This window comes from Lagenorhynchus albirostris, chromosome 19 (assembly GCF_949774975.1).
Source record: "Lagenorhynchus albirostris chromosome 19, mLagAlb1.1, whole genome shotgun sequence".
In the NCBI taxonomy this organism is placed as follows: Eukaryota; Metazoa; Chordata; class Mammalia; order Artiodactyla; family Delphinidae; genus Lagenorhynchus; species Lagenorhynchus albirostris.
The window spans coordinates 3,015,432-3,229,950 of NC_083113.1; the positions used below are offsets into that span (position 1 = coordinate 3,015,432).

The 214,519-nt window shown below is 44.5% G+C and overlaps 10 protein-coding genes, 3 long non-coding RNA genes and 4 pseudogenes across 18 annotated transcripts in view; 7 read left to right on the forward strand and 10 right to left on the reverse strand.

The window, feature by feature from the left end:
* LOC132509366 (zinc finger protein 772-like) overlaps nt 1–6,573 on the forward strand; it is a 7,944-nt gene extending 1,371 nt beyond the window's left edge. The window contains exons 2-3 of the mRNA XM_060130336.1: nt 1,262–1,388; nt 2,642–6,573. Of these exons, the coding sequence (XP_059986319.1) occupies nt 1,262–1,388; nt 2,642–3,789 (1,275 nt within the window). The 3' untranslated portion in view covers nt 3,790–6,573. The remainder of the gene's footprint in view (nt 1–1,261; nt 1,389–2,641) is intronic.
* A 9,311-nt stretch (nt 6,574–15,884) lies between these two features.
* Nucleotides 15,885–17,755, reverse strand: LOC132510183 (zinc finger protein 239-like; annotated as a pseudogene).
* Nucleotides 17,756–19,007: 1,252 nt separating this feature from the next.
* Nucleotides 19,008–23,128, reverse strand: LOC132509380 (uncharacterized). The gene is made up of 3 exons (XR_009536961.1): nt 22,899–23,128; nt 20,603–20,679; nt 19,008–19,133 (listed from the first exon to the last, which is right to left on the reverse strand). It is a non-coding gene; the product is annotated as an uncharacterized LOC132509380 (long non-coding RNA).
* A 4,602-nt stretch (nt 23,129–27,730) lies between these two features.
* On the reverse strand, nt 27,731–28,722 carry LOC132509370 (zinc finger protein 17-like; annotated as a pseudogene).
* A 92-nt stretch (nt 28,723–28,814) lies between these two features.
* On the reverse strand, nt 28,815–60,634 carry LOC132509373 (zinc finger protein 547-like). 2 transcript variants are annotated; one of them, XM_060130340.1, is made up of 3 exons: nt 60,376–60,634; nt 31,049–31,133; nt 28,815–29,222 (listed from the first exon to the last, which is right to left on the reverse strand). In XM_060130340.1, exons 1-3 carry the CDS (start codon nt 60,388–60,390, stop codon nt 28,909–28,911), a joined length of 414 nt encoding a protein of 137 aa, XP_059986323.1. In that variant the 5' UTR covers nt 60,391–60,634; the 3' UTR covers nt 28,815–28,908. The 2 variants fall into 2 exon arrangements, with proteins under 2 accessions (XP_059986323.1, XP_059986322.1); XM_060130339.1 differs by having other exon boundaries at nt 31,049–31,175.
* On the forward strand, nt 34,675–42,629 carry LOC132509355 (zinc finger protein 304-like). The gene is given in 4 exon segments (XM_060130316.1): nt 34,675–35,090; nt 36,425–36,551; nt 38,621–40,440; nt 40,442–42,629. Coding segments are annotated over 4 exon segments (2,166 nt in total). The 5' UTR covers nt 34,675–35,057; the 3' UTR covers nt 40,628–42,629.
* On the reverse strand, nt 51,704–58,334 carry LOC132509360 (zinc finger protein 501-like). The gene is made up of 3 exons (XM_060130329.1): nt 58,292–58,334; nt 56,347–56,473; nt 51,704–55,009 (listed from the first exon to the last, which is right to left on the reverse strand). The coding sequence occupies exons 1-3, from the start codon at nt 58,304–58,306 to the stop codon at nt 53,628–53,630; spliced, it is 1,524 nt and encodes a 507-aa protein (XP_059986312.1). The 5' UTR covers nt 58,307–58,334; the 3' UTR covers nt 51,704–53,627.
* Nucleotides 60,635–71,874: 11,240 nt separating the features above from the next.
* On the forward strand, nt 71,875–80,600 carry LOC132509356 (zinc finger protein 548-like). The gene is given in 5 exon segments (XM_060130317.1): nt 71,875–72,092; nt 75,356–75,580; nt 77,156–77,282; nt 78,804–80,327; nt 80,330–80,600. Coding segments are annotated over 5 exon segments (2,001 nt in total). The 5' UTR covers nt 71,875–72,077; the 3' UTR covers nt 80,440–80,600.
* A 9,239-nt stretch (nt 80,601–89,839) lies between these two features.
* LOC132510184 (zinc finger and SCAN domain-containing protein 5B-like) lies at nt 89,840–93,176 on the reverse strand (annotated as a pseudogene).
* A 3,896-nt stretch (nt 93,177–97,072) lies between these two features.
* On the forward strand, nt 97,073–107,783 carry LOC132509359 (zinc finger protein 304-like). The gene is given in 3 exon segments (XM_060130327.1): nt 97,073–97,324; nt 102,324–102,450; nt 103,773–107,783. Coding segments are annotated over 3 exon segments (1,782 nt in total). The 5' UTR covers nt 97,073–97,309; the 3' UTR covers nt 105,413–107,783.
* Nucleotides 107,784–109,316: 1,533 nt separating this feature from the next.
* On the forward strand, nt 109,317–116,881 carry LOC132509363 (zinc finger protein 501-like). The gene is given in 3 exon segments (XM_060130335.1): nt 109,317–109,419; nt 111,578–111,704; nt 113,041–116,881. Coding segments are annotated over 3 exon segments (1,410 nt in total). The 5' UTR covers nt 109,317–109,410; the 3' UTR covers nt 114,315–116,881.
* Nucleotides 111,664–158,413, forward strand: LOC132509362 (zinc finger protein 501-like). Of its 5 annotated transcripts, XM_060130332.1 has the most exons (8): nt 111,664–111,704; nt 126,334–126,481; nt 128,051–128,117; nt 130,850–131,023; nt 137,850–137,888; nt 139,668–139,794; nt 140,333–140,452; nt 141,123–144,774. In XM_060130332.1, the coding sequence occupies exons 5-8, from the start codon at nt 137,874–137,876 to the stop codon at nt 142,295–142,297; spliced, it is 1,437 nt and encodes a 478-aa protein (XP_059986315.1). In that variant the 5' UTR covers nt 111,664–111,704; nt 126,334–126,481; nt 128,051–128,117; nt 130,850–131,023; nt 137,850–137,873; the 3' UTR covers nt 142,298–144,774. The 5 variants fall into 5 exon arrangements, 4 of the variants coding, with proteins under 4 accessions (XP_059986315.1, XP_059986316.1, XP_059986314.1 ...); XM_060130333.1 differs by lacking the exon at nt 111,664–111,704 and having other exon boundaries at nt 125,301–126,481; XM_060130331.1 differs by lacking the exons at nt 111,664–111,704; nt 126,334–126,481; nt 128,051–128,117 and adding an exon at nt 128,171–128,612.
* On the reverse strand, nt 156,517–163,997 carry LOC132509378 (uncharacterized). Its single transcript, XR_009536959.1, has 5 exons — nt 163,183–163,997; nt 162,670–162,805; nt 158,275–158,381; nt 157,145–157,447; nt 156,517–156,750 (listed from the first exon to the last, which is right to left on the reverse strand). It is a non-coding gene; the product is annotated as an uncharacterized LOC132509378 (long non-coding RNA).
* A 2,110-nt stretch (nt 163,998–166,107) lies between these two features.
* Nucleotides 166,108–175,874, reverse strand: LOC132509367 (zinc finger protein 547-like; annotated as a pseudogene).
* A 2,108-nt stretch (nt 175,875–177,982) lies between these two features.
* Nucleotides 177,983–184,725, forward strand: LOC132509357 (zinc finger protein 548-like). Its single transcript, XM_060130318.1, is given in 5 exon segments — nt 177,983–178,928; nt 180,504–180,630; nt 182,154–182,361; nt 182,363–183,014; nt 183,016–184,725. Coding segments are annotated over 5 exon segments (1,815 nt in total). The 5' UTR covers nt 177,983–178,709; the 3' UTR covers nt 183,625–184,725.
* Nucleotides 184,726–193,454: 8,729 nt separating this feature from the next.
* On the reverse strand, nt 193,455–202,993 carry LOC132509921 (zinc finger protein 304-like). The gene is made up of 3 exons (XM_060131520.1): nt 202,575–202,993; nt 200,852–200,978; nt 193,455–198,982 (listed from the first exon to the last, which is right to left on the reverse strand). The coding sequence occupies exons 1-3, from the start codon at nt 202,605–202,607 to the stop codon at nt 197,157–197,159; spliced, it is 1,986 nt and encodes a 661-aa protein (XP_059987503.1). The 5' UTR covers nt 202,608–202,993; the 3' UTR covers nt 193,455–197,156.
* Nucleotides 202,994–207,668: 4,675 nt separating this feature from the next.
* On the reverse strand, nt 207,669–214,119 carry LOC132509304 (uncharacterized). Its single transcript, XR_009536951.1, has 4 exons — nt 213,717–214,119; nt 212,780–212,906; nt 211,720–211,852; nt 207,669–210,485 (listed from the first exon to the last, which is right to left on the reverse strand). It is a non-coding gene; the product is annotated as an uncharacterized LOC132509304 (long non-coding RNA).
* Nucleotides 214,120–214,519: the final 400 nt, after the last annotated feature.

Consider the following 214,519-nt stretch of genomic DNA (forward strand, 5'->3'; position numbering starts at 1 on the left):
TTCTGGGTCTAGACCAGGGGCTACATGCAAGGGTTCCCGTTTTCTGGTGACCACTGGAATAAGGTGTGGAAGTTTGTTCCAGGAACAGGAACCAGCGTGTGCAAATACTTGAAGGAGAGATTGAGATGGGAGTTTTCAAGAAACTACAGGTCTCCACCATATCTGGTAGCAATCAAGAGCAGGTGGGCAGGAGGCAGGCCTGAAATGGCCAGCTGACAAGCGAGAACTCTGTTCTGAGGGTGGTGTAGCCATGGCGGGTGTGGAGCAGAGGAGGGAGGTAATCTGATCCAGGTTTTAACAGCCTCTTTCTGGATGCCAAGTGGAGAACAGACTGTGTGTGGTGACGGAAGAGGGAATTAGGATAGAGACAAGGAGACCAGGGAGGAGACTGCTTCAGTATTCCAGGTGAGTGGTAATGGATGGCCCAGAGGGCTGGCTCTGTAGATGGGAAAAGTGACTGGGTCATATTTTCTGATGTGTGAAAGAGACAGCCCCAAGATGTTAGGCCTTATCAGTCAGAAGGGTAGAAGCTCCATCAGCTGAGATGGGCAAATTAGCGGTAGAAGTAACTGCATGGGTATCAGGAGTTTATTTGTGGCCATGTGAAGAGTCTGAGATGTTCCAGAAAACACTGAGTGGAGGTGTCAAGTGAGCTGCTGGACACAGGGCTGAAGTCCTGTGGAGGGGCTCAGGATGGAGAACATCCAAAAAGCAGAAGATGGTGTGTACCTAGGTCTACAAGGGAGAATCTACACATCACAATGGCATTGCAGTTAATGAGCCAGGAAGGTGATGGTGGAGGCCAACAACTGGGTGGGGAGCCAAGAGTTGTGAGATTGAGAGTGATCCAAAAGACTGGTGTGCATGTGGCAAAGGAGTATGAACTGATGGCCCTTGGTCCCTGGTGTTGGGGACTTATGGGAGAAAGATGAGCCCAACTTTGGTTGTCTGGTAAGCATGGTCTTAGCAACTCCAGGAGAACTGGCTGGAAGGACGTGGGTGGGGATGTGGTGCGGCCCCACATGCCAGCCCCAGAGCTTAGATGGTGCCTTTCTGCCCACCTGCCTGTTGTTGGTGTGGGTGGACACCGTGATCAAAGGGACCTTAAGGAGAGAGCAGACATATGTGGCACCTGGCCCTGGTATTTCCAATGAGTTGATGACCTAGGTCAGAAGGAATGCTGAAGGGAGCTCTGTGGGGGCAAGATGGGGGTCCTTAGGAGAGAGACTACTCACAGACTCGGCTCTCCCCATTGTGGCAGGGGAAAGTGAACTTTGAGGACGTGTTCGTGTACTTCTCCCAGGAGGAGTGGGGGCTCCTTGATGAGGCTCAGAGGCTCCTGTACCGCGAAGTGATGCTGGAGAACTTTGCCCTTATGGCCTCACTGGGTAAGGCCCTCACATCCCCTGCAGTGTCCTGGACTGGGCTCTCCCCCTTCCCTGTTTCTTCTATCAGAGCCGTAGGCATTACCTCCCTCCCCCGTTCCCTAGGGTAGGTGCTGTGGATGCCAGGTGTGAGCTTTGTGCACTAGCACCTCTGACTTCTGAGCAGTCCCAGTACCTGCTGCCTTGAAGGCTTACATGGATGGATGCAGGCATGAAGCGTCCTGCTGTCACCCAGTGGATCATCTCCAGTTTGTTCTCTCCCTTACTGGGTGCGTCTGTCCAGATCCATGCCATCCCTGTGCCCCAGGTTCTACCCTCTTCCTCTTGCTGACATTTCTAGTAGCCTGCCTGTGTCAAGAATTGCAAAGACCAGTATGGTCACTACTTGTTGGGACCGCTAGGCTATTCCTGCAAGACACTTCTTCAGAGTTATTTTTATAGTATTTAGTTGTCTTCTCTGAGGGGTGGGTCACCCAGACCAGTGCTGGCCATTTACCTGTCTTTTCCTTAGGATATGCATCTTCCATGTTCCATGGGATTGCCCCACTGGAGCTGGACAGTGAGCCCTGGCTATCTGAGTGGGCCAACATGACTCCAGCCGTGACCAGAGAGGCTCAGGGTGGGGGTGGCCCTGGTGGGTCGGAGCTGGGGAAAGGTGTGATGTCGGGCTGGGTTCTAATCATTCCCCAACCTCTCTGCGCCCACAGTTGTTTGAGTGCCAAGGCCAATGGCCACACTTCATTCTTATCTTTACTTTCCCATTTACATACTTATCTTTTATGTTCTGACTTTTAGCCTTTGACTGTTCCCCACCTCTGCCCACATCTCAGCTGTTCCTCTCCACTGCTTTCCAAAACTGGCTTATATGCTTAATGTGTCATGAAATGTGCACATACCTCAAATAATTCTTAAATACCACCTAGTCTATTTGATTGTACCTATTCAGGGAACACACCCTTCTGTACATCTCCCTAGCAGCCAAGGCCTTGCTAAAATCCATTTGTGGATGACTTCATTAGACACCCTGTTCTTCCTAGGCTGTTCCCCACATTTGTGTCCTTTTCCCATCAAGGCCACTTCCATCCTGTGACCTTTAGATGCCAACTACTGCATAGCAGCCCTTTACTCAACTTGAGCTCTGGCCTCTTGTCTGATAGCAGACCTTCATGTTAGTTCTGATAGATACACATTTGTAATGAGACTGCCCCTTCCCACCAGTGTCAATGTGTCCTTCACCAGCATTTGTCTGCTTTCAGGTTGTTCGCATGGAATGGAGGAGGAGGAGATACATTTTGAGCAGAGCGTTTCTGTAAAAGGAGTGTCACAGGTCACGATTCCTAAGACGATTCCGTCTTCCCAGAAGGCCCACCCCTGTGAGACATGTGGCCCGATCTTGAAAGATGTTTTGTACTTGGCTGAGCACCAGGAAACACACCCTGGGCAAAAACCATACATGTGTGTGGCATGTGGGAAACAACTCTGTTTCAGTGCAAACCTTCACCACCAGAAGCAGCACAGTGGAGAGAAACACTGCAGAAGGGATGAGGGTAGGGCCTTTCTTGTGAACAGCTGCTCTGTCCAATCATTGGACATGCCCTTTACCACAGGGGAGGGTTGTAAGGACTTCCCAACTAGCTCAAGCATATTCCAGCACCATGCTCCTCTTAGTAAGTGGAAGCCACAAAGTAACACCAAGTGTGCAGAGGCCTTTCACAGTGGACAAAGGCATTACAAGTGCAATGAATGTGGGAAAGCCTTCAGCCGCAAAGACTCACTTGTTCAGCACCAGAGAGTCCACACTGGAGAAAGGCCTTATGAGTGCAGTGAGTGTGGGAAAACCTTCAGCCGCAAACCCATACTTGCGCAGCACCAGAGGATCCACACTGGAGAAATGCCTTACGAGTGTGGCATATGTGGGAAAGTTTTTAACCATAGCTCTAACCTTATTGTACACCAGAGAGTCCATACTGGAGCAAGGCCTTACAAATGCAGTGAATGTGGGAAAGCCTACAGTCACAAATCCACACTTGTTCAGCATGAGAGTATCCATACTGGAGAAAGGCCTTATGAGTGCAGCGAATGTGGGAAATACTTTGGTCACAAATACAGACTCATTAAGCACTGGAGTGTTCATACTGGGACAAGGCCTTATGAGTGCATTGCATGTGGGAAGTTCTTCAGCCAAAGTTCCGACCTTATTGCACACCAGAGAGTTCACAATGGCGAAAAGCCATATGTGTGCAGTGAGTGTGGAAAAGCCTTTAGCCACAAACATGTGCTTGTTCAGCACCATAGAATCCACACTGGAGAAAGACCGTATAAGTGCAGTGAGTGTGGAAAGGTCTTCAGGCAAAGAGCTTCCCTCATCAGACATTGGAAAGTTCATGCTGGAGAAAGGCCTTAGGATAGCAAGGAATATGCCATAGTGGGTGACACCAGAGAGAATCTCAGAGTAGCCTATGTGAGTAGCCATCAGCTGGAAGATGAGTCTCATACATTTGAACTCCCACCCTGAGGAGATGCTTCTGTGTGCCAGCTATATGGGAAGGTTTCTGGAGAAATATTGCACTTCGTAACATGCCTTTGTTCACTGTGAGAGGCCTCTGCACACTTGCCAGAAGCATATCACTGCCAGTGTCTCTGAAAGAATCCATATGTCTGTGCAACAGCAGGGTGCCACATTGTGTGTAAGTCACCCCAGAGTGCTTTGATGGGCAAGATCTCTGCTCTTCCTCCCTTCCTTGGAGGGAATCATCGGTAGCCTGAGCCCATTGAAGATCCTCACTCCTTCCTGCCCCCCTACTGGTTAAGCGTGGATGTGACCCAATTTTGGCCAGAAGACCGTAAGCTTTGTTCTGCTGGCTGCTTGCAGAGATTTCCATTTTTCAGACTTTATTGGTCTCATGTGGCACTCGTGATGGATTTGTCCAGCCCCCAAGTCACCTAACTTGGGAATTGTCTGACTCATATTCTTCTGGGTTTGCAACAAATACCTTAGTTTTTAACTACGTTGAATCCTGGGGATTCTGTTCACTTTGTGGGTTGAGTTGAGAACAGAATTGGGCTCTGCCAGCCTGAAAGAATGAACAGCTTGTGTGAGAGGTCCAACTGTTGTGTCTCAGTGGTATTTGCAGAATGGTGAAGAAAGAACAGCTCTTATTCTAGTTTCAGCCTAATTTGCATTGTTACTCAAGGCCTCCTAGGAAAGAATACCAATCTTTGCAGGCCTAATCGTGTGTCCTGTATGCCAAGATGATTTGTGTGACCAAGGTCTTCTTGAGCAATGGGCATTTGTCATGACAACTTCTGATGTGCCTGGGAGCAGCATGAATTGGGTCCCTTGTTCCCAGGGAATGCTTCATATTCCCCAGCCCTCTTTAAGAGAGTTTGATTCCCTGGGACCTACCAGCATCCCTGAAATCTATTATTTGGTAGGCAGATGTCACTGTCCCCTAAAAGGACATCTGATAAATAGGAAGTTGGGAGACTATAGCCAACTATAGGGAATATAACTCTTCTAAAGGCGTACCCACAAATGTTTCTATCACTGTGATTTTGGTATGAGCGTTTATGGAACTTCTCAGGACTCATATTTGTGTCTCATAATCTTACGGCTACAGTTACAGTCTGAGCAATTTAAACATTTTCTGCAATTAATTGCACATATTTATAGTGTATAATTTGATACGTTTCGATACATGTTTTCACCTTTGAAACAGTTTCCTGATTCCTTTTATAATATCTCTCACCCTCACCCATTCCCAGGCAACCACTCATCTTGCTTTCTGTCATTATAGATCTGTTTGGATTTCCTAGAATTTTAAATGTGTGTGTGTATAGAATAATTTAAAAGGTACTAGTATGTATATGGCTTTTCAAACTATGCATAATTATGTTGTGATTTATCAGTGTTCTGTGTATCAGTAATTCATTCTTTTTCATCCATACTTTTGCTTAAAGTATTCCACTTTAGAGAAACAGTTCCAAAGCAAGTGACCCAGGAGAGAACTCACAGGAATGAAGCCACAGTATCTGTGGCTCATAACCTTCACCTGGAAGTGATGTGCCATCGTTTTTGACTTACTATGTGGGTAACACAGACTAATCCTGGTTCAGGGTGGAAGGGGACTCACTTCACAACGGTGAAAATACAAAGAGGTAGGGATTTGTGGGAGCATTTCTTGAATACTGGTGACCACAATCATAGTTGTTTTTCTTTCTTTTACCTTTTTAGTCTTTTAATGAGGAATCATATTGACTGATTTTAAAAGTTAAACCAACCTTGCATTTCTGAGGTAAACCCTATTTGGTCATAATGTACTACTCTTTTATGCATTGTTGAATTTTATATGCTGGTTTTCTTTTTTTTTTTTTAAGATTTTTGCATCTATGCTCACGAGGGATGTTAGTCTCTAATCTTTTTAATGCATGAGTTTGGTTGCTGTCAGTGTAATGCTGGCTTTACATAATAAGTTGGTTAAGTGTCCCCTGCTCTTCAATTTTCTGGAAGAGTTTGTGAAGAATTGACATTATTTCTTTCTTAATTGTTTGGTGGAATTCACTGGTGAAGTATTTGGGCCTGGAGTCTATTTTGTGGGAAGGTTTCTAACTATAAATTTAATTTCCATAGTGAACATAGGTTTATAGAATTTATCTTTTTTTTCCCCCTACAGTGAGCTTTGGTGATTTGTATCTTTATCAAAGAGTTTGTTTATTTAAGTAGTCAAATTTTTCAAGCTATCCTTTCATTATTTTAGTACCTGTAGAATCTGTAGTGATGCCACCTCTCTTATTCCCGACACTGGTAATGTCTATATTTCTCTTTTTTTCTTCATCAGTAGTTTATCAGATTTATTGATCTTCTGAATGCACTTGATTTCACTGATTTTTCTGTTTTTTCCTTTTCCTTTTTTTCCCCCCCATTTTGACTTTTACCATTGCCTTTTGCTTTTATTGTATTTCATTTCTGTTCTTCTACTACTTTTTAACATAGATCCTGAGATCCTTCATTTGAAACTTTTGGATTTTTTTCCTAACATAGGTGCTAAATTCTAAAAGTCACTGTGTAACAACTGCTTTAGTTGCGTCCCACAAAACTTTATATGTTGTATTTTCATTTTAATTACATTTAAAATCTTTTCTGGTTTCCTTTTAAATTTCTTCTTTGACACATGGTTCTTTTTAGAAGTGTGTTATTTGGGATTTTCCTTATCTTTTTGGTAATTGATTTCTAATTCATTGCAGTCAGAGTATATACTTTATGACTTGAATTATTTACATTTATTGATATTTTCTTTATGGCCCAGAATATGGGTTATCTTGTATTTCATGTTAGCTTAAAATAAATGTATATTGTGTTCTTGTTTGATGGAGAGTTCTACAAATGTCAACTCGGTTAATACAGTTGACAATGTCTAAGTTTTCTATATCCTTACTGGTGGTGGGTGGGGGGTGGTATTCTGTCAATTATTTGAATAAGGTTGTTGACATCTCTGAATATAAAAATGGATTTGCCTATTTCTCTATCAGGTTTAGTTCTATCAGGTTTTGCTTTGTATATTTTGAAGTCTTTTTATTAGGTGAATAAACATTTCCTACTGTTATGTCCACTTAATGAGTAGACCTCTTTTATCATTAAGAAAGGGTGCTCTTTATCTATAGGAATATTCTTTGCTGTAAAATCTATCTTGTCAGATACTGTTAACGTTGTGTAGTTTTGATTGAACACTCAATTTTGCCTTTTTGGGTACTGAAAATACTTGCATTTCAGTAGATATTCTTGGTATTGTTTAAGTTCCTTGGAAGCAATATGATCTTTTGGGATCTTGATTCCAAATATTTTTAGGTTGAATTACTGCAGCATTCATTTTAAGGCTAATTTCTCTCCCCCTACTGAGACACAATCATTCTGTATTCTCTACCTCATGCTTCATAAGGATTCCCATTTAAACTGGTTAGAACAGGTGCTATTCCATTCTCTGCATTAGCCTTGGAAATTGTTTCATTGAATCCTTTTGGGTGTTTCTTTACCCAGCTCTGGTTATTTCCTGCCTGCATGTACAGATTAGTATATGAGGATGTACTAATGTACATGAGGTCATACTTGAGGATGACCCTCTGTATGTTTCTGAAGTTTTCTCTCTCCTGTACTGTGCTCTATTGGACTCCAGACACCTTCGCAGGCCCAGATTCTAAATTTTGTCTCAACTCAGGGTGACTTTTGGGGTCTGACTGGACTCAGCATTTTTGTATTAGGGCCTGGGAATTTCTTTTCATAGTAAGCTGGGACGGCCACGTGTCTCACATCATTTGTCCTCTTTCATAGGTCACTGTTATTTGCTTGATGTCCAGTGTATTAAGAATCAGTTTCATATATGTTATAAATTTTTTTCAAGAAAATCTATGAATTCCCCCTAAAGCAGACAGTTTGAATAAATTAGTAGAATTGATAACGCCTCCAAACCACATCAGAAAAAAAAAGAGAAATCACACATTTACAAATATGAGCAAGGAAGAAGGAATAGCACTAGATGTCTTTGAAACATAATGGGTAATATGTGATTATTTTATTTCATTTTATTTTTTGGCTGCACCATGCAGCATACAGAATCTCAGTTCCCTGACCGGGAATCGAACCCGTGCCCCCTGCATTGGAAGTGTGGAGTCTTAACCCTTGGACCACCAGGAAAGTCCCTGTGTGATTATTTTATTTTATATTATTTTATTTTATTATTATTATTATTATTGTGGCACGTGGGTCCTTTACTGTTGTGGCCTCTCCCACCGTGGAGCACAGGCCCTGGACGCACAGGCCCAGTGGCCACGGCCCACAGACCCAGCCGCTCTGTGGCATGTGGGATCCTCCTGGACTGGGGCACGAACCCATGTCCCCTGCATTGGTAGGCGGACTCCCACCCATTGCGCCACCAGGGAAGCCCTCTGTGTAACTATTTTAAATGACTCTTTCCCAATAAATGGAAATGTGGGGGACAAAAATTCATTGAAAGATACCAACTGACCACGTTCCCTCAAGAAGAAATAGATAATCTTAAAAATCCTTTGTTCATTAAAGACATTTAATTAGTATTTCCAAATTACTAGTAATGGTAATCTACGTTTAAATGTAAGAAGCCCTCTCACTTAAAATTTAAAGCCAAGGTGGTTTCACTAACAAATCCTACCAAATATTTAATGAATAATTAAGATTCCATCAGACTCTTCCAAAAAATAAGTAATAACATATGGGGCACTTCCCAACTAATTTTTAGAAGCCAATATTAACCCTAAGAGCAAAACTAGGTAATGAAATTAAAATTATAGACCAATGTGTGAGCATAGATGCAAAAAATCTTTCACAAAATTTTAGAGAATTAAGTGTGTGTGTGTGTGTGTGTGTGTGTGTGTCTGTGTGTAGTATATTTTCAATTGTTAAAGCCAACTTTACATTCCTGATAATAATTATAATCTAGTGAGACATCATGTATATAAGGTTGGTTTAACAATTGAAAATATATTAATTTAATCTATATTAACTAGAAGGTGTCCCAGGTTCCTGGCACAGAGCTTGAAATATCTTGAAATTCCTGGAGTAATAGGAGTCTTGTTCTAATGAAGTGATTCTTGGTAAGCCCCTCGAACGTTTCCGGATGGGGACTGGTTACCAGAAAAACCAATCATATGATTAGACGTTTGAAACTGAGCCAGAAAGACCTGTGGGGAGAGAAGAGGGGCTAGATGCTCAGGCATGTGGCCATGATCTAACCAGTTGTGTCTATGTAATGAGATTCCAATCGAAACACTGGACACCAAGGCTTGGTGGGGTTTCCTGGTTGGTGAACACATTGATGTGCAGGAGAGTGATATGCCTTGACTCCCCAGAGAGAGAGGTTATGGAAGCTTCACACCTGGGACCCTCCCATACCTTGCTCTCTGCATTCTTTCCATGGGCTATTCCTGAACTGTATTCTTTATAACAAAACTGGAATCGTAGGTATAGCACTTTTAGTGAGTTCTGTGAGTCATTCTAGCAAATTACCGAACTTGAGGGGATCATGGGAACCCCTGAAATTATAGCCAGCTGTTCAGAAGTGCAGTTGGACCCAACGACTTGAAGCGCATGTCTGAAGTGAGGGCTTTCTGGTGGAGGACTGAACCCTTACAGATGTCTAGAATGACACAAACTCTGGGTAGTTGGTGTCAGAGAACTGGCGTCAGAATCAATTTCTTTAAACTGATATACGGCAGCATTAGAAACCTAAAGCTAACATTACGCTTAATGGGGAAAGACTGAATGCTTTCCCCCTAATATTAGGAATAAGCAGGAATGTCCACTCTCACAACTTCTATGTAATGTTGCACTGAAATCTGTGCCAGTGACATAAGAAAATTAAAGGAAATAAGCAATGTACAAATTGTAAAGGAAGAACCAAAATGGTCATTATTCACAGAGGACATGCTTATCTATTTAGAACATCCTTAATTATATATTTAAAAAGTTAAGAGATCTAATAGATCAGTCAAGGTGCCAGCATACAAGGTCAGTATACAATAAATGTTTGGAAATTGGAAAACTATACTCCTTACTCTAGCATCAAAATATGAAATATTTAGGAATATATTTAACAAAATATATTCAAAAACTATTAAGCAAATTTACAAAACACTACTGAGACACACCACATTTCTGGATCTAAGGACTTAATATTTTAATTTATTCTCCCATAATTGTTCTGTAGGTTCACACAATTATCAAATTCCCAGTGGTTTCGGTAGAAATTGACAAAATGATTCTAAAATTCATATGGAAATTCAAAAGACCTAAAATACCCAAAACAAATTTTGGAAAGGACAACACATTTGAAAGGTTTTAATGTAATTTTAAGAATTACTATAGGGGACTTCCCTGGTGATGCAGTGGTTAAGAATCTGTCTGCCAATGCAGGGGACACAGGTTCGAACCCTGGTCCGGGAAGATCCCACATGCCGCGGAACAACTAAGCCCATGCACCAAAACTACTGAGCCTGCGCTCTAGAGCCCGTGAGCCACAACTACTGAACCCCGTGTGCCGGGAGCCCATGCTCTGCAACAAGAGAAGCAGCCGCAATGCGGAGCCCACACACCTCAACGAAGAGTAGCCCCCGCTTGCCGCAACAAAGACCCAACGCAGCCAAAAATAGATAAATTAATTTTAAAAAAAAGGACAAGCCAAAGTACATCTGATTAATAACTGGTGTCCAGAATTTTTAAATAACATTTACAACAATAAGAAAACATTTTTTAAAAAGTAAAAGTTTTGAATACCTATTTCACCAGAGAAGACACTTGAATAATAAGCATGTGAAAATATGGTCAACATAATTAATCACTAGGGAAGTACAAATCAAGACCACAATGAGACACAAGTACATACTCACTTGAATGGTCAAACCAACAATGCCAAGTCAGTGAAGTTGTGAAACAGAACTCCTATACATTACTGTTGGAATGCAAAATGTTAAAACCCACTTTAGAAAACTGTTGACATCTGTAAAACTACAGATGAACTTATCATGTGACACAGCCATCTAACTTGTAGGTTTATCTCCAAGAGGAATAAAATTGTGTCCACAGAAATGCTTGTACTCTAATGTTCACAGCAACACCAGCTTTACTGATAAAAGCCAATAGCTAGGGAAAAAAATAATTCTGCAAATGTTCATGCATAAGTGAATTGGTAATTGTATTAGTTTGCTAGGATTGTCATCATAAAATGCCACAGACTTGGTGGCCTGAACAGCAGATAACATATCCTCTCACAGTTCTGGAGACCAGAAGCCCAAGATCAAGATGCTGTCAGGTCTGGTTCCTCGGAGGCCTTGGTTTGCAGATGGCCGCCCTCTTGTATGGTTCCTTCCTTGCCGAGCTCGGGAGACCTCTGCGGGGGAAGGGATTCGGCCGCGGTGCCCAAGGCAGAGGTCCGCGGGGCCCGCGGGACTGGCGGGATCGTCCCTGTCGTGCCGGGCGGGCGCGCCTCGTGCTTTCTCTGGATGTTGTAGCTGCAGATCCATGGGGAAGAGGCTGGAGCCGCGCTCATGGCCCAGGTGTGGGGCCGCTCGGTTAGTTGGATCAGCCTCCGCCGGGGCCCCTCCGGCCGCCGAGGGCAGCTGGAGGGGGTCTTCGCGTCCGGAGGTGGGAACCGGGTTGGGTGGGGAGGCCCGAGGAGGGCGCGAGAGGTTCAGCCGCGGGCTCCCCCGGGGCCGGGTCTGCGGAGGCGTCTCCGTGGGATATTGCGGGGTTCCGATTCGGAGGCCAGACGGACCGGATTTGCCCGCGAGCGAACCAGGAGGGAGAGTCCGGCCGCCTCTTCCCCCACGACCCCGGGGTCGGGGAGAAGGACGGCTGGGGAGGTCGGGGCTGCGGGGGCAGGAGGACCCCGTCAGCCACGGGTCGGCCCCAAAGCAGGCGCCGTCGTTTTATTGGTTCAGCCCCCGCCTCCAGCCCTTTAGGGCTTCCCACTTCTCAATAGGTGGACATTTTTTCCACCACAACCAAGGAGTGTTTCTTTTAATGTCTGGCGCCACCTCTTTGGAAAGAAAACATCATGGAATATGGTGCCTCCGTCTCTCGGTCTCCGCGCGTGCAACAGAGGCGTCGGGCTTCCCACCTTTCCAGTCATACAGACATAGATGAGAAGCTCTAGGCTTTCTTTGGATAAAGACGAATAGCTCCTGCAGAGCATCACCCGAATTCCCAGGCACATTGAGATAAACAGTAACAAATGGGGCTGTCAAGTCCTCTTACTTGAAGGCAAGTGAGCATTCATCTTGAGCGCTTTCATGGAATGAGCTCTGTCTGCTTGGTGTATCAAAAAGGGGTGTGGTTTCTGTCTTTACAATCTCTTTAGTGGGTTGTGTGTGACATGCACCACAGTTTAGTTTCGTGCTCGTGGAACAGTAAAAGTATGTTCTTTCTCTACTTTATGGAGATTTTCTGGCTGGGCAGATTTTGTTTTATTATCTCTCCAACATTGGTCACCATGTCAAATAGTATGAGATCCAGTATAGGTGAAATTGAGAAACAGGGTAAATCCTAAAACACCTATTGCAAGAAGGAAGAGTGTTTTCTAGTATCAGTTCTATAGGTTAAATGGGGGATGAGTTATAAATGGCAGGAGAAAACTTTTGGCTTCAGAAGTGTAAGTATGTGCAAAAACTTTATCAAACCATGTGCTTTTAAAATGCTTTAAGCCAATTATACTTTTTTTAAAAAATAAATTTATTTTGGCTGTGCTGGGTTTTCGTTGCTGTGTGTGGACGTTCTCTAGTTGCGGCAAGCGGGGGCTACTCTTCATTGCTATGCATGGTCTACTTATTGTCGTGGCTTGTTGCAGAGCACAGGCTCTAGGCGCACGTGATTCAGTAGTTGTGGCACACAGGCTCAGTAGTTGTGACACATGGGCTTAGTTGCTCTGCAGCATGTAGGATCTTCCCAGGCCAGGGGTCGAACCCGTGTCCCCTGCATTGGCAGGCAGATTCTTAACCACTGTGCCACCAGGGAAGCCCAAGCCAATTTTACTTAACAAAGCCTTTTAAGAACACAATTCCGTTCTGGCATGCCCAAGACCACCCTCAGATTCTATAGAAGAACTCACAGAAGCTGTTAAATTAAAGGACTACGGATGATTACAGTGAAAGGATACAGGTGAAAATCAGCAAAGGAAGATGGTGCAATAGGACTGTCCAGGAGAGACCACATTGCCATTTCCAGTTAGTTGCCCCCTCGCTTAAAAGTCTCACAGCATCCATATGTGACAACACGCTAAACAGGAAACCCATATAAGCCTTGATATTGTCCAGTTTTTTGAGTATATATAATAGACCAAGGGGCACCTGTTTGGCTGACCTTAGTTACTGTCTAGCTTCTCCATATGTCAAACTGATACAGAGAGACCTAAGTACCCCCTGCCCCCCCAGCCATAAATTACAGTATTAGCATAAACTGCCTGACATGGCCGAAAACCCCAAGTAAATAGACACTCCTATTAGGCCAAATGTTTCAAGGGTTTAGAGGTTATCACCGAGGAGTTAGGCGAGTAAGTGCCAAACATTTCTTCGGATTGAGTAGAGATTGGACAACTCAGGCCTGTGATGTAGTTGTTTATACTGGTCAAGTGAGAATAGTCAAAACTTACATTCTTCCTGTTTTATTGCATTTTACTCTTTTCTGTGTTCTTAAGGTTATTTATGGGCATCTGTATAATGGAAATAGAGTAGAAAGGTGTGCTTACTGCACGTCTTCCCAGGTCCACGTTGGATGACCTTGAAATGTGCCCCACAGGGTTAACAGAAGCCAATAACTAAAATTCTTGAGCTCGGCATACAGAACCATATATAAGGGAACAGAATTATTAAAACTCCTCTGCTTGTAAACTACATTCAGTGATTAAGCTCTTTGGTGGTTCCCCCCACACCCTTTAGCTGCATACGCTCCAAGCTTCACATGGCCCAGGTAATAATCACAAGACTCCTTAATCACCCGTGTAGGTAACACCTCTGACCTAGTGGTCACTGTAGTAAAGGGGGCACAAGTTGTTTCTTAGGAAACTTGGAGTCAGCTCTTGTCCAGTTTGAGCTGGTTGAGACTGATTGGAACCACCAACACCTAATATTTGGCCTGCACAGGTGTCCAGTGAATGACCTTTTGACATCAGATGGCCAAAAACTCCACCCCCAGATCATGCAAAGTGCCTCCATTTCTGAAAATGCATCCCATGATGAAGGCTATGATGCAGATACACCTGCACACATTGACTACCTCACCATTTCTCTTCCTCTGATTGCCTGTCCCCACGCCTAAGACCACCATGCCTTTTTATTCCCTAAATATCTGAAGCACATTGCCTCTGCTCAAAATTGGAGTATTTATACCATGAAATTGGCAAACATAATAAGGCTCAATTTGTTGTTTTATTAACTGTCTAAAACTTAAAAGTAATTGAGAAAGTTAATAATGAGGACTAAATGTTGTGAATAGCAGAAACACTTATTCCACCCAGCAAAGTCACTGAAGAAAAGTGAAGTTACAACACATTTGTCTTCTCAGTTAATAAATAAAAGAACAGGCAGGCATTTATCAAAGAAGACATACACCTGGCAAATAAACACAATAAAATTGTTCAACATTATGAATTAGGGAAATGCAATCAGACTATACTACACACTTTAAAACAGGCAATATTTTAGCTACTGACCATAACAATCAAGTACTGGTGAGGACTATAGGGGAACTGGAATGGTTCCATACTGTTGATGGGAATGCATTAAGGGTACAGTCATTCATTTTAGAATATGAAACCATACATTCATATGAAGAATTTTATGCACATGTTGATAGTAAGCTTATTTGTGGTGGCCAAAACTGGAAACAAACCACAAGACCCCTTTTGAAGAAAATGAACGATTCACACCTGCAACTTAGATGATTCTCAAAATAATTATGCATCATGAAAGAAAAAAACAAATACTAAAGTGAACATTAAGATGGCAATGATATTAACAGTCTAGAAAACGCTAATTGAGTGGGGGGAAAAGTAAATCAATTGTAGTTGCCAGGGAGTCCTGGGAGACATGTCAGAAGGTAGATATTGGTGTTGGATGTTTGTTATTATGATGATGGATCCATGGCTTTACAAGTATGAAAACTTACCAAACTGTACATTTTAGGTATGTTCATTTTAATGCATACCAACTATATAACTCAATTAAGTTTTGTTTTTGTTTTTGTTTTTTTGCGGTACGCGGGTCTCTCACTGCCGTGGCCTCTCCCGTTGCGGAGCAACAGGCTCCGGATGCGCAGGCTCAGCGGCCATGGCTCATGGGCCCAGCCGCTCCGCAGCATGTGGGATCTTCCCGGACCAGGGCACAAACCTGTATCCCCCGCATCAGCAGGCGGACTCTCAACCACCGCATCACCAGGGAAGCCCAATTAAGTTTTAATAGAAATTGGCTTCACATAAAAATCTGAATCTTTTCTGTGGAACTCTGCCAACCACACGTTAACCCCACCCCCTCTCCTTGTCCTTGGGAGGGATTCTATTGCAGTAGCAATGAAGACTGGTGAGCAATGAAAGGTGTTTCCACTTGAGTTAACCAGGGCCTCTGCCTGGGTCCTAAAAATCACATGCCTGGACTACACGACTTCCACTCTCATGTAGCTCCCTAATCACTGGTTGTTCTCGTGACTATCCTCATCTCAGCATGACCTCTGAACCCACCAAAAATTATGACATCCAGGACTCAACATTAGTCCCACAGAGCCCTGCAGTCTACCCTAGGAGGCCTTGGAAAACAATGCAAATTAGACCACAACTGGAGTGAACACTATTCTCTGCCATGATTCTATCCCCACTGAGGTATACAAAGTTTGCAACACTCACAAAACCTGTTCCTTTTCATCCTGACAGTCCAATATGGTTCTCAACATCAGTCTAACAGTGAACAAACCCCAAGATGAAAGGGGGCTTAAATAATAGTCTTTATTATGGCACAGAGCAGAGCAAACATTTTCCAAAAAGGGTGACCTGGAGCTAGAAAAATCCATTGTGAGCATGACATGAGACAATGCCGCCAAAGAAGGTAAACCTCTGTGAGCCACCAGCAGAATCCAACCTGGATCCCCATGGTCAAAGCTGGTTAGGTCCTGTCTTAGCCAGTTGATGGAAGAGAATAACAAAACCCAAGTGCTCAGGCTATTCATGCTTTGCTCCAGGGTACAGGACAGCACAAAAGTCTACCTACCCTGACCACAGTAAGGTGACTGATGCCCAGGATGGGGATCTGCCACTTGGAAGAGGTAAGAAACTCACAGTGACATTAAGGGCTGTGGGCAGGTTAGGAAGTACAGCATGGTTACTGAAAAGCTTCCTATGAACCTGGTATTCATAGGCAATCTGCACACAAGGGCTGTTCAGATGTATGGCATTCAACTTCCAGTTGATGACTCCCTCACAGAGCCTATTCAGTATGATGTATAACTAAGGAGACAGCTCATTTGCTGCTCTCCTCATTTGAAGGTCTTTTCTCCAGCATGAACTTTCTGGTGACAGATGAGGTTAGACTGTTGACTGAAAATTTTCCTACATTTGCTGTACTCATAGGGCCTATCTTGACTATGAAGTTTCTCGTTCTCAGAACAGACCTTTGACAGAAAACTTTTCCACATTTGCTGCACTTGTGAGGCCTTTCTGTGGTGTGAACATTTTGGTGTTGAGTAAGCTGGGTGCTTTGGCTAAAGAATTCTCCACATTTAGTGCACTCATGTGGTTTTTCTCTAGTGTGAACTCTGGTGCTTAATGAGAGTAGAGCTTTGGCTAAAACGTTTCCCACATTCACTGCACTCAAAAGGCTTCACTACAGTATGAATTCGCTGGTGCACAATAAGGTTGGAGCTCTGGCTAAACAACTTGCCACATTCACTGCACTTATAAGGCCTTTCTCCAGTGTGAATTCGCTGGTGCAGAACAAGTGTCAATTGGTTGCTAAAAGCTTTCCCACATTCATTGCATTCGTAAGTCCTCTCTCCAGTGCAGACTCTCTGGTGCTGAGCAAGTTTGTAGCTGTGGCAGAAGAATTTCCCACATTCACTGCACTCATAAGGCCTTTCTCCACTGTGAATTCGCTGATGCTGAACAAGTGTGGGCTTGTTGCTGAAAGGTTTCCCACATTCACTGAACTCATAAGGCCTTGTGCCCCTGTGAACTCGCCGGTGTGCAATAAGGTTGTAGTTGGAGGTAAAGAATTTTCCACATATACTGCATTTATAAGGCTGTGAGGCAGTGTGAATTCTTTGGTGCACAATAAGGCTGGAGTTTTGAGTAAAGAATTTCCCACATACACTGCACTCATAAGGCCTTTCTCCAGTGTGAATTCGCTGGTGCTGAACAGCTGTGAGTTTGTAGCTAAAAGCTTTCCCACATTCATTGCACTCATGGCCTTTCTCCAGTGTGGAGTCTCAGGTGCTGAACAAGTTTGTGTTTATAACTGAAGATTTTCCCACATTCACTGCATTCATAAGGCCATCCTCCAGTGTGGACTCGCTGGTGCTGAACAAGTGAGTTTTTGAGGCTGAAGGTTTTCTCACATTCCCTGCACTCATAAGGCCTCTTTCCAGTGTGGAAACTCTAATGCTGAGCAATTGAGTGTTTGTGGCTGAAGGTTTTCCCACATTCACTGAACTTATAGTGCCTTTGTCCATTGTTAAAGGCCTCCACACACTTGGTGTCCTTTTGTGCAGTGACCTGGTGCTGGAGAAGGCCCGAGCTACCAGGGAAATCTTTCCCAGGCTCCTGGAATGAGAAAGGCTTCTTGGTTGCATGGACTGTGCAGCTCTTCATAAACTCCTTATCCGTGTCTCTTCTAAAGAGTTTCTCTCTACTGTGTTGGTGAAATTTTACACTTGCCCCACAAAAGTTCTGGCTAGGGTTTGTTCCCAGCTCTTCAGCTAAATGCACACCACCTTCTAATTCCAGACTACCTATCTCCCAGGGACAGCCCTTCTGGGTGGACAGGTTTGTCTTTGAAGTATTTATTTGTGGCACTTCTATGAATCATTTTGCTCAGAACATGTCTCCTTGACCTTTACTCCATATCAACCTGAAAGCAGAGAAATACGGATGAACTTCATACAGATTTTGGTAGAAGAGGGCAGCCCCATCACAAATATGTGTCTGACATGCCAAGGAAAAAATCCTTGAGACAGTTTTCAGGACAAGGGAGCTGGGGTCTGATTAGGAAAGGGCCTCTGTGCAGGACTGGGCCTCTCCATATCACAGAACAGGGAAGACTCACCAAGCAAAAGATCCAATGATGGTGGAAGTGCACACAGAAATGAGGTACACAGTCAATGGCTTTGGCTCCAAAACATTGTGGGGCACCAGACATGTTCCTGATGTAATTTGAACACAGCCATATCATCACTTCCTCTCCCTGATGCCAATCACTGAAGCCAAGCCCACTTTGAGCCCTTCATGCTGTGGCTGGAGTCATGTCCACTCTGTCATGTACCCAGGGTTCACCTCCCAGCTCCAGCTGGACATAACATGGGACCTAGAAAATGCAAGTCCTAAGGGAAAGACACGACAGGTGAGTGGTCAGTACTGGCCCAGGGGTACAACCAATCCCAAAACAACCTCAGGAAAGAAAAATAATATCACAAAAAGAATCTTTGAGGAGGGTCTCACAGCAACTGCCAAGTGGATCCCACAAATAGTGACCACGTTGAGTCCCAACAATTCCTGGTACAGTCAGGGCCCAGAAAATGTCAGCTGGAAGGGGGCAGAACCTGGAGCACAGAGGTGCATGCGTCTACAGAGTCAACTTAGCAGGGAGTGGCTGAGGCTAATGGAACCCACCGAACTATTTCCAAGTCTTATGACCCAGAAAACTTCAGAGCCTCTGGTACTGGGGATACTTCTGAAAGGAGGTAGTATACACTCACCCAGCCTTGGCACCTACAGAATGTATGACAGGGAAGCAGTAATAGAGATGTGCTCACTACCTAGCTGTGAAAAAACAGACTTGCCTTTGGGGAAAATGGGAAAGGCAGAGACCTGCCCAGGATGCTGGGATAGGTGGGAGGGCCTTACTCAATGATGCAACAAGTGCAAAAGTCTCCAGCGTCACGCCATGGTACAGGAGTCTCTGGGCCTCACCAAGAAGCCTCCATTCCTCCTGGGAAAAGTACACAGCCATGTCCTCAAAGGTCACAGGGCCCTGTGATGATGGGGACAGATGTGTCCATAAGCAGCCTCTTTCCCCAGGACCCCATAAGGACACCTAATCCCAGCTCATATTCACTCTAGGCTCATCTTCCTCCCCAGTTCCCTGACTTAGAGGGCAGTGGTACCTAATAATTCTTCATGCTTCCTTGATCACTAGATCCAGCCTCAGCAACAAGAGGCAGGTGGACAGATAGATGCCATCTAAGTCTGTGCTCCTGGTATGTAGGGCCCCCTCCCTCTCCTGCAAGATAACAGCCTGAGAGTCCCCAGGATAATGCCTCCCAGACACAAACACACTTAGGCCTATCCTTCTCTCTTAAGCTCCTAGTACCTCGGGCAATTACTTCACACACCTTCCCCACATGCATATAACTCACTGGATAACTCCTCATACATCAGATCCCCATCACCACAATCTGGTCCATAAAATTGGTATGTCTCCTGTCTCCTCATATACCCTTCTTCACATGGCACTCAGAAAGTGCTTGCCAATGCAACAGGATCCCAGCATACCCCAACTCTCCACTGGCAGCTCCCCAGCCGTTGAAAGAAAAACCCTAAGTTCCACCAAAAAGCCTGGTGAGTGCGTAGGAAGAGAAATAAGCACCAGCCTGACTTTGGTATCACTTTACCTCCATTTCTGCTTTCCCTCTGCATCAATTTCACGGCCACTCTCCCATGAAAACCTTGGCCACCTGCTGGACTTTCCCTTCCCCCTACCTTCCTGCTGATGACCACTACTTTTTCTTGTCTTTGTGAGAGCCCCCCTCTCCTCCCTTGTCACCTAATGCATTCTGAAGCCTCCCCCAGCACTCTAGATCTGCATGTTCAGCTGTCCACTTGTCTCCTATACTTGGGAGCCTCTGGAACATCTGGAACTCAACTTGGCTGCAATCCAATTCCTAACAGTCTCACTGAAACGGACTCCTACCACTGACTTCCCCATCTCAGTTGATGGCACTTCCACACTTCCAGATGCACAGGGAAAAATCTTTGGAGGCATCTGTGACTGCTCCACATTAGAAAATCTGGTCAGACCCTACTTTAGAAACTTCTGCACACTGCAGCCCAGGATAGCCTCTTAAGACCTAAGATCACTTCCCCTCTTGTTCCAAAAATTCCATGTCTGCCATCACTCTCAGAACAGAAACCTACCTTCTCAGAGTACCATTCTAGGCCTGACTCTTGCCCCCTTGCTCTCTGTTCCCGCCAGACATTAACTAACACATACAAGTCATAGAGCATTCCCAACTCAATCTCATCTCCAAGCTTTTGTACATACTAATCCCTGTACCTAAGACAACCTTTCACATCTCAGTCTACTGGCTGCCAAAAATGGAAATCTCTCCATATAAGCTCTGGCCTGGACTTAGAAACCTGAGCATAGGGCTCTCGAGGGTCTTGAGACACCAAGGCCAGGAAGAATGGCAGCAAAAGAGTTGCAGGACACGTGACACTCACCAGTGCAGGGTCCATAAGTGGTTCTGCTGAATGTGGAGTCTGTGGGATGAGCAGGGCCATGTAACGTTAATTCCCATCTGTGATACAGATAAAAAAGAATATTAATGAGTGAACCATTTACTATTTCAGGCAAGACAAATGCTCAAGAAAAAGTAAAGCATGTAAAACAGGGCAGAAAGTGTTATAGAGTTGTGCCATAAAATCATGTGGACATCTTAAGCTTTCCTGAAATGGGAAAAATGAGTACAAAGACTCTCTATGAGAGTCATGTCTGGTGTGTTTGAGCAGCATCCACAAGGTTAGTGTGACTGGAGCCTAGTGAGCCAGAAGAATAAGGGATTGTGTTGGCGAGGAAATGGTTGTGGCAGGTCATAATGCACTATTATAGTCCTAAGTCACAAATATCAAAAATTAAGTCTTATTTTATGTACAGGTCTGTTTCTGACACTTCCATTTGATTCCCTTCCTCTGTTTCTCCCCTGGCAATAATAGATTCTTCTCTTCCCATAGCTTGTAGGTGGCCCTAACAAGTGGCCAACAGGAGTTCTTATACTTCCTTTACAAATTTTAATTTGGTTATATTAAAGATTATTGTTTTATACAAAATTCCAGCTTACATAATCCATAGATTAAATTCTGATTTGAAATTATCATAACATTATACAATAGAATTCCAGGATATGTACTTTTTATATTTATCCATATTCTTTGATATATCCATGCTTTATTCCATAAACGGTCAGAGAGATTTCTGTAATTTCTTACTAGTTTTTTTTCATCCTGTGATAGAGGACAGAACTACCATTTACTTGCTTCACACTGAAAATGAATCTGTGATAAAGCGGGTGTTGGAGTAATAGTGCTTGGCCTCCAGCAGTTCAGGATAACTGGACCTCACTTCCGACTCTTCAAACTTAGGAAAAGGAGATAAACTAAGACCTGACCTCTGTTCCATCCTCATTATAGAAAGATGGAAATATCTTCTTGAGTTCTTAACATCTTGCTAGGGATTCGAAGCATTGTAACTTTTTATCCTTACAATGATTTTCATTTCGTCCCCCTTAAAACAAAAATTTTAACAAGCTATCTTAATCATTTTCTCTTGCAACACCACCAGAGAAAGATGATTTTCCGGTAAAATAAATATTACTCGAAGAGTAAAATCACTTAGAAAAACCATCTAAGTGTGTGAATACTGTAAAACTGTACATTTATGTAACGCATAAGTGTGTATCAAAATATAAAGATGGTATAGATGAAGAATAAGTATAACAATTTCACTCAAAGAACTACGTTAAAATTAGTAAGATGGCGTAAAACAAGACCAAAAAGTGGAAATGTTCGGGACTTCCCTGGCAACGCAGTGGTTAAGAATCTGCCTGCCAATGCAAAGGACACAGGTTCGAACCCTGGTCCAGGATGATCCCATATGCCGCAGAGCAACTAAGCCCGTGCGCCACAACTACTGAGCCTGCGCCTAGAGCCCATGCTCCGCAACAAGAGAAGCCACCGCAATGAGAAGCCCGCACGCCACAACTAAGAGTAGCCCCTGCACGCCGCAAATAGAGAAAGGCCACGTGCATCAATGAAGACCCAATGCAGCCAAAAATAAATAATAAAAGCAATCATTAAGAAAAAAAAGTGGAAATGTTCAATTAAATACAATAATTTTAACATACACGCTAGACAAATACATGTTTTATATACCCCAGAACGCATAGAGAATTTGTAAATACACCACTTTACTCATACTCATATCTTGAGTACTATATACTCAATACTGCACAAAAAGGAAAATGAATGGTCATTAAAAACATGGGTAAAGTCACACCATACTGTGCACATGAAGGAAAACACATAATATTTATATGATTCCATTCATAAAAAGTCTTACAACAAGCGAGAGAAATTAAACTACAGTCGTCGAATATTTTCCACATAGTTGGCAAAACTATCAAGAAAGATGCTTACTTGAAACATCAGATAACACCTTAACCTTGGAGAAATGGAGATAATTGTTTTGGAAGGACCGCACAGGAGCCTTATGGGGTCCTATTGATATCGCATTTTTTGACCTGAGCGGAGAACACATATTAATTTTAAAGCGGCTTATTCATCTGCACGTGTAAGTTCTCTGCAATTTTTTTTCCCCACGCAGTTCATATTTCAAAATTGGGAAAACCAAGGTTTGGGGGGACAAATAAGTATAGGACACTCGTTAGAGAACCTCGATTTAGAACCAAAATACTGCAGAATAAGAAGAGTTGGGCGAGGGCTCGGAGGGCGCAGGATTTACCTGGATTGGACCCATCAGCTCCGCCGCCAACAGCGGAGTGTATGGGTGAATGAGGGTCCCGAGCACGGTGGCCCCTGTCCCGGCCCCGAGACGGAGTCAGGCTAGATGACGCCCACGCCGAGCCTTAGACCCTCCTCAGATCAGCGGACACAGCAGCTTCCCGGATCCCTAACCTCAGGCCGGCCCACGGTTCCGAAGCTCCCCACAAGTTAACAAGTTAGCTCCCCGAGTTAACAAAACGTCGCCCGCGGTCCACGCCGGAAGGCCCGCCCAGACGCCGTCTTCTAGAACGGAAGTGCTTCTCTCCTGCGGCTCAGTGCCTTCCGGGTAACGTAGTTCATAGCACCCCAGGCCCAGGCAAGGGGCGGTGCTCCCCACTTCCTGGAAAGGTCCCGCCCCAACGCGAGAGTTGCGGAGTACCCTGAGGCTCTGAGGCGGGGCAGGTTTTCAGGTTCTTAAAGGGGATATACCCAGATTTCGGTGGACTGTACTGTAGGTCCCAAGTTATGTACACTTTCTTACCACTTAGCCAGTTTCTGGAACATTTACAGATACCCCTTTGAAAGGGGCTTATCCACTCTACTTTGCTGAAGTCTCCCCCCGGTTCCAGTTAATCCAATCACTGTTTTTGTACAGAATATGTTACCCACCCTGGGCCTTGTTAAGTCTTACATGCATATACCTGCATGATTTTTCTCCTCAGGACACACAGCTCCTAGGTGGGTCTCAGGAGACAAATATCTGTCAATAATGCCATGGGACATCCACTAAATTCAAGGGCCTCATTTCATGGTACTGCCAAATACTGTTGTTGTAAGGAACGGCACCAAAAACGGAGGAGAGCTTAAACAAGCTTTACTTGGGTACGCTCTCGGGCGAGGTTCACTGGTCGGAGAGAAAGGGGCCAGAGAAGTGGCGCCTGGGCGCGGGTTTGGGCAGAATTTATAGGGGAAGAAGGGAAAGGGATGTGGTGAATCCGGGAGGGCGCAGGGTATTCCTTATTTGGTGGTCTTTTCGGGTATCGTGGGGGACCGTTAGTCCCGCCCCTCGAAAGGCGGGAATGCTGGGCAGGGTAGAAAGTCCCCAGGTCAGTTCCTGGAACTGGGTGGTCCGGAAAGTCTCCAGGTCAGTTTCAACCTGTGAGTCTGATTGTGTTCCCCTGCCTCGGGCCAGTTGGCCTTACAGTTGTTTCCAAACCACCTGCCCCAAGTGACTGTGGAACTACAAATAATCCTCACATCCTGGGCATGAGATCGTGGTGCAGGGGTCCTTCAGACTTTCCTAGGAGGCCTCAGGCAACAATGCAATTAGGCAAAATCTACTCTGAGAGCTGTTGTTTGTCCTCCTTCTATTTCCTTTGGAGCACACAAAGTTGAGAGCCCCAGAACTCTGTACTTATTATTCTGGTAGAACCCAATTCTATTCTCCCTCACAACATACAGTAAATAGAATCCCAAGAATAAAAGGCTTAAACAATAAGCCTTAGGGGAGGGATGGGGTAGGAGGTTGGGATTAGCAGATGTAAAAGCTTTTATATACAGAATGGATAAACAACAAGACCCTCTGTATAGCACAGAGAACTATATTCAATATCCTATGATAGAGCTTCCCTGGTGGCGCAGTGGTTGAGAGTCCGCCTGTCGATGCAGGGGACACAAGTTCGTGCCCTGGTGCGGGGAAATCCCACATGCTGCGGAGCAGCCAGGCCTGTGATCCATGGCCGCTGAGCCTGCGCGTCTGGGGTCTGTGCTCCGCAACCGGAGAGGCCACAACAGTGAGAGGCCTGCATACCGCAAAAAAAAAAAAAAAAAAAAAAATATATATATATATATATATATATATATATATATCCTATGATAAACCATAATGGAAAAGAATATTTTAAAAAAATGTATATATACGTATAACTGAATCACTTTGCTGTACAGCAGTAATTAACGCAACATTGTAAATCAACTATACTTCAATTTAAAAAAAAACTCAATAAGACCTTTGCTGCAAAAACCAGCAAGGTATAAAATGGATAACTAATAAGAACCTGCTGTATAAAAAAATAAAATAAAATTCAAACAAAACAAAAACCCAGCAAGGTGAGCCCTGAGTTCCTAGGGTAAGTAAAATGGAGGCTGGAAAAAATCTGTCAAGAATATCAGGAGACAATCAATAACGACCCTGAACATGGGAAACCTCTGAAAACTGCCAACCGAAGCCAGATCCAGTCCTCTGTCCAAGCTGGGTGATGTCCACACCCAAACAAATCAAGTGGGGTATGAGTTCTCACCAAAGTTCTCAAATGGCTGGCAAATACTCTAGATAAAGCAAGAGAGCACAGCAATCTGTTCTCCGTGCTTTTTAACAAAATTGAGATTTTTTTTGACCACCTCGAACCCACGGCCCCTACAGTGGAAGTGGGGAGCCCTAACCATTGGACAGCCAGGGAATTCCCAAAATTGATATAATTAACATACAATATTTATTAGTTTCAGCTGTACAACATAATGATTCGGTATTTGTTTATATTGCAAAATGATCACCACAATGTCTACTTCATATTGTCCTCATAGTTACAAAAGTTTTTTATGTTGAGAACTTTTATGATTTACTCTCTTAGCAAGTTTCAAACTGGCAATAGAGTATTATTAACTATAGTGACCATACTCCCTTCCAGCTAATAGCGGGAGGGTAGCTTCTGTAATACACATGGGCAGTGACAGAACTCCATTGACGGCCCCAGGCAGGTCTGAAAGTGCAACAGAGTTCACCAAAGTTTCCCGCAAACTTGGCCCTTACCGTGAATCTCCCTAGTGAGGACGTCTGGATGTACGAGATACAGTTTCTGGGGGATATCTCCCTCACAGGGGCTAATCTCCAGAGCTTACATCTGTTATTATGTTAAAAAGCCAAGAGCACAGTGGCTGCACGTGTAACGTCTTTCTCCAGTGTGAGCTTCCTGGTGCTGAATGGAGACGGACTAGTGGCTGAAGACTGTCCAACATCTGCTGTACTCCTAATACCCTGCTGGGTGTGGAGTTGTTCTGTAAGATCAAAAGGTTCTTGATGGTGGAACACACAGAACAATGACACTGGGATACATGAAAGACAGAACTGTTTGTTACTTACAGCTCAGAATGAGAGAAAGACGTTAGGGCAACACAGAGGGCTGTGTCCAGGGACAGGATGACAGCAAGCTGGAGCTGTGGTGGGCAGTTTATGTGTGACAAGAGTGATGGGATTAGCTAGGTTTCATGAGCTGTCTGCGGACTGGCTATTTTGAATAATTGTAAGGGTTCCAGAACATAGGGGCTATCACTGTCTGACACCTTGGTGTCTGGTAGTCCAGAATATGAGAGCCTGATAAGAAAAGTGGTTGGGGGTGTGGGCTTCATCAGCTGTTCTAGAAGGGGAACAGACAGTCCACTTGATAGGGCTTCAAAACTGAGTCAAACCACTGTTTAAAAACTTTAAACATATATATCAAAATGCTGTGGTATTGACATAGACACACATAGAGGAGAAAGGAATAAAATAAAGAGCACAGAAACAAACCTTCACACACATGCTCAGATGTTTTAAAAGGGTGCAGAGACCATTCAAAGGGAAATGAGTTTTTTCAGCAGATGGTGTTGAAAAAACTAGATATCCACACGCAAAAGAATTAAGTTGCACCTTTACCTAACATGATATATAAAAATGAACTCAAAATGAATGAAAGACCCAAATATTAGGACTTAAAAGTGTAATATTCTTAGAAGAAACAGGAAAAAACTTCACGACACTGACAATAATTTCTTGGACGTGATACCAAAGACACAGGCCACAATAACAGAAATAAATTGGACTACACTGAAATTTAAAATTTCTGTGCAATAAAGGACTAAATGGAGAGAGTGAAAAGACAACCTCAGAGTGGAAGAAAATATTTGCAAACTATTTATCTGTTAAGGAGTTACTACACAGAATATATAAAGAATGCCAACATCTAAATAACAATAACAATAAATAATAACCCCATTAAAAAATGGGGAAAGGATTGGAAGAGACATTTTCCCAAAGACCAAATACAAACAGCCAACCAGCAGATGAAAAAAATGTTCAAAATCATTAAATGTAAATCAAAACCACAGTGAAATAATCACCTTGTGTCCCTTAGGATAGTGTTACAAAAAATAAAACAACGAGAAGAAAATAAAGAGTGTTGCTGAGGGCGCAGAGAAATTGGAACCTTCAAGCTGCACTGGTGTAAAATGGTACAGCTATTATGGAAAACAGCCCCTCAGTTCCTCAAAAAATTTAAATATTGAATTACCACATGATGCAACAATTCTCATCTGGGAATATACCTAAAAAGGACTGAAAACAAGGCCTCAGAAATACTTGTGCAATCATGCTTATAACAGCATTAGTGCAATAGGCAAATAGGGAAAGCAATCCAAGAGCCAACTGATGATGGGATACAGAAAAAGTAACATATACATAAAATGGAGTATTATTCACTCAAAAAGGAAGGAAATTCTGACACATGTTAGGAAGTGGTTGAACCTTGAGGACATTGTCTTCAGTGAAGTAGGCCAGCCATAAAAGGAGAAAAACTTTATGACTCTTATATAAGCTCCCCTGAGTGGACAAATTTATAGACTTAAATTAGAATAATTGTTGTCAGGGGATAAGAAAGGGAGGATGAGGAGTTGCTCTCTAATGTGTTTAGTTCCAGTTTTACAAGATGAAAAGACTTCTGAATATTTGCTTGCACAAAAGGTGAATGTATTATTACTGACGAACTTACTCTTAAATATGGTTAAGATTGTAAATTCTATGTTACATGTATTTTACCACACTATAAAAAATTTTTAAACACCTGCATAGCAGTACTTCCCAGTGCTAAATCAGATCAGACTTTTCTTTGAAGTCTTTCCCTGTTTGCAATACTTTTTAGCGTGAACTTCTTGGTGCTGAATGAGGTGGGAGTTTTGGCTGAAGAGTCTACCACATACACTGCACTCATAAGACCTTTCTCCTGTGTGACTTCTCTAATGCCTAATGTGATTTGAGTTGTGCCTAAAGAGTTTCCCACATACACTACACTCATAAGGCCTTTCTCCAGTGTGAGCTTTCTGATGCTTCTCAAGCATGAAGTGGTACCTAAAGAATTTTCTACATTTGGTGTATTCAAAACGCCTTCTCCTAGTGTGAACTCTCTGATGAATAATGAGCATGGAGCTGTCTACAAAAAATTTCCCACACACACTGCACTCATATGGCCTTTCTCCAATGTGAACTCTCTGATGTCTTTTGAGTGTGAGGCTGTACCTAAAGACTTTCCTGCATTCACTGCATTTATATGGCTTTTCTCCCGTGTGAACTCTCTGATGAACAATGAGTGTGAAGTTGTCTTTGATGCACTTCCCACACTGGCTGCACTCATAAGGTGTTGGTCTAGTGTGAACTGTCTGCTGTTCAATGAGGCCAGAGCTTTGTGTAAAGAATCTTCCGCATCCAAGGTGCTCATATAGCTTCATTTCAGTATGTATTGTCTGGTGCTGAACCAGCTGGAACCTTGTGATGAAGGTCTTTCCACTTTCACTGCAATGGTTTTTCTGGTGCTTAACAAGTATGTGTTTGTGGCTAAAGGTTTTCCCACATTCACTGCACTTGTAATCATTCTGTCCACTGTCAAATGTCGCCCTGCCTTCCATGTCGCTGTGTGGCTTCCCTCCTGTGTGAAGGGCTTGGTGCTGGAGAAGGCCTGAACTGGCTGGAAAGTCTTTCACTCCCACCCTGCACGTCAAGGTCCTCTCTGCCACGTGAATGCTGCAGTTCTTCACAAATGAATTCCTCCCCTCATCCCATCGGGGGAGTTTCTTTCGACTCAGCTCCTTTTTTTTTTTTTTTTTTTTTGTGGTACTTGGGCCTCTCACCGTTGTGGCCTCTCCCGTTGCGGAGCATAGGCTCCGGATGCGCAGGCTAAGCGGCCATGGCTCACGGGCCCAGCCGCTCCGCGGCATGTGGGATCTTACCGGACCAGGGCACGAACCCGTGTCCCCTGCATCGGCAGGCGGACTCTCAACCACTGCGCCACCAGGGAAGCCCTCGACTCAGCTCCTTTTGGTGCTGGGAAAGACTTGACACACACGTGTACACCTCTTGCTCGGGGTGTCCCATCGTGCTCAGCCAGGTGCAAAATGTGTTTCAAGAGTGGGCCACATATCTCACAAGAATGAGACTTCTGGATGGATGGATCTAGCTTTGGAGTCTTGACCTGTGACTCTCTAACAACATCACCTTGCTCTGAAAGGGCCTCCTCATCCTGGGCACTGTGCCGACAACCTGGAATAAGAGAGATGCTGATAAACGCATAAAAAATTTAGAACACATCCTCTCACCATACACAAAAATAAACTCAATTGGCTTAAAGACTTAAACATAAGACATGACTCTATAAAACTCCTAGAAGAGAACATAGGCAAAACATTCTCTGAGATAAATAATATCAATGTTTTCTTAGGTCAGTCTCCCAAGGCATAGAAATAAAAACAAAAATAAACAAATGGGACCTAATCAAACTTACAAGCTTTTGTACAGCAAAGAAAGCCATAAAGAAAACGAAAAGACAACTTACAGAATGGGAGTAAATATTTCCCAACTATGTGACCGACAAGGGCTTAATATCCAAAATACACAAACAGCCATACAACTCAACAATAAAAAAAACCAACAACCCAATCCAAAAATGGGCAGAAGACCTAAATAGGCATTTCTCCAAAGAAGAAATACAGATGGCAAATAGGCACATTAAAAGATGCTCAACATCGTTAATTAGTAGAGAAATGCAAATCAAAACTCAATGAGGTACCACCTCACACCAGTCAGAAAGGCCATCATTAAAAATCTACAAATAACAAATGCGGAGAGGGTATGGAGAAAAGGGAACCCTTTTACACTGTTGGTGAGAATGTGAGTTGGTGCAGCCACTGTGGAAAACAGTATAGAGGCTCCTCAGAAAACTAAAAATAGAATTACCATAGGATCCAGCAATCCCACTCCTGGGCATATATCCCAGCAAAACTATAATTTAAAAAGATGCATGCACCCCTATGTTCACAGCAGCACTATTTACAATAGCCAAGACATGGAAACAACCTAAATGTCCATCAACAGAGGAATGCATAAAGAAGAAGTGGTATATTTATACAATGGAATACTACTCAGCCATAAAAAAAAACAAAATAATGCCATTTCCAGCAACATGGATGGAACCAGTGATGATTATACTAAGTGAAGTAAGTCAGAAAGAGGAATACAAATACCATATTATGTCACTTATATGTGGAATCTAAAATATGACACAAATGAACATATCTATAAGACAGTAACAGACTCATTCATAGACAACAGACTGGTGGTTGCCAATGGGAAGGGGGATGAGGAAGGGTTAGATTGGGAGGTTGGGGTTAGCAGACATAAGCTTTTATATATAAAATGTATAAACAACAAGGTCCTACTACATAGCACAGAGAAATATATTCAATATCCTATGATAAACTATAATGGAAAATAATGTAAAGAAAAAATGTACATATATGTATAGCTGAACCACTTTGCTGTACAGCAGTAATTAACACAACATTGTAAATCAACTGTACTTCAACAATAACAGCGAAACTTTGTAGATAAATAAGACAAAATAAAATAAAACAAAATTACAAGGATATCAAAGGAGGTTCTTTAAAGAAACAGCCCTGTGGTCCCCACAAGTAGTGACCAGGTCAATGCCTGAACTTCCTGGCATAGGCAGGCTCCAAAGACTGTCAGCAAAAGGCAGGGGAAGGCCTGGGACACCGAGGTTCCATGCCTCTAGACAGAGTCACCCAACCAGGGACATGCAAGGCTGGTGGGATCTTTCAGACAAACTTCAAGAGTTCTGACTCCTGAGCCCTGTCTTACAAGACCCGAGAGCAGCAGGGATGGGACTTCTGGGAGAGAAGGACTACATTGCACAGAGCCCATCCCTGGCACCAACAACACACATGCCAGGAAACCACGAAAGAAAGCAGTACCCATGCTCTCACTGTGGGAAGGTCAGAGGTGCCCCTGGGAAAATGGGGAAGAACAGAGCCCAGCCCAGGATGCTGGGGTGAGTGAGAGGGCCTTACCTATGGAAGACGAAGGTGCAATGTTCTGTAGCATCACATGACGGTACAGGAGCCTCTGAGCCTCATCAAGGAGTCCCCACTCCTCCTGGGAGAAATATATGACCACGTCCTCAAAGACCACAAGGCCCTGTAAAAAATGGGTTAGTTCACACCATGAGCAGCTTTGTGTGCTGTATTTCCTTCTATTCTGTATTTGTCTAGTCTCCACCCATCAATCCTAGGGCCAAACTAAAAGCCAAATGTGTTTATGTCTCTCCCTATCATTCAGAGCCATGGTCTGAACCACCTCCTTATCTAACTCTCATACACCAAGTCAATATATCCCCTGCCCTAACTCAACCCAGGGCCAGATACCAGACAGCTAGGGACAGCTCTGAAGCTGTAAAATCCACCTGAATTATTCAGACTGGTCGATCATAAGCTATTCCCCTTATTCTCTACATCCTAACATGGATGAACTGAAGATCCTGAAGAGGTAAGTGTATGAACCATTGTACCCACCAGATTTGAATTTATGGACGTAAATGAGTAAATGAGCACACGGAGAGGTCAGTATTGTTGAAAAAGATTTCTATGATTTCTATTTCTCAAGTGTACAGTGAACACTATGCCAAACAGGGCCATGTGAGGAAGCACCAGATTTGAGCAGGAGGCAGAAGCAGGCGCAAGGGGAGACCTAGACCAGAGCCTTTATTGGGTTTTTCCCAGTAAAAATGTGGAGAATAAGGGGAATAGCTTAGGACTGACTAGTCTGAATGTGATACATAAAATTTTTCATCATAAGGAAATACTTAAATGTATATTAACATGCAGACCAATTATTAAGTGTTTGGATAAATTTAACTAATTCAACATGTTCATTAACTGCCTACCTACACACATATTTTGAGGGATGTCGGTTCATTTAGTGTTTAGATCAGAAACTGTTTCATGTATTCTTTTTTTTTTTCTTTTTGTGGTACGCGGGCCTCTCACTGTTGTGGCCTCTACAGCTGCGGAGCACAGGCTCCGGACGCGCAGGCACAGCGGCCATGGCCTACGGGCCCAGCCGCTCCGCGGCATGTGGGATCCTCCTGGACCGGGGCACGAACCTGCATCCGCCACATCGGCAGGAGGACTCTCAACCACTGCACCACCAGGGAAGCCCTGTTGGATATTTTTAATATCAAAAAGTATTGACTGCTAATGTAAGCATTTACTTCATACTCGTTTCATGTGATAGCTGATATAGTTGTGTTTAAATACATCTTCTGTGGGTGTGCTTTTCTTTGCCTCCGTTGATCTATACACTTCTTTTTTTAAAGTTTCTATTGAATATTTCTTTACATTTCAATTTTTCCTTCTTCAGATTTGCAGTGTATATATTCTGATTCTGTTTATTAGTGTTTAAGCTGAAAAGTGACAATGTATTTAACACGTAGTGTAGCATTATTAACATCTTTGATCTTTTTCTGGAAAATATAAGAGATTTAAACATTAATTTGCTCATCTCAGCTTATGTGCTATTGAGGATATGCAAGGTAATTCCATCATTCTGTCTCCAAAAATGAAATATTAATGTTTTATACAGAAAATGAGTGGTTGTATTCATACACAAATGCACCCCCTCCCAGATTCTGATTCCTTTTATCATCGCAGACCACTCACCTGGGATCACTTTCTTCCAACCTTAAACATAGTTTTTAAAGTATTCGTGTTGGTTATTTTTTTTCATTAAATTTCTCAACTTTGATCTCAAATAGTCATATTTTACTTACTTTCTTCAAAGATACATTTGTTGCATACAGAAACCTGATGGCGGTTATTTCTTCCAACGGTTTCATTATGTCCTTCCACTGTGTCCCTGACACATAACTTTATATTGAGTGTGAGTGGAGGTACATGTATGTTGCAGAAGACATCACGTAGAGATACTAACTTTGCAATGCAGTCAGTGAATGCATAGAGTTTTGGATATCACTTCAGTGAGGATATAAAAGTGTAGAATGTAAAAACAACAAACACACACCAAAAAAATAAAAATAAATAAATAAAAAGAGTGTAGAATGTAGAGAATGAATAATAAAGTGGGCATCTGGTGATCAAATCAATGGATTGTGCTAGAAAGTCACTAGGTGTTCACCAATACTGTTTTCTCCTTCTGGACACCGAAGAGGACAGGCATGTCCCAGCTTCCCTTACTTAATTTGGGACCATGCAAGTGAATTTTGGCCAATTGAAATGGGCAGGAGTGATCGTGTAAAATATTTCTTTGATTTATCTTCTCATTTATGCTCCTTCTTGGGGTTGCCTCTTTGGGTCTCACTGGTTCCAGTTTTCACACCTCCCCAGGAGTTACTGATTGCTCCTTTGGGAGCTGCAGGTCCAGGTGATGGGAAGATAATATCTTCATGAGAAGGAGGACCATACCTGGTGACCCTGAGGCACTAGATATCAGGTTGGGCCATCTCATGATCATGCATTTATGCCTGGATTTCCCTGCTCTCAGAGTTCAATGGGAAGGCAGGAGGAGTTTGAGCCTTTGTTCTTGTGAATTAGACATGAAATATGATGTCATCTTATGAAATAAACCATAATATGAAACTATACTAATTCCACTGTCCACTTAAGCCTAAGGACAATTAGTCTTGATAGTTCTAAGTTTTGAATAATATGTCCTGTAAAAATTTATCACTTTGACAATAGAGTTACCTGTAGTTTATGAAAATTTCCTGCAGCTGAAGTTAAAAAAAAAAGTTAAACTAAAGGTATACAGGTGTGCTTTATGCAAAAATTTTAACCATTGCCTATAATGCTACTTGCTGACTCAGGGAATGATTGTATTTTATATTTTAAAAAACATAATTAGTGATTCTGCGAAGAGGAGCCTCTGATATCCTCCTATAGCTGTATGTGTGAGAATCTTGTGGAGATGATGAATAACAATAATAGCTTGTGTGTATTTAGCACCAGGCCTTGTGGTAAGCACTTTTCATTTCACTTCCCATGAGGTAGGCTGTAGTATATTCCCATTTTAGTTGAACTTTGGGGGAAGGAGGTGCTCATGACTTTTAATGAGAGCTCCCACCCGCGGGGGTTTCTGTGTCAGAAGGTGTAGGTTGGATCCGAGAACTTGCATTATTAGTAAGTTCACAGTGATGCTGACCCAATTTGGGTATGAACGAATTAGAGGAACATTTCATGTTTTTAAACGAAGACTGCACGAGAGAGGGATATTCATTGTTCAATTTAAATCTCAGTCCCCAAAACTCAAGAGAGGTGAAGCAGTTCTCCCAGGATGAAAGAATGCTCCACCTGCTGGAGACGGCGGAGGACGCGGCGTTGTCACAGGTGACCACGGAAATCTGGACGCGTCGCCTTTAAGAGGGGTTCTGGCCCTCCGCGACCAAATTCCTCCCCGATCTTTCTCCCTCCACCAGACTCCGCACCGCTGTCGTGGAGAGCCGGAAAGTTGGTATGAGGACACAAACTCCTTTACCCAGAAGTCTGTGCCCGGCGCATCCGTGCTGCGCCAATGACAGTCCGGAAGATGGGCGTTTCCTGCCGCCCTTGCCGGCAGAGGCGGGACTTCCGGCGTCGCGGCCGTGACGTTTTCTGCTTGAGCCAAGGCTGTCGGGAGTGGCTGAGGAGGTTGGCTGGGAGGCCTTGCTAGGGTCCGCCTTCCATGCGGCTCTTCGGAAGCGAACAGGGAAGGACAGTAGAAAGGATAGGATCTACCTCCGCGTCGTTGTTAGGATCCATGGTCCCCGTCGTGTTACGGGCCGCCTTGCGCGGAGGTGCTGGCCGGGGCTGTGCTCTTTCCGAGGCCTTCGCACCCGCCCTCCGTCCTCGTCCGCTTCCGGAGGCGGCACCCTGAGCCTGAGCGCCTTTTTACAAGGGGGAGCCTGAGGCTCTGAGTGCGACAGTCGTCCCGAGGCCACTCCGCCCAGTGTGGGGTGGGGGTTCGGCTGCTTCTGCAGAGCCCGCTCCAGTCGCCAGTTTCTCGACCCGGTTCTGCTCAGAGGATCCCATGGCGGCCGCGGCGCTTATGGACCGAGCTCAGGTGAGTGTAGGGTCCCTCAAGCCCTCACCGCTTCAGGTGTAGGGGATGGTGTGTTCTAGAGCTTTCAGCACTTCACCTTCATCGCTCCTTTCTCTTGAGTATAAAGGCGGTGAAGGGCGGTCCTTGACGGTGGATATGTGGCGAGGTTCCCTTTCCCAGTGTTGATGGGGTGAGGCGTGAAATGGCTTCCAAGGCCCAGGAGCCAACTGGTACGAACACTTGGAGGTGAGAATGAATTAGGAGTGTTCAGGAAACCGCAGGTTTATGTTATGTTTGGTGAGAATAGAGAGCAGGCAGTCAGGGATCAGGCCTAGAATGGCAGCCTGAGGAGCTGGGCCTCTTTTCTGGTGGTGGCGGGAGCCATGGAAGGTGTGTAACAGAGAAGGGAAGTGATCTGACATAGGTGTTAACAGGCTTCCTCTTGTAGCAGAGTGGAAAGATTGGGGAAGCCTGAGGGTGGGCAGGGAGACCAGGATGGAGTCTACTGCAACAGTCCAGGTGAGTGTTGATGGTGGGTGGACCAGAGTGGTGGCAGTGGAGGTTAGAGAGGTGTATGGATTTTGTATATGTTTTTAAACTAGGGTCGTTGGAGATTTTCTGATGAGACACAGTGAGATTCTGGGACTCTTCACCTGCCCTGTCCCCTGCACTTGAGTCAGGGAGCTTTAACGGAGGGGTCCTTTCTAGGTCAGCATCCTAAATTTAGATCGAGAGTTATATGAAGAGGTTCCTGCTTCTTGCAGCCAATAGGATGAGGACTGGAAGAGTGTATTAGACCCAGGAACAGCATGTGTAAATGCTTGGAGGTAAGGTTGAGTTGGGAGTCCTTAGGCACCTGGGTGGCAGTGGTGCCTGTCATAAAGACATATGAGTACTTCCTGGATACTGTATGCAGAGTGACTTCAGGAGTGGAGGTTGCCTTGGAGGTGCATATGGTGTGGATCAGAAGGTTGTCAGTGTTAATGGGTTGTGGTCCCGATATGATGAAGGTGGTTCAGAGTGATGTACATGTTGGGAGCAGTGTGGACTGATGGCCTCAAAGTTGTGTCTGGGAGGCATGTTCTGGAGGATGCCAGCCGGAGAGTGTTTGGTGCCCCTCATGCAAGGCCCATAGCTTCCATAATATATTAATATATCTGCTCAGATGCCTGGTTCTGTTCTGGGCTGCACACAGCGATCAGAGAGACAGGAGAGAGCAGGCAATAGTGGTGTTAAGGTCTAGTATCGCCTCTGAATTGGGCAGCTGGGGAGGATAGGGACAAGGGGATGGGTAGGTTAATGGGTAGACTGGGGACTCCTGTTGTCTGTGAGCTTAACTGTCCCCTTCGTGGCAGGGCTGTGTGACCTTTGAGGATGTACTTGTGTACTTCTCCCGGGAGGAGTGGGAGCTCCTTGAGGAAGTTCAGAGACTCCTGTACCGTGATGTGATGCTGGAGAACTTTGCACTAGTGGCCTCGCTGGGTAAGTCCCTGTTTCAGTTATCTATTGGTACATGGCAAATTACTCCAAAAGTTAGTGACTTAAAACAATTGAAATGCGTTATGTAACTTTCAGTGTACCAGGAACCTCGCTTGTCACAGCTTACCTGGGTGCTTTTGGCTCAGGGTCTCTCATGAGGTTTCAGTCAAGCTGTCAGCCAAACCTGTGTTCTCATCTGAAGGCCATTCTCGGGAAGAATCCACTTACAAACTCACTCATGTTTTGTGTTTCCAAGATGTAATTTCTTGTGGCTTGTTGAACTGTGAGCGTTAGTTCCTCACTGGCTGTTGGTCAGAGGCCTCCCTCGGTTCCTTGTCATGGTGGCCTTTCTGTAGTTCATCTCATAACATGGAAAGTGCCTTCTCTGAGCAAGTGTGCAAGAGAGAACGTCCAGGATGATGGCTGGTCTTTTTCTAACCTGACCTGTAGAAAATGATCCCATCATTTTTGCCCTGTTCTGTTCCTTAGAAATGGGTCAATCAGTCCAGCCTATGGTCAAGGGAAGCGGCCTACAAAGGGGCAGGAATACTGGGAGGTAGGCATTCTTGGGGCCATCGGAGAGGCTGCCTTCCACAGGCCCTCATGCCCACTCCAGTGTCCTTGGGGTTTGCTTTCTCCCCACTTCCCTTGGGGCAACTCTTTCAGTCCAGCCAGATCAGTGACTCTTCTCCTTCCCTTCTTTGTTTCCCAGAGTAGGTGCTGTGGGTGCCAAGGCTGGGCCGTGTGTGGTGTCCCCTCCCTTGCTGAGCAGTCCCGACACCTATGCCCAAAGCCTTTCAGGATCGGGTTAGGAGTTCAGGGCTCTTTCACTCTGCTTCACAGATTCTGTCTGGCTTGGGCACTTCCATGTCCATAATGCCTCTGTTTCCATGTTCTGCCCCCATCTTCTGGCTGAGATTTCCTGGTGCATGACTATGCCAGGAATTGTAGGTACTGACATGGTCACTGCTTGTGGAAGACACAGGGATGTTCCGCCGAATCCTCCTTTGGGTTTTTCTGTCTTTTTTTTTTTTAACATTTTCTATTTTTTGTGGGATGGGTCTGTCTAGGTCACTCATCTGCTCTATGTTTTGTTTTGTTTTTTATTGCAGTATAGTTGATTCATAATGTTGTGTTAGTTTCCCCTATGTTTTGTTTTGTTTTTTTACAACCTCCATCTTCCGGATCCCATGTAGTTGCCCAGGTGGAGAGGGGCAGGAAGCCCTGGGTGCCTGACAGGGAGCCCTGACTCCTGCCACAGTGCCCTATGTTTTGTTTTGTTTTTTTACAACCTCCATCTTCCGGATCCCATGTAGTTGCCCAGGTGGAGAGGGGCAGGAAGCCCTGGGTGCCTGACAGGGAGCCCTGACTCCTGCCACAGTGAGAGAGGCCATAGAGGGCCTCGCCCTGCTGCATGGGAGCTGAAAGAGAGCCATCTTAGGGCTGAGTTCACATCATACTGAACCTGCTTTGTGTTCACCAGTGTTTTCTTGCCAAGGCACATAGCAGTACCTCACTTCTCCCTTTCCTTCCCCATTCTTGGCACTTGACGTTTCTCTTCTGTCTTCCATCCCTTTGTTGTTTCCCCACCTCTCTGGCCTCTGTGTCTCTCACTCATTCTCCTCTTCTCCGTCCACATTGCTCTGCAACATTGGCTACTATAATGTGTCATGAGTTGTGCACATATCCGTATGTAGTCCTTAAGAACCAGCTACTTACTTGCAATCAGATTTTCCTGGGCTTGGACGCAGCCTTCTGCACAGAGCTCACCTGACACCAGCAGCTGAGGCCCTGCTGAAACCCTTTTGTAGAGGAGTGAGTTGGAGACCTTGCCTCTACTTCTGGTACTGTCCACCATCACTGTGTCTTAACCCAGCGTTAGAGTTCCTCCATACTGTGACGTTTAGAGGCCCAGGACTGACAATGGATGCTTCCTCACCCTGATCCTGGCTCCCTCATCTTGCCAAAAGCCAGTGGACTCATTCATTGGTGTGTCACACATACATATGTGATGGAGTTGCTGCTTCCCACCAAAATCAACATGTCCTTCACTAGCATTTCTTTGCTTTCAGGTTGTTGGTGTGAATCAGACAATGAGGAGGCCCCTTCTGAGCAGTGCATTCTTGTAGGAGTATCAGAGGTCAGGACTCCTGAGTCATGTCCATTTATCCAGAAAGCCCACCCATGTGAGATATGTGACCCACTCTTGAAAGACATTTTGCACCTGGCTGAACACCAGAGATCATGCCCTGCACAGAAACAGTACACATGTGACCCCTCTGGGCGAGGATTCCTGTTCAGTGAGAACTATTATCAGCCTCAGAAGCAATATAGTGGGAAGAATCCCATCAGAAGGGATGATGATGGGGCCTTACTTGTGAAGAGCTGTGCTGTCCACATGTTAGGGAGACCTTTTACTTGCAGGGAGGAAGGGATGGACTTGCCAGATAGCTCTGGCCTCTTCCAGCACCAAAGTACTCACAATGGAATGAGTCCATGCAGAAGGGCTGAGTTCATGGAGCCCTTTCCACAAAGCTCCAGACTCGGGCGACACCAGGGAGACCGTGATGAACTGATGCTTCTTAATTGCAGTGACAATGGGAAAGCCTTCCTGAACACCTTCACTCTCCATGACAACCAGATAACTCAGGCTGAAGTGCGAGCTTTTAGGTGCCTACCATGTGGAGATCTGTCCAAGGAGAAATCGGCTCTTACTCATCACAATAAAATTCATAGTGGAGAAATTTCACATGTGTTTAAGGAGTGTAGAAAGGCCTTCATTCACCTGTCTCACCTAAAAACCCACCAGAAATTTCACACTGGAAAACGACAGTATACATGCAGTGAATGTGGAAACGCTTACAGCAGAAGCTCCCACCTTGTTCAGCACCAAAGAATTCACACTGGAGAAAGGCCTTATGAGTGTGGCGAATGTGGAAAAGCTTTTAGCCGCAAAAACACGCTTGTTCAGCACCAGAGAGTTCACACTGGAGAAAGGTCTTATGACTGCAGTGAATGTGGAAAAGCCTACAGCAGAAGCTCCCACCTTGTGCAGCACCAGAGAGTTCACACTGGAGAAAGGCCTTATGAGTGCAGTGAATGTGGGAAATTCTTTAGCCAAAGCTCTCACCTTATTGAGCACTGGAGAATTCACACTGGGGCAAGGCCTTACGAGTGCATAGAGTGTGGAAAATTCTTTAGCCATAACTCCAGCCTCATTAAACATAAGAGAGTCCACACAGGAGCAAGGTCTTATGTGTGTGGCAAATGTGGGAAGGCTTTTGGCTGCAAAGACACACTTGTTCAGCACCAGATAATTCACACTGGAGCAAGGCCTTATGAGTGCAGCGAGTGTGGAAAGGCCTTCAGCCGTAAAGACACGCTAGTACAGCACCAGAAAATCCACACCGGAGAAAGGCCTTATGAGTGTAGCGAATGTGGAAAATTCTTTAGCCATAGCTACAACCTCATTGTGCATCAGAGAATTCACACTGGAGCAAAGCCTTTTGAGTGCAGTGAATGTGGGAAATGCTTTAGCCACAACTCCAGCCTCATTCTACACCAGAGGGTTCACAGTGGAGCAAGGCCTTATGTGTGTAGTGAATGTGGGAAAGCCTACATTAGTAGCTCCCATCTTGTTCAGCACAAGAAAGTCCACACTGGAGCAAGGCCTTATGAGTGCAGTGAATGTGGGAAATTCTTTAGCCGCAACTCTAGCCTCATCCTTCACCAGAGGGTTCACACTGGAGAGAAGCCTTACATGTGCAGTGAATGTGGGAAAGCCTATAGCAGAAACTCCCATCTTGTTCGGCACCAGAAAGTTCACACTGGTGAAGGGCCTCATGAATGCAACATCTTTGGTGGCCCTTTAGCTGCATCTGTTACACTTGTTTAGCAGCCAGAAAGTTCACACTAGAGAAAGGCCTTATGAATGCAGAAAATGTGTTGTATTCTTGTTCAAGGTATTAGGACTCACACCAGAGAAGAGCTCTGTGAGTGCCCTTTGTGAGGGAGCCAGCAGGCCAACCTTGTACAATCGTACATCCACCCTGGGGAGATTTCCAACAAGTACCACATAGGTGAGAAGCTCTCATGAGGTGCATTGCACTTCCTCAACTGTCCAGGGCTCTTGACAGTTATATCACTGCCAGTGCCTGTGGTGGAAGCCATCTCATTGGTGTTAAGTTTCCACAGTGTCTGTCAGTTACTCCAATATGCTCAGGAAAGGTGGAGCCCTGTGCTGTCTCTCCTGATCCCTCTAGGGGATCGTGAATGTTCTGAGTGTATTGAAGATCCTCATTTCCTTCCCCATGATGGGGTTCTGAGTGACCATGATCTATCTCTGGCCGAAAGGATCTGAACTGGAATCTGCTGGTGATTACCAGACAAGATTTCCTTGACAATGTTGACTGTAACATGATAGCTGTGACTTATTTATCCTGCTTTCAAGTCACCCAACTTCGGAACTCCCTGCCCCATGCTACTCTGGTTTGTGCAGTGATAAAGGCCTGCTGTGGCAGCTTTTACTCTTGGGAGGTCAGTTCATTGTGTCTAATGGATTGAAAAAAAATTGGGTTTCGCCAGCCTGAAGGGAGGAACACCTATTGTTGGCACCAACTTTATGTGCCTCAGAAGGAACAGTAGGATGGCAGAGAATACCTCTCAGTCTAGTTTGGCCTAGTTTGCATTGTTGCCCAAGGCTTGCTAGAAAAGACTGAAGAGCTTTGTGCACCTAATCCTGTGGCTTAGAAGTCAGGATTTACTGTGAGCCCAGAGTTCATTCTGAGGAGGGCACAGTTGGTGTGGAAATCTCCAGTGCTTGTGGAAGCAACATGAATTGGGTCCTTTTTTCCTAGGGAATGTCCCATATTCCCCATCACTTTTGAGGGATTTCTGTCTCCTGGACGTGTACAGGAGCCAGTCCTTGATGTCCAGAATCCCATAGGCAAGTATCATTGACTGGAAGTCTTTAGCCTTTTAGGGCAATATGGGAATCATAGTTGGTATAGAAACGCTGAGATACTGGAGTGAGGATGACTGTGGCTAGTGAGAGGATGTGTGCCTATTCTAACGGAGGCATCTGTAAATGTCCATGTGATTTTGGCGGTATGGCATGAATGGTACAGAAATTCTAAGGACCTTCAGATATCTGAGTCTCCTGTGGCCAACGGACTGTCACAGTAGATAATCTAAAGGTTTGCAGATTTCTGTACCTCCCTCGGCTGTTGATGTTATGGCCATCACAGGCACAGGTAGGAACCCCAGCACTGACAAAAGGGAGATCCAGGGATCGGGCTTGTCTGACCCAGCCAACATTCCTAGTGACAGTAGTGGATGTGGACTTCATTGCTCTCCAGTTTTTGCTGATATTGAGGAAGGGCTTATCCCCCTAAATTGTGGGGAGAGGGATATGGTTGAACCAGAACAGTTGCCAGATGTGACTTTCCAAGAGGAATGGTAAATACGGATTTTTATGGGGAACATTTAGTTCTTAACATCTTTATTGAGGTATTGTGACATGAAATAAAATGAATATATGTAAAGTGTAAAACGTGTTATGTTTCACCATGTGTGTATATACTGATGAGACCATACAACCAAGATAATGGAGATATCCCACACAACCTAAATATTCCTTGTGTCCCTTTATAATCCTTTCCTTCCAGCCCTTTCTAACCCCCTTTCTCACAATTCACAAGTAATAGCAAGCACTTTCTAGTATTTCATATAAACAGAATCCTATGATATATACTTTCTGGGAAGTGGGACTCTGGCATTTTTCACTAACTATAACTATTTTGAGATTAATCCATCTTGTTGCATGTATCAGTTGTTCGTTTGTATTGTTGAGAATTATTCCATTGTATAGATATACCACATTTGTTTTTTATCTATTCACCTATTAGTGGATGTTTGGGTTGTTTCCAATTTTTGGCTGTTACAAATAAAGCTCCAATGAAGATTTGTGTATAAGGTATTACTGAATAACATTCCATTGTATGGCTATACCACAGTTTGTTTATCCATTCACTGACTGAGGGACATCTTGATTGCTTCCAAGTTTTGGCACTTATCAATAAACCTGCATTATGCATTGTGTGTAGGTTTTGTGTGGGTATAAGTTTTCAATTTGTTTGGGTTCAAGCCAAGGAGCATGATTTACTGGGTCATATAGTAAGAGTATGTTTAGTTTTGTAAGAAACTCTCTTCCAAAGTGGCTGTCATTCTGCACTCCCACCAGCAGTGGGTGAGTGTTCCTGTTGCTCCATATCCTCATCAGCATTTGATGTCAGTGTTTTGGACTTTTGCCATTCACATAGGTGTGTAGTAATAGTATATTGTTGTTGCTTTCACTTGCAGTTCCCTAATAATATATGATGAAAATCTTCATATTCTCCTTTTTTTAATAAGCTTTTGATGGCTAGCTTTTTTTGGCTGCATCAGGTCTTAGTTGCAGCACGTGGGATCCTTTGTGATGGCATGCACGTTCTTCATTGTGGTGCATAGGCTTCTCTCTAGTTGTGGCGTGTGGGTTTTCTCTGTCTAGTTGTGGCATGCGGGCTCCAGGGTGCATGGGCTCTGTAGTTTGCAGCACGCGGGCTCTCTCATTGAGGTGCGTGAGCTCAGCTGTGGCGTGCAGGCTTAGTTGCCCCATGGCATGTGGGATCTTAGTTCCCCGACCAGGGATCGAACCCATGTCCCCTGAATTGGAAGGCAGATTCTTTATCACTGGACCACCAGGGAAGTCCCTCTTCATATTCTTTTAACAGTGTCTTGCAGAGCAGAAATTTTAAATTTTAGTCAAGTCCAGATTACTATGTTTTTCTTCAATGGATTTTGTTTTTGGTGTTGCATCTAAAAAGTGATTGCTAAACCCAAGGTAACTTACATTGTTTCCTATGTTGTCTTCGAGGTGTTTTATAGTTTTGAGAAAATATTTGTAAAAGGTGTAAGATGTGTGTCTGGATCACTTTTTTTTTGGCTGTGCTGCACAGTTTGCGGGATCTTAGTTCCCCTACCAGGTATGAAACCCATGCCCCCTGCAGTGGAAATGGAGCCCTAACCACTGGACCACCAGGGAATTCCCTAGGTCACTTTTTTATTGTTTCTTTATTTATTTTATAAACAGGATACATAATTTATTACCTATTTTACTGTCAGCATTTTTTTAATTAATTTTATTTTGGCTCACTAGGTCTTCACTGTGGCGTACAGGCTTCTCTAGTTGCAGTGCGCAGGCGCACTTGCGGTATGTGGGATCTTTATGTGTATAAAGATCTTTATCTTTATGTTCCCCTACTGGAGCCCCTGCATTGGGAGCATGGAGTCTTTTTTCTTTTTTTTAAAATAAATGTATTTATTTATTTATATTTTTGTCTTCATTAGGTCTTCAGTGCTGCGTGCAGGCTTTCTCTAGTTGTGGCTAGCGGGGGCTACTCTTCATTGCGGTGTGGAGGCTTCTCATTGTGGTGGTTTCTCTTGTTGTGGAGCATAGGCTGTAGGCGCACTGGCTTCAGTAGCTGTGGCACACAGGCTCAGTAGTTATGGCTCACGGGCTCTAGAGTGCAGGATCAGTAGTTATGGCACACGGGCTTAGTTGCACCGTGGCATGTGGGATCTTCTTGGACCAGGGCTCGACCCCACGTCCCCTGCATTGGCAGGTGGCGTCTTAACAACTGCGCCACCAGGGAAGTCCCTGGATCACTTTTTAAAGCCCATTTGTTGAAAAGACTTCTTTCTCCATTCCTTTTCCTTTGTTCCCTTTTCAAAAACCACTTGAATGTATTTGTGTTCGTCTATTTCTACACTCTCCATTCCAGTTTTTTCCATTTATTGAGATAATAATCGTTTGGCTGTGTGTGGGGTCTTATTGTCTTTTATTTTATTATATAGTTTATTCCATTAATTGATATTCAGATGTTAAGCCAACATTGCATTTCCTGGGACAAATCCCCCAGATCACGTTGTATACTCCTTTGTGTATGTTGCCGAGACAGTTTTCTGATATTTTGTTAATGTATTTTATATCTATATAGATGAGTGATAATGGCTTTGTAGATTTGGGGATTTTTAAAAAATATTTAATTATTTATTTGGTTGCACCAGGTCTTAGTTGCGACAGGCAGGCTCCTTAGTTGCAGCTCATGGGCTCCTTAGTTGTGGCATATGAACTCTTAGTTGTGGCATGAATGTGAGATCTAGTTCCTTGACCAGGAATCGAACCTGGGCTCCCTGCATTGGGGGTGCAGAGTCTTAACCACTGCACCACCAGGGGAGTTCCTACATCAATTTTTATATGTAGCATTTTTATCTTCATCTAGTTCAAAATATTTATGCTTTTTAAATTTCCCTTGTAATTTCTCCTTTTACCCATAGGATAATTAGCAGCGTGTAGTTTAAGTCTTTTTCTATTAAATTTACAGGGATGGTATCACAGAGCAGGAGGAATGCTTGTGATTTTTCAGTCAATGGTCCAAGTGTTACTGTTGAAATGGGGAAAATCTGTGAGTTATTTGAAGTAACTTGGTTTTTCTTCATAAGATGGGAGACGCTTTTTTCCAGTTTCTCTTCTATTGACAGTATTTACAAGTGTCCTTTTCAATAGGTGGTTGGTTGGGATGTGGGCCCCATAGTCCCTGCTGATCTGCAAGGACACATGTTTTCTTCAGATCCTGTCTTGTAAATATGAGCTGCCAGGCTTTGTAGTTCAAAAGGGGCTAATTATTCTTTTTTAAAATTATTATTTATTTATTTATTTTTGGCTGCATCAGGTCTTCAGTTGTGGCACGCGTGGGATCTTTGGAGGCGCACGGGCTCAGTAGTTTTGGCACGCGGGATCTTAGTTCCCTGACCAGGGATCGAACCCGCATCCCCTGCATTGTACGGCGGATTATTTACCACTGGAACACCAGGGATGTCCCGCGGCTAATTATTCCAAGTTCTATTTTTGAATTAGGTCTCCACCTTCACATTTAACACCATTGGTAAAATGACATGAAACAGCTGCTCTTAAGATCAGCACCTCTGTGACTCCCAACTGTTGAAATTAGGAATTCTTTCTAGTCTGTCTGAAAATCTCCTATAGTTTAAAAATATTTTTGTTTTAATGATTAAATTACTATACAGTCGATTTTTCCTGGTCATGGACCACCAGACAAGAGACTCATAAATCATAGGCATTCTTATTCCTGAAACTGTGATTAAGAAATGTCACCAGATGATTAAACCCAGCTTCTTTGTTCCTCCCCTCTAAAACCCCACAACTCAAAGACCCAATTGCAGTGGGTGTCAGACTTGTCTCCCACTCCCTTGATTGGTGCCCTGCAACAAACTCTTACTTTGCTGCAAACACTCAATGTCAGTTTGGCTTTTGCTCAGTTACAGTAGGGGGTCTGAGCAAAAGGGAAAGAGTAGGGGGAGAGGTGCTAAGGAGAGAGATCAGAAGGATAAGGGGGTGGGAGCACTGGATGTGGGAGGCTACTGCAGGACAAAGAGAGGGTGGATTTACAGGGGAATGAGTCTACTTTTTTCCTGCTGAAGTTTGTCGACTTGTTCATTAGTTTTGGCCAAAAAATCTTTTAGTGATGTAACTTTTTAAACTTTTTTTTTTCATATGTATTCATTTTTGGCTGTGTTGGGTCTCGTTTCTGTGCGAGGGCTTTCTCCAGTTGTGGCAAGTGGGGGCCACTCTTCATCGCGTGTGCGGGCCTCTCACTATCGTGGCCTCTCATTGCGGAGCACAAGCTCCAGACGCACAGGCTCAGTAGTTGTGGCTCACGGGCCCAGTTGCTCTGCATCATGTGGGATCTTCCCGGACCAGGGCTCGAACCCGTGTCCCCTGCATTGGCAGGCAGATTCTCAACCACTGCACCACCAGAGAAGCCCTAGTGATGTAACTTTTATTTCAGAATTTAATTTGGAGTCCTCTGCATACTAAGAAAAAATACTATCCATTGGGCCTGAGAACTCTTTCCTTTATTTTCAAAGGTGTCTTTCAAATTAACCCTTTTGTTCAAATCAAGTGTCCCCCAGAGTGGCCATTGAAGGCCCAAATCATCCTTAGGATAGTTATGCTATTCAGAAACACAGGCACACAGGACTTCCCTGTGTGATCCAGACAGCCCAGGAAAAAAACCCCAAAAAACAAAAAACATAACTCAAAGGACATCAAAAACGGTATGAAAAGGAATGGCGTGATCCACCAAGTATCTCAAACAACAGGGAACTAACAATAAAATCCAGGTGTCAAACTGAGAACGAAAAGCCACGAAACTCAACACAGAGCAGAGTTTAGACCTACTGCTGACTTACCATGTCTTCACGGACTCAAATTGACCTTGAGCAGCAAGGCACAAGGGACATATGTGGGTACTGCAGCTGGTGGAAGGCTGGGGTCTGCGGTGACAGGCAGTACAGACAGTATCTCAGTGGGACTTCCACAATAAACATAATAGGTTGTAACATAGCTTCTACAGTGGATATATCAAGTTTATCTTGTTCCTTTTGTCCACTGAACGTTGATTAGTGAGACACAGGCTCAACAGTAGTGTGAGCTGGAGGACTGATGATACTCAGTGTGGAAGCTCCTTACAACTTCTCCTATTACTATTTTACCTTCTTAATCTGAATTTGTCTTAAAAATTATTTTTTCACTTGCTTTGACACTAGTTGAGGAAATCATACATCTCTCATGCTTAACAGTTAGTAACCTGTCCATCATTTTCAATTTTGAATGAACAACTGCGTATCATACAAAGACCTTGGAGAGGACTTTTACCACATTTAGTGAATATCCACTCTTCAGGAAATTCATCACAAAATTTACATTTGCATTTTCCATTTCTGTATTCAGTATATGTAAAATATAGATAACAGCAAGTTCAGCAAGAATAGAAAATATTGCCTTTTCAATCTCACGTGTGTATCAGTTTGTCACAAGTCCAAACTCATAACTGTCATAAGTTTTAACAGGTTGAACCATTGAAAGGTTTGCAAACTTGTGAACTAACAGTGAATTGAACTTGGTATCTGACTCAACAACAAAAAAAGGAAATTCCTGTTTGCCTGCCTGTAAGGGAGAGTTCTAATTGTCAGGCAGTCACCTCAAAAAAAGCCAGAGCAGGTCTCATATGAGTTTTTGGGAAGTCTGGCATTCAGGAATCAGCAGACTTTCAGAAACAGGCATATTTAAGGATTGAAACCTATCCATAAAGGAGAGCGAATTATCACATGTCATTTCCTGCCAAGATAGCTTGTGACCTTCTAACCTTCGAAGCCTGGGTACGAAGGGGGCATCCCACTCGAGAGACAAAGGTTTGGGATTCCATGATCCCATCTCCTTGATGGGAACTGATTTATCAAGTAACCTGAAATTGCAGCAACACTGAATGCACAGGGAGTTGAAATCATCTCTGAAAAATACTTGAAATGAATATTACAGAAAGTTATTAACAGTGATTATGTAGTTACTCAATTAAATTAGGAAAAATAGTTCTATAGGGCTTCCCTGGTGGTGCAGTGGTTAAGAATCCGCCTGCCAATGCAGGGGACACGGGTTCGAGCCCTGGTCTGGGAAGATCCCACATGCTGCAAAGCAACTAAGCCCGTGCACCACAACTACTGAGCCTGTGCTCTAGAGCCCGTGAGCCACAACTACTGAGCCCGTGTGCCACAACTACTGAAGCCTGTGCACCTAGAGCCGGTGCTCTGCAACAAGAGAAGCCACGACAATGAGAAGCCCGTGCAGTGCAATGAAGAGTAGCCCCCACTCACTGCAACTAGAGAAAGCCCGTGCACAACAATGAGACCCAACACAGCCATAAATAAATAAATAAATAAATAAAAACTGAATACATATCAAAATGTGGAGTAAGAAATATGTGTTGGTCACTGGATGGGACACCATCACTGGCTCTATGACTGAAGCCCACGCCTATAGCCTGTGCTCCACAACAAGAAGCCACCACAATGAGAAGCCCGTGCACCACAATGAAGAGTAGCTCGCTGCAACTAGAGAAAGCCCACGAGTAGCAACAAAGACCCAAGCAGCCAAAAAAAAAATAGTTCTAGAGAAACATATCTGTTACAGGTGAAAGAAAGTTAAAGAAAGTTAAGCTCAGTAGCTACAGTTTATTACAGTGAAAAGATACAGATTAAAAGCAGTAAAGGAAGATGGCGCTATAGGACAGAGTCCAAGTGGGACCACATTGCCAGGTTCCAGTTGCCCCCTCGCTTAAGTCTCACAGCATCAATTTGTGACAGCACACATGGAGTACTGCTAACCAGGGAACCTCACACAAGCCTTGGTGTTGTCCAGGGTTCTTTTGGAGTATCTGTCACACACAGGGACACCTGTGTGGCTGACCTTACTCTCTAGCTTCTCCAAATGTCAAACTGATACAGAGACCTAAGGCCCCCCCACCATAAATCACAGTATTAGCATAAACTGCCTAGCACAACCCAAGGACCAGGTAAATAAAGACACTTTTATTAGTGAATGTATCGAGAGCTTGGAGATTGTCTCGCAGGAGCTGGGCAAGTAAGTGCCACACATTTCTTTGGAATGAATAGACTGGACAACTCAGGCCTGTGATGTCATCCTTTACACAGGTCAAGTGAAAATACTCAAAACTTGTCCCTTCGGAATTCTTTTACATTTTATCCTAATCTATGTTCTCAGTGTTATTTATGGGTATCTGTATAATGGAAACAGACTGTAATGGTGTGCTACTTCACATCTTCCCAAGTCCACACTGGGTGACCTTGAAACCATGCCCCATAGGGTTAACAGAAGCTGGTGAGTAACAGAAATCCTTGAGTTTGTCTTAAACTCAAGAACCACAGATAATGGAACAGCTTGTCAAAACCCCTCTGCTTGTAAACTGCCTTCACTGATTAAGCTTGTTTTAGCTTTTTTCTCTCTTTAGTTGCATATGCTCCAAGCTTCATATGGCCTAAGTAATATCACAAGACTCCCTAACGACCCCTGTAAATAACACCTCTGATGTATGGATCACTATAGTAAAGGGAGCCCCAGTTGTTTTTGTTTTTGTTTTTGTTTTTGGCTGTCTTGGGTCTTTGTTGCTGCATGCGGGCTTTCTCTACTTGTGGTGAGCAGGGACTACTCATCGTTGTGGTGCACCGGCTTCTCATTGCAGTGGCTTCTCATTGCAGAGCACGGGCTCTAGGCGCGTTGGCTTAATTGCTCCACGTCGTGTGGGATCCTCCCGGACCAGGGCTTGAACCCGTGTTCCCTGCATTGGCAGGCAGATTCTTTTTTTTTTTTTTTTTTGCGGTACATGGGCCTCTCACTGTTGTGGCCTCTCCCGTTGCGGAGCACAGGCTCCAGACGCGCAGGCTTAGCAGCTATGACTCACGGGCCCAGCCTCTCCGCGGCATGTGGGATCTTCCCAGACCGGGGCACGAACCCGTGTCCCCTGCATCGGCAGGCGGACTCTCAACCACTGTGCCACAAGGGAAGCCCGGCAAGCAGATTCTTAACCACCGTGCCACCAGGGAAGTCCACCCAGTTGTTATTTTAGGAACTTAAGAGTCAGCTCTTACACACTTTGAGCTAGTTAAGACTGATTGTAACTACCAACCCGTAAAATTTGGCCTGCACAAGTGTTCAGTGAATGCCCTTTGGACATCAGATGGCCAAAAACTCCACCCTCAGATCATGCAAAGTGACTATTTCTGAACATGCATCCCATGAAGAAATATGTAATGCAGATACATCTGCACACACCAATCACCTCACATTTTCTCACACCCTATCACCTTTCCCCACACCTAAGACCACCTTGTGTCTTTATCCCATAAATAACTCAAGGACCCCAACTCCAGGGAGGTGGATCTCAGGCTTGCTCTCCTGTCTCCTCCATTGGCTGCCCTGTGAATGAATTTTTTCTCTCCCGCAAACCTTGGTGTCTCAGTGTTTGGCTTGTGCACCTCTGGAAATGCTACCTGGTTTGGTAACAACCTCATGTTCACAACTTGAAATTGCCACAGTTGGAGTATGTGTACCAGGGAAATTGGCAAACACTACAACCAAGGGTCGATTCATTGTTTTAGTACTTGTCTAGACTTAAGAAAGTAACGGGGCTTCCCTGGTGGTGCAGTGGTTGAGAATCTGCATGCCAATGCAGGGGACATGGGTTCAAGCTCTGGTCCGGGAAGATGTCACATTCCACAGAACAACTAAGCCCATGTGCCACAACTACTGAGCCTGTGCTCTAGAGGCCATGAGCTACAACTACTGAAGCCTGCATGCCTAGAACCTGTGCTCCGCAGCGAGAGAAACCACCGCAATGAGAAGCCTGCACACCGCAACGAAGAGCAGCCCCCGCTCGCCGCAACTAGAGAAAGCCCGCTCCCACCAACGAAGATTCAACCCAGCCAAAAATCAATTAAAAAAAAAAGTAATGGAGAATAAGTTAATGGGGACTGTATGCTGGGAATAGCACAAACATTCCACCCAGCAAAGTAACTTCAGAAAACTCAAGTTCTAACACATTTCTTTTATTGTCTTCTTAGTTATTATAAAAAGGGAAATATCAGCCAACATTCACTACCAGTTGGAAAATAACTACTGTGAACATCTAAGATACACAGCTGGCAAATGAACACATTAAAAATGTTCAACATGATGAACCATTAGGGAAATGTCATCAGACCACAGTAAGATAACTCTACACACTTTTAAAACAGGTTAATATTTAATATAACAACCAAGTACAGGTGAAGGATATAGGGGAACTTGAATCCTCCCATACAATTGATGGGAATGCAAAAGGGTCCAGTCATTCACTTTAGAAGATGAAACCATATATTCATATAAAGGATTTTATGTACATTCATAATAAGATTATCTGTGATAGCCAAACCAGAAACAAACCACAAAACCCCATCATTTAACAGATGAATGGATAAAGGGTGGTATATCCAAACAGTGTATTTTTCAGGAATTAAAACAATAAACTATTATGGAATTCCCTAGTGGTCAAGTGGTTAGGACTCCATGCTTTCACTGCTCAGGGCCTGGGTTCAGTCCCTGGTCAGGGAACTAAGATCCCACAAGCCTTGTGGCATGGCAAAAAGAAAAAAAAACAGAACTATTCACATCAGCAACTTGGATGATTCTCAAGATAATCATGCACCATGAAAGAAAAAGGCAAATACAAAAGTAAACACATTAAGATTCCAATGATATTAAAACTCTAGAAAACATCAACTAATTGAATGTGAAAGAAAGTCAACAGTAGTTGCCTGGGAGCCCATGGAGAGATGTCAAGGTAGATATGGAACTGATGGATGTTTGTTATTATGATGGTTGTGATTTTACACATACTAAAACTTACCAAGCTGTACATTTTAAGTATATTCAGTTGAGTGCCTACCAACGATATAGCTCGATTAAGTTTTAATAAAAATTGGCTTCACATAAAAATCTGAATCTCCTTTTTGGAAAAGTAGAACTCTGGAAACCAACACATCAACTCCATCAACTCTTCTTGTCTCATGGGAGGGACTGTCACAGTAGCAATAAAGACACCTGTCTTTATAGCAATGAAAGGTGTTTCTACTTGAGTTATCCAGGACCTCTTCCCGACTCATAAAAATAACATGCCAGGATTACACAATTTTCCCCTTCCTCATTTTTTCTTTTCACTGCAGCAACGGCCTTGAGATAAACAATTTGGAGATGCTGTGGGATCCTAAAACCTTTACAGTATTCAGTCTGACACTGACTTGGACCTCAGGAGAAGAGAAACAGCCCTGTACCTCCTAAGGATTTCTGCAAAAACTTTATCCTTTATGGCCATAATCCCGGTACATTTGTGAATGCAACTTTATTTTTTATTTTCCTAAAGATCCCAAATTACAGCAATTTGTCTTTTTATCAGAGTACAGTTGCTTTACTGGATGCAGCTTTAGAAAAGGCTCATCCCTACTTGTTTGCTTGTCTCTCACTTCCTACTAATTCCCTGAGTGTTTCTGTACCAAATATGGTTCCCACCTAATGTCTGTAATCTAACGCTCAGCAACACCAGCCTATGACGTTGTGGACATTATGGCTCATGGCTCTTTTCCAGCTGGACTTAGAGAACTTCTTCTCTTGAACAGTACAGGGGGTATGATGTGACATCCTCTGTGAAAAAGAGAACAACTCATGCTGCTCCAAAAAACACTGGTGGGGCTTCCCTGGTGGCGCAGTGGTTGAGAGTCTGCCTGCTGATGCAGGGGACACGGGTTCGTGCCCCAGTCCGGGAAGATCCCACATGCTGCAGAGCGGCTGGGCCCGTGAGACATGGCCGCTGAGCCTGTGTGTCCGGAGCCTGTGCTCCACAATGGGAGAGGCCACAACAGTGAGAGGCCCACGTACGACACAAAAAGAAACAAACAAACAAAAAAACACTGGTGGTTCTCACAACTCTCCTCATCTAAGGGTGATGTAAGGACCCACCAAAAATTCTGATATCCAGGCCACAACATTATTCCCACAAAGCCCTGCAGGAGGCCTTGGACAGCAATGCAAATTAGACACAAACTGCAATGAAAACTATTCTCTGCCATGATACTATCCCCACTGAGGCATACAAAATTCCCAAACAGGTGACATAGAGCTAGAAAAATCCATCCGGAGTATGACATGAAATAATGCCACTGAAAAAGGTAACCCTCTGTAAGCCACCAGCAGAACCCAGACTGGGTCACCTTGGTCAAAGCTGGTTAAGTCCATGGCCTAGTCAGTTAGACACAAGAGAATGGTAACACCCAAGTGCTCAGGCTACTCATGCTTCCCTCCACAGGATGCGAGAAAACAGAGGTCTACCTACCCTGATTACACTGAGGTGACTGCCACTTGGTAGAGGTAAGATGATTTTTACCACAGAAACTCACACTGACGTTAGTCTGGCAAGGGCCCTGCACAGGTTAGATAGTAGAGTGTAGCTCCTTAAAAGCTTCCTCTGAACCTGGTACTCAGAGGTAATCTACACACTAGGGCTGTTCAGACGTATGGCATTCAACTTCCAGTTGATGACTCTCTCACAGAGCCTATTCAGTATGATGTATTAACTAAGGAGACAGCTCATTCACTGCTCTCCTCATCTCATTTGAAGGCCTTTCTCCAGTATGAACTTTCTGGTGACGAATGAGGTTAGATCTTCGGCTGAAAGCTTTCCTACATTCACTGCACTCAAAGGGTCTATCTGGGCTGTGAAGTTTCTGGTGCTCAGTCAGAGCAGACCTTTGACTGAAGACTTTTCCACATTTGCTACACTCAAGAGGCCTCTCTGTAGTGTGAACTTTTCGGTGTTGAGTAAGTTGGGTGTTTTGGCTAAAGAATTCTCCACATTCAGTGCACTCATATGGTCTTTCTCCAGTGTGAATTCTCTGGTGTTGAGTGAGGCCAAAGCTTTGGCTAAAAAGTTTCCCACATTCAATGCATTTATAAGGCCTTACTCCAGTGTGAACTCTCTGGTGCTTAATGAGAGTAGAGCTTTGGCTAAAAAGTTTCCCACATTCACTGCATTCATATGGCCGTTCACCAGTGTGGATTCTCTGATGTTTAATGAGGCTGGGACTTTGGTTAAAGAATTTCCCACATTCACTGCACTCATAAGGCCTTGTGCCTGTGTGAACTCGCCGGTGTTTAATTAGGTTGGAGTTGGACGTAAAGAATTTTCCACATTCATTGCATTTATAAGGCCGTGATCCAGTGTGAATTCTCTGATGTTCACTGAGGCTGGAGCTTTGGCTAAAGAATTTGCCACATTCACTACACTCATAAGGCCTTTCTCCAGTGTGAATTCGCTGATGCCGAACAAGTGTGGGTTTGTTGCTAAAAGCTTTCCCACATTCCCTGCACTCATAAGGCCTTTCTCCAGTGTGGACTCTCTGGTGCTGAATAAGTATGTGTTTATAGCTGAAGGTTTTCCCACATTCACTGCATTCATAAGGCCTCTCTCCAGTGTGGACTCTCTGGTGCTGAGCAAGCCTGTACTTGCGGCAGAAGGCTTTACCACATTCACTGCACTTATAGTGCCTTTGTTCATTGTGAAAGGCTTCCACACATTTGGCGTCCTTTTGTGGAGTGACCTGGTGCTGGAGAAGGCTAGAGCTACCAGGGAAATTCTTCCCAGCCTCCTGGCATGTGGAAGACTTCTTGGATACATGGACTATGTGGCTGTTCATAAAGGCCTTACCCACATCTCTTCTAAAGAGTTTCTTTCCACTGTGCTGGTGAAATTTCACACTTGACCCACACAGTTTCTGGCCAGGGTTTGTTCCGAGGTCCTCAGCTAGATGCAAACCACCTTCTAAGTCTGGGCTACACCTCTCCCAGGGATAGGCCTCCTGGGTGGACAGGTTTGTCTTTGAAGTATTTATTCGTGGCACTTCTACAAAAACATTCTGCTCAGAAGGTGTCTCCTTGACCTCTGCTCCATGCCAACAACCTGAAAGCACAGACATATGTATGAACTTCATGTAGATTTTGGTAGAAGGAGGCAGCCCCATCACAAATATCAAATATGTGTCTGACATACCAAGGAAATAATCCATGGGACTGTTTTCAGGACAAGGGAGCTGGGGGCAGGTAAAGAAAGCGCAGCTCTGCAGGACTGTGCCTCTCCACGTCACAGAACAGGGAGGACTCACCAGGCAAAAGGCACAAGGATGGGGTGGAGCACACGGAGGAGCTGGGGTCCACAACTCACTCCTCCAGGAACGGTTTTCACCAGGGCCTTGGTTGCTGGTGACACATGTGTGCTGTATGGAAAGCTGTGTCCAGGCCCAGGAAAATCCGATTGTCACTGAGTAGCTGGTGTTCAAGGACTATTTTGAGGATAGGTGCAGAACTCATGACACGTTAAGTGTAGGCCAATACTGAAAAGCACAGAGGAGTGAGGATGGAGAGGACCAATGCGGAATGGAAGACAGAGAAGTGAGGGATAATCCTGGGTTCGAAGTCAGAGTAGATATGACAGAAGAAGTAAAGTGTCACGAATGGGTAGGAAAGATAGAAATGAGGTACACAGTCACTGTCCTTGGCACCAAAACAGTGCTAGGCACAGGACATGTTCCTGATATGACTTGACTCCAACCATAATATCACATCCTTCCCCTGATGCCAATCACCAGACCCAGGTTCACTTTGAGCCCCTCATGTTGTGCCTGGAGTCATGTCCACTCTGTCAAGTACCCAGGGTTCTCCTCTCAGCTTCACTTGGACAACATGCGACCTAGAAAATGCAAGTCCTAAGGGAAAGACAGGACAGGTGAGCGGTCAACACTGGCCCACAAGGGCAATCAATTCCAAAACAATCTAAGGAAAGAAAAACAGTATCACATATTGAATCTTTGAGGAGAATATCACAGCAACAGCCAGGTGGACCCCACAAAAAGTGACCATGTCGGGTCCAAGCAATTCCTGGTACTGTCAGGCCCCAGAAAATGACAGCCAGAAAAGGGCAGAACATGGAGTACAGAGGTGGCATGGGTCTACAGTCAACTTAGCAGGGAGTGGCTGAGACTAATGAAACCCACTGGACTAATTCCAAGTCATCTGACACAGAAAACCTTCACTGAAAAAACTTCAGAGCACTTGGCATTAGGTCTACTTGTGAAAGGAGGTCATATACACACTTAGCCTTAGCACCGACAGCACAGATGAGAGGGAAGCAGTAATAGAGAAGTGCACACTGTCTAGCTGTGAAAAAACAGACTTGCCTTTGGAAAAAAGGGGAAAGGCAGAGGCCTGCCCAGAATGCTGGGATAGGTGTGAGGGCCTTACCCAATGATGCAACAAGTGCAAAGGTCTCCAGCATGACATCATGGTACAGGAATCTCTGGGCCTCATCAAGAAACCTCCATTCCTCCTGGGAAAAGTACACAGCCACGTCCTCAAAGGTCACAGAGCCCTGTGATGACAGGGACAGATGTCTCCATAAGCAGCCTCTCTCCCCAGGACCCCATAAGTACCCCTAACCCATACTCACTCTGGGTTCATCATCCTCCCCAGCTCCCTAACTCAGAGGGCACTGGTACTGAATAACTCTTCGTGCTTCCTTGAGCACTAGGTACAACTCTCAGCAGCAACAGGCAGGTGGACAGATAGATGCCATCTAAGCTGTGGACCTGGTATGCAGGGCCCCCTCCCTCTCTTGCGTGACAACAGCCCGAGAGTCCCCAGGATCACGTTACCTAGACACAAACAAACTTGGGCTCATTGTCCTCTCAAACTCCTTGTATGAGGGCCCTGGGGCAACGTGGTCACACACCTTCCCCACATGCGTATTACTCACTGGCTAACTCCTCATACATCTGATCCCCATCACCACCACCCGGCCCACAAAATTGGCATGTCTCCTGCCTCCTCACATATCCTCTGCACATGGCATCAGAAAGTGCCTGCCAATGCAACTGGATCCCACCGTACCCCATCTCTCCACTGGTGGTTCCCCAGCCCTGTTCTGAAGGCTTCCCCACCAGGCCTTGTTCCTGACTTTAACCTCAGTCAAAACATGCAGATCTAAATATCCCTGGTCTGGTTCCACTTCTGTATTCCTCACTATGTCTCTTCACCAATTAGAACCTTTAAACACCCATTTAAAATCCACACCCACTTGACACACCTAAGGTAAACTCATCTGACACTGTGACAGAAACTCCCCAAGTTCCACCACAAAAGTCTGGTGAGTGCATAGGAGGAGAAATAACAGCAGCCTGACTTCACTAACACTTCACCTCCATTTCTGCTTTCCCTTTGCATCAATTTCACAGCCACTCTCCCATGAAAACCTGGGCCACCTGCTGGACTTTCACCACCCCCTTCTGTGTCACTGATGATCAGTCCTGTTCCTTGAATGTCTTTGTGACACCCACAGCCCCCCTTTCCTCCCTTGTCCCCTAATGCATCCTGAACCCTCCCCAGCATTCTAGATCTGCATGTTCAGCTGTCCACTTGTCTCCTATACTTGGGAGTCACTGAAACAGCTGAAACTCAACATGGCCAAAACCCAAATCCTAATACTCTCGGTAAAAAGGACTCCTACCACTGACTTCTTCATCTCAGTTTGATGGTACTTCCACACTCCCAGATGCAAAGGGAAAAAACTCTGGAGTCATCTGTGATCCCTGTACCTTAGAAAATCTGGTCAGCCCCTACTTTAAAAGCAAATCCAGAAGCCAAGTGTTTCTCTTACCTCCACATCCACCCACCCTGTCCAGCCACAACCAATGCTTATCTGGATGACTGCAACAACCTCCTTGATAATCTCCTTGTATTCCTCTCCCCCAGTCTGTTCTGCATTCTGCACCCAGGGGTAGCCTTTTAAATCCTAAGTAAGATCATTTTTCTCCTCTGTTCCAAATATACCATGGCTGCTATCACTCTCAGAACAGACTTCTGAGAGTACCATTCTAGGTGCAACTTCTCAAAGTACCACTCTAGGCCTGACTCTGACCCCCTTGCTCTCCATCCTCACCAGACATTAATAGAGACCTAGAAGTCCTAGAACACTTCCATCTCACTCTCATCCCCAAGCATTTGTACATACTAACCCCTGTACCTAAGACAACCTTTCACATCTCAGTCCACTGGCTGCCAAAAATGGGTATCTGTCCATATAACCTCTGGCCTGGACTTAGAAACCTGGGCTTACGGTTTCTCTAGGGGCTTGAGATACCAAGGCCAGGAAGGATGGCAGCAAAAGAGTTCCAGGACACCTGACACTCACCAGTGCAGTGTCCATAAGTGGTTCTGCTGAGTGTGGAACCTGTGGGAAGAGCAGGGCCATGTAACTTTAATTCCCATCAGCAACATAGACGAAAAAGAATATTAATGAGTGAACCGTTTAATACTGAAGTCAAAGATAAATGCTCAAGGGAAAAATAAAGCATGTAAAAGAGGGCAGAAAATGTTATAGAGTTGTACCATAAAGTCACATGGATAACTTGAGAAAAGGCTTCCCAGAAGTGGGACAAAAAGGTGAAAATCCTCTCTGTCAGAGTCATGCCTGGTGTGTTTGAGCAGCACCCACGAGGATGGTGTGACTGAAGCCCAGTGAGCCAGAAGAATAAGGGATCGTGTTGGCGAGGAAGTGGTGTTGGCAGGTCATATAGCACTATTAAAGCCCTGAGCAACAAATATCAAAATTTAGTCTCATTTTACGTACAGGTCTGTTTCTTACACTTCCAGACACTTCCATTTGTTTCCCTTTTTCTATCTGTTTGTCCCTTGCCTATATCATATTTTTCTCTTCCCATAGCTTGTAGCTGGCCCTAACAGGTGGCCAGGAGTTCTTATACTTCCTTTTCAAATTTTACTCTGGTTATATTAAAAATTATTGTTTTATATAAAATCCCAGCTTACATAATCCATAGATTAAATTCTGATTTGAAATTACTATAACATTGTATAGTATAATTTAAGAATATGTACTTTTAATACTTATCCATATTCTTTGGTGTTAAATTTTCCATAAATATTCAGATTATCTGTAATTTCCTACATGCTTTTCTCTCTGGTGGAAGAGAACAGAACCACCATTTTTCTGACTATGCATTCAAAATGAATCTCTGATAAAGGGGTTGTTCCTAGAATCAGTAAAAGTGCTTGGCCTCCAGCAGTTGGGGATAACTGGACCTCATTTTGGACTCTTTAAACTTAAGAGAAAGGAAATAAGATATAGGACCTAGCCTCTATTCCATCCTCATAGACATGGAAATATCTTCTTGAGCTCTTAATATCCTGCTAGGGTTTCGAAGCATTATGACTTTTTATCCTTACAATGATTCTTTTCAGCCCTCTTAAAACAAGTATTTTAACAAAATATTTTAATCATTTTCTCTTACAAGATCACCAGAGGAAAATTATTTAACAGTAAAATAAATATTAGTGGAAGAGCACAATCTCTTAAAACACGAAAACCCTCTGTGTGTGTGCAGACTGTAAAAAAGTAAGTTTATGTAAGGCATAAGTGTGTGTCAAAATATAATTATGAAATAGTTTAAGTATAATTTTCATTCAAAGAACTAAGTTAAAATTAGTAACACAGAGCAAAACAAGATGAGTAAGTGGAAATGTTAATTTAAATACAATAAAAATTTTAACATATAAACTAGACAGATGTGTGCTTTATATACTCCAGAACACATTCCAAGTATGGCTACAGTACTAGTGCTTATAGATACAGAAAGCAAACCGAAAAAAAAAAAACCAAACAAAAAACCATAGGCAAAAAAAGGCCTTCAACAGGAAAACGTACAGACATTTTACTCATGTATTCATATCTACAGAATACTACACAAAAAGGAAAATAGATACCCTGCATGAAAAACATGCGTAAGGTCACACCATATTGTGCAAATGAAGAAAAACACATCATAATACTTATACGATTCCATTAATTAAGTTTTAAAACAAGCGACCGGAACTAAACTACAGCCATCGAATATTTTCCACATAGTTGGCAAAACTATCAAGAAAAGCAAGGAAACCCTTACTTTAAACAACAGACAATACTTTAACTTTTGAGGGATGGGCATAATTGTTTTGAAGGACCCCACTGGCGGCTTCTGGGATCGCATTTTTTGACCTCAGCGCTTAACAGATACTAATTTTAGAGCTGCTTATTCAACTGTATGTATAAGTTCTGTGCAATTTTTCTCCACGCAGGTCATTATTTTAAAATTCGGAAAACCAAGGTTTGGGGGCACGAATAAATATAAACATAGGACACGCGTAAGAAAAAATTGGTAAGATCAGAAACAGTGCAGAATGAGAAGAGTTGGGGGAGGGCCCTGAGGGCGCAGCGTTTACCTGAATCGGACCCATCAGCGCTGCTGCCACCAAGGGAGTCTGTGTGCGAAGGTGGGGCCCGGGCACTGCAGCCCCCGTCCCGGCCCCGCAACAGAGTCAGGCTGGATGGCGCCCACGCCAAGCCTTAGACCCGCCTCAGAGCTGCCTCAGAGCAGCTGGCACAGCAGCTTCCTAGTTCCTTGATCTCGGGCTAGACCAGCGTCCTCAACCTCACCACCAGTGAACAGATCCGTGTTTACAAAATGTCGTCGATCCACGCCGGAAGGCCCGCCCAAACGCCGTCCTCCAGAACGGAAGTGCCTCTTCCCGAGTCTTCATTGGTCCAGTGCCCCTGACGCGTGGCGCAGTGCTTTCAGGGTAATGTAGTTCACAGCGCTCCCGTCCCCGGCAAGAGGCGGTGACCCCCAACCTCCAGAGACATGTTCCGCCTCGCCCGGAGAGTTGCTGGGAAGTACAAAGGCTGTGAGCACGGGGCGGGGTTTCACGTTTCTTAAAGGGGACGCACCCAGATTTCCTTGAAATGTAGTCTGTGCTGATCACAGAGAGGTACAGTGACAATAATATTTCAGATGTTCCCCAAACCGGCAAAACCAAATGGGCACATGATACCGGGTTTTCGCTCAGACACAAAGTGCATCCATGCTGAGCTGGAGTCCAATAAACATTGTCTTGTTGATCTTACAGTACATGTAAGCTGAAGCTTTAGACTCAACTTATGAGCCTCACTGTGTTAGGTCAGTGTCAAGAAAGTAAAGACTTCAGACAGGGCCATGCCGGGCAAGACAGAGGAGGGATGTGGGGCAGCCAGAAGCAGGTGGACCAGGCGCTGTGTCTCTGATTCCATCACAAAAAAACGGAAAGCCTGTGACACTGTCCCATTCAGGGACCGACACATATTTCTTGCTCCACATTTTAATATGTATTCAGTTCTTCTCTAGAAGCTAAGATCTACCTATCTGAAAAGGAAGAGGGACTTACCATATGTAACTTTCTGTCAGGAGAGTGACTCATAGTTTACTTGGAAAGGGAGCATCTGAACCCAGAGATAAAGGATTGGATTACATGATCTCCTTTCCTTGCTGGGGAGTCAATATAATTTCACCTGCAAGTGCAGTGAAAATGCATGGAGAGTTGAGCTTATCTCAGGAAAATATTTGTGAAATGTTGAAATTGCTGAAATCAATCATTATTTAGTTATTCAAAAGTGGTGGCCAAAATAGCTCTTGACCATGTGAAAGATGTTAGGATCTCAGTGAAGACTGAAGGAACACTGAAGTCTGAGAATGAGGGAATGAAGCTGAGCGCGTAGGTACACAAGAAAATTGGCTAATCTGTGGATATAGCTCTCCAAGTTGTGATTTATTATTTATTTATTTAAATCATTTTTTAGTATACCAAACAATGCCAGCTTGAAGGGTGACATAGAGAGAGCAGATATCTTTGCCAGAATGCTAAAAAAAACAGGGCATCTGTGCCATCATATTTATACCCTCCTTAACAAGCACTCATTAAGTGCCTACTCCATTCCAAGCACTATTTTGGCTGCATGGGACCCATCAAGATCCAAAGAGACAAATATCCCTACCCTCATGAGTCTGACTTTCTGGTCAAAGGAGGTGGACAGTAAAAATTAATGACAACATAGTCTATTGCATAATACTTTTATGTGTTGTGAGTGTTAACCAAAATTTCGGAAACGAATACCTGATTGAAGTTAAGACACATTTATTTGGGGCTTGTTAGGACTGCAGCCTGGGAGACACAGTTTTGAGAAGCACTAAAATTGTGGTTCCCTGGACTACAAAATGGAGGAAGTTTATAAAGGCAAAAAACAGAAGGTCACAAATTTTTAATGAAGAATTATAATTGGAGCTGTCATGAGGTAAGGGTGCTTGTAAAGCAAGGATTGACTGGAGTTGGAAATGTCTGCGTAGTTACAAGGGGGACTCTTGAAACCGCAAGGCTGTAGGTAGCAGATATTTTTAAAATGTCTAATGTCTGCTATCAAACTGAACTTGGGTCTACTAGCCCGCTGTGCAGCAAAGCTAATCTACTAACACTGGGTTGTGGTGAAGGAAAGTACAGTGTTAATTGCAGGGTATCAAGCAAGGAGAACAAGCAGCTGTAGCTCAAAAGACCCAAACTTCCTGATAGATTTTAGGGACGGGCATTTAGAGGGTTGAGGGATGCAGCTCGTGGACCTTCTTCTGATTGGTAGGTGTTGAGGTAAGAGGGTGATGTTTCTGGAATATAACGGTTGTGGTCAGCATCCTCCACCTGGGTGGGGGTCTAAGTTTCTGCAAAACAGCTCAAGTATATGTGGCAGGTTATGTGTGTGTGAAGGTACCATGTCACTCATTAGACATCAGAGAATTCATACTGGAGAAAGGTCTTATGAGTGTTTTGATGTAGGAAATTCTTTCGTTGCAGCTCCACACTCATGAGACATTGGACAAATACCACTAGAGAAAGGCCTTATTAGTGCAGCTAATGTGAGAAATTTTGTAGTAAAACGCCAGATTTGTTACACACCAGCAAGTTCATGTTGATACAAGGCCTTATAAGAACAGCGAATATGGGGGACTTCCCTGGTGGTGCAGTGGTTAAGAATTCGCCTGCCAATGCAGGGGACACCGGTTCTATCCCTCGTCCAGGAAGATCCCACATACATTGGAGCAACTGAGCCCGCGTGCCACAGGTACTGAAACCCGTGCTCCTAGAGCTGGTGCTCCGCAACAAGAGAAGCCACCTCAATGAGAAGCCTGTGCACTACAAAGAAGAGTAGCCCCTGCTCGAAGCAACTAGAGAAAGCCCGCGTACAGCAACAAAGACTGAACACAGCCAAAAAAAAAAAAAAAAGAACAGCAAATATGGGAACTTCTTCACATATGATTCTGGCCTCATTAAACATTGTTGAATTTACACTGGAGAAATGCCTTCTGAGTGCAGTGAATGTTGGAAAGTCTATAGCCAAAACTCTCATTCATTTAGCTCCAAAAAATTCACACCAGAGAGAGAACTTATGAAGGAAGCAAATGGGGAAAGGACTTCAGCCAAAAGTCTGCTCTGAATGGCATTGTGAAGTATATATTATGTACTTTGGGGTTTTTTTCCCCTTCTTACTGTGTTAAAACACACATACATAAAACTTGCTATCATGTATTTCATTTTATTTATATTTTTTAAAGTGATTTTTTTACAATTTATTATTTTTTTATTTATTTATTTTTGGCTGCATTGGGTCTTCATTGCTGCACGTGGGCTTTCTCTAGTTGCAGTGAGCAGGGGCTATTCGTTGCACTGCACGGGCTTCTCACTGCGGTGACTTCTGTTGCGGAGCATGGGCTCTAGGCACACGGGCTTCAGTAGTTGTGACACACGGGCTTGATTGCTGTGTGGCATGTGGGATCTTCCCAGACCAGGGATCTGGAATTATAATTATTATAATAATAAATAATAAATATTTAAAAAAAGACTTTCCTCCTCCCATTGAATTGTCTTAGCACACTTGTCGATTATTTGATCAAATATATTGGCTTCCAGTTCTGGGCACTCTGTTGTTTCATTGGTCTAAATGTTTGTCTTTATGACAGTACCACAGTGTTTTGATATATAGTTTTATGAAAATACTGTCTTGCTCCAGTTTTGAGTCCCTGGCTTGATGCTAGTCATTTCCCCTTTTGGAGCAGCTGATTAAGTCCACACCCAATCACTGTCTACATCAGGCACTCACACTCTGGACTGCTATACCCCATCCCTTATGTCCTAGAGCCAGGATACCAGGCAACTGGAGACAGCCTCTATGCTCCTGACACCATGAAATTATTCCAGTCACGTCATCCATGGGGAGCCTCAGAGACCTAGCTAGCCCCAGACCTCTTGCTATACATAGGGTGCTCCGTACAGCTCCAGGTTGCTTACTGTGTCCCTGTACAGCCCGTGTGTGCCCTTCCTGATGCCCTTGTCTCATTCTAAGCCCTAGGTAACACAGAATTCTGCCTTTTATCTACCCAAGTGTCACCAAGAACATATTTTTTCAAGGTTAGGAAGTCCAGCACCTTTTTTTTTTTTTTTTTTGGCTGAGTTGGGTTTTCTTCGTTGCTGTGCACAGGTTTTCTCTAGTTGCGGCAAGCAGGGGCCACTCCTTGCTGCAGTTCGCAGGCTTCTCGTTGTGGTGACCTCTCGTTGTGGAGCCTGGGCTCTAGGCACGTGGGCCTCAGCAGCTGTGGCACGCGGGCTCAGCAGCTGTGGCGCACAGGCCCAGGTGCTCCGCGGTATGTGGGATCTTCCTGGACGAGGTCTCGAACCAGTGTCCCCTGCATTGGCAGGCGGACTCTTAAGCAATGCACCACCAAAGTCCCCTAGGGAGATTCTCTTAAGTACCACATATATTGGAAGCTTTCATGATACACCTTGCACTTCCAGACCTTCCTGGAGTCCTTGCCAGAAATAAGTTGTTGCCAGTATCTGTTACGTTAGCCTTCCCTCCTCTGCCACACGGCAGGGTGCCGCAGTGTGTATGAATCATCTGTACAGTGCTCAGCAGGCAGGAAGCTATGCTTTCTCCCTTCATCTGGAGGACTCACCCGTCTCTTGATTTTTGGGGTATCTCATTCCCTTCCCACTGATTGTTTTGGGTGGGATATTACCCAGTTCTGGAAAAGAGGACTCCAGCTGGCTTCTGCAGGCAGCTTGTGGAGATTGCCCTTCTTAGTGAGTATATTTGATTGACTTGTAATGGTTGGGTTGATTTTTCCACCCTCAAAGTCACCCGACCCAGGACTCTCCAGCTCACACTGCTGGTGTTTGTGATGGTAAAGTTCTTATTGATTAAGGGACATAGAGTTCTATTTACTGTATGCTGTGGATTGACAACAGAATGAAACAGTGAACGGATTTTGTGGGCACCTCTAGTTTGTATTTGCTATTCAGGATGGAATAGCAAGAGGATAAAGAATAGCTGTCAGTCCATATTTGGTTCAGTTTGCATTGCTGCACGAGGCCTCCTGGGAATGTCTGAAGGACCTCACCAATTTCTTACCCTGGATATGAAGATTATTTGCTCCCAGAATCAGCTTGAGGAGGGGCATTTGGCAGTAGCCTGAGTTGGGTCCCTTGTCCAAAGAAGATGTCCCATATTCCTCAGCATTGTTGGGGATAGCTAACAGGGCATGTGATTTCATGAGGTGGAAGTGTCAGGTTAAGGACCCTGCAGGCTGCTTGGCCAAACAAAATGGATGCCAAGGTAGCAACACGACGGAGTAGCTTAGCTAAACTCTCAACACCCTAAAAATGAGAGTCTCAGCAATCCACGGATGTCCACATGAAACCTAGTCACATGCAGGAGGTAAAGGGTGGGGATTATTCTACCCTCCTAAATTAGAAAAAAATCCCAGAAAAGAATCAAGGGTTATTATTACTTTTTGTAACACAGTAACTCTTGGAGGTACACAGCCTCTCTCAGCTCTCAGAGATCATTCTTTTATTTGTTTGTTTATTTATGGCTGTGTTGGTTCTTCATTGCTGCGTGTGGGCTTTCTCCAGTTGCGGCGAGTGGGAGCTACTCTTCGTTGCGGTGCGCGGGCTTCTAATTGTGGTGGCTTCTCCTGTTGCAGAGCATGGGATCTAGGTGCACTGGCTTCAGTAGTTGTGGCACGTGAGCTCAGGAGTTGTGGCACACGGGCTCAGTAGTTGTAGCTCGTGGGTTCTAGAGCACAGGCTCAGCACCTGTTGTGCACGGGCTTAATTGCTCCATGGCATGTGGGATCTTCCTAGACCAGGGCTTGAACCCATGTCCTCTGTATTGTCAGGAGGATTCTCAACCACTGCACCACCAGGGAAGACCCAAGGGTTATCTTAAAGCAAAAGGACAGCTTATCGTTCACAAGGTTTGCAAACCAGAGATGTACAGCCTTCAGCTATAAATGAAACTACGTTTGGGAGGGGTGGTGAAGGGGGTGAGGAATTTTTAAAAGCAAAACCTACAAAAGCCACAGTTGGCAGACTTGTAAAGGGAATGGATGGTCCTTGCAGCTTGACCACAAGCCCTTGTGAAATGGAGCAGGACCCTGTATGGCCTTCCCATGAAGAGAACTCCCCACCCCTGTGTCCCCTGCCTCTTACTTGTTGGAAAGTTTTAGCCTTTTAGGCCTTCTTTCAGTTCCAAAGAACAAATTTAATCAGAGAAGTAAGAAAATGTAGAAACAAAGGAAAGCATTCAAGTGAGACAAAATGATGATAGTTTAGCCATGAAACAAAGTCAAGGACCTTTAGTTCCTTCTCAAAGCCTGTAGATAATATCTTGAGCCATATCCTTGAGTTGTTTTGCAGATACTAAAACCCCCACCAGGTGGAGGAAGTTCACTGCATGCTACCACCAGACAGGTTGGAGCCAGGTAATTGATAATTGAGATTTCTGAAATACCACCCTGTTACCTAACCATCAACCAATCAGGAATTGTTCATGAGCTGATCACACACCCTGTGACCCTCTCCTGTCATTAAAAACCCTTCCCTGAAAGCCCATCAGGGAGTTCAGATCTTCTGAGCATAAGGTACCCATTCTCCTTGCTTGGTGCCCTGCAATAAACCTGGTACTTTCCTTCACCACAACCCAGTGTCAGTAGATTGGCATTACCGTGCATGGGGCAAGTGGACCCAAGTTTGGTTCAGTAACATATGCAGCTTGACTTCAAGTTTTTGATGATTGGCTGTTATCAGAGCTTCTCCTCAGGGACTATTCTAGGTAGGACCCTTAGCAGAATCTGAAGTCCTTACAGTTTTTGGTCATGGTTTTTCTAAGAACACAGAGTACATGACTGAACACCAGGTCTGTCGTGACTGCCTGACTCCATTTTATTTAATTTTTTCATAGCACAAGGTACTCTTTATTGTGATATTCAATGGAAAACATCTATAAACCAGCTTACTGTAGTGATGACAGTTGCAACCATGCTAAGGCCCTTTTATTATATTAAAAAAGGGTGGGTGTGGGAGTTCTGTTCACTCCTATGTAACAGAAAATGGGACCTGAATTCAGAGATTTTTAGGTGTATGTAGCTTTTATATATCTTCTTGATTTCTTGAGATTTGTTTTCATTTAAAAGAATGCCTTCTTTGCCATAAGTAAGTCTAAATGCAGCATATACAGAACAGTTAGGAATACAGGAAAATTTAGCCATAAGTGTAGACCAGTGTAGGACAAGCTACTCTCTTTTAGATGTGGTTCCAAAGGAAAGGCAGTGATGAAGACTTGGAATTTTACCATATATTCAGGAAAAGGGAGAAAAGAAAACTTTTTTTTCTTTTAAAAATATCCAGGGAGGGCTTCCCTTGTGGCACAGTGGTTAAGAATCCGCCTGCCAATTCAGGGGACACGGGTTCAAGCCCTGGTCCGGGAAGATCCCACATGCCGCAGAGCAGCTAAGCCCATGCACCACAACTGCTAAGCCTGCACTCTAGAGCCCGCTAGCCACAACTACTGAGCCCGTGTACTACAACTACTGAAGCCCACGTGCCTAGAGCCTGTGCTCCAAACAAGAGAAGCCACTGCAATGAGAAGCCCGCACACTGCAACAGTCGCCCCCGCTCACCACAACTAGAGAAAGCCTGTGTGCAGCAGTGAAGACCCAATGCAGCCAAAAATAAATAAAATAAATTTATAAAAAAAATCCGGGGAATTCCTTGGCAGTCCAGTGGTTAGGACTCCGTGCTTCCACTGCAGGGGTCACAGGTTCGATCCCTGGTCGGGGAATTAAGATCCCGAGTGCCGCATGGTGCAGTCAATAAATAAATAAATAAAAATATCTATGCCATGGCGGAGTTCTGAACTATACTGAATCAACGGTGCAGATCAACTACCCTCGGATCCTAGTCCTGGAGTAGGTTCAAGATTGTGTGGGAGGGTTTCTGGCCCTTTCTACTGTTCTAGCTGTCAGACTTGGGACGAGTCCCTTAACCATTAAATATATTTTGTCCCCAAGAGTATTGGGAGAGGCCTCTGCTGGCCTTTCCAGATTGACCCCTTGGGCCTCTCTGCTTGGATCAACAGCCCTTCTATGGAGGGGGCGGGCTGCCCTAGGCCAAGGAGAGAAGGGGGTCATCATTGCGCTAGAAATATTTTAGAATCAAGAAGCGGACAGTGGAGCTGCCCAGCGGGGGTGGGGAGGAAGGCCCCTCCCTCCCGACTCCATTTTATTTTGGGTCTCTGTTAGACACACTGGGTCCGTTTTCTATGTCCTTTTCTTAGGGAATTTATCTTATTTTTACTTTTCCTTAGTGGAGGTTACTTAATTTCTACAATGCTTTTATGGCTAAAGAAGCACAGAATACCTAGGTGGACACATCCCTTATTTAGCAAGAAGAAAAAACACATGTTAGGGTTTGTCCTAGGGGTGTTTATAATATGTAATATTAATATTAAATATACAATATATTTGAGAGCCTGTGAAAACTGAATTGCAAGAGAGAGAAATGATTTATTTGGCCTTGCCACAAAAGAATGCTAAATAGACAAATACAGAATTTTAGGAAATATGCAACATTCCTGCATACACAGAGCAGCCGGCAAACCTATTCCACATGTGTCACATTCACCTACAATTGTGCCTAAAACCCAGTAGGTGCTCACTGAACATTTCTTAGAACAGTAAATACACACTACAACATAGCTTCCGTATTCATTCTCACGTTTCTGGCAAGACTTTCAAAAGATTGTCTCAATCTATCACTCCAAGCAGTTAATGAGCCATGTTTTCAAGTATTAAAAAGAAGCACATTTTGGAGAGAAAAGCCACAGGCTCAGCTTCATTTTCTTGCTTTTCAGACTTCACTATCTCTTGCTTAAACTTGGCTAAGATCTTAACTTTTTTTTTTACATGTCACACATATGCTTTTCTAGAACTATTTCTGCTGCTTTATTTTAATAACTACATAATCAATAATACCTTTCAGTAATTTCCATTTCACAAGTGTTTTTCTCAGATAATTTAAATTCCCTGTGAAGACACTGCTGCTGCAATTTGAGGTGAAGTGATAAATAACTTCCTAGCAAGAAAAGGAGAGACTAGAATCCCACACATTTGTCTTGGGGGCAAGGTGCTCCCCTTGTACACGTGCTCTGACTATTAAAAGATCACACAGTGTCCCAGCAGAAGATGGAATGTGATAGATCACTATTCTTTTTCAGGTAGGTTTCAGATTCTTAAAAGAATTGGAAAATATCTCAGATATGGAGTAATAAATATTGTTTGAAGAAACGTGTTGTTCACTAGGTTCAAACAGAATCACTGACTGTACAGCCAGAAAAGCTGTTTTTCTGGGAACCAGAGTCACAGTTTCACCCTTTCAAGCAATTCTGCATTTCCTGTCATTCTTCCTCCATAATCCCTACCATGGCTCTATCTGAAGTCTTTTCTTTCTTGTCCTGGACCAAATATGCTGAAGGTCATTAAACCGAATACAGAGCTTCAGTCTGTTACCGAAGCAAAATTGGGTCCACTTGCCCATAGGCAGGAAAGCCAATCTGCTGACATCGGGTTGTGGTAAAGGAAAGTGCAGTGTTCATTGCAGGGTGCCAAGCAAGGAATTCAGGGCAGCTAGTACTTAAAAGACCCGAACTCCCCAAAGGCTTCCAGGGAAAGGTTTTCAAAGATAGGATGAGGGAGGGGGTTGTAGGGTGTGTGATCAGCTCGTGGACATTCTTCTGATTGGTTGGTGGTGAGGTAATCTGGAGTCAACATCACCAACCTTCTGGTTCCAACCATTCTGGTGTTTATGTGCTTGCAGGCTGCATGTAGATCATTTTTCCCACTTGGTGCAGGTTTCAGTATCTGTAAAAGAGCTCAAAGGTCATGGCTCAGAATATTATCTATAACCCTTGAAGAGGAACTAAAAGTCCTTGACTTTGTTTAACAAGTAAACAATTATTATTTTGTCTTGTTTGACTGTTTTACTTCCCTTCTGGATTTTCTCACTTCTGTGATTAAATTTACTCTCTGGAACTCAGGGAATGATTTTAGCTAACGAGAGGATCTCGGTCTTTGTTTTCTTTGGAGAAAGAATTCAACAAAGAGACTAAGATTGCAAGGCAGGCACAGAATTCATTAGAAGCACAGTACATGTGGGAAAGCACAAGGCGAGCTCACGGAGTGAGCTGCGTGCAATAGGGGCAGCTTAGGTTGTTAGTATGGGGTTAATCTTCCAGGGTTTGGGCCAGGGTGACTCCCCTTTTCCCTCCCCTACGATAGTGTCATCTGCAATTCCTTATTTGGGCTTCCACCAGGCTCCATTTTGAATCTTTCCCAAGAACACCTAAGCAAAACCTATTGGGGGTGGGTGTCAAAATTGCAATGCTAATGATATTATAATGATATTACAATGTAGCCAAAGTTACTAGAGGACGACTTGAGAACCCCCTCTGCGCATGTGTGGGGCTGGGAAATCTTGACCACAAGAATGTGGAGGCTGGGGTGGACCCTCTCATCTTTCATCCAATTAGGGCTCCTAGTCCCAACAGTAGTTTATCAAAAGGGTCAGCATGAAACCAGTTGCAGCAGGTTACCCCGAAGCCTATCTATCTCCTACCTCAAAGCACACGCTGGCTCCATGGTTTTCACCGTCAAGAGTTCCTTGCTGAGATGTTGCAAAGTTTCTGTTTTAGATGCCATTCCAGGGAATTCCCTGGCTGTCCAGTGGTCAGGACACGGCGCTTCCACTGTCGTGGGCTGGGGTTCTGTCTCTGGTCGGGGAACTAAAATCCCACAAGAGCGCAGCACCGCCAAAAAAAAACACCCCAGCCATTCCTCCATGCACCATGGTCGCATTAAGTGCAAAACAAGTAGGTGGTTTTTATTCTGCTTAATCCTTATGCATGAAGAGGCTGTCCTTGGGCCTGTCCCTGTCTTTCCTGCCTCCGGGAGGCCTAGGAGGCTACACTTTTTCTACAGACAACAGGCAGTCAGAGGACATGGGATGGGGGTGAGGAATCTGTTCTAGGAAAGTCTCATAGGGACCTGTTAGGTTTCAAGTTGTTGAAAAGCGACAGCATAGCTGACAGCCATGAGTGCACATAGAGTATCATTATAATATAGTGTGTCCCTTTGGATGTGTAGATTTGGGAACTTGCTCTGTTTCACAGTCTGAAATAACACGTCACTAAACTTTCTGTAAGTATTCCTGGACTGCTCTCCAGAAATCTGGGTGCGTCCCCTTTAAGATAAGGGGACGCCCCGCCCACCGTTGGAGACAGGAAACTCCGCTTCTCAGAGCCCCTGAAGGAGTCTCAAAGCCACTACCAGCCACTTAGGGAGTGAGTTCTGCTCAGATCTTAGACATAAGTGATGGCAGCGGAAACTACATTACCCAGAAGCAGCTACGGTGCGAAGCGGCGGTGACTGAGCCAATGAAAGCTTAGGGGGGGACGCATACGTGCGTGCTCATCGCCTGGGGGCGGGACTTCCGGCGTTGTCTCTGGTAGTGGTTGGGTGGTTGTCGGGCTGTTCACCGGTTCAGGGTGTCGGCGTCGCTTGGTGGGCACCGAGGTGACGGAGCGAAGAGCCGGAGGAGAGAAGTTGGCCCCGCTGCCCAGAGGCGGCTGTGAGGCCCCCTGCGCCCGTAGTTGACGACGGTGCCCTAGTTCCCGCCCCGCTCGCCGCCTCTCCCGGCTCCGTTCTTCCCACCTGCCGGTGACGGAGGCGGCCCTGATGAGGCCGGCTCAGGTGGGTGCTGCGTCTCCCGAGCCCCCACCCGGCCCGACCCCCGCCTCCGAGTCCCAAATCCGGAAGGAGGTGGGTCCGCTCAATTCCTTGCCGGTCAGCCCCAGAGTCCAGAACAGAGGGCGGCCTTGGGAGGGGTCCCTTTTCCACCAGTGGACTGGGGTGAGGGAGAGAGTACCCTCGGGGCCGCCGGTGCACGGATTGCAGGTGCTACGGAGTCGGAAGCATTGGGGAAACCTGGGGTCCCTTTTGTCGGGGACAGAGGGGGACGAGGTGTCTCACCTGAAACGGCAACCTGAGCAGGTAGAATCCATGGAAGGTTGTGAAGGGATTGGGGATGGGAGAACCGTGTTCAGAGTTAGGAGTTAAAAATTGGGAGAATAGGATGCGAATGGAGGCAGGGAGATTGCTGAAGAGACCACCGCGATAGACCCCAGGAGAATTATGGCAGGGGCTGGGCCAGGAAGGTAGTGCGACATTGGGAGATGGGATGAGATTCTGGAGAAATCTCAAACTTGGAGTAAATGGGATTTCCTGCTGCATAAAATACAGTTGTAAGCAAAAGTAGGGAATGAAGTACCATCCAAATTTTTTTGCCTGAACATCTGAAAGTGGGGAGATGAGGAAGTCAGCGCGAGGAGCAGGTTCGGGGGGAAGATCATGAGTTGTAATTGGACATGTTGATCCTGACATGTATCAAGATGGAGATGTCACCAAATGGAGATACCATATGTGGAGGTGAACATAAAGTCTGGAAGTAGAGGAAGGGGACAGTGTTGGAAATATCAAAGGTATGGAGGGTGTGGACTGGACCAGGGCATGGCCTGGGGATCAGATTGAGGAGGGAGGCTTAAGATTGTTTTGTTTGTTTGTTTTTATTTTTGGCTGCATTGAGTCTTTGTTGCTTCACGCGGGCTTTCTCTAGTTGTGGTGAGCAGGGGCTACTCTTCGTTGTGGTGCGTGGGCTTCTAATTGCAGTGGCTTCTTTTCTTGCAGAGCATGGGCTCTAGGGTGCACGGGCTTCAGTAGTTGCATCACGTGGGCTCAGTAGTTGTGGCTTGCAGGCTCTAGAGCGCGGGCTCAGTAGTTGTGGCGTACGGGCCTAGTTGCTCCGCGGCATGTGGGATCTTCCTGGACAAGGGCTCAAAGCTGTGTCTCCTGCATTGGCAGGCGGATTCTCAACCACTGCGTCACCAGGGAGGCTTAAGATTGTTACATGAGATGGGCCCTGTGGTGAGGGAGGGGCGAGAGTTTGAGGGGAGGACATGAGGGCTGGGTGCTGGCATCCCTGGTGCTCCCTTCAGAAAAGAGCAGACCTGACATAGGAGGGCTTCTGGCCTGTGTCTGTAGGAAGGGAGGCCTGGATGGGGTAAGGAACGCCCCTTCTGTGGAGCCTGCAGTGTGTGCTGGTGTGGGTTCTCCACTTGCAGGCTCTACTGATCCTCAGGGCCACTCCTGATAGAGCAAGGGGAAGGTGAGCCAGAGTGGTGCAGCCAGTGGGTCCTAGACGAGGGCACTGCCAGCTCACCTGCAACCCTCAGGGCAAGAGGGATGATCCACTGCTCCCTTTTGAGGATTATTTAATGGGTAGGCCTGGTTGCTGAATGAACTAATAGCTGACCTGCCTGCTCAGCCCCTTGCTACAACTTATTAACTTAAGAATGTATGAGGGCTTCCCTGGTGACGCAGTGGTTGAGAAGCTGCCTGCCGATGCAGGGGACACGGGTTCATGCCCCGGTCTGGGAAGATCCCACATGCCGCGGAGCGGCTAGGCCCGTGAGCCATGGCCGCTGAGCCTGCGCGTCCGCAACGGGAGAGGCCACAACAGTGAGAGGCCCACGTACCGCAAAAAGAATGTATGAAAATTAATTTAAACACTAATTTATCAATATTCCTCTAAATACATACACATAGGTAATTAGAAATAAGCCTGTTCACTCAGTTAAATTTATGCAAACAATTTGTAATTGGCTTGGCATTGATTTACCTCTAGGTATTTGCTTAACAATGCAAAGTTTTATATATGACATCCTCTGAGATCTTAAAAAAGCAGTAAAAATAAAGACCCCAGTTTTCAAAACTGTATCACTTCAGTTGCACTGAAAATATATACAAAACCGTTGTTCCTATGGTCAGTCATAGCTGACACATGGTATGTTCTCCTTACGTTAGATAACAATATGACCCCTGTGAGGTTGGAAGCATTCTTAATCTTCATAAACTTTTTCTTTTCCCTGACGCTCAGGGAGGTTTAACCCTTCTCCAGTGTCACTCAGCTAGTAAGAGACAATACTGTTTTGTGAGGAACTGAGCTTAGACTCTCAGGCTGAGATCTAATTACACCAGGGTAGGGCAGAAGTTGTGGTCCAGCTCTGCTGTAGGATCCTGCCACTGTTACCCATTTCACATGGCTTCCTTCCCCCAGGGTCCCATGGCAGTGGCAGAAATGCTTATGGACCCTGTACAGGTGAATGGAGGGGTCCCACCTCTCACCCATCCCAATTATCACCCTGATAGTTTTATCATCCTGATCTGTATGCCCTCAGGGAACGGTAGTGTCCCAGGACTTCTATCCCTTTTTTGTCTCTTGCCTCTGTAGACCCTGTGCTTTCACCAGGTCCAGGATCCTATATTTAGTCCCAGGTTATATAGAATAGTTCCATTTCTGACAATTGATGGGGTAAGATGTGGCAGACAGTCCTGACTACATTCAGGATTCTGAATGTTCAGACAGTTGCAGGTGATACTGAGGTGGGATGTTCAGAGAACTGCAGGTCTCTGTTATATCTGGTGGGAATGGGGAGCTGGGATAGGGGTTCACAGGTATCAGACCTTGAATGATAGCCTGAGGTCCTGGTTCTCTCATCTCAGGTTGATGGGAGGTATGGAAGGTTTGAAGCAGAGGAGGAAGGTGCTATGACTCATGTTTTAACAGATTCCCTCTGGCTGTAGAATAAAAGACAGACAACGGAGTGAAGGTAGGGAGACCTGAGGGGAATTTCTGCAGTCATCTAGGTGAATGTTGGTGGTGGCTACATCCGAGTGGTGGCTATGGAAGTAGGGAGTGGTTGTTTTCTGGATGTGTTTTGAACTAGAGCTGCCCGTGTTTTATTTATTTTTTAAAATGTATCAGTATATTTTTAATTGAAGTATAGATGATTTACAGTATTGTACTGTCCATATTTTATCTAATGGAGAGTGAGGGACTCAAGAAAGTGGGCTGATAGGAAGAATTGGGGATGACTTCATGTTTCTGGACTTGTTAGGAAGGATGGATGCCTCATCAACTAAAATGGGCAAAGTCAGCTTTAGGAGGAATTTGCAGGTGGAATAAGGAGAGTCCATTTTTGTCCACGTCACAAATGTTCCAGAAACTCCCAAGGGGAGGTGTTGAGTGGGCACTTTTACACAGAGGGCTGGAGTTCAGAGGACGTATTCAGGATGGAGACAGCCACAACAGAGTGGCTGTGTGGACTACGATGAAGCCGAAGGTAAGATTTAGGCGGCATCATTTCTAGTTTATGGTGGTGATGCCACTAGAGGACAAGGAGTGAGAATGAAGGGCCTTAGGACTAAGTCTGTGGGTTGGGTACCTGGCTGGTGGTGATGCGCATCACGAAGACAGATGAGGGAGCAGAGTGTTCTTGTCTGTGCATGACAGCGGGATGTAGGCATGAGAGTCTTCTGAGGCCAGAGCGAACATGAGATGGATGTTGAGGGAGGAAATGGGATCAGCTAGGAGAGTCGCTAGACTTAGGGTGCAGTCACAGTGTGGGTGGGGAGGTCGGTGTACCTGGGCTTCATGTGAGGAGAGAAGGTGCTGACTGCTTATGGGACAGTTTGTGCAACACGGAAGAGGGAGAGGGCTAAGGGGACATGAGGTCTCACATAAAAAGGGTGGCTGGGGAGGAAGGAAGAAACAGGGCCAGGTGGTGAGGCCTTCTAAGAAGGGCTTTGGGCAAGCCCTGGCCCCAGGGGACTTTGGTGTTCAGGGGCAGGACTGGGCTGAGATGAATGCTGGATGCATTTCCATTCACTGCCTGGATTCCATGTGCAGAATGCCCTATAAGGAGGTGAAGGAAGTGCCTATGGTGTGGGCTGGGGCTGTCTGTGGAACTGTCACTGTGGAAGGGTTAGAGTCATGAGGAAGGTGCAGTCCAACGAGTGAGATGCAGGTAACAAGGAGTGTGAATGGTTGGCCCTGGGCCCTGGCACTGGGTGTTTGAGGACAGGGACGAGTCTGAATGTGTCTGAGGGTCAACACCTGGGGAACCCCAGGGAAACTGTGTGGCAGGAGAGGGGTAGGGCCATGCATGCAGTTCCACACCTTAGGTGGTGGTTTTCTGCTCCCTCCCCCATGTGTTTTATGCTGTGTGCCGGACACAGTGATCAATGGTAATAAGGAGAGAGCAGGCACTGGTGCCACTGGGACCTGGTATATATTCCATGGTGGGACGTGTGGGAGGAGGATGAGCAGGGATGGATGTGTAGGGGGAGGGCTGAAGGTCCTGGAAAGGGAAGTGCATCAGTGATTGCACCCACAGGATTTTAACTAGTGGAGACGAGTGAGTCATGATACAGAGAGGCCAATGACATTAAAAGACAGTTTTATTACTTATATTTCCCAAGAGGAGGAGGTACACTATGTAACAGAGCTACCTCTAGAAGCACCAGATTCGGTCAGGAGGCGTGAGCACAAGCTAAGGGACACCAAAGGTCAGAGCCTTTATTAGACTTTTGAGGGAAATGCAGGGAGGATTGGATGAAAAGTTTATGGGTGACTAGTTTGTATAATTCTGTGTACCTGGGGTATGGGAACTGTCCCCAGCTGTCTGTTACCTGGCCCTGGGCTGCTTTAGGGCAGGGGAAATACTGACCTGGTTCGTGAGAGTTAGTTAAGGAGTTGGTTGAGAGTATGGGCTCTGGATTGCAAGGGAGATGTAAACAAATTTGGGCATTAGTTTAGCCCTGTAATTAATGGATGGCAAATAGATAAATACAGAATCCACAAAAATATAGTTGAAACAAGAAGCTGTCCATGAACCAAACTCTTCCAATTTTGGCAGGACCGTGTGGTCTTTGAGGACGTGGCTGTGTATTTCTCCCAGGAGGAGTGGGGCCTCCTTGATGAAGCTCAGAGACACTTGTACCATGCTGTGATGATGGAGAACTTTGCACTTGTGACCTCCCTAGGTAAGGTCCACAAGCTCAGCCAGTTCCCTGAGCTGTGCTCTGTTCTTTCCCTTTTCCCAGGGGGCAGCTCTGTACTCCCCACACTGAGACCACGGATACTGCTTCCTTTCCTGGTTTCCTGGCATATGTGTTGTTGGTGCCGGGGCTGGACTGTGTGTACAGTGTCATTTTTCTCCTCAGGGAGCCCCATCTCTTCTACTCTGAGTCCTTCCAAGATAGGGCTCAGGGGTCAGAAATCTAGATTTTGTCTGAGACCCCTTCAGACTTGGCCTGTTCTTGGTTGGGTCCTCAATCTAGATGCTTGGACTCTTGTTGTGCCAGGCCTTACCCCTCCCTCTTGCTGACTTTTCTTAGGGCCTTCTGTGCCAGGAATTTTAGCACCAACCTAATTACTAATTTGGGGAACCACTGATTGTTACTACAGTCTCCCCTGTGAAGTTCTTATAATTTTAGAATGCCGAAAGCCCTGTGTTGGATCTCTGTCTACATGTGCTGGCCCCTTCTTTTTCTGTCTTTCACGTAAGACTAACCTCTTTCAGGTGCCACATCAATGCTCACCTGCAGCAATGGGGAGGACTCTGGGTACCTGCTAGTCTAGTGTGGTCACTACTACATCAATGGCAGGAGACACTCAGAAGTACCCGGGCTTGGTGTGAGGTCCTGGGAAATGGTGTGATGTCAGAGCTTGGAATCTGTCCTGCGTTCACTATTGATTGATGCTTGGACAAGTGCCACACCTCATTTCTTCCCCACTCTTATTTCTTCTGTCACACTCCAACCACACTTTTGTGACTCTCACTTGTCACATGTTCTGTTTCATTGCTCCCTTTGCAATGTTCAACATTTGACCTATATGTAAGATATCGTGAGGTCTGCAGGTATCCTTTTATAGTCCTTGAACTTTAGCATTTCTTTTGCATCAAGTATTTGTAGGTCTGGGCACAACCTTCGACACAGTGCTCATCTGTCACCAGTAGCCATGGCCATGTTGACTTGGAGGCCTGCCTCTCCTCCCTGCTCTGGTGTGAATGTTTGTGTTCCCCCATGTTCCATATGTTGAAAACCCCATGCAGTGACAGTATTAGGAGATGGGGCCTTTGGGGTGATTAGATCATGAGGGAAGAGCCCTCATGAATGAGATTTGTGCCTTTATGAAAGGGACCCCACAGAGCCTCCTAGCTCTTTCCAACATGTGAGGACACTATGAGAAGTCTGCAACCCAGGAGAGTACAGGCTGATCTGTGGGTTCAAGTCTCCAGAAGTGTGAGAAATAACTTTCTGGTTTTATAAGCCAGCCAGTCTCTGGTATTTTGTCATAGCATCCGAAATGGACTGAGACAGTAACTCATCCTTCAGTCCTTGCCTATTGTCAGGGCTCTCTCATCATGGGAGCTATGCAGGCCCATCTCTGCACAGCAGACCTTCCTCTCTCTGGCTTTAGTCTTCGGTGTGTCATTTCTGATGGGGCTGCCCCTTCTACCAAAATAATCATGCACTTCATCGGCATTTCTCTGCTTACAGGTTGTTGGCATGGAGCACAGGATGAGGAGGCACCTTCTGAGCAAAGTGTTTCTGTAGGGATGTCAGAGGTTGGGACTCCAAAGCCAGATCCATCCACCAAGAAGGCCCAGCCCTATGAGATGTGTGACCCACTGTCCAAAGACCATTTGCACCTACCTGAGCATGACGGAATGTACCCTGATGAAGGGCTGTATATTTGTGGGGCAAACCTTTTCCAGCACCAGAAGGAGCAGATTAGAGACAAACTTTCCAGAAGGGATGAGGGGCAGCCTTCATTTCTTACCAACAGCAACATTCACTCGGCAGAGAGGACCTTGACATGCAGCAGAGAAAGAAAGGACTTCCCAGGCAGCATAGGCCTTCTGAAGCAGCCGACCCCTCATAATGCGGGGAAGCCACACAGGGACACTGAGTGTGGGGAAGCTTTTGATAGTGGGCAGAGTGATTACAGGTGCACTCAGTGTGGGAAAGCCTTCCGTCAAAAACAGATCCTTGTTGAGCACCAGAAAATCCACACTGGTGTAAGGCCTTATGAGTGCAGCAAATGTGGGATGGCCTTCATTAGAAAGTTTCACCTTGTTCAGCACCAGAGAATCCATACTGGAGAAAGGCCTTTTCAGTGCAGTGAATGTGGGAAATGCTTTAGGTACAACTCCACACTCATTAGTCATCAGAGAGTTCACACTGGATTGAGCCCTTATGAGTGCAGCAAATGTGGGGAATTCTTCAAGTACAATGCCAACTTCATGAAACATCAGAGAAAACACAATGGAGAAAGGCCTTATGAGTGCAGAGAATGTGGAAAATTCTTTAGGTACAACTATAGACTGGTAAGGCATGGGAGAGTTCACAGTGGAGAACGACCTTATAAGTGCAGCGAATGTGGGAAATTTTTCAGGTACAGCTCCACATTCATTAGACATCAGAGAGTTCATACTTCAGAAAGGCCTTATAAGTGTAATGAATGTGGGAAATATTTTAGGTATAATTCCACACTCATTAAACACCAGAGAGTTCACACTGGAGAAAGGCCTTATGAGTGCACTGAATGTGGGAAATTCTTTAGGTACACATCCACCCTCATTAGACATCAAAGAGTTCATACTGTAGAAAGGCCTTATGAGTGCAGCTTGTGTGGGGAATACTTTAGGTCCAAGTCCAAACTCATTAAACATTGGCAAAATCACACTGGAGAAAGGCCTTACGAGTGCAGTGAATGTGGAAAGGCATTTAGGTACCACTGCAGACTCATTAGACATAAGAGAGTTCACAGTGGAGAGAGGCCTTTCGAGTGCAGCGAATGTGGGAAATTCTTTCGATACAACTCCAACCTCATTAAACATTGGAGAAATCACACAGGCGAGAGGCCTTATGAGTGCAGAGAGTGTGGGAAAGCCTTTAGCCACAAGCATATACTTGTTGAGCATCAGAAAATCCATACTGGAGAAAGGCCTTATGAGTGCAGCAGATGTCAGAAAGCCTTCATTAGGAAGTCCCACCTTGTTCATCACCAGAAAATCCACACTGAAGACAATATGAGTGCTGTGAATGTGGGGAATTCATTAGATACAACTCCAACCTCATGAAGCAGAGAATTCACAGTGGTAAAGGCCTTATGAAAGGGCCTACTGTATAGCACAGGGAATTATATTCAGTATCTTGTAATAACTTATAATGGAAAAGAATTTGGAAAAGAATTATATATATATAATATATATATAAACTAAATCACTTTGCTGTACACCTGAAACATTGTAAATCAACTATACTTCAATTAAAAAACAAAAGACCTTACAAGTACAGAGGTTATGGTAAATTATGTACTACTCCTAACACTGAAGAAGTACCTCATGAGTTATGTTGGAGTGGGCCTTCTCAGTACAGTGAGCATGGAAAGTTGTTTTGGTACAGCTCCCCACTCGTTAGACATCGAGTTCACACCAGACGAAGGCCTTCTAAGTACAGTGAATGGAAGTCTTCAGGTGAAACTCCAACTCCATTAAACATCTATTTCACAATGGAGAAAGGTCTAAGTGCAGTAAATATGGGCATATGTTCAGCCAAAACTCCCACCTCATTCAGCACCAAAAAGTTCACACCAGAGAGAGTATTGCAAATGTGGAAAGACTTTAGCAAAACGTCTGCTCTAATCTGTCCCTGAGAACTGTTGTTTTTTCTTTGATTGTGGTAAAATATATGTAACAAAGTTTACCCTCTACCTTTTAAATTGTTGGGTGTAGTGTGTTTAAAAATTCACATCTAATCTCCAGAATTTTTTTCATCTTGCAGAAATGAAACTATGCCTCTTAAACAACATCTCTTTCTACTCCTTCCCTACCTCACCTGGCAACCTCTTTTTTACACTCAGTCGATTAATTTGATTACTCTGGATGCTTTATACAAGTATAATCATACAGTTTTCACCTCTTTGCAACTGGCTTATTTAGCTTAGCATAATTTCCCCATGTTGAAGCACTTGTCAGCATTTTCTTCTGTTTTGAGAAGGAATCAGAATTGACCTAAGACGTGGGGAAGGATTCTGATGGTCAATACAAATTTGCCTGATATGATGCTATTTAGAGAAAGAGGAGATCCAGATTTTATATGGAATATTTATTGACAGCTTTATTGAGGTACTGACATACTCAATTTCATATTAAAATTGTAAAATGTATTTTCACATCTGTGTGCACAATGGGACTATCACCAAAGTCAGGAGGGCTTCCCTGGTGGTGCAGTGGTTGAGTCCGCCTGCCAATGCAGGGGACACGGGTTCGTGCCCTGGTCCGGGAAGATCCCACGTGCCGCGGAGCGGCTAGGTCCGTGAGCCATGGCTGCTGAGCCTGCGCGTCTGGAGCCTGTGCTCTGCAACGAAAGAGGCCACAACAGTGAGAGATCCGTGTACCGCAACAACAACAAAAACAAAAATAAGTCACAATAATGAACGTGTCCATTACTTAATGGAGTTTCCATTAGCCACTTTGTATTCTCTCTCCCAAGCCTACCCAAGTTGCCATCTCCAGGTAGACACTGTAGTTTCCATTTTCTAGAATTTCATATAAAGGGAATCCTACAGGTTTCCTTGTTATGACTGTTTTCACTGAGTGCATGAATATATTTTTAGTATTATTCATGTGTGTGCAAAGGAATGACACTAAATAAAAATAAGGAAGGCTTTGTTATGTATTAGAGCTGCATTGTTTGTAAGAAACGTGGTTTTCTGACAATGAGAAAAAGTTGTTTAAAGTGGGAAATGAAGTTGAAACTAATTTAAACTGAAATTCAGTTTCATATGAATTCATTATAAAAGAAAGAATTTTGAACCATCTGCGTCGTACACAAGCTTCCACTGACACATCGTTCTAGATTTTTCTCTTATTTGGCTTCTTTTTTCTAGTCGTGTCTTTAAGCTATATCTTTGTGTCATAAAGGTTCTTAGGGAATTTTAAAAATCATTTGTTGTGGTAAAATTCACTTAACATACACTTTATCATCTCATTATTTTAAGTGTTCAGTTCTGTGATATATTGGGATCTCCGGTGAAATAGAACCATCTGTGTATGTGTGTGAGTGCGTGCATTTTTTGTAGAGACAGAGAAAGGAGAGAGAGATTTTTAAAGGAATTAGCTGATGTGATTGTGATAGCCAGCAAAGTCTAAAATTTGCAGGGTAGGCCAGTAGGCTGGAGACCCAGTGAAGAGTTGCCGTCAAGACAAAAGGCAGTCTGCTGGTACAATTCCTTGTCATCTTTTTATCATGTAATCCTCAAACCAGGTGGTTCTTGAGAAAATGAAAATTTACAAAGGTCAGCAGGCATTATAGACCAGGAAATCAAAAGAGAATAGTTTTAGAGTGAGAGCTAGGAAACAATCACAGAGGCCACTGTCTGGTTGTATTTTTAAAGTCCCAATGTGCACAATGTACTTAATGAAAAATTTAAGATAATTGTATCTGAATTTAAGTCTTTCTGTTTCATGAAGTTCATGACAGTCAAAATTTAGAGATTTGAGGCATTAAGAGAAGATACTTAAAATATCTAAATGTGCCTATTTTTGTGTAATTTTAGACATACGAGTTTTAGATTCTTATTAAGAAATAAGTCAAAGACCCTAGAAATGAAGAAAATAAGAGCAGATAGAGGGAATTCCGTTTTCTGTCCTGGCGTGTAAGAAGCTGGAAGTTATCACTCCATCCTAACAGCAAGTAAAAAGCTGAAAATACTGAAAATCAACAACTCTTATTAGGTTCCTGAGAGTAGTCTTGAGTTCTATTTTATATTTGCTGTACCCGTTGCCAATTTGTATAGTCAATCTCTCCTACCTAAAAAAAGTAGTGAGATTTCTTGTTTTCTTAACTGGTCACATGTTGAACTTTAATTTTCACTCATTGTCCATCACCCACCCTACACCTTTGTCTTTGCCAGACCTTCAGCCAGGCAGAGGTTTCTTTGTTTTGGTTTGCTTTTTAATTTGGTGGATGAACCAAAAATTCAAAACCAGAATGGTCCGACTCTCCAAGGGATCCTGCCTTCATTGTGTTGTTGCAGGTTTATTTTTGGACATGGATTTACCATCACATTCCCTGGAGAATCCCCCAGATTCCGGACATAGTGCTCCAGGATTCCATTGAGAGCAGCAACTCAGTTTCCTCTAGTAAAAAATAGTAATCATCATCACCTGGGCAGTAGAGCATTTCACTTTTTTTCTAAGTGGCATGAGGAGCCCAAAATGACCAATTGGCTGTCTCATATCCCAATTCAGGTTTATAATATTATTCTGCTGGTGGAATTTTTCTCCCTTAAAGAAAAAGTCCTCCCAACATGCAGAATTTACCATTGAGGGGATGAGTAGCAGAAATTACTTGAGAGGGTTATTAGGTAATATAACGTGGAAAAGTAGGCTTGCTAGATTTAGTAAACAATATCTGGCTCAGTAAATTTTGAAAATTTCTAACTCCCTATGCACATATACACTGAAATAAGAAGGAAATGTTGCATAGGACATACTTATATAAAAATCATTTGTTGTGTTTCTGAAGGAAATTATAACTAAGTTTCATACCTCTTTAAGTATACTTACCTGGTAATTTGCTTCTTAACTTTTCCTTGTTTTGTAGTATTTGTTTATAAAATTCCTTGTAATTACCCTCTATATTCCATTTAGTTTGTTTCATAGTTTCCAGGGTAGTCTCATCCAATTTATTTGATTCCTTTGTCCACTGAACATTCCTCATGGAGACACAGGCTGTAAGTAGCATTGTGAGCTGGAGGACAGATGATACTGTCCAGTGTGGAAGACCACTACAACTTCTCCTTTGATTTTTAAAAATCTTTTTCACACACATTCTTCTTAATAACAATCTTATTTTATCGTCTTCTTTGCTAGTAGTGGAAAATTTATATCTCTCATGCTTAACTGTTATTACATGCTGTTTTATAGTTGACTGCCCATCATTTCCAATATTGATCAAACAATTGCACTGTGTCAACTTTTTGCAAACCATTACAAAAAGTGGACTACAAGAGACTTAAGGCATCCTAACAAATCAGTATAGGAACCGGAACGAAAATCATTAAATATAGGAAATACCCTGTATAGACAGAACTGGCCACCTTATTGCAGATGTGTCTCATGAACCTACCACTGTTCCTGAAACTGAGTAGAGGTTTATTGAACACGTGTTAGAGCAGTAAATACACATGACATTATGGTTCTCCTATTTATTTTTTACATTTCCAGTAAGTTCTTCAAAATGTCATCTCGACCCTATCTCTCCAAGTTGTTAGAGTCCAACGTTTTCAAATGTGAAAAGGAAGCACTGTTTGGAGATAAAAACCTGAGTGTGGTGAAGGTTCTAGCACAGCCACAGGTGCAATTTCATTCTATGACTTTTTCAGACGTCTCTGTCTCTCACTCCAACTTCACTGAGATCTTAACTTTCTTTTGGCTGTAACATACGTTTCTCTACAATTTTTGTCAATTTTGTTGCATAGCTACATAATTATTATTATTAACTTTTTGTAATATCCATTTCGTAAGTAATTTTCAGAGATAATTTCAACTCCCTGTGCATTCACTGTTGCTGCAATTTCAGGTGAATTGCTAAATCAGTTTCCATAAAGGAGATGAGACCATGGAATGCCAAACCTTTTTTTCCATGGTAAGATGCCCCCTTTGCACAAAGGTTTCGACAGTTAGAAGGTCACCTGCTATCTTGGCAGAAAATGGCATGTGATTATTTGCTCTCCTTTACAGACAGGTTTCAGATTTTAAAAGAAATGGAAAATATCTCAGAGAATAATAAATATCTCAATAAATTTTACTTGCTAGGTCAGAAAGCAATCAATGATTATCAAGGCCAGAAAGATATCCCTCTCCAACTCTCCCTTATGCCCTGTCTTTTCTTGAATATTGAAGGTCATGAAACATCTTCCAAAACTTCAGTCAACATGTCTTTGACAAGCAAGAAGATAGCTGATAGCATAGAGGGAACATACCTCAACTTAAAAAAGGCCATAAAAACCTACAGCTAACATCGTACTCAATGGTGAAAAGCTAAAAGCATTTCCTCTAAGATTGGAAACAAAATAAGACAAGTGACTTGCTACTTTTATTCAACATAGTTTTGGAAGTCCTAGCTATGGCAATCAGAGAAGAAAAAGAAATAAAAGGAATCCAAATGGGAAAAGAAGTTAAACTCTCACTGTTTCCAGATGACATGATACTATACATAGAAAATCTTAAAGACACTACCAGAAAACTACTCGAGCTCATCAATGAATTTGGTAAAGTTGCAGGTTACAAAATTAATACACAGAAATCTGTTGCATTTTTATACACTAACAATGAAAGATCAGAAAGAGAAATTCAAGAAATAATTCCATTTACCATTGCATCAAAAAGAATAAAATAACTAGGAATAAACCTACCTAAGGAGATAAAAGACCTGTACTCTGAAAACTATAAGATGCTGATGAAAGAAATTGATGATGACACAAACAAATGGAAAGATATACCATGTTTTGGATTGGAAGAATCAACATTGTCAAAATGACTATACTACCCAAGGCAATCTACAGATTCCATACAATACCTATCAAATTTTAAAATGGCATTTTTTACAGAACTAGAACAAAAAAATCTTAAAATTTGTGTGGAGACACAAAAGACCCTGAATAGCCAAAGCAACCTTGAGAAAGAAAAACAAAGTTGGAGGAATCATTCTCCCTGACTTCGGACTATACTACAAAGCTATAGTCATTAAAACAGTATGGTACTGGCACCAAAAACAGTAATATAGATCAATAGAGCAGGATAGAAAGCCCAGAGACAAACCCACACACCTATGGTCAATTAATCTGTGGCAAACGAGGCAAGACTATACAATGGAGGAAAGACAGTCTCTTCAATAAATAGTGTTAGGGGACTTCCCTGGTGGTGCAGTGGTTAAGAATCTGCTTACCAATGCAGGGGACACAGGTTCAATCCCTGGTCCTGGAAGATCCCACATGCTGCAGAGCAACCAAACCTGTGCACCACAACTACTGAGCCTGTGCTCTAGAGACCACGAGCCACAACTACTGAGCCCATGTGCCACAACTACTAAGGCCCACTTGCTCTAGGACCTGTGCTCCACAACAAGAGAAGCCACTGCAATGAGAAGCCCATGCACCACAACGAAGAGTAGCCCCCGCTTGCCACAACTAGAGAAAGCCCACACAGCAATGAAGACCAAATGCAGCCAAAAATAAATAAAATTAAAAAAAATAGTGCTGGAGAAACTGGACAGCTAAATGTAAAAAAATTAAAGTAGAACATTCTTTAAGACCATACACGAAAATAAACTCAAAATGGATTAAAGACCTAATTCTGAGACCAGACACTATAAAACTCTTAGAGGAAAACATAGGCAGAACATTCTCTGATATAAATTGCAGCAAGAGCTTTTTTGATCCATCTCCCAGAGTAATGGAAATAAAAACAAAAATAAACAAATGGGACCTAATTAAACTCAAAAACTTTTGCACAGCAAAGGAAACCATAAACAAAATGAAAAGACAACCCACAGATGGGAGAAAATATTTTCAAATGATGTGACCGACAAGGGATTAGTCTCCAAAATTTACAAACAGCTCATGCAGCTTAATATCATCAAAATAGACAACCCGATTAAAACATGGGCAGAAGACCTTAATAGACATTTCTCCAAAGTAGACATACAGATGGCCAAGAGACACATGAAAAGATGTTCAACATCACTAATTCTTAGAGAAGTGCAAATCAAAACTACAATGAGATATCACCTCACACCAGTTAGAATGGCTATCATCAAAAAATCCACAAACGGGCTTCCCTGGTGGCGCAGTGGTTGAGAGTCCGCCTGCCAATGCAGGGGACACAGGTTCGTGCCCCGGTCCGGGAAGATCCCACATGCTGCAGAGCGGCTGGGCCCGTGAGCCATGGCCGCTGAGCCTGTGCATCCAGAGCCTGTGCTTCGCAACAGGAGAGGTCACGACAGTGAGAGACCCGCGTACCACAAAAAAAAAATAAATGCAGGAGAGGATGTGGAGAGAGGAAACCCTCCTACACTGTTGGTGGGAATGTAAATTGGTGCAGCCACTATGAAGAACAGTATGGAGGTTCCTTAAGAAACTAAAAATAGAGCTACCATGTGATCCTGTAATCCCACTCCTGGATATATATCTGGAGAAAATCATGGTCCAAAGGGATACATGCACCAAAATGTTCATTGTAGTGTTCTTTACAATAGCCAAGACATGGAAGCAGCCTAAATGTCCATTGACAGAAGAATGGATAAAGAAGGTGTGGATGTGTTACATATATACAATGGAATATTACTTAGCCATTAAAAAGAATGAAATAGGGCTTCCCTGGTGGCGCAGTGGTTGAGAGTATGCCTGCCAATGCAGGGGACGCGGGTTCGTGCCCCGGTCCGGGAAGATCCCACATGCCGCGGAGCAGCTGGGCCCGTGAGGCATGGCCGCTGAGCCTGCACGTCTGGAGCCTGTGCTCTGCAACGGGAGAGGCCACAACAGTGAGAGGCCCACATACCGCAAAAAAAAAAAAATGAATGAAATAATGCCATTTGCAGCAACATGGATGGACTTAGAAATTGTCATACTGAGTGAAGTAAGTCAGACAAAGACAAATATCGTATGATATCACTTATATGCAAAATATAAGAAATGATACAAATGAACTTATTCACAAACAGAAACAGACTTACAGACTTAGAGACCGAACTTATGGTTACCAGAGGGAAGGGCAGGCAGGGGGGACAGATAGTTAGGGAGTTTGGGACTGACATGTACACATTGTTATACTTAAAATGGATAACCAACAAGGACTTACTGAATAACACAGGGAACTCTGCTCAAAATTCTGTAACAGCTAATTGGGAAACGAATTTGAAAAAGAGTAGATACACGTATATGTATACTGAATCACTTTGCTGTACACTTGAAACTAACACAATATTGTTAATGAACTGTACCCCAATATAAAATAAGTTAAAAATAAAACGTCGAGGATTGGCTCTCAAAGTGTGTCTGAGGCTGAAATGTCTCTATTTACAGAGCTAGGGAAAACTCTAGGGGTCACTTCCTGTTACCCAATCAGCACAGTGATTGGATAAATGTCATGGAAGGAACTATTTTAGAGAATCCGAATAGATTCAGTTTCCCATGGAAACTCCAATAGGAGAAACCATGATTTATTAAAGAGGCCTCCACATTGGTTTGGTGGTAGATTTTCTTTATTGTATTTTATCTATTTTAGACTTTATGGGTTGCATTTTGGGGGTTAACAGATTGGTTTTCCTGATCTAGGGAATTTTTTCTCATTGCCTGGAGAGTTTGAGGGAGTCAGAGAATTGAGATCTGGTAGTTGTAATCGAATTGGGTTACCTAATCTATTTTTCTTTTTTTCATGAAATAAGTCTTAAAAGACTTTTTGTCTAAAATCAGCTGATGAGCTAAAGTGTGCGAAGAACCTATTTCGGAGTAGGCATTTAGAAAACCAGAGGTTGTACACCAGTAGGGAAAAATAATGACACCTATCAATTTAGGGAACCTTCCTTCTTCTAAATAACTAAGGAAGCAATACGCGAACAAGTATAGAGGGTACAAATCTCAACGAAATAAAGGCCACATGGACAAAAACACAGCTATTATCTACTCCATGTAGAAAATCTTGGAGAAGGAAATACGCAAACACTCTTTGACAGAAATGTATTTGTTTATTTGAAATTTAAATTTCATTGATTATCCTATGTTTAATCTGGCCGCCCTACCTGGAACATCCTATTTTACAAATCATGCCTAACATGAAGGCAATCAGCAGTAGCCTCAGTTTCATGCTGAAGTACTAAAAGCCAATGAGACATGCATTCATTGGAAGAAAAAGAACAACACAAAGCAAAAACTTATAAGAAAATAAGCTATATAAAGAAGAAAACAAAAGCCAAAGGGAAAATAAGTCATCACTCAAAGATCCTCCTAATTCATGTGGATGGAACCCAACTGGGTTCCAGTATCCTCCTAAGTTCTTCACATGTCATCCATCCTTTGTATCTCAGAGGTGACAAATCATCCTGAATTTCCTTCTTGGAGCAGAAGGGACTTGGATCTGAAAGCAGAGTCCTGGGTGAGTCATTTTTTTTAAAATTTATTTTATTTATTTATTTTTGGCTGTGTTGGGTCTTCATTGCTGCGCTTGGGCTTTCTCTAGTTGTGGCGAGTGGGGGTTACTCTTCGTTGCAGTGTGTGGGCTTCTCATTGTAGTGGCTTCTCTTGTTGTGGAGCACAGGCTCTAGGCGTGCGGGCTTCAGTAGTTGTGACGTGGGGGCTCAGTACTTGTGGCTTGCGGGCTCTAGAGCGCAGGCTCAGTACTTGTGGCGCACGGGCTTAGTTGCTCCGCGGCATGTGGGATCTTCCCGGGCCAGGGCTCGAACACGTGTCCTCTGCATTGGCAGGGGGATTCTTAACCACTGAGCCACCAGGGAAGCCCCTGGGTGAGTCATTTTGAATGTGTTTTCTGGTGGCATTTGAAACTTCCCAGCTGACGGAGGGCGCTGTGACACTCGGGGCACACGTACGGTTTGAGCCCAGAGTGGGTGCATCGGTGAACGCTGAGGTTCCCTCTGTGGCTGAAGGCTTTGTCACAGTGCTCATATCGGAAAGGCTTCTCCTTGGTGTGGGTCCTCTTGTGAGCACGCAACGTGGAGTTGTGGGTTAACTTCTTGGGGCAGAGATCACAGCAGTATGGCTTCTCGCCTGTGTGGATCCACTCGTGAGTTTACGGGTCGGAAGACTGCATGGACCCTTCGGCACAGATATTGCATTGAAAGGGTCTCTCTCCTGTGTGTGTCCTCTGGTGAAGGGTAACCTGATATTGATTAGGAAATCTCTTCTTGCATACCCTACATTAATAGGGTGCCTATCCCTGGGCTCCTTTTCCCTCAGGAAGACTGTTGGTCCCACTGTGCTAGGTGAAACAACAGAATGGGACTCAAATTGTCCTGAGAACTGTCCTTTGTACAAAGATGTGGCTCCTTTTTTTTTTTTAAATAAATCTATTTATTTATTTATTTTTGGCTGCGTTGGGTCTTCGTTGCTGTGCACGGGCTTTCTCTAGTTGTGGCACGCGGGGGCTACTCTTCGTTGCGGTGCGTGGGCTTCTCATTGTGGTGGCTTCTCTTGTTGAGGAGCATGGGCTCTAGGCGCACGGGCTTCAGTAGTTGCGGCACATGGGCTCTGTAGTTGTGGCTCACAGGCTCTAGAGCTCAGGCTCAGTAGGTGTGGTGCACGGGCTTTGTTGTTCTGCAGCATGTGGGATCTTCCTGGACCAGGGCTCGAACCCGTGTCCGCTGCACAGGCAGGCAGATTCTTAACCACTGCACCACCAGGGAAGTCCTTGTGGCTCCTTCTTGATGCACTTCATGGGAACTGGGAATGTTGGCCAGTTTCCTTTTGAAACGTCTGAGACCCCTTGGAGAGCCTCTTCTGTATCCACTCTTAGTCGAAACTTCTCCTTCTGGAACACAAGAGGAAAACATTCAGCATTCACATTTGAAATATCAATTCCTTCTTGGGGATTCTTGCCGCCCTCTACCCTCCCAGAATGTGCTGAAAGAAGAGATTCAGCACACAACATTTAACAAGGAGCATTTTCCGTGGTGCCAACCTCACTGGAACCCAGCACTGATGTTGGCTGAGGACTTCCCATCAACCAAAATACCTAAGAGTCTAGATTATTAAACACACTGGAAAGGTAATGATGGAGAAGTTTGGCATTAGAGAACCAGCTACCCCCTGCCCCCCACAAGGAATGTTAATGCTGGGTACCCAGCTCCGTGCCACCATTGGAAGCAAGTCACTAACTCCTCTGGATTCCAAGTTTTTATACTCACCATGACGCTTTGGAAGTTCAAGCTCTTGAGACTGACGGGTTCTTGTCTCTTCCGTGTCTTCCATCAGGTCCTTCTCCAAGTTTTCCTTGGGTGTCACACCCTCTAATTCACCTGTTTCAGGAATGATCTCTGGCAGGAGACCTTTCTGGTCCTGTCAATGGATAACCAAGCAGAGTCAATAACCCATCCATCTTAGCCCATAGAAAGCTCTGTCTCCTCTTCCCTCATCCCCCTCATATCCTAGTCTAAGACTCCAACTTTCTAAATATAATTTTGGGGGATATACCCTGACTTCTTCTGGGCCACCCTAACACCCAGATTGATAACTGTCTCCTAATTCCCAAGTCTGTCCTTAATCTATACTGACCCCATCTTGCAATCCAGTCCGGACATCACAGTTGGCACTGTGAATTCGCTACGCATACGTCTCTCCAAGTCATCGCAAATTCTCTCTGCCCCTGACTCTGGAGCAAAGGACTCTAGGTCCAGGTCTCCCAACTTCAGCACATTTTGATACATTGCCATTTGTCTTTATGATGACAGTTGTCCTGTGAATGGTATGATGATGAGCAGCAAATCCCTAGTCTCTACTCACTAGAAAACAATAGCATCCCCCACCCCCATCCCCATTTGGACAAATCAACTGTCTCCAGACATTCTCTAATATCTTCTGAGAGGCAAAACCACTCCAATTGGGAACTCCTCATTCAACTCAAGGGATTAACAATATTCCAAAATAAGAAGTGCCTCTGAGGAAAATGACCATGGGGAAACAGCTTTCAAAGAATTCACCCGTGGCAAATTGACCCAGCACCATCCCATTGAGACAGGATTTCTTCCTTCTCACGCTTATGGCTACAAGCTTTCATGGCGGAGGGACAAAGATGGATGAGTCTTCATTCTCACACTGTCTTGAAAATGTCTAGGAACAGAATGCATCCATGGGAATTCATGGAGTCAATGGGTCCATTTCTGTCCTTTGCCAAATCTACCAATTACTCTAGCAGCCACGCCCGTCTGAACCTCTTTTACCTTCTCCCAGACTCTCTCTTGGTATCAGCACATCACACACTCACCCGCCCTCTTGACAGTTCTTTGGCTCTTGCTGGATTCTGCAGCTCTTGGCTTACCTGCTGGCCATTCTTTGGAGGTATCTCACTAACAAGGGATTGGGGATCCCTGGGTAGGTCTTTCTCATCGTTTGTGTCACTGAGCTCAATTTCAAACGTCTCAATATCCAAGCTTTGCACAAGATATTCATCTCCTTGTATGCGAACTGTAGTCTGTGAGGGAAAAACTAAATTGAGATTGGTCTCCTATAAGACCTGGAAAGTAGCTCTCAAGGCATCCGATGACATCATACCACACAAGCATACGTTTTTTTTTTTGTTTGTTTGTTTAAAAGATCAATATCTCTCAACGATGCCCAACGCAAACTCTCACCCATTTGGGAATCACTGATTTAGAGTCAATCACTCAGGTCCTATCTGTTCAATCCCCAGCTTGCAGATCCCATCCCACCTCTCCCTTTCCCATACCAATCATAAGGGTCCAACTCACCCATTTCCTGGGTTTCTGGTTATTTCTTAGTATGTCCTCCATGTCTTTGCAACTCTGCACTCCACTTTCCTTGACTAAGACCTGGCACTCCAGCAGCATGCAGATCATAAACTGATCCAGCACTAGCTTTTCCATCGTCTGCTCCTTTGTGTGAAGATCTGGCATCAGTTACTAATGGCAGAGCTCACAGAGTCTCCTCAGATCCTGGACGGGGTCGGATTCCTCTGAGCTTCTAAATGTTCTGAAGCGAACGTGCCACATCTCCCAGTCACAGTCTGGCTTTTCCATAAGTGTATGTTGGCATGGCAGAGACACTGGTGACTCTGAACTAGGGCCTCTGGGGAGTTTTCCACGACCCTGGAAAAATGTCTGGTCCTCAGCCATATTGAGGGAGGAATTTTCCAATAGGACTCTGAGCAAACGCTTCTAGAAGCTGGTGGCCAGTTGACCCCTATGGAAAGGGATTTCCTCTGCTTTTCCTCTGCAATAGAGTCACTGTTCAGAAGGCTGGGGACAAAAACAAACAAACAAACAAAAAGAATGAACTTGATGTCTTTCACTTTATTCCACCTTTCCATCTCTCCTACATCCCTCATCCCAGTATTGGACACCACTCCCCCACTGTTTCAATATTTGATACCAGGAACTATAATCCATTCTGTTATTCTTCTGACATCCACCTTTATAGCAAAGCAAAAAAGTATCTGGTCAAAAATGTCTATAGGGCCGCGGTTCAGAAACTTGTTGAAAAAATGAACCACAACACACCACACCACACCAACGTGTGTGGAAACATTCTTCTCATCTCACAGAAGAGTTCAACAATCAACCATAGTTAATGTGGGGTTTGAGGGAGATCCATTGCTTTCACAAGGTCTCTGACCTAATGCAAGGTAAATAGGAAGCCAAAGCTTTCTGAAGCCCGCCTCCATCTGTCCTGATTTCTAAGGACTCTCTTTAGACATTCCCTCTTGTCACTTACCCCTTCGAACCCTCTTGCCTTCAGTCTCCTTAAGTCAGGGACTGGCTCTCAAAATGTGTCTGAGCTGAAATATCTCTATATAGAGCTGGGGGAAATTCCAGGGGTGCATTCCCATAACCTCATCATCCCAGTGACTTGATAAAGGTCACGGAAGGAACCATTTTAGATAATCCGGGTAGATTCAATTTCCCATGAAAACTCCAACAGGAGAAACCTTGATTTATTCAAGAGGCCTCCATATGATTTGGAGGGTGCTGGAGGAAAAGGAACCCTCCTACACTGTTGGTAGGAATATAATATGGCTCACAGCCACTATGGAGAAGAGTGTGGAGGTTCCACAAAAAACTAAAACTAGAGCTACCATATGATCCAGCAATCCCATTCCTGGACATAAATCTGGAGAAAATAATCATTGGAAATTATACACGCACCACAATATTCATTGCAGCACTATTTACAATAGTCAAGACATGGAAGCAACCTAAATGTCTATCAACAGATTAATGGGTAAAGGAGATGTGGTATATATACACAATGAAATATTATTCAGATAGAAAAAAAAGAATGAAGTAATGCTACTTGCAGCAACATGGATGGACCTAGAGATTATCATCCTAAATGAAGTAAGTCAGAGAAAGACAAATATAATATGATATGTGGAATCTAAAAAAATGATTCAAATCAGCTTATTTACAAAACAGAAACAGACTCACAGACATGGAAAACAAACTTATGGTTACCAAAGGATAAATATGGTGGGGAGAGATAAATTAGGAGTTTGGGATTAACACATACACACTACTATATATAAAACAGACAACCAACAAGGATCTACTGTATATAACAGGGAACTGTACTCAATATTTTGCAATAACCTGTATTTGAAAAAAGTCTGAAAAAGAATTGATATATGTATACGTATAACTGAATCACTTTGCTGTACACCTGAAACCAATATAACTTTGTAAATAACTATACTTCAATATAAAATAAAAATTAAAAAGAAGAAAGTAGGTGATTAGACCCAAGTTCAGTTTGATAACAGATACTAGACGTTTTTAAAACATCTGCTAGCTACAACCTTGTGGTTTCAATATTTCCCCTTGCAATTCTAAAGCCATTTCCAATTCCAACCAATGCTTGTTTACAAACACCCTTACATCTTGACTGCTCCAATTGTAATTCTTGACAAACAATTTATGGAACTAACTGTGGCCTTCCGTTTTTTGCCTTTATAACCGTCCTCCATTTTGTAGTCCAGGGGAACTCAATGCACGTGCTTCTCGAATCTGTGTCTCCCAGCTGCAGTTGTATCAAGCCCCAAATACATGCTTCTTTCTTTCATTCAGGCCTTTGTTTCTGAAATTTTGGTTAACACTCATAACACATAAAAGTATGTAATTGACTATGTTGTCATTAGTTTTCACTGTCTGTCTCCTTTGACTGGAAGTTCAGACTCACGAGGGCAGGCATCTTTGACATTTTGAATATTGATGTGTCCCATGCAGCCAAAATAGTACTTGGAATGGGATAGGCACTTAATGAGTGTTGGTTAAGGAGGGAATAAATATGGTGGGACAGATACCTGTTTGTTTTTAGGCAAAGCTATCTGCTGTCTTTTCATGTCCCCTAAGGCTGTACTAAAAAATAAGATTTAAATATATAATGAATCGCAATTTAGAAAGCCATTTCCACAGGCTAGCCAAGTTTCCTGTGTAATTACGTGCTCTGCTTCATTCCCTCACTTCTCAGACTTCAATGTTCCTTCAGTCTTCACTGAGACCCTAACCTTGTTCACATGGCCAAGAGCTATTTCAGCAACCACTTTTTAAAAATTTTTATTTCTTTATTTTTTTGAGGCACGCGGGCCTCTCACTGCCGTGGCCTCTCCCGTCGTGGAGCACAGGATCCGGACGCGCAGGCCCAGTGGCCATGGCTCACGGGCCCAGCCGTTCCACGGCACGTGGGATCCTCCCGGACCAGGGCACGAACCTGTGTCCCCTGCATCAGCAGGTGGACTCCCAACCACTGTGCCATTAGGGAAGACCTAAGCAACCACTTTTGAGTAACTAAAATTATGGTCGATATCAGCACTTTCAACATTTCACAAATATTTTTCTGAGATAATCTCAAGTCTCCATGCATTGTCACTGCAATTGCAGGTGAAATTATATTGACTACCCAGCAAGGAAAGTAGATCATGTAGTCCAGTCCTTTATCTCTGGGTTCAGAGGCCCCCTTTCCAAATAAAGTATGACTGTGACCATAGAGTCACACTCCAGGCAGAAAGCAGCAAGTGGTAAGTCACTCTTCTTTTCAGTCAGGTAGAACTTGGCTTCTCAAAAAGAACTGGGGCTTCCCTGGTGGCACAGTGGTTAAGAATCCGCCTGCCAATGCAAGGGACACGGGTTCAAGCCCTGGTCCGGGAAGATCCCACATGCTGCAGAGCAACCAAGCCTGTGTGCCACAACTACTGAGCCTGCGCTCTAGAGCCCACGAACCACAACTACTGAGCCCGCGTGCCACAGCTACTGAAGCCTGCACACCTAGAGCTGGTGCTCTGAAACAAGAGAAGCCACTACAATGAGAAGCCCACACACCGCAGTGAAGACCCAACACAACCATAAATAAATAAATAAATTTATACAATAAATAAATAAATAAATTAGAACTGAATATATATCAAAATGTGGAGTAAGAAGTATGTGTCGGTCACTGGATGGGACACCGTCACTGGCTCTACGTTTTTTGTGAGGGAACCAGAGACACAGCACGTGGTCCACCTGCTTTTGGCCACCCCACATTCCTTCTCTGTCTTGCCAGTCATGGCCGTGTCTGGAGCCTTTGCTCGCTTGACCCTGACCGAACACAGTGAAACTCTTAAGTTGAGTGTAAAGCTTCAGCCTGTATGTATTGGAAGTGCAATAAGACACTGTTTATTAGACCTTAAGTATGGCTGGATGCACTTTGTGTCTGAGCAACACCCAGGTATCATGTGCCCACTTGGTTTTGTAGGTTCGGGGAACATCTGAAATATTATGTCTCTGTACCTCTCTGTGATCAGCACAGACTACATTCCACGCAAATCTGGGTGCGTCCCCTTTAAGAAGTGTGAAACCCCGCCCTGGTACTGAGAGATTCTGGACACTCCTTCCCAGCAACCCTCTGGGTGAGGCGGAACTTTTCCGGAGGCGGGGAGTACCGCCCCTTGCTAGGGCCTGGAGCGCTGTGAACTACATTACCCGAAAGGCACTGCTCCTGAGCGTCGACCTAGAGGACCGCGTCTGAGCGGGTTTTCTGGCGTGGACGGCGGGCGACATTTTGTAAGCTCGGGTCTGTTCACCGGTGGTGAGCTTCGCAACACTGGGCCGGCGCGAGGTCAGGGAGGCTGGAGGGCGTTGTGCTGGCTGCTCTGAGGCGGGTCTGAGGCTCGGTGTGGGCGCCATCCGCATTGACTCTGTCTCGGGGCCGGGATAGGGACCGCAGGGCCTGGGCCCCTGCTTCGCCCACAAACTGTGCTGGAGGGGCCGCGCTGATGGATCCGATTCAGGTAAATGCTGCGCCCCCCGGGCCCTCAGCCAACTCTTCTTATTCTGCAGAATTTTTGTTCTTAGTAATATTCTCTTACAAGTGTCCTATATTTATATTTATTTGTCCCGCCAAACCTTGGCTTTCTGAATATTGAAATATTACCCGTGTAGAAAAAAATTGCAGAAAACTTCCCAGTGTAGTTGAATAAGCAGCTCTAAAATTGATATTCTGCCACTGCTCAAGTCAAGAAATGCGATATAAGTAGGACCTCAGAAGCCGCCAGTGGGGTCCTTCAAAACGATTATCCCCATCCCCCAAAAGTTAAGGTATTGTCTGATGTTTTAAGTAAACTTTTCTTTTTTAAAAATTTATTTATTTATTCATTTTTGGCTGCATTGGGTCTTTGTTGCTGCGCGCGGGCTTTCTCTAGTTGCAGAGATGGGGGCTGCTCTTCGTTGCGGTGCGCGGGCCTCATTGCGGTGGCTTCTCTTGTTGTGGAGCACGGACTCTAGGCACGTGGGCTTCAGTAGTTGTGACATGCGGTCTCAGTAGTTGTAGCGCACAGGCTTAGTTGCTCCGTGGCACGTGGGATCTTCTCGGACCAAGGCTCGAACCTGTGTCCCCTGCGTTGGCAGGCGGATTCTTAACCACTGCAATGCCAGGGAAGCCGCCTTCTTGCTATTATTTTTTTTAAAAAATAAATTTATTTATTTATTTTTGGCTGTGTTGTGTCTTCGTTGTTACACGCAGACTTTCTCTAGTTGCGGCGAGCGGGGCCTACTTTTTGTTGCGGTGCGCAGGCTTCTCATTGGGTGGCTTCTCTTGTTGCGGAGCACGGACTCTAGGTGCGCGGACTTCAGTAGTTATGGTGTATGGGCTTAGTTGCTCCGCAGCATGTGGGATCTTTCTGGACCAGGGCTCGAATCCGTATCCCATGCATTGGCAGGCAGATTCTTAACCACTGCGCCACCAGGGAAGCCCTTGCTATTCTTGATACTTTTGCCAACTACTTGGAAATTATTCCACGACTGTAGTTTACCTTCGCTCAATTGTTTTAAAACTTTTTATGAATGGAATCAAGTAAATATTATGATGTGTTTTCCTTCATTTGCAAAACATGGCGTGACTTTACTCATGTTTTTCATAGCTGTCCGTTAATTTTTATGTGTGTGTGCAGTATTCTTTACTATGGATATATGAGTAAAATGTCCTTTGAAATTCTGCTGTTGAAGGCTTTTTTGTTTTGTTTTGTTTTGCTTTGTTTTTTGGTCTGCTTTCTGTATTTTTTTTTAACATCTTTATTGGAGTATAATTGCTTTACAGTGGTGTGTGCTTTCTGTATTGATAAACATTGCTACTGTAGTCATATCTGCCGTGTCTTCTGGGGTATATCAAGCATACATTTGTCTAGGGTATATGTTAAAATTATTATTGTATTTAAATGAACATTTCCACTTTTTGATCTTGTTTTGCTCCATGTTACTAATTTTAGCTTAGGTCTTTGAATGAGATGATTCTACTTAATCTATTCCATAGTTACATTTTTTAAAGGAATAGTTTATTTATTTATTTTGGCTGCACTGGGTCTTAGTCGCGGCACACAGGATCTTCATTGCGGCACGTGGACTCTTCCTTGTGGCATGTGGACTGTTATTTGTGGCATGTGGACTCCTTAGTTGTGACATGCAGAATTCTATGTTGTGGCATGTGAACTCTTAGTTGCGGCACACATGTGGGATCTAGTTCCTTGACCAGGGATCAAACCTGGGCCCCTGCATTGGGAGCGCTTTACCCACTGGACCACCAGGGAAGTCCCCCTTAGTTACATTTTGATACACACTTATTATGTATTAGGTAAACTTACAGTCTTACATTGTACGTCCACTTAGAGAGTTTGTGCTTTTTCAGTGATTGTACTCATAATAATATATATTTTACTGTTAAGTTTTCTTACTCTGGTGGTATTGGAAGAGAAAATGATTAAGAAATATCTTGTTAAAATACTTGTTTGAAGGGGGACGAAGTGAATCATTGTGAGGGTAATAAGTTACAAGGCTTCAAATCCCTTTCAAGACGTTTAGAAAGCAAGAAGATATTTCCATAGAGGATGGAATAGAGGTCAGGTCCTATAGCTTGTTTCCTTTCTCTTAAGATTATTTTATTTTACTTTACTTTTACTTTACTTTTTTCCCCACCATGCTGCTTGTGGGATCTTACTTCCCAGACCAGGGATCAAACCTGCGTCCTCGTCAGTGAAAGCACGGAGTCCTAATCACTGGTTTGCCAGGGAATTCCCCTCTCTTAAGTTTAAGTTATCAGAAATGACAACCGGTTATCCCAAACTGCTGAAGGGCAAGCACTTTTACTCTGATTCTAGCAACAACCCCTTTATCACAGATTCACTTTGGATGTGAAGCCAGTAAGTGGTAGTTCCATTCTCTATCACATGCGAAAAAAGCATTTAGGAAATTACAAATAATCTCTGAACATTTGTGGGGGAAAAAATGGATATATCAAAGAATAGGAATAAATGAAAAAAGTACATGTTCTTGAATCTTATTATGTAATGTTATAATAATTTCAAATCAGAACTTAATCTATGGATTATGTAAGTTGGAATTTTATATAAAACAATTTTTAACATAACCAAAGTAAAATTTGAAAAGGAAGTATAAAAACTCCTTGTCAGCTGTTATGGCCAACGACAAGCCACAAGAAGAGAAAAATGCGTTATTGGCAAGGGAGAGACAGAATAAGGGAATCAAATGCAAGTGTCAGAAATAGCTGTACATGAAATGAGTCTTAATTTTGATATTTGTGGCTTAGGGCTATAATAGTGTTATATATCCTGGCACAACCATTTCTTTGCCAACATGATCCTGTATTCTTTTTTCTCATTGGGCTCCAGTCACACTGTCCTCATTGATGGTAGTCAAACATGCCAGAGGTGACTCTGACAAAGAGTCTTTGCACTTGTGTTTTCCACTTCTGGAAAGCCTTTTCTCAAGATATCCTCATGACTTTATGGCACAACTCCAAAATACTTTCTGCCCTCTTTTACATGCTTTGTTTTTCCCTTAAGTATTTTCCTTTGCCTGAAATATTAAATGTTCACTCACTAATCTTCTTTTTTGTCTATTTTGCTGATGAGAATTAATATTACATGGCCCTAGTCTTCCCACAGATTCCACATTCAACAGAACCACTTATGAACACTGCACCAGTGAGTGTAGGTGTCCTGAAAGTATTTTGCTGTCACTCTTCCTGGACTTGGTGGCTGTAGACCCTAGAGAAACCCTCAGCCCAGGTTTCCAAGTCCAGGCCAGAGGTTATATGGACAGATTCCCATTTTTAGCAGCCAGTGGACTAGGATGTGAAAGGTTGTCTTAGGTACGGGGGTAGTACGTACAAATGTTTGAGGATGAGATTGAGATGGGAGTGTTTTAGGACTTGTAGGTCTCTGCTAATGTCTGGTGAGAACAGAGAACAAGGGGGCCAGAGTCAGGCCTAGGATGGTAACCTGAGAAGTTGGGTTTTTGTTCTGAGAATGATGGCAGATACGGAATTTTTGGAACAGGGGGGAAAAGTGATGTGACTTAGGTTTTAAGAGGTTACCTCTGGCTGCAGTGTGCACAGCAGATTCGGGGGAAGGAAGACAAGGAGATAATCAAGGAGGCTCTTGTAATCATCTAGAAGCACATTTGTTGTGCCTGGACGAGAGTGACAGATGTAGAGGTAAGAAATACTTGGCTTCTGGATTTGTTTCTTAAGTAGAGGTGGACTAGATTTTCTAATGTGGAGGGCTCACAGATGACTCCAAAAGTTTTTTTTCCCTTTGCATCTGGAAGGGGGTATGTGCCATGAACTGGGATGGGGAAGTCAGTGGTAGGAGTCATTTTCAGTGAGAATATTAGGAATTGGCTTTTGGCTGTGTTGAGTCTCAAAAGTTCCATTGACTCCCAGGTATAGGAGACAACTGGCTGAACATGCAGCACTAGAGTGCTGGGGGAGGCTTCAGGATGCCCTTATGGGACAAAGGAAGAGACTTGGGCTGTCAGAAAGAACTACAAGAGCAGTGAACATCAACGGGAAGGTGGGGGTAGGGAAAGTCCAGCGGGTGGCCCAGGTTTTTATGGGGGAGTGGCCATGAAATTAATGCAGAGGGAAAGCAGTAATGGAGGTGAAGTGATAGCAAAGTCAGGCTGGTGCTTATTTCTCCTCCTATGCACTGACCAGACTTTTGTGGTGGAACTTGGGGAGTTTCTGTCACAATGTCAGATGAGTTTTACCTAAGGTGTGTCAAGTGGGTGTGGATTTTGAATGGGTGTTATACGGACAAAGATTGTAACTGTTGAAGAGACATAACTTGCAATATAAAAGTGGAACCTGACCAGGCGTATTTAGATCTGCATGTTTTGACTGAGGTTAAAGTTAGGAACAAGGCCTGGTGGGGAAGCATTCAGAACAGGGCTGGGGAACCGCCAGTGGAGAGTTGGGGTATGGCGGGATCCTGTTGCATTGGCAGGAACTTTCTGATGCTGCGTGCATAAGGGTATGTGAGGAGGCAGGAGACATGCCAATTTTGTGGGCCAGGTGGTGATGATGGGTATCAGATGTATGAGGAGTTAGCCAGTGAGTAATACGCATGTGGGGAAGGTGTGTGACCAAATTGCCCCAGAGCCCTCATACCAGGAGTTTAAGAGAGGACGATGAGCCCAAGTTTGTTTATGTCTAGGAGACATGATCCTGGGGCCTCTCAGGCTGTTGTTTTGCTGGAGAGGGAGGGAGCCCTGAATACCAGGCCAACAGCTTAGATGGCATCTATCTGTCCACCTGCCTGTTGTTGCTGAGAGTTGTACCTAGTGCTCAAGGAAGTATGAAGAGTTATTAGGTACCAGTGCCCTCTAAGTTAGGGAGCTGAGGAGGATGATGAACCCAGAGTGAGTATGGGTTAGGGGTACTTATGGGGTCCTGGGGAGAGAGGCTGCTTATGTACACATCTGTCCCCATCATCACAGGGCTCTGTGACCTTTGAGGACGTGGCTGTGTACTTTTCCCAGGAGGAATGGAGGCTTCTTGATGAGGCCCAGAGACTCCTGTACCGTGATGTGATCCTGGAGACCTTTGCACTTGTTGCATCATTGGGTAAGGCCCTCACACCTATCCCAGCATCCTGGGCAGGTCTCTGCCTTTCCCCTTTTTTCCAAGGACAACTCTGTTCTTTTCACAGCTAGACAGTGACCACATCTCTATTACTGCTTCCTTGTCAGCTGTGCTGTGGGTGCCAAGGCTGAGTGAGTGTATATACAATCTCCTTTCAGAAGTATCCCCAATACCAGATGCTCTGAAGGTTTTTCAGCGAAGGTTTTCTGGGTCAAATGACTTGGAATTAGTTCAATGGGTTCCATTAGTCTCAGCCACTCCCTGTTAAGTTGACTCTGTAGACCCATACACCACCATGCTCCAGGCTGTGCCCTCTAGCTAACATTTCCTGGGGTCTCACTATTTCAGGAATTGTTGGGACTCAATGTGGTAACTGTTTGTGGGGTCCACTTGGCTGTTGCTGTGAGACCTTCCTCAAAGATTTTTTTTGTGATATTATTTTTCTTTCCTGAGGTTGTTTTGGGATTGGTTCCCCCTGGGCCAGTACTGAGCTGTCGTGTCTTTCACTTAGGACTTGCATTTTCTAGGTCCCATGTTGTTTTCCAGTTCGAGCTGGGAGATGAACCCTGGGTACATGACAGAGTGGACATGACTCCAGGCACAGCTAGAGAGACCCAAAGTGGGACCCACATTGGTGATTGGCATCAGGAGGAGGAAGTGATATCATGGCTGGGTTCAGATCATATCAGGAACACGTCCTGTGCCCCACAATGTTTTAGGACCAAGGCCAGTGACTGTGTACCTCATTTCTATCTTTCCTACCCATTCTTGATACTTTGCTCCTTCTGTCATTTCAACTCTGAATCTGAACCCAGGATTATCCCTCACCTCTCTGTCTTCCACTCTTTATTGGTCTTCTCCATCATCACTCTGATGTGCTCTCCAATATTGGCCTACATTAACATGTCATGAGTTCCCCCCGTATCCTTAAAATAGTCCTTGAACACTACCTACTCAGTGACAGTCAGATTTTCCTGAGCCTGGACAAACATTTCCACACAGCACATGTGGCACCAGCAGCCAAGGCCCTAGTGAAAACCACTCCCAGAGGAGTGAATTGTGGACCCCAGCTCCTCTGTGTGTTCCACTCCATCCTGTGTCTTTCACCTGGTGTGTCATCCATGTTCTGTGACATGTAGAGGCCCAATACTGCACAGCAGTCCTTTCATAACCTGCCCCAGCTCTCTTGTCCTGAAAATAGTCCCATGGATTTATTCGTTTCTATGTCAGCCGCATATTTGTAATGGGGCTGCATCCTTCTACCAAAATCTACATGAAGTTCACCCACATTTCTCTGCTTTCAGGGTGTTGGCATAGAGCAGAGGATGAGGAGACACCTTCTGAGCAGAAAGTTTCTGTAGAAGTGCCACAAATAAATACTTCAAAGACAGACCTGTCCACCCTGAAGTCCTATCCCTGGCAGAGGTTCTGCCTGTACTTAGAAGGAGGTTTGCATCTAGCTGAGGACCTTGGCACAAACCATGGTCAGAAACTGTGTGGGGCAGGTGTGAACTTTCACCAGCACAGTGGAGAGGAACTCTTTAGAAGACATGTGGGTAAGACCTTTATGAAGAGCCACACAGTCCATGCATACAAGAAGTCTTTCACATGCCAGGAGCCTGGGAAGGATTTCCCTGGTACCTCTGGCCTTCTCCAGCAGCAGGTCACTTCACCAAAAGACACCAAGTGTGTAGAGGCCTCTCACAATGGACAAAGGCAGTATAAATGCCACGAATGTGGGAAAGCCTTCTGCCGGAAGTCTAGGCTTGCTCAGCACCAGAGAGTCCACACTGGAGAGAGACCTTATGAATGTGATGAATGTGGGAAAGCCTTTGGCTGTAAATACATACTTGTTCAGCACTGGAGTGTCCACACTAGAGAAAAGCCTTATGGGTGCAGCGAATGTGGGAAAGCTTTTAGCGACAAACACACACTTGTTCGGCACCAGCAAATTCACACTGGAGAAAGGCCTTACAAATGCAGTGAATGTGAGAAAGCCTTCTGTCGCAAATACAGACTTGCTCAGCACCAGAGAGTCCACACTGGAGAGAGGCCTTATGAGTGCTGCTAATGTGGGAAAACCTTCACCCGTAAACCCATACTATTTAAGCACCAGAGAATCCACACTGGAGAAAGGCCTTATAAGTGCAGTGAATGTGGTAAAGTCTTTAGATGCAACTCCAGCCTCATTACTTATAGAAGAATTCACACAGGGGAAAGGCCTTATGAGTGTAGAGAATGTGGGAAGTTCTTTAGCCAAAGCTCTCAACTTATTGTGCACCAGAGAATTCACACTGGAGCCAAGCCTTATGAGTGCAGTGAATGTGGGAAAACCTTCACCACTAAAAGCAAACTTGTTCAGCACCAGAGAGTCCACACAGGAGAAAGGCCTTATGAATGTGGAGAATGCAAGAGAGCCTTCAGCTGTAAACGCATGCTTATTCAGCACCAGAGAATCCACACTGGAGAGAGGCCTTATGAGTGCAGTGAATGTGGGAAAGTCTTTAGGTACATCTCCAGCCTCATTAAACATAGAAGAATTCACACTGGGGAAAGCCCTTATGAGTGTAGTGAATGTGGAAAGTTCTTTAGGCAAAGGGCCCACCTTAAAGTCCACCAGAGAATTCACACTATAGCAAACATTTATGAGTGTAGTGAATGTGGGAAACATTTTAGCCAAAACTCTACTCTCATTTTGCACCAGAGAGTTCACACTGGAGCAAAGGCTTATAAGTGCAGTGAATGTGGGAAACGTTTTAGCCAAAGCTCTACTCTTATTAAGCACCAGAGTTCACATTGGAGAAAAACCACGAGTGCACTAAATGTGGTGATTTCTTCAGCCAAAACTCCCAGCTTACTCAACACCAAAAAGTTCATGCTACAGAAAGGCATCGCCAGTACAGGAAATGTGGAAAATTTTTCTGTCAAAGTCTGCTCTGACTGAGCACCAGAAACTTAACAGCCAAGATGGACCCTATGAGTGCAGTGAATGTAAGAAAGCTTTCAGCTGAAGGTCTAACCTCATTCGTCACCAGAAAGTTCCTACTGGAGAAAGGCCTTCAAATGAGATGAGGAGAGCAACGAATAAGCTGTCTTCTTAGTTAATACATCATACTGAATAGGCTCTGTGAGGGAGTCATCAACTGGAAGTTGAATGCCATACATATAAACAGCTCTAGTGTGCAGATTGCCTATGAGTACCAGGTTCGTAGGGAACTTTTAAGGAGCTATGCTGTACTTTCTGACTTAATGTCACTGTGAGTTTCTTACATCACCCAAGTGGTAGATCCCCATTCTTGGCACCAGCCACCTCAGTGTGATCAGGGTACGTAGATCTTTGTGCTCTCTTATCCCCTTAGAAATGCATGAATAGCCTGAGCACTTGGGTGTTGTCATTCTCTTTGGTCCTGCCAGGACCAAAGCAGCTTTGACCAATGGAATCCAGTCTCGGTTCTGCTGGTGGCTCACAACTTATTTGGTGGCATTGTCTCATATCATGCTCAGGATAGGTTTTTCAAGGTCTAAGTCACTCTGTTTGGGAACTATTTGCCTCAGTTTGCTCCACTCTATACCATAATGAAGACTATTTAAGCCACCTTTCATCTTGGGGTTTGTTCACTTTCAGACTGGTGTTGAGAACCAAATTGGACTCTCAGGATGATGAGGAACAGGTTTTGTGAGTGTTCCAAACTTCTTATACCTCAATGAGGATAGTATCATGGCAGAGAATAGTTTTCACTCCAGTTTTGGTCCAATCTGTTGTCCAAGGCCTCCTAGGGTAGACTGCAGGGTTCTGTGGGACTAATGTTGAATTCTGGATGTCAGAATTTTTGGCGGGTCCTGAGGTCACCTGAGATGAGGACAGTTGTGAGAACCACCAGTGATTTTTGGAGCAACATGAATGGTTCTCTTTTTCACATGGGATATCATGTCATGCCCCCAGTACTGTTCAAGAGAAGAAATTCTCTAGGTCCAGCTGGAAAAGAGCCATGTGCCATAATGTGCCCAAAGTGGTAGGCTGGTGTTCCTGAGTGTTATATTACAGGCATCAGGTGGGAACCATATTTCATACAGAAACACTCATGGAATTAATAGGGACTGAGAGACAAGCAAACAAGAAGGGATGAGCCTTTTCTAAAGTTTCATCCACAAATATTCCAGTGACTCTGTCGCTTTAGGATAAAGTGTTTGAAGACATTCTCAGGAGTTCCAGAGCTGTTCCTCTCCTCCTGAGCCCCTAGTCAGTGTCAGATTGAATAATGTAAAGGTTTTAGGAATCAGCATCTGCAAACAATTTATCTCAAGGCCATTGCTGCACAGTGAAAACAGTGAGGAATGAGAGTGGAAATTGTGTAGTCCAGGCATGTGAATTTTAGTACCCAGGCAGAGTTCCTGGATAACTTAAGTGGAAAGAACTTTCACTGCTCACAAGTCTTCTTTGCTACTGCTACAGATTCCCTCCCATGGGCAAGGGGATGTGATGGGGTTAATGTGAGGTTGCCAGAGTTCTACTGAAAAGGAGATTCAGCAAAGAGATTAAGATTTTTATTTGAAGCCAATTTCTATTGAAATTTAATTAGCTGTATAGTTGGTATGCACTGAACAGAACATACCTAAAATGCACAGCTTGGTAAGTTTTAGTACTTGTAAAGCCACGGAACCATCATAATAACAAAGATCTGTCACTGCCATATCTACTTTCTGACATCTCTCTCAGGGCTTTCAGGCAACTACTATTGACTGACTTTTCTCTCATTTCAATTAGTTAGTGTTTTCTAGACTTTTAATATTATTGGAGCCTTAATGTTTACTTTTGTGTTTGTCTTTTTTTATCTCCATGCATAGTTACTTTGAGAATCATCTAAGTTGCCGATGTGAATAATTCACTTTTTTCATGATAATATACTGTTTGGATATACCATTACTTCACTGGTATTGATCTGTTAAAGGATGGCGTTTTGTGGTTTCCAGTTTGTCTCACAGATAAGCTTACTATTAGCGTACATAAAATCCTTTATATGAGCACATGGTTTCATTCTAAAATGAATGACTACCCAAATGCATTCCCATTGACAGTATGGGAACATTCCAGTTCCCCTGTGTTCCTCACCAGTACTTGGTTGGTATGGTCAGTAGTTTGAATATTTCCTGTTTTAAAAGCATGGAGACATATCTCACTGTGGTGTGATTGCATTTCCCTAATGATTCATGATGTTGAACATTTTTGTGTTCATTTGCCAAGTGTATATCTTCTTTGACAAAATGTCTGCTTTCTTATTAGTAACTGAGAAGTTAATAAATGTGTTGGAATTTGACTTTTCTTCGGTGACTTTGCTGGGTGGAATAGGTATTTGTACTCAACATTATTACTATGTATACTCATTATTAAGATACTTCTATTACTTTAAGCCTAGACACTTAATAAAAAAGCCAACCGACCCTTCATTGTTGTGTGTGCCAATTTCCCTGGTATGAATACTCCAACTGTGGGCAATTTCAAACTGTGTGTATGAGGTTATTACTGAACCGGAGGCACAGCAAGCCAAACTCTGAGATGCCAAGGTTTGCTGGGGAGTATTTCATTCACAAGGCAGGCAAGTGAGAACACAGAAGAACAATTCTCAGATCCACCCTCCCGGTGGCAAGGTGCCTGTGATATTTAGGGGATAAAGAGGCAGGGTGGTCTTAAGTGTGGGGAAAGGCCAATCAGAGTTAGAGAAAAGCGAGGTAATTGGTGTGTACAGGTGTGTTTCATTACATGCTTCTTCACGATGCATGTTTAGAAGTGGTGTCCATAAGTGGACAACGTCACTGGCTCTACTCTTTTCTGAGGGAGCCAGAGAAGCAACAAATTGTCCCCCTGCTTCTGGCCGCCCCACATTCCTCCTTTGTGTTGTCCACCATGGCCCTGTCTGGATCCTGACCTAACACAGTGAAACTCATAAATTGAGTCTACAGCTTTAGCCTACATCCATTGGAAGAGCAATAATACAGCGTTAATTAGACCCCAGCTATGGATGGATGCACTTTGTGTCTGAGTGACAACCTGCTATCATCTGCCCATTTGGTTTTGTAGGTTTGGGGAACAACTCATATATTATGTCCGTGTACCTCTCTGTGATCATCAAAGTCTACATGAAAATCTGGTGCGTCCCTTTTAAGAAGCGTGAAACCTCGCCCCCTTCCTCAGAGCCTCACTCCCAGCAACCCTGGCGGAGAGGCGGCACCTTTCCTGGAGGAGGGGAGCACCGCCCCTTGCCAGGTCCTGGAGGCCTGTGAACTACATTACCCTGAAGGCTCTGCGCCCGTTCTTCGGCGCCCCTGGACCAATAAAGGCTCAGTAAAGAGGCACTTCCGAGCTAGTGGACTGCGTCTGGGCGGCTTTTCCGGCGTCTGCAGTGGTCGTCATTTTGTAAACTCGGATGTGTTCAAAGGTTAGCAACGCAGGGCCGGCCCGAGGTCAGGGAGTCAGGAAGGAACTGTGCCCGCTGCTCTGAGCTTAGTCTGAGGCTCGGCGTGGTTGCTCTTTGGCCTGACTCTCTCCCGGGTCCGGGAGGGGCGTCCGTGCTCGGGCCCCACCTTCGCCCACAAACTCTAGCGACGGCGACAGCCCAGATGTGTCGGATTCAGGTAAATGCTGCGTCATCCGGGCCTCACCCAACTCTTCTCATTCAGCAGTGTTTTATTTTATCTGTGTTCTCTTACCAGTGTTCTATAGTTATTTTTATTCCCCAAAACCTTGGTTTTCCGGATTTTCAAATATGACCTGCGTGGAAAAAGAAAATTGCAGAGAACTTCAATGTGCAGTTCAGTAAGCTCTAAAACTAATATCCGTTCACCACTCAGGTCAAAAAATGCGATATAAAAAGGACCCCCAGAAGCCGCCTGCGGGGTTCCTCCAAAACAATTATCCGCATCCCCCCAAAACGAACGTACTGGCTGATGTTTCAAGTAAGCATTTTCTTTCTTTTCTTGATAGTTTTGCCAACCATGTGGGAAATATTTGATGATTCTAGTTTTGCACGCTTGTTTTAAAATTTTTTATGAATTGAATCATGTAAGAATTCTGTGTTTTTCTTCATTTGCACAATATGGTGTTATTTTACCCATGTTTTTCGTGAGTATCCATTCATTTTTCTTTCTATGAAGTATTTTATAGATATTACTATATGATTAAAATGTTTTCATAGATCCTCTTCTTAAAGGCTTTTCTTTGTTTATGGTTTTTGGTTTGCTTTTTTGTTTGGTCTACTTTCGTATTTATAAACTTCGTACTGCAGTCATATCTGCTATGTGTTCTGGGATATATAAAGAATGCACTTGTCTAGCGTGTATATTAAAGTTACTATTATATTTAAATGAACATTTCCACTTTTTGATCTTTTTTAGCTTCAAGTTACTAATTTTAACTTAGTTCTTTGAATGAGATGATTATACTTAGTCTTAATCTATCCCATAGTTGTATTTTCATACACACTCATTGTGCATTAGGTAAACTTAACAGTTTTACAGTATACAGGCACTTAGAGGGTTTTTGCTTTTTCAGTGATTTTACTCTTCTAATAGTATTTATTCTACTGGTACATCATTGTTCTCTGGTGGTATTGGAAGAGAAAATGATTAAGACATCTTGTTAAAATCCTTTTTTGGAGGGGGATATAATGAATCATGGTAAGGTTAAAAAGTTATAATGCTGGGAATCCCTATCAGGATGTTTAGAACCCAAGAACCCATGTTTATATAATGAGGGTGCAGTAAAGGTCAGGTCCTGTAGATTGTTTCCTTTGTCTTAAGTTTAAAGAGTTATCAATGATGTCCAGTTATCTCAAACTACTCTGATTCTAGCCACAACCTCTTTATCACAAATTAATTTTCTGGTGCCATTTCCTTCTTGTTGCTCCCTCTCTCTCCCTCTTTTTTTGGCTGTACCATGCGGCTTGCAGGGATCTTAGTTCCGTGACCAGTAATCATACCCTTGCTCATGGCAGTGAAAACACCAGGTGAACTGGGTTTCAGCCATGTTGAGTCTCAGATGTTCCAGTGACTCCCAAATATAGGAGAAAAGTGGACAGCTGAACATGCAGTGCTAGAGTGCTGGGGAAGGCTTCAGGATGCCATTAGGCAACAAGGGAAGAGAGGCAGGCTGTCACAAAGACAGACAAGAGGAGTGATCATCAGCGGGAAGGTAGGGGGTAGGGAAAATGCAGCAGGTGGCCCAGGTTTTTATGGGAGATTGGCCATGAAATTGATGCAGAGGTAAGGCAGAAATGGAGGTGAAGTAATAGCAAAGTCAGGCTTGTTCTTATTTCTTTTCCTATGCACTCACCAGGATTTTGTGGTAGAACTTGGGGAGTTTGTCACAACGTCAGATGAGTTTACCTAAGGTGTGTCAAGTGGGTGTGGATTTTGAATGGGTGTTATATGGGCAAAGATTGAAACTGGTGCAGAGACATAATGTGCTATATGGAAATGAACATGGCCAGGCGTATTTAGATCTGCATGTTGTGACTGAGGTAGAAGTCATGAATGAGGCCTAGTGGAAAAGCCTTCAGAAGAGGGCTGGGGAACCGGCAGTGGATAGTTGGGGTACAGTGGGATCCTGTTGCTTTGGCAGGCACTTTCTGATGCCATGTGCAGAAGGGTATGTGAGGAGGCAGGAGACATGCCAATTTTGTGGGCCGGGTGGTGGTGATGGGTATCAGATGTATGAGGAGGTCCACTGAGTAATATGCATGTGGGGAAGGTGTATGAAGTAATTGCCCCAGGCCCTAGTACTAGGAGTATAAGAGAGAAGGATGGGGCTAAGTTTGCTTGTGTCTGGGAGACATGATAGTGGGTACACTCAGGCTGTTGTCTTGGAGGAAAGGGAAAGGGCCCTGCATACCAGGCTCACAGATTACATGGTATCTCTCTGTCCACCTGCCTGTTGTTGCTCAGGGTTGTACATACTGATCAAGGAAGCATGAAGAGTTATTGGGCCCCACTGCCCTCTAAGTCACAGAGCTGGGGTGGATGGTGAACCCAGAGTGAGTACAGGCTGGGGTTAAAAGTACTTATGGTGTCCTGGGGAGAGAGGCTGCTTATGTACAAATCTGTCCCATCATCACAGGGCCCTGTGACCTTTGAGGACGTGGCTGTGTACTTTTCCCAGGAGGAATGGAAGCTTCTTGATGAGGCCCAGAGACTCCTGTACCATGATGTGTTGCTGGAGACCTTTGTACTTGTTGCATCATTGGGTAAGACCCTCACACCTATCCCAGAATCCTGAGCTGCTCCCTGCCTTTCTTTCTTTTTCCAAGGGGAAGTCTGCTCTTTTCACAGCTAGACAGTGGGCACATCTCTATTAATGCTTCCTTGTCATCTGTGCTGTAAGTGCCAAGGCTGGGTGAGTGTGTAGATTGTCTCCTTTCACAAGGAGCCCCAATACCACCTGCTCTGAGGTTTGTTCAGTGAAGATTTTCTGCTTCAAAAACTTGGAATTTATTCAGTGGGTTCCATAATTCTCAGCCACTCCCAGGTACGTTGACTCTATAGGCTCATGCCATCTCTGTGCTCCAGCTTCTGTCCTCTTTTAGGTGACATTTCCTGGGTGCTGAGTGTACCAGGCATTGTTGTGAACCAACATGGTCACTATTTGTGGGGTCCACTAGGCTGTTTCTATGATACCCTCCTCAACGAGTATTTTTGTGACATTATTTTTCTTTCCTTAGGTTTTTTTTGGGGGATTGGTTGTTCCCCTGGCCAGTACTGACCACTCATCTATGCTATCTTTCCCTCAGAAGTTGCATCTTCTAGGTTCCATGTTGTTCTCCAACTGGAGCTGGGAGGAGAACCCTGGGTACGTGAGAGAGTGGACATGACTCCAACCCCAGCTAGGGGGGCTCAAAGTGGGCCTGGCCCTGGTGATTGGCATCAGGGGGAGGAAGTAATACCATGGCTGGGTTCAGATCATATCAGGCACATGTCCTGTGCTGAACACTGTTTTGGTGCCAAGGACAGTGACTGTTTTTCTCATATCTATCTTTCCTACCCATTCATGATACTTTGCTCCTTCTATCATTTCTACCCTTTCAACCCAGGATTACCCCTCACCTCTCTGTCTTCCACTCCTTATTGGACCTCTCCATCCTCACTCTGCTGTGCTCTCCAATATTGGTCTACACTTAATGTGTCATGAGGTCTGCACCTATTTATAAAATACTCCTTTTATACCAGCTACTCAGTGACAGTAGGATTTTCCTGGTCCAGGATACAGCTTTCCACACAGCACACAAATGTCACCAGCAACCAAGGCCTGTCAAAACTGTTTCCGGAAGAGTGAGTTGTGGACCCGTGGCTCCTCCGTGAGCTCCCACCACCCTTGTGTCTTTTGCCTGGTTAGTCCTCCCTGTTCTGTGAAATGGAGAGGCACAGTGCTGCACAGAGGCCCTTTCCTTAACATGCTGCCAGCTCCCTTGTCCAGAAAATAGTCCCATGGATTTATTTCTTGGTACATCACACACATATTTGTGATGGGGCCGCCTCCTTCTTCCAAAATCTACATGAAGTTCATCCATATGTCTGTGCTTTCAGGTTGTTGGCATGGAGCAGAGCACAAGGAGATAACTTCTGAGCAGAATGTTTCTATAGAAGTGCCACAAATAAATACTTCAAAGACAGACCTGTCCATCCGGAAGTCCTATCCCTGGGAGAGGTGCTGCCTGGCCTTAGACAGTAGTTTGTGTGTAGCTGAAGACCTGGGAATAATTCCTGGCCAGAAACTGTGTGTGTCAGGTGTGAAATTTCACCAGCACAGTGCAGGGAAACTCTTTAGAAGAGACATGGGTAAGACCTTTATGAGGAGCCACATAGTCCATGCATCCAAGAACTCTTTCACATGCCAGGAGGCTGGGAAGGATTTCCCTGGTAGCTCTAGCCTTCTCCAGCCACAGGTCACTCCACAAAAGGAAGCCAAGTGTGCAGAGGCCTTTCACAATGGACATAGCCTCTATAAATACTATCTATGTGAGAAAGCCTTCAGCTGCAAACACAAACTGGCTCATCACCCGAGTGTCCACACTGGAAAGAGGCCTTACGAATGCAGTGAATGTGGGAAAACCTTCAGCTTTAAAGGGATACTTGTTAAGCACCAGAGAATCCACACTAGAGAAAGGCCTTATGAGTGCTGTGAGTGTGGGAAAGCCTTCAGCTGGAAAAGCTCACTTGTTCAGCACCAGAGAGTCCACACCAGAGAATGGCCTTATAAGTGCAGCGAATGTGGGAAAGCCTACAAACACAAAAATTCACTTGTTAAGCACCAGAGAGTCCACACTGGAGAATGGCCTTATAAGTGCAGTGAATGTGGAAAAGCCTTCAGACACAAAAAGTCACTTGTTCACCAGAGAGTCCACACTGGAGAATGGCCTTATAAGTGCAGTGAATGTGGAAAAGCCTTCAGACACAAAAAGTCATTTGTTGAGCACCAGAGACTCCATGTTGGAGAACTGCTTTATAAGTGCTGTGAATGTGGGAAAGCCTTTATTTCTAAAGTAAACCTTTGTCGTCACCAGAGAGTCCACACTGGAGAAAGGCCTTATGAATGCAGTGAATGTGGAAAAACCTTCATTTATAAAGACAGTCTTGTTCGGCACTGGAGAGTCCACACTGGAGAAAGGCCTTATGAGTGCAGTGAATGTGGAAAAGCCTTTAGCCGCAAAGACTCACTTGTTAAGCACCAGAGAGTCCACAGTGGAAAATAGCCTTATAAGTGTAGTGAATGTGGGAAAACTTTTTTAAAAAAAATATTTATTGTTTGGTTGATTGATTTAGCTGTGCTGGGTCTTAGTTGCAGCACCCTGGATCTTTGATCTTTTTTGCGGCATGCAGGATCTTTAGTTGAGGTGTCTTTAGTTGAAGCCCCTGGGAAAACTTTTAAATAGTGACCCACTCACACTTGTTTGGCACCAGTGAATTCATATTGGAGAAAGGCCTTATGAGCGCAGTGAAAGGGGAATTTCTTTAGCCAAATCTCCAACCTTATTGTACACCAGAGGATTCACACTGGCACAAAGACTTCTGAGGGCAGTGAGTGTGGGAAGTGATTTAGCCAAACTGCTCTCGTTTTACACAAGAGAGTTTACACTGGGGAAAGGCCTTATAAGTGCATTGAATATGGGAAACATTTTAGTCAATACTCCACTGTCATTAAGCACCAGAGTTCACACTGGAGAAAAACCATATGAGTGCACTGTATGTGGAGAATTCTTCAGCCAAAACTCCCAGCTTACTCAACACTGAAAAGCTCATGCTACAGAAAGGCATCGCCAGTACAGGAAATGTGGAAAATTTTTCTGTCAGAGTCTGCTCTGACTGAGCACCAGAAACTTAACAGCCCAGATGGATCCTGTGAGCACAGTGAATGTAAGAAAGCTTTCAACTGAAGGTCTAACCTCATTCATCACCAGAAAGTTCCTACTGGAGAAAGACCTTCAAATGAGATGAGGAGAGCAGCGAATGAGCTGTCTCCTTAGTTAATACATCATACTAAGTAGGCTCTGTGAGGGACTCATCATCTGGAAGTTGAATGCCATACATCTGAACAGCCCTAGTGTGCAGATTGCCTGTAAGTTCCAGGTTCATAGGAAGCTTTTAAGGAGATATGCTCTACTTCTGACCTGTGCAGGGCCCTTGCCATATTTAATGTCACTGTGAGTTTCTTATCTCTACTAAGTGGCAGATCCCAATACTGGAATCAGTCACCTCAGTGTGATCAGGGTAGGTTGGCTTTTGTGCTCTCCTATCCCTTGTAGAAAAGCATGGATACCCTGAGCACTTGGGTTTTGTCGTTCTCTTAGTTCCTGTCAACTGCCTATGACAGGACCAAAGCAGCTTTGATCATGGGGATCCAGTCCATTTTCTCCTGGTGGCTCACAGTGGTTTGCCTTCTTTGGTGGCATTGTCTAATACCATGTTAATGGTGGATTTTATTTAGGTCCAAGTCACCCTGTTTGGGAATTATCTGCCTCAGTTTTTCTGCTCTATGCCATAATAAAAACTATTATTTAAGCCACCTTTCATCTTGGGCTTTGTCCACTGTTAGACTGATGTTGAGAAGCAAATTGGACTCTCAGGATGAAGAGGAGCAGGTTTTGTGGGTGTTCCAAAGTTTGTATACCTCACTGGGGATAGTATCATGGTGGAGAATAGTTTTCACTAATTTGAATTGTTGTTGAAGGTTTCCTGGGGTAGACTGCAGGGCTCTGTGGGACTAATGTTGTGACCTGGATGTTAGAATTTTTGGTGGGTCCCGAGGTCACCCTGAGATGAGGACAGTTGTATGAACCACCAGTGTTTTTTGGAGCTGCATAAGTTCTCTTTTTTCACATGGAATGTCACATCATGACCTCAGTACTGTTCAAGAGAAGAATTTCTCTAGGTCCAGCTGGAAAAGAGCCGTGTGCCATAATGTCCACGTGTGCTATGATGTCCGCAATGTGGTAGGCTGGTGTTCATGACTGTTAGATTACAGATATCAGGAGGGAACCATATTTGGTACAGAAACACTGGGAATTAATAGGATGTGAGAGACTAGCAACAAGAAGGGATGAGCCTTTTCTAAAGCTGCATCCACGAATGTTCCCATGACTGGCTGTTTAGGATAAGGTTTTTGCAGAAATTCTCAGGAGCTACAGAGCTATTTCTCTCCCCCTGAGCCCCCAGTCTGTGTCAGACTGAATAATGTAAAGGTTTTAGGATTCCTATAGCATCTGCAAATTTTTTCTCTGAAGTCCACTGCTGCACAGTGAAGACAATGGGGAATGAGAGTGGAAATCATGTAGTTCAGGCATGTGAATTTTAGGACCCAGGCAGAGTTCCTGGATAACTTAAGTGGAAACACGTTTTATTGCTTGCAAGTCTTCATTGCTGCTGTGACGGAATCCCCTCATGAGAGTAGGAGAGGTGATGGAATTGAGCTGTGGTTGCCACAGTTTTACTGAAAAGAGATTCAGAAAAGAAGTTCAGATTTTTATGTGAAACCAATTCCTATTACAATTTAATTGAGCTGTATAGTTTGTATGCATTGAAATGAACATACCTAAAATGTACAGCTTGGTAAATTTTAATACTTCTAAAGCCATGGAATCATCATCATAATAACAAACATCCATCATTCCCATATCAGCTTCTGACATCTCTCCCAGGACTCTCAGGTAGCTAGTATTGATTTACTTTTTTTTTTTTCCCCCAGCTATGCTGCACAGCTTGTGTGATCTTAGTTCCCCAACCAGGGATTATACCTTGGCTGTGGCAGTGAAAGCACAGATTTCCAATCCCTGGACTGCCAGGGAAGTCCTTTGATTTACTTTTTTCCCATTCAATTAGGTAGTGTTTTCTAGAATTTTAATATCACTGTGATCTTTTTTTTTTTTTTTTTTTTTTTTTTTTTTTTTTTTTTTGCAGTACGCGGGCCTCTCACTGTTGTGGCCTCTCCCATTGCGGAGCACAGGCTCCGGACGCACAGGCTCAGCGGCCATGGCTCACGGGCCCAGCCGCTCCGCGGCATCTGGGATCTTCCCGGACCAGGGCATGAACCCGTGTCCCCTGCATCGGCAGGCAGACTCTCAACCACTGCGCCACCAGGGAAGCCCCCATCACTGTGATCTTAATGTTTACTTTTGTATTTGTTTTCTTCTTTAACGATGCATAATTATATTGAGAATCATCTAATTTGTCTACATGAAGAGATCATTTTTTAAATATCTGAAAAATGTACTGTTTAAATATGCCAACATTTGACTGTTTATCCATCTCTCTGTTAAAGGATGAGGTTTTGTGGTTTGTTTCCAGTTTGGCTATCACAGATAAGCTTACTATGAACGTGTACATAAAATTCTTTATATGAACATAGGGATTCTTAGTCTAAAGTGAGTGGCTGTACCCATTTGCATTCCCATCGGCAGTATGGGAGCATTCCAGTTCCCCTGTATTCCTTACCAGAACTAGGTTGGTATGGTCTGTATTTTTAATATTATCTGTTTTAAAAGTGTGGAGATGTATCTCACTGTGGTCTGATTGCATTTCCCTAGTGATTCATGATGTTGAACATTTTTGTGTTCATTTGTCAGATGTATGTCTTCTTTTTAGTACGTAAGAAGACAATAAATGTGTTGGAACTTGACTTTTCTTCAGTGACTTTGCTGGGTGGAGTAAATGTTTCTGCTATTCACAACATTACTCACCATGTGTAGTCCTCATTATTAGCATAGTTTCCATTACTTTAAGTCTAGACAGTTAGTAAAAAGAAAAAAAACCCGACCAACCCTTGATTATTGCATTTGACAATTTCCCTGGTATAAATGCTCCAACCCTGGGCAGTTTCAAGCTGTTAATATGAGGTTGTTACCAAACCAGAGTCAGATCAAGCCAAGTGAAACCTCTGAGCTTCCCACAGTGAGACCATGGGCACTGCTTCCTTTCCTGGTTTCCTGGCATGTGTGTCATTGGTGCCAGCACTGGGCTCTGTGCACTGTATTCCTTCTCTCCCAGCAGTCCCATCGTTGCTGCTCTGAGGTCTTATAAGACAGGGCTCAGAAATCTTGATGTTTGTGTGAAAGATCCCACCAGCCTTCCCTGTCCCTGGTTGGGTGACTCTGTCCAGAGGCATGGAACCTTGGTGTCCCAGGCCTTCCACTGTCCTTTGCTGACAGACTCTGGGACCTGCTTATGCCAGCATGTTCACATACTGACCTGGTCACTACTTGAGGGGACCACTGGCTTGTTTCCTTTAAGACCTTCCTTTAATGTCCTTATAATTTTAGAATGTGTGATCTCATGGGACGGGGCCCACTCCCTTTCCCTGTCTTTCCTCTTTGACTGGCCTCCTCAGGCCCAGGTGGTTTCTCACCTTGAGCAATAGGAGGGCCCTGGGTGCCTGACAGGGTGGATGTTTTTCCTGCAGCATCAAGGGAGGCTGAAATGAACGTGGCCCACGTGCGTGGGGGTGAGGAAATGGTGAGGTATCAGAGCTGGGTTCCCATCACACCAGGCCTGTGTCCTATATCCACCAGTGTGTGGTACCAGTGACAGATTTCAAGAGTTTCTACCTTTACTTTCTTGTTGATGTTTTTTGTTTTGTTTTGTTTTATAAGTTTATTTTAGTTTATTTATTTATTTTTAGCTGTGTTGGGTCTTCACCACTGCGTGCGGGCTTTCTCTAGTTGGCGGCGAGTGGGGGCTACTCTTCATTGCAGTGCGCTGGCTTCTCATTGTGGTGGCTTCTCATTGCAGAGCATGGGCTCTAGGCGTGCAGGCTTCAAGCAACAAGAAGCAGGCTTCAGTAGTTGTGGCATGCGGGCTCAGAGCACAGGCTTAGTAGTTATGGCACATGGGCTTAGTTGCTCTGCGGCATGTGGGATCTTCCTGGACCAGGGATCAAACCCAGGTCCCCTGCATTGACAGGCGGGTTCTCAACCACTGCACCATCAAGGAAGCCCGCTGTTGATGCTGTGACTCTTCACTTCTGGCCCTGGTTCTCACCCATTCCCTTCCACTGCTCCCTTTGCAGTGCTGTCAACATTGACCTGCACTTAAAGTGTTGGGATATGTGCATGTGTCCTTAAATACTCCTTGTAGCCCAGCTGCTGTGATGCATTCAGACATTCTGGGTCTGGACACAGCCTTCTACTCATTGCTCACCAGTCACCAGTAGCCAGGCTTTGTTGAAAGGTAAGTTGAAGACCCTTCCTCGTGTTCTTACCCATCATCTGTTCTCTGCCATCAGATGAGCTTCCCAGGCTCAGCTCTGCACAGCAGGCCTTCCTCACACAGGCTCTGGCCCCATGCATCTCAACAATCTTAAGGACTTACTGCTGGGTGTGTCTGAGACACATTTCTGCTGGGGCCACGTTTATTGGCATGTCTCTCCTTTCAGGTTTTCAACATGGAGCCCAGGATGAGGAGGCGCTTTCAGAGCAAGGTGATGCAGTTATAGAGTCACAGGTCAAGACTCCAAAGCCAGGTCCTTCTATCCAGAAGTCTCATTCTTTTCTTTTCTTTTTTTAAATTAATTTATTTATCTTTTTATTTTTGGCTGCATTGGGTATTCGTTGCTGCACAGGCTGTCTCTAGTTGCAGCACTCAGGGGCTACTCTTCATTGTGGTGGCTTCTCTTGTTGTGGAGCACTGTCTCTAGGCATATGGGCTTCATTAGTTGTGGCATCAGGGCTCAGTAGTTGTGGCTCACGGGCTCTAGACTGCCTGCTCAGCAGTCGTGGCATGGGCTTCGTGGCTCCGCTGCATGTGGGATCTTCCCGGACCAGGGCTCAAACCCATGTCCTCTGCATTGGCAGGAGGGTTCTTAACCACTGTGCCCCCAGGGAAGTCCCAGAAGTCTCATTCTTAATGTGATGTGTGGCCCACTCTTGAAAGACATTTTGCGCCTGGTTGAGTATGATGGGACACAGTGCGAGCAAGAGGTGTACCTGTGTGGTGAGTCTTTCCCAGCACCAAAAGGAGCCGAGTAGGAAGAAACTCCCCAGATGGGATGAAGGGAGGACTTCATTGGTGAAGAACTGCAGCTTTCACGTGGCAGAAAGGACCTTGACGTGCTGAACGGGAAGGAAGGACTTTCCGGCCAGTTCAGGCCTTCTCCAGAACCAGGCCCCTCACACGAGGGAAGACACACAGTGACATGGAGGGCAGGGAGACCTTTGAAAGTGGATAGAATGATTACAAGTGCAGTGAATGTGGGAAAACCTTTAGCCATGAACACATACTTGTTGAGCACCAGAAAAACCATTGCAGCGAAAGTGGGAAGACTTTAATCAGACCGTCCCATGTGGTTCAGCACCAGAAAATCCACACTGAAACCAGGCTATATGAGCACCTTGGATGTGGAGGGTTCTTTACACGAAGATCTGGCCTCATTGAACACCAGAGAGCTCACACTAGGCCAATGTCTTATGAGTGCAGCCAGTGTGGGAAGCACATTAAAAGACCACTTTACACTCATTTTTCATCAGAGCGTTCACATGGGAGAAAAGCCATATAAATGCAGTGAATGTGGGAAAAGTCTGGTCTGATTTAGCGCTGGGAAGTACTGCTATGCAGGTGTTTAAAATTTTTTTAAATTGTGATACAATGCTTGTAACATAGCATTTACAGTCTTAACCATATTTAACTGTAAGTTTATCGGTAATAATACATTCACCTTTTGTGCAGACAAATATTCAGAAGTATTTTCATCTTATAAAACTGAAAGTAAACCCATTAGACAACAACTCCTCATCCCCACTCTCTTATCCCCTGACAACAACTATTCTACTTTCTATCTATGAATTTGTCCACTCTGGGTACCTAATATAAGAGTCATAAAGGTTTTCTCCTCTTGTGGCTGGCTTATTTCACTGAAGACAATGTCCTCAAGTTTCATCTGCGTCCTAGCATGTGTCAGAATTTCCGTCTTTTTTGAGTGAGTAGTACTCCATTTTATGTATAAGCTACTTTTTCTGTATCCCTTCATCAGTGAGCTCTTGGGTTGCTTTCACTATTTGGCTATTGCGTATAATGCTGTTGTAAGCACGATTGCACAAATATTTCTTTGAGGCCCTGGTTTCTGTCTTTTTTAGGTATGTTTCCAGATGGAAAATTGTTGGATCATTATTTCAATATGTAAATTTCTTGAGGAACTAAGGGGCTGTTTTCCATAGTAGCTGTACCATTTTACACCGATACAGCTATATCATGTAAGGTGCATGTACAACTTCATTCTTTTATGTATGGTTATCTAGTTTTTTCAACACCACCTGCTGAAAAAACTCATTTCTCTTTGAATGGTCTCTGCACCCTTTAAAAACATCTGAGTATGTATGCGAAGGTTTGTTTCTGTGCTCTTTTATTCCATTCTCCTATATGTTTGTGTATGTCAATAACACAGCATTTTGATATATACTTTTTAAGTTTTTGAAAGTGGTTTGACTCAGTTTTGAAGCCCTGGCAGGAGAAGAACTGTCCGTTCCCCTTCTAGAACAGCTGATGAAGCCCAAAACCCCAACCACTTCCCTTATCAGGCTCTCATTCTCTGAACTACCAGACACCAAGGTGTCAGACATTTAGTGATAGTTCCTATGTTCTGGAACCCATACAATTATTCAAAATAGCCAATCCACAGACAGCTCATGAAACCTAGCTAATCCCATCACTCTTGCCAAATATAAACTGCCCACCACAGCTCCAGCTTTCTGTTAATCCTGTCCCTGGGCTCAGCCCTCTTTGTTGGCCTGTCTAACGTCTTTCATTCTGAGCTGTAAGTAACAAAGTGTTCTGTCTTTCATGTATCCCAGTATCATTGTGCTGTGTATTCCACCATCAAGAAACTTTTGGTCTTACAGAACTATTCCACACCCAGCAGGGTATTAGGAGTACGGCAGATGTTGGACAGTCTTCAGCCACTAGTCTGTCTCCATTCAGCACCAGGAAGCTCACACTGGAGAAAGACGTTACACGTGCAGCCACTGTGCTCTTGGCTTTTTAACATAATAACAGATGTAAGCTCTGGAGATTAGCCCCTGTGAGGGAGATATCCCCCAGAAACTGCATCTTGTACATCCAGACATCCTCACTGGGAGATTCACGGTAAGGGCCAGGTTTGTGGGAAACTGGTGAATTCTGTTGCACTTTCAGACCTGCCTGGGGCCGTCACTGGAGTTCTGTCACTGCCCATGTGTATTATAGAAGCCACTCTCCTGGTATTAGCTGGCAGGGAGTATGGTCACTATAGTTAGTAATACTGTATTGGGTGTTTAAAACTTGCTAAGAGTAAATCATAGAAGTTCTCAACACAAAAAAACTTATGTAACTATGAGGAAAACGTGAAGTAGACCTATTGTGGTGATCATTTTGCAATATAAACCAATACTGAATCATTATGTTATACATCTGAAACTAATAAATGTTATATGTTAATTATACCTCAATTTTTTTTAGAAAGCAGAGAGAACAGATTGCTGTAGTCTCTTGCTTTTCCTGGAGTATTCGCCAGCCATTTGAGCCCTTTGGTGAGATCTCATGCCCACCCCTTTGATTTGTTCAGGTGTGGACATCACCCACTTTGGACAGAGGACTCCATCAGCTGTTGGCTGGCAGCTTACAGAGGTTTCGCTTGTTTCAGGGTCATTGTTGATTGTCTTATGACATTCTTGACAGATTTTTTCGAGCCTCAATTTTACCCATCCTAGGAACTGCTCACCTTGCTGGTTTTTGCGATAAAGTTATTATTGGGTGTTTTTCTCTGTTTCTTTCTTTTTTATTGAAGTACAGTTGATTTGCAGTGCTGTGTTTATTACTGGTATACAGCAAAGGGATTCAGATATATGTATATTTTTTTCCATATGGTTTATCACAGGATTTAAAATAAACAAATAAATAAATTTAATTATTTTTGTCTGTGTTGGGTCTTCATTGCTGCGCGCGGGCTTTCTCTAGTTGCGGCAAGCGGGGACTACTCTTCATTGTGGTGCACGGGCTTCTCACTGTGGTGGCTTCTCTTGTTGCGGAGCACAGGCTCTAGGCGTGCAGGCTTCAGTATTTGTGGCACATGGGCTCAGTAGTTGTGGCTTGCGAGCTCTAGAGCACAGGTTCGGTAGTTGTGGCGCACAGGCTTAGTTGCTCCGCAGCCTGTGGGATCTTCCTGGACCAGGGCTCGGACACGGGTCCCCTGCATTGGTAGGCAGATTCTTAAACACTGTACTACCAGGGAAGCCCTATCATAGGATATTGAATATGGTTCCCTGTGCTATACAGTAGGACTTTGTTATTTATCTATTCTGTATAAAACTTTACATCTGCTACCCCCAAACTCCCACTCCATCCCTCCCCTAGATCTTATTGTTTAAGCCACCTTTACTCTTGGGTTTCTGTTTACTGTATGCTGTGGGTTGAGAACAGAATTGGGCTTTGCCAGAATAAAAAGTACAGACTTCTGGGGCCCTCAACTTTGTGTGCTCCAAAGGAAACAGCAGGAGGACAAAGCACAACTCTAAGTGTAGATTTGGCCTAGTTGCATTGCTGCTTGAGGCCTCCTAGGAAAGTCTGAATGACCCTTGCACCAAGATCTCCTGCCCTGGTTGTGAAGATTATTTGTGGCTCCGCAGTCACTTGGGGCAGTTGGTTTGCAAACAATAGTGTATTTGACAGTACCATGAACTTCGTGGATGTTCCATGGTATTATTGAGAGATAGCTTTCTCCTGATACCCACCTAGGAGCTCTGTGTCCTGAGGAAGAAAAATCATGTAGGTTTATGTCCATGGACATAAAACTTTTAACAAGGCCCAGGCTGGGAACCATATTGTGTACAGAAATTGTGACTGGATTAATAAGGACTGGACTGGTGGAGACTGCCCCAAAGTAGAGTGGATAAACCACTTCCAAAGGGGCCTCTGTGAATATCTGAGTAACTGGCCAGGTGGAAAGAGAGTGTACAGAACTCGGGACCTGCAGACCAGTCCCCGTAGCCAGTTTATTGGCAGAGCAGCAGAGCCAGAGGTTTTATGGATCCCTGTAGCCTCTCTGGGCTGTTTCCCTCAAACAATAATGGCAAAGCAGGAACATCATGAGGGAGTGAAGGGAGATTCTCTTCTTCAGGGATGGGTCTTTTGTGTCCTAGCCATCATTCTTGGTGACACGAGTGGACATGTTTCCATTATTCTCCCATTTTGTAGACAAAGAATCAGAGTTGACTCATGTAAGATGTGGGGAGAGGGTCCTGATGATCAGTACAGCTTTGTCAGTTGTTTGATATTCTAGAAGGAATAGCATTTTAACGCTTTATGGGAAAAAGTTTTCCCCAAACAGCTTCATTGAGGGATTACTGATTTAGATTAACTGCATTTATATAAAGTGTCCAACATGACATATTTTCACATATGTATAGACATTGAACCCATCATCAGAGTTGTCAATGAATATTCCCGTTGCCTCAGTAAGGTTTCAGTGCCCTTCTCTTTTCTTTTCCTTGCATCCCCACCCAAATTGCCATCTATACATAGCTATTAACTCTAAACTCATAAGAAACCATAAACAAATGTTGAACCATTGAAAAGTTTACAAACTTCTGAGCTAACAATCAATTGAACTTAATATTTATACAAAAAATGTGGACCTTATGCATGCATACGAGGGAGAGCTGTAGTTGTCAGGCAGTGTCCTAGAACAAAGCTTGAGCTGCATTTATCTTTTATGGAGCCAGTCATTAAGGAATGGAGGAATTTCAGAAGTGTGTGTTGAAGGATTTCTGGACTTTCCGCAGTGTTAGTGTGGTCACTCCTGTTGACCAGCTGACTTTAAGAAGCTGGGGCATGGAACTGAGGTAGTTGCTGATTGACTGTTGCTTAGGAGCCTGGAGCTGTCACTGATAGGCTGTCTTTCAGGACTCGGGTTGGGGAGCAGTAGTCTTATCACTGATTGGTTAAATTTCAAAAGCTTGTCCCTATCAATGATTTGCTAACTTCCAGAAGCTTAGTTTCTCTCTTGAGGCTGTCGTTGACCCTGCTGATTTTGAGGACATATGTATTCATCGAAAGTTATCTCTTAGAAACGATGATTATTTGTTCATGACTTTGGACTGTGGCCAAGGAACACATTTTCCCTCTCCTGACTATGTAAAGTAAGCACTTTATTTGTTAATATCTGTTTTTAGTCTTCCCTCAGCCAAACCTGAGAGAAACCATAAAGCATTTTCCAAATTAACTGACGGCGTTTTGGAAATCATTGCAAAAAGCGGGATGTACGATGTTTATGTCGTGCTGACGAAGTCAAAGGACTGTGGACAAAATTGTGAAATACAGGACTTGTGCTGTATACATGAAACAGCTGACAACCCTATTCCCAATATGTCCCATGCACCTACTATTGTGGTTGAAACTCCTTAGATGCTTGTGGTACATTTGTTAGGCCAGTGAATACGTACCACAGTACAGCTTCTTTATTCATTTTTACCTTTCTGGCAAGTCTAAACATTGTCTTCACCTTTCCTGCTAAGTAGTTAAGTACCCGTGTTTTCAAGTATGAAAAAAATCACATTTTGGAGATCTACATGCTTCATTTGGGAACTGTATTACCCAGAAGTCACTTCAGTCTGCAGGTACAGTGACTGAGCCAGTGAAGGCTTAGCAAAGTGCTCTTAAGATGCAGTGCACAACAGGTGAGTGGAACTTCCTGTATCCTTTAGGGATGGCATTGTTATGGACTCTGGATTTTTCCCACCTGTATGGGCTTCTAGAGCTCTGGGTCCACGCAAAGGTGACCAAGAGGAAAAGCACAAGAAGAGACGTTACAGAGGTGCCTCTGAGGCCTAGCTGAACCAGGCTCTGCAAGCCATGGCACCCTTGTTTCTGAAACTGAACAGGACCCTGCAGGGCCCTCCTGGGTACAAAAGTCTGTCCCCCTTGTTTCTTTCTTTTTTTTTTAATATTTATTTATTTATTTGGTTGTGTCAGGTCTTAGTTGTGGTGGGTGAACTCCTTAGTTGTGTCATGTGAACTCTTAATTGAGGCATGCATGTGGGATCTAGTTCCCTGTCCAGGGATCGAACTCAGGCCGACCTGCGTTGGGAGCACAGAGTCTTAACCCACTGTGCTACCAGGGAAGTCTCCCTTGTTTCCTGTACATAGAGAAAGACTTTAGTTTCCTAGGCCTTCCCTGAGTTCCAAAGAGCAGATTCAAGTAGTTACTAATTAGAGAGGTGAGAGTGTAGAAAGAAAGGAAAAGCAGTCAAAACCAGTAATGACAGTTGGAACAATAGTTCAGTGATAAAACACTCACAGGAATTCTAGTTCCTTCTGAAAGGTTATAGATAACAATCTGATGCATATCTTTGAGTTGTTTTGCAGAAACAAGACCTCCAGCCAGGTGGAGGATGGTGACTACATGATGACAACAAGCACATAAGCCTGAGACTGGTTGGAAACAGAAAGTTGATGATGAATATTCCTGAAAATCACCCTGTGACCTTACCAGCAACCAATCAGAAGAAAGTAGGTGAGCAGACCCAGGTTCAGTTTGATAACAGACACGAGACATTTTTAAAACTTCTGCTAACTACAACCTTGCAGTTTCAACATTCCCCCCTTTGTAACTATATAGCCATTTCTGACCCTAACCAATCCTTGCTTTATAAGCACCCTTACTTCTTGACAGCTCCAATTATAATTCTTGACAAACAACTTATGGAACTAACTGTGGTCTTCCATTTTTTGCCTTTATAGGCTTCCTCCATTTGTAGTTCAGGTAACAATTCAAGTGCTTCTCTCACCTACGTTTCCTGGGTGTCCTAACAAGCCCTAAATAAATGCCTGATCAATCACGTCTTCATTTCTGAAATTTTGGCTAACACTCAAAACACATAAATGTATTCTGTAATTGACTGTGTTGTCATTAATTCTTACTGTTCATCTCCTTTGACCGGAAGGTCAGACTCATGAGGGCAGGCATCTCTCTTTTGATCTTGATGCAACCAAAGTAGTGCCTGGAATGGGGTAGGCACTTAATGAATGTTTCTTAAGAGGGAAACTTAAAGAATGTTTCTTAAGGAGGGAATAAATATGATGCTACAGATACCCTGTTTGTTTTTAGCTGTCTGCTCTCTTTACATAGCCCTTCCAGCTGTACTTAAATAAAAAAATTTTAAATAAATAAATAATAGATCACATGTTACAAAGCTATAACCACAAGCTAGCCAAGTTTCCTGTGTAACTACGTGCTCTGCTTTATTCCCTTACTTCTCAGACTTCAGTGTCTCTAGAAACTGCACTGAGAGCCTAACCTTGTTCACATGGTCAAGGGCTATTTTGGCCACTAACTTTGAATAATTAAATAATTATGGATTTCAGCAATTTCCAAATTTCACAAATATTTTTCTGAGATGATATCAACTCTCCATGCATTGTTACTGCAATTGTGGGTAAAATTATATTGTACCCAGCAAGGAACGAGGATCATGTAAACCAATCCTTTATCTCAGGATTCAAATGCCCCCTTTGTAAATAAACTATGACTGGGACCGTAGAGTCACTGTCCAGGGAGAAAATGGCATGCGGTAAGTCACTCTTTTGAGATAGGTAGATCTTAGATTCTAGAAAAGAACTGAATACATATCTAAATGTGGAGTAAGAATTATGTGTCCACCCCTGAATGGGACACCGTCACTGGCTCTATGTTTCTTCTGAGGGAAGCAGAGACACAACACATTGTCCACCTGCTTCTGGCCATCCCACATCCCTCCTCTGTCTTCCCCACCATGGCCCTGTCTGGAAACTTTGTTTTCTTGACCCTGACCTAACACACTGAGACTCATAAATTGAGTCTAAAGCATCAGCCTACATACTTTGGAAGAGTAGTAAGACCGTGTTTATTAGACCCCAACTATGGATGGATGCACTTTGTGGCTGAGTCACAATTTGGTATCATGTGCGCATTTGTTTTTTTTAGGTTTGGGGAACATTTGAACTATAACTCTATTATAGTTATATATATATATATATATATATATATATATATATATATATATGAATATAACTCTATTATATCTGAGTACCTCTCTCTGAACAGCACAGACTACATTCCACGGAAATCTGGGTGCGTCCCCTTTAAGAAGCGTGGTTCTGCGGATATCTGGGTGCGTCCCCTTTAAGAAGCGTGAACCCCGCCAGTACTCAGAGCCTTGGGACACTCCTTCCCAGCTACCCTCAGGGTGAGGAGGAACTTTCCCAGAGGTGGGGAGCACCGCCACTTGACAGGTCGTAGAGCGCTGTGAACCACATTACCCTGAAGGCAAAGCGCGGCGCGTAAGGGCCCCTGAACCAATGACGGCTCAGGAGAGAGCCACTTCCGTACTAGGGGGGCGGTGTCTGGGCGGGCCTTCCGGCGTCGACCGCGGGCGACATTTTTAAACTCGGACCTGTTCGCTGGTGCCCGCTCCGGTACCTTGGGTCGGCACCAGGTGAAGGGAGCCAGGAAGGCGCTGTGTCCGCTGCTCTGAGGAAAGGCTGAGGCTCCGCGTGGGCGCCATCCGGCCTGACTCTGTCTCGGGGCCGGGACGGGCCTCCGTGCCCGGGCCCCACCATTGCCCACAGACTCCGCTGGGACGGCCAAGCGGATGGGTGCGATTCAGGTAAATGCTGCTCCCTCCGGACCCTCAGACAACTCTTCTCATTCTGCAGTATTTTCGTTCTTATCAATGTTCTATAACGAGCATCCTATGTTTGTGTTTTTTTGTTTCCCAAAACCTTGGTTTTCCGAATATTGAAATAAGACGTGCGTGGGGAAAAAAAAATTGCAGGGAACTTCCATGTTCAGTTGAATAAGCAGCTCTTACTAATACCCGTTCTTTGCTCAAGTCAAGATATGAGATATAAGTAGGACCCCAGAAGCCGCCTGTGGGTTCCTTTCATAACAGTTATCCCCATCCCCCAAAAGTTAAGGTATTGTCTGATGTTTCAAGTAAACATTTCGTTGCTTTTCCTGATAGTTTCAGCTGTGTGGAAAATATTCGACGACTGTAGTTTACCTTCGCTCAGTTATCTTAAAACTCTCTTATGACTGGAATCATATAAGTATTATGATGTGTCACACCCAATATGGTGGGACTTTACCCATTTTTTCATGGCTATCCGTTAATTTTCCTTCTTTTGCAGTGTTCTAATAGTGTGAATACAGTATATGAGTAAAATATCTTTATAAATCCTGCTGTTGAAGGCTTTCTTTGTTTTTTTCTTTTGGCTTGTTTGTTTTTGGTCTCCTTTCTGTAATTATAAACATTGCTATGCTGGCCATACCTTCCTTGCTTTCTGGGGTATATAAAGCACACATTTGTTTAGCGTATATGTTAAAATTATTATTGTATTTAAATGGACATTTCCACTTTTTGATCTTGTTTTGCTCCATGTTACTAATTTTAATTTAGTGCTTTGAATGAGATTGTTATACTTAGTCTTAATCTATCCCGTAGTTAGTTGTATTTTTTTAACATCTTTATTGGAGTATAATTGCTTTACAATGGTGTGTTACTTTCTGCTTTATAACAAAGTGAATCAGCTATATGTATACATATATCCCCATATCCTCTCCCTCTTGCGTCTCCCTCCCACCCTCCCTATCCCATCCCTCTAGGTGGTCACAAAGCACTGAGCTGATCGAGCTGATCTCCCTGTGCTATGCGGCTGCTTCCCACTAGCTATCTGTTTTACATTTGGTAGTGTATATCTGTCAGTGCCACTCTCTCACTTCGTCCCAGCTTACCCTTCCCCCTCCCCGTGTCCTCAAGTCCATTTTCTACATCTGCGTCTTTATTCCTGTCCTGCCCCTACGTTCTTCATAACCTATTTTTTTTAAGATTCCATACATATGTGTTAGCATACGGTATTTGTTTTTCTCTTTCTGACTTCACTCTGTATGACAGACTCTAGGTCCATCCACCTCACTACAAATAACTCAGTTTCGTTTCTTTTTATGGCTGAGTAATATTCCATTGTATATATGTGCCACATCTTCTTATCCAGTCATCTGTTGATGGACACTTAGGTTGCTTCCATGTCCTGGCTATTGTCAATAGCGCTGCAGTGAACATTGTGGTATATGACACTTTTTGAATTATGGTTTTCTCAGGGTATATGCCCAGTAGTGGGATTGCTGGGTCGTATGGTAGTTCTATTTTTAGTTTTTTAAAGAACCTCCATACTGTTCTCCATAGTGGCTGTATCAATTTACATCCCCACCAACAGTGCAAGAGGCTTCCCTTTTCTTCACACTCTCTCTACAATTTATTGTTCGTAGATTTTTTGATGATGGCCATTCTGACTGGTGTGAGGTGATACCTTATTGTAGTTTTGATTTGCATTTCTCTAATGATTAGTGATGCCGTAGTTGTATTTTTATACACATCATGCATTAGGTAAACTTACAGTTTTACAGTATGCAGCCACTTAGAGTGTTTCTGCTTTTGCAGTGATTGTACTCTGTTAATAGTATTTATTTTACTGTTACGTCATCATCCTCTGCTGGTATTGGAAGAGAAAATGATTAAGACATCTGGTTAAAATACTTGTTTTAAGGGGGACAAAATGAATCCTTGTAAGGATAAAAAGTTATAATGCTGGGAATCCTTATCAAGATGTTTAGAACCAAAGAAATTTCCATGTTTTTATAATGAGGTTGGAATAGAGGTCAGGTCTCATATGTTGTTTCCTTTGTCTTAAGTTTAAGGAGTCATCTTTGACAGCCACTTATCTCAAACTGCTGGAGGCCAAGCACTTTTACTCTGATGCCAGCAACAACCCCTTTATCACAGATTAATTTTCTGGTGCCATTTTCTTCTTGTAACTCTCTCTCTCTCTCTCTTTTTTTTTTTAGGCCACACTGTGCAGCTAGCAGGATCTTAGTTCCCAGACCAGGGATTGAAATCGAACCCATGGCAGTGAAAGCACCAAGTTTTAGCCAGTGAACCACCAGGGAATTCTGAGATTCATTTTCACTGTGAAGTCAACAAATGGTGGTTCCCTTCTCTACTGCAGGAGAAAAAAGCAGGTAGGAAATTACAGAAAATCTGTCTGAATATTTATGAAAGAAAAAGGATATATAAATAACATGGATAAAAATTTAAAATTTGTATTCTTGAATTCTATTATATAATGTTATAATAATTTTCTTGAGTTTTATTATTTCTTTTATATACAGCAGGTTCTTATTAGTTATTTATTTTATACATACTAGTGTGTATATGTCAATCCCAATCTCCCAATTCATTCCCCCCACCCCAACATCCCCCCTTGGTGTCCATACATTTGTTCTCTACATCTGTGTGTCTATTTCTGCCCTGCAGACCAGTTCATCTGTACTATTTTTCTAGGTTCCACATATATGTGTTAACATACAATATTTGTTTTTCTCTTTCTGACTTACTTCACTCTGTATAACAGTCTCTAGATCCATCCACGTCTCTACAAATGACCCAATTTCGTTCCTTTTTAAGGCTGAGTAATATTCCATTGTATATATGTACCACATCTTTATCCAGTCGTCTGTCGATGGGCATTTAGGTTGTTTCCATGACCTGGCTCTTGTAAATAGTGCTGCAGTGAACTTTGGGGTGCATGCGTCATTTATTTATTTATTTATGGCTATGTTGGGTCTTCGTTGCTATGCGCGGCTTTCTCTGGTTGTGGCAAGAAGGGGCTACTCTTCATTGCAGTGCGTGGGCTTCTCGTTGCAGTTCCTTGTTGCGGAGCATGGGCTTTAGGCATGTGGGCTTCAGTAGTTGTGGCTTGTGGGCTCTACAGTGCAGGCTTAGTAGTTGTGACACACAGGCTTAGTTGCTCTGCAGCGTGTGGAATCTTCCCAGACCCGGGCTTGAACCCTTGTCCCCTGCATTGGCAGGCAGATTCTTAACCACTGTGCCACCAGGGAAGTCCCTGCATGAGTCTTTTTGATTTACAATTTTCTCTGGGTATATGCCCAGTAGTGGATTCCTGGGTCATATGGTAATTCTATTTTTAGCTTTTTAAGGAACCTCCATACTCTTCGTCATATGGCTGTATCAATTTACATTCCCACCAACAGTGAAAGACAGTTCCCTTTTCTCCACACCCTCTCTAGCATTTGTTGTTTGCAGATTTTCTTATGATGCCCATTCTAACTGGTGTGAGATGACACCTCATTGCAGTTTTGATTTGCATTTCTCTAATAATTAGTGATGTTGAGTGACTTTTCATGTGCTTCTTGGTCATCTGTATGTCTTTGGAGAAATGTCTAATTAGGTCTTCTGCCCATTTTTGGATTGGGTTGTATGTTTTTTTAATATTGAGCTGCATGATCTGTCTACATATTTTGGAGATTAATCCTTTGTCCGTTGATTCATTTGCAAGTATTTTCTCCCATTCTGAGGGCTGTCTTTTCGTCTTGTTTGTGGTTTCCTTTGCTTTGCAAAAGCTTTTAACCTTTATTAGGTCCCATTTGTTTATTTTTGTTTTTATTTCCATTACTCTAGGAGGTGAATCAAAAAAGATCTTGCTGTGATTTACGTCAAAGAGTGTTCTTCCTATATTTTCCTCTGAGAGTTTTATAGTGTCCAGTCTTACATTTAGGTCTCTAATCCATTTTGAGTTTATTTTTGTGTATGGTGTTAGGGAGTGTTCTAATTTCATTCTCTACATGTAGCTGTCCAGTTTTCCCAGCACCACTTATTGAAGAGACTGTCTTTTCTCCATTGTATATCCTTGCCTCTTTTGTCATAGATTAGTTGACCATAGGTGCTTGAGTTTTTCTCTGGGCTTTCTGTCCTCTTCCATTGATCTATATTTCTGTTCTTGTGTCAGTACCATATTGTTTTGATTACTGTAGCTTTGTAGTATAGTCTAAAGACAAGGAGTCTGATTCCTCCAGTGCCATTTTATTCCCTCAACACTGCTTTTGCTATTCGGGGTCTTTTGTGTCTCCATACAGATTTTAAGATTTTTTTGTTCTAGTTCTGTAAAAAATGCCACTGGTAATTTGATAGAGATTGCATTGAATCTGTAGATTGCTTTGGGTAGTATAGTCATTTTCACAATATTGATTCTTCCAATCCAAGAACATGGTATATCTCTCCCTCTGTGTCATCTTTGTTTTCTTTCACCAGTGTATTACAGTTTCTGAGTACAGGACTTTTACCTCCTTGGTACATTTATTCCTAGGTATTTTATTCTTTTTTGTTGCAATGGTGAATGGGATTATTTCCTTAATTTCTCTTTCTGATCTTTCATTGTTAGTGTATAGGAATGCAAGAGACTTTTATGCATTAATTTTGTATCCTGCAACTTTACCAAATTCATTGATGAGCTCTAGTAGTTTTCTGGTGGCATCTTCAGGATTCTCTATGTATAGTATCATGTCATCTGCAAACAGTGACACTTTTACTTCTTCTTTTCCAATTTGTATTCCTTTTATTTTTTCTTCTCTGATTGCCATGACTACTACTTCAAGAATTATGTTGAATAATAGTGGCAAGAATGGACATCCTTGTCTTGTTCCTGATCTTACAGGAAATGCTTTCAGTTTTCCACCATTGAGAATGATGTTTGCTGTGGGTTTATTGTATATGACCTTTATTATGTTGAGGTAGGTTCCCTCGATGCCCACTTTCTGGAGAGTTTTTATCATGTAAATGAATGTTGAATTTTGTCAGAAGCTTTTTCTGCATCTATTGAGATGATCATATGGCTTTTATTCTTCAATTAAAAATTTTATTTATTTATTTATTTTTGGCTGCATTGGGTCTTTGTTGCGGTGTGTGGACTCCTCAGTGTGGCAGCTTCTCTTGTTGTGGAGCACAAGCTCTAGGCATGCAGGCTTCATTAGTTGTGGCACCTGGGCTCAGTAGTTGTGGTGCACGGGCTTAGTTGCTCCACGGCATGTGGGATTATCCCAGAGCAGGGCCCAAACCTGTGTCCCCTGCATTGGCAGGTGGATTCTTAACCACTGTACTACCAGGGAAGTCCCTTAGTAGTCTCTTACGATGCTTTGTATTTCTGTGGTGTCTGTTGTAACTTCTCAGTTTTCATTTCTAATTTTATTGATTTGAGTCCTCTCCCTCTTTTTCTTGATGAGTCTGGCTAAAGGTTTATCAGTTTTGTTTATCTTCTCAAAGAACCAGCTTTTAGTTTTATTGATCTTTGCTATTGTTTTCTTTGTTTCTGTTTCATTTATTTCTGCTCTTATCTTTATGATTTCTTTCCTTCTACTAACTTTGAGTTTTGTTTGTTCTTCTTTCTCTAGTTCCTTTAGGTCTAAGTTTAGATTGTTTATTTGAGATTTTTCTTGTTTCTTGAGGTAGGCTTGTATTGCTATAAACTTCCCTCTTAGAACTGCTTTTGCTGTACCCCATAAGTTTTGGATCGTTGTGTTTTCATTGTCATTTGTCTCTAGATATTTTTTGATTTCTTCAGTGATCTCTTGGTTATTTAGTAACATACTGTTTAGCCTCTGTGTGTGTTTTTTACCTTTTTCCCCTGTAATTGATTTCTAATCTCATAGCATTGTGGTTGAAAAAGATCCTTAATATGATTTCAATTTTCTTAAATTTACTGAGGCTTGATTTGTGACCCAGGATGTGATCTATCCTGGAGAATGTTCTGTGTGCACTTGAGAAGAAAGTGTAATCTGCTGTTTTTGGATGGAATGTTCTATAAATATCAATTAAATCTATCTGGCCTACTGCGTCATTTAAAGCTTGTGTTTCTTTATTAATTTTCTGTCTGGATGATCTGTCCATTAATGTAAGTGAGGTCTTAAAGTCCCCCATCATTATTGTGTTACTGTCAATTTCCTCTTTTATGGCTGTTAGCATTTGCCTTATGTATTGAGGTGCTCCTATGTTGGGTGCATGTATATTTATAATTGTTATCGCTTCTTGGATTGATCCCTTTGTCATTATGTAGTGTCCTTCCTAGTCTCTTGTAACATTCTTTATCTTAAAGTCTATTTTATCTGATATGAGTATTGCTACTCCAGCTGTCTTTTGATTTCCATTTGCATGGAATATCTTTTTCCATCCCTTCACTTTCAGTCTTATGTGTCCCTAAGTCTTACCCCTTAAGTGGGTCTCTTGTAGACAGCATGTATATGGGTCTTGTTTTTGTATCCATTCAGCAAGCCTGTCTTTTGGTTGGAGCATTTAATCCATTCACGTTTAAGGTAATTACCGATATGGATGTTCCTGTCACGATTTTCTTAATTGTTTTGGGTTTGTTTTTGTAGGTCCTTTTCTTCTCTTGTGTTTCCCACTTAGAGAAGTTCCTTTAGCATTTGTTATAGAGCTGGTTTTGTGATGCTTAATTCTCTTAGCTTTTGCTGGTCTGTAAAGGTTTTGATTTCTCCGTCAAATCTGAATGAGATCCTGAATGAGATTAATCTTCGTGTAGGTTCTTTTCATCACTTTAAATATATCATGCCACTCCCTTCTGGCTTGTAGAGTTTCTGCTGAGAAATCAGCTGTTAACCTTATGGGAGTTCCCTTGTATGTTATTTGTCATTTTTCCCTTGCTGCTTTCAATAATTTTTTTTTGTCTTTCATTTTTGTTAGTTTGATTACTATGTGTCTCAGCATGTTACTCCTTGGGTTTGTTCTGCCTGGGACTCTCTGTGATTCCCAGACTTGGGTGGCTATTTCCTTTCCCATGTTAGGGAAGTTTTCAACTATAATCTCTTCAAATAGTTTCTCAGGTCCATTGTCTCTCTCTTCTGCTTCTGGGACCTGTATAATACGGATGCTGTTGCATTTAACTTTGTCCCAGAGGTCTCTTAGACTGTCTTCTTTTCTTTTCATTCTTTTTTCTTTGTTCTGCAGCAGTGAATTCCACCATTCTGTCTTCCAGGTGAGTTCTGCCTCAGTTATTCTGGTATTGATTCCTTCTAGTATATTTTTCATTTTGGTTATTGTATTATTCATCTCTGTTTGTTCTTTAATTCTTCTAGGTCTTTTTAAACATTTTTTGCATCTTCTTGATCTTTGCCTCCATTCTTTTTCCGAGTTTTGCCTATCTCCACTTCATTTAGTATTTTTTCTGGGATTTTATCTTGTTTCTTCATCTGGTACATAGTCATCTGCCTTTTCATTTTGTTTGTTTTTCTGTGAACGTGGTTTTCATTCCACAGGCTGCAGCATTGTAGTTTTTCTTGCTTCTGCTGTCTGCCCTCTGGTGGATGAGGCTATCTAAGAGGCTTTTGCAAGCTTCCTGATGGGAGGGACTGGTGGTGGGTAGAGCTGGGTGTTGCTCTGATGGGCAGAGCTCAGTAAAACTTTAATTGTTTTGTCTGCTGATGAGTGGGGCTGAGTTCCCTCCCTGTTGGTTGTTTGGCGTGAGGCGATGCAGCACTGGAGGCTACAGCCTCTTTGATGGCGCTAATGGTGGACTCTGGGAGGGCTCATGCCAAGTACTTCCCAGAGCTTCTGCTGCTGCTATTCTTGTCCCTGTGGTGAGCCACAGCCATATTCTGCATCTGCAGGATACCTTCCAACACTAGCTGGTAGGTCTGGTTCAGTCTCCTATGGAGTCACTACTCCTTCCCCTTGGGTCCTGATGTGCACACTACTTTGTGTATGCCCTCCAAGCTTGGAGTATATGTTTCCCCCAGTCCTGTCGAAGTCCTGTAGTCAAATTCTGCTAGCCTTCAAAGTCTGTTTCTCTGGGAATTCCTCCTCCTGTTGCCAGACCTCAAGGTTGGAACCCTGACTTGGGGCTCAGAACCTTCACTCCAGTGGGTGGACTTCTGTGCTATAAGTGTTCTCCAGTTTGTGAGTCACCCATCCAGTAGTTATGGAATTTGATTTTATTGTGATTGCACCTCTCCTACTCTCTCATTGCGGTTTCTGCTTTGTCTTTGGATGTGGGGTATCTTTTTTCCTGAGTTCCAGTGTCTTCCTGTCAATGATCGTTCAGTAGTAAGTTGTAATTCCAGTGCGCTCACAAAAGGCAGTGAACACACATCCTTCTACTCTGCCATCTTGAACCAGTTTCCATAATGTTATAATAATTTCTAATCAGAATTTAGTATATGGATTATGTAAGCTGAAATTTTATATAAAGCAATAATTTATAAGATAACAAAGGGGCCTCCCTGGTGGTGCAGTTGTTGAGAGTCCACCTGCCAATGCAGGGGACACGGGTTCGTGTCCTGGTCCGGGAAGACCCCACATGCCACAGAGTGGCTGGGCCTGTGAGCCATGGCCGCTGAGCCTGCGTGTCTGGAGCCTGTGCTCCACAACGGGAGAGGCCACAAGAGTGAGAGGCCCGCATACTGCAAAAAAAAAAAAACAACAACAACAAAACAAAAAGATAACCAAGTAAAATTGGAAAAGGAAGTATAATATACGAACTTCTGATCAGATGTGAGGGCCAACTACAAGCTACAAGAAGAGAAAAATATATTATTAGCAAGGGAGAAATAGAAGAGGGAATCAAATGGAAGTGTCAGAAACAGACCTGTATGTAAAATGAGACTTAATTTTGATATTTGTGACTTAGGACTATAATAGTGCTTTATGACATGCCAACACCATTTCCTTGCCAACACGATCCCTTATTCTTCTGGGCTCACTGGGCTCCAGTCATACTAGCTTTGTAAATGCTGCTCAAAGACACCAGGCATGACTCTGATAGAGAGGCTTTGTACTTGTTTGTCCCACTTTTGGAAGGCCTTTTCTCAAGATATCCACATGACCTTATGGTACAACTGTAACATTTTCTGCCCTCTTTTATGCTTTAGTTTCCTCTTGAGCATTTGTCTTCATCTGAAATATTAAATGGTTCACTCATTAACCTTTTTTGTCTATGTTGCTGATGGGAATTAATATTACATGGCCCTACTCTTCCCACAGGTTCCACATTCAGCAGAACCACTTATGGACCCTGCACTGGTGAGTGTCAGGTGTCCTATAAGTCTTTTGCTGCCACTCTTCCTGGACTTGGTGTCTGGGGACCCTAAGCCCAGGTTTCCAAGTCCAGGCCAGAGGTTATATGGACAGATTCCCATTTTTGGCAGCCAGTGGACTGAGATGTGAAAGGTTGTCTTAGGTATAGCAGGTAATATGTATAAATGTTTGAGGATGAGATTGAGATGGGAGTGTTTTAGGACTTGTAGGTCTTTGTTAACAGCTGGTAAGAACAGAGAGTAAGGGGGCCAGAGTTAGACCTAGAATGGTAGACTGAGAAGAGGTTTCTGTTCTGAGAATGATGGAAGACATGGAATTTTTGGAACAGAGAGGGAAAGTGATGTGACTTAGGTTTTAAGAGGCCACTCCTGGCTGCAGAGTGCACAAGAGATTGGGGGAGAGAAAGAAAAGGAGATAATGAAGGAGGTATTGCAGTCATCCAGATGCACATTAGTTCTTGCTGGACCAAAGTGGTGCATGAGGAGGTAGGAGAAATACTTGGCTTCTGGATTTGCTTTTAAAGTAGGGACTGATCAGATTTTCTAATGTGGAGGGCTCACGGATAACTCCAAGTTTTTTTTCCCTTTGCATCTGGAAGGGTGGCAGTGCCATCAACTGAGATGGGGAAGTCAGTGGTAGCGGTCCTTTTCCGTGAGAATATTAGGAATTGGGTTTTGGCTGTTTTGATTCTCAGATGTTCCAGTGACTCCAAGTATAGGAGACAAGGGGACGGCTGAACGTGCAGATCTAGAGTGCTGGCGGAGGCTTCAGGTTGCCATTAGGGGACAAGGGAAGATAAGGGGGCTGTCACAAAGACAGATAAGAAGAGTGGTCATTAGTGGGAAGGTGGGGGGCGGGAGGGAAAGTCCATCAGGTGGCTCAGGTTTTTATGGGGGAGTGCCTATGAAATTGATTGATGCAGAGGGAAAGCAGAATGTAGGTGAAGTGAAAGTAAAGTCAGGCTGGTGGTTATTTTTCTTCCTGTGCACTCACTAGGCTTTTGTGGTGGAACTTGGGTAGTTTCTGACAGAATGTCAGATGAGTTTACCTAAGGTGTGTCAAGTGGGTGTGGATTTTGAATGGGTGTTATATGGACAGAGATTGCAACTGGTGAAGAGACATAATGTGCAATACAGAGGTGGAACATGAACAGGCGTATTTAGATTTGCATGTTTTGACTGAGGTTAAAATCAGGAACAAGGCCTGGTGGGGAAGCATTCAGAACAGACCGGTGGAGAGTTGGGGTATGGCGGGATCCTGTTGCATTGGCAGGAACTTTCTGCTGCCATGTGCTGGAGGGTATGTGAGGAGGCAGGAGACATGCCAGTTTTGTGGGCTGGGTGGTGGTGATGGGGATCAGATGTATGAGGAGTTAGCCAGTGAGTATGCATGTGGGGAAGGTGTGTGACCAAATTGCCCCAGAGCCCTCATACCAGGAGTTTAACAGAGAATGATGAGCCCAAGTTTGTTTGTGTCTGGGAGACATGATCCTGGGGACTCTCAGGCTGTTGTCTTGCAGGAGAGGGAGGGAGACATGCATACCAGGCTCACAGCTTAGATGGCATCTCTCTGCCCACCTACCTACCTGTTGTTGCTGAGAGTTGTACCTAGTGCTCAAGGAAGTATGAAGAGTTATTAGGTACCAGTGCCCTCTAAGTTAGGGAGCTGGGGAGGAAGATGAACCGAGTGAGTATGGGTTAGGGGCACTTATGGGGTCCTGGGGAGAGAGGCTGCTTATGGAGACATCTGTCCCTGTCATCACAGGGCTCTGTGACCTTTGAGGACGTGGCTGTATACTTTTCCCAGGAGGAATGGAAGCTTCTTGATGAGGCCCAGAGATTCCTGTACCACGATGTCATGCTGGAGACCTTTGCACTTGCTGCGTCATTGGGTAAGGCCCTCACACCTATCCCAGCATCCCAGGCAGGTCTCCGCCTTTCCCCGTTTTTCCAAAAGCAAGTCTGTTTTTTCACAGCTAGACAGTGGGCACATCTATATTACTGCTTCCCTCTCATCTGTGTTGTTGGTGCCAAGGCTGAGTGAATGTGTATACGATCTCCTTTCAGGAGTATCCCCAATACCAGCGGCTCTGAAGTTTTTTCAGTGAAGTTTTTCTGGGTCATAAGACTTGGAATTAGTTCAATGGGTTCCACTAGTCTCAGCCACTCCCTGCTAAGTTGACTCCATAGACCCTTGCACCTCTGTGCTCCAGGCTCTGCCACCTTCCAGCTGACATTTCTTGGGGCCTTACCATTCCAGGAATTGTTGGGACTTAATGTGGTCAGTATTTGTGGGGTCTTCTTGACTGTTTCTGTGAGACCCTCATCTGAAAGATTCTTTTTGTTACATATTTTTTTCCTGAGGTTGTTTTGGGATTGGTTGCACCTCAGGCCAGTACCGACTGTTCACCTGTTGTGTCTTTCTCTTAGGACTTTCATCTTCTAGGTACCATGTTGTCCAGCTGGAGCTGAGAGGAGAACCCTGGGTACATGACAGAGTGGACATGACTCCAGACAGAGCAAGAGGGGCTCAAATATGGCCTGGCCCTGGTAATTAGCATTGGGGGAGGAAGTGACATCATGGTTTGATTCACATCATATCAGGAACATGTCCCATACCCAACACTGTTTTGGTGTCAAGGCCAGTGACTGTGTACCTCATTTCTGTTTCTCCTCCATCCTTGACACTTGCCTCCTGTGATTTTTCCTCTGACTTCCAACCCAGAATTATCCCTCACCTCTCTGTCTTCCACTCCTAATTGTTCCTCTCCATCCTCCCTCTGCTGTGCTTTCCACTGTTCACCTACACTTAATGTTTCATGAGGTCTGCACCTCTCCTCAAAATAGTCCTTGAACGCCAGCTACTTAGTGAAAATCAGATTTTCCTGGACCTGGACACAGCTTTCCACATAGCACACACATGTCACCAGCAGCCAAGGTCCTAGTGAAAACTGTTCCTGGAGGAATGAGTTGTGGACCCCTAGCTCCTTTATGCATTCCACCGCATCCTTCTGTCATTTGCCTGGTGAGTGCTCCCTGTCCTGTGATGTGTAGAGGGTCAGTACTGTACAGCAAGGCTTGCCTAGCCTCCCTGCAACTTCTTGTCTTGAAAACAGTCCCATAGATTTATTCCTTTCTATGTCAGACAAACATTTGTGATGGGGCTGCCTCCTTATACCAAAATCCTATGTCAAGTTTACCCGTATTTCTCTGCTTTCAGGGTGTTGGTATATAGCAGAGAACAAGCAGACACCTTCTGAGCAGAATGTTTCTGTAGAAGTGCCACAAATAAATACTTCAGAGGCAGACCTGTCCACCCTGAAGTCCTATCCCTGGCAGACGTGCTGCCTGTCCTTAGAAGGTGGTTTGCATCTAGCTGAGGACCTTGGCACAAACCCTGGCCAGAAACTCTGTGGGGCAGGTGTGCAGTTTCACCAGCACACTGGAGAGGAACTCTTTAGAAGAGACGTGGGTAAGACCTTTATGAAGAGCCACACTGTCCATGCATCCAAGAAGTCTTTCACATTCCAGGAGTCTGGGAAGGATTTCCCTTGTAGCTCTGGCCTTCTCCAGCACCAGGTCACTCCACAAAAGGACACCAAGTTTGTAGAGGCCTTTCACAATGGAGAAAAGCGTTACAAGTGCAGTGAATGTGGGAAAGCCTTCTGCCGTAAATACAGGCTTGCTCAGCACCAGAGAGTCCACACTGGAGAAAGACCTTATGAATGCAGTGAATGTGGGAAAGTCTTTAGATGCAACTCCAACCTTGTTATACATAGAAGAATTCACACTGGGGAAAGGCCTTATGAGTGTAGAGAATGTGGGAAGTTCTTTAGACAAAACGCCCAACTTATTGTTCACCAGAGAATTCACACTGGAGCCAAGCCTTACGAGTGCAGTGAATGTGGGAAAACCTTCATTACTAAAAGCAAACTTATTCAGCACCAGAGAGTCCACACTGGAGAGAGACCTTATGAATGTGGAGAATGCAGAAAAGCCTTCACCTATAAACGCATGCTTGTTCAGCATCAGAGAGTCCACACTGGAGAGAGGCCTTATGAGTGCAGTGAATGTGGGAAAGTCTTTAGGTACATCGCCAGCCTCATTAAACATAGAAGAATTCACACTGGGGAAAGGCCTTATGAGTGTAGTGAATGTGGGAAGTCCTTTAGGCAAAGGGCCCACCTTCAGGTCCACCAGAGAATTCACACTGGAGCAAAGACTTACAAGTGCAGTGAATGTGGGAAATGTTTTAGCCAAAACTCTATTCTCACTACGCACCAGAGAGTTCACACTGGCGAAAGGCCTTATAAGTGCAGTGAATGTGGAAAGTGTTTTAGCCAAAGCTCTACTCTTATTAAGCACCAGGGTTCACATTGGAGAAAAACCATATGAGGAGAATTCTGAATGAGGAGAATTCTTTGGCCAAAGCATCCAGCTTACTCAACACCGAAAACTCACACCCCAGAAAGGCCTCATCAGTGCAGCAGATGTGGAAAAGTTTTCTGTCAAAGGTCTGCTCTGACTGAGCACTAGAAACTTCACAGCTCAGATAGACCCTATGAGTACAGAAAATGTAGGAAAGCTTTCAGCCAAAGGTCTTACCTTATTTGATACCAGAAAGTTCATCTAGAGAAGGGCCTTCAAATGAGATGAGAGCAGTGAATGAGTTGTCTCCTTAGTTAATACAGCATACTGAATAGACTCTCTGAGGAAGTCATCAACTGGAAGTTGAATGCCATACATCTGAACAGCCCTCGTGTGCAGATTGCCTATGAGTACTGGCTTCATAGGAAGCTTTTCAGGAGCTATACTCTACTTTCTAACCTGTGCAAGCCCCTTGCTGGACTCAATATCACTGTAAGTTTTTTACCTCTCCCAAGTGGCAGATCCCAGTACTGGGCATCAGTCATCGCATTGTGATCAGGGTAGGTAGAGCTTTGTGCTGTCCTGTTCTCTGGAGGGAAGCATGAATAGCCTGAGCACTTGGGTGTTGTCATGCTCTTCTGTCAAGGACAGGACCTAAGCAGCTTTGACCACTGTGACCCAATGTGGGTTCCCTTGGCAGCTTACAGTTTACTTTCCTTGGTGGTATTGTCTCATGTCATGCTCACGATGGATGTTTCTAGCTCCAGATCACCCTGTTTGGGAACTATCTGCCTCCATTTGCTCTACTCTGTGAAAAAATAAAGACTATAGTTTAAGCCACGTCTTTTGTGTGTGTTCCAATCTTTGTTTTCTTCAATAAGGATAGTATCATGGCGGAGAATGGTTTTCACTCCAGTTTTGATCTAATTTGAATTGTTGTCCAAAGCCTCCTGGGGTAGACTACAGGGCTCTGGGACTAATGTGACCTGGATGTTAGAATTTTTGGTGGGTCCCAAGGTCACCCTGAGATGAGGACAGTTTTATGAACCACCAGTGTTTTTTGGAGCTGCATAAGTTCTCTTTTTTCACATGGGATGTCAGATCATGACCCCAGTACTGTTCAAGAGAAGTTCTCTAGGTCCAGCTGGAAAAGAGCCATGTGCCATAATGTCCATAACATGGTAGGCTGCTTTTGCTGAGCATTAGATTACAGACATCAGATGGGAACCATATTTGGTACAGAAACAGGGAATTAATAGGGAGTGACTAGCAAACAAAAAGAGATGAACCTATTCTAAAATTGCATCCATGAATGTTCCCTTGACTGTGGCTGTTTAAGATAATGTTTTTGCAAAAATTCTCAGGAGATACAGAGTGGTTTCTCTCCTGAGGTCCCAGTCAGTGTCAGGCTAAATAATGTAAAGGTTTTGAGATCCCGTAGCATCTTCAGATTGTTTATCTCAAGGCCATTGGTGCATAGCAAAGATAATGGGTAATAAAAGTGGAAATCGTGTAGTCCAGGCATGTGGTTTTTAGGATGCAGGCAGTTCCTGGATAACTCACGTGGAAACACCTTTCATTGCTCACCAGTCTTCACTGCTACCACAACAGAATCCCTCCCGTTAGACAAGGAGATGTGATGGGGTTAACATGTGGTTGCCAGAGTTCTACTGAAAAGGAGATTCAGAAAAGATTCAGATTTTTTATGTGAATCCAATTTTTATTAAATTTAATTGAGCTGTATAGTTGGTATGTGCTGAACTGAACATACCTAAAATGTACAGCTTGGTTAAGTTTTAATATGTGTAAACCCACAGAACCATCGTAATTACAAACATCCATCACTCCCATATCCACCTTCTGACATTTCTCCCAGGACTCCCAGGCAACTAGTATTGATTTACTTTTTTCCCATTCAATTAGTGTTTTCTACACTTAATATCATTGGGGTCTTAATGTTTACTTTTATATTTGTCTCTTTTTCATGATGCATAATTATTTTGAGAATCATTTAAGTTGCTGATAAGTATAATTCATTTTTTTTCCTGAAAAATATACTGTTTGGATATACCACCCACTGACTGTTTATCCGTACATCTGTTAAAGGATGGGTTTTTGTGGTTTGTATCCTTTTTGTCTATGACAGATAAGTTTAATAAATTATATGTACGTATGGTTTCATATTCAAAATTCAATGACTATACCCTTTTGTGTGCCATTCACAGTATGGGAGCATTCCGGTTTTCCTGTATTCCTCTCTAGTACTTGGTTGATGTGGCTAGTGTTTCAGTATTACCTGTTTAAATGTGTAGAGGTGTCTCACTATGGTCTGATTGCATTTCCCTAATGATTCATGATGTTGAACATTTTTGTGTTTATTTGCCAGGTGTATGTTTCTTTGATAAAATGTCTGTCTTTTATTATTAACTGAGAAGGCAAAAACCTGTTGGAGCTTGACTTCTTCAATGACTTCGCTGGGTGGAATAAATGTGCTCACATCGTTATTCATCATGTATGGTCCTCATTATTAACATAGTGTCCGTTACTTTAAGTCTAGACACGTATAAAACAACTAACCGAACCTTGATTGTTGTGTTTGCCAATTTCCCTGGTATGAATACTCCAACTGTGGGCAATTCCAAACAGTGAATATGAGGTTTTTACTGCATCAGCGGCGCAAGAAGCCAAACACTGAGATGCCAATGTTTGCAGGGGAGAAGGCAGCCAAGCCGGGAGCTAGAAGAAGTCTCAGATCCACCTTCCCGGAGGCGATGTGCTTGAGATATTTAAGGTATAAAGAGGCAGTGTGGTCTTAGGTGTGGGGAAAGGCCATCAGAGTTAGAGAAAAGGTGAGGTAATTGCTGTGTGCAGGTGTATTTCATTACATGCTTCTTCACAGATGCATGTTCAAAAATGGTGTCCCTGAATGGGACATCACTGGCTCTACTCTTTAATGAGGGAACCAGAGAAGCAACACATGGTCCACCTGCTTATGGCCACCCCACATTCCTCCTCTGTCTTGTTCACTATGGCTCCCTGTCTGGAGTCTATGTTCTCTTGACTCTGACCTAACACAGTGAGGTCTAAAGCCTTAGGCTACATCCTTTGGAAGAGCAATAAGACAATGTTTAATAGACCCCAGCTATGGATGCATGAACTTTGTGTCATAGTGACAACCTGGTATCATGTGCCCGTTTGGTTTTGTAGGTTTCGGAAACATCTGAAATATTATGGCTGTCTCTCTGGGACCAGCGAAGACTACATTCCATGGAAATCTGGGTTCGTCTCCTTTAAGAAGCGTGAAACTCCGCCCCCGTCCTCAGAGCCTCCAGGACACTTTCCCAGGAGCCCGGGCAGTGAGGCGGGGCTTTTCCTGTAGGCGGGGAGCACCACCCCTTGACAGGTTCTAGAGGCCTGTGAACTGCATTACCCGGAAAAAAACTACGCCAGTTCGTGGGCGCCCCTGGGCCAATGAAGGCTCAGGAAAGAGTCACTTCCGTTCTAGAGGACGGAGTCTGGGCGGCTTTTCCGGCGTCGACTGAGGTCGTTATTTTGTAAACTCGGCTGTGTTCACAGGCGGGGAACTTCGCAACGCTGTGAAGGCCAGAGGTCAGGGAGCCAGGAAGGCGCCGTGCCCGCTTCTCTGAGCTTCGTCTGAGGCTCGGCGTGGGCGCTATCCGGCCTGACTCTGTCGGGCGGTTGGTGCCGCAGTGCCCGGGCCCCACCTTCACCCACAAACTCCGCTGGCGCCGGCGCAGATGTGTCTGATTCAGGTAAATGCTGCGTCATCCGGGCCCTCCCCCAACTCTTCTCATTCAGCAGTGTTTTATCTGTGTTCTTTTACTAGTGTCCTATAGTTATTATTTGTACCCCCAAAACTTGGCTTTCCGAAGTTTGAAATATGACCTGCCTGGGAAAAAAAACTGCAGAGGACTTCAATGTGCGGTTGAAGAAGCTCTGAGATTAATATCACCGCTCAGGCCAAAATTGCTATATAAATAGGACCTCAGAAGCAGCCTGTGGGATTTTTCCAAACAATTATCCCCATCCCCAGCAAGTTAATGTATTGGCTGCTGTTTGAAGTAAGCATTTCCTTTCTTTTCTTGATAGTTTTGCCAACTATGTGGAAACTATTTGACGTGTCTTGTTTAGTTTCGCTTGTTTTAAAAGTTTTTTATGAATGTAATATGTTTTATGATGTGTTTTTCTTCTTTTGCGCAATGTGGTGTGACTTTACCCATGTTTTTCATGGCTATCCCTTTGTGGAAGAAAGAGGTGAAACAGGAGGGAAGGGGCAGGGCACAGCCTTTAAAGGAATGACATATCCATAGGACTTGACTAAAACAAACAGGTTTGAACCAATTAGGTCCAAGATGGCGGAAGATTTGATTTCCAGTGGATCTTGAGGCTCATTATACTCCCATTGTAATACATGAGCATGTAAATAACACACCCACCAGCGACCTGCCAGTTCTAAGGCTAACTCTAAAAGGCCAAAAAGTGGGTGGTGGCCCAATTCCTGGAAATACCTGCCCCTTCCCGGGAAGTAGTTGGAATAATCCTCCCACTCAGCCTGTGAAATTACGTAGAACATAAAAAGTAACCACGTCATATTTTGAGGCCTCTCGCCTTCTGAGATGGCCCACACTCTGTCTGTGGAGTGTGTTCCTCGCTAAATAAATCCAATTCTTACCTATCACGTTGTCTCACTGAACTCTTTCTGTGAGGAGACTTCAAGAACCTGAGGTTCATTAAGTCCTGAGACCAGGTGTGTGATATCAAGTAAAGTCCCAATCTGAGTTGCATGGTTTCAGGGGGACCCCTTGCAGGGTCTGAGAGTGGGCACTTGTGTAACACTCATAAATTAATTGTCCAAGGAGACACACATTCTGACAAAGCAAGAGACTTTATTGGAAAGGGGTGCCTAGGCGAAGAGCAACACAGTAGGGAACCCAGGAGAATTGCTCTGCCATGATGCTCGCAATCTCAGCTTTTATGGTAATAGGGTTAGTTTCCGGGTTGTCTATGGCCAGTTGTTCTGACTCAGGGTCCTTCCTGGTGGTGCACTCACCTCTCAGCCAAGGTGGATTCCAGCGTGAGGGGGATTCTGGGAGGTAGGCAGGACATATCATCTCTTCCCTCCTCCTTTCAGACCCTCCCAAATTCTCCCAGTTAGCTTTCAGAGGCAGCACCTCTTTATCAGAACTTCCTGTTGTGAGACAATTCAGGCAAGTGGTTATCATTGTGCCTGGCCAAGGTGGGCGGTTTCAGTTCCCTAACACATTCATTTTCCTTTCTTGTGCTGTATTCTGTAGATATGAGTATATGAGTAAAATGTCTTTATAAGTTCCCCTTGTTGAAGGCTCTTCTTTGTTTACATGTTTCTTTTTTCTTCTTTTTTTTTTTTTTTGGTCTACTTTCTGTATTTATAGCCATACCTGCCATCTGTTCTTGTGTACATATGCATTTATCTAGCATATATGTTAAAATTATTTATTTAAATGAACATTTCCAGTTTTTAATTTTGTTCTTACTAATTTTAACTTAGTTCTTTGAATGAAATTATACATATTTTTCAACTACCCCATTGTTAGATTTTGATACAGACTTATTATACATTACATAAACTCAGTTTTACAGCATACACACACTTAGAGGGTTTTGGGGTTTTTAAAATAATTTTTATTGGAGTATAGTTGATTTACAATGTTGTGTTAGTTTCAAGTGTACAGCAAAGTAAATCGCTTATAAATATACATATATTCATTCTTTTCTAGAGTCTTCTCCCATATAGGTCATTACAGGGTACTGAGTAGAGTTCCCTGTGCTATAAAGTAAGTCCTAATTAGTTATCTGTTTTATATATAGTAGTGTGTATATATCAATCCCAGTCTCCCAAATTATCCCCCCCTCCCCGCTTTCCCCCAGTAACAAGAAGTTTGTTTCTACACCTGTGGCTCTGTTTCTGCTTTGTAAATAAGTTTATTTCTATTATTTTTTGTTTTTTAGCAATATCATCATGTCTTTTTCTGTTTGACTTACTTCACTCAGTATGACAGTCTCTAGGTCCATCCATGTTGCTACTGATGGCATTATTTTGTTCTTTTTTATGGTTTTTTTATCCATTGTGTATATGTACCACATCTTTATCCACTCCTCCATTGGTGGACACTTAAGTTGCTTCCATGTCTTGGCTGTTGTAAATAGTGCTGCAGTAAACATTGTGCTGCTTGTATCTTTTCAGATTGTGGTTTTCTATGGATATATGCACAGGAGTTGGATTGCTGGATTATATGGTACTTCTATATTTAGTTTTTTAAGGAACCTCTATACTGTTCTCCATAGCAGCTGTACCAATTTACATTCCCACCAGCAGTGTAGGAGGGTTCCCATTTTTCCACATCCTCTCCAGCATTTATTATTTGTAGACTTTTTGATGATGGCCATTCTGACCAGTGTGAGGTGGTTCCCACTGTAGTTTTTATTTACATTTCTCTAATAGTAGTGATGTTGAGCATCTTTTCATGTGCATTTGCCCATCTGAATGTCTTTGGAGAAATGTCTATTTAGGTCTTCTGCCAATTTATTGATTGGATTGTTTGTGTTTTTTTCGATACTGATCTGCATGAACTGTTTGATTATTTTGGAAATTAATCCCTTGTCAGTTGCTTCGTTTGCAAATATTTTCTCCCATTTTGTGGGTTGTCTTTTCGTCTTTTTTATGGTTTCCTTTGCTGTGCACCTCGTAAGGTTAATTAGGTTCCATTTGTTTTTGTTTTTATTCTCATTACTCTAGGAGGTGGGTCAAAAAAGATCTTGCTGCGCTTTATGTCGAAAGTGTTCTGCCTATGTTTTCCTCTAAGAGTTTTATAGTGTCTGGCCTTCACTTAGGTCTTTAATCAATTTTGACTTTATTTTTGTGTATGGTGTTAGTGGGTGTTCTCATTTCATTCTTTTACATGTAGCTGTCTAGTTTTCCTAACACCACTTATTGAAGACACTGTCCTTTCTCCATTTTACATTCTTGCCTCCTTGGTCATAGATTAGGTGACCATAGGTGTGTGGGTTTATCTCTTGACTTTCTATCTATCCTGTTCCATCAATCTGTATTTCTGTTTTTGTGCCAGTGCCAAACTTTTGGTTACTCTAACTTTGTAGTATAGTCTGGAGTCAGGGAGCCTGATTCTTCCAGCTCCGTTTTTCTTTCTCAGGCTTGCTTTGGCTATTCGAGGTCTTTCTGTTTCCATACAAATGGTAAAATTATTTGTTCTAGTTCTGTGAAAAATGCCATTGGTAATTTGTTAGGGACTACACTGAATCTGTAGACTGCTTTGGGTAGTATAGTCATTTTCACAATATAGATTCTTCCAATCCAAGAACATGGTCTATCTCTCTGTTTATGTCATGTTTGATTGCTTTCATCAGCATCTTACAGTTTTCTGAGTACAGGTCTTTGGCCTCCTTGGGTACGTTTATTTTTATTATTATTTTAATAAATTTATTTATGTATTTATCTTGGGCTGCATTAGGTATTTGTTGCTCCATGCAGGCTTTCTCTAGTCGTGCCGAGCAGGGGCTACTTCCTCGTGGTGGTGCGTAGGCTTCTTGTTGCAGTGGCGTTTTTTTCTTGTTGCAGAGCACAGGCTCTAGGCATGCAGGCTTCAGTAGTTATGGTATGGGGGCTCAGCTGTTCTGCGGCATGTGGGATCTTCTCGGACGAAGGCTCGAACCCACATCCCCTGCATTGGCAGGTGGATTCTTAACCACTGCGCCACCAGGGAAGCCCCTTAGGTAGGTTTATTCCTAGGTATTTTATTCTTTTTGTTGCAGTGGTGAATGGGATTGTTTCCTTAATTTCTCTTTCTGATCTTTCATTGTTAGTGTATAGGAATGCAAGATTTTTGTGCATTCATTTTGTATTCTGCAGGTTTACCAAATTCACTGATGAGCATAGTAGTTTTCTGATAGCATCTTTAGGATTTTCTCTGAGTAGTATCATGTCATCTGCAAACAGTGATAGTTTTACTACTTCCAATTTGCATTTCTTTTCTTTTTGTTCTCTGATTGCTGTGGCTAGAACTTCTGAAACTATTGGCAGGAGTGGACATCCTTGTCTTGTACCTGATCTTTGAGGAAATGCTTTCAGTGTTTCACTGTTGAGAATGATGTTAGCTGTGGGTTTGTTGTATATGGCCTTTATTATGTTGAGGTAGGTTCCCCCATGCCAACTTTCTGGAGAGTTTTTATCGTAAATGAGTTTTGAATTTTGTCAAAAGCTTTTTCTGCATCTATTGAGATGATCATATAGGTTTTATTCTTTAATTTGTTAATACGGTGTATACATTGATTGATTTGCATATATTGAAGAATCCTTGCATCCCTGGGTAAATCCTACTTGATCATGGTGTATGATCCTTTTAATGTGTTGTAGTCAGTTTGCTAGTATTTTATTGAGGAGTTTTTGCATGTATGTTCATCAGTGATATTGGCCTGTAATTTTCTTGTGTGTGGGTGGTATGTTTGGCTTTGATATCAGGGTGATGATGACCTCACAGAATGAGCTTGGGAGTGTCTCCTCTTCTGCAGTTTTTTATAGGTGTTTTCTTTTTAAATGTTTGATAAGTTCTTCTATGAGGCCATCTGGTCCTGGCCTTTCTGTTTGTTGGAAGTTTTTTTCTAAATCAGTTTTAATTTCAGTACTGGTCAGTGGTTTGTTCATATTTTCTTTTTCTTCCTGGCTCAGTCTTGGTAGGTTGTATCTTTCTAGGAATTTGCCTACTTCTTCTAGGTTGTCCATTTTATTGTATATAGTTGCTTGCAGTAGTCTCTTAGGAGCCTTTGTATTTTTGTGGTGTCCGTTTTTATTGATTTGAGCCCTCACCTGTTGTTCTTGATGACTCTGGCAAGGTTTATGTTTTCAAAAAAACAGCTTTTAGTTTCATTGATCTTTGCTATTATTTGCTTTAGGTGTAAGTAAGATTAGGTTATTTATTGAAGATTTTTCTTGTTTCCTGAGGAAAGATTGTATTGTTATAAACTTCGCTCTTAGAACTGTTTTTGCTACATCCCATAGTTTTGGATCAGTGTGTTTTCATCATCCTTTGTCTCTAGGTGGTTTTTTTTTTTTTTTTGTGGTATGCAGGCCTCTCACTGTTGTGGCCTCTCCCCTTGCACAGCACAGGCTCTGGATGTGCAGGCTCAGGGGCCATGGCTCACAGGCCCAGCTGCTCCGCGTCATGTGGGATCTTCCCATACCGGGGCACAAAACTGTGTCCCCTGCATCGGCAGGTGGACTCTCAACCACTGAGCCACCAGGGAAACCCTCTAGGTAGTTTTTGATTTTCTTTCATGTATTCAGTGATCCATTGTTTTTTAGTAACATGTTCAGCCTCCATGTGTGGGTTTTTTTTTTAATAGTTCGTTGTGTAATTTATTTCTAATCTCATATGGACAAGGTGCTTGATATGATTTCATGTAAATTTGCCAAGGTTTTCTTTGTGGCCCAGGATGTGTTCTATCCTGGAGAATGTTCTAGGTATACTTGAAAAGAATGTGTATTCAGTTGCTTTTGGATGCAATGCGGTTTAAATATCAATTAATGCCATCTTGTCTAATGTGTCATTTAAGGCTTGTTTTTCCATATTGATTCTCTGGATGATCTGTCCATTGGTGTAAGTGGGGTGTTAAAGTCCCCCCATCATTGTGTTGCTGTCAGTTTCTCTTCTTATGGCTGTTAGCGTTTTTTTCATTATAGATTGATCCCTTGATCATTCTGCAGTACTTCTTTGTCTCTTGTACCATAAAGTCTATTTTGTGTGATATGAGTATTGCTACTCCAGCTTTCTTTGGATTTCATATAGGCAATTTCTTTTATTTTTCTTCTTCCCATGGCTTGAGGGATCATAGTTCCCCAACTTTGGATTTGTTTTTGTCTGGTGTTCTGTCTTCCCTTCCTTTTGATTTCATCTCTTGTGGTTTGATGATTATCTTTAGTGTTGTGTTTGGGGTTTTTTTTTTTCTTTTTTGAACCTATTGTAATTTTTTGGTTTGCAGTCTGCCTGTATGCTTTTTTTTTCTTTTTGGCCGAGTTGGGTGTTTGTTGCTGTGTGCAGACTTTCTCTAGTTGCGGCAATTGGGAGCTACTCTTCATTGCAGTGTGCAGGCTTTTCATTTACATGGCTTCTCATTGCAGAGCATTGGCTCTAGGCACGTGAGCTCAGTAATTGTGGCTTGGGGGCTCTAGAGTGCACACTCGGTAGTTGTGGCACACAGGCTTACTTGCTCCATGGCATGTGCGATCTTACCCGACCAGGACTTGAACCCGTGTCCCCTGCATCTATGTGGTTTTTATATAGCAGTCTATGTATGTACAGGATTGTTTTGAGGTGCTGGTGTCTTAATTTCAAATGCAATTCCCATTTCCTGCATTTGTACTCCTCATGGTTGCTGTTTTGATATCATATTTCGTGTGTGGATGGTTTCCTTCTTTTTTTTTTTTTTTTTTTTTGGTTTTCTTCTTTTACTGTCTGTTTGCCTTTACCGATGAGCTTTCCCTTTTGTGATTTTCTTGTTTCTAGTTGTGACCTTTTCTTTTCTGCCTAGAGAAGTTCTTTTAGCACTTTTTGCAAAGTTGGTCTGGTGGTGCTGAATTCTCTTTGCTTTTGCTTGTCTTGTCTGTAAAGCTTTTAATTTCTCCATCTAATCTGAATGAAAGCCTTGCTGAGTAGAGTATTGCTGGTTGTAGGTTTTTTCCCTTTCACCATTTAAATATATATTGTGCCACTTTGGCCTGCAGAGTTTCTGTTGAAAAATCAGCTGATATAGCCTTATGGTTATCATTCCTTTGTGTGTTATTTGTTGCTTTTCCCTTGCTGCTTTTAATATTTTTCCTTTGTGTTTAATTTGTATCAGTTTGATTAATATGTGTTTTGGTGTGTTTCTCCTTGGGTTTATCCTGTATGGGACTCTGCACTTCTTGGACTCGGGTGTTTCCTTTCCCATGTTAGGGATGTTTTCGGCTGTAATCTCCTCAAATATTTTCTCAGGCCCTTTCCCTTTCTCTTCTTCGACCCTTATAATGCAAATGTTGGTTCATTAAATGTTGTTATTTCCACCACTCTGTCATCCAAGCTCACTTAGTCGTTCTTCTACCTTAGTTATCCTGCTATTGAATCCCTCCAGTGTATTTTTCATTTCAGGTATTGTATTGTTCATCAAATCTACCTTTCTTTTAAACATTTCTTGTATCTTCTCCATCTGTTTCCATTCTTTTTCTGAGATTTTGAATCATCTTTACTATCATTACTCTGAATTCTTTTTCAGGTAGAATGTGATTGTACTCTTCAAATAATGCTTATGTATTGTTTTATTTATTTTTGGCTGTGTCAGGTCTTAGTTGCAGCACACAGGATCTTTCGTTGAAGCACATGGGCTCAGTTGCCCCACCACAGTATGTGGGATCCAACCTGCATCCCCTGCATTGGAAGGCAGATTTTTAATCACTGGACCACCAGGGAAGTTCCTGAATAATACTTATTTTAGTGGAAAATCATAAACGATTAAGCTATCTTGTTAAAATACTTGTTTTAAGGGTGATAAAATGAATCATTGTAAGTGTAAAAAGTGATAATGCTTTGTCATTATCACTTTTTGTCATTGTAAGTGACATTGTAAGTGTAAAAAGTGATAATGCAAGATGTTAAGAACTCAATAAGGTATTTCTGTGTTTCTACAATGCAGATGGACTAGAGGTCAAGTCCTATAGCTTGTTGCAGTTCTCTTAAGTTTAAAGAGTCAGCAATGATGCCCAGTTATCCCCAAGTGCTGGAGGCCAAGCACTTTGATTCTGGCAAGAATCCCTTTTCCAGAGAGTCATATTCAGTGTGAATTCAGTAAATTGTGGTTCATGATCTCTACCCCTGGAGAAGAAATCTAGTAGGAAATTACAGATAGTCTCTCTGAACAGGTATGGGGGAAAAAAATGGATATATCAAAGAATATGGTGGATAAGTATAAAAAGTATATATTCTTGAATCCTATTATGTAATGTTAGCATAATTCCAAATCAGAATTTAATCTATGGATTATGTAAGGTGGAGATTTTTATAAAGTAATAATTTTTAATATAACCAAAGTAAAATTTGAAAAGAACCATTTCCTCTCCAACACAATCCCTTATTCTTCTGGCTCAATGGGCTCCAGTCACACTAGCCTTGTGGATGCTGCTCATACACACCAGATATGACTCTGATAGAGAGGCTTTGCACTTTTTTGTCCCACTTCTGGACAGCCTTTTCTCAAGGTATCCACATGACCTTATGGCACAACTCTATAACGTTTTCTGCCCTCTTTTACATGCTTTATTTTTCTCTTGAGTATTTGTCTTTGCCTGAAATATTAAATGGTTCGCTCAGCAGAACCATTTATGGCCCCTGCACTGGTGTCAGGTGTCTTCGTGGACTTGGTGTCTGTAGATCCTAGGTTTTATGGACAGATTCCCATTTTTGGCAGCCAGCGGACTGAGACATGAAAGGTTGTCTTAGTAATGGGGCTAGTATATACAAATGCTTGAGGATGTGATTGTGATGGGAGTGCTCTAGGACATGTAGGTCTGTTAACAACTGATAAGGATAGAGAGCAAGGGGGGCAGAATTAGAATGGTAGCACGAGGTTTCTGTTCTGAGAATGATGGTAGACATGTAATGTATGAGGAGGTTCAGTGAGTAATATGCATGTGAGGAAAGTGTGTGAAGTAATTGCCCCAGGCCCTAGTACTAGAAGTATAAGAGAGAAGGATGGGGCTAAGTTTGCTTGTATCTGGGAGACATGATAGTGGGTACACTCAGGCTGTTGTCTTGGAGGAAAGGGAAAGGGCCCTGCATACCAGGCTCACAGATTACATGGTATCTCTCTATCCACCTGCCTGTTGTTGCTCAGGGTTGTACATACTGATCAAGGAAGCATGAAGAGTTATTGGGCCCACTGCCCTCTAAGTCACGGAGCTGGGGTGGATGATGAACCCAGAGTATGGGCTGGGTTTAGAAGTACTTATGGGGTCCTGTGGAGAGAGGCTGCTTATGTACAAATCTGTCCCATCATCACAGGGCCCTGTGACCTTTGAGGACGTGGCTGGGTACTTTTCCCAGGAGGAATGGAAACTTCTTGATGAGGCCCAGAGATTCCTGTGCCGTGATGTGATCCTGGAGCCCTTTGCACTTGTTGCATCATTGGGTAAGGCCCTCCCACCTATCCCAGCATCCTGGGCAGGTCTCTGCCGTTCCCTTTTCCAAAGGCAAGTCTGTTTTTTCACAGACTCCTAGACAGTGGGCACATCTCTATTACTGCTTCCCTCTCATCTGTGTTGTTGGTGCCAAGGCTGAATGAGTACGACCTCCTTTCAGAAGTATCCCCAGTACCAGCAGCTCTGAAGTTTTTTCAGTGAAGTTTTTCTGGGTCATAAGACTTGGAATTAGTTCAGTGGGTTCCATCAGTCTCAGCCACTCCCTGCTAAGTTGACTCTGTAGACCCACACACCTCTGTGCGCTAGGTTCTGCCCCCTTCCAGCTGATATTTCCTGGGCCCTGACTGTACCAGGAATTGTTGGGATCCAGCAGGGACACTGGTTCTTTTTGTGACAGTTTTTCTTTCCTCAGGTTTTTTGGGGGATTGGTTGTTCTCCTGGGCTAGTACTGACTGTTCACCTGTCCTGTCTTTCCCTTAGGACTTGCATTTTCTAGGTTCCATGTTGTTGTCCAACTGGAGCTGGGAGGTGAACCCTGGGACATGACAGAGTGGACATGACTCCAAGCCCCAGCATGAGGGGTTCAAAGTGGGCTTGGCCCGATTGATTTGGCATCAGGGGTTCAAATTATATCAGGATCATGTCCTGTGCCCCACAGTGTTTTGGTGCCAAAGCCAGTGACTGTGTACCTCATTTCTGTGTGCATTCCCCCCAAACATTGTGTCATTTCTCTGCTTTCAGTTTGTTGGCATGGAGCAGAGCACAAGGAGATAATTTCTGAGCAGAATGTTTCTGTAGAAGTGCCATGAATAAATACTTCAGAGACCTGTCCATCCAAAGTCCTGTCCCTGGAAGATGTGTATCCTGGCCTTAAACAGTAAGTTTGCCTCTAGGTGAAGACCTGGGAAAAATTCCTGGCCAGAAACTGTGTCAGGTGTGAAATTTCACCAGCACAGAGGAGGGAAACTCTTTAGAAGAGACAGGGGTAAGGCCTTTATGAGGAGCCACATAGTCCATGCATCCAAGAACTCCTTCACATGCCAGGAGGCTGGGATGGATTTCCCTGGTAGCTCTAGCCTTCTCCAGCACCAGGTCACTCCACAAAAGGATGCTGACTGCACAGCAGTGTTTCACAATGGTAAAAGTCTCTATAAGTGCGGGAAAGCCTACCCCTGGATGTATAGGCTTGCAGAGCATGAGAGAGTCCACACAGGAGAGAGGCCTTAAGAAGACAGTCACACTGGAGGAAAAAAACACATGCATGCACTAAATATGGAGAATTCTTCAGCCAAAACACCCAGCTTACTGAACACCAAACAGGTCACGCCACAGAAAAAGACCATGAGTGCAGCAAATGTAAGAAAGCTTTCAGCCAAAGGTCTATAACCTCATCTATCACCAGAGTTCATACTGGAGAAAGGCCTTGAGATGAGATGAGGAGAGTAGCACATGAGCTGTCTCCTTAGTTAATACATCATACTGAATAGGCTTTGTGAGGGACTCATCAACGGAAGTTGAATGCCATACAACTGAACAACCCTAGTGTGCAGATTGCCCGTGAGTATGAGGTTTGTAGGAAGCTTTTCAGGAGCTATGCTCTACTTTCTGACTTACTGTCACTGTGAGTTTCTTACCTTTTCCAAGTGGCAGATCCCCATACTGGGACTCAGTCATCTAAGTGTGATCAGGGTAGGTAGCCTTTTGTGCTCTCGTATCCCCTGTAGAAAAGCATGAATTCCCTGAGCAAGTGGGTTTTGTCATTCTCTTCCATCAACTGGCTAGGACAGGACACAGGAACAGGTTTTGTGGGTGTTCCAAACTTAGTATACCTCACTGGGGGTAGTATCATGGCAGAGAATAGTTTTCACTCCAGTTCTGGCCCATTTTGCATCATTGTCCAAGGCCTTCTGGGGTAGAGTGCAGGGCTCTCTGTGGGACTAAAACAGGGAATTATAGGGAGAGACTACCAAAGAAGAAGGAATAAAATATAAAATTGCATTCATGTATGTTCCCACCACTGTGGCTGTTTTGCATAAAGGTTTTTGCAGAAACCTCCTGAGCCTCAGTCAGTATCAGACTGAGTAACGTAAAGGTTTTAGGATTCCCTCAGCATCTGCAAATAGTTTATCTCAAGGCCATTTGATGCACAGTGAAAACAATGGGGAATGAGTGTGGAAATCGTGTAGTACAGGCATGTGATTGTTAGGACCCAGGCAGAGTTCTTGGATAACTTAAGTGGAAACACTTTTCAGGGATTCCCCTGGTGGCACGGTGGTTAAGAATCCACCTGCTGCAGGGGACAGGGGTTCAAGCCCTGGCCTGGGAAGATCCCACATGCCTCATAGCAACTAGGCCTGTGTGCCACAACTTCCAGAGCCTGTGCTCTGCAACAAGAGAGGCGCCTCTGCTCACCACAGCTAGAGAAAGCCCAGGAAATTAATAGGGTTGTATCCTTTTTGCATTGGGAACCTTCCATCCCCTGTGTTCCGCACCAGTAGTGGGTTGGTATGGTTACTGTTTTGAATATTACTTTTTTTGCGGTACACGGGCCTCTCACTGTTGTGGCCTCTCCCGTTGCAGAGCACAGGCTCTGGACGTGCAGGCTCAGCTGCCATGGCTCACGGGCCCAGCCACTCTGCAGCATGTGGGATCTTCCCGGACCGGGGCACGAACCCGTGTCCCCGCATCGGCAGACAGATTCTCAACCATTGCATCACTACAGAAGCCCCTGAATATTAGCTGTTTTAAAAGTGTGGATACATACCTCACTGTGGTCTGATGCATTTCTCTAGTGATTCATGATGTTGAACATTCCTGTGTTCTTTGCCAGGTGTATTGTCTTCTTTGATTAAAATGTCTTTTTATTAGTAACTGTGGAGAGAATAAAAAGAAATGTGTTGCAACTTGTTTTTTCTCAGTGACTTTGCTGGATGGAATAAATGTTTAGTGCCCCACATGTAGTCCTTATTAACATAGTCTCCATTACTGTAAGTCTAAACACCTACTTAAAAAAAAACCCAACACCCTCCCCCAATTATTGTGTTTGCCAATTTCCCTGGTATGAATACTCCAACTGTGGGGAGTTTCACACTGTGAACAGGAGGTTATTTTACTAAACCAGAGGTGCAAGAAGCCAAACAGTGGGATGTCAAAGCTTGCCAGAGAGGAATTTCACTCACAAGGCAGCACAAGCCAGGAGACAAAAAAGTCTCACAGCCACCTTCCTGGAGGTAAGGTGCTGTAGGGGACAAAGAGGCAGGGTAGTCTTAGGTGGGGGGAAGGGCAATCAGAGAAAAGGTGAGGCAGTAATGTGTACAGCTGTATCTGCATTACAGGCTTCTGTTCTTCACACATAGCTGGATAAGAGCTGACTCCAATTTCCTAAAAAAACAACTGAGGCTCCCTTCCCTACAGTGTCCCCACCCTGTCACAGATGTTTTCTACAGTGTGGGACTTCCCTGGTGGTCCAGTGGTAAAGAATCCACCTTCCAATATAAGGGATGAGGGTGATACAATCCCTGGTAAGGGAACTACGATCCCACATGCAGTGGGGCAACTAAGCCTTACATGCCACAAACCGAGCCCACTCCACAACTAGAGAAGAGAAAACCTACATGGCCCAACTAGGGAGGAAGTTGGAGCACATGCAAGTAGGAGAAAAAAAAACCCACCCAAGTGAGCTTAACCAATTAAGGCAGTTCACAAGCAAGGGGTTTTGACATGATATTTCCTTTTTTTAATAATTCTAGCTCAAGAAGTTGTTAGTCATCAGCTTCTGTTAACCCCTATGGGGCACAGTTTCAAGGTCATCCAATGTGGACTGGGGAACACATGCAGTAGCACTCCTTTCTACTATTTCCCTTATACAGATGCCCATAAATAAGGTTGAGGACATAGATAATAAGTACCGACATGTGCTAAAACAAGGGTCCAAGTTTTGAGTATTTTTACTTGACCTGTATAAAGGATTACATCACAGGCCTGTGTTGTCCAATGTGTATTCATTTGAAAGAAACGTTTGGCAGAGTGGCCCGACTCTTGGGAGATAACTTCTAAGCCCTTGAAACATTTGGACTAATAAGAGTGTGTGTTTACCCGGGGCCTTGTGCCATGCTAGCTAATTTATACTAATAATCTGACATGCCAGTGGGTAGGGGAGCCTTAGGGTCTCTGTAGCTGTTTGACATTCAGAGAAACTAGAGAGTAAGTTCAGCCACACAGGTGTCCCTTGTGCGTGACATACTAAAAAAAGCCTGTATAATACCAGGTCTTGTGTGAGGTTCCCCCCTTAGCAGTACACTTCATATTGTCACCCACGGATGCTGTGAGGCCTAAGTGACAGGGCACAGGAAACTGGCAATGTGGTCCCTCTGTGACTTTATCCTATTGTGCCATCTTTCCTGCTTTTCATCTGTATCCTTTCACTGTAACAGATCATTAGCCCTTAATTCATAATAGCTTCTCTAACTTCTGGAAGTGTGGATAGCAATTTATTTAACCTGAAGGTGGTCTTCCACATTCCAGAACGTAATTGTGCTTTTTTAAAAGTTTTGTTACGTATAATCAACTTAAAAATAAAATGCATTTTAAGTGCAGGGTTTGAAAAACATTGGCACAGGGTTACACTTTTGAAACCAAAGGTTTTCTCCTAGCCATTTGTAACTAATCCCCCCTTTAGCCTACAGAATTGATACTAGAAAATACTCTTCCTTCTTGCAATAGCCGTTGTTTTAGGATTTGCCACGTTTCTCAATTTCACCTGTATTGGATCTTATACTGTTTGACACGGTGACCAATGTTGGGGAGATAATAAAACAAGACCTTTTCCACAAAGTAGAGAAAATCATACTTCCTTCTATGAGCTCGAAACTAAACTGAGGCACATCACAGACAGCCCACTAAAGACATTATAAAGACAGAAACCGCACCCATTCATGATACACCAAGCAGAAAGAGCCCATTCAACGCAAAAAAACTCCTTGGCTGTGATTGAAATGTTTACTTTACCTCTTGACGAGTAGGGGAAGCCCTTCAGAGCTGGAGACCAGGGCTGCATCACTAATTCCCTTGTGAAGAAAATGACAGAACCTGCTGACGGCCCCCCCTTCTACCCCCGACCCCGGGGGCAGAGGCGGCCCAGCTTACCCTACCTGGTTCGCCCGCAGGCAGTGCGGGGCCGGCCGGCCTCTGAATCAGGACCCGGGAAAACCCCACGGGGGAACCTCTGCAGACCAGGCCACGCGAGCCCGCGGCCGAACGGCTCACGCCCTCCTCGGGCCTCCCCACCCGGCCCGGTTCCCACCTCCGGAGCCGGGAGACCCCCTTCCTGCTCCCTTCGGCAACCGGAGGGGACCCAGCCTCTTCCCTATAAGTCTGCAGGTACAACCTCCGGAGAGAGCACTAAGCGCGCCCGCCCGGCAAGACCGGAATGATCCCGCCAGCCCCGCCGACCTCCCGGAACTCTGCCTCGGGCATCGCGGCCGAATCCCATCCCCTGCAGACGTCGCCCGAGCTCCGGACGGGAAGGGACAAAATAAACGTGACCGCCAGATGGCGCCCGACAACCGGCGGGAACATTAGCGGGACGGATCCGGATCGCTGGCCGGCGAGGGCGCACTGCCAGCCGCCCGGATGCCCGACCTCGTTACGTCCCGGCCCACCTCCGAGCTGGTCTCATGGCCACGGGTTACAAACTCCCAGCTATAGCATGTGTGTTTTTGCTTCCTGCCCACTAGTGGAAGTCACTACCTAGTTCTTCCCGCCACTGTGGTCATAAAGGCACAGCCCCAACTCCTCTCTGCTTCCTGACACCTGCATGTGACAGGCTTCATGTGGTCTTACATGTCCTGCTGTGCCTGTCGTTTCCTTGGGGAACTTTCAACGGCAGTAGCCTCTCCTGTCCTCACTCAGTCACCTCCATAAATTAAAATCCCGGGAGCACATTTTTACACACTTGTAAAACTGACAAGAGGATTATTTAGCTTTTCGAAAGTTTTATGTACGTCTCAAAGGGACAGAGAAATAATTCAGAATTAGAAGTTTGCTAACGGAAATGCTCTAAGAAAAGAGATTGGAGGAGATTCATGGCACAAAGCTCCAAAACCCAACATTCCGAAAAGGTTACGGTGAATCCCAGTGAACAAGATAACACACTGTGAGCAAACAACCCAGTGCCTGCTTGCTTGCAGATTTTGGCAACCTACAGTAACATTTTCCAAGTCGGTCCTTTCTTGAATATGCATGCCCCCCAGGCTTAATACTTCAGTCCAGTGCTTTGAGAGCTATCTCCCTGTCTCCTTACTTGTCACAAGTAATAAATGCTTCTGCTTTAACTGAAAGTACTTGGTGTGTTCACTGGCTATGCACCCCAAGGCAAGGACCCACTGAGTCCGGTAACAATAATGATACACCTCAGCACAACTTGGAGGCCCGTGCACAGGCATCCTGGGGGCACTGTGATGAGGTCTGCATGCTGACACCCCTCAACAAGCCTACGCACACACATGCATTACACCACGTCCACAACAGAAAAGACATGTGATAGTCATGAGACACACAACCAGTGTATGTGGCACACATTAGAGGCTTGTGGGAATAGAGAGAGGTGCTGAACTACCACACCAGGTATGAGGACACAAATGCACAAATGCTCCAGGGAGACTTGTGAGACAAGCATGGGATAGGGAGGCCCAAAAGCCTAGTGTGTGGATATACACACAGGATCACACAATCATGCACGTGGACCGAGTGTGACAGGTGGTTTCAACCTGGCTGGGACATAACCCCTGCTCTTCCCCATCCTAGCACCATCCCTGTAGGTTTGATGATGTGCTGATGGCAGCCAGAACAGGAGCGGGGTTCTCATCTTGCCACAACCTGCAGTCTCACACGTTTGAAGACCGAATGTAAACACTAAAGGTCACGTGATGGAAGCAAATCAGCCCAAGCCCTGGTAGCAAAAAACTATATCCGAAATGCCTGCTAACAAGGCCCAGGAATCACAGTCTGAAGGGGACAGAGTTGGGGGAGGTTATGGTCTCTACTGGAGGGTCAGTATGCGTTGAGGAAGTTTCAGGGACAGCGGATCAAGGATGGTTTGGCAAAGGGAGGAATTATTTCCCTGGATTGTTAGCCATTGTTTGGGAAGTTTGTATTTTACCCAGAGGGGTGAGGATGATCATGTAGCTGTGTTGTCATCCCAGGTGAGTCCTAAGTCTTTCCTCTTCCTGGTGTTTCTTGAAGTCTTTACTCCTGAGTAGACGGGCGTTTCTAATTTTCTATGTGCTGAACTGCAACTACAACAAAGACAATAAAACACATAGCTAAGTTAAATTCAGAGAAACAAACATGGAAAAGAAAGCTCATTGCTTAATTTTATAAAAGTTTCTTGGCCGTCCGGCAGATCTCTCATTTCAACAGCATTTGGACTGAACAGACCCAGGGGCGCCCCTTCCTCCTGACTCTGACCACTCTCCAACCTTTTTTCCAGTCACAACCTTGGAACCACCCACTCAGCTCTCCTCGCCCTCCGGGACCAGCCAACACCACTTTCTGAGCTTAGCTCCTTGTTGCCGACCAAGCATGAGCTCCCAGATTCGTCACAATTACTCCGCCAGGTGGAGGCCGCAGTCACCCGCCTGATAACGTGCATCTGCCTCTCTCCCATACCTACCTGTCTCTGCGCTTCTCGAGGGCGTGAGACATCGTTTCGCGAACTGGCCGAGGAGAAGCCGGAGGGCCCGAGCTCACTGGAAAAGGCAAAAGCAGCGCTGTGGCCTCGCCCTCTTACAGGACGTGCCGAAGCCGTCCCAGGAGCGTGGGGAAAGCCCAGGACGCCGTGGAAGCCGCCCGGCTGACGGAGAAGAACCTGCGCCAGGCCCTGTGGGTCCGCAGGCCCTGGGCTCTGCCCGCGCAGACTCCACCTCTGGACTTCCTGGAGCCACTTCCTGGATGAGCCGGTGAAGCTCATCAAGAAGATGGGCGACCGCCTGACCAACCTCCGCGGGCTGCTCGGCCCCCAGGCTGGGCTGGGCGAATGTTTCTTCCAAAGTCTCAGCCTCAGGCACCACTAGGAGCCCCTGGAGCCCAGCGGCCTGTGAGGAGCCCCTCTGGGGTCAGGGCTTCTCCCTGAAGCCTGTCCCTGCAGCCACTGGGCAGCTTGTTAACCACCCTGGAGCCCTCTCCAAGGCTTGGGCCAAATGGAAAAAATAGCGCTTTTTGCAGGGGAAAAAAAGTTTCTGTGAAACATTATAAAGTGACTGGAACTTTAACAGGAAAACCAGGATGCATACAGGTAGCCACGTATGGGTTTCACAGTTACTACTGTGGTCTTATTCTCAGGATGCTCTTATCAGTCAGGTTGTGTTGAAATTCCTCCCTTGGGACTGTCTTTGGGACTAATTTCAAAGCTGCATGAAATAATCAATATGACCTTTGGTTTAAAAAAATGTACTGTCCAGTTGAGCCCTCCTTGGAGCCTTTTATATAATCAAATACATACTTTTGTGTTGCCAAGGTGGACACGAACCCTTTATGTTGTGTTTTATCCAATATTGTTACTGCACACAGGGCTCTCAGTGAGAAAAAACATCATTTTTTCCGCTAAATTTATAATGTTTTGAGAATAGCTTGTGTGGTTCCTGTATTCTGTAGGAAAGTTAAGTTGCGTTTTGAAGACACTACCCTCTTATATCTCCTCTCAAGATAATTGTCTGGGTTGTAGCTGTAGCTGTACATGAATCTGAGCCTTGAGATCCATGAGAGTCAGAGAATCTACTTTCAGGAAACAATTCTTGGTTCAAAGCAGAGGGTTATTCTTTCCATAACTGGGAGCTCCTTGGGACAAGGTGGTCCATAAAGGGACCTGGGCCCCAAACTGCAAGACATATGAGATGCATCCCAGTGGGTGAAGGACCCACTAGGGTTCATTCTCTCACCATCCAGTTTTCTCTGCCTTGTCTTCATATCTGTGGTCACTCAGAGGGTCTGGCTGTGGCCTTGCTGCTCCACCCACCAAGCACTGTGTTCTGAGTAGTGGGATGATATGGATGACAGAGATATGGGTCCTGCCCTTGAGCAGGGAAGGAGCTCGTCATTAAGTATGGTACACATATGTGAAAGCAGGTGCATGCAGTGAAACAATTCTACTGCTATGGCAGAAATGTATCCTGAGTTCATGAGTGAGAGAAGGGTTGAATCTTGGAGTCATGGGACAGGTGAGCAGGGTAGTGTTCCCTGGTGTCTGAGAGCTTTGATTCTGGGGATAGAGCGGAATTCAAACCCTTCTAAGCTCTGCTGATAGTCCTGGGTCGGGTGACTCTGAGGGTGGAAAAATCAACCCAACCATTACAAGTCAATCAAATATACTCACGAAGAAGGGAAGTCTCCACAAGCTGCCTGCAGAAGCCAGCTGGAGTCCTCTTGTCCAGAACTGGGTAATATCCCACCCAAAACAATCAGTGGGAAGTGAATGAGATACCCCAAAAGTCAAGAGACGGGTGAGTCCTCCAGATGAAGGGAGAAAGCATAGCTTCCTGCCTGCTGAGCACTGTACAGATGATTCATACACAGTGTGGCACCCTGCCGTGTGGCAGAGGAAGGAAGGCTAACATAACAGATACTGGTAACAACTTATTTCTGGCAAGGACTCCAGGCAGGTCCGGAAGTGCAAGGTGTTATCATGAAAGCTTCCAATATATTTGGTACTTAAGAGAATCTTCCTGGGATGTCTGGAGGCATGAAGTTCAATTTATGGCTGAGTTCTCTTTCACAAAGACTAATCTCCAAATGTCGCTCTGTAATTACGTAGAACAAGGAAACAGCATGTTGCCTGCACTCCGAAGATGTTTCTCCGATTTAAATTTACCAGTGCTGTTTGAGTTTAGGCTAATAGCTGAATAACTTTCAACATTCATTGCATTCCTAACACTCTTCTGGGTTTGTAGTTGTTTTGTAAGATTTAAAAGTTCTTGATGACACTTGGGTAGATAAAAAGAAGAATTCTGTTACCTAGGGCTTAGGATGAGACAAGGGCATCAGGCAGGGCACACAACAGGCTGTACAGGGACACAGTAAGTAACCTGGGGCTGTAGGGAGCACCCTATACATAGCAGGTGGTCTGGGGCTACCTAGGTTTCCCAGGCTCCCCATGGATGACCTAGCTGGAATAATTTCATGGGGTCAGGGGCATACAGGCTGTCTCCAGTTGCCTGGTTTCCTGGCCCTGGGACATAAGGGATGGTGTCCAGAGTGTGAGTGCCTGATATAGACAGTGATTGGTTGTGGTCTTAATCAGCTGCTGCTCTAAAAGAGGAAATGACTAACATCAAGCCAGGGACTCAAAACTGAAATATAACTAATAAGGAGCTACTGTCTAACACAGGGAACTCTACTCAAAACTCTGTAATTGTCTATATGGGAAAAGAATCTAAAAAAGAGTGGATATATGTATACGAATAACTGATTCACCTTGCTGTACACCTGAAACTAACACAACATTGTAAATTAACTACATTGTAATAAAAATTTTTAAAAAGCAAAAACAAAACACTGGTACTGCCATAAACACAAAACTTTAGGCCAATGAAACAGAACAGAGTGCCCCAAACTGGAAGCCAGTATATTTGATCAAATAATCAACAAGAGTGCCAACGCAATTCAATGGGAGGAGGACAGTCTCTCCAACAAATTACAGTGGATATCTGCATTCAAATGAATGAAGTTGGACCCTTACCTTACACCACACCCAAAAATGAACTCAAAATAAACAAAGACCTGACAGTACGATGTAAGCTCAAAAACTCTTAGATGAAGACATAGGGGAAAAGCTTCATGACATTGGATTTATAACTTCTTGGCATTGACATGAAAAGCATAGGAAACAAAAAGCAAAAATAAGGGTACAAACTTCTGTGCAAAGGACACAATCAACAGAGTGAAATGGCAAGCTACTGAATGGAAGAAAAGCATTTGCAAATCATATATTTGATAAGTGGTCAGTATCCAGATTATATAAAGAACTGCTAAAACTCACCAATAAGAAAAATTTTAAACGAGTAAACATAGAGATTTTTACAAAGAATATACACAAATGGCCAAGAAGACATGATCATTAATCATTAGGGAAATGCTAAACAAAACTACAGTAAGGGAACTTCCCTGGTGGTCCAGTGGTAAAGAATCCACCTTGCAATGCAGGGGATGTGAGTTCGATCCCTAGTTGGGGAACTAAGATCCCAAATGCCACAGGGCAACTAAGCCCACGAATCACAACTACTGAGCTCGCGCTCCTCAACTAGAGAGCCCGCATGCTGCAAACTACAGAGCCCACACGCTCTGGAGCCTGCATGCCACAACTATACAGCCCATATGCTCTGGAGCCCATGCGCCACAACTAAAGAACAGAAAACCTGCACACCACACCTAGAGAGAAGCCCACGGGCCACAACTAGAGAAGAGAAAATCTGCATGCCACACTAGAGAAGCCCATGTGCCACAACAAAGAGCCCGCATGCTGCAACTAAGACCCGACGCAGCCATAAAAATATATATATAAAATAAAATAAACAAAACTACAGTGAGATATTACCTCACATCCATTAGGATAGCTACTATTAAACATGAAACGGAAAATAGAATTATGTCAATGAGGATGTGGAGATACTGGAACTCTGTGGACGTTTGATGGGAGCATAAAATGGTATAGCCAATAAAGGAAAGAGTTCAAAATGTTAAAAATAGATTGGGGACTTCCCTGGTGGTGCAGTGGTTAAGAATCTGCCTGCCAATGCAGGGGACACGGTTTTGAGCCCTGGTCTGGGAAGATCCCACATGCCACGAAGCAACTAAGCCCGTGTGCCACAACTACTGAGCCTGCGAGCCACAACTACTGAAGCCCACGTGCCTAGAGCTGGTGCTCCACAACGAGAAGCCACTGCAATGAGAAGCCCACACTCCACAACTAGAGAAAGGCCGTGTGCAGCAATGAAGACCCAATGCAGCCAAAAATAAATTTAAAAAAAAAATTGACCATATGATCCAGGAATTCCACTTCTGGCTATACACTGAAAATAACTGAAAACAGGATCTCAAGGAGATATTTGTGCAGTCGTTCTCACAGCTGCACTCTTTACAACAGCTAAAATATGGAAACAAGGGAAGTCTTCATCACCAGATGAATGGATAAAGATGTGTATATGCATACAATGGAGTATAACTCAGGCTTAAAAAGGAAAGGACTTCTGAAACAGAACACGTGATACGTGAAATGTGAGATTCTGGTAAATGAAGTCTTCACAAAATTACAAAAACTGTATGATTCTTCTTACATGAGGCAGCTGGGGCACTCAAATTCAAGGAGACAGAGAATAGTGGTTTCCAGGGGCTGGAGAAGGAGAGGAGTACGAGTTGTTATTTAATGAGTACAGGGTTTCATTTTTGCAAAACAAGAGGAGCTCTGGAGATTAGGTTGCACAACAGTGTGAATGTACCTCACAGTACTGAACGGCACACTAAAATACTTAAAAGATGGCAAGTTTTATGTGTGTGTATTTTAACACAATAAGAAGGGAAAAAAAACCCCAAAAGTACATAATATGTACTTCACAGTGCCAATCAGAGCAGACTTTCGGCTGAAGTCCTTTCCCCATTTGCTTCCTTCATAAGTTCTTTCTCTGGTGTGAACTTTTTGGAGCCAAATGAATGGAAGTTTTGACTACAGACTTTCCAGCACTCACTGCACTCAGAAGGCATTTCTCTGGTGTAAATTCAACAGTGTTTAACAAGACCAGAGCTGTATGTAAAGATGTTCCCTTATTTGCTGTTCTTATAATGCCTTACATCAACATGAACTCGCTAGTGTGTACTGACTCTGGAGTTTTACTACAAAAATTTCCCACATTAGCTGCACTAATAAGGCCTTTCTCTGGTGGGATTTGTCCAATGTCTAATGAGTGTGGAGCTGCAACAAAAGGATTTCGTACATCGATGCACTCATAAGGCCTTTCTCCAGTATGATTTCTCTGATGTCTAATAAGGGTGTAGTGGTACCTAAAGAATTTTCCACATTTGGGGCTTCCCTCGTGGCGCAGTGGTTAAGAATCCTCCTGCCAATGCAGGGGACACGGGTTCGAGCCCTAGTCCAGGAAGATCCCACATGCCGTGAAGCAACTAAGCCTGTGTGCCACAACTACTGAGCCTGAGCTCTAGAGCCCACGAGCCACAACTACTGAGCCAATGCGCTGCAACTATTGAAGCCCACGTTCCCTAGAGCCCGTGCTCAACAAGAGAAGACACCATAATGAGAAGCCTGTGCACCACAACAAAGAGTAGCCCCCGCTCCCCACAACTAGAGAAAGCCCGCGTGCATCAACAAAGACCCAACGCAGCCAAAAATAAATAAATTAAAATAAATTAAAAAAATTTTTTTCCACATTTGCCATACTCATAACGTCTTTGTCCAGTGTGAACTTTCTAATGAATAATGAGTGAAGAGCTGTCCATAAGGAATTTCCCACATTCGCTGCACTTGTAAGGCCTTTCTCCAGTGTGGATTTTCTGGTGCTCAACAACTGTGTCTTTGTGGCTGAAAAAGTCTTTTCACCACTGTGGATTTTCTGGTACTCAACAAGCCTATGTTTGCAGGTGAAGCCTCTCCTGCATTCAGTGCACTCAAAAGGCCTTTCTCCAGTGTGAACTCTCTGGTGTCTAATGAGTGTGGAACAGTTCCTAAAGAATTTTCCACACTCACTACCACCGTAAGTTCTTTCTTCAGTGTGGATTTTCTGCTGACCAACGAGTTGGGATGGTCTAAAGAAGGCTGCACTCAAAAGGCCTTGGCCTTGTGTGAATTCTCTGGTAGTCATTGAGGCCAGATATTTCTGTAACGAATACTCCACATTCTGAGTGCTCATAAAGCCCAGGCTCAGTGTGGACTTTCTGATGCTGCTCATGGTGGGACTTTCTAAGAAAGGCCTTCCCACATTCCCTATGCTCATAAAACTATTCTCCAGTGTGGTCAACAAGTGTATGGTTATGGCTGAAGGCTTTCCCACACTGAGTGCACTTGTAAGCACTTTGCCCATTTTGAAAGTCCTCTCCATCTGCAATGTCCCCATGTGGCTTTCCCACACCATGAAGAGGCTGGTGCTGGAGAGGGCCTGTGCTGGCTGGGAAGTCCTTCCCACCTTCCCTGCATGTGAAGGTCCTCTGTGTCATGTGGACAGTACAGTTTTTCACAAATGAAGGCCTCCCCTTGTCCTTTCAGGAAAGTTTCTCTCTAATGTGACGTTTTTGGTGCTGGCAAAGCTTTGCCTCACAAGTGTATAGTCCTTGCCCAGGGTGCATTCCACCCTGCTCAGCCAGGGACAGAATGTCTTTCAAGAGTGAGCTGCATGTCCCACAGGGCTGGGCATTCCCGATGGAGGGACCTGGCTTTGGCGTCCTGGCCAGTGACACTTCTATAGAAACACCTTGCTCTGAAGCTGGCTCCTCATCCTGGGCTCCATGCCAACAACCTGCAACCAGAGAAATGCTGGTGAAGCATATTGACACTGGTGGGAGGAGCAGCACCACCACAAATATGTGTCACCCACACCTACGAATAAATCCATAGGACTGATGATAAGCAACAGGGGCCAGAGCCAGTGAGAAGGCCTGCTGTGCAGAGCTGTGCCTGGGAAGCTCAGATGATGGGAGAGCCCTGACAGTAGGCAAGGACACAAGGAAGGGGTACAGTGCAGGGAGGAGAAGGGTCCCCAGCTCACTCCTCTGAAAATGGCTTTCCACAAGGCCATGGCTGCTGGTGAGAAGTGAGTACTGGGTAGAAGGCTGTGTCCAGAGCCAGAGATGTCTGATTGTGACCCAGTAGTTGGTATCCAAGGACTGTTTAAAGATATGTGCAAATAGAATGGCCATTCATTAAAAACTCTACAAATAACAAATGCTGGAGAGAGTGTGGAGAAAAGGGAACCCTCCTACACTGTTGGTGGGAATGTTAGTTGGTGCTGTCACTGGAAAATACTATGGAGCTTCCTCAGAAAACTAAAAAGAGAAGTACCATATGATCCTGCAATCCCACTCCTGGGCATATATCCAGATAAAACTCTAATTCAAAAAGATAAATGCACCCGTATGTTCACAGCAGCACTATTCACAATAGCCAGGACATAGAAGCAACCTAAATGTCCATCGCCAAATATATAAAGAAGATGTGCTACATATATACAATAGAATACTGCTCAACTGTAAAAAAGAATGAAATAATACCATTTGCAGCAACATGGATGCAGCCATAGATTATCATACTAAGTGAAGTAAGTCAGAAAGAGAAAGACAAATACCATATGATTTCACTTATATGTGGAATCTAAAATATGACACAAATGAACATATCTATGAAACAGACTCATGGACATAGAAAACAGACCGGTGGTTGCCAAGGGGAGGGTGTTGGAGGAGGGATGGAGTGAGAGGTTGGGGTTAACAGATGTAAGCTACTACACATAGGATGGATAAACAACAAGGTACTACTGTATAGTACAGGGGACTATATTCAATATCCTGTGATAAACCATAATGGAAAAGAATATTAAAAAATAAAAGGATGTATATCTATGTATAACTGAATCACTTTGCTGTACAGTAGAGATTAACACAACATTGTAAATCAATTATACTTCAATTAAAAAAATACAGGAACTTGTAACTTAGATAAAAAAGATATGTGCAAATGTCACAATAGCTTAAGTGTGGGTCAAATGTTGACAGCACGGCAAAGGAACAAATAGGAGGTGGAGACTACAAAAGTCAGGGGAGCCAAGGACTGGAAGATTAGAAATGACAATAGGAAAGAAAATGTAGAAATGAAGTGTGACCACTGTCCCTGGCATCACCCAGCGGTGGTGGCCTGGCTTCCAGTGTGATTTGAAGCCAGGTTTGACAACACCCCCTCTCCCAGCTCCTAAGCTCCAGAGCCACTTCTTTTTGGCACTGATGGAGTAATGTCCATCCTTTCAAGACACTCAGGCCCCTCTCGCTGCCTCATGGTGAGCACTTCTATGGGACCTGGCACAGACCAACCCAGGTGAAACACAGGAAAAGGGAGTGGACAGCATGCCCCCAGAGCGAGCCAACACATGACGGCCCCCATTCAAAAATCGCAAGAACTACAGAGGAGGGTCTCGCAGAGTCAGTGGCCTCTACAAGTAGTAAGCATGTATTTCTGCCACAGGCAGGCCCCCAAAAACATCAGCAAGAAGGGGGAAGGCCTCCATGCATCTGAACAGAGTAACTTGACCAGGGACAGACAAGGTTTCAGAGCAACATGGGATGGGGCTGCTTGGGGAGAGGCAGTACGGTGCACACAGCCTGGGAATGGCTCCCACACATATATGCTAGGAAACCAAGGAAGGAAGGATTACTCATGGTTTGGTTGGAAAAAACAGCCCAGCCCAGGACACTGGGGTGGGGGAAGGGTTATGAGGGCCTTACCTAGTCATGAGAGAAGTGCAAAGTTCTCCAGCATCACATGGTGGTACAGGTGTCTCTGAGCCTCATCAAGGAGCCCCCACTCCTCCTGAGAGAAATGTATGACCACGTCTGTAAAAACCACAAGTCCCTGCCAAAATGGGGATGGTTCAATCAATGCGCAGCTCATTTCTCCAGGATCTTTACTCTTTCCCCCAACAAGTCCATTCCCTCCTCAACCTCCACCCCCACTTCCCAAATGTGGAAGAGATACAAGGTCCAGTGACACCAGTGCCTCTCTCTCCTTATTTCTACTGATCACTGTGTCCAGAACACATCTTTCCAGAGAAAGCTAGAAACTTGGGGTCACCTCTGACTTGCCCTTCCATCTCATCTCCCAGTCCCACGCTCTCCACATCACTCAATGTGGGCAAGTCTGTTCAGAAAACAAACAGAAGGCAACCACTTCGCTACCTCCACGGCAGTGACTCTTGTCCAGCGACAACCAACGTCCACCACAGTCACTTCCCCCATGTCACTCTACCTCTACCTTCACTCTCACACAGCCAGTTACAACCTGGGTCAAATACCTGGCTCCTCTACTTCAAACCTTCCCTAGCTCCTACTTCCCTTGGATTAGAGGCCCAAAACCTCAGGCTGTAATTGAGACCTGATAACTGTGTGCCCCTACCCTCCACTCACTCCCTGCAACCATAATCCTATCACATGTAACAGACTTGCAGTTCCCTGAATATTTCAGCTCAGTCTCACCTCCAGTCGTCTGGACATTCTGGATCCTGTGCCCACGACATCCTTCCACATCTTTCTCCATCAGTTGTTGGAAATGGGAAGAGCTCCATATAATCTGGGACTGAGTTCAAGACCTTAGGCCTTGGTGAAACCACAGGGACTTCAGACCCAAGGAAGGGAGGATGGGTGAACAATCTCAGGCCACCAGCATTCTTTATATGAGAGTGGCAGAAACATCAGGGTGATAACTGGGGTGGATGAAGGTCTGGCACATCCTCCATTCACCTGTACAGGTCCATAAGCATTTCTGCAAATGCCATGGGAACCTGTGGGAAGAGGGAGGCCATGAGAAATGGGCAACCACGTTAGGATTCTACAGGCTGGGCTAGACTATCACCTCTGGCCTGCCCTGGAGCAAAATGGTCTCAGCCTGATGGTCTATGCTGTTTCTCTGACCTCAGTGTCACTATTATCAGCTGTGTGACTCTTCTTTAATGACTGAACCTCCCTGAGCCTCAATTCCTTTACTGTAAAATAGGGATAACAATGGTTTCTACCTCATAAGGCTGACAGTAGTATTAAACATAAGAGGACACACTACCTATCAGCTGTAACTATACATAAGATTCACAATTTTTCATGTTTTCAGTTCAAATGAAGGGACTGGGTTTTCAAAATGTGGGTTTGCATTGTTTCTGCTTTTTTAAAAAAAAGTAGTTTTATTGGAGTATATTTGCTTTACAGTGTTGTGTTAGTTTCTGCTGTACAGCAAAGTGAATCAGTTATACGTATACATATATCCTCTCTTTTTTAGATTTCCTTCCCGTTTAGGTCACACAGAGCATTGAGTAGAGCTCCCTGTGCTATACAGTAGGTTCTCATCAGTTATCTACTTTATACATAGAGTATATATATGTCAATCCCAATCTCCCAACTCATCCCACCCCTCCTGTTTCTGCTTTTTAAGGTTTTCAGAAAATGAGATATATAACATTCCACTAAATTTGCTAACACCTAAAGTATTACCAATACTACAGGTAAATTAAATTTCAAGCAATTTTTTATAAAGTGTTCCTATGTTTAATCTATTGAATGTCATCATTTCTAACTGCCCCTCTACGTGTACATATTTAGAAGGATACTGGTTAACAGATGTTTTGATCAGTAAGTATGTTTCATACATTTTAAATTTAATGAGCTGTAGGGAGAGTCTGAACAGGAAGGTCAGGTACTTTTCCTTTTTGAAAACAAGACTGTTTCCTGTTTGCAAAGGATCCACTCAAGTGCACTGCAGGAGTCCCTTGACTATAGAGCTCTCATTCCTCTTGCCCTGAGTGGTGGAAGAGGTGTGTCAGAAGTGTGCTTGTCTGGAACCAATCTGCTCCACAAACCTGGCTATTTCTTTGTTCCACAGGGATTCTCCTCTAGGAGAAGAGCTGACCTGCAGGGCTCATTCTACATGACCTTACAGCTTCATCTCCATCCAGGCCAGCAATTCATCACATCCAGGTATCCTTTTCTACAGACACAGGCCAGAGTAACTCCTATGCCAGATATGCTCCTTTATGGAGAGAACATCAGGGACGATGAACCCCCTAATGCCCCAAACTCAAAGTCTCAGCTCTCCTGACACTCACTACAGGGCCCATCAGAAATAACAACCTTAAAAATCTCCTCCTCGGGCTTCCCTGGTGGCGCAGTGGTTGAGAAACCGCCTGCTAATGCAAGGGACACGGGTTCGAGCCCTGGTCTGGGAGGATCCCACATGCCGTGGAGCAACTAGGCCCGTGAGCCACAACTACTGAGCCTGTGCGTCTGAAGCCTGTGATCTGCAACAAGAGAGGCCGCGATAGTGAGAGGCCCGAGCACCGCGATGAAGAGTGGCCCCCGCTTGCCACAACTAGAGAAAGCCCTCGCACAGAAACGAAGACCCAACACAGAAAAAATAAATTAATTAATTAATAAACTCCTACCCCCAACATCTTCTTAAAAAAAAAATCTCTCTCCTCAATCTGATCCCCAGGCCATGCCCTGGTTCAGTCCACACCCTCCACTCGTTTGACGGCTTCAGTCCAGCCCTCTTCCCCCGCATCCAGACCTTCATGTCCACATACCTATGTGCCGTCTCCACCTTGAGGTATCTTAGGGTCACACATCCACAATTTAACTCATTATCTTCTGAAACCTGATCCTTGTGGTTGCTTCCTGCCAAAAACGCAAAAACAAAAAAACAAAAAAAAACCTTGAGATGGTCCTTCACTCCCTACTTCTGCTCACAGCTATACATGGCACATCAGAAAGTCCTGTAGGCTCTATTAATGAAATCTATGCAGAATCTCATCCCATCTCCCATGTCGCGCTACCTTCCTGGCCCAGCCCGCCATAATTCTCCTGGGGTCTATCGCGGTGGTCTCCTCAGCAGTCTCCCTGCCTCCATTCGCATCCCATTCTCCCAATTTTTAACTTCTAATTCTGGACACGGTTCTCCCATCCCCAATCCCTTCACAACGTTCCACGGATTGCACCTGCTCAGGTTGCCGTTTCAGGTGAGACAACTCCTCCCCCTCTGTCCACGACAAAAGCGACCCCAGGTTTCCCCAATGCTGCCGACTCCGTAGCACCTGCAAGCCGTGCACAGGGGGCCCCCCGAGGGAACTCTCTCCCTCACCCCAGTCCACGGGCTGAAAGGGGACCCCCTCCCAAGGCCGCCCTCTGTTCTGGACTCTGGGGCTGACTGTCAGGGAACCGAGCGGGCGCCCCACCGTCCGTATTTAGGACTCGGAGGCGGCAGTCGGGCCGGGTGGGGGCCCGGGAGACGCAGCACCCACCTGAGCGGGCCTCATCGGCGCAGCCTCGGTCACCGGGGTCACCGGTCGGTGGGAAGAACGGAGCCGGAAGAGGCGGCGGGCGGGGCGGGAACGAGGGCACTGCCGTCAACTACGGGCTCGGGGGGGCCTCACAGCCGCCTCTGGGCACCGGGGCCAACGCCTCTCCTCGCCTGTTCCATTCTCTTCGGTCCCGACTCAGGACTCACTGCCCTGAAAAAGGTGAAAAAACACGGAAACCGGACCCCACATGAAGGCTATGGAAGTCCCGCCCCCGAATGCGTGCAGAGGAAAACGTTCGTCTGCTGAGCCTTCATTAGCTCGATGACCGGCGGCGGCGGCGGTAACTGGGCCAATGAAAGCTTAGAGGAGGGACTGATGGTTGCGTGCGCATCATCTGGGGCGGGACTTCCGGAGTTCCTTCCTGTCTTTGGAGGGGGTCTCTCTGGACGTTTAGGAGTTACGGGCTTAAACGCCGCTTGGCGGGCATGGAGGTGACCGAGCGAAAAAGTAGGTGGAGAGGCTTAGGGATGAGCCCAGCTCAGGTGGGTGATGTGTCTCCCAGGGCCCCACCCGGTGGTGCGCCCGTTCAATTCCCTGCCGGTCAGCCCCAGCGCCCAGAACAGAAGGCGGCCTTGGGAGGGGTCCCCTTTCAGCCCGTGGACTGGGGTGAGGGAGAGAGTTCCCTCGGGGGGTCCCCGGTGCACGGCTTGCAGGTGCTACGGAGTCGGCAGCTTTGGGGACATCTGGAGTCTCTTGTGTCGTGGACAGAGGGGGAGGAGTTGTCTCACCTGAAACGGCAACCTGAGCAGGTGGAATCCATGGAAGGTTGTGAAGGGAATGGGGATGGGAGAACCGTATCCAGAGTTAGAAGTTAAAAATTGGGAGAATGGGATGAGAATGGAGGCAGGGAGACTGCTGAGGAGACCACCGCGATAGACCCCAGGAGAATTATGGCAGGGGCTGGGCCAGGAAGGTAGTGCGACATTGGGAGATGGAATGAGATTCTGGAAAAATCTCAAACTTGGAGGAAACGGGATTTCCTGCTGCATAAAATACGGTTGTAAGCAAAAGTAGGGAATGAAGTACCATCCAAGTTTTTTGCCTGAACATCTGATAGTGGGGAGATGAGTAAGTCAGCGCGAGGAGCAGGTTCAGGGGGAAGATCATGAGTTGTATTTGGACATGTTGATCCTGACATGTATCAAGATGGAGATGTCACCAAATGGAGATACCATATGTGGAGGTGAACATATAGTCTGAAAGCAGAGGAAGGGGACAGGGTTGGAAATATCAAAGGCATGGAGGGTGTGGATTGGACCAGGGCATGGCCTGGGGATCAGATTGAGGAGGGAGTCTTAAGAGTGTTACTTGAGATGGGCCCTGTGGTGAGGGAGGGGAGGGCTGTGAGTTGGAGGGCAGGGCATGAGGGCTGGTGCTGGCATCCCTGATGCTCCCTCCAGAAAAGAGCAGACCTGACATAGGAGGGATTCTGGGATATGTCTGTAGAAAGGGAGGCCTGGATGGAGTAAGGAGCTTTCCTTCTGTAGAGCCTGAAGTGTGTGCTGGTGCGGATTCTCCACTTGCAGGCTCTGCCAACCCTCAGGGCCACTCAGCCAGGCTAATGCAGCCAGTGTGTCCCAGACAAGGGCACTGTCAACTCACCTCCACCTCTCAAGGGAAGAGGGATGATCAACTGCTTCGGTCAAGGGTCCCCAACAAGCTCTGTTTTGAGGATTATTTAGTGATAGGCCTGGTGCTGAATGGACTAATAGCTGACCTGCCTGCCCAGCCCCTCCCCATGACTCATTAACTTAAGAATGTATGAAAACTAATTTAAACACTAATTAATCAACATTCCTCTAAATACATAAGGCAATTAGAAATGAGCCTGTTCACTCAGTTAAATTTATGCAAACACTTTTTAAATGGCTTGGCATTGATTTACCTCTAGGTATTTGCTTACAATGCAAAGTTCTATATATGACATCCTCTGAAATCTTAAAAAGCAGTAAAAATGAAGACCCTAAGTTTCAAAACTCTGCTGCTTCACTTGCACTGAAAATATGTACAAAACTATTGATCCTATGTACAATCATAGCTGATACATGGTATGTCCTCCTTACATTAGATCCCTATGAGTTTGGAAGCATTCTTATCTTCATAAACATTTTCTTTTCCCTGAGGCTCAGGGAGGCTTAGTCCTTCTCCAGTGTCACTGAGCTAGTAAGAGGCAGTACTGTTTTCTGAAGAACTGACCATAGACTGTCAGGCTGAGATCCCGTTATACCAGGGCAGGGCAAGGCTGGGGTGGTGGTCCAGCTCAGCTGTAGGGTCCTACAATGCTACCCATTTCTCAAGGCTTCCTTCTTCCTCAGGGTCCCACGGCAGTGGCAGAAATGGTTATGGACCTTGTACAGGTGAGTGGAGGGGTCCTACCTTTCACCCATCCCAATTATCACCCTGATGTTTTTTTCACTCTGATATATATGCCCTCAGGGAATGGTAGCTCCCAAGACTTCTATCCATTCTCCCTCTCTCGCATCTATAGATCATGTGCTTTCACCAGGCCCAGGATCCTATATTTAGTACCAGGTTACATGGAACAGTTCCATTTCTGACAACTGATGGGGTAAGGTGTGGCAGAGAGTCCTGACTACAGGATGCAGAATATTCAGACAGTTGCATGTGAGACTTAGCTGGTAAGGTCAGGGAACTGCATGTCTCTGTTATATCTAGTGGAAATGGGGAGCTGAGTGAGAATTACACAGGTATGAGGCCTTTAATGATAGCCTGAAGTCCTGAGCCTCTACTGAGGAAGGTGGGTGGTAGGGAAAGTTTGAATCAGAGGAGAAAGGTGCTATGACCTAGCCTAACAGGCTTCCTCTGGCTGCAAATTGGAAGAAAGATGGGGCTGGGGGTACGGATGAGTGAAGGCAGGAATATTTGGAGGGGGGATTTCCTGCAGCAATCCAGATGAGTGTTGGTGGTGTTACACAAGAATGCTAGTTGTTGAGATAGAGGATTGGTTGGTTTCTGGATGTATTTTGAACTAGAGCTGCCCATGTTTTATGTAATGGAGAGTGAGGGACTCAAGAAAGTAGGCTGATAGGAAGAATTGGGGATGACTTCAGGTTTCTGGGCTTGTTAGGAAGGATGGATGCCTCATCAACTAAAATGGGCAAAGTCAGCTTTAGGAGGAATTTGCAGGTGGAATAAGGAGAGTCCGTTTTTGTCCACGTCACAAATGTTCCAGAAACTCCCAAGGGGAGGTGTTGAGTGGGCACTTTTACACAGAGGGCTGGAGTTCAGAGGACAGATTCAGGATGGAGACAGCCACAACATAGTGGCCCGTGTGTGGACTACGATGAAGCCAAAGGTAAGATTTAGGCGGCATCATTTCTAGTTTATGGTGGTGATGCCATTAGAGGACAAGGAGTGAGAATGAAGGGCCTCAGGACTAAGTCTGTGGGTTGGGTACCTGGCTGGTGGTGATGCGCATCACAAAGACAGATGAGGGAGCAGAGTGTCCTTGTCTGTGCATGACAGCGGGATGTAGGTGTGAGAGTCTTCTGAGGCCAGAGCGAACATGAGATGGATGTTGAGGGAGGAAATGGGATCAGCTAGGAGAGTCGCTAGACTTAGGGTGCAGTCACAGTGTGGGTGGGGAGGTCGGTGTACCTGGGCTTCATGTGAGGAGAGAAGGTGCTGACTGCTTATGGGACAGTTTGTGCAACACGGAAGAGGGAGAGGGCTAAGGGGACATGAGGTCTCACATAAAAAGGGTGGCTGGGGAGGAAGGAAGAAACAGGGCCAGGTGGTGAGGCCTTCTAAGAAGGGCTTTGGGCAAGCCCTGGCCCCAGGGGACTTTGGTGTTCAGGGGCAGGACTGGGCTGAGATGAATGCTGGATGCATTTCCATTCACTGCCTGGATTCCATGTGCAGAATGCCCTATAAGGAGGTGAAGGAAGTGCCTATGGTGTGGGCTGGGGCTGTCTGTGGAACTGTCACTGTGGAAGGGTTAGAGTCATGAGGAAGGTGCAGTCCAACGAGTGAGATGCAGGTAAGGAGGAGTGTGAATGGTTGGCCCTGGGCCCTGGCACTGGGAGCTTGAGGACAGGGACGAGTCTGAATGTGTCTGAGGGTCAACACCTGGGGAACCCCAGGGAAACTGTGTGGCAGGAGAGGGGTAGGGCCATGCATGCAGTTCCACACCTTAGATGGTGGTTTTCTGCTCCCTCCCCCATGTGTTTTATGCTGTGTGCCGGACACAGTGATCAATGGTAATAAGGAGAGAGCAGGCACTGGTGCCACTGGGACCTGGTACATATTCAATGGTGGGACGTGTGGGAGGAGGATGAGCAGGGATGGATGTGTAGGGGGAGGGCTGAAGGTCCTGGAAAGGGAAGTGCATCAGTGATTGCACCCACAGGATTTTAACTAGTGGAGACGAGTGAGTCGTGATACAGAGAGGCCAATGACATTAAAAGACAGTTTTATTACTTATATTTCCCAAGAGGAGGAGGTACACTATGTAACAGAGCTACCTCTAGAAGCACCAGATTCGGTCAGGAGGCGTGAGCACAAGCTAAGGGACACCAAAGGTCAGAGCCTTTATTAGACTTTTGAGGGAAATGCAGAGAGGATTGGATGAAAAGTTTATGGGTGACTAGTTTGTATAATTCTGTGTACCTGGGGTATGGGAACTGTCCCCAGCTGTCTGTTACCTGGCCCTGGGCTGCTTTAGGGCAGGGGAAATACTGACCTGGTTCGTGAGAGTTAGTTAAGGAGTTGGTTGAGAGTATGGGCTCTGGATTGCAAGGGAGATGTAAACAAATTTGGGCATTAGTTTAGCCCTGTAATTAATGGATGGCAAATAGATAAATACAGAATCCACAAAAATATAGTTAAAACAAGAAGCTGTCCATGAACCAAACTCTTCCAATTTTGGCAGGACCGTGTGGTCTTTGAGGACGTGGCTGTGTATTTCTCCCAGAAGGAGTGGGGCCTCCTTGATGAAGCTCAGAGACACTTGTACCATGCTGTGATGACGGAGAACTTTGCACTTGTGACCTCCCTAGGTAAGGTCCACAAGCTCAGCCAGTTCCCTGAGCTGTGCTCTGTTCTTTCCCTTTTCCCAGGGGGCAGCTCTGTACTCCCCACACTGAGACCACGGATACTGCTTCCTTTCCTGGTTTCCTGGCATATGTGTTGTTGGTGCCGGGGCTGGACTGTGTGTACAGTGTCATTTTTCTCTGCAGGGAGCCCCATCTCTTCTACTCTGAGTCCTTCCAAGATAGAGCTCAGGAGTCAGAAATCTAGATTTTGTCTGAGACCCCTTCAGACTTGGCCTGTTCTTGGTTGGGTCCTCAGTCTAGATGCTTGGACTCTTGTTGTGCCAGGCTTAACCCATTCCTCTTGCTGACATTTCTTAGGGCCTCCTGTGCCAGGAATTTTAGCACCAACCTAATTACTAATTTGGGGAACCACTGATTGTTACTACAGTCTCCCCTGTGAAGTTCTTATAATTTTAGAAAGCTGGAAGCCCTGCGTTGGATCTCTATCTACGTGTGCTGGCCCCTTCTTTTTCTGTCTTTCATGTAGGACTAGCCTCTTTCAGGTGCTATATCAATGCTCACCTGGAACAATGGGGAGGACTCGGGGTATCTGCTAGTGTGGCCATCACTACATCAATGACAGGAGACACTCAGAAGTACTTGGGCTTGGTGTGAGGTCCTGGGAAAGGTCACATGTCAGAGCTGGGAACCTGTCCTGTGTTCACCATTGATTGATGTTTGGACCAGTGCCACACCTCATTTCTTACTTTTCATTTTTATTTCTTCTGTCACACTCCAGCCACACTTTTGTGACTCTCACATGTGACTTGTCACATGTTGTTTCATTGCTCCCTTTGCAGTGTTCAACATTTGACCTATATGTAAGATGTTGTGAGGTCTGCATGTATCCTTAAATAGTCCTTGAACTTTAGCATTTCTTTTGTATCAAGTATTTCTAGGTCTGGGTACAACCTTTGACACAGTGCTCACCTGTCACCAGTAGCCATGGCCATGTTGACTTGGAGGCCTGTCTCTCCTCCCTGCTCTGGTCTGAATGTTTGTGTCCCCACCACGTTCTGTATGTTGAAAACGTCATGCCTAAGGTGACAGTATTAGGAGATGGGGCCTTTGGGGTGATTAGGTCATGCAGGAAAAGCCCTCATGAATGAGATTTGTGCCCTTATAAAAGGGACCCCACAGAGCTTCCTAGCTCCTTCCACCACGTGAGGACACTATGAGAAGTCTGTGACGCAGGAGAGTGCAGACTGATCTATGGGTTCCAGTCTCCAGAAGGGTGAGAAATAAATTTCTGTTCTTTATAAGCCAGCCAGTCTGTGGTATTTTGTCATAGCAAAATAAGACTGAGACAGTAACTTTTCCTTCAGTCCTTACCTATTGTCAGGGCTCTCTCATGGGAGCTATGCAGGTCCATCTCTGCACAGCAGACATTCCTCTCTCTGGCTCTAGCCTTCGGTGTGTCATTTCTGATGGGGCTGCCCCTCCTACCAAAATCATCATGGACTTCACCAGCATTTCTCTGCTTACAGGTTGTTGGCATGGAGTCCAGGATGAGGAGACACCTTCTGAGCAAGATGTTTCTGTAGGAGTGTCACCGGTCAGGACTCCAAAGCCAGATCCATCCTCCAGGAAGGCCCAGCCCTGTGAGATATATGGCCCACTCTTGAAAGACTTTTTGCAGCTGCTTGAGCATGATAGAATGTTCTCTGATCCCAGACTATACTTTGGTGGGGCAACCTTTTCCACACCAGAAGGAGCAGATTAGAGACAAACTTTCCAGAAGGGGTGAGTGGCAGCCTTCATTTCTGACCAACAGCAGCGTTCACATGGCAGAGAGGACCTTGACATGCAACAGAGACAGAAAGGACTTCTCAGGCAGCGCAGGCCTTCTGCAGCAGCCGGCCCCTCACAGTGTGGGGAAGCCACACAGGGACACTGAGTGCAGGGAGGCCTTTGGTAGGGGACAGAGTGATTACAGGTGTACTCAGTGTGGGAGAGCCTTCAGCTGAGAAAAGATGCTTGTTGAGCACCAGAAAATCCACACTGGAGTAAGGCTTTATGAGTGCAGCAAATGTGGGGAATTCTTCAAGTACAATGCTAACTTCATAAAACATCAGAGAATTCACAATGGAGAAAGCCCTTATGAGTGCAGAGAATGTGGAAAATTCTTTAGATATAACTACAGACTGGTAAGACATGAGAGAATTCACACCGGAGAAAGGCCATATGAGTGCAGTGAATGTGGGAAATCTTTCATGTACAGCTCAACATTCATTAGACATCAGAGAGGTCACATTGCAGGAAGGCCTTATAAGTGCAGTGAATGTGGGAAATTCTTTCAGTATAACTCCACACTCATTAAACATCAGAGAGTTCACACTGGAGAAAGGCTTTATTTATAAGTGCAGTGAATGTGGAAAATTCTTTAGATACAACTCTGCATTCATTAAACATCAGAGAGTCTACAGTGGAGAAAGGCCTTATGGGTACAGTGAATGTGGGAAATTCTTTAGGTACACCTCCACACTCACTAGACATCAAAGAATTCATACTGTAGAAAGGCCTTATGAGTGCAGTGAATGTGGGGAATTCTTTAACTACAAGTCCAAGTTTATTAAACATTGGCAAAATCACACTGGAGAAAGGTCTTACGAGTGCAGTGAATGTGGGAAAGGCTTCAGGTACCACTGTAGACTCATTAGACATAAGACAGTTCACAGTGGAGAGAGGCCTTATGAGTGCAGCGAATGTGGGAAAGCCTTTAGCCATAAGAATGTACTTCTTCAGCATCAGAAAACCCATACTGGAGAAAGGCCTTATGAGTGCAGAAAATGTCAGAAGGCCTTCATTAGGAAGTCCTACCTCATACATCACCAGAAAATCCACAGTGAAAACGATATGAGTGCCCTTAATGTGGCAAACTCTTTAGATACAACTCCAACCTCATTCAGCAGAGAATTCACAGTGGTCAAAAACTTACGAGTTCAGAGAATATGGTAAATTCTTTAGGTACTACTCCAAACTCCTTACACTGGAGGAGCACCTTATGGTTGATGTTGGAATGGGCCTTATGAGTACAGAAAATATGGGAAATTGGTACAGCTCCCCACTCATTAGACGTCAAGAGTTCACATTGGAGGAAGGCCTTCTGAGTGCAGTGAATGTGGATAAGTCTTTAGGTGAAACGTCAGGCCCATTGCACATCACAGATTTCACAATGCAGAAAGACCTTGTAAGTACAGTGAATATGGGCATATTTTCAGCCAAAATTTCTACCTCATTCACCAAAAATTTCACAACAGGGGGAGTGTTGCAAATGGGGAAAGACTTCAGCAAAATATCTGCTGTAATCTATCCTTAATAGTATCCTAATACAGTATTTTTTTTTTTTACATTTTACATTTTTGATTGTGGCAAAATACATGTAACAAAGTTTACCCTCTACGTTTTTGTTTTTGTTTTTGTTTTTGCGGTACACGGGCCTCTCACTGTTGTGGCCTCTCCCGTTGCGGAGCACAGGCTCCGGACGTGCAGGCTCAGCGGCCATGGCTCACGGGCCCAGCCACTCCGCAGCATGTGGGATCTTCCCGGACCAGGGCACGAACCCGTGTCCCCTGCATCAGCAGGCAGACTCTCAACCACTGCGCCACCAGGGAAGCCCTACCCTCTACCTTTTTAATTGTACAGTTTAGTGTGTTTACAAATTCAAGTATTTGTGCAACTAATCTCCAGAATTCTTTTCATCTTGCAAAAATGAAACTCTATACCCATTAAACAACATCTCTTCCTATGCCCTATTGGACCTGTCTTTATGAATTTGATTACTCTGGATAATTTATATAAGTGTAATCATACATTTTTCATCTCTTTGTAACTGGCTTATTTAGCTTAGCATAACTTCCCCATGTTGAAGCATTTGTCAGCATTTCCTTCTGTTTTGAGAAGGAATCAGAATTGACCCACCCAAGACATGGGGAAGGGTGCTGATGGAGTCAATACTACCTTGCCAGATATGATTTTTGTAGAGGAAGAGATTTAGATTTTCTTAACCCCTTTATTGTTGTACTGACATAAAATAAACGGCATTTATTAAAAATGTAAGATGTATTTTCACATGTGTGCATAATGGGACCATCACCAAAGTCACGATAATGAACATGTCTGTCGTAGAGTTTCCATTGGCCCCTTTGTATTCTCTCTGTCAGCCCTAGCCAACCTGCCATCTCTAGGGAGACATTATAGTTTTTTTTCTTTTTTCTTTTTTTTTTGGCTGTGCCACACATCTTGCGGGATCTTGTTCCCTGACCAGGGATTGAACCCAGGCCCTCAGCAGGGAAAGTGTGGAGTCCTAACCCCTGGACCTCCAGGGAATTCCCAATATAGTTTTTATTTTCTAGAATTTTATATAAATGGAATCCTATAGTTACTCTTTTATGGCTGCTTTCACTAAGTGTATAAATATATATTTAGTGTTATCCCTTTTGTGTGCACAAAAGCATGGCATCATATAAGAATAAACAAGCCTCTGTTATGTAGTAAAGCTGTGTGTTCTGACAGGCACTTTGAGAAAAAGTTGTTTAAAGTGGGAAAGTGAAGTTTAAATAAATTTAAATTCAATTTCATAGGAAATTAATATCTTTAAAAATTTTGAACCATGTGCCTCGTAAACAAGCTTCCACCGACACATCTTTCTAGATTTTTCTTATTTGACTTCTTTTTTCTTGTAGTGTCTTTCAGCTATGTCTTTGTGTCATAAAAGTTCTTAGCGCATTTTTAAATCATTAATCATTTTGTTGTGGTTGTGGTAAAATACACATAAAATTTATCTACCATCTTTAAATGTTCAGTGATGTATCTTGGCAGGAGATGGCATGTGATAATTCGCTGTCCTTTAGAGCTAGGCTTCAGATTTTGAAAGAAATCTTAGTAATAAATATCATTTCAATAAAAGTGTTGTTTGCTAGGTTGGAACGCGATCACTGATTATCAAGGCAGGAAAGTTACCTGTCTCCAATTCTTCCTCATGCCCTGTCTGGGGTCTTTTCTTGCATATTCAATATCATGAAACAGCCTCTAAAATTTCAGTCTATTTGACAGTCAACAAGACAGCTGACAACTATGTGTGGACATAGAATGTCATGATATAGTGTGTCTGTTTCGGTGTGTAGATTTGGGAACTTGCTGTAGTTCATAGAGTCTGAAATTACAGGTCCCTAATCTTTGTGGGCTTTTCCAAGACTGCTCTCCAAATCTGGGTGCGATTTAAGAGTAAGCAAGGCCTGTCCCATGGTTGGAGCAGGGAACTCCTTTTCCCAGTGTCCCTGAGGGTGCCTCTTGGCTTTTAATAGGCCAGGTAGGAAGTAACTCATTCTGTGAGAGATAGTAGGTGGTGTTAGGAGCGGAAACTACATTACCCAGAAGTCTCTCCGGTGGGCGGTCGCCGCTGCACAGCCTTGTGGGTAGTTTCCCCTATGGGTGTTAACCTGTGCTTTCTCAATGTTGGTAGTTCCAGATTGTGGCTAAAGGCCGAGCGAGGGCACGAAGGGCTCTGGGAAATGCGGTTCTTAGGCTGTAAACCCGGCAGGGCTTCTCTGCCTCTTTAAGGCGTTATACCCAGATTTCCTTGGAGTGTAGTCTACGGCAAGTCACAGAAATGTTTAGAGACATATTATTTCAGACTGCATGAATCGCAGCAAATTTCCAAAGACTGCACATAGAAAGGGATCCACCATACCATAATGTTACTTGTCGTCCTCTCATAGCTGTCGGCTATCTTGCTGCTTGTCAAAAACACGTACACTCCCGCTTTTCATGAGTTTCAGTAGCTTCGCTCAAGCACAATATAAAAAGCCCCCAGACAGGGCTTAGGATGGTGAACTTGGAGAAGGGATGTCTGGAGGCACCAGAAAGGGTGATGATGTGCACCTGATTCCCACAGAAAACATCCTTCCTGCCTGAATAGTCAGTGATGGTGTTTCAACAACATTGCTATTTAAGATAATATTACTTCATGTCTGAGATATACACCATTTTGGGACTTCCCTGGCAGTCCAGTCATTAAGATTCCACGCTCCCAATGCAGGGGGCATGGGTTCGATCGCTGGTCGGGGAACTAAGATCTTGAATGCTGCACAGCAGGGCCTAAATAAATTAATTAATTAACTCTGAGGTTACTCCATTTCTTTTAAGAAATGTGAAACCTCTCTAAAAGAACAGGGACTTATCACATGCCATCTTCTGCCAGGACAGAATATTTCTCTCCTGAGAATTTGACCACGTGTGCAAAGGGGCCATCTTATTCGTGACATAAAGGTTTGGGATTCTGTGATCTCATTTCCTTGCTGGAAAATGGTTTGTCATTTCAACTGTAATTGCAGCAACAGTATACACAGGGAGTTGAGATTATCTCTGGGAAAACAGTTGTTAAATGGATATTACTAAATGTTATTAATAATAATTTTATAGGTTTTCAAGGAAAGTGGCAGAAATGGTTCTAGAGAAATTTATCTGTGAGAGTGGAGGAAAAAAAGGTAAGAAATCAATGAAGTCTGAAAAAGAGTCACTGAGTCTGAGAAGTCAGAGAATGAAGCTGAGATTTCAAGGCTTGCTGAAACCTTAGCCACACTCAGAGTTTGGTTCCAAAATGTGATTTTTTTTTAAAATACTTGAAAACATGATGCATTAACAGCTTGGAGGGAGAGGTAAAGACAATATTTAAAAAGAGTTGCCAGAGAGGTAAAAATGAATAAAGAAGTTGTGCTGTTGTGTATTTACTGATATACAACTGTTCAATGAGCACTAACAAGGATTCAGGTCCAAGAGTAGGTGCATGACAGACATCAGGAATAGGACTACAAGCTGTTCTGCATATAGAGCACACATCCTGTATCCTGTATTGATACTGTCAGAATGCCCTAAATATCCTGTATTTAGCTTTTTACAATATATTACAAAAACTCAGCAGTTAGAGCTATTTTTCTCTCACTGTAATTGGCAGTTAAATCACTTAGTGGCAACATTAGCTCATAAACATAGCCCCAGAAATAACCTTCTGGACAATGCCTTCTGGTCTCTCCTTAGGGTCTGGCTAAGGAAGAACAAAAGAGGGGACTAATAATTAAAGTGTTTATTTTTCATAACAGGAAAGCAAAGACTGTTCTTTAGCCCAATTCCAAAATGTTAACAAGAAAACATGGTTTTTTAGAGATGACTTCAGATAACCTGTGAAAGCCAGCCAGTCAGCAACAGCCTCACCCCAGTAAACTGAAGCTTCTGAAAATTCGCAAATAATTGATAGTCCCAACCTTCTAGAATTCAGCCTATCAGTGTTCAGGCCCCAGTCCTGAAAGACAGCCAATCAGTGACAGCCCCAGCCCCTAGGTAACAACCAATCAGTAAGTGCCTCACTATAGCAACCTTGCTTCTGAAAGTCCTAGTCAACAGTAGTGAGCAAAGTAACACACCTGGAAGTCCATCAATCATTAAACATGCCCATTTCTGAAAGTCTGCCAATTCCTGAATGCCAGACTTCCCAAAAGCTCCTATGAGAACCGCTCTGGCTTTTTCTGTGGTGACTGCCTGACAATTAGAGCAGGCAGGCAAACAGAATGTTCCCCCTCCTTTTTTTTTTTTTTTTTTTTGTATCAGATACCAAGTTCAATTCACTGTTAGTTCACAAGTTTGAAAACCTTTCAACGGTTCAACCTGTTAGCAGTTATGAGTTTGGACTTGTAACAGACAAATTGACACACGTGAGATTTCAAAGGCAATGTTTTCTATTCTTGCTGAAATTGCTATTATCTATTTTTTGTATTTACTGAATATAAAAATGCAAAATGCAAATATAAATTTTGTGATGGGGCTTCCCTGGTGGCACAGTGGTTGAGAGTCCGCCTGCCGATGCAGAGGACACGGGTTTGTGCCCCGGTCCAGAAAGATCCCACATGCCGTGGAGCGGCTGGGCCCGTGAGCCATGGCCACTGGGCCTGCGCGTCCGGAGCCTGTGCTCCGCAGCGGGAGAGGCCACAACAGGGAGAGGCCCACGTACCGCAAAAAAAAGAAAAAAAATTTTTGTGATGAATTTTCTTAAGAGTGGTTATTTATTAAATGTGGTAAAAGTCCTCTTTGAGGTCTCTGAATGATATACAATTGTTCATTCAATATTGAAAATGATGGACAGATGTAAATCAACATTACTAAAGTTAAGCATGAGAGTTATATGATTTCCTCAACTAGTATTAAAGCAAGTGAAAAAGTAATTGTTATGAGAAATTCAGATTAAGAAGGGAAAATAGTAACAGGAGAAGTTGTAAGGAGCTTCCACACTGTATATAATCAGTCCTCCAGCTCACACTACTTTTGAGCCTGTGTCTCACTAATCAACGTTCAATGGACAAAAGGAACAAGATAAAATTGGATGTATCCACTGTAGAAGCTATGTTACAACCTATTATGTTTACTGTGGAAGTCCCACTGAAATGTGGTTCACGCTGTCACCGCAAACCCTAGCCTTCCACCAGGTGCAGTACCCACAGATGTCCATGTGCCTTGCTGCTCAAGGGCAACTTGAGTCTATGACGATGTGGTAAATCAGCAGTAGGTCTAAACTCTGCTCTGTGTTGATTTTCTTGGCTTTTTGTTCTCAGTTTGACACGTAGACTTTGTTGATAGTTCCCTGTTGAGATACTTGGGTGAATCAGGCTATTCCTTTTCATACCTTTTTTGATGTCCTTTGAGTTACTGGTTGTTTTTGTTTTTCCTGTGCTGTCTAAAAATGTAGTTTCTCATGAGAATATGAATCACAGGGTAGAACACAGGCACTGCCCTATAAGCCTGTTGTTCAGGCCAGCCTCACAGACCAGTGGGTTTGCAGTTCTCATAGTACTGGAGGCTACATGGACAAACTTTCTTGCAGGTTACCAATAAACCAAATGAGGTCTCCTTCCATATTAAAACTGTTGTATTGAGAGCTGGGCTATAAGCTAGAGAGAGCATTCTCTCTGGTTTCCGCATGCCAGGGGAACACGATGGGTCTGTGTGGTGAGGAGCCAACCATCAGGTTAGGGACTTGAGGTCCACAAGCATTCCATACCTACTGATCACTGCCTGCCCTCTGGGGTGGTCTAAGTTTAAATCTTCATATTCTTGTTAAAATCCTAATTCTTGTGCCTGTGTTTCTTCTCTTTTTCTTTCTTTCTTTCTTTGTTTGGCTGCGCCAGGTCTTACTTGCAGCATGCATGATCTTTTTAGTTGTGGCATGCAAACTCTTAGTTGCAGCACCAGGATCAAAACCGGGCCCACTGCATTGGAAGCACGGAGTCTTTTTTTTAAATAAATAAATTTATTTATTTATTTTTGGCTGTGTTGTGTCTTCATTGTTGCACGTGGGTTTCCTCTAGTTGCAGCAAGTGGGGGCTATTCTTTGTTGCGGTGCACGGGCTTCTCATTGTGGTGGCTTCTCTTGTTGCAGAGCATGGGCTCTAGGTGCACAGGCTTCAGTAGTTGTGGCACGTGGCTCAGTAGTTGTGGCTTGCAGGCTCTAGAGCACAGGCTCAGTAGTTGTGGCGCACGGACTTAGTTGCTCCGTGGCATGTGGGGTCTTCCTGGGCCAGGGCTCAAACCCGTGTCCCTTGCATTGGCAGGCAGATTCTTAACCACTGCGCCACCTGGGAAGCCCAGGAGCACCGAGTCTTAGCCACTGGACCACCAGGGAAGTCCCTTGTGCCTGTGTTTCCGAATAGCATAACTGTACCAAAGATGATTTGAGCCTTCAGTGGCCACTCTGGGGGACACTTGATTTGAACAAAAGGGTTAATTTGTAAGACATCTTTGAAAATAAAGGAAATAAGAATTCTCAGGCCCAATGGATAGTATTGTTTCTTAGTATGCAGAGGACTCCAAATTAAATTCTGAAATAAAAGTTACATCACTAAAAGATTCTTTGCCCAAAACTAATGAGCAAGTTGACAAACTCAGCAGGAACAAAGGAGACTCATTCCCCTGTAAAGCCACCCTCTCCTTGTCCTGCAGTAGCCTCCCCCATCCAGCGCTCCCACCCCCTTATCCTTCTGATCTCTCTCCTTAGCACGTCTCCCCCTACTCTCTCCCTTGTTCAGACCCCCTACTGTAACTGAGCAAAAGCCAAACTGACATTGGGTGTTTGCAGCAAAGTAAGGGTTTGTTGCAGGGCACCAATCAAGGCAGTGGGAGACAAGTCTGACACCCACTGCAACTGGGTCTTTGAGTTGTGGGGTTTTAGAGGGGAGGAACAAAGAAGCTGGGGTTAATCGTCTTGTGACGTTTCTTAATCATAGTTTCAGGAATAAGAATGCCTATTGTTTACGAGTCTATGGTCTGGTGGTCCATGACCTGGAAGTTCTGTTATCTCATCTTGCCCTGGAGAAACACCCCGGTCTGTACATTAACCAACAACGGCAATTTTAGTCATCTGACTCTGGTTGATTAGGGTTCAGTTAGCACAGGACTGAGGTAGAAAGGGACAAGAAAGGGAAGAGAGTTTTGGATAGAGAGGTTAATCATAAACTCAGCAGGGGAACTCAGTTTTAGGGGGACTCAGTTTCATCACCTTTTCCCAACTCTTATAAAACCCCAAATGCCAGTTACTTCTAAATATCCACCCCAGCCATGAGTCAGGCATGCAGAAAATTTTAGAATTTAAACCTTGTACCTGAGCTGAATTAAGAGGTATAACTAAAGATTCTTTTCAACTCAAATAAGACAAGAAAGTAATCATTAAAAAGTTTAGAATTCTTTAGGGTAAATCTGACCAAGGTCACCTAACTTACACAACTTTTATACATGGTGGTTGGAAGCTAAGATGCTAAATCAAAGGTGACAAAAGCTGACTGGACTGACCAGGAAGGGACTGACGGGAGTTCTCTTTCCACAATAAGCCTGAGGGTCATAGAAAGTTCAGGAAACTAGGTCCAAGTCTCCTGAAAGCTATACCTGAAGTATTAACAGCAAAAATCCACTGTAATTTAATCATTAAAACAAAAATACTTTTAAACTATAAGAGATTTTCAGGACAGACTGAAAAAATTCCTAATTTCAACAGTTGGGAGTCACAGAGGTGCTTATGTAAGAGCAGCTGTTTCATGTCATTTTACCAGTGGTGTTAAGTTTGAACTTGGAGACCTAATTCAAAAACAGAACTTAGTATAATTAGACCTTTTAGCTGAACTATAAAACCTGGCAGCTACATATCTACAAGACAGATCTGAGGAAAACATGTGTCCCTGCAGATCAGCAGGGGCTAAGGGGCCCATGTCCCAACCAACCACCTATTGACAAGGACACTTGTAAATATTGTAAATAGAAGGGACACTGGAAAAAAGGTTGTCCCATCTTATGAAGAAAAACCAAGACAAAGAAAACCCCTCAGGGGCTCCCTGCTCCCTATGCAGGGGGCCCGGGTTCGACCCCTGGTCCGGGAACTAGATCCTGCATGCTGCAACAAAGATCCTGTGTGCCGCAACTAAATGCCCGGAACAGCCAAATTAATTAATTATTTTAAAAAAGAAAATCCCTCAAATCAGAGCAGTCAGGGTGCTTTGAGGAAGGAAAAGTGGCCAATAACCTGCCATATCCTTTAAGCCCTCAAGATGAGTTAATTATAGATGATCATCCTCATCAATTCCTGGTAAGTATGGTTGCTATTTTTTCTCCATTAAACACCAACAGCTTAGCTCAATCTCTTCCTAAGAGTGGAAGGTATTTCAAATAACCCACAGATTTTCCCCATTTCAACTGAAAAAGCCATTGACTGAAAAAGCATTGACTGAAAAAGCATTGACTGAAAAAAGCCATTGACTGAAAAAGCAAAAGCATTCTTCCCGCTCTGTGATACCATCCCTGCAAATTTAATAGAAAAAGTTATTAAACTGTCAAAATCCTATAGGTAAAAAAAGAAATTACAAGGAAAATGTTACAAACATAAATATTTTGAACTAGATGAAGATAAAAATGTTACGTACAAAAAATTGATATGCTACAACTAAATTAAATGATTAGAGGGAAATTATAGCTTTAAAAAGCTTATTACAGGGCTTCCCTGGTGGCCCAGTGGTTGAGAATCCACCTGCCAATGCAGGGGACCCAGGTACGAGCCCTGGTCTGGGAAGATCCCACATGCCACAGAGCAACTAAGCCCGTGCGCCACAACTACTGAATCTGTGCTCTAGAGCCTGCATGCTGCAACTACTGAAGCCCACACACCTAGAGCCCATGCTCTGCAACAAGAGAAGCCACCATAGTGAGAAGCCCGTGCACCGCAATGAAGAGTAGCCTTCGCTCACTGCAACCAGAGAAAGCCCACGCACAGCAACAAAAACTCAATGCAGCCCAAAAAAATTAAAAAAAGAAAAGCTTATTACAAAAGAAGAATGATGTCAATAACCTAATATTCCATATTAAGAAACCTGGAAAATAAGACCAAACTAATCCCAAAGCAAGGATAAGAAAAGAAATAATAAAGAATAGAACAAAACACTGAAACAGGAAACAGAAAAATTTTTTTAAAAATCAATGAAAGAAAAAATGTTGTTTGTTTCAAAAGATCAACAAAATTGACAAAACTCTAAGTTGGCTCACAAAAAAAGAAGACAACAAACTAACAAAGTCAGGAATGAAGACACTACAGAAATTAAAAGTATCATAAGGGAATATTATAAACAATCCTATTCCTCCCAAATTAGACAATTAAGTTAAAATGGACAAATTCCTAGAAGACACCAATGATCAAATCTGACATAAGTAGAGAATGTATATAGGACTATACAAAGTAGTTTTTATTGAAAATCTTCCCACAAGAAAATTCCAGGCTCAGGTGCCTTCACTAAGGAATTCCAGAAAGCATTTAAAAAAGAAATATCACTGATCCTTCAAAAACTCTTCCAGAAAAGAGGAGGAAACACTTCCTAACTTATTCTATGAGATCAGAATTACTGTGATACAGCAGCAGTCCCCAAACATTTTGGCACCAGAGACTCGTTTTGAAGAAGACAATTTTCCAATGGACCGGGTGGGAGGGTTGTTGGAGGGGGTGGTTCAGGCGGTAACACGAGCCATGGGGAGCAGCAGGTGAAGCTTCGCTCCCCGGGTGCCCTCCCGCAGCTCGCCTCCTGTGGTGCAGCCCGGATCCTAATAGGCCACGGACCGGTACCAGTCCACGGCCCGGGGGTTGGGGACCCCTGTGATACAGAGGTATCAGAAGAAAACAAATATACAAACTCATTATTGTTCATCTATATAGATGTAAAATACATTAACAAAGTATCAGAAAACTGTCTCGGCAACATATACAAAGGATTATACAACATGATCCAGTGGGATTTGTCCCAGGAAAGGCAAGGTTGGCTTAACATTTGGATATCAATTAATGGAATAAACCATATAAATAAAATAAAAAACAAGAAAAAACCCCCCAAAGCCACATGATGATTATCACAATAAATGGAGAAAACTGGAACAGAGAGTCTAGAAATACATCCATGCTAATACAGTCAAGTGATCTTTGAAAAGGGAGCAAAGGCAAAGGAATGGAGAAAGGATAGTCTTTTCAACACATAGGGCTTTAAGAAAGTGACCCAGACACAGATCTTACACCTTTCACAAATATTTTCACAAAATGGATAATAAACCTAAATACAAAACTATAGAATAGGGCTTCCCTGGTGACACAGTGGTTAAGAGTCCGCCTGCCGATGCAGGGGACACGGGTTCGTGCCCCGGTCCGGGAAGATCCCACATGCTGCGGAGTGGCTGGGCCTGTGAGCCATGGCCGCTAAGCCTGCGCGTCTGGAGCCTGTGCTCCACAAGGGGAGACGCCACAGCGGTGAGAGGCCCGCGTACCGCAAAAAAACAAACAAAAACTATAGAATACCTAGAAGATAACACAGGAGACAATGAAGACCTTGGGTTTGGCAATGAGTTTTTAGATACAACACCAAACCACAATCCATGAAAGAAAAACCGAGTATTTTGGACTTGACTAAAATTTAAAAGTTCTGCTCTGCAAAAGACACTGTTAAAAGAATATTGAAAGATATTCGTCATATGTCGTTAGGGAATTGCAAATTAAAGCAACAAAAACATACTGTTACTACACACCTATGTGAATGGCAAAAATCGAAAACACTGACAACACCAAATGCTGACAGGGACATGGAGCAACAGAACTCTCACCTACTGCTCATGGGAATACAAAATGATACAGCCATTTTGGAAGACAGTTTCTTACAAAACTAAATATACTCTTACTATATGACCCAGCAAATCATGCCTTGGCTTGAAACCAAACAAACTGAAATCTGAGGTCGACAAACTTATGTCCTCCTACACACAATGCATATTGCAGGTTTATTCATAACTGCCAAAACTTGGAAGCAATCAAGATGTCCTTCAGCCAGTGAATGGATAAGCAAACTGTTACATCCATACAATGGAATGTTATTCAGTGATAACTTATAAGCAAATCTTCACAGCAGCTTTATTTGTAACAGCCAAAAGCTGGAAATAACCCAAACATCCATAACAGGCAAATGGATAAAAAACCAATTGTAGTATATCCATACAATGGAATAATACTCAACAATACAAATGAACAATTAATACATGCAACACGATGGCTTAATCTCAAAATAGTTACGGTTAGTGAAAAATATCAGAGTCCCCACTCCCCAGAAAGTATATACCATGATTCTATTTATATGAAATTCTAGAAAATGCTTGCTATTACTTGTGAACTGTGGGAAAGGGGGCCAGAAAGGACTGGGAGGAAAGGATTATAAAGGGATACAAGGAATCTTTTGGTTGTGTGGGATATCTCCATTATCTTGATGGTGTGGTCTCATCAGTATTTACACATGGTGAAACATAACACGTTTTACACTTTACATATTCAGTTTATTTCATGTCACCATACCTTAATGAAGATGTTAAGAACTAAATGTTCCCTATGAAAACCCATATTTACCATTCCTCTTGGAAAGTCACATCTGCCAACTGTTCTGGTTCTAGCATATCCCTCTCCCCACAGTTTAGGGGGATGAGCCCTGCCTCAGTATCAGCAATGAAGTCCACATCCACTTCAGTCACTCTGGCTGGGTCAGAGAAGCCTGATCCCTGGATCTCTCATCAGTGCTGGGGTTCCTGCCTGTGCAGTGATGGCCATAACATCAACAGCCCAGGGAGGTACAGGAATCCACAAATCTTTAGATTATTTACTGTAACAGTGCATTGGCTGCAGAGACTCAGACGTCTGAAGGTCCTGAGAATTTCTGTACACTTTCATGCCATACAGCCAAAATCACATGGATATTTATAGATGCCACTGTTAGAATAGACACACATCCTCTCACTAGCCACAGTCATCCCCACTCCATTATATCAGTGTTTCTGTACCAACTATGATTCCTACCTTGCCCTAAAGGGCTAAAGCCTTCCAGTCAATGATACTTGCCTATGAGATTCTGGACATCAGGGACTGGCTCCTGTACAGGTCCAGGAGACAGAAATCCCTCAAAAGTGCTGGGGAATATGGGATATTCCCTAGGAACAAAGGACCCAATTCATGTTGCTTCCACAAGTACTGGAGATTTCCACACCAACTGTGCCCTCCTCAGAATGAACTCTGGGCTCACAGTAAATCCTGACTTCTAAGCCACAGGATTAGGTGCATAAAGCTCTTCAGACTTTTCTAGCAAGCCTTGGGCAACAATGCAAACTAGGCCAGACTAGACTGAGAGCTGTTCTCTACCACCCTGCTGTCCCTTCTGAGGCACATAGCATTGGTGTCAACATAAGGTGTTCCTCCCTTCATGTCAGTAAAACCCAATTTTTTCTCAATCCATTAGACACAGTGAACTGACCTCCCGTGAGTAAAGACTGCCACAGCAGGCCTTTATCACTGCACAGACTAGAGTAGCACAGACAGGGAGTTCCAAAGTTGGGTGACTTGGGAGCAAGATAAATAAGTCACAGCTATCATGTGACAGTCAACATTGTCCAGGAAGAAGTGAAATCTTGTCTGGAAATCCCCAGTAGACTCTGGTCCTTTCGGCCAGAGCTAGATCATGGTCACTCAGTACCCAGTCATGGGGAAGGAAATGAGGACCTTCTGTGCACTCAGAACATTCACAATCCCCTAGAGGGATCAGGAGAGACAGCACAGGTCTCCACCTTTCCTGAGCATATTGGAGTAACTGACAGACACTGTGGGAACTTAACAGCAATGAGATGGCTTCCACCACAGGCACTGGCAGTGATATAACTGTCAAGAGCCCTGGACAGTTGAGGAAGTGCAATGCACCTCATGAGAGCTTCTCACCTATGTGGTACTTATCGGGAATCTCCCCGGGGTGGATGTACGATTGTACAAGGTTGACCTGCTGGCTCCCTCACAAAGGGCACTCACAGAGCTCTTCTCTGGTGTGAGTCCTAATACCTTGAACAAAGATACAGCACATTTTCTGCATTCATAAGGCCTTTCTCTAGCGTGAACCTTCTGGCTGCTAAACATGTGTAACAGATGCAGCTAAAGGGCCATCAAAACTGTTGCATTCATGAGGCCCTTCGCCAGTGTGAACTTTCTGGTGCCGAACAAGATGGGAGCTTCTGCTATAGGCTTTCCCACATTCACTGCACACGTAAGGCTTCTCTCCAGTGTGAACCCTCTGGTGAAGGATGAGGCTAGAGTTGCGGCTAAAGAATTTCCCACATTCACTGCACTCATAAGGCCTCGCTCCAGTGTGGACTTTCTTGTGCTGAACAAGATGGGAGCTACTAATGTAGGCTTTCCCACATTCACTACACACATAAGGCCTTGCTCCACTGTGAACCCTCTGGTGTAGAATGAGGCTGGAGTTGTGGCTAAAGCATTTCCCACATTCACTGCACTCATAAGGCTTCGCTCCAGTGTGAATTCTCTGATGCACAATGAGGTTGGAGCTATGGCTAAAGAATTTTCCACATTCACCACACTCATAAGGCCTTTCTCCAGTGTGGATTTTCCGGTGCTGTACAAGCGTGTCTTTACGGCTGAAGGCCTTTCCACACTCGCTGCACTCATAAGGCCTTGCTCCAGTGTGAATTATCTGGTGCTGAACAAGTGTGTCTTTGCAGCCAAAAGCCTTCCCACATTTGCCACACACATAAGACCTTGCTCCTGTGTGGACTCTCCTATGTTTAATGAGACTGGAGTTATGGCTAAAGAATTTTCCACATTCTATGCACTCGTAAGGCCTTGCCCCAGTGTGAATTCTCCAGTGCTCAATAAGGTGAGAGCTTTGGCTAAAGAATTTCCCACATTCACTGCACTCATAAGGCCTTTCTCCAGTATGAAATCTCTGGTGCTGAACAAGTGTGTCTTTACGGCTAAAGGCTTTTCCACATTCAGTGCACTTATAAGGCCTTTCTCCGGTGTGAATTCTCTGGTGCTGAACAAGGTGGGAGCTTCTGCTGTAAGCTTTTCCACATTCGCTGCAGTCATAAGACCTTTCTCCAGTGTGGACTCTCTGGTGTTGTACAAGCGTGTCTTTGCGGCTGAAGGCCTTCCCACATTCACTGCATGTATATTGTCTTTTCCCATTGTGAAATTTCTGGTGGGTTTTTAGGTGAGACAGGTGAATGAAGGCCTTTCCACATTCCTTACACACATGTGATGTTTCTCCACTATGAATTTTTGTGTGATGAATAAGAACTGATTTCTCCTTGGACAGATTTCCACATGGTAGGCACCTAAAAGCTCGCACTTCAGCCTGAGTTATCTGGTTGTCAAGGAGAGTGAAGGTGTTCAGGAACGTTTTCCCATTGTCACTGCAATTGAGAAGCATCAGTTCATCATGGTCTCCCTGGTGTCGCCCGAGTCTGGAGCTTTGTGGAAAAGGCTCCATGAACTCAGCCTTTTTGCATGGACTCATTCCATTGTAAGTGCTTTGGTACTGGAACAGGTCAGAGCTACCTGGCAAGTCCATCCCTTCCTCCCTGCAAGTAAAAGGTCTCCCTAACATGTGGACAGCACAGCTCTTCACAAGTGAGGCCCCATCATCACCCCTTCTGACAGGATTCTTCCCACTATATTGCTTCTGGTGCTGATAAAAGTTTTCACTGAACAGGAATCCTTGCCCACAGGGGTCACATGTGTACAGTTTCTGTGCAGGGCATGATCCCTGGTGTTCAGCCAGGTGCAAAATGTCTTTCAAGAGTGGGTCACATATCTCACACGGCTGGGCTTTCTGGATAAATGGACATGACTCAGGAGTCCTGACCTCTGACACTCCTTCTACAAAAACGCTCTGCTCAGAAGGGGCCTCCTCATTGTCTGCTTCACACCAACAACCTGAAATCAAAGAAATTCTAGTGAAGGACATGTTGACTTTGGTGGGAAGCAGCAACTCCATCACATAGGTATGTGTGACACACCAATGAATGAGTCCACTGGCTTTTGGCAGGATGAGGGAGCCAGGATCAGGAAGGGCTCACTGTCAGTCATAGGCCTCTAAAGATCACAGTATGAAGGAACTCTAACGATGGGTAAAGACACAATGATGTTGGACAGTACTGGAAGTAGAGGCGAGGTCTCCAACTCACTCCTCTACAAAAGCGTTTCAGCAGGGCCTCGGCTGCTGGTGTCAGGTGAGCTCTGTGCAGAAAGCTGTGTCCAGGCCCAGGAAAATCTGATTGCAAGTAAGTAGCTGGTTCTTAAGGACTACATATGGATATGTGCACAACTCATGACACATTATAGTAGCCAGTATTGCTGAGCACTGTGGACGAAGAATGAGTGAGAGACATGGAGGCCAGAGAGGTGGGGAAACAGCCAAGGGGTGGAAGACAGAAATGTCAAGTGCCAAGAACGGGGAAGGAAAGGGAGAAGTGAGGTACTGCTATGTGCCTTGGCAAGAAAACACTGGTGAACACAAAGCAGGTTGATGGTACGATGTGAACCCAGCCCTAAGATCGCTCTCTTTCAGCTCCCATGCAGCAGGGCCAGGCCCTCTCTGGCCTCTCTCACTGTGGCTGGAGTCAAGGCTCCCTGTCAGGAACCCGGGGCTTCCTGTCCCTCTCCAACTGGAAAACTACATGTGATCAGGAAGATGGAAGTTGTAAAAAAATCATAGGGCAGATGGGTGGCCCAGGTAGACCCATTCCACAGAGATGAAGAGAATATGTTTTTAAAAAAGGAGAGAGAGAAAAACCCAAAGGAGGATTTGGCGGAACATCCCTGTGTCTGCCACAAGCAGTGACCATGTCAGTACCTACAATTCCTGGCATAGTCATGCCCCAGGAAATCTCAGCCAGAGGACAGGGGCAGAACATGGACGCAGAGGCATCATGGATCTGGAAGTACCCAACCGAGGCAGAATCTGTGAAGCAGACTGAAAGAGCCCTGAACTCCTAACCTGATCCTGAAAGACTTTGGGCAGAGGTGTTGGGACTGCTCAGCGAGGGAGGGGACACCACACACGGCCCAGCCTCGGCACCCACAGTGCCTACTCTGGGAACCAAAGAAGGGAAGGAGAAGAGTCACTGATCTGGCTGGACCGAAAGACCTGCCCCAAGGGAAGTGGGGAAAAAGCAAACCCCAAGGACACTGGAGCGGGCATGAGGGCCTGTGGAAGGCAGCCTCTCCGATGGCCCCCAAGAATGCCTACCTCCCAGTATTCCCGCCCCTGTGTAGGCCGCTTCCCTTGACCATAGGCAGGACTGATTGACCCATTTGAATAGGGCAAAAATGATGGGATCATTTTCTCCAAGTCAGGTTAGAAAAAGACCAGTCATCATCCTGGACATTCTCTCTCGCACACTTGCTCAGAGAAGGCACGTTATGAGGTGCACTACATGTTATGAGGTGCACTACAGAAAGGGCACCATGACAAGGAACCGAGGGAGGCCTCTGACCAACAGCCAGTTGGAACTAATTCTCACAGTTCAACAAGCCGCAAGACACTACATCTTGGAAACACAAAACATGAGTGAATTTGTAAGTGGATTCTTCCTGAGAATGGCCTTTAGATGAGAACACAGGTTTGGCTGACAGCTTGACTGAAACCTCATGAGAGACCCTGAGTCAAAAGCACCCAGGTAAGCTGTGACGAGCGAGGTTCCTGATACGCTGAAAGTTACACAACGCATTTTAATTGTTTTAAGTCACTAACTTTTGGAGTAATTTGCCATGTACCAATAGATAACTGAAACAGGGACTTACCCAGCGAGGCCACAAGTGCAAAGTTCTCCAGCATCACATCACGGTACAGGAGTCTCTGAGCTTCCTCAAGGAGCTCCCACTCTTCCCGGGAGAAGTACACGAACACATCTTCGAAGGTCACACAGCCCTGCCACGATGGGGACAATTGAGCCCACGGACAACAGGACTCCCCAGTCTACCCATTAACCTATCCCACCCCGGGACAGCCTCCCAATTCAGAGGCGATACTAGGCCTTGACACAACTATTGCCTGCTCTCTCCTGTCCCTCTGATCACTGTGTGCAGCCCAGAGCAGAACCAGGCAGGTGGGCAGATATATATTATATAAGCTATGGGTCTTGCATGAAGGGCACAAAACACTCTCCTGTTGGCATCCTCAAGAACATGCCTCCCAGAAACAACTAAGGCCATCAGGTCACACTCCTCCCAACATGTGTCACTCTGAACCACACTTTCCTCATATCTGGGACCACACCCCATTAACACTGACAAACTTCTGATCCACAACATATGCACCTCCAAGGCAACCCCCACTCCTGAAGCCACTCTGCATACAGTATCCAGGAAGTACTCATGTCTTTATGACAGGCACCACTGCCACCCAGGTGCCTGAGCACGATGCCAAGTCCTCAGGAACCAGTTTCCACTTTCTTTGCCACCATCAACACTTATGTGGACTATTGCAGTAAGCTCCTCCCTCATGCCCACACTCCATTCTCAATTAGACAGCAGCCAGAGGGAGCCTGTTAAGATCCGATTCAGAGCATCTCTCTTCTGCTCCAAATCGTCAATGTTTTTCAACACCATCAGAATAGAAACCCAGCTCCTCAGCCTGCCATTCTTGCCTGACTCCTGGCCCTTTTCCCAACGGACATAATGAAGACCTGTGGTTCCTTGAGGACTCCCAACTCAATCTTACCTCCAAGCATTTACACATGCTGTTCCTGGGTCTAATACACCCTTCCAGTCCTCATCCCATTGGCTACCAGAAGCAGGAACCTCTTCATATAACTGTTGGCTTAGATTCAGGAAACTGGGCTAGAAAGGACCCCTCCTTTAAGGCCCCCAGACTCAAGTGCAGGGAGAGGGACAGGTGAAGAATCCCAGTATCTCACTATGTCTCATCAGAAAATCTCCAACGACCCTAGTTTAAAAAAAATACAAAATCCATACACCTCTCTAACCTCCACTGCCACCACTCTGGTCCACCCACTATCAACACTCATCTGGACTATTGCAGTAGACTCCATCCTGGTCTCCCTGCCCACCCTCAGGCTTCCCCAATCTTTCCACTCTGCTACAAGAGGAAGCCTGTTAACACCTATGTCAGATCACCTCCCTTCTCTGTTACAAACTTTCTATGGCTCCCGCCACCATAGAAAAGAGGCCGAGCTCCTCAGGCTGCCATTCCAGGCCTGATCCCTGACTGCCTGCTCTCTATTCTCAACAAACATAACAGAGACCTGCGGTTTCCTGAACACTCCTAATTCATTCTCACCTTCAAGTGTTTGTACCAGATGGCTCCTGGGCCTTGGAAACCATTTCACGCCTCACCCCATCAACACTGGGAATGGGAAACTCGCCACATATCCACCGTCAAGGACCGCCCTTCACCGCCTTTATACTCAAGAAAAGGGAGCGATGAAGGCGAAGTGCTGAAAGCCCTAGAACACACCATCCCTTACACCTGAAGCGGTGAGGGCTCGAGGGACCCTCCACTCACCTGAGCCCGGTCCATAAGCGTCGCGGCCGCCATGGGATGCTCTGAGCAGACCCGGGTCGAGAAACTGGCGACTGGAGCGGGCTCTGCGGGAGCAGCCGAACGCCCACCCCACACTGGGCGAAGTGTCCTCGGGACGACTATCGCACTCAGAGCCCCAGGCTCCCCCTTGTAAAAAGGCGCTCAGGCTCAGGGTGCCGCCTCTGGAAGCGGACGAGGACGGAGGGCGGGTGAGAAGGCCTCAGGAAGAGCGCAGCCCCGGCTGACACCTCCGCGCAAAGCGGCCCGTAACACGACGGGGACCATGGATCCTAACAACGGCGCGGAGGGAGATCCTATCCTTTCTACTGTCCTTCCCGGTTAGCTTCCGAAGAGCCACACGGAAGGCCGAGCCCAGCCAGGCCTCCCAGCCTCCACAGCCACTTTAGACAGCCCTGGCGCAAGCAAAAGACGTCACGGCCGCGACGCCGGAAGTCCCGCCTCTGCCGGCAGGGGCGTCAGGAAACGCCCATCTTCCGGACTGTCATTGGCGCAGCACGGATGCGCCGGGCACAGACTTATGGGTAAAGGAATTTGTGTCCTCTATCCAAGCAGGTAAGGGGTACTTTTCCGGCTCTCCCCGATAGCAGTGCGGAGGCAGGTAGAGGGAGAAAGGTCGGGGAGGAATTGGGTCGCGGAGGGCCAGAGCTCTTCTTAAAGGCGACGCGTCCAGATTTCCGTGGTCACCTGTGACAAAGCCGCGTCCTCCGCCGTCTCCAGCAGGTGGACCATTCTTTCATCCTGGGAGAACTGCTTCACCTCCGAGTTTTGGGGACCGAGATTTAAATTGAACGATGAAGGGAATTCCCTGGCCCTCCAGTGGTTAGGACTCCACGTTTCCAGTTCGAGGGCGTGAGTTTGACCCCTGGTCGGTGGAACTAAGATCCCGCAAACCGCGCGGGCCGGCCAAAAAAATAATTGAATAATTAATATCCCTCTTGCGGTCTTCGGGTAGTAACATATGGTCCTCCTATTCCTTGCTACCCAAAATTGGGTTAGCAGCACTTGTGAACTTACTGAAAATGCAAGTTCTCGGATCCAACCTACACCTTCCGACACAGAAACCCCGGAGGTGGGAGCTCTTATTAAAAGTCATGACCACCTCCCTCCCCCAAAGTACGACAACTAAAATGGAAAAATACTACAACCTACCTCATGGGAAGTGAGATAAAACATGCTTAGCATAAGGCCTGCTGCTAAATACACACAAGCTATTATTGTTATTATTCATCATCTCCACAAGTTTCTCACATATACAGCTATAGGAGGATGTCAGAGGCCTCTCTTTGCAGAATCACTGATCACGTTTTTTAAAACAGAAAATACAATCACTCCCTGAGTCAGCAAGTAGCGTTATAGATAATGGTAAAAATTTTGCATAGAGCACACCTGTATACCTGTAGGTTCATTCTACTTTTTTTTTAAACATTAGATGAAGAAGTCTTGTCAAAGGGATGCATTTTTACAGACCGTATGATTCAAATTAGAACTATGAAGACTAATTGCTCTTAGGCTTAAGTGGGCAGTGGAGTTAACACAGTTTCATATCATGGTATACTTCATATGATGACATCATAGTTCATGTCTAATTCACAAGAACAAAGACTCAAACTCCTCCTGCCTTCCCCTCTAACTCTCAGGGCAGGCAGACCTAGGTACAAATGTATGATCATGACATGGTCCAGTCTGATATCTAGTGGCTCAGGGTCACCAGGTCTGGTCCTCCTTCTCTTCAGCTCCCAAAGGAGCAATAATTCGTGGGGAGGTGTGAAAACTGCAAACAGTGAGGTCCAAAGAGGCAACCCCAGGAAGGAACATAAATGAGAAGATAAACTGAAGACACATTATTCACAATCACTCCTGCCCATTTCCATTGGCCAAAATTTATTTGCCTGGTCCCAAATTAAATAAGGGAAGCTGGGACATGACTGTCTTCTTAGGTGTCCAGGAGGAGAAAACAGTATTGGTGAATGACTAGCCAGTTTCTAGCACAATCCTTGATTTGATCACCAGACACCCATTTTTTATTCATCTTCTACATTCTACACTCTTACACCCTCATTCATGTGACCAGATCATAATTTGTTTAAGCATGTTCCCATTTATGGTTGAGTGAGTTGTTTCAACCTCTTGGCTGTTATCAATAAAGTTGTTATAAACCTTCATGTATATATATTTTGGAGAAAAAAAAATGCCCTAATTTCTAATGGGTATACGCTTAGAATTGGAGTTGCTTGGTTATAATATATACATATGTTGAAATTTAATGGTAATCTTGACACATAAGAGTTAAAACAAATTAATGAAAGCACTGTGAGAATTAATTGGCTGTGGAATTTACAGTAGAGACTGTTGGATATATTATCATCATTTGTAAATTGTGTGCTATGCATCCTTTATATCTGTAAAGTTTGTAATGAATTTATGTAATCTGTGTGCACTTTCTTCTTAAGAGCAGGTGTTAAACATTTATTATCACATTCCTATGTGTACAGATCTGATTATCTGCATTTGGGAACGCCTGTGTAATTGTGTATGTGACCGAGTGAGCTCTTGTGTGTCTCTCTGGATGGCTATACCTATTTATGTATGACCATTTGTACATCTGCTTCTGTCAACATGGCTGTGCAAAGGTGTCTACCTTTGGCTCTGTACATGGAGCCCTCTCTCAATGTACCTGTTTCCGCTGTCCCTGTGATCTCTGTGTAGTCTTTCTGTGTGTCTAGGAGTTTCTTTCTCTGTGTCTCCATACTCTTTCTGCATGCCTGTGCCCGTGTCTGCACGTACATGTTTGTGCCAATGGGTGCATCTGCCTTTTGCCCATGCATGTCCCTGTGAGCACCGTTCTTGGTATGTATGGGATTTGTGTGCACACGTGTCTGGGTGTCTATGTCTGTTTTCATGTGTGTGTCTTTAGTTAATATAAATATATCCTCTCTATTCTGTTTGTGTCCTGGTGGGAATTTGTGTGTGCATCTGCATAGGATTTTGTGTCCCACATATGTGTCTGTGCACATCTGCCGATTCATTTTTGGGGAGTCCTATGTGTGATGGTCCTGTAGAGTCCACTCCTGGTCTATACATGTCCCACGGTGTGTCTGGGTGTGCCCTGCGTGTACCTCCCTCTAGGTGCCTATGCTGACCCCATGTCCCTTGTTCTGCCCTAGCCCAGTCACCATAAGGGGACCTCTTAGTGCCACTCAGGCTCTGCAAGCAGTTGGGCACTCCTGGAACAGGGTGTCTGCTGGGATATCTGTGCCCTCAGCTTGTCCCAACTCAGAATTCACCTGCTCTGAGAGGCCTCTCTGACCAGTCCCCAGGCCCTGGCCTCAGAGTTCCCTACACTGAACTGTCAATTTCTCAAGTGCCCCAGGATCACTCCCACACCCCCATCACTGCACAGGATGTTCCCTCTGCCTAGAACTCTGTGTGTGGTGCTGATCTGTATTACAGGTTTAAATTATATGCCATGGAAGGGGTTATGACTGGAAGGGGGAAAGCAGAGTTCAGGGGGATCCTGGGGGCCAGGCTGCTGGTCTGGCACTCACCTCTGAACTCTGGGTTTCTCCTGTTGAATATTGTTCACCTAAAAGAAAGACTGCCATATATTGCTCCAGCAAAGATTGGCTTACTCAGGGTCAGCTGAGAATTGTAACTCGGAGTCTGCAACCATGGCGAGCCACCAGGCAAGGACCTGCACAGCAAAGGTAGAACACTTTTATAGAGGTAAAAAGTAAATTAAGAGGGCTGTAGTAAAGAAAGAGTCGAGGGCTTTTCACTGGCTGAGTCCTTGCCAAGAAAGAGGAGGAGTCTTTCTTCTTCCTGTTGAGCTCTGCTGTCAGTTGCAGGGTGTGAGAGTTTCCCCTGCTGGCCTCCTTTTTTTTTTTTTTTAATGTTTTATTTTATTATTATTTTTTTTTTGGCTTTGCCACATGGCTTGTGAGATCTTAGTTCCCAGACCAGGGATGGAACCTGTGCCCTGGCAGTGAAAGCGCCGAGTCTTAACCACTGGACCGCCAGGGAATTCCCTCCTGACTCTATTTAACCTAGGTTTTTATTTACTATTTTTTACAATATAAACAAGTTCACAGAACACCAACATCAGTCAGGGCCACTCAGTGACCATGATGAAATGAGACAATGACAAAACCACCCTATCATCATATCTGAGCACAGACAACCAGAGTCCTGTGCAAACAAGCAGATAGCCCCCTCTCCTGGGTAACATGAGTGACAGCTGCATCTTCCAGTAGCTGCTGCTTTAGTGCCGCTGCCTTCCCCTGCCTTGTAAATAACAAATTTCAGGATATCTGATCATAAAACCAACTCCGTTTCCTGACAGCATCCAGTTCAGACCAAAGCTCCATTTCCTTAAACTCTTCTCCAAATCACTGAACACAAGCCCAGGGCCTAGAAAATGTCCTAACACCTTCATACTGAGGGCCCCACATTTCCCACGGTGTGGTAACCCACACTGCAGCACACCAATAAACCTCACTGCTCCACCACAGGTGTCAGACACGTTCCTGGTGCTGGACGCACTAGCACCACATATCTGCAGACCCGAATGACCCCCAAACTCCAGACTGCACATCCAACTAGATCGACCTTTCCTCTTAGATGTCTGACACACATCTCAAACTGCACGAGTACAAAACCCAACTCATCTCTCCCTGCCCTGCTCTCACTGCCCACCCCTCTCCCCTCTACGGCTGCAGTGACTGTCAACTGGTTCCTGCACCAGACAATGCTCTTGTCAGTCTGTGTTGACACCTGTTACCTTTGCTGGAGATGTTCTTCTGCGACTCCAACCCTGCCTGGGGGTCCTGCATCATTCAGGGGTCTCCACATCAAGCTCTTCCTTCTTTCTAATTTGCTTCCTAAGCTTTAGTTCAATGTCCATCTTCCCATTTTACACACAAGAACACTGAACCCCGAGGATAAGTGACAAGACCAAGGTCATGTGGTTGGGGATAGGCATGGTGGAAACAGGCTGCAACCCCAATCAATCCCAACTCCAAACTCTGAAGGAAATAAAAACAGGTTTTTAAAGAGATATATGCACTTCCATGTTTATTGTAGTTCACAATAGCCGGGATATGGAAACAACCTAAGTGTCCATCAATGGATGAATGGATAAAAATGTATATATACCTACAATGGAATACTACTACTCAGCCTTGAGAAAAAAGGAAATTCTGCCATTTTCGACAACACAGATGGACCTTGAGGATGTTATGCTAAGTGAGATATGTCAGACAGAGAAAGACAAATACCGTACAATATCCCTTATATGTGGAATCTAAAAAGACAAAACAAAACCAAAAACTGAACTGGAAAACAGTAGAATGACGTTTACCAAAGGCTGGAGGTGGGTGAGGGGATGGGAGAGGTGATGTTTAAGGGTACCTACTTACAACTAATAATTCCTGGAGATGTAATATAAAGTACAGGATTACAGACAACAAAACAGCATTATAAACATTAAACTTGCCAAGAGACAAGATCTTATTTGTTCCCACCACTAGAAGAAATGATACTTCTGTGGCACAACAGAGGCTAAGGCTACAATGGCACTCATACTGCAATATAAATGTATCGAATTAAATATGTTGTACATTCTTAAACTTACACACCGTTATGTCAATTATATCTCAATAATTAATAAATTAAAAAATGAAAATGAAGCCTTAAATGGTTTTAAGCGGTACACTAAAATGTACCCATTCATAAGTGTGTCCTTATCTCCTTAGATCTAATTTTAAACAACATTCTTAGTATCCTAATTTCTTTTAAGTTTTAAATGCTTCATAATTCAAGGCTTCATATAAGACAATATTTTGTAACAAATAAATATTTGCAGGGCTGTTCTCAAGTGTCCAGCTCTCCAGCTCTCCTGGCATGGCATGGCAGACAGTGCATATGTAGTAATTTAGGTGTTTACCTCTCAAACACTGCTCCTCCCCTGCCACCCAATAACAACAAAAAACAACCAATAAATTGTCACAAGTTTGTCAGGAAAACTGGAAAGAAGTCATAAATATATTTCTTTTCCTGTTACATCTACTTCTTTTCTTCTTCCTCCCTTGTTTTTGTCCTTTAAATATTCCTGTGGTTGCTTTTTCAGTGTATACTAAGGGTAGAGCTATAGCTGAAGATTTTTGAAATTGCACAATAGTCACTGGTTCTCTCTCCTTTATAAATTCTCAGGTGCAAAGTCCTAGGATGGGTCCATTTCCAGTATGACTCTTTAGATGACAATAAGTGATGATTGGCCTCAGAAGATGTTCTCACAGCAATGACACTTACATGGTTTCTCTTTGGTATAATTTCTCAGAGTAAGACGTTTCCTCTGGTCAGATGATTTTCCTTAGGAGTTACATTCGAAAGGTCTTTCCCCAGTATGAGTTCTCTGATATCACAATAAGTCCACTTGTGAAAAGCTTTCCCCCATCTCTTACGCTCATATGGTTTCTCCCCAGAATGAATACTTCGAGGCTTGGTGAAGGATGAACGAAGGCTGAAGGACTGTCCACATTCACTATATTCATGGGGTTTCTCCTCAGTGTGATGCTTCATGTGTTGAGTCAGGGAAGAGCTGTTGTGAAAGGCTCTCTGATATTCTTACACTCAAAGGGTTTCTGTCCATTGTGGATCCTATTAGGCCAGATAGAAAAGGGTGAATGAAGGCCTTTCCACATTCATTGCACTCAGGGATCCTCTCCTGTGAGAACCCTCACATGATGAGTGAAAAAAACAGCTGTCAAAAAGGGTTTACCTGCATACTTTGCATTCGAAGTGACTTTTTCTGGAGTGGGAAATATTATTTGGGACAAAAACAGACCTGACACAAGAGACTTTCCCACATTCTTTGCATTCATAAGGCTTCTCCTCAGTGTGAATCTGTTGTAGTTGCATGAGCTCTGACCTGCAGTTGAAGGCCTTCCCACAGTGAAAGCAGTCACGTGGTTCTGCTAAGCATAAATCCTCATGAGCTGACCGAGGTCTGCCCTCTTGAGAAAGGCACGTCAACGTTTGTTAAACCATTTCCCACATTTCTTCCGCTTGCAGAGATTCTTCCCTGCGTAGATCATGGAAGCTTTACCTGGTCCATGTTGAGTTCTGTTCATGAAAAGCATCTCCCGGAGGATTGCTCTAGTAAAACTCCTGAGTGCAGATTATCATCTGTCCTCACACCATTGTGTTCAGAGCTCATCCTCCGGAGAAAACTCTCCTTGTGGGAAACTGTCCCTGGGTTCTTCCTGCAGTTCTAATGGCCCTCACTGTTTCCTGGTTTGCCCCCAACAGAGAGTTAAAGAATCAAATGACCCTGGAGCAACATTCCCTCCATGAGGGCAGCTAAGAAGCTTTATGGCCTGAGGTTGTGCCTTCTGGCCTAACGGGAATCCAATACCCAAAAGGGCCTATTAGTGAGGACAGCAGAGAATAAGCTCCCAACACTCCGGTGTGGCTTCTCCCCACTGTGAGGGGCCAGGTGCTGGCCAAGAAGTTCTTCTGACCCTCCCTGCAAGTGAACGCCTTCTCTGATACACTGCATCTGCAGCACTTCACAAACGAGGCCTGGATTTTCTCTTCTGAAGACTCCACTCCACTGCTTCTGCATCCAGTCAAGGTTTAAACTATACAAAAAGTCTCTCCTCCATGATTCACATGTTGGGAGTATGAGTGCTGCCCAGATGGTGTTCCCTGTGGCTCAGCCAGGTGCAAAAATGTCTTTCAAGACTGGGCCACACATGTCACAGGGGTGAGCCTTTCGGGTGGAAGGATCTGCCTTGGGAGTTCTCATGTGTGACACTCTCACAGAAACTCCCTGCTCAGAAGGTGCAGCCACATCCTCCACTCCATGCCAACAACCTGAAAAAAGATGAATGCTGGTGAAGTCCATGTTCAGTTAGTAGCAAATGGCATCCAGTAACAAATATGTGTCTGATACAACTGGCAACTAGTCTATGGGACTATGGGCATCATAGGGGACCCAGAATCGGGATGAGGAAGGGCTGCTGTGTGCTGTGGGCCTCTAAAGCTTAAAGAATGAAGGACAGGTTTCCCTGGTGGCGCAGTGGCTGAGAGTCCACCTGCCGATGCAGGAGACATGGATTCGTGTCCCAGTCCGGGAAGATCCCACATGCCGCGGAGCGGCTGGACCCGTGAGCCATGGCCGCTGGGCCTGCGCATCCAGAGCCTGTGCTCCGCAACGGGAGAGGCACAACAGTGAGAGGCCCGCCTACCGCAAAAAAGAAAAAAAAAAAGAATGAAGGAAACCTTGCAGGAGAGGATACCAGGATGGGATACAGTGTGAGCAAGAGAGGCATGCTCTCTGAATGACACTTTGCAAATGATCTCCCAGCAAGGCTCCTGGTTCCTTGTGACAGGTGAGTGCTATGAAAAAGGGTCTAGCCAGGACCAGAAAAATCTGGCCAGATAGAACATTTAGTGTTCAAGGAAAATTTAAGGATATGTGCACATCTCGTGACACGTTAAAAGAAACCCAGTGCTGTAGAGTTCCGCATGGAGCAGCAAGAGAAGAGCAGATAAGATGTGCGACTAGAAAGGGGGGTGGGACTAACAGGTACCTAAGATCAGAGTAAAAGTGACAAATGAGCAAGGCATCAAAATTGGGGAAGGAAAAGTGGGATAAGTTTTGCCACTGGTGTTGCCACCTAAACACTAGTAGACGTGGCACAAAGTGCTGGTATAAAGTGAAGCCAGCCCTGGGCTTCCCTGGTGGCGCAGTGGTTAAGAATCTGCCTGCCAGTGAAGGGGACACAGGTTTGAGCCCTGGTCCGGGAAGATCCCACATGCCGCGGAGCAACTAAGCCTGTGCACCACAACTACTGAGCCTGCACTCTAGAGCCCACGAGTCACAGCTACTGAGCCCACGTGCTGCAACTACTGAAGTCCGTGCTCCACAGCAAGAGAAGCCACTGCAAGGAGAAGCCCATGCACCGCAAGGAAGAGTAGCCCCTGCGCGCCGCAGCAACGAACCCAACACAGCCAAAAATAAATAAATAAAATAAATAAATTTCTAAACATATAAATAAATAAATAATAAAATAAAATAAAGTGAAGCCAGACCTGATTCCCGCACCTTCTGCTCACCAGGCCTAGGCCTCCTCCAGGTCTTCTCTGCTGTGACTGGAGCCACGTCTACCTTCTCAGGCACCCTGGGCTCCCCTCTGGCTCCAGCTGGGTGGCTCCATGAGACCTGGAAACCGCAAGTCCTGATGGGAAGGAAGAGCTGGTGAGTGGTCAGCACTGACCCAGGGAGACACTCTCCGCAGAGAAGATAATTAAATACTAAAAAAAGAATCTTGGAAGAGGGCTTACAGGAAGAGCTCAGTGTTCACCACAAGGAGTAACCATATCAGTGCCTGCAATTCCATGTCAGACCTTGGAAAATTAGAGGAAGGAGACAGAACTTGGGCCAGGGATTTGGACAGACACCTAGCCAAGGAGCGGCCAGGCCATCTGGAATCTCTGGGGCAGAGGGGAAGACTGCAAAACTTCTCACCCCCAAATTCTTCATCTCAAAGCTTTGGGGCAGTACAGGTTGGTGGTGCACATCGCCCAGCCCTGATACTCACACTACTTACCCCAGGGAACCAAGGAAAGAAGCCGTGCCGTGACAGAACTGTGAGACAGAACTGCCCCTTGAGAAAAACAAAAGCCAGCCCAGGAAACTGGGAATCATGTCCTTGTTAACTCCCTCCTGCTGAGTGTTGGCTGGACCTAAAAATTACTTTCTAATGAATAGAATATGGCAAAAACGATGAGATGGCACTTGCGAGATTAGGTGATAAAAATACCAGTTTCTATCTTGGATGCTGTTTCTTGCTCATTATCATGGCTATCAGCTGCCTTGTTGTGACCTGCTTATGGAGAAGACAACATGGCAAGAAACTGTGGGAGGGTTCTGGCCAGCAGCCAACAAGGAAATGACTAGTCTAACCAGGTGAGCTTTCAGATCAGATGGCAGCCCTGGGCAGCTTGCCAGCAAGGTCATGAAAGACCCTGAGCTAGGGGTATCCAAGCAGGATATGCCTGATTCCTGACCGAAACCAACTGTGAGATAAACGTTTGTCTTTCCAATGCACTTAGCTTTGGAGTAATTTGCCATGTAGCAACACATAACTAAAACAGAGACTTACCCAGTGATGACACAAGTGCAAAGTTCTCCAGCATCACATCACGGTACAGGAGTCTCTGAGCTTCCTCAAGGAGCTCCCACTCCTCCCGGGAGAAGTACACGAACACATCCTCGAAGGTCACACAGCCCTGCCACGATGGGGATAGTTGAGCTCACGGACAACAGGACTCCCCAGTCTACCCACTCACCTAATCCCCCCACCCCGTCCCTCTCCTCCCCGGCCTCCCAGCTCAGAGGCGATGCCAGGCTTGGCACCACTAGTGCCTGCTCTCTCCTCATGTCCCTCTGATTACTGTGTCCAGCCCAGAGCAAAACCAGGCACGCGGGCAGACAAAATACTATCTCAGCTGAGTATGGCATGACAGACCTCAAACACTCTCCTGCCAGCCAGTCCTCCTGGTGTCATCCAGAGCCTACCCCCGAGGCACAACTACACTTAGGCTCAGCCTTCCCCCACAAGCCCCCAGGACTTGGGCCTTAAGGCTGTCTGTTCACCTTCCTCCCCGGTCTCCCTGCCTCCTCCCTCACTTCCACAGTCTCCACTGTGCAGCCAGAGGAAAGCTTTCCAATGAATTATGTGTTAAATCACCTCCACCTTCTGTCCAAACTTTCAGAAGGGAGGTCTAGCTCCTCGGGCTGCCATTCCAGGCCTGACTTCTGCCCGGCTGCTCTGTTCCCTGATCACTCCCAACTCAGTCTCACCGAGTATTTGCACATGCACTAGGACACCGTTCTGATATTTACTCCCTTGGTTGCCAGTACAGGAAACTATGCATAAAATCCTTGGTCTGAATTCAGTACCCTGCGCCACAAGTGACTCCCTCCAGAGACTCCACGACCAAGAACTGGGAGAAGAAAAGGCAGAGTCCCAGGACACCATCAGCTATCGCAAGGGGCGGGGACCATGAGGGTGTGGCCCTGGGTGACCCTCCACTCACCTGCGCTGGATTCATCAGTGCTGCTGCACCTGCCACCGCCAAAGGACCCAGTGGGCTGAATGGGGCCCTGAGAGGCGGGAGACCAGGGCGGAGTCACCTCGGGCTGCGTGTCACACTCCGAATCTCGCTATGAAATGTCAAACGCTCGAAAGGCCCAGGCCGCCGCCTTCGGGGGCCCTGTCAACGGAGCGCGTGAGAAGACCCGGGAAACCGTGAAGTCCCGGCAGGGCCTGGCAAACACGAGGCGCGAAGTCGCCTGTCCCACGGACGGGGACACAGTGTCACAGTGAAGGAGCCGGGGCTGGGGGCGTCACGGCTCGGACAAGGTGCGGAGATAGCCCCCGGCACCTCGCTCTCCTTCCCCGTCCTGCCCTAGAGATGCGGCCCCAGTGCAACGCTCGAGTCCACGTGGCCGCCGTCCAACCAGCACCCGCTCACGGACGGATGTTCTCCTGCAGCGAGGCCGGAAGTCCCGCCCCGAAGCCGAAGGAAACGCCCCCCTCCTAGGTCGTGATTGGCCTAGAGCTGGGGGCGGTAGCGCCGGTGGCATCCACTTTTGGGTTACGTAGTTAACGCCCAGCCTGTGCCCACGCGCGTGCGCCATTTCCCTTCTCCATGGCGACGGCCCAGCGGCACCGCGGGAAGAGACTGGGAAATAATTTAGCTCCAGGAATCCTCATACGGGGTGGGGCGGGGCTTCGCTTCCTTTTAAAGAAAAGTGCCCAGATTTCCGTAGGCCTGGGGGTAATGCCCCGCCCTCCCTAATCATGCCACCGCAGGACCTGGGAACCTGTTAGCAATGC

Bases quoted from the DNA above. Each gene is read 5' to 3' on its own strand.
- LOC132509921 (XM_060131520.1), bottom strand. From the start codon at position 202,607: ATGGCGGCCGCGACGCTTATGGACCGGGCTCAG. The intron at 200,979-202,574 runs GTGAGTGGAGGG...CCATCGTGGCAG, and splicing joins CGCTTATGGACCGGGCTCAG to GGCTGTGTGACCTTCGAAGA. The intron at 198,983-200,851 runs GTAAGTCCCTGT...CTTTGATTTCAG, and splicing joins TGCACTTGTGGCCTCGCTGG to GTTGTTGGTGTGAAGCAGAC.
- LOC132509373 (XM_060130339.1), bottom strand. The intron at 29,223-31,048 runs GTAAGGCCCTCT...CTCTTATTCCAG, and splicing joins TGCACCTTCGTCTTCCATAG to GTTGTCGGCACAGTGCCCAG.
- LOC132509360 (XM_060130329.1), bottom strand. The intron at 55,010-56,346 runs GTAAGGCCCTCA...CTGTGCTTTCAG, and splicing joins TGCACTTGTTGCATCATTGG to GTTGTTGGCATGGAGCAGAG.
- LOC132509362 (XM_060130332.1), top strand. The intron at 139,795-140,332 runs GTAAGGCCCTCA...TCTTTCTCTTAG, and splicing joins TGCACTTGCTGCGTCATTGG to GACTTTCATCTTCTAGGTAC. The intron at 140,453-141,122 runs GTAATTAGCATT...CTCTGCTTTCAG, and splicing joins TCAAATATGGCCTGGCCCTG to GGTGTTGGTATATAGCAGAG.